General features: G+C 40.9%; 7 protein-coding genes and 2 long non-coding RNA genes across 18 annotated transcripts in view; 4 read left to right on the forward strand and 5 right to left on the reverse strand.

Annotated features, from left to right (window-relative positions):
- Positions 1–21,832, forward strand: part of LOC115258087 (uncharacterized) — a 59,460-nt gene extending 37,628 nt beyond the window's left edge. For all 5 annotated transcript variants that reach the window (XM_062859194.1, XM_062859192.1, XM_029858092.2 and 2 more), the window contains 8 exons: positions 2,325–3,172; positions 3,238–3,371; positions 3,438–3,513; positions 3,572–3,666; positions 3,731–3,892; positions 3,959–4,124; positions 20,747–20,848; positions 20,912–21,832. In XM_062859194.1, the coding sequence (XP_062715178.1) occupies positions 2,325–3,172; positions 3,238–3,371; positions 3,438–3,513; positions 3,572–3,666; positions 3,731–3,892; positions 3,959–4,124; positions 20,747–20,848; positions 20,912–21,420 (2,092 nt within the window). In that variant the 3' untranslated portion in view covers positions 21,421–21,832. The remainder of the gene's footprint in view (positions 1–2,324; positions 3,173–3,237; positions 3,372–3,437; positions 3,514–3,571; positions 3,667–3,730; positions 3,893–3,958; positions 4,125–20,746; positions 20,849–20,911) is intronic.
- Positions 21,833–38,031: 16,199 nt separating this feature from the next.
- On the reverse strand, positions 38,032–150,577 carry LOC115258105 (ras-related protein Rap1). Its single transcript, XM_062858736.1, has 7 exons — positions 149,992–150,577; positions 115,789–116,291; positions 48,910–49,017; positions 48,476–48,604; positions 48,245–48,397; positions 41,100–41,223; positions 38,032–40,930 (listed from the first exon to the last, which is right to left on the reverse strand). The coding sequence occupies exons 2-6, from the start codon at positions 115,861–115,863 to the stop codon at positions 41,134–41,136; spliced, it is 555 nt and encodes a 184-aa protein (XP_062714720.1). The 5' UTR covers positions 115,864–116,291; positions 149,992–150,577; the 3' UTR covers positions 38,032–40,930; positions 41,100–41,133.
- LOC115260959 (uncharacterized) lies at positions 65,216–89,874 on the forward strand. The gene is made up of 3 exons (XM_029862320.2): positions 65,216–65,355; positions 65,871–66,757; positions 66,820–89,874. Exons 1-3 carry the CDS (start codon positions 65,297–65,299, stop codon positions 67,197–67,199), a joined length of 1,326 nt encoding a protein of 441 aa, XP_029718180.2. The 5' UTR covers positions 65,216–65,296; the 3' UTR covers positions 67,200–89,874.
- Positions 129,933–149,985, reverse strand: LOC134291232 (uncharacterized). Its single transcript, XM_062858734.1, has 2 exons — positions 139,267–149,985; positions 129,933–139,200 (listed from the first exon to the last, which is right to left on the reverse strand). The coding sequence occupies exon 2, from the start codon at positions 139,100–139,102 to the stop codon at positions 134,057–134,059; it is 5,046 nt and encodes a 1,681-aa protein (XP_062714718.1). The 5' UTR covers positions 139,103–139,200; positions 139,267–149,985; the 3' UTR covers positions 129,933–134,056.
- An 11,192-nt stretch (positions 150,578–161,769) lies between the features above and the next one.
- Positions 161,770–240,732, reverse strand: LOC109621532 (mucin-2). Of its 5 annotated transcripts, XM_062843127.1 has the most exons (12): positions 240,496–240,732; positions 230,330–230,537; positions 216,112–220,064; positions 209,109–209,197; positions 208,641–209,023; positions 177,854–178,131; positions 177,319–177,786; positions 177,091–177,261; positions 176,764–176,986; positions 176,432–176,702; positions 176,088–176,363; positions 161,770–163,072 (listed from the first exon to the last, which is right to left on the reverse strand). In XM_062843127.1, the coding sequence occupies exons 3-12, from the start codon at positions 219,813–219,815 to the stop codon at positions 162,531–162,533; spliced, it is 6,405 nt and encodes a 2,134-aa protein (XP_062699111.1). In that variant the 5' UTR covers positions 219,816–220,064; positions 230,330–230,537; positions 240,496–240,732; the 3' UTR covers positions 161,770–162,530. The 5 variants fall into 5 exon arrangements, with proteins under 5 accessions (XP_062699111.1, XP_062699112.1, XP_062699108.1 ...); XM_062843128.1 differs by lacking the exon at positions 230,330–230,537 and having other exon boundaries at positions 240,511–240,732; XM_062843124.1 differs by lacking the exon at positions 230,330–230,537.
- On the forward strand, positions 193,327–208,628 carry LOC134284316 (uncharacterized). The gene is made up of 2 exons (XM_062843129.1): positions 193,327–196,359; positions 196,419–208,628. The coding sequence occupies exon 2, from the start codon at positions 196,491–196,493 to the stop codon at positions 202,488–202,490; it is 6,000 nt and encodes a 1,999-aa protein (XP_062699113.1). The 5' UTR covers positions 193,327–196,359; positions 196,419–196,490; the 3' UTR covers positions 202,491–208,628.
- A 6,971-nt stretch (positions 240,733–247,703) lies between the features above and the next one.
- On the reverse strand, positions 247,704–249,463 carry LOC115258106 (uncharacterized). The gene is made up of 3 exons (XR_003893509.2): positions 249,344–249,463; positions 249,136–249,278; positions 247,704–249,067 (listed from the first exon to the last, which is right to left on the reverse strand). It is a non-coding gene; the product is annotated as an uncharacterized LOC115258106 (long non-coding RNA).
- Positions 249,464–252,777: 3,314 nt separating this feature from the next.
- On the reverse strand, positions 252,778–254,527 carry LOC115258100 (uncharacterized). Of its 2 annotated transcripts, XR_009999110.1 has the most exons (4): positions 254,067–254,527; positions 253,918–253,988; positions 253,787–253,856; positions 252,778–253,707 (listed from the first exon to the last, which is right to left on the reverse strand). It is a non-coding gene; the product is annotated as an uncharacterized LOC115258100 (long non-coding RNA). The 2 variants fall into 2 exon arrangements; XR_003893503.2 differs by having other exon boundaries at positions 253,918–254,527.
- A 350-nt stretch (positions 254,528–254,877) lies between these two features.
- LOC109426355 (protein crooked neck) overlaps positions 254,878–257,687 on the forward strand; it is a 3,677-nt gene continuing 867 nt past the window's right edge. The window contains exons 1-3 of the mRNA XM_062855453.1: positions 254,878–255,794; positions 255,852–256,590; positions 256,674–257,687. Of these exons, the coding sequence (XP_062711437.1) occupies positions 255,759–255,794; positions 255,852–256,590; positions 256,674–257,687 (1,789 nt within the window). The 5' untranslated portion in view covers positions 254,878–255,758. The remainder of the gene's footprint in view (positions 255,795–255,851; positions 256,591–256,673) is intronic.

The raw sequence follows: 257,687 nt of genomic DNA on the forward strand, positions 1-257,687 counted from the left end.
CCTTGACCGAACCTCAGTAAAGCTAAACTTCGGAAAAATTCTACTGAATGGCGATAATCTGAAGTTTTACGAAAGTCTCAGACCAACTGAAAAGTTATTTCAATGAAAATGTAAATAAAAAGAATATATGAAGGGTATGACTAAAAATTTCAAAAGGATTTAAAATTGCCACTATATTTTCAAAAACTTCGTCCAAATTGAATGTTTTTGTTTATTTCTTGAATGTGTAAAAGAATACCTAAAACCTGTTGCATGGACTCAAACTGGTTGAACATTATTATAAGAATCTTGGAAACTTCTCTCAACATTCTTTAGACTAAGAGTTTATTGAAGATGAATATTTGGGCATCTTAATCTTACTTAGACTTTTTCAAACTTCAAAGGGAGCAGTATAAGATTGAGTGCTACGTAACGTAAGTTTGTCAAAATCTATGAAAGTGATAAAATGTTTCCAAATTTTAGTATTTTATGAAAAGACGTGCTGGTGGGTCGCCAAACTCTATAAAAATCCAAAGTGGGTCGCAATCTGAAAAAGTTTGAGAACCCCTGAGTTAAAGGGTTTCTTGTGTATTAATGTGAAAATACATTAAATGCCATTAAATATCCAATCGGCCGCCATTCTACTTTTTTTCTTTTGCGGACCTGTGAATTGCATCAATTTATACATTTAATGTATTTTCATTGAAATATTAACAAAATCAATCAAAATAGCACCAAAGCAGAACAATAAAGGACATATTTTTATAAATTTAACATCAAATCAACTTTTCGAAGAAGACTCCTGATGCTAGAAATGAAAAAGGCACATGACCGGAATTAGGATACTACAGATTGTACTTGCTCCTAATTCCAATCACCATATAAATCCAAAGGAAACTATGAAAAAATCTGCAGTACAATCGATACAACCAACTCCAGCATCAGTCAAGGCTCCCAGACGATTGATGTTTGGTTCATATCATTTATTGGTAACCCCAGCTAGCAAGCATAAATTGTGATGTCGTAGGTTTAAAATTTATAGATGACGTCAAACCCGACATAAACCTATCATTGACCTGTTTTTATTTTTGTCTCCAAACCCAACATAAACCCAACAGTTATGCGATGTGGGCCCAACATTGATCCAACATTCGATAAAATTTGACCCGACTTTGACGCGACATTCGACACTGTTTCAGTCTGGTGGAATTTTGTAGTTTTCCCAGAAAGCTCTCAAAAACGCAACAACATTAAAACAATCCAATGTTATTGCTTCAAATTATTATAGAACTAACATGTTTTGATAAGTAAATAAACGTATTTTGACATATAAAATATAAATATAACTATAACAACCTATGATAATATGATTATTTTGCCAACTTGATAATTACTTGGAGTGACCGGAATTCGGAACACAAGTGAACGGAATTAGGATCATACTGATTGGAATAAGGAACAACAACTTGTTCTAAATAGCGGCCATTTTCAAAAAAAGTGGAGTGCTTGCAACCTTGATTATATTTTTCTAGCAGTATAGAGACATAATGGAACAGCGTTGCACAACTACAGTCACTAAATGCAGAACATGTATTTTCTACAGCTATTAGACTTAGTTCATCGCCTTAAGTGAACGGAATTAGGTACAGTCACGGTATTCGTTTTTTGACTACTTTTGCTTTCCTATATCGCTCCCTGCTCTGTCGGGTCCTCGACACCAGCATCCGGTTTCTGGCAACATTCTTGTCGTCCGTTATTTTCTGGCACTTGTCATCGAACCACCCGTTCCTAGGTCGTCTTTGAGCAGCGCCTATCGCCTCCAGCACTGCTGTATTCATCGTTTCGTGGATAATCTCCCAACGAATCTTGAGATTATCGCTCTTTTTGATCTAACTTATCCGCTTGTCCAGCTTCTGGTGAGAGTCAGCTACCATATCGTCTGCTGAAAAACGCTGGATGTTAAAACACATCGATCGTTGATTCTTAGAGTCTGACACGATTGATAACCGAGCTCGAATCTTACTAACTACGAGATAGTGATCTGAGTCGATGTTGGGACGCCTAAGTCCTCTCTTCCGACCTACGCGTGACAATCTTAATGTCGTGTTTTGGGCATTCTCCATAGGTCTTGTCAAGATATTCGTAACGTTCGTAACACGTATCCTTCACGTCATCGGCTTTGTTGTTCGTCGGCGCATAAACGGCTGTAGTTCAAGAATTTTCCTCGAATCCTCAATACGCAAATCCTCTCGTTGATCGGCTTCCACCCTAGTAAACATAAAGTTGCTATAGGTTGTTATGAAAACATACGAAACATAGTAAAATATACAACCATCTTTCCACAGCTGCAACCGTCTCCAGTTGATCTCCCTGGCCTACCTGTGGCGACGGGATCAAACAGAACTGCTGCAGGAGATGATCGACTGCCAGGTGTACGCGATCATCATCAAGGTGGCCGCCCTGGGACTGATCCCCGATAGACATCTGGGCAAATCGCTCAAAGAGATGCAACCGCATCTGCTCAACATGAAGGACAAATACGGGTTGAACGTGTGTGGCGAGGGTGGCGAGTACGAGACCTTCACCCTGGATTGTCCCCTGTTCAAAAGTCGCATCGTCGTTGACGATGTTCAGACGGTGATCAGTTCGGCCGATCCGGTCTGCCCGGTAGGGTACCTGAACTTCACCAAACTACGGCTAGTGCCAAAGGAACGGGTAGAAACGGTGGTGGTGAAGAACTCGCTGGACTTTATTGCTGATCTCAACGAAAGTAGCTATAGCGATCTGAGCGATCCGGACCTGAGCGAAACGGAGCTGGAGCTGATCGAGAAGGTGACCAATGCCAAAGTGGCCACGACGATGCGCAATTCCTTCAGCAAGGACGACTTGAACACCGTTGCGGACGGAATCGGTGGAGTTTCGCGCAGCAATAGCATTACCAAAGATTTCGCCACGGAAGTAATTCAGCTGCCGCGGTCACCGGTTAAGATCATTACCAAACGGCTTAGCGTGGATGGCAATGACAGTGGCGGCGTAGATGGTACCAAGTTGGTGTACAAACGGGAACGGGAACCACTGACGAATCAACCCCGGGCGATCGTCAACTCCAAAGGGTGGATGTGGGTAGCAGGGGTGCAAGGAGTTGCGGAAACATCTAGTCAGGCGATGGAAATCGCTCTACAAACATTGGAAGGTTGGTTGACAGTTTAATCTTGTTAATCTGTTTTTAAACTTACAATTTGCATCATCCTTTTTCAGACCTTATAACCTCAAATTCTTTTACACTACGTCAGATATGCTACATTACCTTGTACGTGCGAGACATGAATGAGTACTGCTATCTCAATGAGATCTATTCGAACAAATTTAGCTTCACGAATCCTCCAACAAGGGTAAGACTAATGAATAAAAATGCTTGCATTAGTCAAATCAATTAAAATTTTTGACGTCTTTTGCAGGTTTGCGTAGAATGCCCTCTTCCCGAAAATTGCCATGTCGTATTAGAAGCTGTCGCGTTCAATTCGGAAAAGTCAAGTGAGTACCCATACACGTTTTAGACGCAATCGATAACTTTTTCTTCAATTTTCTTAAGTCTCCGAACTGGAACATAAAAGACACACGATGCATGTACAAGGTATCTCTCACTGGGCTCCGGCTAACATCGGCACTTACAGTCAGTCGACGAAGGTAAGACCCGGTTATTCATAGAGCTGTACGCTTATAACTAACGTTTTGTCATTCTTCCCAACAGGTGGGTCACATAACCTACATTTCGGGTCAGATTGCGCTCGTGCCGGGCAGTATGACCATCGTCGAGGGTGGAATCAAGCAGCAGTGCAAGCTGACGCTGCGTCACGTTAGTCGGATAGCAAAAGCCATGCATGCCCAGGGTCAGCTGCGGGATGTCGTTCAGGTTGGATTTTGTTTGCGTGGAACTGTATCATAACAGATCTTAAAACTAGTTGTGTCTACCATTTAGGGCATTTGTTTTGTGACCCATCCGAGTTACATCTCCGAAGCCCGGCGGCAGTGGGAACGACGGACGGCGAACGCAATCATGGATTACATAGTAGTGCCGGCACTACCTCGCGGAGCCCTTGTTGAGTGGCAGGTCTGGGCCCATACGCACAACGATAAGTTTGATTGTAAGTATTGCAATGTAGGGGTAGGCGGGGCAATATGGACACCCTAAGGTTTTTGCCAACTTTACCTGGCAGGATGTCAAAAAAGTTTAGTTTTTTGATACATGTATCCTTTTAAAGTCTATTTAGCATCTATTGCATTAGAATGCTCACGAAGAAAAATGATTTATCCACTTAAAAAAATGTTATGAAAAATGTTAGTTTTTCATGACCGTCTTCAAGCATACGGGGCAGAATGGACACCTCCATGGGGCAATATGGACACCATGAGACTTTTACGAATTTCGTACATTATTTACACCTATAAAGTCATTTCATTACAAAACAACTATTATGGATGAATAATACGCAGCAGTAGTTCATTTTTGTTAAGTTAATTTAAATTCAGGCTGTTTTGGATAAAGCTTCGTTTTTGTCGCATGTACAGCTGAGCCTACACTGAAAGGCGGCTTGCAGTAATTGAAACGGCGGCTTGCGGTGAAAATTACTATTCTGAGGGTCAATTTAAATGCACAACGCCACTAAATTTGTGCAGACTGAGTTTCGTTTCAATTCAACAGAATTATGTTTTCAAATTTACCATGGACTCGATTTTCAATTAAAAAAAGTTTCTGTTAGCAACCGGATTCGAACCAAGAACCTTGACATCACCAGGTTCGCACGCTACCACTCGGCTATCGAACCGGTTGATGAGAGAAGAAACAAAACGCACACAAGAAGCGTTGGTGGGTCAATGATCATGTTTTACCATAGTAAATTTAAAAACATTTTTATGCTTGTCATTACTGCAAGCCGCCTTTCAGTGTAGAACAACTATTTTCCACTGCTGTCGTTTTTTGACCAATTTGTTTCACCCTATGTCTACTATAGTGAACATTTAACCGAAAATATACTGGAATCAAAGGATTTGGTTGGTTTGTGATTTAGGTTATATTTTTCCCTTGCCGCTTCTTTCAAATAGGTGAGTGTCACACGGTGTGTTGTGTAGAACAACTTTTTAATAAAAAAAATAAGTAAGTCTGAAATTTTGCCCAACGATACTTTGGGCCATTCCCTTCAATTTGCTGGGTCGGTGGAAATCATCCATCGGGGGGTCTAGAACAAACATTTTTTTTTGAAGGTTTTTCATGTAAAAACTGTTAAAAGCGCATATTGTAAATTATTGCATCTCCTACAAATAGTCACAACTTTTTTGTCTTTGAAGATAGATCCATAAAAATTTCAGGCGATTTGAAGTAGTATGCGTAGATGACTGTGTAAAAATTTCGTTGAAATATGTTAAATGGTTTTTAAATAATACCAAAACTATTAAACACATTCTAAAATACTAAGCTTAGTAGCAAAAGTCCAACAATATATCTATATTTTTTTATATAATAATACATGAAAAATATTTAATTCTAAGCATCTTGAGTCATTATGATGGCGGTACTGTGAAAACTTGTTTTTCAAATGATGAACAGATACATAGTCAAATACATGAAAGGAAAACACACTGCCATTATGTAGCTTTTCACTAAAGTTTTAATTATTTATTTCAAAAACGTGGTTTTGCGTATACATGTTCACATGTACAAGTACGCATCTATTACGAATCCTATAATAAACACAATTATCAAGATTGTTGAGCATGTCGGCCTTTCCAAAAAATATTTAAATGTTAATTGGTAAGCCAAGAAAAGCACTCGGGGATTGGGAAACATCTCTGTTTTGAGGAAAAAGTACAGAAACTAAATAATTTTGAAACTAATGTTTGCAAGCTCAAAATTAAATAGTATTTCACCTTAGTCAAACAATAAAAACAAGTTAAACCTGTTAAATACATCATAATAACATTGAAGTTGTGAGTATGAGTCTACATTAAAACACTGTCTTGATTGAAGAACATAATAACGAGAACTGAATTCAAAACAGAGTTCAGTTGGGCAATATTCAATCAAGGGCAACTTTACGGTACTAAACATAGTTTCCAGATTATTCTACGATATTTGACATAGCTGTTAGACCTAAACTTAACTGCCGGTGGACGCATAAATGTCCCATGTGCAAAAACAGACAATCGAGAAAATCGCGTCCAAAGTTCGAAAACGTAAATTGCCTCAACTATGAAGTATAAGTGCTGAATCGTGTTCTAACATTAACCAATTTTGAATTTGAGCACTAATTTTTGTTTTAGAGCGATTTTATAGTTCCATAGGGTTTCCAATGAAACGTGACGCTTATGCGTCCACTTTTTAGAATGTTACAAATCGGCCTTTCATTTTTTCAACAATTTTCAGAACAAATTACCTATTTTTATTTCCTTATATGATAGTACACCATGATACATGGTCATGGGCTGCAAAATCTCAATATTGCCAAAAATGCACATGGGACAATTATGCTTCCACCGGCAGTTAAGTTTGTCTTTGAATTTAATAGCAATATGATGCCTATTGCTTATGCCACCATTCATTAACAAATAACTGATAATAAGTACTGAAAGAATAGTTGAAAGAACGGAGTACTTATTGAAAATGTTTCTACATTAAGCATGAAAAGCCTAGGAAAAACAATTTGATAACAATGACTTAAGTAGTTCTATCGATTTGTATATGATGTTTAAAAAATATTTTCTGTGTAATTTAAAACCTCCAAGCATGAGGAAAAGTGATTGATCATTGTTATGGCGTTGTTTACTAGTAGAATATTTTCAACCTAAAACTATATCTTTCGAAAAAATAACAAACAGTTTTTTTTTTGTAATCCAAATTATTGGGCCACGCTCCCATAAAGCTTTTCGCTTGCAATTTCATATTTAGATAAGACCTTAATTATTAAAAAATGGAAAAATTAACATGTATACGCAAAACTACGCTTTTGAAATAAATAATTAATACTTTAGTGAAAAGTTACATAATGGCAGTGTGTGTGTTTTCCTTTCATGTATTTGACTATGTATCTTTTCATCATTTGAAAAACAAGTTTTCACAGTACCGCCATCATAATGACTCAAGGTGCTTAGAATTGAATATTTTTCATGTATTATTATATAAAAATATATGAAGATTTTTTTTGTTGGACTTTTGCTACTAAGCTTAGTATTTTAGAATGCGTTTGATAGTTTTGGTATTATTTGAAAAACATTCAACATATTTCAATGAAATTTTCACACAGTCATCTACGCATACTACTTCGAAACGCCTGAAATTGTTATGGTAATATCTTCAAAGACAAAAAAGTTGTGACTATTTGTAGGAGATGCAATAATTTACAATATGCGCTTTTAACAGTATTTGCATAAAAACCTTCAAAAAAAATTTTGTTCTAGACCCCCCGATGGATGTTTTCCTCCGACTCAGCAAATTGAATGGAATGGCCCAAAGTATCATTAGGCAAAATTTCAGACTTACTTATTTTTTTGTTTTAAAGTTGCTCTATAAACACGCCGTGTCCCATTTTGCCCCGGCAGCAGAAGATATTTCCAAACTTGATTTTTGATATAATGAAGAAGAAAATATTAACATGTTAAGCATGTAGATACAGCAAAACTACTTGCATGTGTTCTAGAAATATCAGGTTTTAATCGACCTGCAATAAATTAATCACTAAATCTTATTTTAGATGGTGTAAAAATTATAATTTCCATGCTCAAAAAACGGAGGATGCAATTTTTTCGTGTAAAATCAAGTATAATTTTAATTTCGAATGTTTCTTTCCTGAAACTACGTTTAAGACTAATGGACTATATTCTCCATTCATTAAAAGTTCAAAAAAGTTCGCATATTTCAAAATAATGAGGGTGTCCATTCTGCCCCGGGTGTCCATATTGCCCCGCCTACCCCTATGAATAAGTATTTTTTTATTATAATTAGACTCCATGATTCGACTTCGAATAATGCGGAACTCGTATCGTCTAACAAGTGCTAGTAAGCATCCTAAACCAGGATATTTTATCACATAATTTGGAGGCCGTACAGAACCTCGAGAATTTACAGTTAACTGTGTATTCCGCCGTGGTGGCTATTGTCAGGATGTGACGCGTCCGCAATGCACATGAAAACCCGTGCGAATGTGATGTTTCGAGAATCATTACATTGCGGACCAAGTATGGTCGATTAACACAGTGCAAACAGCAAGTAAATCGATAATTGCGAAGCTCGTAGAACCTTGCGTAGAACTCCAAGATTTTACAGAAGTCCACATTACTAAGATTCCAAGAGTCTCTACCTGGTGTTCATTGATTGCGAAAAAGCTTTCGACCGTCTCAATCATGAAAACACGTGGAAAGTACTTAGGCTCAAGGGTCTCCCTGAGAAAATTATCGGCCTCATTGAAGCACAGTACAGGGCATTTTCGAGCAGAGTACTGCACAACGGTGTTTTGTCCGATCCCATTCGGGTCGTTGCTGGAGTGAGACAAGGATGTATACTATCACCGCTACTATTCCTCATCGTAATCGACGAAATCCTGATAGGTGCGATTGACCGTGAACAGAATCGTGGATTGCTGTGTCAGCCCATTACCATGGTGACTTCGAATTGGCTGATGACGTTGCTCTCCTAGTTCAACGGCGCTCTGATATGCAGAGCGAAGCTCGATGATCTTGCTAATCGCTCCCTCAGCGGCAGGTCTTACCATCAACGTCAACAAGACCAAATCGTTGGATGTAAACACGGTCAACCCTTCCAGCTTTACGGTAGCTGGGCAATCAGTGGAGAATGTTGAAAGCTTCCAATATCTTGGTAGACAAATGGCGGCCGATGACGGCACCAAGATCGACAGTATCGACTCAACAGCCGGGGTACGATCTTCACGAAATCCGGCCAATTTGTCTGTTTTGCGTATGACATGGATATTATTGCTAGAACATTTGGAACGGTGGCAGAACTGTACACCCGCCTGAAACGCGAAGCAGCAAAGGTCGGACTGGTGGTGAATGCGGCTAAGACAAAGTACATGCAGGTAGGTGGGACTGAGCGAGACAGAACAAGCCTTGGTAGCAATGTTACGATAGACGGGGATACTTTCGAGGTGGTAGAAGAATTCGTCTACCTCGGATCCTTGCTAACGGCTGACAATAACGTGAGCCGTGAAATACGAAGGCGCATTATCTGTGGAAGTCGTGCCTACTATGGGCTCCAGAAGAAACTGCGGTCAAGAAAGATTCACCCCCGCACCAAATGTACCATGTACAGAACGTTAATAAGACCGGTGGTTCTCTATGGACACGAGACATGGACGATGCTCGAGGAGGACCTGCAAGCACTCGGAGTTTTCGAGCGACGGGTGCTAAGGACGATCTTCGGCGGCGTGCAGGAGAACGGTGTGTGGCGGAGAAGGATGAACCACGAGCTCGCTGCACTTTACGGCAAACCCAGCATCCAGAAAGTGGCCAAAGCCGGAAGGATACGATGGGCAGGGCATGTTGCAAGAATGCCGGACAACAACCCTGCAAAGTTGGTGTTTGCTAACCATCCGGTTGGTACAAGAAGGCGTGGAGCGCAGAGAGCACGATGGGCGGTCCAGGTGGAGCGTGATCTGGCGAGTGTTGGACCTGACCGACGTTGGAGAGCTGCAGCTGCAAATCGAGTATTATGGCGGCAAATTGTTGATTCAGTATTATCATGAATTTGATGTTAACAAAATAAATGAAATGACGGCACCAAAATCGACATAGGTGCACCCAATTTTGCGAGTTAAGAAATGCATGGAAAAACAACAAGATCAGTCGACGCACCAAAATCCGAATTTTTAACTCGAACGTGAAATCTGTGCTGCTATACGCTGGTGTAACCTGGGGACCCCAGGCTGGGGTGTATCAGTGGAGAACACGCAACGGCTGCAAGTCTTCATCAATAGATGCCTGCGGTATATAATTCGTGCATGGTGGCCTCACAAATGGATCTCCAACGAGGAGCTCCATCGTCGATGTCATCAAAAGCCGATAGCGACAGAAATTCGGGAGCGAAAGTGGAGCTGGGTCGACCACACTCTACACAGGGGCGGAAACGAAATCTGCAAGCAAGCGTTAGATTGGAACCCAGCAGGACATCGCAGCAGAGGCAGACCCAGAGGCTCATGGCGGCGCAACCTCAACAACGAAATCAAGCAAGTCGACAGAAATTTGACCTGGCTACAGGTCAAAGCGATGGTTGGCAATCGCCCAGGATGGAAATCTTTCAATTCGGCCCTCTGCACCACCACCGTGGGTGCCCAGGACTGAAAGTAAGTACATTACTAAGATCCTCGACACCCATGCAGAGCAGTTGAATATTCTTGCGAAACGATTGCGGCAGGGCCGGGGGGGCCAGAGCCCCGGGCCCCCACATTTTAGGCCCCCCCACAAAAATCAATTTTGGTTCAAATACTGCTCAAAAACAAAGAAAAACTGTATTGCTCATCGCATTTGTACCTCCAAGGGGCCTTCACAACCACTCGGGCCCCCACAATCCCTCATCCGGGCCTGGATTGCAGCGAAACTGGATGTTAAACATAAACGCTAGGCTGAATGCTGCCATCGCAACCGATACGACAAGCCTTATATTGAAGATTGACGACATCACAGACGACTTTGAGACATTACTGCGCCAGTGATAACTATTCGGGATATACATAAGGCTACATAAGGGCTGCACCAGGATCATTTTTCACGATAATTCTCTGGCGGAATGTTTCAACATGATGCTAGTAGACCACACGCATCTGCCAGAATTCACTACCAAGAGTATCGCCTGCAAAACGAGCAATGCATAACTGATCCAGTCATGTACAGTCAAATAACTTGCCTTTCGAGTTTGTACAATGTGCTATCATCGACAATAGTGAGGAGGATACAAGACCACTAAAATGCCAACAACTTAAAGACCGGGAAAAATCTCGCAAGAACACACAATGCTACAAAGAGCAGGTCATCATAGATGCAGTCATTGTAGTGCATAAGCATCGATTACAAGAAGGCGTACGACTAAGCATCGCACTCTTACTTGTTCAAGGTCCAGCAGCTGTACACGTTATACGTAGACGTTATCAGGCTAATGTAGCACGTGATGGGGTTGTGAAACACGTTGCAAAAAATGCCCGGCGGAGCAGCTGTGTTGCGGTTCAGAACTCTCAGCAACAGGAGAGGGATATTCCAAGGCGATATCTTCAGTTCGTTATGATCCTGCCCTGCCATGAACCCTCTCAAACAAGCACTCAATATTCACGGGCGACTTGAAGCAGTGTGCGGAATCAACACAGAGGCTGTATCAACTGTTGCAGCTTGTGACGATGGTCAGCAACGCCAAGTAGTGTATGCGAACTGTTTCCACGTCAACGAACAGGAGAAGATTCAAAATATGGTTGAAGACGAAGTGTACAAATACTTCGGCTTCCTGCAACTTAGAAGTATTCGCTATATAAGTGGCAGCCACAGGAGCACTTCGAAGGTTTGTTGAATGGTAGCAGTGAAGGAAGCTCCCAGTAACAGAATTAACATAATGGATGATGGTAAAGCAGTGGAATCATCAACACTGGATGACGTTAAGAAGGCTTTTAAGGAGCTGAAAAACAGTAAGGCTCGGTCGAATCCCGTGAGAACTTTTTAAGCTCGAAGGCAAGCAGCTACATCAGTCAATCCACCAGATTATTATAAATATATGGATGGCTTCATGTGCCCAATCTATGAGAAACTAGAGATTATCCTTTTACATTCGACGTACAGAATGCTATCGCGTATCCTGTTCAAAGACCTTTTTGAGTCCGTCGGCGAATATCAAGCTGGTTTCGTAAGGGTCGATCAACGACAGATCAAAAATGTTTGATCTGCGGAAGATCCTAGGTAGTTTAAAGCAGCGTACTATGCAGCGAAAAGGAATGAGATAATGTCAGAACATGGTTTTCCGGCGAAACTAGTTAGCTTGTTACACGCAACGCTAGATGGATCAAATGCAAGTATTTGTGACCTTGAACTGATGGAAGTTGGGGGATGCTCTTTCAAATTAACTGTTCAACATTGCATTCGAAGGAGCGACTAGGAGGTCATGCAGAGGAATGACACTGTCATCACACGGCCGCACATGCACTTCTGGTTTGAGGACGATATTGATCTCATCGGCATCGATCGTAGGGCAGTGGAGGAAACTTATGTTACTCTGAAGAGAGAGACAGCGAGGATAGGCTTGACGATTCACTCTACCAAGACGTAGTATTATGAGTTCGGTTGGAGATCGAAAAACTTTTTTTGAGAAAAATATTTTTGTCTATTTTGGGATGTTTACAACTTACATCGGAAGTGACGTATATGATAGTGCAACATTGAACGCACACAGCGCACTACACCCGGTACTGAAAAAAAGTGTCGCTAGTCGAAAAGTGTCGCTAGTCAAAACGTCGCTATTCGGTTTGGTGCTGGCGCCATAATAAATGATAGCGGGAGGCAGGTCTAATGACCTAGTGGTGTTAGTATTAGGTAGTGATTGATGGGGATGTGTTTGAAGTTGTTGAAGAATTTGTTTATCTTGGAACACTTGTGATATGGTATATTGACGTTTCCCGTGAAGTGAAAAGGCGTATTGCAGCTGGTTGCGTAACCAGCTTAGGTACCGTAATTTGCAAACGCAAACGAAATTTGCTCTATATAAGACACTAATTTTTCCTGAAAAACGGTGAGTCGATAAGGAGAGCGTCCAACATAACTCTGGTTCTCACAGGTTCCTACTTCATGCTTCCACGGCTCAAGCGATGACAAAGACCGCCAGCGAAGAGTTGTGTGCTTAGCTGATAGTGCAGCCTGGGCACTGTTGTCCTTCTGACTTCAGCAAGATTGAGGAGGTACGATTCGAGCGTCTGTTCACCAAAGAGGTGCGGCTCAAACAGCGTCTGTTCTGGCATTCAGCGGCTGAGTAAGAAACGCTGCACCACGCCCAGCTAGATCCAAGGTGGTAGCCCCATCAGCGTGATCGTCCCAGTGTTGGTTGTGACGTTAAACAGAACAGGCACGATGGCCCTCCGACGAGACAGGAGTGTTGGCGTAGGCGATACAACCGGCAAAGATCCACGCGACGAAATAAGGACTACGATTGGAAACTTGGAACATAGAATTGCAAGTCACTAGGTTTACGACGAACTACATGCCCGCAACTTCGACATCGTGGCGTTGCAGAAACTTCGTTGGACTGGACAAAAAGTGCGGAAAAGCGGGTATCGAGCGGCTACCTTCTACCAAAGCTGTGGCACCACCAATGAACTGGGAACAGGGCAAGATGCAACAACGTCTGATTGGGTGGCAGCCGATCAACGCAAGCATGTGCATGTTGAGAGTTAAGGGCCGTTTCTTCAACTACAGCATCATCAACGTTCACTGCCCACACGAAGGGAGACCTGATGATGAGAAAGAAGCGTTCTACGCGCAGTTAGAGAAACATACGATGGTTGCTCGCCGCGTGACGTGAAAATCGTTGTCGGCGACATTAACGCACAGGTAGGAAGGGAGGGAGTGTACATACCGGTAATCGGGCGAAACAGCCTGCCTGCACGCCGTATCGAATGATAACGACCAGCGATGCGTAAACTTTGCAGCCTCCCGTGGTATGGTAGTCCGAAGCACCTTCTTCCCCCGCAAAGATATCCACAAAGCCACCTGGAGATCATCCGACCACCAAACAGAAAACCAAATCGACCACGTTCTAATCGACGGTTAATTCTTATCGGATATAACCAATGTACGCACATACCGCAGTGCGAATATAGATTCGGATCACTACTGAGTAGCTGTATGCATGCGCTCAAAACTTTCGACAGTTATCACCACGCGTCGAAGTCGTACGCCGCGGCTCAACATCGAGCAGCTGTGTAACGTAGAAGTGGCTCAAGACTACCCGCAGCAGTTAGCAGTGGACCTACCAACGGAAGAGCAGCTTGGCGCAGCTACACTTGAAGATGGCTGGAGGGACATCCGATCCGCCATAGTTAGTACCTCGGCTACAGCACTAGGCTTCGCGACTCCGAATCACAGAAACGACTGGTACGACGGCGAATGCGAACAGTTGAAAAACGAGAAGAATGCAGCATGGGCGAGAATGCTGCAACACCGTACGAGAGCGAATGAGGCACGTTACAAACAGGCGCGAAACAGGCAGAACTCAGTCTTCCGGATGAAGAAGCGCCAGCAGGAAGAACGAGATCGCGAAGTGATGGAAGAGCTGTACCGCGCTAAGGACACACGAAAGTTCTACGAGAAGCTGAACCGCTCGCGCAGAGGCTTTGTGCCACAAGCCGACATGTGCCGAGATAATCACGGGAATATTCTCACGAGCGAGCGTGAGGTGGTCGAGAGGTGGCGGCAGCATTACGATGAGCACCTCAATTGCGACGTTGCAAGTACCGAAGGTGGCGTGGTAACAGATCTAGGATTATGTGCACAGGACGAAAGACTTTCGGCCCCTGAACTCCAAGAGATTGAGGAGGAGGTTGGCCGGTTGAAAAACAACAAAGCCGCTGGAGTAGATCAACTACCAAGCGAGCTTCTAAAATACGGTGGAATAGCACTAGTGAGAGCACTACACAAGGTCATTACCAAGATTTGGGAGGAGGAAGTATTACCAGAGGAATGGATGGAAGGTATCGTGTGTCGCATCTACAAAAAGGGCGATAAGTTGGATTGCGGGAACTACCGCGCGATCACACTACTGAGCGCTGCCTACAAGATACTCTCTCAAATTTTATGCCGCCTTCTATCACCGATTGCAAGAGAGTTCGTGGGGCAATATCAGGCTGGATTTATGGGTGAACGCGCTACAACGGACCAGATGTTCGCCATCCGCCAAATGTTGCAGAAATGCCGTGAATACAACGTGCCCACACATCACTTGTTCATCGATTTCAAATCGGCGTATGATACAATCGATCGAGAACAGCTATGGTAGATTATGCACGAATACGGATCCCCGGATAAACTGATACGATTGATCAAGGCGACGATGAATCGAGTGATGTGCGTAGTTCGAGTATCAGGGACACTCTCGAGTCCTTTAGAATCTCGCAGAGAATTACGGCAAGGTGATGGTCTTTCGTGCTTGCTGTTCAACATTGCTTTAGAGGGTGTAATTAAGAGAGCGGGGATAAACACGAGTGGAACGATTTCCACGAAGTCCGTTCAGCTGCTTAGTTTCGCTGATGATATAGATATTATTGCTCTTGAATTTGAGACGATGGCGGAAACGTACATCCGACTAAAGAGTGAAGCCAGGCGAATCGGATTAGTCATTAATGTGTCGAAGACAAAGTACATGATGGCAAAGGGCTCCAGGGAGGAATCACCGCGCCCGCCACCCCGAATTCATATCGACGGTGATGAAATCGAGGCGGTTGAAGAATTCGTGTTCTTGGGCTCACTGGTGACCGACGACAACGACACCAGCAGAGAAATTCAGAGGCGCATTGTGGCAGGAAATCGTGCCTACTTTGGACTCCGCAGAACTCTACGATCGAATCAAGTTAACCGTAACACGAAGTTAACCATCTACAAAATGCTGATTAGACCGGTCGTCCTCTATGGGCACGAAACATGGACCCTACGTGCAGAGGACCAACGCGCCCTTGAAGGTGTTGCGTACCATCTACGGCGGAGTGCAGATGGAAGACGGGACTTGGAGAAGGCGAATGAACCACGAGCTGCATCAGCTGTTGAGAGAACCGGCTGTTCGAGTCCGTATGAAGTTGATCATCAATATTAACTTCTTTTCTCGATCAGCCTAGATAGCTGTGTAGTGTCGGTAGCGATTGTCTCAATTGGCTAAGAATAACACTACGGACCGCCTGTTCCGGTGGTAAGAATCCACCAACAGGTGACCCCTAATTCATGGTGTGATGCGGCTTTATGCTTACCGTGCCTAGGAATGAATGGCTAGGGGGGTCTAATAAAAACCTAACCGCTAACGGAGCCTGTGGAGTACCAGGGCGCCCTCCACAGTATGTAGCCCTTACTGCGCTAACCGGAGCAATGGTGCAGTGGACCTTGTGTTTCTCCGAGACAATCAGCTGCCCTTCTTTAGTCTCACTTGAGGTTAAATAAGGGCGGGATTATGAAGATGTTGTTAATTAGTTTAAATTTTCACCTATATGGTTTCGCATTATGCGATTTACACAGTGTATTCTGTGTATCGTCGCCTTTGGCGTTTTCCAATCGATACCGATTTGGTTTTATTGTTGCTGTTCTTTGTTGTGCTGTTGTTGCGAAGAGTTTAATCTTACCTAGTTTGGGTAGTGGCTACGGTTAAGATAGCTCAGATCAATCTTCAGCATAAAAGAACAGCAACGATCAATCTTTGCAGACTTATGCAAAATGGTACAGCCCAAGTGGCCTTAGTACAAGAACCTTACTTTCGTAAGGGAAATTTCTATCTAGGAAACCTTGTGAACCCGGTGTTTGCCACTTTCAGTAAACATGAAATGGCAAACTCGCGTGTCATGCCTCGAGCCTGTGTGCTTGTCAACAACGCAATAGTTGCTACACTCATCTCTGAACTAACCACCAGAGATGTATGTGCTATCACAATTGATGTATCTGTTGGAAACCTCAACAGGAAATACGTCTATTGTTCTGTGTATTTACCGCATGATGAACCATCCCCTACGGATGCTTTCAAACAAGTCATCGCATACTGCACTTCAAAAGGCCTTCCGCTAATTGTTGGCAGTGATGCTAATGCTCACCATATCATCTGGGGCAGCTCAGACATTAACTTGAGAGGCTCCAGTTTGATGGAGTACTTAAGTAGTACAGATCTTGCATTACTTAACATAGGCAACCGCCCAACCTTCATGGTATCTGCTAGAGAGGAAGTGTTAGATATAACGCTTTGCTCTAGCAGAATTAGTCACGAGCTGACCAATTGGCATGTGTCAGATGAAGAATCTTTATCTGACCATCGCTACATCTTTTTTGAACATTTAAATGTTACTTCGCAAACATTGCGTTTCAGGAATCCTCGGTCAACAAACTGGGATCTTTATACTGATTTGGTTGCAGCCAAATTTCATGGATATTCACCATCCATTGACACTCCAAGTGATTTAGATGATGCCGTTGATACTACAACGACCTTCATCATGGAAGCTTTTGAAGAAGCATGCCCTCTACGGTCTGTGAAGATCACAAGAGGAACCCCTTGGTGGAACTCTGATCTGGCGAAACTCAGGAAACAATGTAGAAAGAGTTGGAACAGACGACGTTCGGCTGGTTCGGAGGCTTTCAGGTCGGCTCGCATGGCCTACAGGAAAGCTCTCCGGTCTGCTGAACGATCCGGCTGGAAAAACCTTTGTACAAATGTTTCCAGCTTGAGTGAAGTCAGTCGGTTAAACAAAATCCTTGCGAAATCTAAGGATTTCCGGGTAAACGAACTTCGTTTGCCAAATGGCGATCGGACTTCCTCTGATGAGGAAGTTCTGGAATGCTTATTCAGCACACACTTCCCTGGATGTGTAGATATTACATCTTCGGATGATCCTGATGTCTTTTCTTGTAGTTATGATTCTTTAGCTTCGGCTCGGAGTATTATAACTATAGAATCGATTGAGTGGGCTCTTAATAGCTTTGCTCCTTTCAAATCTCCTGGGGCAGATGGGATTTATCCTATTTTGCTTCAGAAGGGATTTGATTATTTCAAACATGTTTTGAAAAAACTACTTGTTTGCAGTTTTGCTACAGGGTATATTCCCAAATCCTGGAGGGATATTACTGTAAAGTTTATTCCGAAAGTGGGTTGTGCGTCGTATGAAGAAGCAAAGAGTTTCAGACCTATCAGTTTGACCTCTTTTCTTCTGAAATGCTTAGAACGCATTGTGGATCATCACATCCGTGATGTTCATCTGGCCAACGTGCCTCTTCATGTGAACCAACATGCCTACCAATCTGGTAAGTCCACTGTGACTCTTTTACACAAGGTTGTTTACGATATCGAGAAAGCATTCGCTCAAAAGCAATCTTGTTTGGGTGTTTTCTTAGATATCGAGGGTGCCTTTGACAACGTGCCTTTCGATGCCATATTGGAAGCCGCACGGAGTCATGGTATATCTCCAATGATTTCCAATTGGATTCACCAAATGCTCAAAAACCGATATCTCTTCTCGACATTGCGTCAAGCAGGGATTAGGAAATTGAGTGTCTGTGGATGCCCCCAAGGGGGAGTCTTATCACCGCTTTTGTGGAATCTCGTAGCAGATACGCTATTGAGGCAACTCAATAATAGCGGTTTTCCTACTTATGGTTTTGCCGACGACTACCTAACATTGTTAGTTGGTATGTGCATCAGCACCCTTTTCGACCTGATGCAAAACGCCCTTCAGGTAGTTGAGGGTTGGTGTCGCCAATATGGCCTTTCGGTTAATCCGAGTAAAACATCTATTGTTCTTTTCACGGAAAGGCGAAACCGTAATGGCGTTCGACCTTTGCGTCTCTTTGATTCTGAAATCGATGTGACTGAACAGGTAAAGTACGTTGGAGTCATTCTTGATTCCAAGCTTTCCTGGACACCTCACATTGAGTTCAGAATCAAGAAAGCTTGTATGGCCTTCGGGCAATGCCGGCGTACTTTTGGTACAACTTGGGGTCTAAAACCCAAGTATATCAAATGGATCTTCACAACTGTGGTTCGGCCAATATTGGCTTATGGATGTCTTGTGTGGTGGCAAAAGGGTGAAGTGAGAACGGTCCAATCAAAATTAGGCCATCTCCAAAGGATGTGCTTAATGGCGATGTCTGGAGCGTTCTCTTCAACTCCTACGGCAGCGCTCGAAGTTCTCTTTGACGTTGCCCCACTACACATTCATCTCAAACAAGAAGCCCTTTCTTGCACTTACCGGTTACGGGTACTCGGTCTACTAGAGGAAATTCCTGTGAACCGCACATCAACACACACCTCGTTGTTTCCACTTTTAGTGAATTGGGACAAAATTGTCCTTGCTCCAAGTGATCTTACAATTGCTTGTAATTTTCCATATAGGACATTTTCCACGAAATTCCCTTCCCGGGAAGAGTGGACATCTGGTTATCTGGAAAGAAGTATTTCAGACGGCATCGTATGTTACACTGATGGCTCCCTTCTCGAAGGTCGAGCAGGTGCTGGTGTTTACTCTCGTGAGCTAAGGCTGTATCAGTCTTATTCACTTGGTAGACACTGCACCGTTTTTCAGGCCGAAATCTTTGCTCTTATGTGTGGAGTGCAATCAGCACTTCAACAGCACGTAATGGGCAAAGTAATATACTTCTGTTCAGATAGCCAGGCTGCTATTAAAGCACTTGCTTCGGCCAACTCCAGGTCGAAGATAGTTATCGCTTGTCGAACTCAAATCGAGGAGCTGAATTCAGCAAACGCTGTTCACCTTGTATGGGTACCTGGCCATTCTTCCATCGCTGGAAATGAATTGGCTGATGAGTTAGCTCGCACTGGAGCATCACATGACTTCATTGGCCCTGAGCCAGCTATTCCGGTATCCAAGTGTTGGGTAAAGCTTCAGATTGACATCTGGGCTGCCACTCAGCACAAACAATACTGGAATAGTTTGGAGTCATGTCGTCAAACCAAATTGTATAGTGCTGAGCCATCTCTACGGGTGGCGAAGTATCTAACTAATCTGTCTAAGCAGAATTGCAGCATGCTGGTCAAAGCATTGACTGGCCACTGCCGACTCAGCTATCACATGGCGAATATTCAGCAAGCTGATTCATTTGCCTGTGATAGCTGTGAATCCGATTATGGAACTTCGTATCATTTGATATGTAACTGTCCAGTTTTCGCGCAACTGCGTTTCCGAGTATTCGGTAAACACTTATTAAGTGAAACTGACTTCAGAAACCTGAATCTTCAGGATATTCTGTTGTTCTTAACCCGCTGTGGTAAAGAGCTATAGGCTCTCTTTCGCTTTATGCGTTATTACAGTGCCCTTTTCAGGGCGCTGTTTGAACCCATTGTGGTACGCTTGTGCGTTAGTACCCTCTTCCAGGGTATTTTTCCTATTTCCCTACCTGTCCCTATCCCCATCCAAATCCTTTTTCCTTCCTTTTCCCTCAGGTAGATGATGAAATAGGCTGTTATTTTGGCGATGGCACAAATGTCCCAAATGGAGGATAACGTGCCTCTGGAGCCGGCCTTCTGATACCTGATACGTGCAGAGGACCAACGCGCCCTTGAAGGTGTTGCGTACCATCTACGGCGGAGTGCAGATGGAAGACGGGACTTGGAGAAGGCGAATGAACCACGAGCTGCATCAGCTGTTGAGAGAATCAACCATCGTCCACATCGCGAAAATCGGGAGGCTACGGTGGACGGGTCACGTCATCAGGATGTCGGATAGTGGGGCGGGACCCACGATTTACTTCCCTTCCGAAGGAAGAACTTACAGTTTTGCGAGTTTGTCGGGAGTGGGATTCGATCCCAGGTCCTCGACGTGATAGTCAAATGTTCTCTAACCATCACACCAGGTTCGCTCCACATTAGGCAATTAGGTAATACAATGACAAAAAAAAAGAAATAAATAAACATGAGCGCGGCTCCAATCTCAACAGTTGATGTCAATGATTAGGAACTAACAAATAATAATCAATCTCCGCATTGTAACAGTGATTAACTGGTATTGTATAAAATCCATGTTTATCTTTCTTCCAGATGAAGAGACTGGCTGTTCCATAGGAGATTATTCAATTTCGATAAGAAGACGCTGGAATTATGAGAACAATTGCGCATCAGTAGTGTGCTACGTTTCTACTGGTAAGCTTGAGCGGCTCATCTCAAATATGTCAAACTATACTAACACCCCTCCCATTCCCTAAGGCCTAGCAACATCAACGACCAAACTGGCGGAATTGAGTGACGACTTTCTGCAACACCACAATCAACTGGCCCAGAGCATCAGTCGGGAACAGATCCACGATACGATAGCCTACGTGCTGCGGAAGCTGCTCCAAGATTACCCGGTCGGGATCAGTCCCACCAATGAGTCCGGGTCGTCATCGTCCGACGAACAAAACAACCATCAAAACAATCACCACAACCACCAGCATCATCATCATCCGCACTATCATCATCAAGTGAGTCACCATAGGACCACCACGGATGGGGCAGAACCCTCCGCCTTCGATAGCGGTAAACCGACCGTTCACCTGCGCTTCTTCTATCAGGTATCGGCGATTGGCTCCGTCCAGTCGCTCGTGGAAGCAATCGAAAGTTTTCTCAGCTTACCGTCCAACACGGCTCGGATCGCGTACACCGTTGTTCCGGCGTGCCATTTGCAAAATTTTAGCACCTTTATATCGATTTGTGGCCTGCGGCATCACGAGTAAATTTTTGGTAGAGGCGCTTTGTTTGCTATCACATTTTTTTTACACAACTACGACGTTTTCCAATTTTACGTGTTACTCAAAGCTAAAGTTTAAGCATATTGATCCAGAGCAGATGTAAGAAGTCTTTAAGCATACGAGTTGAAGATAACCAAGAGGAGGGAATACCCTGCTGATGTTGCGACGTACTAAAATAAATAAGGAAGTGAATAAAGAAAAAGTTTAAAACAAATTTATATGAAAGCTCTTACTGGGGCAAAAAAACGACGAACGGAATATTTACGAAGAAGGAACCTAAGCGCAGACGGATTGTTCATAGAATGCTACTCTTATTCAAAGTCAGCTAAAAGTATATATAGTATATTGAATGTTAAATAAAGAAAAGTAAATTGAAGAACCAATGCCACACAAGTAAGACACAGAGCGTTGTACATTATTGTTCGAAAAGTCCGTTTAAAAATTCAGGCACACTTTTTTGTTTTCAAAATATGGAACGAACTCATCAACTCAGCGTTGAATTCTTACGACATAAAATTTGTTTCAATGATTTATATCTCCAAATTATTTGCATACAACTTGATAATTTTAGACTTCGATACTTACTTGATGGGCTACAACTCGTAGCGATGAATCTACGCCGAATGAAGCATTCGCCTCTACTGATCTCGGTCCTAGGTCAACCGTTTCCAGTCGCCCTGAACGTTTACACTCCTTAGGTCCTCATCAACTGCAAAAAGCCTTCCACGAAGCGGACGGCCCGTTCCTGGTTTTCTGCTGAATATGGTTTTAGCTTGTCGTTCCTTCGGCATACGATTTACGTGCCCAGCCCACCGCAGCCTGCTGTGCTTTTTACGATTCACTATATCCATCTCTTTACATACTTTGGTATAATTCGTAGTTGATGTGATACCGACAGATGTCGCCATCCAGTTTACCGCCGGGTATTGTTAGCATCACTTTACGTTCAGACTCCAAAGGCTCTCCGATCAGCTTTCCTTAACATCCACGCTTCATGGCCGTATGAAGCAACCTGAAGAATCAAAGTCTTGTACAACGCGAGCTTTACCTTAGTTAGCAGCCTACGCGACTTCATCTGGTTTCGGATAGCGAAAAAGATCCGAGTCGCAACCGCAATCCGTATTTTCACCTCGCGGGTAACATCATTATCACACGTCACTAGAGTTCCATGAGAAACTAATTCGTCAACAACATCAAACTTTTCTTCACCTAACATCACTTCGTTACCACTGCCACGGCCAGACCAACGTTGACCACCAGCAATCGTGTACTCTTCCAATCTCCCTCTTAAAAAATATGAACGCCTCTTCCACGGTCCGACGGTCGATCCAGATGCGTATGCGACCGCGTGACAATAGTTCCGCTCCTTTGCATACCAGCTCTTCTTATCTCTTCTAATGCTATGTTGAACAGATAAGCCTGAAAGAGCATCGCCCTGCTCCCGTCCGTCTAAGGTTAGGAACAATAACCAAACTTCATTCGCAACTCGTACACTCGATTTCGATCCGTCAAACGTCGCACGAATCAGTCTAATCAGATTCGCCGGAATACCATGTTCGATCATAATCTTCCAAAACTCGTTTCTCTTCACTGAATCGTATCTGATCTGTCGTTGATCAACCCTCACGAAAATCCGCCTTGGCCTGTTGAACAGAATACCGGACAAAATTGTGTACGCTGAATAGAACGTAATCAGTGAAGTACTAGATTGAAAGTATTGATCTGCATTTCTGCATGGTGAGATGATGAATTCACCATTTCTGCAAAGAAATGCTACAAACAGCGTGGGTATCATGATTCCTTGCATAATTTGATGCTGTTTGAGCCAAAGTTTGGGTAACTGTGTTATTGTATTATTTATTTCTTGCAACTTCAACAACATAGTTACCCACACTTTTGCTCAAACAGCATCAAATTAGACAAAAAAACATAATACCCACGCTGTTTGTAACATTTATTGACAGAAATGGAGAATTGATCATTAGTCACCATATAAAAATCCAACTCACTAATTTCAATCTAGTACTTCACTGATTACTTCCTATAGGACGGAGGACAACAAGGAGGAGGTATTCCATAGGCTCCTGACCAAATCGTTTCAATCGGGCGAACATTCTTACCTTTTCGTTATCTGAAAACTAAAATGTTGTGATTATATTTGGTTAGCATTTATTTATGCATGAGATTTAGGGTAGCGAACCACTTGGGCAGCGGCCGGTATTTTGGGCACTCTTCGCTATAACTCAGTCAATTCCAAACCAATTGACTTGAAATTTTGTACCCTGCTAGATACTATACGTATCTCATCGTGTACCAAAAATTGTGACAATTGGTTCAAAATTGGCTGAGTTATAGCTAAAAAAGTGCCCAAAATAGGACCCCTGCCGAGATGGTTTCACTTCCCTACCTGAATCCTCTTGAAATAAAATGGTAATTAGCAGTAAAAATTCATATGTATTACATACACAAAAAGTACATCAAACTTAGATCTTGTATGGTTTGTTTAATTGCTTAGACAGGAAAATATATAGGAAGATCTAAATTTGGTATGGCAGATCTTACACCGCAACGCACCATTGTAAGGTGATCTACCCACGTTACGGGACATTCGAACGAACTAGATCGCCCAAAATCTTTACGTAGTTTTTACACCGTCCATCGTCGCTATCATCAGTCTAGTAATCCCGGGTAGAGCTGAATGGCAAACCAACAACAAAAGAATAACAAATTTTATTGTCATAACTTATTTTGTCATTCATGAGTTCTTCATTGTCACGACCCCTTGGTCGGCGCTACTCACCAAGACGACCTGCGTTGATCAACTGTGGTTTTGACGACTATTGTTGCAGCAGCCGATGACAAACGAGATGACGGGATGAGAAGCAATATGCGAGAGAGGGGAAAACGTGTTGATATGCAGTATGCAACGAACGCAACTTCTACGTTACTATTAATATCATTATTATCCAGTAGTTATTTATTCGTTCTTAATTTGAATATGTTCTATAGCATAGTGAATTAGATAAATATGCTATAAATTTGATAACCTAAGTGAATTGGATAACCTACGTGAATTCGATAGCATATAAGAATTAGAATACAACCTCGAGAATCCTGTAAGCAGATCAATTGGAATACCCACGATCTAGCCTTGTTACATTATACAAACGCAATTGGTGACGATAAGCGAAGGCAAAACGACTAAACGTATTTTTTAACTGTTCCTATTAAAGCTGTTAAAAAATTGGAAATTGCTATTATCGTCTACCTGTTGGCGTCAATAAACGACAAATTAAAAAATACGTTTAATTTGATGATGATTGGTAGAACACCAATGAAAACTAGATCTGCTTATGCAGCTAGACAAGCTAAGTCGGTGGATGATGAAGGTGCCGTTGGCCACAGCAATCACTGTCAGGTTTGTGCGAAGGACGATAATACGCGAATGGTTCAGTGTGACACATGTGACGACTGGTACCATTTCGACTGCGTGGGCGTTAGCCAAGAGATCGTACACCATGACTGGTTCTGTCGAAATTGCTGCACAGGGACCGGAGCTAAAAGGAAAAACCACCATGTTCCGAATCCAGATCTTCTAGTAAGTACATGTGCGACAACGAGTCCCAGCATCAGGGTAACATCGGTCCCGTTGAATATAGTACCCCACACTACACAAAGTTTACCCGTCTTGCCAAACACCACCACAAGCGTTAATATCAGTGACTCGATAGTAATGCACGTCCCTTCTAACGTAATGTTTCCGCCCCTCAATGCCAATCGTACCCCCAATACGCTCCCTACGAGTACAACGACGCACATGCCCTGTATCTCAAATGTGAATACAGCTTCCGCTCGATAACTGGGTTTTGACGACAGTTCAGTTAGCGAGCGCCGCTCGATAACTGGACTGAGCTCCCTGAGCCGGAGGCTATTGTTATATTTTGTTTTGTTTACTGATTTGCAAAATGTGAGGTTACATTTCGTTTATTTTTGACAGACAACTGCTTTTTAACTGGACTTTGGCCCAGTTATCGAGCGCCCAGTTAAAAAGCAGTCCAGTTAAACAGCAGTCAGTTATCGAGCGGATGCTGTACACTAATGCCTCCAAGTACGTTTGCTGGGTCTAATCTCTTTTCTCCAACTGGAACACAACCAAATCTTTTGGGACTGCCACTCCCAGCAGCCAATATGCCTCCTAGTGCGATTAATCAAAATCAGTGCCTAACAGTATCATCCGCCATCAATCAGCCAATTCCATCGATCGTGAACGTTCCCCTCGCGTCCAGCTCTCTAAAATAAAAGCTCTCATTTTTGAGTAGCGCCCATGCCGCACAGGGACTGTGTTGGAAACACACATTTTTTAAAATTGCTCGTACGCTCACATTTTTGCAAAATATCAATATTTTTCAGTATTTGAAGGTGGTTTATAAACCCAGTGAGGTTGCCATGTCGAAATTATTGCAAAATACATGCTCATGTGAGCGTACGAGCAATTTAAAAAAAATGTGTGTTTCCAACACAGTCATGTGCGGCATGGATGTTTACTTAAAATGTGCAGGCCGAACACATTTTTGAGCGTAGCCGTTTTTGCGTGAGCACCATCGTGCCCGCTACTGTGCCGCTCATTGGACAAATTCCGAACAATCAGCAGACGTCGACATCGGTTCAAGCTCGAAACATCGCGAAGCAAGGTTTCGGGGACACTTCAAGTCAACATTCTGGATTATCGAAGAAGTCTACAAAGCAAAAGCAGTTGCAGTTGGAACTTCAAATGCTCGACGAGGAGAGAAGGTTGCAAGAGCAAGAAGATGCGAAAAAGCGCGAATATCTACACAGGAGATACAACTTGCTGATGGAAATCGCTAGTGAAACATCGTCGGTGATAGACGTCGAAGAAGATGCAGCCAACGAGAGAGTGGATAACTGGGTAAACGACGCCATGAAGATCAATCAGGTTCCAGCAACACAACAGGAAGGGAATATGGAGATGTTCCACCGAGTTGATCAGCGTTCTCAAGGCGTTAACGCACAGCGAATCTCGTCCAGGATAGCGCCCAGCCTCCAACAGCAGCCAACCTGTCATCCTAGAGCGGCACCCGCTACGCAGCGTCAACAAGCTCCGCCAGCGCGGTTCAATCCCTTGAATAATTCCAACGTGGTTCCAGAATTTGGAAGAATGAGGATAAATGAAGAATACTCTTTGGGCAATGGTGAAGAAGACAACGTTAACAATCTGACACGGAGTCAAGTTGTCGCCCGCCAAGCAGTATCGCGAGAACTTCCAACATTTAGCGGGGCGCCGGAAGAATGGCCTTTGTTCCTTTCATCATTCACAACCACAACCAACATGTGTGGATACACCCCGGAAGAAAATCTCGTCCGTTTGCAAAAGGGCCTTACGGGCAAAGCGCATGAGGCAGTGAAGTGCATGTTAATGCATCCCTCTAATGTTCCCAAAATTATCTCCACTCTGAAAATGCGGTTTGGGAATCCCGAAGTAATCGTGCATAACCTGATGATAAAAATAAGTTCAACCCCACCACCGAAGGTAGATAAGCTGGACACAATTATTGAATTCGCTCTGGCCGTGCAAAATTTATGCGCCACCATCGAAGCATGCCAGCTGGACGAGTATACGTATAATGTAGCCCTTTTGCGGGAATTGGTAGATAAACTACCGTCATCTATCAAGTTTGATTGGGCGAAACATAGGCGTAATTTACCCTGCATAACACTCGCGGACTTTTCGACGTGGTTATATGATCTTGCAGAAACCATTTGCCCGCTCGTCGCTCTACCGAGTGAAATGAAATCTCATCGATCCACGAAAAACAACATAGCGTTTTTGAACTCTCATGCTGGAGATGCTGACGAAATGCCGTCACCACTTCCGACGATTGCAAACCAATCTAGGCCAACAGATAACAATTGCACCGTTTGCAAAAGTAGTTGCCCAAATATAGAGAAGTGCCCGAGGTTCGGAGAATTGAGCTACAACTCCAAATGGGCTACTGTGAAGGAGTTAGGTCTATGTAGAAAATGTCTCAAAAAGCATAATGGGTCATGTAGATCTCAACGAATATGTGGGAAAAATGGGTGTGAATTCAAGCACCACCCACTACTGCATAACTACCAACGAGATGTTGCTGCTTCACCGGAATCTATCAACGCTAAACCAGATTCGGCGCCCCGGACTGTCACGGAGGGCGAGTGTAACACACACCATAAACATACCAACAAGATACTGTTTCGAGTGGTGCCTGTGGTATTGTATGGACCTGAGAAGCGTGTGAAGACCTATGCTTTCCTCGATGATGGGTCTTCGCTTTCCTTTATGGATGCCGCGCTCGCGGCGGAGCTGAACGTCAGTGGGAAACCTGAACCTCTATGTCTCAAATGGACGGCAAACAAAAGCCGTATGGAACCAAAGTCAATAAACATCAGTATCCCGATCTCCGGCACTGAAGATTATCATCATACCTACAACCTGCACGGAGTTCACACGGTGTCTAGCTTGGCACTTTTCCATCAAACTGTGAACATGCGAGAATTGAGTGACAAGTATCAACATCTACGAGGAATTCCTGTCGCTTCATATCAGGACGTGCAACCGCGTGTCCTCATAGGAGTCAACAATGCACATCTTGGTTTCACGCTGAAAGGCAGGGAAGGGCAGATCAACGAACCTATAGCGACGAAGACAAGACTAGGTTGGGTAGTACACGGGGGATCGGAGAGAAACGATCCGTTTCTTGGTCACCATAGCATTCACGCGTGTCTCTGTAATAAAAACTCCGACGATTCTTTGAATCGGGCTGTGCGGGAATATTTTTCATTTGAGGGATTGGGCATCTCTAAACCAGATAAACCTCTGATGTCAAGGGAAAATGAAAGAGCGCAGCAAATCCTCGGTACAATTGTCCAAACACCCAACGGCCATTATGAAACTCCTCTTCTCTGGAAGTACGATGACTTCCGCTTGCCGAATAGCAAGCCAGTAACATTGAAGCGTTACCGTTGTTTGGAATCTAGAATGCAGAGGGATCCGGAACTGGCTGCTGTTGTACGAGCAAAGATGGATGATTACCAGAGAACGGGGTACATAAGGAAGATCACGGAAATGGATAAGAAGGAAATGGAGTCGCAACGCGTTTGGTACATTCCAATATTTCCAGTGTTCAACCCGAACAAGCCGGGGAAAACGCGAATCGTATGGGATTGGGCAGCTAAAACTAACGGAGTGTCCCTCAACTCTATGTTGATGAAAGGTCCCGACCAGTTAGCAGCATTGAATGACGTTTTATACAAATTTCGAGAAAACAAGATTGGAATAAGTGGGGATATCAAAGAGATGTTTTTGCAAGTGCTCATCGCTCGAAAGGATCAATACTGTCAGCTTATCCTGTGGAAAGAACATCAGTCGGACGAAGCCCCCAGTACATACCTGACCAGAGTAATGACGTTTGGTGCCTGCTGCTCCCCAAGTTGCGCGCAGTACATTAAAAATCTGAATGCAGAGAAGTATGAAAGTCAATATCCAAGAGCAGTGGAGGCGATTGTTAAGCGGCATTACGTGGATGATATGCTGGATAGCGTGGAAACCGAGGAAGAAGCCATACAGCTAGCGCAAGAAGTTCGTTTCATTCACTCTGAAGGGGGATTTGAGATGAGAAATTGGTTATCAAACTCGCCGAATGTTCTACGTGTTCTACAAAATAATCAGCAGAGGGACACAGACCAGAAAAGCCTCAACGTTGGTTCGGAATTAGCAACTGAGAAAGTCCTGGGTATGTGGTGGAGTACGGAGTGCGACACGTTCACCTACAAACTTTCTTCAAAGCATGATGTGGAGCTCTTAAAAGGCATACGCAGACCGACAAAAAGAGAAGTTCTGCGGACTCTTATGTCAATTTTTGATCCGCTCGGTTTATTATCAAACTTCCTCATCTTCCTCAAGATACTCTTTCAAGAGATTTGGCGAACTTCTATTGACTGGGATGACGAAATACCAGATAGTCTGCATGACAAATGGGAACAATGGCTGCGTGCACTTCCTAAAGTGCAAGAAGTAAGCATCCCTCGATGCTATCGATCCTTAACGTCGATAGGATCTAGCACCTCGATACAACTTCACACTTTCGTGGATGCCAGTGAGCTGGGGTATGCCGCCGTAGTATATCTTCGGTTCCAACAAGGTTACACCGTGGAATGTTCGATTGTTGGAGCGAAATCCAGGGTTGCTCCCCTAAAGTTCATATCCATACCCCGACTAGAATTGCAAGGAGCTGTCATCGGCGCTAGGCTGGCTACTTCGATATCCAAGGCTTTGTCCTTCCAAATTTCCGAACGGTATTTTTGGACTGATGCCCGCGATGTACTATGTTGGATACGGTCAGACCATCGTAAGTATTCTCCATACGTAGGATGGCGAGTTAGTGAGATATTGGACAGTACTGATGTTGTTAATTGGAAGTGGGTTAGCTCGAAGGATAACGTAGCCGACGAGGCTACAAAGTGGTCCCGAACACCAGACCTCAGCCCAAGTAGTCGCTGGTTCAAAGGGCCAGAATTCCTATGGCGAACGAGTGAAACATGGCCAACGGAACCTTTCAGTACGGGCGTAACTCAAGAAGAACTTCGAGCGAGCTTACTCTACCATTGCGTAGTTACGGAACCGCTGTTTCAGGTTGAAAGATTCTCTACCTGGAAACGACTAACTCGAACTGCAGCGACAGTTATCAGGTTTTGCACTAATCTGCAATACAAAATGAAAGGTATCAACACTCAATCTGACCCCTTTTCGGCGGTGGAACTAAAACAAGCGTCAAACCTGCTGTATAAACAAGCTCAAAATGCATCGTATTTGGATGAGATAAGTCTTCTTACGCACAAGGATCCGAAGTGCAGATTTCTTCCAACGTCCAGCCCAATATTCAACCTCAATCCTTTCCTGGACGACAATTCTGTATTACGTATGCACGGTAGAATCGGAGCGTGCGAATATGCAAGTTCTGATGCCAAAAACCCAGTTATCCTCCCGAAAGATCATTATATCACCAAGCTCATTATCAAGGATTACCACCTCCGGTATCATCACTGCAATCATGAGACTGTCCTGAACGAACTACGACAAACCTTTCGGATTGCGAAACTACGAAGCTTGTACAAGAAAGTTCGAGCAGACTGTCCAGCTTGTAAGATCTTGCGAGCGACTCCTAATCCACCTCCAATGGCAGATCTACCCCGAGCAAGATTGGCAGCGTACATGAAACCATTTTCTTATATTGGCATTGACTACTTTGGTCCATTAATTGTGGTGGTAGGGCGAAGGCATGAAAAGCGTTGGGGAGTGTTAATAACGTGTTTAACAGTTAGAGCTATACACGTGGAAATTGCACACTCCTTAAGTGCGGAATCTTGCATTATGGCATTGAGAAATTTTATGGCAAGACGGGGGGTACCTGTGCAAATATTCAGCGATAGGGTCACTAACTTCATAGCGGCCAACAAGGAGCTTTCCGATGCACTTCAAGAGTTAGACCAAGAGAAGATCATAGGAGAGATAGTCAGCGAGCAAACAGAATGGAAGTTCCTCCCACCAGCTTCCCCGCATATGGGAGGGGCTTGGGAGAGGCTTGTGCAAACAGTAAAACGAAACCTGCAGCAGATGAAACCCGGACGTTGTCCAACCGACGAGGCCTTAAGAAACTGTTTGGTGGAAATCGAAAATATTGTCAATTCGCGTCCACTGACTCACGTTCCGGTTGATGATCCAGACGCACCGGTTCTGACACCCAACCACTTCATTTTGGGCTCATGCTGTGGTCTCAAACCTGCAACCAACATAACCAATAGTGACGTTGTCCTGAGGCGAGCTTGGCGGGCGTCACAGGTTGAAGCCAACGTATTCTGGCAACGTTGGGTGAGAGACTATATGCCCGAACTAACAAAACGATCCAAATGGTTCAAGGATGTTAAGGCAATAGAAGAGAATGATATAGTGCTGATAGTTGATCCAGCGCTCCCGCGTAACTGTTGGCCGAAAGGTCGTGTTATTGGGGTCAACCGTGGGAAGGATAATCAGGTCCGATCGGCAGCTATCCAAACAATGACGGGCATCTACGAGCGTCCAGCAACGAAGATCGCGGTATTGGATGTTCGCAGCGAAGAACGTGTAAGCCAGAATTCAGGCGTACACGGGGGGGGCTGTCACGACCCCTTGGTCGGCGCTACTCACCAAGACGACCTGCGTTGATCAACTGTGGTTTTGACGACTATTGTTGCAGCAGCCGATGACAAACGAGATGACGGGATGAGAAGCAATATGCGAGAGAGGGGAAAACGTGTTGATATGCAGTATGCAACGAACGCAACTTCTACGTTACTATTAATATCATTATTATCCAGTAGTTATTTATTCGTTCTTAATTTGAATATGTTCTATAGCATAGTGAATTAGATAAATATGCTATAAATTTGATAACCTAAGTGAATTGGATAACCTACGTGAATTCGATAGCATATAAGAATTAGAATACAACCTCGAGAATCCTGTAAGCAGATCAATTGGAATACCCACGATCTAGCCTTGTTACATTATACAAACGCAATTGGTGACGATAAGCGAAGGCAAAACGACTAAACGTATTTTTTAACTGTTCCTATTAAAGCTGTTAAAAAATTGGAAATTGCTATTATCGTCTACCTGTTGGCGTCAATAAACGACATTCATAAAAAGCTTAAAATAACATGTCAATAGCATAAAATGATATCATATCAAAATATGCCATTCGCTTGTCATTTATCAAATTTGGAAGAATAACTGTTGAATGTCTTATTTTGCTATCATAACAAATTTTGCCATTGGTGAGATATTGTTGACCTCTTAAGATTTTGATGAACCATCGCAGTTTTGGCACTTATTAAGAACAACATAATGACAAAGTTTGAATTTTGGTTATTCTAATGGTAACTTTTGATATTTTTTTTTGTTGACAGGCGAATAACTAATTTTGATATTGTTCTGTTTTCAATAACTCAATAATGGTATATTTTGCCATTCTCAACCTTGAATTTTTTTTGTTCTTGGTTTGCCATTGTAATGTCAAAATTTGACATTCTTTAGTTATTTCATAGAGCAATGTCAGTTATTATTTTTGCCCTTTTGTCACTTATTTCAAACAAACCAATGGCAAATTTTACCATTCAGTAATTCTTTTTGAATGATAAAACTTGCAATTGTTTTGTAATTCTTTTCTGCCCGGGAAGCTTCCTGGAAATGTAGTTATCATCCTTGATGTTCCATAGCTCTGGGCGTTGGATTCTGTCGTACGTCGTCTTGCAGTCGATAAACAGGAGGAATTGTTGATACAGCTTTATTGTAATAACGATGCATTACAAATGATGAAAAGATGAAGTGTTCAAGACGTGACCCAGAAACAGTGAACTATGCCTGGTCAGGTTGAAGTCAGCAGCATTTAGGCATGGGATCATATATTTTCAAAGAGTTACATTAACTTAGTTCAACTCAGTTGAGAAGCATGCTAGGTATAAAAAAAAGTGTATGGAAGACTATTACCTTGTAGTTATCTGAAAGTTTGCTAAATAACAAAAGGGTCGCACACGCAAAGCGAATGTAATTTACATTCACGCCGTTGTGATCTGTGTTTGCTTCCTTCTGTTGCCTTAATTCAAGACCATCAATGCGTCAACATTGTGTAAACAAATACGTTTCTGCCGACTTAGGGCCTTCTGGGATCTACCCACGCATCTCGCCACCAAACAGACAGCTTGATGTTTGCGCTTTCTGTTAGTGGTGGTGAGGTGTGTGGGTGGAGTTAAAAAGGCCTCAAGTCGATACAAAATGTTGTTGTGGTGGCCTTTTCAATTGTTGGTCTTGAATTATTAATGCTACACAAGTACATCCTTCGACAAAGCTTCAGGTAAAATAAATATGAAAAAGTCTTCCATGCATTGTATTTTGATAAGATGAATCTCAAGTGAATTAACAGCAAGTGAATGTAACTGATTGCAAATGAATGATCTCATCCCTGTCAGTATCTAGTAGCTCTTTTAAAGTTTTTCTCGAGATAACTGGAGCACGTGATGCTTCGAATCCTATTCTTCTCTAGTAGCTCTCTAGGATCTTGCATAGACTTTCCGCGATGCCTAGCAGATGTATGGCGCACTCGATGGCGGCCCAGCTGACACTGAAGAATGCTTTCTTCATTTTGGTCACTAACCTGATACCGTCCATAGTCGATTGTGCATTCGAGAAACCATTCGAGTTATCACAGAGCCTAAAGTTGTTCTGACCTTTCGGCACAGACCGTTAGCCTTGTCCGAATGATCCAACAGCGTTCTGGTGGTGTCCAATAGAAAGAGAGGTCTCTATGCCGGCGGGTCGCCATGCCCTTCGTTTTAGCCATGAATACCCTGTGGGCATCACCCCAGGGGTGTGTGTTGGCGCTTATGCAACCAACCTCTTTCTTTGTTCAGTACCAGTTTAGCCACCCTGTAGGCCTCGCTTCACTCTGTTATATCCTCATCGGTGCGAGCTCTTCTTCACATAATCGTCTCGTCTGTCGCGGAGTCTATTTAAGGTCGGCGCCCATTCATTATTCCTTCCGTCTAGAGATCGTCGCAAGACAGATCGTAGATGTTACCCTTCTTGAGCAATCGCTCCACAAATTTCATCTTCATCGGCTTGTCGAGAGAGGTTAGCTATCCCCGATGGTTATCGATGACCGTCCGCTGTGGCCTTCTTTTGTTTTCAACCCTGTATCGAACCGCAAGATGATCACTGTACGTGGGCCCCATCGTGGAAGGTCGACTGAGTTAGGGTTTTGGACTCGGACTCCTAAAGGTCGTCAGATCGATGATGGACTCAGCATTATTCCTACTGAAGGTATGTTTGTCCACCTTCAGTCTGATGATTTATTCGACCAGAACCAGTCTCTTGCATAATAGCCAAGTGACCGCACCACGGATAATCACTGGATTTGCTATTATAACCACGCTAAAATGCACTTCCCGTACCTACTCAACACGCTAACGCCGCTCAGCACTAAAATGCATAATTTCCAGACTACACCAAAAATGTGTAACCCTTGCACATTTACAAAATCAGCTCCAGTGTCCGCAAAATGGATAAATTCGCAAAAATTTGTGTACGCTAATCTAGCTAGGTTTACTAGTGACCTTGGAAAACAAAAAAAAATAACATTTCGTATCTAGACGAGTGTACGAGCTGTTTTTTGAGAATGTGTAACTGTCACACATTTTAGTGTGGTCTGGAAATTATGCACTTATGAGTACGTCTTACACATTTTAGTGCTGAGCAGTTTTAGCGTGAAGTAACAATTTCAATTCCTTTTAGATTTGAATAATTTTATGGAAGCTTTATCACAGCATGACCAATTCATGGAACATTTGTAATTGTTTTTATCAAGAGAAAACAATCTTCGTTCGTTTGCGATTTTCAAGTTGTCATCAAGTTAGTTTTGAAATTCGCGCATAAAACCACTGGATTCACAAGAGCATTTAATCTTATAATAAGTTTTAAGACGTATTTGAAGTTATTTTTAACACATACCATCAACATATTTTATTAAAAGTTTATGCTTCAAGTGCATTTCATCTGACTAATCCTCCTTTAAAAACATCTTGAAACCTTCCCTGATAAAAATTTCCAATAGAATCACCATAAACTACCATTAAATAATGATAAATTTGACTGTTCAACAACAAATTATATTGTGTACTTATTTTCCTGCTGAAAATGCTCTACTGAAACTACAATACGTGTACAATAAAATCTATGGCACTAGAGATTTCAATAATAAAAACACTATAAATTGTATGGTAGTTGACTCAATTTGCCCCAGAAAATTTGGATTTTTTTTATGGTAAAGATACATAACAACCCCCATTTTCTATTGTAAAAGTGACATTTACAATACATGCTATGGTGGAAAACAATAGAGTCTGTTGTTACTCTATCGTTTTAAACAATTGAATTAATGGAAACTACCATTCATTTCAGCGTATTGTAACAATACATTCTGCTGTATCTCTATGATCTTTTTTATCAGGGTATTCTTGAGTTAGAGCCATCACTCTGGAACAAGAATCATGCGAAATAATAAGACAACGTACTAAATAATGAATGCAACAAATTGGTTGAAAAACCGCGTTCTCATGCAAACTTAACACTTAAACAGTTTTGCTCACTGATAATTTAGCTATTCTGGTTCTCAAAAGTAACCATATCAACGAAATAATGATTTTACAGCCAATCAAAAACGCGAGTAGCTGGCTGCTGTCGTCCTGCTTTCAACCAGTTACTCACACAGGCCACAACTATACGAATCGAAAATTAAATAGATACTTACTGTGACTCTTTTCATGTTCATGCTTAATAGTGTTATTTAAGTAAGTTGCACTTAATTATTTAACGCAAAAATACATAAAACTATAATATAATTACAGGATGTACGCGAAATGTACAGAATCAACTTTCTAGCTCCAAAAAGGTAAACAAACAAATGTCATAGACTGTTACTCTTGAATAAAACGAATAAGTTTCATTTAAGACGAACAAATCTGCCTTAAGATCATCACTAGTAAAAACTATCTTCAATAAATGCTGTAGATTTCATGTAAGGCAACTTGGTTCCATCATTGTTTTGAGGTGGTTTGGATTAAAGGTAATAACAATTTATGGCGGCTGCATGAGTTTTGTTAGCTTGGAACGGCAGCCATGTTTAGAAAGAGTTGGAAAAGTGGCGTAGGATATTCATGTCTTTGTATATTAATGATTGATATTATTTTTGAGGCGCTTTGTTATTTTTGTATGTTTTGGGTGGCATATCAACGAAAAAGTGGATATGGCACGGAATATTGTGATTCCCTGTCATCAATGATCTATCAGGCAATTTAGCCATTTCAATTTGATGAACATTAATTCGCAATTCAATTAACATTTCATCAATGAAACAAAACTAGTTTGCATCTGTATAATGCTTAGGTAAAAGATTTCATTTATTATGCACTTTTAAAACTTTTGGAGAAGACAGCTAAAAGATCAACAAGCCTCAAGCTATTCTTGTTCAATCATAAGTAAAAGTACATAAATACAACTCAAGCTATTCTTGTTCAATCATAAGTAAAAGTACATAAATACAACTGGTTTCAAAGCAGTCTTCAAAAGCAGCCTTGGAGATCTCCTGAAGAGTGGGCGAATAAAAACTCATGAGTATTTTTGTTTACGTTTTGCATCTTACTCACGAAGCAGGGGAGTGCGAATAAACTGACAAACTGTTTACTCTCAGAATCGTGAGTAAGCCTTGTGTTGGCTTTTCACTCGCGAATTTCTTCATGATGAGAACAATTCCATCACTAGTTGTAGCCACCGATCCGTTACATATTGAATGAGCGAAAGATAATCCGGTTACAATTCTGTGGAGCCTGTCTGCCAATCAAATACACGTGTTGACGTCCCATACCGACAACGGTAACGGTAGCGCCTTTGTAATCATCGCATCATGACTCCATGATATAGTGGTAGGTAATCACGTTCAAATGTATGCGTGCCTTTTTTGTAGATGTAGTTGTGAAACTGCGAGGAAAATATTTGCACTCTTACCCCGGACGTTAGTTTTATCATTATTTACCCGTTTTACCCAATTCGATTGGGTAATATTTGCATATGCAATCTGAATAGCCTTTCAATCGGCGTGCACTTTTGTGTGAGGAAAAATTTGCGCTAGTGTTCGTGTGTTGAAATGTCACTTATCTCTATAGGAAAAGTTTTCTTACCTGTTTTGCAGCTACACTAAGTATAGCCAGGGAAGTCCTTAATTGATATATGCATGTGGTTGGGTTGGATAGGCTGCTAGAGCATGGTATTAGGTATAATGCTATCTATTTGTTTTTCTTGGACATGCCGTGACACGTTATTGACGTAGATTTCTATTGCTTCCAGGCTTTGCCATTCTACTCTTCACATTCGTCTCTTTCCTCCAAACTTCCAGCTTCTGAAAAAATCTAAAGAAAAACAATATAGGTCGGACTCGTTTATCCGGAGTCGGGTTCCGATGCTTCTCAAACATATATCTGGGGCACGGAACGGTCTATAGGGCTGATTTTTACATTTTGTCAAGCCAACTCTGATAAGTGATCAGTCAAAATTTCAGCTTCTTGCAACATTCCGTTTGCGAGAGATTGTTTTGGAAAGCGCCAGAACCTGACTCCGGATAATCGAGTCCGACCTGTACGACGTTTGAGCGGTGATGTGTGTACATAAAATGAACTCGTCTCCATGGGCACCTAGATAACACAGCACCGCTCAAACGCCAATCGAGTGAACACGTGCATTGATCCATGGGTGTTTGACTAGATTCTACATTCACAGGTTCCTTTGATTGCATGACGAAAATTCAAATTTAAACTGATTGATTAGATTGTCCCCGATGAAAATGCTTTGATGATGATCTCATCTGTAATCTTATGAAGGTTTGATGACGTTGTATCGAAGTTAATGTAGAATATGATGGCATCGTTTCGGCATTGAAAAATTGCTACTAAATCCGCGCGTGTTGTATATATATACTTTTTATTCATTAGAAAATAGATTGTTTTGCATGGTTACACAGAAATATTTTTCTTGTTTTTTTAACGGTCCGTTTGCAATGATGTTGCATGTGTAGGTTTGAGTTTGTCTTCATTTTGAATGTTCATTTTTTTTTTGTTTCCGAAAGGAGTGAGAGCGTCTTTGTGTTTGTCTGTTTGTTGTTTGGGTATGAGAGTGTTTGTGTGTATTCAAAGGATTCATTCTGGTTTGAATGATGATGATGGTTTGACGGTTATTCTTTTTTTTTTGTTGGGGGAGGGTAAAATGGCGATGTTTACCAAAAGCTAGGCTAGAGGCAGGGGAGGGTTGGAAAGTCTTTCTCTCATCATCACCACGCGTGGATCAACACGTGGGTGAAAATTGGTTACTCTACATTCGACTCGAATGAAAATGACGATAATATAACAACACTTGTTTCTTCTTTTTTCTTTATCTGGTGTGCGATTGTGTGTGAGATACTACAGCGATCAGTGAGTGCTTGGATGTGTGTGTGAGTTGACAATAATTGCCGCCATGTTTGGAGCGCCCACGCTTTCGGTGAGCGGACCCACATGGTTGTGCGCGGAAACAGAAAAGAGTGTGGAGAGTTCAGGAATTTATAGGATAAAGGGTGTGAATTGTACAACATTTCTCTTAACCGTTTTCTGCTGTTGATTTCTATTTAACACCAACACAATAGAGGCTTTGTTTCGACTATTTTTTTTTGTTTAGTTTTACACAATCAATGTGAATTGGAAGAGTACTATCTACTTGATACCCACACGCACACATTAAAAACTGATGATCCGGGGGCGGAGGCTTAGTGCGGGAAGGTGACTGTGTGTTTTTGCTTCTTTTTCTTGTTTCCATGACGACGACAACGACACGATGACGAGCTTTTTGCTTGATTGATTACGATTTGGCTTAAATGTATGCTGCAATTTTGTTTTTTTTTTGTTTCTATTTAATCTTATTAAAACTCGAACAAAGGCGAACTCGCATTGTTTGTTTCCGTCTTCTTTTGTTCAGTTTGATTATGCTATTTTCTTTTTTTCAATTTGTAATTTTATTGATTTCTGTTTCGTTTTTTTTTTTCATCTAAAACGAGTTTTAATTATCAGCTTTTTTGTAAAGTTTAGCGTGAAAAACGTTGGAATGGGTTGAAATACTAAGAGAAATAATGCTTCGAACTATTAACGGAACATGAACTCGTAAGCGAGAGGAGTGATTCAAAGGAGTTGAAATCTTTCACTACAAGTCAACAACAGTAGCAAGTTTGAAATGTGAGATAAATGCGTTTCAAAGTGTTATTGAGAAGACGACGATGATGATTTTGTGACTGTGTGTTTGGCACTCCGAAAAGTCCGACGCAGAGTTTTCGGCGGATGATTCAGACTGTATATGAGAACAGGATGAACAATAGAACTACAATCGTTGCTCACCTAATACGTGGCGCAAGAATTTCGCATATGACAGTAGAAAATTTTAATACAACTTCGTTAAAAATAGTACAAAATCTAACTTGTTCAAGTTTACATCATACAGTTTACTCGACTTGTCTATTATGTTATGTTTTTGTTTGGTTTGCTACTCATATCAGTTGAATGTTTCTTTCGTAATACTTTTCTTCGCTTGTACAGTTGTATATTGTTTCTTCTATATAAATGAACGACATTTTTCTTTTTTTTTTCTATGGGTGAATGTTGAACAAGTATTGTATTCATCTGTCAAGAAGATCATCAAATTATTCTGTCGCTTTGTCTGTCCACGAAAAAAACATCTAGTCGATAATGGGGATATATTTTGCTATATTTTCATAACGAGTATATCAACCCAAGAATAACAAATATTGTTGATGAGGCTTTGAAAAAAAAATCTTCATCTTTACCCTTGGGTTACCCTACTTCCCTATAGAAAATAATGTTAGCCTCACGATCGAGTAGATGCTTCTTAGCGTGGATGACATTGACATTTGTCACATTGTTCGATCGGCCATTTTCTTTTTATACACCGACACAAATCATCATGCAGCGGTATTTTGCTTTTCCGTTTTTTCGTATTCTATTGATATTTGCGTTCCCATTGTAGATAGATTGTGACCAGTTGTTTAAAAATGTGTGAATGTGTCAGTATGTGTGTGCGAATGTTTTCTGTGTATACAAAATGGAAGCCAAATAATCACGGTTGATAGAAAGAGAGTAACACCTTTAATAACCACCACACGCATCGGTGGAGCGAATTCTCAGAAATCAGAACCCAATGAATGAATCACAACTAACAATGATGGCGCTTGTCTGTCTGCGAGAAAGTTAGAGAGGCTGTGTGTAAAAAGACAAACAATATACACGTTCCCTCGATCTATTCCCCAAACTATAATTCCACTGTTGTACCACAAATTCCTGCCCAATGCTTCATTTCCATACAAGTGCAACCGTGTGCCTCCGTCCGTTTTTTGACTGTGCCTTCTATCAAGAAAGAAAAATATTTTCTTTAAAAAATCGCCCTCAAGTAAGTAGTATGTTCTTATGAAATGATACTTCTTCCATTCCTTCGTCAATCTACCATATATCGTACATCGCACGTGTCCACACGGCAAGCATGTGAACCTCACCACCTTTCTTGCAATTCCTTTGATTTTGTTTTGTCCCGATTGTTTGTTTCTCACTTTACGTTTTTGCATCTCCTTCTTGCTTTTCAATTGTCCATCTTTAATAATAAACGTTTTATAACTTTTCCGCCTTTGTTTGCCCCTCGCATCTAAACGAATGAACGAACGAACGGCGTTTTCCTTCTTCGTCTTTTTCTTCCCATTTGCAAGTTTGTTTCGCTTTGCATTCTTTATTTTTATTATTATTACCTTTTCTCTTCTTTTTTTTTTGTTAATTAGGGGCTGTTCATAAACCACGTAGACCAAAATTTGGCCATCTCAGACCCCCCCCTCCCCCCTCGTAGACTTTTGTCCATACAAAAAATTTGAAATTTGTATGGAGCGTAGACTTTGGCCAGACCCCCCCCTCCCCCCAAAAAGTCTACGTGGTTTATGAACGGCCCCTTAGTAGTAATAGTAGAATAGTTTTTTAGTTTACTTAGAGCAGCACGCACAGCGATTTTTTCTTTTTGTTGGGCTTTCTCTCGGGGGACTTCTTGTTAATTTGTTGCACTAAGTCGTAGAAAATCTGGAAGAAAACAAAAAAAGCAATTAGAAACAAAAACACATAGTTATATACTGCCGTGAATCGCATACCAGTCTCATCTTTGCTGGGTTTCCTATGCAAATGGGACAGATATGCGATTCACGGCAGTATAATACTATCATAAGTGAACGAATACTATGTTGCTTGGGCGTATATACGATAAAAGCTCGTAAACGTTATGTGATTATAGTTTTGTTTTTGGAATTTTGGAATTACAGTGAGGTCTTTTTTACGCGGTTTTCATTTACGCGGCCGCGTAAATGAAAACTACATACAAAAAAAAACATCGTCTTATTTTTGCATGATTCGTCGAGAAATGGTGAGACTTTTTTTATGCGGTTTTTCGAATTTTGAACTGAGTTTTTTTACGCGGTACGTATCCCCCGCGTGAAAAAAAAAACCTGACTGTATTTTAACTGTATAAATGTAATACTAACAGGAGTAGGATATCCATGCAAGGAATAATAAACAAATAATTGGCCTTCTTTGCAAAAATTAACTGTGCACCTTAAGGAATTCTTCAAGGATTTCACCAGAAATTCCTCAAAAAGTTAAGAATCTCTCAAGAGATTATTATAGTAACTCCTCCATGGTTTTCGCCAAGAAATTCGTCTTGTCATTCCTGTAGGGATTTTTCAACCACTTCACCTAATTTACAGCTTTTTTGTTCACTACCCGAGCAGGAACGAATAGCTGGCACATAACTGCAGCAAACCAAAGTCAGGTATCATACCAAAACAAGGTATTGGTCGGTTACCCAGCTAGGATCTAGGTCTTGAAAATAACTTATTTTGGTATTTTGTAGGTATGGTCCAATGCACGAATTTATGCTGGCCTGCTTACTCTCACGCGAAATTTGACGTTTGAGCGGTGCCGACACCGCAGGCCAGCAGAAATTCGTGCAGTGGACCATTGATGAAATACCTCAACGAGTTATTGGTTTGGTGTTGAGGACTGTTTGAGGTATTATTCAGTTATGGAAAAATCGCTATTTGTATGGAAAAATCGCCGATTATTATTTAGGTATTGCCTGGGCTGCAAAACGGTGAGTCGATAAGGAGAGCGTCCAACATAGCTCTGGTCCTCACAAGTTCCTACCCCATGCTTCCACGGGTCAAACGATGACAAAGACCGCCAGCTTAGAGTTGTGTGCTTAGCTGGTAGTGCAGCCTGGGCACTGTTGTCCTTCTGACTTCAGCTAGATTGAGGAGGTACGTTCCGAGCGTCTGTTCATCAAGGAAGTGCAGCTCAAACAGCGTCTGTTCTGGCATCCAGCGGCTGAGTATGAAATGCTGTATTGCGTCAGCTATACCTAAGAAGGCAGCCCCTCCAACGTAATGTAGGCAGCGCGGCCCCGGTAAGGTAGCCTGCTGAAAACCTTCAAACACCCAGAAAAGCAATAGTAGAGTAAACGGATTGATTCAATGGCAACAGACCCGGCAACGAATGAAGGTCAACGATTGGAAAGTCGGATCTTGGAACGTGAGAACTTTGAATGAACCCGCACGTGTTGGGCTCCTGGCTCGTGAACTGCAGAATGTCGGCGTTAATGTGGCCGCTATCCAGGAGATACGCTGGACCAAAACTGGAGAACGCGAGTTCCGAGCGGTGGATCCCATCGCCAACACTTCATTCAAGTACCACATCTACTACAGCGGCGGCGATAAGGCAGAACGCGGAGTTGGCTTTATAGTGATCGGGAAGCAGATGAGGCGAGTTATTCGGTGGAAGCCGATAAGCGACCGAATCTGTGTGTTGAGGATGAAGGGCAAGTTCTTCAACTACAGCCTGATCAGCATCTATGCGCCAACGAACGACAAACCCGATGACATGAAGGATGAGTTCTATGAGAGCCTTGATAAGGCCTACGGAGAGTGCCCAAAACAAGATGTCAAAATAGTCATCGGAGATGCAAATGCGCAGATCGGCAGAGAAACTTTCTTTCGGCCTGTCATTGAAACGGAAAGCCTTCATTCTATTACCAACGATAATGGTCTGCGCCTTGTGACATTCGCTGCTGCTAGAGGGATGGCATTCAGCAGTACCTACTTCGCACGTAAGAATATCCAAAAACACACCTGCCGACACCCGAGTGGTGACACTTGCTCCCAGATAGACCACGTGCTGGTCGACGGGCGACATTTTTCGGACGTCATAGATGTGAGGTCCTACAGAGGCCCGAACATCGACTCGGATCATTATCTTGTAGCCGCTAAAATTCGGGCGCGATTATCCAGCGTCACGAGTCCAAGAAACAACAGGACGATGCGTTTCAATATCCAGCGCTTGTAGCCGAAGGGATTGCTGCACAGTATCATCAGAAGTTAGACGAGAGGATAGGAGAGACCAACGGATCTGGAGATGTCAACAGCTTATGGGGAATTATCCACGAAGCAGATGAGGATGAAGAATTGCCCACCAGTTGGTTGGATGGCCTCATATGCCCAATCTACAAGAAAGGGCACAGACTGGAGTGTGCCAATTACAGAGGGATTACCCTTTTAAATTCGGCGTATAAGATACTGTCGCGTGTCCTGTTCAACAGACTGCGACCTCTTCAGGAGTCCTTCGTCGGCGAATACCAGGCTGGTTTTCGTGAGGGCCGATCAACGACGGATCAAATGTTTACCCTGCGGATGATCGTAGATAAATTTCGGGAATATAACTTGCAGACTCACCATCTGTTCATTGATTTTAAAGCAGCGACTATTCAGTGAAAAGAAATGAGCTTTGGCAGATAATGTCAGAACATGGTTTTCCGGCGAAACTAATTAGGCTGATACGCGTAACGCTGGATGGATCAAAATCAAGTATTCGAATCGCGGACGAATTGTCTACGTCGTTTGTGACCTTGGATGGATTGAAGCAGGGGGATGCTCTTTCAAATTTATTGTTCAACATTGCACTCGAAGGAGCGATTAGGAGGTCAGGCGTGCAGAGGAATGGCTCTATCATCACACGGTCGCACATGCTCCTTGGTTTTGCGGACGATATTGATCTCATCGGCATCGATCGTAGGGCAGTGGAGGAAGCTTATGCTTCTCTGAAGAGAGAGACAGCGAGGATAGGCTTGACGATTAACTCTACCAAGACGAAGTACATGATAGCGGGTACAGACAGAGGCAGGCATAGTGGTGTTAGTTCTTAGGTAGTGATTATCTTCTTCTTATTATTTCTGGCCAGCCGACACCGTTCGGCATCAGCTGTACTTTAACGGCCGCCTGTTTCTGGTACTAATCCTAAGCACTGACGATCAGGGAGACATCCACACACACCTGATACCCTACATATCGAACCCATCAACACATGGGTCGGAACCCATTACTTCCTACCCGAAGGAAGGCGTGATCAGATATTTTTGTCGCAGAAACACCGACGGCGTCGATTACGATTGAACCCAGACCGACTGGGGTGAGAGGCAACCAGGCAACCACGCTTACCACTACACCACCGATGCCGCTGAGGTAGTTATTGATGGGGATGTGTTTGAAGATGTTGAACAATTCTCGGTGAGAAACAAGAAAATGGAGTGTGGCGCAGACGCATGAATTACGAGTTGTACCATGTATGTATACAAAGACGCGAATATTGTGAAACGTATAAAATACGACAGCCTTCAATGGGCTGGACACGTAGTGCAAATGTCGGAAGAAAGAATAGGGAAACAATATTCATCAGGAAACCAGGTTGAGGTCGGCGACTTCTTGGGCGGCCGCGAACGCGCTGGCTCCATGCGGTTGAAGACATCAGAATACTGGAGAAATTTCTGAAAGAATCCTTGCGAGAATCTCTGGAAGAATTATAAAAAGAATCAAAAAAAAAATCCCGAGGAGAATTTCTAAAGTAATGCTGGAAAGAATCAATGAAGGTATGCCGGATGGACGCCGGAAAGAATAACGGAAAAAAATATTGAATGAATTCTGGCACGAATCCATACAAGAATCTCGAGAACAATCACTGAAAATAACTTCAGAAGAAATACCGGGGGAATTCCGGGAAAAATCGCTCTGGATAACGATGAATAAATCCTGAAAGTATCTCTAAAGGTTCTCTCAGGAAAATCCCAGGAGAAATAAATAGAGGATTCCCGCTAGGAATCAATCAAGGAATTCCGGAAGAAATCTCAAGAGGGGAATCAATGATGCAGAAGCAGTCACTATAGGAATCCCGAGAGAAATTCCTGAGAGAATCTTCGAATCCCGGAAGTAATTGGCAGGAAATTTCTGAAGAAATCGCGGAAGAAATCTCTAAAAGAATTTAATCAGGGTGTCTATTCATGAGACGAAATAAAGTTCCCTGAGTTTTTCAGGTTTTTTCCAGGGAGATATTTTTAATGTTTTCGATAAAAAAATGTCATTTTTTTTAACTTAACCCTTTGGAGCCGAAGGGGTCATATATGACCCCGGCGATGAAACCGAGCATAACAAACGTGTTCGACACCAGCGAGGTTGCGTCGATAGCGGCGAAAAAAAATCGGCTCCAAAAGGTTAAACTCAAAACTTAAGTAACAAAAGTGCAAGATTTATTATCAAGAGATTCCACAAAATTTCTGAATTCTGAATTTTTCTACTTTTTAGAGAGTTCTTTTGAATCAGTTGCAAGAAATTGCTTTGACATTTACACCTACAATGTCATCCAAACATTCTGGAAAAAAAACAGTCCAATCAGTAATTCCACAGATCATAGGTATATGAGCATTGTATTTTGAAACTGAACATAGATGTTTGTTATCTGTACTAGTAGTGATCGATTTTCCCCAAGAAGTTTCGCTTCCATAAACAGTTCCTTCCCAGATTTTTTCAGTATTCTGTCGGGATTTCTGATAGTTATTCCAGGGATTTCTACCACCTCCCAGTAGGAATTTTCGATGGGGGTTCTGCAAGAGTATGTACCACCCGGGATTTCTTCCATAGTTTCTAGTTGGACTCCTCCCAGAGATACTGCAAATATTTTTCCAAAGTTCTTCCAGAAATTTGTCTTAGGAGTTTCGGGATAATTTTCCAAAAAAAAAAGTCTCTCGAGATTTTGCCAGCAGTTCTTCCAGGGATTTCTTCGGATATTTCTCTTGGACTTGGCCCGTAGTTCCTCCCGGCGGGATCTCTTACAGGTTTTCAGAGTTTCATTTCCCCAATATTTCCTCCTGGGATTACTCCCAGAACTTTTTCTTTCGAGATATCTCAGCTTCTCTCAGGATTTCTTTCGAAGTTCCTCTCGAGATTTCTCCAATAAGCCTGCGCAGTTTTTTTTATCAAAATTTCACCGGGATTCTTTCAGGTATTTCTTTGGGATTTGTTGCAAGAAATCTCGTATTTTTTATAGGGATTCCGAAAAGAGCTCTGGGAGTATTCCAGATATTTACCAGTAAAATAAAATTCCCTGAGGATTCCCGGTTTTCCAGGTTGTAGGTATCGTGAACTCGTTCGAGAAAATACGTGAATAAATCCCTAGTAGAACTCCCGGGACATAAAATAAAGGAATCCCGGAAGAAATCTCAACAGGATTATCTTGTAGGAAGATACCTCTGGGAGCATCCAGTGTTGGTAAACTCACACTCAAAGCACACTCATGAACCGCTCCCGCGTGAGCAAACTCGCACGCGATTCTGAATCGTTTTCTCACGCGCGAGAATTTCATGCAAAATCTCGCACTCACGAGTCAAGCGCCGAAATCTCGTTCGCTTATAAAACGAATCCAAATCAATTTGAACGGCATTCAATGTTGTTGTACGCTAGATTTGCTTTTGTTCTATCATACAATCCTAAAAACTTCGATGTAAACATTAAGAACACCAAGAAATAAATAAATGAGCGAAATCATGAGTCATCTCATGCATGATTTTTTCGGCGGTGAGTTTGGCGAGTCAAGAATCGCGCGTGAAACAACTCAACCATGAGATTTGAGTATTTGAGTTTTTACCAACACTGGGAGCATCCCTACAAGAATCTTGGGAACAATTACTGAAAATAATCTCGGAAGAATGTCGAGAAAAATCGCTAAGTAATATCGGGAAGAATCTCAGGTAGAACCTCGGCAGAAACCCAGAAAAATCTCTCAAGGAATTTCGGTAGGATTCAATGATAAAATCCCGAGAAAAATGCCTGAAGGAATCTTGTGGGAAATCCCGGTAGGAATCGATGAAGAAATCCTGGAAAAAATCCTAATAGTAATCCATGAAAAAGCCGTGGAGAAATCCCGGGAGGATTCCCTGATTGTATTCCAGGATAAATCTCCGAAGTTACGAGAAGAATCAATGCAGCAGCCTTTGGAGGAATGCCGAGAGAAATTCCGGATGGAATCCCTGTGGGCATTACAGAAGGAAATCGTGGATAATAATAAAGGAATACCTGAGGAAAATTCTGAAAGGATCTGGGAAGAAATTTCTGCAGGAATTACGGCAAAAATTCAATCAAGGGTTGCCAAGTGATATCTCTGAGAAAATCCCTTCACGAATCTTGAGAACAATCATTGAAGTTAACTACGGAAGAATGCCGAGAAAAATCGATCAAGCAATCCGAGGATAAATACTTGCAGAATCTCGGAAGGAATAATATTAGAAAATCCAGGATCCCGAGAAAAATTCATAGCGGAATTCCTGAAACAGCTCTGGAGGAATCCCGAGAGAAATTCTGGAAGAAATCCCTGAAGACTGAAGATATACCGAAAGAAATACGCGAAGAAATCTCAAAGAAATGCTAGAAGAAATTCCTAATAAAAACTGGGGAAAGAAGTAATTAAGTTCTTAAAGGAATCCTTTATGGAATCCTGGAATGAATTGCTGAAAGAATCCGGAGAGGAATTCTTGGATGAATCCCAGAAAAAAAGCCTGGGTGGAATACCGGAAGGTAGTTGCGAAATATGAACTTGCCTGCACCTTCGATTCTCTCTAAAAGAATTCTAAAAAAAATCTTTCTTCTTTGCATGCATCTACTAAAACAGATATCCTTTCCGGATGGAATGTAAAATAAAAAACCAAAGAAACAGAGTAACACTTTACAATACTCACGTCGTTAACATTAATTTTGGCTTTGGCTGACGTTTCCATGAATGCACAGTTGAACTGGTTGGCGAGGCTTTTGCCGAGCTCCTTGCCGACCACCCGTTCGTCCTCGAGATCGCACTTGTTGCCGACCAGTACCATCGGAACGTCGTCAGTGTCCTGTGTTTGAGTGAAGAAGAAAAATGTTAAATCGATCAAATTATGTTAAATTATTCTTTGAAACAATGCCGCCCTTACCTTCACCCTCAAAATTTGTTCCCTCAGGTCTTGCAGGTCGTTGAAGGTCGATTGTGCTGTGATGGAGTACACCAGTACGAAACCCTGGCCGTTCTTCATGTACAGATCTCGCATGGCCGTGAATTGTTCCTGTGATAAAAGTTGAGCGAATTTAAATATGAATGTTTTTAAGGCTCAAGCATCCGTCATCATTTTTCGGAAATTGAAAAGCAGTTTTGTCGCTGTAAATCAAAACAACGACCACGAAAATGTATTCACTGTATTCTATTCCTCATGTGGAACACAGTGAATCTATTTTCATTGCAAAAATGTTTGATTTGAACGAAAAAACTGCTTTCAATTGTTTAATGATGACGATGATTTCAATGACGAATGGTTCAACGTTAATACCCGAACAGGAGTGCGAAGGAAATCCCCTGGCACAAAAGTCTTACCGTTCCTGCTGTGTCCAGAATTTCCAACATGCATTGCTGTCCGTCCACTTCCACCTGTTTGCGGTAACTGTCCTCTATCGTGGGATCGTATTTTTCCACGAATATACCCTGAAAGTAGGAAAAATGAAACGCTTGTCAGTAATTGGCCAGGGCAGTTGTAGTGTTGATGAAATTATGGATGGTATGCTGCCGATAAATACTTCAGAAAAAGATAGGCAAGTACGGGATAACCACAAAAAGCTGATTCACGAAAGGCGGAATAACATACGATGCCGCCAGAAAAAAAAACTTCTCTGCAGATAACAGACGTCTACTATTTATGGAGAATTTTGTAATGAATATATCAAAAACTACAAGTAGTTGAAACACTTGGAGCAGCACTAGGAGCAGCATCAATTTGGTCTCAAAACCGAACATGGAAACAACGTGTTAACCCTCTACTTCCCAACGCTTTTTTGGCATATCAACAATAAGCGGAAAGCTTTTTTGTTGTGTAGTATGCACAATATGATGACTTGTATGAAACCATCCACAGGGGATGGTTCGTTATGTGACAAATAATCTGAAAAATATACAATAGGGAATCGCGCCACTTGGGCGGTGGCTTCTATATTCGTCTGTTTTCCACTATAACTCAGTCAAATTTGAACCAATTGGCACAACTTTTGGAATGTGATGAGATAAGTATAGTATCTACCCGTGTACAACATTTCAAGTCAATTGATTCAAAATTGACTGAGTTATAGTGGGAAACAGACGAATATAGAAGCCACCGCCCAATTGGCGCGATACCCTATTGTTTTTTTACAGCACATAAATCTTTGGTAATTAATCAGAGACGAGTGTAGCGACGATGGCATTGTTGACAAGCACACATGCTCGAGGCATGATACGCGAGATTGCAATTTCACCGAATTCACAAGTTTACCTAGTAAGTCTTTGTATGGGACACCATTTGGATAAGAATTGACGGAAACAGTTTGAAACGCGTGTGTCTTCAACTTAGGTTCATTGCAAAATAAGGTGTTAGAATGAATAACAATACCTAGTAAAAGGCCGTTCATAAACCACGTAGACTTGTGCGTGTCGTCTCAAGATTTTTTGCCGTGTAAATACAACTTCTGTTGTCCTCATGTTCAATGACGGGTTTGGCGGATTTATGCAGATCTTCAAGAAAACCTAGTAACCATAGGCATTCGACAATTACTGCGCTGAGTGCAACGTACTCCGCCTCCGTATCGTGGTCTGCTTCTCGATGCTCCAGGTTACCGTACATCCAAAACTTGAAACAGGTATCCGCTCATCGATTGCCTGTCCTTGGTGTTCGATGCCCAATCTGCGTCAACGTATCCCACCAAGGAATGACTTGTAGAGTCGCGCTTGAATCAGATTCTTCGTGCCTTGAAGGTAACGGAATATTCATTTCAGAGCTTGCCAATGCTCGTTGGACGGTTACTGTTGGAATCGTCTGCGATAACCGACAGGATAGCAAATGTCAGGTCGAACGCTCAACAACACGTACATAAGCGAACCAAGCGACTCTCGGTACGGTTGCTTTACTTAGCATCAGGCCTTTCTCCATCGGGGTTCTAACTAGGTTGCAGCCGGAAATTCCAAAACGGCTCATCAACTTCTCAATGCTGGCATCTTGAGATAACAGCAGTTGCCCTGCTTCGCGGTTGTAGATGAACTTCATCCCCAAAAATCCCGACATCTCGAACATCTGGGCCAAACGCTTCTTCAGCTCCATGATCGACTCCAGATTGCGGCCGGCCACTAAGAGGTCATCTACGTACAAAATCAGGATGAGTTCATCTCTATCATCCAGCTTTGTATACAGGTAATTATCGTGTCTCCTCGATCTCATGAAACCCATCTTGAGAAGTGCGTCGTTGAATCGGTCGTTCCAACATCTGGGTGACTGCTTTAGACGATACAAAGATTTCAGCAATCGACAGACTTGACCAGGCTTCACAGGTACACCATCCGTAACCTCCATGCAGATTGTTTCCATATACGCTCCTAGGATGTTACGATAGGCGCTCCACGATGACGTAGTGTACGTCCAGCCTGCCTGGGTCCTATTGATCCCAACATCCTACTAGGGTTAAACAGCCAATGTATACCAACTTCCAAAACGGTCCTCATGGTAGCCTGCCGAGCTACCGGTGCATCGTCCTGTCCTTGCTTTTGGAGTATCTTTATTTGAACGCCTCTGTTGCTGACTTCTTAGATGATACCTTCCTTCCGAGCGTCCAAGGTCTCACCGTCTTTGGCCACGTTGATGATGACGGGGCTTGACAATTTGTTCAATGTCGAAAAAACATAATCATCGTTCATGAGATGGTAACTTGACCAAGAATATAATTTGTAAACTAGTCGTCTATCACGGCATCGAGGGTCTCTTGCACGACAGACCCCATAACTCTTACCGCATTGCTCATTGATCCAACAGTCGCATTTGCTTCACTGTGGCTTTTTTGCCGACAGTTCTTCTTCATGTGCCATTTCTAGCCGCATCTGACACTTGCCGTTGAATTTCTTCAAGGTAGTCATGTCCTTTTTTTCAACGAACTCATTCGGCTTTTCATTCGCCGTTGACGTCTAGCGTCAAATCGTCATCTCTGAGATACTCCAGAGCAGTTATTAACGGGTCGTATGATTCGGGAAGTGTCCCGAATAGTGTCACCACCATATCCCGTTCCTTTAGCTCCAACCCTGCCACCCGTAGATGTCGGATCAGCTCATCGAAACACACCAGATGGTTCCACATAGATTCTCTTTCCTTTCCTCCAACACTCGCTACATCTGTTTCGCTGTCCATTTGTCTAGAACGATGTCTAGGCAATCTTCTCCGAGAAAACCCATTAGCATTGACTTTGTCCTTTTGTCCGCATTGTCGAATTTCGCATTTTCCGCATCCAGTTCCGGGGAATCTTTAGTTAAGGTATACTCCACTCCTATAGCATTCAGTTCAGATACATCCGTACAACTCCAGTTATAGAGCCCTGCACCTCCGTGGAATTGAGGAATGCCGTGTGCCGAGTCCTTACTGGCTGGGCCCATAATCTCTTAGAATGGGATACTATGTATTTGGATATTAATTAATGGAAATACTCAAACAATCATCGGTACGGAGAGCCTTCACTCCGTCACTAATGACAACGGCCTGAGATTAGTCAACTTAGCTGCCGCCAGGGGGATGGCCATTAATAGCACCTACTTTGCACGCAAGGATATCCGCAAGCACACCTGGAGACACCCAAACGGCAATACTTGCAACCAAATCGACCATGTGCTGGTAGATGGCTGACATTTCTCTGTTGAACGGTGGGAGTGGAAGAGCGGCGGACAGAATTCAAATCGACGACGACGGACAAGCTGTGGAACCTCCAACGCTAGACGAGGTTAAGACAGCCATTAGGGGACCGAAGAACAACAAGGCTGCTGGGAAGGACGAACTCCCGACCGAGCTTCTCAAGCACGGTAGTGAGCAGCTGTATCAACTCTTACACCTTATCATATTGAAGATATGGGAGGAGGAAGAATTGCCTGCTAGTTGGTTGGATGGTTTCATTTGCCCTCTTTTCAAGAAAGGACATCAACTGGAGTGCGCGAATTACAGAGGAATAACACTTCTCAATTCAGCGTACATAATTTTGTCCGGAGTTCTGTTCCACAGGCTGAGGCCGATTGAGGAGTCCTTCGTCGGCGAATATCAGGCAGGATTTCGTGAGGGTCGATCAACGACGGACCAGATGTTCACCCTGCGGTAGATTCTCGATAAATTTCGGTAGTACAACTTGCAGACCCATCATCTGTTTATTGATTTCAAGGCGGCGTACGATTCCGTGAAGAGAAACGAGCTATGGCAGATTATGATCAAACATGGATTTCCGGCGAAGCAGATTAGTCTGATCCGTGCGAAGCTTGACGGATCGAAATCAAGTGTACGGGTTGCGGATGAAATTTTGTCATCGTTCGTAACCTTTGACGGACTGAAGCAGGGCGATGCTCTTTCGAATTTACTGTTCAACATAGCACTGGAAGGAGCGATAAGGAGAGCTGGTGTGCACAGGAGCGGAACCATTGTCACGACGTCGCATATACTCCTGGGCTTCGCGGACGATATCGACATCATCAGAATCGACCGTCGGGCCGTGGAAGAGGCGTTCCCATCTTTTAAGAGGGAGACTGCGAGGATTGGACTTACGATTAACACCACAAAGTACATGATTGCTGGTGTTCAACGTCGGTCCGGCCGTGGTAGTGGTGACGAAGTGGTGCTAGGTGGGGAAAAGTTTGAAGTTGTGGATGAATTTATTTATTTTGGTAGGGTGCCTGTACCAGTTATCGCACTACCTAAGAAGAACTATTTCTACAAAAATAAGAAGAAGACCGTCGAACGTCATCGATATGTTAAATGATTGATTAGTTTCCATACTTTACAGGAAAAATAAAGAAACGGGTCCAAAACTAGTTATAGTATTTATTACGGCGTGTGCCAATGATAGGTACCCTGTACCAGTTATGGACACATTTGTTAATTTGGGTTCCACTTCGCACTATTTACATGCATTCCTTATGGGATTAACCATAACTAGTACTGAGGTCCCGCAGGCTGCAAACGAAGACAAAACTCGCGTTGTACAAGTCTCCGATTCTCCCGGTCGCTTTGTACGGTCATGAAACGTGGACGTTGAAAGAAGTTGATCGGAGAGCCTTTGAAGTCTTCGAACGTAAAGTGCTAAGAACAATACTCGGCGGTAAGCTGGACGACGGCATCTGGCGGCGTCGCATGAACTACGAATTGTACGTATGTGTGCCATCAGTAATCTCATGCTCCCATTTTCATCCTATTCGAAAACAAGCGATTACGGCACCGATTGACTCCGTTCTTTTTGTTTTCATGGGTGCTCACTTCTAACAAAAAATACAAAAATAAATAACAAAACAAACAGCGCTTCAATTCTTTGTTTTTCGTGGGATGAAAATGGGAGCCACATGTTTAATAAGGGAACTAATACCCTATATAAAAAAATGTAGTGAAGTGAATACAACACGGCAGGCTGCGGTGGGCTGGACACGTAGCTCGTATGCCGGAGGAACGACAAGCTAAAATTATATTCAGCAGAGAACCAGGAAGGGGTCGTCGGCTTCGTGGAAGGCCGCGCACACGTTAGCTTTTTGCAGTTGAGGAGGACCAAAGGACTCTAAACGTTCAGGGCGACTGGAAGCGATTGGCCCAGGACCGAGGCCAGTGGAGGCGGATACTTCATTCGGCGTAGACTCACCGGTACGAGTTGTAGCCCATCAAGTATCAAGTAAAAGTAAGTACTCACACAATGAGATGGCTACTTGGAACTAACAGGCATCTACAGTTTGTGAGTGTATGAGTGTCAGGTTGCAGATCAACATGGGGAAAGGGAGCGTAATAATGATTGTAAACACTTGGGCTTCGTGGCTGTGCGGTTAGCGGCGACAGTCGCCTAGGCGTATCGTAAGCCACGGAGTGTGGGTTCGATTCCCGCTCCAGTCGGTGGAAACTTTTCGTCAAACGAAAAAATCATCACTGGACCACTGAGTGTTCTGTGTGTTGCCGTTGTCTAGTGCAAGTAATGTGTTCAGTCTGTGCAGCCTCTGGCTGAAGACGGTGTGAATTGTCTTTTTATCCATAGCAGACGGTATATACCACTGCATCTGCACAAGTTCGTGCACACGGTTGTGTGGCAGAGGGTTCACACATTGGTGCGTGAATGCCAGACGTAAAGCGTGAAAGATTGTTGATTACTCTGAAGATAATATGGCACAATTCGCATGTTGCATAACGTGTAGGAGTTACATGATAGATTGACACTACTGTACTGTGGAGGTTGGAAGGAAAGGAAACGATTTATTCAAATCGTTTCTGGTTCTAGCGATGGCTAGAATACAAACGAATACATATAATAGTTTTGATATGATCCAAAAGCGTTTTTCAGTAGTAAGAACTCTTACTTAGTTAATTAGGAATCTGACTCTTAGACAAGACTGACGCAATCCTCCAATGGTCGAGCACTGTCCTGGCCACGTCCTTGCGACTGCTAAGGAATGGGAAAGGATGGTTAGTTTTGGACACCTATGAAAAATGTAGACAACTCTACGATCTCTCAGGCCTAGGTGTCACGGGAATTTGGATGTTGTTAGTGGAAGGGCAAACTCCAGAGGATACGCTTGGTCAACGTTCAGGCACACCATTGTCAGTCTTCTTCGAATCCGTTGTCTGCCCGATTCATCCTGGATTCCTCGTCGTCTTGATGGCATTTGGTTGAATTACCAGATTCTTCGGTTGATAATCTGAAATATAAAATAATATTTACATCGTACGTCAAATAAGCTACATATTAGTGATACGCTCGCCACAGTTGCATATTTTTACAAAATTATTTATATCATACGATTAATTTACCTCAAACCTGCTGAAATAAAATGTTGATTAGCAGTACATTGAAACAAAACTAACTACAAAACACAAAAAAAAGCACCAAACTTTGATCTTGGAATATATTTATTAATACGGTAAATATCAAGATCAAAATTTGATTTGGTAGATCTTACACCGCAACGCACCATTCTAAGGTGATCTACCCACGTTACGGGTGATAAGTACACTGAGGATACTGCAACTCCGAAAATCATACGAATCAACTATGATTTTTTGCCACAAGAATTTCTTGCGAAAATCATAGTAACGAACTATGATTTTGGATTCAAAGCGCCAACTATTATTGTCATACTGTTACTGTATAAATTCCATAAAACTCACGTATGAAAATCATACCGACAACGTATAAAAACTGAAACTATATCGTATGACTACCATACATATTTTTATGAAATATTTTGCACAAATTAAAAAAAATCGAAACCTGGAATCGAACTAGGAACGTCAAGGTTCGCGAGTGCGTGCTTTACTCATACGCCCATCGACGCTTCGGAAATTGAAGTGGTTAGAAGCCAATAAAAGTTTTGTTGCTTTTTAGCAACGGTGTTTCATAACACATCTTATGATTTTCATACGATGCTTCTTATGAGATTTTTCATACGACAAGTCTTATGGATTTCGCATTTCAAAGTATGAAAAGCATACGAGAACTATGAAATGATGAAAAAAAATAAAAATAACTGATTCATAAGATGTAAACTATGAAAAACATACGAACAGTATCCTCAGTGTACGTTGCCTACTTTTGGAGGAGAGGCAAATATAGACCTAGAGGCACATACTAGAGGTCTTGGTACTGAGGTGATCTAAGGTAGGATTTGCCACACCATCATCATAGTATAATGCCATCAATTTTCTAAATTTTGATTAAGTGGGTGACACAAAGTTGTTTCCAATTAAAGTTGCTTCAGTTTCGAAGAACTGCTTTCTGGGTGACATCCATCTATCATACAAGTGGGAGAGCTATCGATTTTCCCACAAAACGTGTATTAATTTTCACTTCCTTCTTCATTTATTTTCATTTCTCTGCGCTTTTTACGAAATGAATTTGGATACCGTCATGGGAAGCGACAGATTTATTTTTAGTCCCAATAATATCTTGACATAGCAATTACTCCGAGGGAAATTGAGTTCGTCATCAGAACCACGTGCTCGACCCCGATCAAGAGCTTTCACCCCATCCATCCATCCATCCATCCATCATTAGGATCCTTCGCTGGGATTCCATCAGTCTCTCATGTCGTCGCCAAATGCCACCGCACGTCCCAACACACAAACCCGGGATTAAAAGTTTGAAGTGCCCATTAAAGCCGCCCCTCCTACGACGTCTACTAGCCTGCAGCCCACGCCCACGCCTCCATGTAAAACAACGGTGACGACGACGACGACGACGGCGGGAGCACAGCTGCTGTCATCTCCCGGAGAATGAATGGCTTCATTAATTCGGTAATGATACAACCAACAACCGACACGGGTGCACGGAAGACGAGCAACAGGTTATCCGCTCTTTTTCTGCTGCTGCTGGCGACATGTTGCGGGTGTTTCCCGTACAGAGGAGGGGGAACTGAGGGGAAGTAGTACTTGTGGGAAAATCGCACCGCACAGATGACCGTCCTCACTACGACACAGAATCATTTAGTGCGATTTGAGAATGTCCGTTCGGCGAGTGGCATTTTTTCCCTCCCGTTATAAGGTTCTAATGGGGGTGGTCCGCCTGCCTGGAGGGCAGAGCAGTATGAATGAACATCGAGAGGAGTGTTGAATATATTTGCATAGGAAAACAGGGGCAGTATCATCATGCGATGTAGGCGGTGGAATTCCAGTAGGATCCTTCGGGAGCTCGACATCTTTTAAAAGTGTTTACATTTGAGCCAAGCAATTTACGAGAACCTCGTCTACTGGATTAAGAGGATTTGGAGAACCGGTAATCAAATCGGGTACACATTGTGGGAGATTTGGTACAACTCGTAACTCAGTCAATCGGTTGAAAAGTACGCACGGTGCTTCATTTACCGTTATTATCAAAAAAAATATACCATCAAAACCTGAAACGCCATTCTCTTTCTTTATCATTCCTACACCTCTGGACAATTTTTAAAAAAAATCGTTAGACGAAATTTTGAGTTACGCCCTTTTAAAGGGCCTAACCCCTAAAAAACAGAGTTTCTATAGAAAAACATCACTTTTCATAACGGAAGCATGCTTCTGTCAACAAAATTTGAAACGCCATTCTCTTTCTTTATCATTCCTACACCTCTGATACATTTTTAAAATAAACGTTAGACGAAATTTTGAGTTACGCCCTTTTAAAGGGCCTAACCCCTAAAAAATCGAGGTTTCTATAGAAAAACATCATATTTCATAACGGAAGCATGCTTCTGCCAACAAAATTTGAAACGCCATTCTCTTTCTTTATCATTCCTACACCCCTGGACAAATAAAAAAAAAATCGTTAGACGAAATTTTGAATTACGCCCTTTTAAAGGGCCAAAACCCCTAAAAAATCAGGGTCTCTATAGAAAAACATCATATTTCATAACGGAAGCATGCTTTTGCGAACAAAATTTGAAACGTCATTCTCTTTCTTTATCATTCCTACACCTCTGGAATTTTTAAAATAATCGTTAGACGAAATTTTGAATTACGCCTTTTCAAAGGGCCTAACCCCTAAAAAATCAGGGTTTCTATAGAAAAACATAATATTGAAAACTCGATTTGTATTCAACAGCAAATTGATATCACATTTTGATATCAGTTGGTCTTGACTAAATTTGATTTCAAGCTTAGATTTCGTTTTGCTGTCACTTCTAACTATTTAAAAAATAAGTTTTTAAGTTATTTCATAACTTCTAGGCAATCTTGTATAATAACTCCAGGAATAAACCATAAGTGTAATTATCTTATGGTATTTAGGATTTGATATCAATTAAAAAAAACCCTATATTTAACGATTTATCCATTTTTTCGTACTGATAGCAAAAACAGTTATCAATTTGTTATCACTGATAGCAGGAATTGTTTTCAACTTGTTGTTACAGGAACATTTTTCTGCTCTCATTTTTGATGTTTTAACCGTTAAAACGACCAAATCGACAACAACCTGAGTTATCAAAATTTGCAATATCACAACATCAAAATTTGTAAATAAAAAGAAAATCGCGTTAAGTACTGTTCCTTTGAATTCCACTAAGAATTTGCACCCTTTGACTGATACGTATTTCGACCTCAACTGTAAGGTCGTCTTCAGTGTCTTGTACTTGACTCGACTGAAGAGATCCATCGCATTCTACACGCCCAGGTTAATCATCATCAAAATTTGTTTCCAATTTGCTGTCAGACTTTGCTCGGGAATATTGACGGCATTTTGTATAAAAATAAGCCATAACGCCAGTATAAGGGAAGTATTCTTTAACCTGTAGGATACGGACGTTGCTGGCTTCATTTACTATTATAGCCAGAACAATATACAATGAAAAACATAAACGACAGTTCATTTACTTATTCACTTATATAGTTATTGCACACCCATAAAATGTATTTCAAAAATAATGTTGGTCAAATTCTCAAGTTACGCCCATTTGAAGGTCAAAAGTACTTATAGTAGAATTATTATTAAACTTAGTTTCATTTAATCATGTTTATTCTTCGGTAACGTAGTTTAGCAGTTAAATATAGAACTATCATTACAATTGATCATCTCAATAGTCAATCCTTTTTTGTATGTTTATTAATTGAAAACGGCATTCACCAATAAAACTAACGAATGACAAAGGCGCATGTCATCGCTTGTTTTGTCTATAAAAAAAGCAATACAAAAAACTTACGTCCCACGCTATGAATGGCAATTGATACAAACATGATTGCTTCTTACATGTTTGAAAATACTTCCCTTATATTAGCGTAATGGCCAATTTTTATACAAATAGCCAATACTAGCGCATAGTATCAAATTGTAGCATTATTTATGATACGTTTTATTATTTGGGACTTCAAGGCATGCTTTTATTATGAAATACGATGATTTTCTATAGTAACCCTGATTTTTAAGGGGTTAGACCCTTTAAAAGGGCCTAACTCAGAATTTCGTCTAACAATTATTTTAAAAATTTGTTCAGAAGTGTAGGAATGATAAAGAAAGAGAATGGCGTTTCAGGTTTTGATGGCAGAAGCATACTTCTGTTATGAAATATGACGTTTTTCTATAGAAACCTCGATTATTTAGGGGTTAGGCCCTTTAAAAGGGCGTAACTCAAAATTTCCTCTAACGATTTTTTTAAAAATTTGTCCAGAGGTGTAGGAATGATAAAGAAAGGGAATGGCGTTTCAAATTCTGTTGGCAGAAGCATGCTTCCGTTATGAAATATGATGTTTTTCTATGGAAACCCTGATTTTTTAGGGGTTAGGCCCTTTAAAAGGGCGTAACTCAAAATTTCGTCTAACGATTTTTTTAAAAATTTGTCCAGAGGTGTAGGAATGATAAAGAAAGAGAATGGCGTTTCAGGTTTTGATGGTATATTTTTTTTGATAATAACGGTAAATGAAGCACCGTGTACGGACAGGGAGCGAAATGTTAGAACGAAACATTTCGTAGACAGAAGAAAATAGGGTCAATCCCTGGCCCTTCCTGTTTTTTCTACATTTTATGCTAAGTATACAATTTGTACATTTCTCTCAACTTTCACCCTGTTTTCTACATAGGGTTTTTGACCCCATTCCCGGCACCACAGGTAATCAAAATTGTGCATTACCTAAATTCACAACGAAACGACCGTTTTCGTCCACTTCTTTAAGGACAGACTTGTTAGAATCCCAAAATGGCCGACTTTGGCACTTACTCACGATTTTGAGCGCACAAATCTCTTTGTAAACAAACCCAGTACAGCTGATCTTCTTATTTTAAGCTTATTACAAGTGAGCAAGCACAGAATAAACATATGCACTGTTGTTTGAAGTTTGCTTCTTGAGATTTGTGCGTCTGAAGTTCTCATGCATTGTTGAAGCGGGATTTCAGGACGTTTGTCCTCAATCTGAATCAGATACCTTATTGCGTGAACTTGTTGTTAACAGTGATTGTTGTGAAGATTTTCTGCCGGAAAGTTGATTTTGAACGAGTTCACTGCTCCTAGTCCAGCGCCAAATCTCGGCACCAGTGCCGAACTTCCAGCAAAATCAAATGGGAAATCACTTCGGCACCCATTTTTGTGCTGACGAAGTTGCACTCGCCTGTGTGTGATAATTGTTTTGATCACTTGTGCGGCTTCAGAGTGAATGTGTAGCTAATTGACTGTGGATCCCGTTGCGGAAATGTTGCGGGAGATGATTACCCACGGAAGAGGGTTTGGAAAATATGCGGCAAGTGATATTTTGATTTGTTTTGCTGTGAGATGCCGGAAATTGACGCGGGTGCCCAAGTAGTTCGAAACCCTTACCTTACCTTACCGATCAGGCTAAGGCCGGGGTGGCCTCTGCTGTACATAGTAGCCATCTCCATTCCACTCGGTCCATGGCTGTTTGTCTCCAGCTCCGCACTCTGCGTAGGGTTCGCAGATCGTCCTCCACTTGGTCGACCCACCTAGCTCGCTGCGCTCCACGTCTTCTTGTATTTACCGGTCGGATGACTCTCGAGAACCATTTTAGTCCGATATCTGACATCCTGATGACGTGGCCCGGCCACCGTAGCCTCCCGATTTTCGCGGTTGGATCTCTCAGCAGCTGATGCAGCTCGTGGTTCATTCGCCTTCTCCAAGTTCCGTCTTCCATCTGCACTCCGCCGTAGATGGTACGCAACACCTTCCATTCGAAAACTCCAAGGGCGCGTTGGTCCTCTGCACGTAGGGTCCATGTTTCGTGCCCATAGAGGACGACCGGTCTAATCAGCGTTTTGTAGATAGTTAACTTCGTGTTACGGCGAACTTTATTCGATCGTAGAGTTTTGCGGAGTCCAAAGTAAGCACGATTTCCTGCCACAATGCGCCTCTGAATTTCTCTGCTGGTGTCGTTGTCGGCGGTCACCAGTGAGCCCAAGTACACGAATTCTTCAACCGCCTCGATTTCATCACCGTCGATATAAATTCGAGGTGACGGGTGCGATGATTCCTCCCTGGAGCCCTTTGCCATCATGTACTTTGTCTTCGACACATTGATGACTAATCCGATTCGCCTGGCTTCACTCTTTAGTCGGATGTACGTTTCCGCCATCGTCTCAAATTTACGAGCAATAATATCAATATCATCAGCAAAACCAATCAGCTGAACGGACTTCGTGAAAATCGTTCCACTCGTGTTTAACCCCGCTCTCCTTATTACACCTTCTAAAGCAATGTTGAACAGCAAGCACGAAAGACCATCACCTTGCCGTAACCCTCTGCGAGATTCGAAGGGACTCGAGAGTGTCCCTGATACTCGAACTACGCACATCACTCGATCCATTGTCGCCTTGATCAATCGTATCAGTTTATCCGGGAATCCGTATTCGTGCATAATCTGCCATAGCTGTTTTTGATCGATTGTGTCATACGCCGATTTGAAATCGATGGCAAGTGATGTGTGGGCACGTTGTATTCGCGGCATTTCTGCAACACCTGGCGGATGGCGAACATCTGGTCCATTGTAGCGCGTTCGCCCATAAATCCAGCCTGATATTGCCCCACGAACTTCCTTCGAAACCCTATCACATGTGAATATACAAATCTTATACGCTTTACGTCTGGCATTCACGCATCAATGTGTGAACCCTCTGCCACAGAATCATAACCCAAAACTCTCCGACATCCGCGTGAACTTGTGCAAAACGGACCAGAAGGCAAAGTCGATGCTGATTGGTTCACTCGGAGATGATTGCCTGGAGATGGTTCGAGACAAATGGACAGCGAAACAAATGTGGCGAGCGTTGGAAGAAAGGAAAGAGACATCGCTAATACCAGAAACGGGCTGAGAAACTTTTTCTTTTCCTAGCAACTTCACAGCACAGTGTCAATCGATCAAACGCCGTAGTTATGCAGCCGGAGAGCTGTGCCGCATCAATTTCAGAATAATCAACACACGATCTATCCCCTCACTTCCTTTCATCTCGGAACCAACATTTCAAAAGGGCGTAACTGCTTTTGCAATCAAAGCTGTGGACCGTATCTCATCCCTCCCGAGCAATCCACTAGCACAAATAGAAAGATAAAATCCTCCTCTTTCGTTTAATGGATGTGAAATGCGTAAGATGAATGATATACGATGCACAGCTCTGTGAGAAGTAATTGGTTGTAAAAGCAGTTACGCCCTTTTGAAATGTTGATGCCGATCTATTCTAAACACCTACTTCAGCTATTTTTCAGCTACGACTCAAACTGAATGTACATGACATCATTGTTTACGAAATGTGAATGTCAAATAAAAAAAAACGTATCATTGATCGCCCAAAATCCCTCCCACGTCGTCACAAAATACCTCCCACAGTAAATTTCTGTCTAAGTAAAGAAAAACTCGGTTTCGTTGATTTAATTTATATTTTTTTTTCTAAAACTTTTCATTGGGCCGCAGATGTTTTGTTAATTCTTAAAGGGGGTCGCCACCTCAAAAAGGTTGGGAGCCCCTGACCTACGTGAACCCTGTGTCAAACAATCGTTTCCCAAAAACACTCGGACATCTGCATGAATTTGTGCAGACGCAATGGTAGAGTAAAATGAAGTCGTGAAGATAAGAGGAGAATTCTTGGGAGGTGAAGTCTAGTGCTTTTACCCTATATATGCTGTCTGCCGTGGGCGAGCGATTGCAATCATCACTTTACTCCCCTTCACTACATTGCATTGCAACCTGACGTAGCATGCACCATTCTCGCCTAAAAAAGGAGATCACCAACACTCACACACTGAAAATACCAACCACCTGGAAGAAAGCACGAGTTCTTGAAGCCGCCACCATTGATACGGTGCCAGGCTCTGCACATTTCGATATGTGCGAATTTTGTCGTACGAAGATAAGTTCAAGCTACTTAGAAACTGCGATAGTTAGGATGTGACCATAGTGTGCTTATTCAGCAGAAGAGTCGCTTTTGTGCGCTTGGTTTTGTTCTTATCTGTTTGTTTTTCGTTCGACGGGAATTCCAGATTACCAGCGTTGCAGAGATGGATGGAGGCACGTAAATATATGAGTTCGTTTCATGCTATTATTTTAATGTGAAAATTCAAAGAATGTTAAATGTAAAATAACACGAATTAGTAAGATAATATAATTCTGATAGTTGTAGATATTTTTTTTATATTATGTATTCGAACCACTTTGTATAGCCCGTTACTTCAGGTAATGGTATTGACTCCTAATCTGCAGATTTTTATATAGAGTAAGGTATGCACACAGCAAAATCTAGCCACCGCATTTTGGATAGAAATTTCTCTATTTTCAACGAATCGTGGCAATCTCTGGCGCAAATGAAAGCTTATTGTGTAAGGAATTGAAAAATATTTACTTCGGGATATATTTTGACATTGTGTTTAAAATAGAGTCAAGGGAACAAGAAGTCCTCGAAAAGTTTTTGCACAAACGTGCTGAAAATCTGACAATGTACATTAAAGCGACCGTCCCCGCAGACCTAAGTTAGCTTTCAAGTATTCGGTTCTATACATCATTACAACCTGGAAAGGTTGCAGATCAACTTAAGAGCAAGAAAAAATCGAAGTTTGGCAAGAAATACATAGTTTGGTCAACAATATGAATTTGTGGTTTGAAAAACCGAACTTTTAGAAATACATGTACCTACAGCAAATCATCTTTTTCACTACGGAAAGTGTCAGGAAAAATGGCTGGCACCCCTTATTCAAAAGCTTAGATATTGTGTATTGATTTGAATTGATTTTTGTCCCCTGTTTTTGGCGGAGAATGCTTGCGTTTGTATGCAGAAAACTATGTAGAAATTGTACTGCATTTTTCCAAAAAACGTAAAATCTCATACACTTCAAAACTCAACCCAATTGAAAAATATTGAGTAACCGTGAATTGGAAGCTTCAAAAAATGTCTAGAACGACAGCTTTCATCGAAAAATAAGATTGATTTTGACACAAAGGTGGTAAAAATTTCTTGGCATGCGGTCGAAGGTACTGTGCAAAACTTTACGGAAGGACTCAAGCTCAAAACTCGAGATGACGGATATAACAAGTCAAAACAGCAATGTCTTGATGTTGATTTAAAGTAAATTAATGCTTTTTTACGATGAATTGCTTTTGGTTTGGGAACAAGTTGGAATGAATTATTACTGCTTGATTTTCTTTGGCCATAATTTGCTGTGCGCATACCTTAGATTATGTTTTGAGAATAAAGATTGAGCGACCGTCTGACGTGGATAATCGTTTGCTTGCTTCACGCGTGAACTGAATAATAGCGCGACAGTCTGCATGAAATGATTCAAAATCAAAAGGTTATAGAGGAAACTTGATCTCACGATACCTTCTCAAGTACGTCTATGTTAAGCAAAGCATTGCGTTCTGTTCATTTCTGTGTGGAATGCATTAAAGGTTTCTGCTTCCTGGTCAGGTGGAGACGCGCGATAGGATTTATTATTGTTTTCACGTGGAAAAGTACTCAATTGTGCGCGATGGTGTGTGTTATTTGTTGTATAGTATAGAGTAAGGTAGATGTAAATAAATAATAGTTTAATGATTGTAATTTAATAAAAAATATATATGTAAAAAGAAAACATTTGAGACTTTGCTTAAAGAATATATGGACTTTCTTTCATCAGTTGTGATTAATATAAAAAAAAAACATAGAAGCCTACGAAAAGATCAGTCAAATGATCAAGGATCCTGTGACGTGGTAGAGTCAGTCTTACAACGAATTCGAAACAGCAAAGATGTTCTTCATGAAACTGTAAAACCGAAGCGGGCCGATCTTGAAGAAGGAAGTAAAGAACTAGAATTATGGACGATTTGGATACCCCCGGACTCAACAATGGCGCAGCCGAGTCTTCCGGTCGTGGGTGAGTATCCAAAGAAAATGGAAAATGGTAATATTTAGGGACTTCGATGAAACAGGCGAAGATCCTTTAAACCTTGACAACCTTGTCATGACCACCGATAGAGAATTTAAATGTTCTAGAACTCCGATAAAAAAGGCGGATGTTCTTTAGATTGAAACTCCGATTGAGGAGGCGGTTGTTTCGTAGGACTCCGATAGAGAAGGCGGATGTTCCTAAGTTTTGAACTCCGATAGAGAAGGCGGATGTTCAAGAACTCCGATGAAAAAGGCGGATGTTCTTGAAATTGAAACTCCGATTGAGAAGGCGGCTGTTTCAAAGGACTCCAATAGAGAAGGTGGAGATCCATTGTTCAGAGCTCTGATAGATAAGGCAGAGATGACCGCAAAAAGAGAATCTGAATAGCTTTGGTTGAGAAAGCACGTGTATTTTGTGAAAATTTTCTTTCCTAAAGTTTGAAAATAAAACAACTACCATAGCAACAGTAGTAAAATTTTCTCTTCATGTTTCATTTTCAGCAACTCGAAAATGACGGAAGATGAACTGTTGAAAGAATTGAAAGCGCTCCAAAATGAAAACAATAAGTTAAAATCTAAATTAATGCAAACGAATTTGGAAGACAATACTCATGGAGAATCGCCAGCTCAAGGACCTGATAGTTTCCGCAACGAACGGTCAAGTTCGATTAGAATTGATGCAGCTGAAACATCTTGGATGTCAACGTTTCCTACAAGTGGTATGTCGCTGGGCGCATTGAATATTCCCGAGTGCAGCCCATCCGACGGAGAAACTGAAATCGACAGGAAAGCTTATAAGCATTGGAGGAAAATTTTGGATGCATCTTTGGATCTCATGAAGTCAACGGACGAAAGAACTAAAATAGGAATTTTCAAAATTAAGGCTGGAGTGAAACTGCTGGAAGTATTCGAGAGTACGAAGACATCTCCTGGTATGCCGGATGAGATTTTGGAGCCATATGGCAACGCTATCGCTCGGCTGAATGAGTATTTTGGTTCAAGAACTTACATGATGTCTCAAAGAAGCAAACTCCTAAACATGACACAAAGAAAAGACGAAAGCAGCGTTCAATTTGTAAGACGGGTTGGAGCAGCCACAAAGCTGTGTGGTTATCTGGAAAGCGAAGAAATGGAATCCGTGATGCGTACAATTACCAAAGGTGCATTGGATAGTAGAGTTCGCAAGCTTGCTCATCGAAACTGGGTCCGGCAAGGATCGATCAAGGATTTGGTTGACGCGGTTCAGGATTCTGAAATTGAAAAACTTAATGAGGAGGAGTTTATGAAAACACAGCAGCGTAATTCTGCATCATCATCTGGAGCGGCAGTTATTGCAGCGGTCGAACGATATTCACATGTTCCGAGTTTCCGGCAAGGTGGATTCAACGGTATGAATTATTTTGATTGATCATTTATGCTTATATTGTTAATGAATTATGGTTTGAATCAGGTGACAGACCAGGTTGGAATCAAGCCGGAAAACGTGTTGCATACCGAGGAAGAAGAGGAGGAAACACAAGGACATTCTCGGGGCGTATCCCTGCCGCTGTTCAGACTCGGCAATGCTGGAGGTGTAGCAGCGTGTATCACTCAGCTTCCGAGTGTCCCGTAGTTAACAAAGTGTGCCACAAGTGTCAAACCAAAGGTCACATTGCTCGAATGTGTACCTCCGAAAGCGGATTCCGGGGAATTAAGAGACGGCTTCAAAGTGAACAAGTTCAGAATTCTCTCTCAAAGGAGTCCCGACGAATTTCAATGGTGAACGAACATGACGAACATGCAGAGGAGAAAGAAGCGAAGGTATTTTCTGATACTGATTCCAGCGATTAGATGGGAGCTTTCTTAGTGATTCTTTTTATTATTTTGAATATTTTTTTTTCTTTTCTTCTGTGTTTAATTAAATATAAAATCATTTAAATAAGATGTATAAAAAAGCGTCAATTCTGTTTACAACACATTAAGAATGCTCCGTAGTTGATTTTTTTTTAGATTTCTAGTTGTTCGCTCCCAACGCGAAGACCCATTTGGAATTTGTCCTCATCTCCCCAACCAAACTAACCTCGAGTCGCCGCGAGTAATTTACGGCTCCAACCCCACTAACAACCACCCTATCTTCCTTACACACACCACGTCGTTTGTTTGCTTGTACATCCGACCGAGCGACAACGTGATCGAGCATGAACGAGGATTGATCGACCAACCAATCACGCATGAACGGCATGTCCTTATGTGCCAGCAGCCGACGACGCCCAAACCATTGCACCACCGCCTATGTAAATGGAAGATTCCATTATCTCCACAGCGCTGCGCAGGCAGTCTTTTCTACCTCCTTCCATCCTTGATAGATTGCATGCGCAGAGAAGAAAAACAGTCTTCTTTCAAACACCGACCTGTATAGACGTGAAATATAGTTCAAGTTGTTTTTAGTAGTGCAAAACCGCCTTTTCCTCCCTAGTGAAAGCCACAGCCTTTACGAAGGCTAAGTCCCTCCTTCCCATCGAGCTACCGGTCCTGTGTGTCTGTTCCTCCGACGGAACACTAGTTAATATGTAACGGTCGTTTATCGTAGATTCCAAAATTAATTGAGTCCAAACGTGATCGAACAATCAGTATCGCAAAAGTTTCCAACGAGAAAATTGTTAAGACAAGGGAAGAAGCAGTAATCGTTGGCACGGTTGCTGGAGTCGAAGTGGATTTTTTATTGATTCCGGAGCTCAAGTCAATACCGTGACAAAATCAGTGTTCGATTCAATGTTGGCAAGTGAACCCACGAAGAAATTATTGTATGATGTACGCTACCAATCTGATAGGCCATTGAAAGGATATGGATCAAGCAAAAATATTGATGTGTTGGCAACTTTTTCCGCGGAGCTGTATATCACAGACGATAGACCTCTGCTTACGGAAAAATTTTATGTTGTGGACGAAACCAGAGCATTGTTGGGTTTTAATACTGCATCGAGGTACAGTGTTTTATCTGTTGGACTTGATGTACCAGTGAAGGATATTGCAAATGGGGTATGGCCATGCGAACTGTCTCTTCCGAATGCAGCAAATATCAATCTAATTGGTGAACATAAGGAGTTCCCTAAATTTAACGTCCCTCCAGTGTCTCTTAAGTACAACAAAGAAATGCCACCATCTCGAAACGTGTATACACATATACCGCCTCCTTTTAAAGACCGAGTAAAACAGAAGATTGATGATTTGCTTGCCACAGGTAGGTTAATAAATATGCTTCCAATCTCAATTGTTTTTTGCAGATTATTGATAAGTAAATTATTAACAGGCATAATTGAAGAAGTGACTGAATCTATGGACAGATCGTTTTGTTCGTCATTATTGGTGGTTCCTAAAGGAAAGGATGACATTCGTTTGGTGATAGATCTTAGAGGCCCCAACAAATGCATTTATAGGACACCTTTCAAAATGCCCACGTTCGATTCAATACTCATGGAATTGCATGGATCAACTTACTTCTCTACCATCGACCTAACTAGCGCCTATTTTCACGTGGAACTAGATAAGGATTCACGGCATTTAACAAATTTCTTCGCCGGTGATGCTTTGTACAGATACTGTAGACTACCTTTTGGAATTGGAGAATGAGTTTGAGTATTTGAAAAACAAGGCATGGAAGGGTATCAGTACGTTAGGATATTTCAGTAAAGAAGATCGCACTGAATTGTACGTTGATGCGTCGCCTTACGGATTAGGTAATAATTTAATGGCCATTCTTTAATCCATTTTAATTGAATAATTATATCGCAGGTGCCGTTCTAGTCCAGTTCAATGGTGACTCAAAGCCTCGAGTAATTGCATGCGCATCAAAATCTCTAACGACCGCCGAGAAAAAGTATCCGCACACTCAGAAAGAAGCCTTGGCCATGGTTTGGGGTGTGGAGAAATTTTCCATGTATTTGATGGGAAAATCGTTTACTATTCGATCAGATGCAGTATCCAATGAATTTATATTCAACAGCAGACATAGAATTGGCAAACGTGCAGTTTCGCGGGCCGAAAGCTGGGCGTTGAGGCTTCAGCCGTATAGCTTTGAGGTTGAATGTATTCCAGGGTCATTGAATATTGCGGATGCACTATCGAGACTGGTAGAGGAAAGTAGACCTGCGGAACCATTCGATGATTCTTTTGAGAAACACCTTTTGTACAAATTGGATGCCGGAATTATGGATTTATCATGGGATGAGATAGAGAGATTTTCAGAGGCCGATAAAGAACTCTCAAAAGTTCGTTGCTCGTTGGATATCGGAGTTTGGGAAACTGGGCTGCAGCGTTATGAAGTACAGGCAGATTTTTTACGAACGTTGGGAAGCCTGGTTTTCAAAGATGATCGGATAATAATACCTGAGCAATTGAGGTTCAAAGTTCTCGAATCCGCACATCAAGGACATGTCGGTATAGCATCAACAAAAAGAATCCTCAGGGAGTATTTTTGGTGGCCAGGCATGAGTACAGATGCGGAAAATTTTGTAAAAAAGTGTTCGACCTGCCTACAGCTTTCGAGAAAAAATCCGCCGATACCAATATCCACAAGAAAGCTACCACAAGGGCCATGGGAAACTTTCAAATAGATTTTTTCACTGCAAAAGAGTTTGGTCAAGGGGAATTTCTCGTTATCGTCGATACATACTCAAGGTAGGGTTTTTTAAAATTTATTTATTGTTTTTCATCTCTAGAAGTTCGATATTGAATTATAATTACAGATATTTGCATGTAATAGAAATGGCAAATATAGATGCTGAGAGGACGAATGAAGCACTAAATAAAATATTTTTGGTATGGGGATATCCTCTTATTATTCAGAGCGATAATGGACCACCATTCCAAAGTGAAAAATTCATATCGACATGGGAAAATAGAGGAGTAAAAATAAGAAAATCGATACCATTGAGTCCCCAATCCAATGGAGCAGTGGAAAGGCAGAATAAAGGAATCAAAGAGGCATTGGCATCAGCAAAATTGGATAAAATCAATTGGAAGGAAGCACTGGAAAAATACATCCACATCCACAACAAAGTAAGGCCAATCGCAAATCTAGGTGTTACTCCATTCGAACTTTTGGTCGGATGGAAGTTTAGAGGGACTTATCCATGTCTCTGGGAAAGTTCTTCACGTGCACCAATTGACAGAACAGAAATCAAAGAGAAAGACGACTTGTACAAATTCAAAACCAAGCGATACGTGGACTCAAGAAGAGGAGCGAAAGATTCAGATGTTACGATTGGAGATAAGGTGTTGCTATCTATGCACAAAACGAGCAAAACGGATCCAACGTTCGGTGCTGAAAGATTCACGGTGATTGCAAGAGAGGGCGCTAAAGTAGTTATTCGAAGCAGCCGGGGTGTACAATTTTCAAGAAATGTCCAAGATGTGAAGAAAGTCTATTTCAAAGAAGAAAATTTACCTTTGCCAGACGACCAACCAATTCCAGAGAATGCAAACAACAAACAGACTGAAAGAGAAAAGGATCCTAAAGAACAGTGTCAGACAGTAAATCGAAAAGAACGACCAGGCCGAAATATTGTAAAACCTGGAAAATTCAAAGATATGTACTTATACACTATTTTCGAGTAAGAGTGGACGTGATAAGCAATGTTGTATAGTATAGAGTAAGGTAGATGTAAATAAATAATAGTTTAATGATTGTAATTTAATAAAAAATATATATGTAAAAAGAAAACATTTGAGACTTTGCTTAAAGAATATATGGACTTTCTTTCATCAGTTGTGATTAATATAAAAAAAAACATAGAAGCCTACGAAAAGATCAGTCAAATGATCAAGGATCCTGTGACGTGGTAGAGTCAGTCTTACAACGAATTCGAAACAGCAAAGATGTTCTTCATGAAACTGTAAAACCGAAGCGGGCCGATCTTGAAGAAGGAAGTAAAGAACTAGAATTATGGACGATTTGGATACCCCCGGACTCAACATTATTGACCCATTGTTAGGTCACATCACCAACCATAGGTAGCTCCTGGACCTGACAATTTACCCTACCCTACTCGTGAAGATGCAGCGATTCTCGGTCTCTATAACAACGTTAGTCTTACTAACAATCCTTTCCATTCTCGATGACCGTAAGGACGTGGCCGGCGCCGTTATTGACCTTGCTAAAGTTGAGAGTTCTTGAACTGTGTACATCGAGAATGATAAGCTAGTCCCAAGCCCTAGTCATTGGTTCTTTGTGCAATTTCGATTTCTCCGATCAATCACGGAGTAGCAACTACGCTATCCAGGGGGCTTTTAGGAGTGTTTTATGCATGGTTTCTTAAGGGGGTTACAAGCCGTTTCAGGGAGCGCTCAGAGGCACTTAAGGAGGTTTCAGGGGCTTCTGGAGATTCCAAGACGTTTCAGGTGGACTTTTATGGGCGTTTCAATGGGTTCAGGATGTTTTAGGGAGGTTTACGATGCGCTTCAGGGAGTTTCAGGGGGTTCCATGATGTCTTAGGGGGGGGAGGTGGGGGGAGAATCTTTTAGGGACGTTTTAAGGATTTTCGAGGGTTCCTCAAGGAGTTAAGTACGTTTTAGAGAGATTTCAAATGCGTTCAAGGAGATTTCAGGGGGTTTAAGGTGAGCTTTTAAGGACAATTCCAGGGGATTCCAGGATGTTCCAGGTAGGCTTTGGGGACCTTACAATGCGTTTAAGGCATCTCAATAGGATTTGAGAATGTTTCAGAGAAACTTCAGGTGCGTTTCTGGGAGTTTCAGGGGATCCCAGGATGTTTCAGGTGAGCTTTGAGGGACATTTTAAGGTGTTTCAGGGCGTTTCAAAGAGTTACAGTACGTTTCAGAGAGGTTTCAGATGCGTTTCAAGTGCTTTCAGCAGGTTTCAGGTGACCACGCGTTGCCCAAAGCAACCTAACTAGATATACCTAAGTTGTAAATATATTAGATCAATTGTAGTAGGCTAAGAAATTTCAAATAAAAATTCTTTCACTTTTGTCGACGTTCTCACCCAGTAAAGACATGTTCACGTGTAGCTCTGTCTATTTTATTAGCTTTCAGAGGCGGTTCAAGGGGTTACAGCACGTTTCAGGAGGCTTCGAGGGGTTTTAGGATGTTTCAGTAGGCTTACAGTTACATGACGTTTCAGGTTGATTTAAGAGGTGCTTGAGGGGTACCCGGATTTTCCAGGTGGCTTTTAGTGGCCTTTCAAGTCCAAACTCTCTGAAAATCGTTCAAAACTCTCTGACATCCCAATGGACAACCCTGTTACGTATATGAGCCCCTCCGAAATCCCCGAAAACGCCACTGTAACCCTCCGAAAATTCTATGAAACTTCCCGAAATGCTACCGAAATCCCCATATAACCCCCTCGGACCCCCTGTAATCTGTAATCATCTGCAATCCTCCGAAACATCCGAAAATGCCTATGTAACGTCTCTGAAACCCACCAAAAATCCTCTGAAGCTTCTTGAAATGCTTCCGAAATCCCCCTAAAACTTCCTCGAATACCCTACGAAATCGCCGAAAAAGCCTACACAGATAAAAATAATGAGATGGAAATGTAAACTTCATTTTAGTCATGTAAACTTAGTGTTATGAAGGTTTACATGAAATATAAGTTTACATGATATTTTATGACTTTTACATGTAAACTTCTGTGATATCCCACGCTCCAATTATGTGCATCATATGTCATGTAACGCGTCTGAACCTCTCCGAAACCCCCGGAAAACGTCTATGTAACGCCTCTGTTGCGTCCTGAAATGCCTTGAAATGCCCCTGACAAACAACACAAGATCACTTGATCGGTATTTACTTCGGTAAGTGATGTGTTCCTTGTAACCTTTATTTGAATTATCAAAACAGTTGTATTCATTTCGACCAAAATACTCACATGCACTCGCGGAGCCAGCCTTTTCTTTTTTCTTACTCACTCTCCCAAACATATACGAGAAAGAGCGAGATGAATGAGGAGGCAAACAAGCAAAATACACGGGAAATGTTGTTTAATTTTTAATATATGCTGTTATTTTTTTAATAATATGGAACGAGCTCACCGATCACAGTGTCAAGGGGTTATGTGCTCCTAATCGACGAGTACAAAAGCGACATCTTGTCTTTCACTAGTATATTCACTGGACTGCTCCAACTATTCTGTGCACTGTTCATTATCACGCGCGGAAGCGTGTTCAATTCATTCCTATGTAGAATGGACTAAAGGCGTCTTCTCGTTGAAATCACGATCCGTTATTATAATACTAGACCGTTATTATAAAATAAATATCTCTTAAGAATCGGTGCCCATCATTCGTTTTCTATGATTATCCTACCTGTCTGGGCAAAATTTAAAAAAAAAAAACATCGTCACAAATCCGGTCTATCAATTAAGAATCAGGTCTCCTAAACAGCTGTAAATCATCCAAATCCAATATGAAAACCAATTAGCCCTCGTATTGGATCGGAACAATCTATACTACTTCAGTAAAAAAAAATTCACTCAGAAACGAATCGGAATTGTCTATTCTACAGAGTGCAAACATATTTTCAATTTATCTTTTTTGCTTTAACTTCAAATCCTGTTGGTCCCAGTAGTGATATGTAAATCTTGTACATCGCCACACAAATAGCACGTGTTCCTCTAGCTAGGTCCTATCCTATGGCATTTATGTGCACTCTCAGATGACCTCGGTCACCTCGGTACACGAACATGTGCGTCCAGTGCGATAGCTATCAACGGTTACAGATGTATGGCACCGTACATACAGAACTTCCGTCCTGTCTGCCCGCCCCGATGATGATGGTTGGTTAGAAATGACGAACGACCATAGAGCTCTGTCGCCGTGGACTACCATGACCAGATGATGTTCTCATTTGGTCGAACAAACTTTCAAGCAGACAAGGCCGAGCCGGGATCGGGTCGTAGAGTAGCAGGATGGACAAACAAAGCGTTTATACTCGATGTATAAAGGTATATGCCTTCGGGTAAATTGCACTGAAAGAAAGTGACGCAGAACATGTTCGCTTGTAACAGTTTTTTTTTGCGATTTCAATCGTAGCAGCCAGGCCGGATGATTTTTTTTTGTACAGTCATGGGAATGTACGGAAGCGGAGCTAACCTGCTTTGGCAAACAACCGCCTACTGCTGGGCATTGGCGCGCTTTTGGGACAAATCGCAGTAGTCGGCCCAAATCAATCTCTCCATAACTCTATTAGTCGATGGTTGCTGCGATGCCTGCCCATGATGCACGCATGAGAATCAGATATCTTCCATTATTGAATACACTACATAGGGAATCGCGCTACTTGGGCGGTGGCTTCTATATTCGTCTGTTTTCCACTCTAACTCAGTCAATCTTGAACCAATTAACACAATTCTTGGAATGCGGTGAGATAGGTATAGTATCTACCCGTGTACAAAATTTCAAGTCAATCGGTTCAAAATTGACCGAGTTACAGTGGAAAACAGACGAAGAAAACCACCGCCCAAGTAGCGCGATACCCTACTGCAAATTGTGAATTTACCCAGAGGACTGCCGCTGACTGGCTCCGTGGCAACGAGTTATGAAAGGATACACAGAAAAGCTATGTTTGCGTTTGACATACCGTGGTGAACATGATATGAATTCTATTTTTCTTAGCAATGCAGGCATGTAATGCCACGACGATAGACTTACTGGCTGTGTGCATTCGTGGTGAAATTTCCATCAGGGTGCACAGTATGAAAAGTAATATTAATATTAATATTACGTGGTAAAAACGATAGCTTTATGGTACTGGATTGAGAGATCGAATGGAGTATCTACTTACAATAACCACAGTAGAATAGTTAGAATATATATCGAAGAAATTTGAATTTATTTCTGTCTGTGTACATCCGTAGTTTCCGCAAATCTGCTCCGTTGTAATACTGACAGGCTGAGATTGAAGCCTACCCCGGGAAGGGGAGAATTCCTCTCGGCAAAAGTCTCTGAACTGTGAAGCAATCTGTCAGCGTTGTTGGTTTTGAGCGAGACATGCCCATAATGGAATTTCACACTACTTATTTTGTCTGCTTGACATCATCATCATCGCAGTTACACGACGACGACAACGATGTCGTCGGTTATGAGCGCAAGTTTGCGGAGAAAAGCGACTAGAGCTTCCGAAGTAGGGAAACAGCAGGAGTGGATTCCGGTATTCGTCCTAACCAAGCGAATGAGGCCATCTACTAAAAGCGAGATGGTTTTCGTTCGGTTTCCATCCAGCATCCAACATCAGTCATCGTGTAGTCGTTGCCATTCATTTTGCACATATGGCAAATTCTGTAGGAATTAACCTACCGGAAACGTCTCTTTACGTGACTGTTCCTGTGGGACTTGGCAAACAACGAAATGGGAATTGAGAATGCGATATAGAAACATCTAAACAGTAAACATTCCACTAGGGCCGAATTTTTGCTCTTCAGGGACTGTCCCACGTAGACCGTGGATGAATATAAATGGGTGAGTTTGTTTCATGCTATTATTTAATTATAAACGTCCAATGGACCTTAATTGTACAGATTGTTGGAAACTTTCGCGAAATACGTTATAAAATCCTGACGAACTGTGAAGAACTTGTTTGGTATTTATTCGTTCTCTTCGACTTGTCGTCTAATTTCAAGTGTTTGACAGATGGGGATTTTTTTTATTACCGAACAGTTTGGGACGAAGGGTCTCCGATTTTCATGAAAATAGAGGTTGTGGATATATGATCATATATGGAATTCAAAAAAATCACAGTGGACTTCTTTTCCGGAAAACGCTAGATGAAATTTCACAATTTTCCATAATTTTCTAAAACGCCCCAAACTTCAAAAAATCATATCTCAAAAACTATGCATAGTAGAACAAACTCTTTTTAGTGAAATCGACGCCAAATTAGCAATCCAATAAAAATACACTGAGAAAAAAATCTCAGAAAATTATTCACCATAGAGAAAAAACTTCTAAAAATGCTGATAAAAGTACCGTCTGTATCATAGATTATTTTCAACAATTTTTTTCTAAGTGCAAAAACTAATGTTCTTTAGTTCGTTCTTTGACACCAGAATGGAATCTCTTACCGTTTTAGAGATATACGATCAAAACGATCAAATCTGACTATACATGTCAATGGTTGCTCCTCCGTGATTGATCTGAGCTGGTACCAATTGCACTGAGATCCAAATGAATAAGGGCTGGGACACTCCATTTATTCTCAAAGTGCAATTTTAGCAGCTCATGCATTTTGGATCAATAACGGCGCCGGCCACGTCCTTATAGTCAGTTGGGAAGGGAAAGGAATGTTAGAGTGTGCTGATTGTTGCTACTAAAGACCGAGAGCACCTCTGCATCCCCACAACCAGTACGGACTGGGGTATTTGTTAGACGGAAAGGATGGGAGATCTGGGAGTCACCGTTGGGTCGGTGATGCGATCCATGGATAGGGATTTATTTATATTGTTCGTAAGGTGATAGATTGTGTGGTGAATAAGGTGAATAAGGTCAAGCGGCACAGCACGCTTTGGTTGCATAACTTGTAGGCGTTATATACACTGTGCTGTGAATGGAAGTTGGAAGGGAGAGAAACGACATTTTTCAATTCGTTTCTGGTTCTAGCGATGGCTATGAACATATGAATATACATCAGTTGTATATGTGGTGAAAAGAGAGAGAGAAAGTGGATAGAAAGATACAAAGTAGGATGAAAGGGACGGGCCTGGGATTGAACCCATGACCTTCTGCATACGAATCAGAAGCGGTAGCCACTAGACCACCAAGCCCGTCAGGAATCTCTTACCGTTTTAGAGATATAGCCAAAAAACCAACGGCCAGTCGCTATATTTCCATAGGAAGTGGCCGTTAACTTGTTGCAACACATTTGCATTGCAACGAGCAAATGACATTCGCAAATTGCAACGTAGCTTTGACACTAACGTGCATCGGAGTGCACTGACAGCACATCTATGGCACTTGAGTGCCTTTTAAATGCATTAAATAGTCATTTATTTTTTTTATTTATTTATTTAATGATAATTCAACTGACTTTTACAGTCTTATTGAATAATAATGCTTATACTAATATTACTAAATTCAGCACTAGTTACATTTCACTTATTACGGATAGGCAAATATTCTAACGAATTTCAACGACATAGTCTTCATAGTACTACCAGTGAATCAAATAACACACAACTTAAGCGTTAAAGATTAACCGAAATAACTATCGAAATACAAATTATACGAAAACAAATAAAAACTTTTACAACAAATCTATTCATCTCCTGGTTTCCACGTACAAATTTTTCGAACGAATTCACGGTATTTGATATTTCTGGGCCACGTAGACGTTGTTAAGGCTAAATTCTTCCATTTACTATCTAGAACGACTTTAAAAGATACATAGTCCAAGCTACTACTATCTACCCAACGCGGAACGAGTTTCCTCACATTACTACATTCAGTTTTATAGACACCTAAACATCGAGAAACCATGTGCTGAATTTCTCCTTCTGAAACCGTTCCATCAATATTCGACAACAACAACGCAAAGGTGCCATCAGTGTCCGCTGGATCGGATGAGTGTAACGAAACGTCAGGCGTAGATGATATTCCAACGCGAGAGAATGAGTTCTCTCTAGGTGCATTATCAAGACACGATGATGAGCATGGAGTCGAATGGCGTTCCATAGTCTTCGTCTTCAAAGTGTGGGTCACTACGGTCGAGGCAAGTGTAGACATAATTGAGGCCACTTTGATTTTCAACTCATCCACGTCTAGCTGCAGTGCAGACTTTGTTTCGGGAACGATCGGATCGGCTACCTTTTTCTGTTGATAAGCTCTCCACTTTACGAACTCGATCAAACATGCATCGCACATCCAACAGCTGTTTTTGTTCGGCGGAGATACTGCATCCAGTTTTACTTCATCCAGTCCTACACAATCGGCATGGTACACTCGGCTACACGGACCAGTACACACAATGTATGGCTGCTCTTCCATTGTGACGAGAAGACGGCACTTTTCACAGGTTTCACAGATCATGGTTCAATCAATTTTCTCCCACAAAAAAATTCTACATGCTGTAACTTTTCATAGAGTGCATCAAAAATTCTCAAATTTTGACTGCTTGTCAACCTGTCATATGTGCATCATTGGTACAAATTTGGGCTCGATTGTATAATTTTTCGCGAAGTTAGAACCGTTCGGGTAAAACACTTTTTTTTTAGACAACTCATTTTTGAGCTGTTATATCTTGGAAACCAGTGAAGCGAATTGAATGATTTTTTAACGTTTATCAACAATATATTGATACTTAATACAACGTTATAAAATGTAATATTTTTCACGGCGAATTAAGTTATACCGGGTTGAAATTTTTACCAATATAGAGGAAAATAAGTCAAATTTACAATACCATACAAAAATTACTAAATGTGTTCTTCCTTTAATCTAATTAGGCTCTAATATATCTGATTTGAGATAGCTTGAGAACAGAAGTGGAAAATATTTGGATATCAACACTAAAATTTATTGACATTGACGTGAAAGAATTACATTTTTTCGAAAAAAATCCAAAAAGTGTCAATCCATGATAACTTTTTTCAACGTTCAAAAAGTATCTATGTTTCAATGGTTTGTGAAGCATTCGTGTATTGTTAGTGTACGTTCAAAATTTCATTCAATTCGGTTCACTGGTTTCCGAGATATGATAGCTCAAAAACGAGTTGTCTAAAAAATAGTGTTTTACCCGAACGATTCTAACTTTGCGAAAGATTATACAATCGAGCCCAAATTTGTACCAATGATGCACATATGACAGGTTGACAAGCAGTCAAAATTTGAGAATTTTTGATGCACTCTATGAAAAGTTACAGCATGTAGAATTTTTTTTGTGGGAGAAAAAAAATTGCCTATCCCAAACATTTTGGCCATCCCCTGTATATATTAATTTTGATTTACTTCTAGCGCCAGAAGGTAGATAGAGCAATCCTTTTCCGATCTACACATAACAAATTGTAAAAATGTCAACTGTGACACCGTAATATCTTACAGAGAATCGTAACAAAGAGAGCCTCTCTTTTGCAGATTGGACCTTTAGACATGTTTGGCCAGAAATGTGTTTCAAATAACGGGTTAACAACGAGCGAATGCCACCGGTGAGCGTGAGATAACTTATGGCACTTAAACCCTATATGTCTTCTATTTCAATTTAAGAAAACAAAGACTAACTATTAACGGAGAATGGTTACTACACAGCAAAATTTCTGAAAATTATACCTGACAAAAAAAAATACATGCGAATTTCTATCTCATTTAGTTGAATTTTACATCAAATAATTTCTTGTATGGAAAGTTGATCGCAAGCTTCATACTGAGAGTAAGCTGTAAATTTATAAACTGATGGAAAAATGTGTGCGATACGACGAGGTCCTTTTGATGCAGGTTAAATCATGTAACATTTTGAACTGTGTAAGTAACAAAAATGCTTATTTGTGTAGTATTTTTTTTTATTATAATTCTTTTGCTTCGTTCAGAAATAAAGAAAGAATTCCAGAAATTTTCAAAAGATATAGTTAAGGATCCAATACTGATCAATGGAGCTTTGTGAATGCACAGAATGTGAATATAAATGAGGACTTTAGAGGATTACTTAAAATTTCATTTTCATTTTGCAGCATTTGGTGGGGCAATGAGAGCGCAAGTCAGTCCAAAGCCGATGATAAGGAGGGGTAATGGCTGAATAGCCCGGGTACAGGCGAAGAACAAAACAAGGACAAAATAATAACAAATTTTGCCATCATATCTTATTTTATCATTCTTATGTTATTACTGGATGACACTAAATAACTCACTAAGAACAAAAAGTGTTATCATTGCAAAATTTGTTATTTCTGATTTATTATTGAATAACAATAATTAACTGAATAATAACAAAATATGCAATCACAGCAAAATAAGTTATTCTGAGCATGCTAAGTAAAATAACATCCTAATTGCATATTTTGCAATCATATCTGGTTTTGTTATTGATGGGTTATTTATTATTTATTTTATTTTAAATAGAATATTGATGAAGAGCAAATTTTGTTATTGGTTTGTTAGGATTAAGAGCTAAAAGAACAACAAATAATAACTCACTTTGTTCCAGAAAAGAGTAAATAATAACTTATTTTGTTATTATAAGATCAAACCAAGGACAAAACATTTCAGAACTTACAATACAGTTTTTTTTTTCAATCAGAAGAACAAAATTTACAATTATGATGATCTTATTTGAAATAACTTATTGTGTTCTTACTTTGTTCTGAATAGCTCGATAATAACTTATTCAGTTATTCTCCATTTTGTAATATTTTGTCCTTGATTTGTCCTTATAAGGACAAAATTAGTTATCATTGAGTTATTTTCCGGTACAAAGACAGTTATTATTTTTGTTTTTTTTAGCTCTTATTCCCAACAAACCAATAACAAATTTTGCCATTCAGCTATTCATTTTTGATGGCAAAATTTGATCTTCGTTAGTTATTTTCTTCTACCCGGGAGTCTTTGCTGACCACATAAACGCCATGGGATAGGAAAAAGGTATTGAGGTGTGGGATTAGGGTTTTGGTACAAACCTGACAATATCAATGCTATTCAGATGCAAAATAATTTTAAGGCTCAATAGTGAATCGCATACCTTCGAAAAAAAAAAAAAAACAAAAATCCACAAAATGCCAAGCAAGTCATAGAAAGAAAAAGCGCCCGATTGTTTATTTTGTCAATTATAACAAACGGAAACTTCTACCCTCTCCGACTCGCCAGTCACCCCGGAAAAAATGTCCCTTCACTTCTGGAAAATATATTATTCCCAATTTCGAATTGTCCGCGTGGTCTTGTAGTACCCCTACTAGGTAAGAACCAGTCATTGCCATACATATTAAATGCTAGACATGACCCCATGGATAGCATTTGCATATGTAAAAGCTTTGCTGATGTGACTTTCCTATTAGGCAATTCTCTCATCTCATGTTTGTCTTCAAAACCTTGTCAAGCTTAGAAAATTGAAGTTTTAATAAACAATACATTACAAGGTTCGAATTCCCATAGAATGAGATCATTCATTCGAATTATATTTTTCCGGCTGTTCGAGTCCGTATGAAGTTGATCATCAATATTAACTTCTTTTCTCGATCAGCCTAGATAGCTGTGTAGTGTCGGTAGCGATTGTCTCAATTGGCTAAGAATAACACTACGGACCGCCTGTTCCGGTGGTAAGAATCCACCAACAGGTGACCCCTAATTCATGGTGTGATGCGGCTTCATGCTTACCGTGTCTAGGAATGAATGGCTAGGGGGGTCTAATAAAAACCTAACCGCTAACGGAGCCTGTGGAGTACCAGGGCGCCCTCCACAGTATGTAGCCCTTACTGCGCTAACCGGAGCAATGGTGCAGTGGACCTTGTATTTCTCCGAGACAATCAGCTGCCCTTCTTTAGTCTCACTTGAGGCTAAATAAGGGCGGGATTATGAAGATGTTGTTAATTAGTTTAAATTTTCACCTAAATGGTTTCGCATTATGCGATTTACACAGTGTATTCTGTGTATCCTCGCCTTTGGCGTTTTCCAATCGATACCGATTTGGTTTTATTGTTGCTGTTCTTTGTTGTGCTGTTGTTACGAAGAGTTTAATCTTACCTAGTTTGGGTAGTGGCTACGGTTAGGATAGCTCAGATCAATCTTCAGCATAAAAGAACAGCAACGATCAATCTTTGCAGACTTATGCAAAATGGCACAGCCCAAGTGGCCTTGGTACAAGAACCTTACTTTCGTAAGGGGAATTTCTATCTAGGAAACCTTGTGAACCCGGTTTTTGCTACTTTCAGTAAACATGAAATGGCAAACTCGCGTGTCATGCCTCGAGCCTGTGTGCTTGTCAACAACGCAATAGTTGCTACACTCATCTCTGAACTAACCACCAGAGCTGTATGTGCTATCACAATTGATGTATCTGTTGGAAACCTCAACAGGAAATACGTCTATTGTTCGGTTTATTTACCGCATGATGAACCATCCCCTACGGATGCTTTCAAACAAGTCATCGCATACTGTACTTCAAAAGGCCTTCCGCTAATTGTTTTCAGTGATGCTAATGCTCACCATATCATCTGGGGCAGCTCAAACATTAACTTGAGAGGCTCCAGTTTGATGGAGTACCTAAGTAGTACAGATCTTGCATTACTTAACATAGGCAACCGCCCAACCTTCATGGTATCTGCTGGAGAGGAAGTGTTAGATATAACGCTTTGCTCTAGCAGAATTAGTCACACGAGCTGACCAATTGGCATGTGTCAGATGAAGAATCTTTATCTGACCATCGCTATATCTTTTTTGAACATTTAAATGTTACTTCGCAAACATTGCGTTTCAGGAATCCTCGGTCAACAAACTGGAATCATTTTACTGATTTGGTTGCGGCCAAATTTCATGGATACTCACCATCCATTGACACTCCAAGTGATTTAGATGATGCCGTTGATACCACAACGACCTTCATCATGGAAGCTTTTGAAGAAGCATGCCCTCTACGGTCTGTGAAGATCGCAAGAGGAACCCCTTGGTGGAACTCTGATCTGGCGAAACTCAGGAAACAATGTAGAAAGAGTTGGAACAGACGACGTTCGGCTGGTTCGGAGGCTTTCAGGTCGGCTCGCAAGGCCTACAGGAAAGCTCTCCGGTCTGCTGAACGATCCGGCTGGAAAAACCTTTGTAGGGGGGGTGGGGGTAAGACGGACCGGGTGGGTAAGACGGACCACTGACTAGTTCTGTCACTTAAGAGCTAAAATTTAACTTTCTTTTACGATTAGCTCTATCTTCTTATCAATTGATGATTATTTAACCACTTTATGAGAGAATACGTATGTCAAAAGTGCAAAAAATAAACAATTTTTTACCTGGCTACACGCTTAAGTGATGGGATCTAATTTTGAGGCGGCAGTAAATAAGCTTTTTTAACATTAAATTGTTAAGTTTTCGCATTTAATTTTGAGTTTCCCAGTTGTATTAAACTGTTCCGTCCTATACACAACGAGATTCAGGTAAATTTCATGGATTATGCACAACGGTGGTGGAATGAATATTTTGCGTTGTGTAGGGGTAAGACGGTCCGCCTTGAGGGTGGGTAAGACGGACAGTGTTGGGGTAACTTTGATAGTGCCATGAGAAACACATTAAAACGCACACATTGTGCACAGATTGAAATCTATGGAGTACAAAAATTATTGTGTAAGCCGCGTAAAGCATTTCATATTGATTTTTTTGTTTAAAAATTCATTATATTAGAATTTGTATTGTTGGAACAGTTTGAATTTCCTAAAATTCCAGAGCATTGCATACTGTTAGGCGTTTATCAGTGTATGGAGGTTTCCAATTTACAAAATAGATTTTAATTTGCAAAAACACGTTTCGCTAAGAGATTCAAAGCCAAATTTAGATTCTACTATGATTGATCTACCGAATATAAACGGCCACAAGCATCATTTGACTCAATTAATGGCGTTTTAGCTAATTTTCCAAATGTGCCCATCTTACCCACCCTACTGGTCCGTCTTACCCACACTGTTGAAAAACATACATTTGTAGATCACTTTTTAATTATCTCAAAAGTTATGGAAAATTAAATTTTATTTCAAAATCGGCTTGCAGACTGTAAAGTACCTTAGTTGAAGTAAATAGTATGGAGATACAATTTTAATTATCGCATTGTTTACACTGTCAAAATAGAGTGTTTCCTAAACATGTCCGTCTTACCCCCACCCCCCCCCCCTACAAATGTTTCCAGCTTGAGTGAAGTCAGTCGGTTAAACAAAATCCTTGCGAAATCTAAGGATTTCCGGGTGAACGAACTTCGTTTGCCAAATGGCGATCTGACTTCCTCTGGTGAGGAAGTTCTGGAATGCTTATTCAGCACACACTTCCCTGGATGTGTGGATATTACATCTTCGGATGAACCTGATGTCTTTTCTTGTAGTTATGATTCTTTAGCTTTGGCTCGGAGTATTGTAACTATAGAATCGATTGAGTGGGCTCTTATTAGCTTTGCTCCTTTCAAATCTCCTGGGGCAGATGGGATTTATCCTATTTTGCTTCAGAAGGGATTTGAATATTTCAAACATGTTTTGAAACAACTACTTGTTTGCAGTTTTGCTACAGGGTATATTCCCAAATCCTGGAGGGATATTACTGTAAAGTTTATTCCGAAAGTGGGTCGTGCGTCGTATGAAGAAGCAAAGAGTTTCAGACCTATCAGTTTGACCTCTTTTCTTCTGAAATGCTTAGAACGCATAGTCGATCATCATATCCGTGATGTTCATCTGGCCAACGTGCCTCTTCATGTGAACCAACATGCCTACCAATCTGGTAAGTCCACTGTGACTCTTTTACACAAGGTTGTTTACGATATCGAGAAAGCATTCGCTCAAAAGCAGTCTTGTCTGGGTGTTTTCTTAGATATCGAGGGTGCCTTTGACAACGTGCCTTTCGATGCCATATTGGAAGCCGCACGGAGTCATGGTATATCTCCAATGATTTCCAATTGCATTCAACAAATGCTCAAAAACCGATATCTTTTCTCGACATTGCGTCTAGCAGGGATTAGGAAATTGAGTGTTTGTGGATGCCCCCAAGGGGGAGTCTTATCACCGCTTTTGTGGAATCTCGTAGCAGATACGCTATTGAGGCAACTCAATAATAGCGGTTTTCCTACTTATGGTTTTGCCGACGACTACCTAGCCTTGTTAGTTGGTATGTGTATCACCACCCTTTTCGACCTGATGCAAAGCGCCCTTCAGGTAGTTGAGGGTTGGTGTCGCCAATATGGCCTTTCGGTTAATCCGAGTAAAACATCTATTGTTCTTTTTACGGAAAGGCGAAACCGTAATGGCGTTCGACCTTTGCGTCTCTTTGATTCTGAAATCGATGTGACTGAACAGGTAAAGTACGTTGGAGTCATTCTTGATTCCAAGCTTTCCTGGACAACTCACATTGAGTTCAGTATCAAGAAAGCTTGTATGGCCTTCGGGCAATGCCGGCGCACCTTTGGTACAACTTGGGGTCTAAAACCCAAGTATATCAAATGGATCTACACAACTGTTGTTCGGCCAATATTGGCCTATGGATGTCTAGTGTGGTGGCAAAAGGGCGAAATGAGAACGGTCCAATCAAAGTAAGGCCATTTCCAAAGGATGTACTTAATGGCGATGTCTGGAGCGTTCTCTTCAACTCCCACGGCAGCGCTCGAAGTTCTCTTTGACGTTGCTCCACTACACATTCATCTCAATCAAGAAGCACTTTCTTGCACTTACCGTCTACGGGTACTCGGTCTACTAGAGGAAACTCCTGTGAACCGCACATCAACACACACCTCGTTGTTTCCACTTTTGGTGAATTGGGACAAAATTGTCCTTGCTCCAAGTGATCTTACAATTGCTTGTAATTTTCCATATAGGACATTTTCCACGAAATTCCCTTCCCGGGAAGAGTGGACATCTGGATATCTGGAAAGAAGTATTTCAGACGGCATCGTATGTTACACTGATGGCTCCCTTATCGAAGGTCGAGCAGGTGCTGGTGTTTATTCTCGTGAGCTAAGGCTGAATCAGTCTTACTCACTTGGTAAACACTGCACCGTTTTTCAGGCCGAAATCTTTGCTCTCATGTGCGGAGTGCAATCAGCACTTCAGCAGCACGTAATGGGCAAAGTCATATACTTCTGTTCAGATAGCCAGGCTGCTATTAAAGCACTTGCTTCGGCCAACTCTAGGTCGAAGATAGTTATCGCTTGTCGAACTCAAATCGAGGAGCTGAATTCAGCAAACGCTGTTCACCTTGTATGGGTGCCTGGCCATTCTTCCATCGCTGGAAATGAATTGGCTGATGAGTTAGCTCGCACTGGAGCATCACATGACTTCATTGGCCCTGAGCCAGCTATTCCGATATCGAAGTGTTGGGTAAAGCTTCAGATTCACACCTGGGCTGCCACTCAACACAGACAATACTGGAATAGTTTGGAGTCATGTCGTCAAACCAAATTGTATTGTACTGAGCCATCTCCAAGGGTGGCGAAGTATCTTACAAATCTGTCAAAGCAGAATTGCAACATTCTGGTCAAAGCATTGACTGACCATTGCCGACTCAGCTATCACATGGCGAATATTCAGCAAGCTGATTCATTTGCATGTGATAGCTGTGAATCCGATTATGGAACTTCGTATCATTTGATATGTAACTGTTCAGTTTTTGCGCAACTGCGTTTCCGAGTATTCGGTAAACACTTATTAAGTGAAACTGACTTCAGAGACCTGAATATTCAGGATATTCTGTTGTTCTTAACCCGCTGTAGAGCTATAGGCTCTCTTTCGCTTTATGCGTTATTACAGTGCCCTTTTCACGGCGCTGTTTGAACCCATTGTGGTACGCTTATGCGTTAGTATCCTCTTCCAGGGTACTTTTCCTATTTCCCTACCTGTCCTTATCCCCATCCTTATCCTTATTTCCTTCCTTTTCCCTCAGGTAGATGATGAAATAGGCTATTATTTTGGCGATGACACAAATGTCCCAAATGGAGGATAACGTGCCTCTGGAGTCGGCCTTCTGATACCTGATACCTGAATACAGTAATTAATATTTAGTGTAGAATGTTGATATTGTGAAGTTGTAGCTTCAGAAAGGACAGAATATCACATGGGCGATCCTGCCACAATCTAGATTCCAGAGATCACTGGTTACGCTTGTAGAGCTAAAAATTTATTTTTTAGACTATATCCTGTGCTACTTCTTTTGAGAGGATCAGTAAAGACCTTAAACCGATGATATTCAGAAAGAATTCTCAAGCTTCAATTACAATGATCTAAACGTAAACTTTTCAGTATTTAGATAAATTTTCTATTTTAAATTCAACGTTATCAACAGCCGAGCTGATATCTCCAATTGCCAGTGGCGCTTATCAAAAATAGCACTCTTGCCTACTAGTTGATATGATAAGTGAGTAATTGTACGGAATTGTGAGCTAGGGTTTGAACTGAAAACAAAGTACATACTTGATTCGAGTGACGATGCGTTTCCAGTTTTTACTATGGGAGAGAAATGTTTGAAGTTTAATTTTTTTTACACAATTGACGAAAATTTTTAATAATTGTAAAATGTTCCAACTTGGAGCTGCTCTTGTTCAGAAGACATTACATACAAGAAGCAATATTCATTAAAACAATAGCATCTTAAAAGTAATAATTGAAATCATAGAAATGTGGGTAGCATCAGAACTGTTTTTTTTAAATATAAATACTTAGAAGTGATCCCTACGGATGAGAACAGGTAACAAAACCAATCAAGCTTGTGAGAATAATAAAAATCAACTTTCAATATTGCAAATTATAGAGATCCTTCTATGCAACTTTCACAATCCATGCCTTCTCAGAAGGCATAGAAAGCATACCTACATCCATGTTGTTCCGACTACCAACCAATCGTTAACGACGCAACACTGACCAGAACACCATCATCAGCCCATAGATGTGACCGACAACAAACTTTCAATGTCAAAACGACAACGTACAGAAAAAAAAACGCTTTTGTGCTAACGGGAAAATTAGCAGCATTGCTCGACAGAGCAACAGAAGTGGAGAAAAAGTTCCCTCCCTCTCCGAACCGAATGGAATACTAATTTAAACGAAAGTAATTTGTTTAACTCGGATTCACCGAGCAATCTCCTCACTTCGTACTGCCAATGTCCCTTGCGTTTCCCATGTTGTTCCATTGGTTGCACTATGGGACATAAGTTGAAATTTCATGACGAAATTCGGGATAAGGAGTGAAATGCGATTTTCAAAAGTTTTCATTTTATATTGATTCAGTAGACTCTCGGAGGCTTTCAAGCCTCTGATACGCTTTTAAAACACCTTGAAACACCCCTGCAATGCTAACAGGCAAGTGCCCCCTCTTTCATCCTTAGGAGAGTGAGAAACAAAAAAAAAACTGCCTACAACTAAGATTCCTTTAAGAGTTTCCACAAGAATTAATTCAGAAATTTCCTTAGAATTTTCCCAGAGAAATGCCAGCGAGAACTCCTGGGGAAATCCTAGTAGGAATATCTTATGATACTCTAAGAGAAATTTCTAAAGGAATCCTTGAAGAAATCTCTGGAGGAATCGCAAAACGAAATTCTACAGGAATCCTTGGAAAAATCTCTTGGAAACCTTGCAAGAATCACAGCAAAGATATGTATAGGAGTGGGAGAAATCTCTGAAGCAATCCCAACTAGTATCTTTAGAAGAATCGCATCAGGCATATGTGGAGAAATTCTAAGAGGGTTTCTCCAAAGATTTCTTTTGGAATGCCTCCAGGAATGCCTGATGATGGGATTCTTTCAAAATTCCTGCTGGGATAGAAATGCCTTCAATAATTTCTCCTGGGATACTTCCAGTAACTTCTTCAAGGATTTCTTCATGAATTATTCCAGGATTTCCAAAAGTTCCCGCAATAATTTATCTAAAGAAACCGTCAGATCCATGGATACTTTGAGAAATCCTCCAAGAATGCCTGCTGGGATTTTTCCAGAAATTCTTCTTAAGACACCTCAAGGGAATTCTCCATTGATTATCCTCTTGACATTATTTTAGGCGCTACTGCTGGGTTTCTCCAGGACTGTTATTGGGATTCCTCTGGACATGAGTGGTAGGTATTCTCTGTATTTTTTTGTGTTTCCCATGTAATACATGCGGAGAATCCTCCACGAATTTCTGGAGGAATCTGAAAAGCAATAATTTGAGATATTTCTGCTGGAAATGCTTGAGAATTCCCGAAGAAATTCTAGTAGCAGTTCCTGAAGTAATTCCAGCATTAATTACTGGATGTATTCCATCAGGAGTTCAGGAGAGCTCTCTGAAGCAATACCTTCTTGGTGGTTCCGGAGAGATGTAGGGTTTGGCGACCATAGGAATGGTTTAGTGGGTACCAGGAGAGAGTAGTCCTGGATTTTACTTTTGCTGTAGAAGACGGCCTGTCAGACCTACACGCAGAAAAATATCGCATATTAGAACCAAATGCATTTCCACTTTGGTTCAAATTCAATACTTTTTTTGAATCAAAGCACATTAATATTTAATTCTAATACTTAACAGCTTTGGTTCTAAAATAGTTTTATTAGATACAATGTCGTTTCATCTTTGATTTAAAAACATATCTACTTTGAAATAAATATAGCAAGTTTATCTGTCGCCATTTTGTTTTTTACTGTCAGAAAATGAAAAAAAAATGTTAAAGAAGAAATCGTAGTTGAGACGCTCGGTGCGGACTCTTAAAAATTGTTGAATTTATTGAAATAGTTTGGTTTACTGGATGATCTAGTGGGTGCCTTCATAGGTAAGTACGATATCTAATGTGAAAATGTTTATTGTGTTTATTTAATTCCAAAGTCATGTAATTTTTCCAGACTTTGTAGTTGATCGTGCAGAAGCTAATACCGCAGTCGCTTTTAGCTGAAAGGACGAAGTACGACATCATTGAATGGAGATAAAACTTGGTAAGAACCTGCTGGTTTTTGTAAGATTATTTTTATTAACAAAACCCTTTTTGTTAAACAGAATATTCCTCCGAGTCTGCTGCTTTAAGTATGCCGCTTCCATCACTGCCGCCTGTTGGAACTGCTGATGTTGCAAGAGACACCTGCGTAGCAACTTACGACAAACATCAGTAATGATTATGTTAAGATTTGTATGTAAAACAATATGTAAATAAAGTAAATGAGGTCCATAAAACTCTTATTTATTTTTATTGAATCTTTTGAAAAATATTAAAAACAGATAATATTATTTTCAAAACAAAAAAAAGTTTTTGATTCTAAAATATGAGTTCTTTGCTTCAAAAATAAATATTTTTTGAAATAAAGTCGAAATATATTTGTTTCAATGTAATGGAGTATTCGAATCAAATATTTTTCTTTTTGAATTTACGTTCAGGCTTCCGAAAGCTAGATTTAAAAACAATAACAAAAGCGCTTTGAATCTAATACTCAGTGTTATTGAATCAATGAAAAAAGCACTTAGGCCGTGGATCAATGATTATTTTTCTTTATTTCAAAGTCGTTTATTTTTGAATTTAATATATATTTTTCTGCGTGTACACTACCCTAACCTTCTGTTAGGGTGTTGAGCCGATTATCCCCCTATGGTTTAGAAGGAAAAAAAAAAGGAGTTCATAAAAACAATCTTTGAAGTAATCGGAGGAACCTCAGCAGGTATCCATAGAGCAATTAGGAAAAAAATCTGGAGAAATGTTTTGAAAAATTCTCTTGGAGGAATGCCTGATGGGCACCTGCCAGAAATTTCTTCCGGCAATCCTTCATGGATTTCTGCAAGGATTCCTCCTAAAATGTATTCGATGATTTATTTAGTAATTTGGCCAAGGACTCTTCTAGAAAATCCCAAAATTCCTTCCCTGAATTACCTTCACATCGAGATAGGCCATAAAATTTCTTGCGATCTGTGTACTACACATAAATGATAGAACCCGCCGCAAGAGTTTCTCGAGGTAATCCCAGAGAAATACATTCATACATTCAGATACATTTATGGAGGAATCTTATGAAAAATCCACGCAGAAATCACAAAAGGAACTTTGGCAGAAATCCCAGTGGGCGTTCCTAGAGGATTTTGAGCATGAGATGACCGTACAATTCGTAGTTGCTACTCCGTTACTGACCAGAACAGTCAACATTGCACAGGGAACCAAATGGATGGGGCCTGGGTGTAGCTTTCCATCCTCAATGTGCAATTTTGAAGGTTCAAAACTTTAAATTGTCAGTACCGGCGCCGGCCACGTCCTTACGGTCAAAGGGGAAGGGAAAGAATGTTGGTGTGACATCCGTTGCTACTAGAGACCGTGTGTACCTCCGCATCCCCACGATTGTCACAGGAAGGAAGTTTGTTAGTGGGAAGGGAAGGGATAGAAAGTTACATAGATCTGGATTCACATTGGTAAGTGATGTGAGCTATGCAACCCTTGATATGATTTAGTCTTCCGCCAGCCGGCTGTCGGAAGAATACAATAATTTTATTGTATGTTTGTGTATTAAATTTAATTATATACCGGGTATGAATAATTTTTAAACCACGCTTATGTCGGATCAACTCGTAATTACGCACGTTTTAAGCTTATCGTTTCTCAGTCAGAAAATAAACTGTATGCAATTCCGCTTAGTGTTACTGCCAATGCTGTAAAACCGAAACCCGCGCCGTAGCTTTACGAGAAAACTGGACAACTAAATAACTAGAATCGTTGCTTTTGAGTTTCATCTATGTTCTTGTATTTTTTTTTCGCGTTCCCGTGTTAATAAGATTGCGGATAATAAAACCGTTGTTCATATTTATTATCCGCGAATGTTCGCAACGCGTAATATAAGTTGAAGGTGTGATGAACAAAAATACATTATCGTAAATGTTCGAAAAAGAAATCGAAATTATGGAACTCGGCACGAATAAATCGACACGGAAAACGTGGTCTACTTGTCACTGTATCGTACGGTAATCTTGACCTTTCTAAAGAAAGATATACTTCGCCGTTTTGATCGCTGATTACCTGCTTGTAAATCTGAAATAGAAAAAAGTATTAAATTGTGATATGTTCTCCACTGTTATATTTTTGTAAATTGTTATTTATATATAGGTTAAGTTTACCTCCATCCCTCTGAAACAAACGGTATATGTATTAGCAGTAAAAAATAAATAGAATAAAAAATAAATAGAATAAATAAATAAATAAATAAATAAATAAATTGTGTTAAAAAGTACACCAAATCTTGATCCTGGAATGTTCCTGCATTTAAATAAACCAGGCTGGAAAATAGCAAGATCAAAACTTGAAATGGTAGATCTTACACCGTAACGCACCATTCCAAGGTGATCTACCCACGTTACGGGTTAGTGGGCGTTCCTAGAGGATTTTCTAGACGAATTCCAGAAGCAACTCTTGGAGAAAACCGCGGGGAAATGCCAAGAGGAACACTTCAAATAATTAATTGACAACTCTTTGGATTTTTTTAATTCCTCCACAAATGGCCGATGGAATTTCTGTGCTGAAATTTCTCCAGAGGTTGCTCCAAAGATTCCTATACAAATCCTTCCTGTAATTCACACAAGGGTCACTATAGAAATTCCTCTTGTGATTTCCTCAAAGATTTGTCCAATGATTCCTTAGAATTATTTAAATATCAATAGAAACTCCAGCTAGGATTTCTTCAGATATTGCTACCAAGGTGTCTTCAGCAATCCTTGCTGAGATTTCTCACATTATTTCAATCGGGATTCTTCAGTTATGTCTGGCATTCCTGGCGGATTCCCCGAAAAGTTTCTGAATGAAATCCAGCAACATTTCTGGAGCAATCTCAGCAAGAAATCCTGAATGAATCTAAAGTGGATTTCCAGCACGAATTACTGAGCAATTCTAAGAAAAATGTCTGGAGGATGCCTTGTAAAATCTCAGCTGTAACTGCATAAGTTATTCAACAATAATTTCTGCAGGAATCCGTCCAGGAATTTCTCCACAATTCCTCCCGTCCCCGTTCTCCAGGGATTTCTACAAGCATTCCTTTGGGAAGTATTTTTTGGGATTTCTCCGTTGAGATGCAGGCTTTGTTCCACTTAGAGCGTTCTTATAGTAAGAAGGAAAAAGCAGAAGAAGATGTATTTCATCACGCAGAATAACTTTGTACAACAAACGAAAATTCTCAAAAAAATCTCTAGAACAAAATATAACAAAAAAATAAATATCAAATAAGGTAATAGTTTGTTCGGAAACCAATATCTTCGTTCTAGTCTAGTCTACACATACACAGCCAGCAATTGGAAAAATCCTGGAAAATGATGGAATCGACTACTTCTATCATTTGTCTTGTCATTATCAATGCTTGCAGTGAATCAGTGATGCATTATAAGTATTGAAGCTGTCAGGCCTACTGTGCAGTGTCATTGAATATTAAGTGAAACCCATAGAACGAAGGACCACTAGTACCAACGGCTCCGTATAGTATGCGGTATGAATGTCAAGCAAAAACGTTGGGAGTGACGATGCTGACCAGTTAATGTCACTCCTTCTAGGCTCCTCTTCCTGAGATTAAGCATGAGATTTTCCACTTACATATGCCCTGGCTAGAAAGCTTAGGTTTAAGCGACATTAATAAAAACTCCCAATCCTAAAAAAGCTCAGACTAAACATCCAATCGGAACTCATAAGAATTTGTCTTTTTACTGACTCCGATATCTTCAATGAACATTACACCGCTTTCTAAACTTCAGGAACCAGGAACCTTATTCGCTTCGTGTTGCTGAGCTAATAGCAATCGAGTTGGCTTTGGGAATAGTCTTACTTAGTTCTATTGTGGCCAGGGGCGTACAATTTCGTTTCAATGATACACTTTCATGCAACATTTGAATGAGTCACTTCAAGTGTTTCATACATTTTTCTAATGACTCGGTCGTTAAAAAAAACTTTTCCACTCATCGTAGCACTCGGTAGTCTCCCACCCGGTCGCATTGCTTGTGCTTCACCCGTCAGAGCATTAGTGTCTCACTGGTGCGCGCTAGTCTCTCAATGGTTACGGGCGCCGGTTAATTGAATTTAAGTGGTCGAATTTGTTATCCTCTTTCATAAAACATAATTATCATTCTATTGGCGTGCACCACTATTTAAAAATGTGGTTTAAATAGTGTTTTTAGCATGTTGAAGTATTTCAATGACTCATAAATGAAACGAAAATCCAAGTGTATCATCCCATGTTTCATACACACTTGTTTCTGTAGCAGCAACGAACGAGTGTGTTGCTGGATGAGAGATGAAGCATCACAGCAGTCCGTTCGCATGGGAAACGATTTGCTACAGTCGTCGTACGTCATGTTTTCCTTTCGAAATTGCACGACCCTGATTGTGGCACTCTGTTCGATAAAACCTACAAAGAAGGCATCTTACTTTTTTACAAAAATAAGAAAGCAAATGGGTGTATTAGTCGAAAGATTACTTTTCAAGGGTCCACATGCAATGCTTAATTTATGGCAATTAAAAGAAGGATTTTATTGCGACGGTGGACGTATACGTAGGTAAAATCTATGATAGATGAGTTTCATGCGATTTTTTTTTTTTCATTTTAGTTCGCCAGAATATTCCTCATAGTAAGCAAAATGATTGTCAAACGCTACTATTGGATACCTTACCCTTGAGATCTGTAGTAATTCTATATCCCTTTCGTGATAACCAGCACAATGGTGCTGTTGAGCGATAACAGTTTTGCCTATTTTTTTCATCTGTTTAGTCTTTGTTTTACGTGATGAAAAATAATTCACTAATTCAGCCTTTACCTATACTTGTATGTGTGCAAGCAAACCTTAGTTTACATTGCCTCTGAGATTTACCACAATAAGTTAAACAAAAAGTGGACAAAAACCGTAAAACATGAAAGTTTAATTTGTCGCATATTTTTTATTTCAATTTTATCTAGGTAGTCAAAGCTAGAAATCGAAAGATAAAGAGTAGTTCTTTCAAATGAGGAAAATAATTGTTGTTTTGTTGTGAAATATAAGAGGTCTGGAGGGCGAAAGTTGAGCCATTTGTATGGAGATTTAACTTTTTTGCGATCCGTCCCGAAAGGGATATAGAGTGACTTTGGGTACTATCGGTTTGTTCCTTTCGTCATGAGGAATTTTTGTCGGCCAAATTACCTGATAATTGGTCGCTTAATTCAGCTTGATTGGGAAAGATTGGATGTCAACTTTGAGTTCAACAGTTTTCAAAAAAAAAAAAACCATGACGAAGATAACAGCACGGCCGAAAATACGATATTTCCCCTGTTTAAGGCAATTTTCTGTTTTAGAATAAAATATACACATTTTCATTATTTATACAACTGTGTTAGACATTAGAAAAGTTATAATCTTTAAAACTTTCATCGCAACTATTTGATTTCTTGCCCACAGTACATCAGTCCGTGCAAAAAACGACCATAATCGAAGGTAAAGCTCCAGCTTGTAGGGTTATGATTGTGAGTCACAAGTGACGTACGTTCTTCCTCCCAGCCAGAGCCAGAGCCAGAGCATCAGGCTGGCGTAGGTCGTCGCCGTTCATGCGTTCGTTCACAAGCAAGCAACTGACTGGTGTGGTGTGGTGACCAACCTTCACCCAACCGCTAGACGAATGACGGATCGAGCATGGATGGATGTATGGAGGCGGGAAAAAGTCGTTTTAAATTTTTTGCACAGTCAACATCGCATTCGTTATGATGGCTGTAGGTATAGTCAGTCACTCTACTCTGCTTTTTTGTTCACAATCTTCACGCACAGTGTAACTACCGAAATTGGCAATCCTCTTAGGGACAGAGGAGTTCGATTTGATTGGAAAGCTCTATGTAAAACAGTTGGTACACACATCAAGAGCCTAAGTCGATATAGCTAAAGCGTGATTGAAATTTACAATACTGAAATACCAGGAAAAAGTATTGATCAACTTTTTACCCTCAATAATTTTGATTGTTGACTTATTTGGGACCATGTTTCCGAAGTGGTAAACGCGAGGTTATTCACCGAATTTCCTTGACTAGCTCCATTACCGACAATTATAACTATCAGCAAATTTCTTTAAAATTTCTCATGGAACACTAAGCTGAAAAGCAGGTTTAGTCTCAGTTTTGACGTTACGGCAGAAAATAGGAATAATTTGACTTGCGCTGCAAACCCACACCAAAGGAAAAAAAACCATGACTACTGAACTGTTTATAAAGCATGTAGGTGCGCTCCGCTCCAGCTCCAGCAGCATGGCCTTCTCGTTCCATCGTACTTACCTAGCTATATGTAGCTGGTACGTGGTTAAATTGTCACAACATTGACACCGTTTGCACTCTCTTTGTGGAGGATGTGATGTGGATAGATTTATATGTACGACAGTCAGTGACATTCCAATCGCAGCTCGTTTTCACGGTTCATCGATTCCAATAACACTAACTGCTGGATTCGAATTACGGTGAATTCGAATTTGTGTACTTATTACGCTGAAGAATGTGCAGCACACAAAGAGTGGATTAATTCACCTGAGGAATGATTCATTGTATTTAAATTTGTTTGGAATAGCACACATAGCATTTAGTGCAATCTCTACTCCATTCATAGAAAACAAACCAAGAAAATTGTAGAATCGACTACTTCGATGTATCATTTTTCTTGTCATTATTTTGCTTCGAGTATGTTTTACAAGCATTGAAGTGGCCAGGCTTACTGTGCAGTTTTTTTTATAAAACTTGTAGACATCAATTTGCAACTACATTGGTCACATTCCAGGATCTGATTCCCCGGAGAAGTGATCATTATTTGATCAGTTTTGAAAGCTGGCTAGCGACATGTCAAACTTCGTGAGTTTACGAAACAAGTTCATTGAAGGTTATTTTGGCATTTTCGGTCACATTGATCATATTCGTACTTTGTCATTATTAGCAATGCATAAACGTATATTCATACGTATGAACGTATGTTCATAGTCATCACTAGAACCGATAACGGATAAAAACATCGTTTCTTTCGTTCCAACTTTCACAGCACAGCGTTAAATCTATCATATAACGCCTACAAGATATGCAACCAAGCGAACTGTGTCGCTTCACAGTAATCTTCACACAATCTATCACTTTGCACCTGACATCCACACACCAATGCGTGAACTCCTATGCCAATAATTAACATTTCCCAACAGCACTCCGACATCCGCATAAACTTGTCTTGTGCAGATGCAGTGAACTTCGTGGTCTGTTGGCAACAAGCGATTGCAATCATAACTTCCCTCCCCATCCCCAAATTTACCGGCAACCTGACGTAGCAGGGGACCATTCATAAACCACGTAGACTTTTTAAGGGGAGAGTCTGGCAAAAGTCTACGCTCCATACAAATTTCAAAATTTTTGTATGGACGAAAGTCTACGAGGGGGGAGGGAGGTTCTGAGATGACCAAAATATGGTCTACGTGGTTTATGAACAGCCCCCAGGCGCTATTGTCGCCCAAAAATAGAAGATCATCGATACTCAAACACTGAACATGCATGTTCGTCCCAAGCAGTTATCACATTGATTCCTTGTATGAGTGTAGCTGATCTGGCGATACTGGAGTAGCATCGGTAAATTTTATTTTTTTGCAAAATTACACTTTTGAAACCTTTTTTTGCGTCATGTCAAATTTCGTGAATTTACGAGACAAATTCATTGAAGACTACTTCGAACATTTTTGGTCACATTGGTCGTATTCCCGAATCTTTCGATCCCCAACTTTCCCCAGCCAGTTTTAAATCCTGTCTAGCGACATGTTAAATTTCATGAACTCACGAAACAGAGTAATTCATAATTATTTTTTATTTCATGAGCGAAATCAATAAAATTTGAAAAAAGAAAAAAAATACAATTACACCGTCTTCGAACTTGCGGCCTCTACAGACTGAACATTACAAACATTCGACAACAGACGAAAGTTTTCGACGAAAAGTTTTCCCCGACTGGAGCGGGAATCGAACCCACACTCCGAGGCTTACGAGACACCTAAACGCTAACCGCTCGCCACGAAGCTCACAAATTTTGATTGGAACCTGTACTGTTATATTTTAAACAACATCGATTTTATTCACCCGTAGTCGTTCTGGAAATCTTCCAGTAGTTCCTTCGGGAATTCCTTTAGATATTCCTTGTTTTGGGTTTCGTACAGAAGTTTCTTCTCATATTCCTCAATGAGTCTCTTTTCGGATTCATCATTCATCAAGGAATTCTTTCAGGGATTTCTGCTGGAAAACCTTACGGAATACCTCCAGTAGTGTGGTAGTTCTTTTTGGAATTGCATTTTAGGCATTCCTTATGCGATATCTCAAGGTACTTCTTCAGAACTCCTCACTGTATACTGTAACTGTATACTGTATAGCGTAGTTATCCAAATGTTTTCCAGCTTTAAAACAGGGATGGGAACACTCGCATAGAAAGATTTACACTCACTTTCGATTATCTCAGCACGGAAGCGTGCTATTAACATCGTTTGGGGAACTTTTAGATTGTAGTTCTATCTAAAAGTTTAGCGAATAAGGTAAGGGTCACACACGCATACCAAAGTCATGACAGAGCTATGAAATCGACTCTCCACGGAGTGACTAATTTACAATCACCGTGTGGAAAGTCGACTTCAGGGCACTCTTACGACTTTGGTATGTATGCGTTATTTGGCAAAATTTTAGATAAAATTACAGGACAGAAGTCCTTCATACACTATTTTCGATAGCATGCTTCTGAACTGAGAGAATAGCAAGTGCGTGTCGACGTGATTGTCCCAATCCCTGCTTTAAAACCCTTAACCTTGATTTGAAAAATTGATATGTCATTGATAAAATTTAAAATTAGGGTACGAGTGCCATCGTTGATCTCATGCTCCCATATTCATCTTATTTCAAAACAAGCGATTACGGCACCGATTGATTCCGTTATTTTTGTTTACATGCGTGCTCACTTCTAACAAAAAATACAAAAATAAGAAACAAAACAAACAGCGCTTCAATCCTTTGGTTTTCGTAGGATGAAATGGGTGTCGTCACATGCTTAATAAGGGAACCAATACCCTACAAAAAATATCTGGGGTTACTCCACATGTTTCTTTTTATTATTCCTTTTAGAGTTCCCTCTGAGAGTTTTTCGGGAATTTTAGGAAGAAAGTTCTTCAACAACTAATTACTCATATTCCTCAAAAAAATTTTGTTGGGATTTCTCCTGGATTTCTTTCCTGAATCCTGGAAGAAACTTTTGAAGGGATCGTAGCTGATTTTTGGGGAAATTCCACAAGAGATTTCTCAAAAGTATCTTCTGGAGGAATCGCAGAAGAAACTTCTGGAATGATTCCTGAGAAAATGTTAAAATGAACTTCAGTGATTTCTACCGAGTTCCTCCTATAGATTTGTGGATGTTTTTTCAGGAGAATTCTCTCTGTGATTCATTTTTGTTCCTTTCGGAAATCCTCAAGCAGGTCCTCCTTAGATTATTCAAAGAAATTCTTTTGGGATCCCTCAACAAGTTTCATCGGTAGTTTTTAAAGAAGATCTTTCTGAAATACCTTAATCTATTGAGCACCAGACGATTCCAAATAAGTAAATATCAGCCAAATCGACTTTTGTTGTCGTGTCGGTCCATCTAGTTCAGTAGTTCTAGTATGTTGTCTAGTTGTGTGATGGGTGAAGCTATTCGTTTTCTACCAAAAACGTCACATGAAAACCAAATTTATCAAATAATACTTTGTTTAGCGTAACGCTGCTCATAAGTATACTTAACACGGTAAGTCATTCTTCAGGCCCACAGTGATCGAGATTTAAAAAATACCTGGCACAAAAATTCCAAATCGCAGTAGCCTGCTAGTTTTAGCCTAAATGAATGTATTGAAACATTATTTAGCTCTCAAATTGCTATTTATGGCATTTTTTATTATTTATCGATATCTTCGAACGATACCGGAAGAAAATGTCTGTTTTTCGTACAATTTGACAACATACATACAGGGGATACTCAAAATAACAGGGACAGGTAAAATTTTCACTTTTCAAAAAAATGTTCAACTAGCAAGCTGTAACTTTTCGAAAAGAGCATCAAATATTCGCAAATTTTTACTGCAAGTGCATCAACCAGTTGTGTATCAGTGGTCCAAATTTGGAAAAGATCGGGCTATTCTACATAAAGTTAGGAAGATTCTAGAAAAGGGTAAAATTATCCGATGGCCAACTTTGAACTGATACATCTCCAGATTCAATGAACCGAATGCAATGAAATTTTGTTCATTTATGACTGATCCTTTTACTTGTAGTCTTATTCATTCAATAATGCGACTATTATACACATATTATATAAAAAAATACATTAGGATACGACCTTATTCCAAAACAGAACTATTTATTTTAGCTTTTATCAATCTCATTTTGATGTTTAAGCAATCGATAATATACGTACTTAGTTTTCTCATGACATTTTATGCAACAATTTGAACATTCCCAACGCTATATTTTTAAAACAATTAATCTAGCTTACATTGGCGTGCTCACAGAACATATTTTTTCTTAAATTTATCATCGTTTCTCCTTATCCGGACCAATTTTTGTAATATTCCTCTGAAAAATAAACTTTTATGGTCAATTATATTGCTAACACGGCATAAGCTAAAAGCTTTGGGGCATATGCTCGAAATTCACTAAGGCAATTGAAATAATTATATTGAAAACCAATTTTTCATTTACCTCGGCTAAACGAATGTCTATATAAAATATGACATTTGAAGGGTTGTTACCCTCGTTTATGTTTCAGTGTGATGTAAGTATCACATTTTCATAAAACTGTACTAGATATTCTAGCATTGCGATAAAAAAGTATTATCATATTTTTTTTTGTATGAGTTTCTAGACACTTGTTTGAAAATTTCTGGGCCTCGGCTGAACGAATGTCTATCACTGTAGTGGAATTCCCGAAGGAGTTCTTGGAGGAATCTATGAAAAAAATCTCTGGAATTCGTAACTCCATGGGGAAATCTCCGGAGGAATCCCCGGAATTTCCGTAGGAATCCCAGTAGGAGTACCGGCAAGAATTCCTGCAGAAGTTTTAGCAGACAAAATCGGAGCAATTCCAGTCGCAATTTCTAAAGGTCTCACAGCAAATCCATGCAAAACCCAGAGGAAATCATGAAGGAACCCTTGAAACATTGTTCATAAACATTTTCGAGCTTAGAAGATGTGGTCACCACACATAATCTCCGGACAAACTGTATTCTGGGGATCAAATCCGTTATCCATCATTTGAGGCGTCAAATAATGATTACAGCGGTTGTTGTTCTTTCACCTATGTGATCAATGCACCTAGAAATGAAAAGGAAGCTCAATATTTTTATGAGTGAAGATAGAGTACTGGCAGGGATGGGAACACTCACTTGCAAAAAGTTACACTCACTTGCTGTTTTCTCAGCTCAGAAGCGTGCTATCAAGGAACGATGTATGGACCACTTTTGACTTGTGGTTTTGTCTAAAAGTTTGCCGAATTGAGAAGGGGTTGCACACGCATACCAAAGTCGTGACAGTGCTGTAAAAGTAACTCTCCACAATGTGAGTGTAATTTACATTCACCTTGCGGAGAGTTGCCTTCGCTCGCAGCTCCCTGACGACTTTTTTTTATGTTTGAAATAACGTTCTCAATGAAACTGAACATGCATCTGAACTGGGGAAATCCCAGAAAGCTTTCCTGAAAGAGTCCTCGGTCAAATCCTTGGAAGAGTTTTGGAGGAACTCTTGGAGAAGAAAGCCCGTAACGTGGGTAGATCACCTGTGCGTTCCGATATGAAATCAAATTTTGATCTTGATGTTTACCGCCTTTTCAAATATTTCCAGATCAAAGTTTGATGCTTCTTATGATTATGTAATATTTTTGTTTCAATGTCACTGCTAATTAACATTTGATTTCAGCAGGATTCAGGTAAATTTACCGTATGATACAAATAATATCGTAAAAATATGTAACTGTGGCAAGCGTATCACTAATACGTAGCTTATTTGACGTAGGACAACTGATTCGAAGCAGTCTAACAATGGTGTAACTGAACGTTGACCAAACGTATCCTTTAGAGTTGATCCTTCCACTAACTACACTCAATTCCTGGACACCTAGGCCTGAGAGATCGTAGAGCTGTCTACATCTTTCATAGGTGTCCAAAACTAACCATCCTTTACCATCCCTCAGCAGTCGCAAGGACGTCGCCAGGACAATTCTCGACCATTGGAGGATTGCGTAAGCCTTGTCTAAGAAATCATTCCCAAATCTTTGAGCTTTGGTTCGGACGGGAAGAAGGCTATCCTCATAACAGCGGTCTGGTCTACGAATTTGTGTAACTCGCTTAATGCTAACTCTAGGAGAGATACAGATAGGAGAGATACAGAAATTATTGCTGTATTTTTTGCAATTATAGCTGAAACTCCTCCAAAAATTCCTGCTGTGATTCCTTTGGAGTTTCTTCGAAACTGATTACTTTGAGGTTCTCTACAAGAAGTTTTTATTGGAATTTAACCCTGTAATTCCAGCCGGAAATTCACTTGAGATTCTTTTATGAATTCTTGCTAGGATTGCTCCAGAAATACCAATGGTATTTATTCAGGAATTTCTTATGCAATGCAACAGAAAGCTTTTCTGAGATTCCTCAGGCAATTTCTAATAAAGAATCCTCTAGGAATTCTTGGGGGAAATTCAAAATCATCTTCTGGAGAAATCTCAGCTGGAAATGCTTAAGAAATTCTTGCGAGGATTCCTGAATAATTTCAAGTAGGGATTCTTGTAGGATCCCTAGCAAGAATTTCTGCTGGTATTTATTCTTCTATGATAAAACAAGTGATCCACCGATTGTCGACGAACATCACTTCAACTCAAGTTGATAACGGTATGTCTTCAGGATCTAGACCTGCTCCGCACACGCAAATGGTGTAAAACACCACCGGAAAGGCAGGCAGACTAATCGTTTTGCTCGCTAAATGCTACCCAGCTTCAAATGTTTTCCCTGCCGCATGGAGCAATTGTTATTGTTGGTTATTGCTTCATGCCTTGTTATTACATCGTCGAAACCGACTACTAGAGAGAGAAACTAACCCGACTGAGCGACAGCCACGACCACGAGCAGGAAAAGAAATGACTAGCTGTTTGGCTTCAGAGTGGGATTACCTCGCGCGGTTGTGGTTTGTCTGTACGATATCGAAGGCGGCGGCGTCTTCGTCATTCGTTTACCACTAAATACATATCGCACTGGATATCCGTCTATTTGCTCGACCACCACCAAGTAGGCCTATGCGCGGAGAGACAGACGACGAGGGTATGAACAAACCTTTACAAACTATGGGCCAAGTGTGACGAATTTGGCCTGCTCTGTTCACAAAAGAGCGAACATAAATAACGTAATAATGTGTGATTTTCGCTATGAACTTTAATTACACAGCGAACGCTAAAACGAGCTCCATTTTTGTATCGTCTTCGTTATTCATTCTGCAGTCTGTCTGTGTACCTTCTTCCAACTCAATGTGATAATTAGATGCGCTTTCTCGTCAAGGTTGGAAGTATTGTGCGCACTTTCGCTTTCAGTACACCAGCGCAATACCACGCTCCTCAATCTCTCAAGCCAGTCAATGTGGCGGAGGAACACAAACTGCTGGCTACTCTGTCTGACTAGTGTATAGATTACGAAATGGTTTTACATTAATGAGATGCAGCCAGGGTGTGCGCGTACCTGATGAATAATATTTACACATTGTTCGGTGCCATCCATTACGAAACAGCAATAATGTAGGTAAAGCGGAACTTTGCGTTTGCACAGCGAATCAGTTTTTCAGGAATTCGATGGAAAACTCTCTTCGTGCGTAGCGTAGCCTACTTCAATCAATTAATAATTGTTTCACCTCAGCAAACAAACCGATCAACACAGCAGGAGGCCACTGTTTCTGCTTCATTGTTTCTACCGACGATAAACTTTTGGAAAACTCCTCTATCGGCTTATTTTTCGAAACGAATTTCCCCGAAGGGTTGTTTGTGAGTGGGTGGAGGAAGACAGGCTTTCGGGACATTTCGGGTTCGCAGAATTTCTCCCTGGGAGAGCGGACGACCCTCAACAACGGACATTGATTTGACACGTGTGGGTTGGCACAGATCATACCTTTTACCGGGAAATTAAATTTACCGGTGGGAAATGTGCGTGGGCTGGTGACCAACACGGACATATTTGGCCTTTCGTTCGATAAGGCTTTTAATCAGTTTAATATCGTACTTGATTCGTACATAACAGTACATACAAATGACACCTAAATCTTTCATCGAAACTCCTACAACAACCTATACAGTAGTGCAAGAGAAATCCTTAGGTGGACATTCCTCAAGAATTTCTTCAAATAATGTATGCGGCATATACATTGAGGAACTCCTTAAGGAGTATCAAAAAACTACTTGAAGAATTTCTAATTAAAATTTTCTAGCAGATATTTTTCCATAATTTTATCAGAAAATACATATATACAATACTTTTGATAGATATCATTTTGGTTCTATACGTTTCAGCTAAAGGTAAAGCACTTCCAGCAATGAAGAAGTTTTCTCGCATTTCCATTCCAAATTCGCGCCAAATCCATCTTGGACTTGTTCTTCACTGTTGGATTAAGCTGAAATACACGAACTGTGCACAGCAGTAGGGAAAAGTTTCGTGTTTTTGTTCCGTCTGAACAACAAGCATGTACCTAGTACCTATAATTCTTTGCGAATGTTGTTAGCAAAACTCAGATCTTTCGCTTGTCATCTTCCATTAGGAGGAACATTCCCACATGTAGCCAGCCATGTATTTAGCTCGTCTTCGTCATGCTCACACCACCGTGGTCCAATAGTGTCTCGCCCGGTAGCAGCCCCAGAATAAGGTTGTTGAATGTATGATGTAGTACAGCAAGCAGTCGGAAGGTGTAGGTTTCACATGTGTGTAACCAGATCAACAACCTAGTTGACCACAATCATCCCAGCAGGCTGAGTCACATTTAATTTTTATTCTCCAGGTCTACACAATCGGAAGACGAAGCGTAACAAAGTTGCAAGCGACGCTAAAAATAATGTACACATGTGTTGGGGGTACATTTTGCCATTTTATATGACTCATTGTTTTACAAAGTATATGACAAACTTTTTCTAACCAGTGTTCTACTCAGAAATCCTAAATTTTCAGTATGACTGAGCGTTAACTTGCTTGCACTTTGTCAAGCGTGATTACATCACACACATCTTTTTCATCTTCTCTCCGGTGTTTCGGTGAGTTAAACGGGCAAGAACCTTTCTCTTCTCATCGCCGTGTTGGTTCAATGTGTTTGACCCCGGAGGTCAGAAACAGCTTTGTTTCTCTGGACAACTTGTTTGTACAGCACTTGTTTCAATCAGAAAAAGAAGTGGTTTGCTCTTCCGGACGGTCCTCGTCGTATCACACATGGGAAATCTTACAGAAATTTGTGGTGATAACGTGCGCATTAATCACAAAAAAAGCATTAATTGTCTCTTATTTTCCTTGTTTCTGCCGGTATTCTATACATATATGCACAGCAAAAAATATTTAAATTTAAACTGCGTGTAAAGTATGAAAAAAGTAAATTCACATTACTTGAAAAAGCAATATGATGGAATATTAAGTTAAAATCAATGCACATAATAAGAGCATTAAAATCGATATATTTTTACACATTTATACATACGATATTACATCATCGTGTGTTTTCAACGTATCTCTCAAAAGCGCATTGAAATACATTGATTTTTCTGTCATTAAAACTTTAAATTCCCATCGACGTGTAAAATCACACTGACAACTTCCTAACCAGATACGTTTTGAAAAGCAGTATGGCCGACACGAAATTGCTTCGCTGCTGAGGTTTTTTTTTATTTTGATCTGTTTGGACCATTGCTCTGAGGAAAGCGCGAGTACGTTTGCTCGAAATCCATCTGAAGTAAGAGGTAAGTACAGAGGCAATGCATTTGTTGCTGAGTGAAAGTGATTTTTCATCCGAAAATTGCATATTTTCAGATTTGCGCATATCACAACAAAACTGCTGGTTATTGCTCGTTGCAATCAGCCCACGGAGCTCACCATCGAGACGGACGACGAGATTCAACCATTACTGGAACCTCAGCTGCTTCAGCGAATTGAATATTCATGTATTGCATTAAATACGGAAACAAGTGTAATAAAACATAGATTTCAACCCAATATTGACATGATTTACCAATGTTTATTAAACCATTTATCTTCTACCAGCCGGGGAAGCGGGATCGGTGGGAACGAACGGAAAAAGGAACATACCACGAGAGCCGCGTGCTGTGCTTCATGTAAAATTCAATGGCGTTTAAATTTACACGATTTGTCTCGCATATCCACTCGTGTAAATTTAAAACGCGATGGAATTTTGAGTTTATTTTGATTCTCCAAATATGTGCATCGAAATACACTTAAATTTACACTTTTATTTTAACTGTGTGTATCAACTAAACTGCGAGAAATAAGTATAACGACAGAGCCGTTTTCCATATAAAATAATCGATGTAAACGTTTGCATGGATGATGATTTATATTACTGGCCAAAATTCTAGTTATTTAAGGATGCAACCAAAATTCCATAACAACCGAATCGCTAGAAAAAAAATTTTGATCCTTAAACATTATTTTGTATGAAATTGGCTCTGTCTTTATACTTATTTCTCCTAGTGTATAGTTGGTCATGATAATTACAATTACAACATGCTTTATTCCATGACTCACAGCTTCGTTGTGTACTCTGTTCATTGTGTGTACTCTGATCACACAATGAAGTCGGTCACACTACCTTTAAAACTTGGAATCAACTAGGAACCAAAGACAATAGAGTACGTAGGAACATATATTTATCTTTAGCATTAAGCAAGTCGCATAAATTCGTAGCTGGCACAGTCATAGACCATTGTTATGAGGGTTTCCTCCTTTCCGTCCGTTACAGAGGCACAAGGATTTGAGGTTAATCACTGGCTCTAAGAGAAGATTAAAGCAATCTTCCTACAATCGAGAGCTGTCTGGCCATGTCCTTGCGATAGCTGAGGGATGGGAAAGGAAGATTAGTTGGACAATGGACATCTAAAGAAAGGTACGTAGAGACCTCTACGTCTTCTCAGGCCTAGGTGTCACGGAAATTTGAGTGTTGTTTTAAAAACGCAGCCGCTCGCGCGCACTTCCTGCTACGAACGAGTTGCATCAAGCAGCATTTCGCGTTCAGGTTAAAAAAACTCCGTAGGCTTTTCTATCCGTGATTCGATTATCCGGTAAATAAGGCTCAACTTTCTTGATATAGTATATTCATCAGTTCTGTGATTGTCACTAAATGAAAATCGTTTTAAAATTATTGGTAACATTTTGTTCCGGTAATTTGGCCGAATGCCGCTTGTCCGAAAATGGATTATGATCTTAAGTGATCATGCCTCTGTTCTCCACATCAGTAAGAGAGAGTAGCTAAAATAAAGTATTAAAGAAGGTAAAAATATATGATAAAATAGAGTCAGTTTCAATGCCAACTAATTTCTCAATGATATGAGCTTGAGTTTGATTGGCCGCCCGTAGATGCGACTCCAGTATCGCCAGATCAGCTACACTCACACAAGAAATAAATGAGATATCTGCCGGGAACTAGCAGGCATCAGCAGTGATCTTCTAGGCGACAATGGCGCCTGCCACGTTAGGTTGCAGACCAAGGTGGGAAAGCGGAGGAAGGTGATGATTGCAATCGTTTGTAAATATGGCAGAACGAATAAACACAAACAGACGTAACCCTTGCGAAATTTCCATCGACCACGGTTTTAACGATCATTTTAAATTTGCATAGTTGTGGCTTTCACAACCAGAGGCGCGCGCATCGTTTTTCTATGCGTTTGACGTTTCACACTAGCGCCTTCTATTGACGATATTGCATAACACAGTGATTCGCGCAACTTTTCCACCAGGTGATGGTAGTGTGAACTGGGCGATGGGTTTCCATAAAAATCGTTCAAGGTGTTACGTCTGTTTGTCTGTGGAATATACCTCTGCGTCTGCATAAATTGATGCGTATGTCGGAATGTTGATGGGTTATGGTTGGCAGAGGGTTCACACATTGACGCGTGGATGCCAGGCGTATGGTGACAGCACAGACAAACAGACGTAACACTCTTCAAAATGGCTTGGCACATGCACTTAACAATCAATTCAAATTTCATTTGATTTCTGCGTTCCTTCCACCAGAGGCGCTAGTGTTCGATCGCTTTTACGTTAGCTAGTGTGTGGCGATTTGTGTAGTTGTGTGCGTGTTAGACCAACGTCAAATCTAAATCCATCATGGCCGACAGTATCTCACGCAGTTTTACCAACAGGTGGTAGTGTGCTCATGAAAAGGCACCGGGCAAAATTGATTGATGAATTTCATTTAAGAGTTACGTATGTTTGACTGTGGTGATAGGTTTGTGTGATCATGACTATGAAGCTTGCGGTACAGTTCACTTGATTTCATAATTCGTAGGCGTTATCTGATAGATTAGGCACTGTGCTGTGAAAGTTGGAAGGCGGAGATACGGCTTTTCAACCGTTACTGGGTCTAGCGTTGGCTATGAACATATGATTTTACATAAATTGTATATGTAGATAGGATAGTGAAAGTATATAGAAAGATACAAAGTAGGAGTAAAGGGACGGGCCAGGGATTGAACCCAGGACTTTATGTATATGAATCAGAGTGGTAGACACTAGACCACCAAGCCCGTCTACTAATTCATCAATGATATGATTGCAAAAAGAAAATATTTCTAATGATTAAAGCATTGTTCAGTGGGTTCAGTTGGACGCAAAGTATAATTTATTGCGACGCTCTAAATGATCATAATCATCATTCTTTCACAGCAGTCTGATCATAAACTAGTCCTCTTTTAATGGTGAAAATTTCATCGATTTTCTTGCAACGAGTGAAAAAATATTTCAGATTGAAGACAAGAGAAGAAAACAAATCTTGCACAAACGCGTTGAAAATTTAGTCGCGAAAATTTTTAATATTTCCAAAACCATTATGGGCAGGGCTGGTAGCAAAACATTGTGCTCAAAATAGTTAATTTAGTGACCAATTTCTCGAAAATAGTGACCAAATAGTGACTTACAGATAACAAAAAAGTGACTAAATAGTGACTTTTAGCACACAAAAAACTATTAGTGACTAGGAATTATTGGACGTACTTTATTCAGAAAATCTTGGTGTATCGCATAATGAATATTTTTTTAAAAAAACTTTCACGCCTATTCCAAAAAATGCACAAAATCGCACGTATATTTAATTTTCTGCATATATTATGAAGAACTAGATTGATCCAAATAGGCAAGAGGCTGATGAACGTAAGTAGATGTGTTGACCACGTGAACTCTTATGTCGGTAACGGCAGAAACCCTTTGGGATACATTGATTGATTTTTTTTAGAAAATTCTTGATGAAGTTTTTAGAAGAAGTTAAAACGGATGTCATTGAGTGATTTTTCGACCAAACCCTGATTGGTTAATACATTCTTGGCGATTTTATCTAAGGAATTGAAGAAGAAACGCCCAGAGGTTTATTGAACGAGTGTCTGAATGGATTTCTCTGAACATATTTATTGCGAGTATTTTCTTCGTACTTGTGGACTGATTTCAAAAAAACATCGATCTTAAAGAGATATTTGCTAAATTTTCCAAGAATGAAAATAAAAATATTACAACTTCCGTAGTTTGTGGCAGTGCACCCAAGGGGAAGACAATGCTTCGAATGTGGAATTTCATATGAAAACTTGTTGGATGATTTTTTGACGAAATTCAAGACGAAAACATATGTAAAGAAAATGAATGACTAAATTTGAGTAAGAATTTCTCAGGTATGATTTTTTGAATAATTTTGCAAGAATCCCTTCAAAACAAAAAAAAATGTGAAAACCAATGTTAGTAAGGAAAAAGGCAATTTTAATGGAATTCTTGAAGTATTTCTCGGCGTACCTCCTTCGAAAAAATCTGAAAAATTGCAGGGAAAAAATCAACTACCATTCTGAATATCCAAAGCAATGTTAGATGAACTTGTAACAGAATTTTAAATTTCTTTTAAATATCTCACATTTGAAGAGTCTATGATGAAATTATCAAAATATTTACAGGCTTGTTCATTCACTTTCTGGCGGATTCTTCGTGTCATTACGGGAGAAGTAATTGAGCTTTTTGATGACTAGATTATCTGCAAATCTGGAAAGTTCAGGTTGGGTAGTCTCAGGTTCAATCGAATAGTTATATTTTTTCCTTCATCAGGCTATTCAATGTACATATTTACCTTCTTTTTTTTCAGGGAACTAGTGTTATTAGCTATCGTTTTCAATAACTTTTATAAATGTATGATCTGTCAGAATGAAATTAAAACATCAGAAACAGTTTCTGTTGTTTAAATTTGTCTGTGAAAAACAAACAGTCAAGATTTTTGAAAAATATCATCTCGGATATTTCTCAAGAAGTTTTGTTATAAATCATTCAGGACTTCTACAAAACCACACTGAAAGACCAACGAATATATTCCGAAAGCCGAGTTATTCTTGTTTAAGTATTTTTATTAAAAACATTTCAGATGTATTGTAAAAAATATTCCAGGTATTCTAGAAGGATTAAACCACTGTTATTCAGGATTGCATTTGTCAGACATTCCTCAAAGAATGTTATCAGACTCTTGCTGCCAGAATTTCTTCCAGGAACTTCCAGAATATCATACGGAAGATCTTGCAAGAAATTCAGAAATAAGAACATATATTTATATTGCTGCAACACTAAAAACCTTGTTTCCGCTGACTGAAAATTTTAACATGAACTCTGCCAAGAATTTCAGCAAGATTTCTAAAAATACTTAAGTAATTTTACCAGAAGTTTAAAAACCCTAGAATTTTTACTATTGCCGAGAATGCCATCACACATTCTGTTTAAAGTGGAGTCACAAGAATTTATATGAAAAAAAGACATCACTAATAATCAAAGTCAGTCTTTGTACAAAGGTGATTGGTGAATTTGTCAACAGACCTACTACATACTAGACATTTTATTGTCTCCAGCTTGAATTTTAACTATTTTCAATATCAACTCTTGTTTTACTTACTAGCTAGATTTCAGGACATTGAAAATAGTTGAAAATAGTGACTTTTTAACAGAAAAAGTGACTTTAGTTGAAAAGTCCTGAAAATAGTGACTTTTTAGTGACTTACACGAAAATAGTGACCAAGTCACTAAATAGTGACTCGCTACCAGGCCTGATTATGGGTGATGTTCTCAGATGTTGTTATCCATGCCATGAGGAAGTGTCCCCGAAAGTTTCTTTGGAATCCTAATAAGACTGGTAGAGGGTCTCAGGACACTATAGAGATGACCCGATTGTGCGTGTGACCAATACGCCAAAGGGGTTGATGCTAAAGTTTACTACCATTGTGCAAATTTTGAAAAAGAGCAAAACACAGAAAAATGGATAAAATGTATGAAAAATAAAATTAAATAATTTCAATTATATTTTCCATAAAACTACAAAAAATTATCTTTGTTTTGAGTGCTTAACCTTTCCTGTTTGTTATTCCATCGCTGAGACTAAGATATATATAAGTAAGTAAGTCGGATTCGATTATCCGGGGAAAATGGCAATCGATCAGGTATAACTTATTTCATATTTATTTTCTGGATCTATGTTCTCCTGGAACTTGGCTTGCCTCTCTTGAATTCCCATATGTTCTTCCAGTATTTCCGTTATTAATTGAAGTACTTTCTTCGTCAGTCATTGCGTAAATTTGTGTGTTCACTATGTTCTGGATCCAGACCGGAAATCAAACCTCTCTCTCTCTTCTTGGCGTAACGTCCTCAATGGGACAAAGCCTATTTCTCAGCTTAGTGTTCAATGAGCACTTCCACAGTTTTTAACTGAGAGCTTCCTCTGCCAATGATTATTTTGCATGTGTATATCGTGTGGATGGCCTCATATGCCCAATCTACAAGGAAGGGCACAGACTGGAGTGTGCCAATTACAGAGGGATTACCCTTTTAAATTCGGCGTATAAGATACTGTCGCGTGTCCTGTTCAACAGACTGCGACCTCTTGAGGAGTCCTTCGTCGGCGAATACCAGGCTGGTTTTCGTGAGGGCCGATCAACGACGGATCAAATGTTTACCCTGCGGATGATCCTAGATAAATTTCGGGAATATAACTTGCAGACTCACCATCTGTTCATTGATTTTAAAGCAGCGTACGATTCAGTGAAAAGAAATGAGCTTTGACAGATAATGTTAGAACATGGTTTTCCGGCGAAACTAATTAGGCTGATACGCGCAACGCTGGATGGATCAAAATCAAGTATTCGGATCGCGGACGAAGTGTCTACGTCGTTTGTGACCTTGGATGGATTGAAGCAGGGGGATGCTCTTTCAAATTTATTGTTCAACATTGCACTCGAAGGAGCGATTAGGAGGTCAGGCGTGCAGAGGAATGGCTCTATCATCACACGGTCGCACATGCTCCTCGGTTTTGCGGACGATATTGATCTCATCGGCATCGATCGTAGGGCAGTGGAGGAAGCTTATGCTTATGCTTAGAGACAGCGAGGATAGGCTTGCCGATTAACTCTACCAAGACGAAGTAAATACATGATAGCGGGTAGAGACAGAAGCAGGCCTAGTGGTGTTAGTGCTGAGGTAGTGATTGATGGGAAAGTGTTTGAAGTTGTTGAAGAATTTGTTTATCTTGGAACACTTGTGACATGTGACAATGACGTTTCCCGTGAAGTGAAAAGGCGTATTGCAGCTGCGAATAGGGCCTTTTACGGATTGCGTAGCCAGCTTAGGTCCCGTAACTTGCAAACGCAAACAAAATTCGCTCTGTATAAGACGCTGATTCTTCCGGTTGCCCTCTACGGTCACGAAGCGTGGACGTTAAAGGAGGTAGACCGAAAAGCTTTTGGAGTTTTTGAGCGCAAAGTGCTGCGGACAATTCTCGGTGGGAAACAAGAAAATGGAGTGTGGCGCAGACGGATGAATCACGAGTTGTACCAAGTGTACGAAGATGCGAATATTGTGAAACGTATAAAATACGGCAGACTTCAGTGTGCTGGACACGTAGTGCGAATGTCGGAAGAAAGAATAGCGAAAACAATATTCAGCAGAGAACCCGGTAGGGGTAGGCGACTTCGTGGGCGACCGCGAACTCGCTGGCTGCACGCGGTTGAAGAAGATCTACGATCCCTACACGTTCGGGGAAACTGGAGGAACATCGCCCAAGACCGACGAAGATGGTGCTCTACTATACGCTCGGCATTGGAGTAAAGTTACTTTGTAGCCAACAAGGTATCAAGGTAGGTATATCGTGTGGCAGGCACGAAGATACTCTATGCCCAAGGAAGTCAAGGAAATTTCCTTTACGAAAAGATCCTGTCAAACCTGTCATCTCCGAAATAGCGAGACGAAGCCTTATTCACTAGACAGTTAGTTGATAAGTGTGACAATCCCAGAAATCGTTTTGGGAGTGTTTATGGTCCCTCTACACAATCTCATGGAATTCCTCCAATGAGTAAATATCTTCTCAGATTACTTCAAGAATGTTGAGATCCCTCTAGGTAATATTGTACGATTCCACTTTGTTGTCTTTCGATTTGGGATTTCATCAGTAGTTCCTTCTGAGATTCTAGAAAGATTTGTTCTGATATTTTTCTAGGATATCCTTTTGGGATTTGTCTTGGAATTTTTCCTGAAATTCTTTTTGGTATTCCATCCGGAATTATTATTGGGCTTCTTCTGAATTCCTTCTGGGGATCTTTTAAGAGTTTCTTATATGAGAAAAACCTTCATAAATTCCTTCTGAAAGTTTTTGAGGGAATTTCCCGATGTATTTTCATGAAGAATCCGCTGCAGAAATTCCTGAAGGTATCTCCAAATGGCATTCCTGAATTAACGCACAGATGAAGTTCCTGGAGACATCCTTAGAAGAAATTTTCGAAGCAATCTCCAAATGGAATTTTAGAAGAAATCCCTACAAAAAGTTTTGTAGAAAAATCTCCAAGAGAAAATTCTTTAGGAATTCTTATGAAAAATCTTAGAAAATTTCAGGGGATTTTCTAGGAGTTCATTTGAGGTGTCCATTATAAGTTTCACTGGGAATTGCTTTGATGTAAAATTAGATGCTTCCTGAAATTCGTTCACAGATTCCTTTAGAAGATTTATCTGAGGCACCTTTAGGAAGTCTCATGGGATTTTTGAATATGATCTCTTGGAATTCCTCCAGACCTTTTTTTTTGGTTTCACTGTGAATCATCTAAGAATATTTCTGGAGTTTTTCTAAGTAATGCGGTACGATTCCGCATGATTATCATCTTTTGGAATCCCATGAGAAGTTATTGTTTGGATACCAATTAGAATTTTTGGTTCTAGGGATTTTTCGAACTGATGTCCCATTCAAATATCTCCTGAAATTTCTGCGAGAGGATTCATTTAGGGGATCCACCAGGAATTGTAATTCTCCAGGAATTACCCAGTATTACCCAGTATGTCATCGTGAAATTCGTTCACCAGATTCCTTCGTTTTTTTAGGGGAACCTGCGGGAATTTTATCAAATTGTTATTTATTTAGAAACTCCTCTAAAGATTTCTTCTGGGATTCCTTCAGGAGTTCTTTCCGATGTTCCAAAGTTTTCCCAACCAAAGACTGCAAGGCCGAAAATTTTTACAAATTTCTTCTAGAACTACTCCAAGAGATACTTCTGGGATTCCCACAGGATTCATCCACAAATCTGTCTATGGATAGCTTCCAAAAATTCTTCAGAAGTTCTTCCTGCGAATCCTTCTGGACTTAATTCAGGAAATCACCCAAGAGTTCTTTCTGGGATTCTTCAAAAGGATTCCTCAGAAAGTCATTCAGGAGTTCCTTGTAAGAATCCTTCAGAGCTTCATTTTTTGGGAATCTATGCAGGAGTTCTTTCTGGTAATCCTCCAAGAGTTCCTTGTCTTAAATCTTCAGGAGTTCGTTTTGGAATCCATTTTGGGATACCTTCTGCAATTTCTTGAGGGAATCTTCCAGGAGTTGTTTTTTTCTGTTTGACGCTTTTTCTTCTGAAATGCTTAGAACGTATTGTCGATCATCACATCCGCGATGAGCACCTGGCTAACGTGCTTCTTCATGTGAACCAACATGCTTACCAATCTGGGAAGTCCACTGTGACTCTTTTACAAAAACTTGTTTATCGAGAATATCGAGAAAGTATTCACTCGAAAGTAATTTTGTTTAGGTATATTCTTAGATATCGATTGTGCTCTTTTTTATTGAGCATGCGTGTTCTTCCTAAATTAACTATAAGTCTTTGCTTTCCACCAATGATGTTTTGAATCATCTAGCGAGAGCCTGATTCTTTCGCCAACAGCTCAGAACTTGATGTAATTCTACTCTACGTTTGTAAGCCAAATGTAAGATCCACCACCTGGTCGTACCAAAGATCAGATGTTTAAGTATTGCCAAGGGATAATTTCTGTTTTTGTATTTTTATGAACAATTTGCACAATTACTTAGCTTGTATATACAAATGTATAGACAAATATAACATTCTTGCGAAATTCAAATACGATATCCAATAAAGTAATAATCATCATGACCCGTTCACCGAACAAGATCTAATCGAAAGTGAAAATCCAATTTTATATTGCTCGTTTCTTCTCAGAAGTATTTGACATAGATACACAAATACATCGCAACAGCCCACTCTGATTCCTTAATCCAATTCCAAACGGAATTCCACACCATAAGAAAAATTCTCCGAAGGCAATCCATTGCCACTCACCTGAACAAACTGCACTGTCAGGGCGGATTTGCCGACACCTCCGCTTCCGAGCACAACAATCTTATATTCGCGCATTGTGAGGCTGCTCTCTGTTGTTTTGCGTTACACCACCGCTGCTGCTTTCCGCCTTGAGCTATTGCTACCACCACTACCACTACCCGGTACACTGATGGTTGTTTATGTTGTTGATGTTTTACCACTGCTGCTGCACAGCAGAACACAGAATTCCTTCTCTGCTTTGCGGCTCAAACTGTACACCAACTTTCTTTCTTCAACGCGCGGAGCACGAATTTTAATCTGTCGTCACCTGCTCCCACTCTTTCACTCTTCTAGCACATGCACGCACGCGACACCTGTATTACCCCCTCTTTGAGCTACGCGAAAAGCCCCAACACTTTTAACTTCACTACCTTCCGTGTTTGAATTGCAATTGGCTTCGCCTATCAATACCAATATGTCATGTATTGCTCATGGGATTTCGTGTCTGAATCACTCCGATGAGGCTGTAAAGGAGAAAAAAAAACGGAAATTAATCATGTAAAACTGTGAAGATCTCGTTAATCACATGTTTGGCTAATAAAACATCGAGTCTGGTCAGACGTCGTTGACGACAAGCCATGCCAGGAAGAGTGCCGTGCGAGGGCGTTCTTTTTAGACTAATTCACGGCCTTTGCCTGTTAGGTTTTTGATGGGATTTAACCAAATTTAAAATAGGGAAACTGAGATACCATAAAGCTTATGGTGAATTATTGATCCTATGGTATATTTATAGTAGAATTTTTACAATAGATGTACAACATATTTGTAGCTCCAATCAAATAACAGTGGATCCTTTTTGTGTTCAATCAACTAAATAAAGTGGAGGAATCTTATGCTCCTCTAAAGAAGGAGGCAGCTAGAATAGGCTCAGTGTTTAACAAGACGAAGTACATGAATGTGGGTGAAGACAGAGTCAGGCCTAGTGGTGTTAGTTCAAAGGTAGTGATTGATGGAAACGTGTTTGAAAGTTGCTGAAGAATTGGTTTGTCTGGAAGCACTTGTGACATGTGACAATTACATTTCCTGTGAAGTGAATAGAGGAAGGAAGGCAACGACTAATTTTCGTTTCACCAACCACATTTTTTTATTTCGATCGACAGCGAACCAGTCTAAAGGTTATCTGTGTGGGAGTGGTAGAGAAGCTACGAAACAGAAGATGCAAAAAGTTGAAAGCAAAACATCATTACTAATCTTGTCGTCATTTACATCGTTTGAATGGCCAAATGGAAGAGTGAGCAAATAACGGTTCCGGTTTCATTTCGTCACTGAATTCCGTACCTACGACCTTGCTCTGGCTGACATCCAGTATCAACGTACTATTTATGGTGGATAGATACCGGTTGAGGCAGTATTCGCTTTGCGACCCTCGTTGATAATGATGATGATGATGTTGTTGGGAAAAATTCGATATCTTCTAACCAGGCGAGGCGACCGATAGCAGAGAATAGAAAAAAATGAGCAACGTATAGGCTTAAATGCTACATCGAATCTTTATCAACCAGCCAACGTGACTCGGTGAGAACTGAAAGGGAGTATAACAGGCCACAGCACTAGTCATCGAGAGAAGAAGATGATTCATCGCCCAACAATGTAGATAATGCGATGATTATGCGAGAAGAGCCTATGTGTGTTACTGTTGTGTATAAGTTCATGATGGTTTTCCCACTAGGATCGTATCGCCTTCGGAGGGTCATATCGACTTATCGCAATCACCGTGCTACTACCGCTTATATGTGGGTCGACCTGACCTGACCTCGGTCCGGATGGGAAACGGTGCGTACTATGATGCGGGATGTGCTCTAATTGATTAAGCTTAGATTTTCAGAAGACTTTTTTCAGGAAGTCAGACAGTATACAGGGGGTGGCCAATTTTTTTTTTTCTCTCACAAAAAAGTTCAACATGCTGTAACTTTTCATAGAGTGCATCAAAAATTCTCAAATTTTGTCTGTTTGTCAACCTATTATATGTGCATCATTGGTAAAAATTTGAGCTCGATTGGTTAATCTTTAGCGAAGCTAGAACCGTTCTCGTAAAACACTATTTTTTGGACAACTAATTTTTGAGCTGTTATATCTCGGAGGCCAGTGAATCGAATTGAATGAAAGTTTGAGCGATTATCAACAATATATTATTGCTTCAAAATCACGCAAAATATTGGTACTTTTCAAACGTTGAAAAAAGTTATGATGGTTTGATATTGATAGAGGAAAATGAGTCAAATTTACAATACCGCACAAAAAATACTAAATGTGTTCTTCCTTTAATCTAAATGAGCTCTAATACATATATCTTATTATAAATATCTTAAGAACAGAAGTAGAAAATCTATGGATATCAAAAATAAAACTTAATGTCATAGATGTGAAAAAATTACATTTTTTTGAGAAAGATCCTAAAAGTGTCAATCCATTATAACTTTTTTCAAAGTCCGAAAAGTACCTATGTTTTAAAGATTTTTCAAGCATTAATATAGTGTTGATAAACGTTCAAAATTTCATTCAATTCGGTTCACTGTTCTCCGAGATATGGCATCTCAAAAATTAGTTGTCTAAAAAATAGTGTTTTACGAGAACATTTATAGCTTCGCGAATAATTAATGAATCGAGCCGAAATTTGTAGCAATGATGCACACATAATAGGTTGACAAACAGTCAAAATTTAAGAATTTTTGATGCTTTCTATGAAAAGTTAAAGCAGAGAGAGAAAAAAAGTTGCCTATCCCAAACATTTTGACCACCCCCCGTAGGTACCACCTACTTAGAAAGGAAACCAAGGGAGTTATAACCAGTGCATGGGCTTGGGCATCAGGGCCCATATAGCCGAGGCGGTAAACGCACGGGTATTCAGCATGACCATGCTGAGGGTGACGGGTTCGATTCCCGGTCGGTCCAGGATCTTTTCGTAAAGGAAATTTCCTTGACTTCCTTGGGCATAGAGTATCTTCGTGCCTGCCACACGATATACACATGCAAAATGGTCATTGGCAGAGGAAGCTCTCAGTTAAAAATTGTGGAAGTGCTCATTGAACACTTACTAAGCTGAGAAGCAGGCTTTGTCCCAGTGAGGACGTTACCCCAAGAAGACGAAGATGCGCTTGGGCATGCATAGATGAATGTTTAATTCCGATTAATCGGATTTTTGGACAATTGTACATAGATCTGTGCGCAGCCGGCGACACTTTTTGTATCATGCCAAGGTATCTCAGAAGTCTTCACTATGACTTTAGAACATTTATTTTTTTTTCACTTGAAATACTAGTTAAAAAACACCACTTTTGCAAAAGAAAAGAAAACTGAAACTTGGATAGGCCTATTTCGTGTGCTACTTACATACTTCTTCAGTGTAGAGTACTCGAATTGAAGGAAACCTCGCATTGACCCTTAAAGGATGTGGACAACTTTTTTACCAGTTTTACCACCTTTTTTATAGTTTTACTCATCGCTTTTGAACCAGTGGGTGGTTTTTCAAAACCAATTATCTCTGATGCTCTGGAATCTTCTTCCCCATGGCTTGCACTAGACAAATTCAGATGTTTGTACACTTCTGTTGATATACCATTTCAAATTCAAACCATATTTCTCAACTTCAGAATAATTCGGATGATTCAGGATGCCTCTATGATGTAAATACAAATATCATATGATTCAACTGATCTTCTATGACTACCAAAACGCACTATACCAAGTTTGAAACGCACTCTCTGCGTTATTACGGGTGTAGATATGAAGGCCTTAACTCCAGAATGATTTGGATGGCCTAAGATATCCCCATTAGCCTAGTACACGGTTTATATGGAAAATACAAAAATGGATAAACTCCAACTCCTGTACACTTTTTGAGTTCCATTTTGGTCCCATATCAACTGTGCAAAATTTCAGATCGATCGAAGAAACTATGTTTTAGCGCCCGCTATTCTTAATTTTCCATACGATTTACTATGGGGAAAATCTACTTCTTTAAAGAAAAATCGCTTGAGGCCACCCATTGATCCCTAAAAATAAGTCGTTGAATGATTTCTGTAGATAACTTCACGAGGAATCAGACCTTCGAAGACCGCAAAGCGATGCGACATTCGTGGAAAAAGTTATTGAGCCTTACCCGATCGATAAAATGACGTGATTTTATTATTTATTGTTATTCCTTACATGTTGAACAGCGTTGGCATGCCATTCGGTTTTCAATCAATAACTTTTTCCATGTGCCTTAGATCGCTTTGCGGTCTTCAGAAGGTTTGTTCCTCGTAAAATTTCCAACAGAAATCATTCATCGATATATTTTTAAGGGTTAAGGGGCAACCTTAGGCGATTTTTCTTTGAAAAAGTGATTTTCCCGATATTAAATCGTATGAAAACTTAAAATGGCTGGCGCTAAAATATAGTTTCTCCGATCGAGCTGAAGTTTTGCACAGTTGATATGGGGCCAAAATGGAACTCAACAAGTGTACAGGAGTAAAATGTCTTTTTGTGTCCCACGCTAATCCCCATTGATGTGCAGTTCGTCGTTTATACTCTGATTTACATGTATGGATCTAATGAAATCAGTACTGACTTGATATACTATTACAGGTAAAGGCCTTACAATCAAAACTCACTCCAGAGCTATTTTAAGTTGCATAGAACATCACCAGGTCATGACTACCATCATTTCATGTATTAAAATATATGTTTGAGTGTAAGTCATCAAGTTCAAGTGATTTAAAAAGTTAACACAACTATTTGTATTCAGTAGACAAAGTTCAAAACTTCTGGACGTTTTGGATAACCTGAAGATCTACGTTACAGCTGTAACATAAGACATTTCTATCTAACAGCCCCAACCTAAACAGAGAATATTGTGCAATTTCCATTGAAATATATCATATGTACATAGAAATAAAACGCGGAATCGAGTGAAAAACAAGTGGTGTACACTACGTTTGCAGCTATATTTCCAAAATGATCCAGCATAACATAAAGACATTTTGGCTTTGAAAATCCGTCCACATCCTTTAAGGGTTAAGAACATCTGGAGAAATTTAAACGACATTTCCAATCAAATACGAAAATCTTGGCACTTTTTTAATTTTTCATTAGATTTCATTCATCTGCCCAGAGTTTCTTCTGAGATTTTTCCAGAAAGATTCAGTGATACCTCCAAGGAATCCATCAGAGATTCCTTAAAAAAAACTCTTCAGGAGTTTCTTTAGCGATTTCTGCATGAATTCCTTCAAAGATTCCTAAAGTTCCTTCGAAGCTTCCTCTAAAATTCCAATCGAGTATTTTTCCAGAAGTCCTTTGAAAGATCTCTTCATGAGTTCCTTTAAAGAGTCAACCAGGAGGATTCCGGGAGCCTCTAGGAGTTTCATCATGGATTTCCTGACCTTAGAAGATCTCTCAGGTATTCCGACAAGAGCTCCTTCAGGCACTACCTCGAGAACCCCTTCAAGGTGGAAAGAATTCCATCAAGGATTCATCCAGAAATTTCTCCTGGAGTTGCTTTTGATTTCCCTTCTGGATTTTTTCCAAGGATCAATCCTGAACTTCCTTCAGAGATTACCCTATGAATTCCTTCGGGATGCCTCATGAAGATTTTTCATGGTTCCCTTAGAGATTTCTCTACGAGTTCCTTCAGATATTCCTGCAGAAGTTCCTCCAGGGATTACTCTAAGAGTTCCTTCGAGGATTCGTGCAGTGTAGTAGATCACTAAGGGATTGTCCCAGAAGTTTCTTCAGGGATCTCTCCAGGAATTCCTTCAGGGATTTCCCCAGTAGGATTCAAGGATGCCTCTAGGTGTTTCATCAGGGATTCCTTCAGAAGTTTCCTTAGCTTTTCCAACAGGAGTTTCCTAAGGTATTTCTCCCAATGGCTAGTTTCCACTTCGTACGTACTGTGCAAAAAGATAGGACAAGTAATGATCAAGTAATGATTCCGCTTCAAAATTACTTGAGCGGTTCGCAGATGGCAGGTAAGGAAAAAAGTGTAACGCCAGTAACGCTTCTCGTGCAAATCAAATGAAGCTGTCACTTTTCCGTGTGGAAAAATAGTCCACGCTATTATTCCGTAAGGAAAAGTGACATTTCTCCCCATATAGATCAGTTGTCAAAATTACATGCGGAAAAGGAAGAATTTTAACTTGAGCGCTCTCCTTGGGAACAGGAAACTTAGCTTAAGGCTGTTTGGGCTCGTTTAAAAGTTAATCATCAATGTTAACTTATTTTCCCGATTAGCCTGTGCAGTGTCGGTAGAGATTATTTGAATTGGCTTAACAGTACGAACCACCTGTTCCGGAGGTAAAGTCTACCAAACAGAGAACCCCAATCCAATGGGTCAATCATAACCTATTATGGATTGTTAAGTTCTGGTAATATAAGGACTCACGTAAAATCTCATTGCAGAACACATTCTCTAATTTGACAGAATTTTGCAACTAGCCTGTTAGCCCTGTTTTTTGTATTGTCCTGAGACTAAACTAGAGGCAAAGCATGGAAGGAAGTAAAGTTCCGCTACATGGATAAATATCAGTAGAGTCTGGGACCATTTCGGCAGGGGGGGCTATTGTGGGCTCTTGCTGCTATAACTCAGTCAATTTCAATCCGATTGACTTGAAATTTTAATCATAAGTAAGATACTGAACGTATCTGATCGTGTCCCAAAAATCATGATAATCGGTTAAAAATTGACAGAATTATAGCAGCAAGTGCCTAAAATAGGTCTCCTGCTTAAATGGTCCTAGACCCTACCCCCGTTTTCTTTTTTTAGAAATCAAATCGACTGTGTTTGATTTGGGGCGCCTTTTCACTTGGATTTATATCTTCGTGAAAACGGGACTTTTTCAGCGCAATAAGTCTAGGAGTCTTTCAGAAATACCTAAAGGAAATCCTACAGGGATTAGTCCACAAGTTCCTTTAGATGTTTCAGGGATACGTGCAGATGTTTCTTCAGAGATTCTTCCTGGGTTTTATCCAGAAGTTCTTTTAGAGACCTTTCCAGGAGCTCCTTCGGGGATCTCTTCATAAATTCCTTCAGAGATTGTTATAGAAGGATCCAAGGATACTTCCAAGACAATTCAGGGATTCCCTCTTCAGTTTCGTCAGAGATTCCTACATGTGGTGTCAACATAAAAAAGAGGCAGAAGATTCGCAATGTCTACCCACTGGTACAACTTTTACTTACTTGCCTAGGTACCAATTGTCTAGACTTTTGCTGGTACAAATACCGGTGGTTGTTGGAATATACGGGAGAGACTGCACTTGGTGACATCTTATCATTCTTCATTTGAAGGATATAAAACTACAGAAGTTCCTTCCAAGATTCATCACCGAGTTCTTACAAGGATTTTTCCAGTAGTAGGCTAGGTTTCTTTAGGTCTTCAATCAGGAATATCTGCAAGATTACCTTGAAAGACCTCTCATGGAGTTCTTCTCCAGGTTTTCTTTCGGGGATTCGTTTTGAAAAATTCTTCGGCGGCTCATCCTGGTGATCCTTCGCGAATTCCTTCAGGAAAACCTTTGGGGCTAATTTATCAATTAGTAACATTTCGTGCCTTCTAATTACAAGTTTTCCAGTATGTTTCAGACATACCAGCAAATCTGGTAAAATGCCAGTAAACAGCAATATGTATCATTGTACCTTTGGGGTTTCCTCCTAGAATTCCTTTTGAGGATTCCTGTTTGAATTCATTCGGGGATTACTCCTGGAGTTCCTTTGGAGATTCCTGCTAGACTTCCTTCGAGTATTCCGCCTGTAAATCAATTGAGGGATTCCACGGAGGCACGCAAGTCGATCCTGAGCGACCATTTCAAAAATATCTGAAACTTTGCACAGTTTTTCAATTTCATCTAAAACGTCATTTTTCGATATCAAATCTTCATATAGAGTCACGTCTAACTTTTCAAAAGGGTGTATGTGAAAATGGTTGAAAAATATTCAAAAAGCTGCACAGCAAAAACGGTTCGTTCGATTGTTATGATTTTTTCAGCAAAGTTAGATAACTTAATGGGGATTGCTAAGAAAATATACACTGTAAAAAATTTTTTTTTTTGCATTAAAAAAATATCATTTTTGTCACACAAACTCAAATATCTCAAAACCCTATCTTTTTACCAACGTGATTTTTTCAGGGAAAACGGTCCATTATATTAGCTATCTACCATAAAAATTTGGTGATGGTAAACTAATAAACAAAAAAGTTATGATATTTCAAACATTTCACAATTTTTACATTTAGTAAAAAAAATATGTTTTTTTTTTTACCGTGTACATTATTCAGAGAATCGCATTATGATGCTGATTTTATTGTTAAGGCTACCGCATGAATTAAACAAGTTATTTTCATGATATTTTTATTTAATTATTCATAACTATTATAGCATCTATTAGAAACTTAGACGCGATCCAGTGTAGTGATCAAAAGTATTGATAGTGTCATTATTTTTATTGTACGTGACTGGCGAAAAATTCTGTTAATAGGGTTAAAACCTGTTGATAATAAGAAACATAAGTAATATTATTTTTAAGATAAAAGCTGCAAAACAAAAGTTTTATATAGACGAATGCGTCTAGTTTACCTGCAAAAAACTTACCTCTTAGATAATAGATTTTATGATGGAGAGAAAGCGAGTAACTGCAACACCAACAAATACATAATAGGTGCATACCACGACAATGCTCTAGACGTCTAGTTTACCTGCAAAAATTTACCTATCAGAGAATAGAATCATAAATATCGGGAGGAAGCGAGTAACTTCAACAACAACAAATGCATGATAGGTACCATGACAATGCTCACGAAAAAGCAAAAAATTACTACCGCTATGGTTATTAAGGATTGTAAAGTAAAAGTTTTCTTCAGTCAAGTAAACGACACCAAACTAGTCAGTAAAAACTTGAAAGTGATTTTGTTTATTAAAATCTAACGAACAACATGAGTAGTCGCTTTCTCAACTGTTGTAGGCCGTTTGCAGAAAAAAAGTGCTCAAAAGAGTTACGAAATCTCACCGAAAGCACCATAGATAAACTGAAAGCGACAGGTTATGCTCCAATGTCCACATTGAATACAAATTTACGCATTTGCACGTCCTGCCGTCTAAACGTTGACAAACGAGCAATCTGTATATCATCGGAAGAGCAGGGCGCAGGAAGTTCGAAAACGACAACAACTGAGGAATTACTAGAAGTTCCAAGTGCAGAGAGCCTTGCCACCGTACCATCAGCGACATCTGTTTCAACAAATCAATCGGAAGATGAGTGTATTCAAAAGGTAAACATCGAACGCTTTAACGAGGGCATAGCTGGGATAAAAGTGACTCCGATTAAATGGACGAAGATGGACTACGTTTATTATCCAGAGAAAAAATACCGTGAAATAAACGAAGCTGTACGTAGAAACCTCTTCAAATTAGGACCTGAGGATGTGGAAAATACAGACTACGATGAGGTAATTATGAATATGAAGGAAAGGTTCTCGAATCCAGCCACGACAAGGAAAGAAAAATTATTGATTTTGTCGATGCTGCCAAGTTCGTGGTCTATTCAAGATGCCATTGATGAGTTCGAAACCAATAGATATACAGTAAAAGAGGCAAAACTATTTAAGAATAACTGTCTTTTAACCAAAAATACTAGGTCTAGTAATGCGTTAACAGACGAGGCAAAAGAAATAGTAGTTCAATATTTTGAAGATGATGAAGTAAGTCGAGCTATGCCTGGCCAGAAAGATTATGTATCAGTAAAACAAGATGGAAAGCGTCAAGCAATCCAAAAACGATTAATGATGACGACATTGAAAGAAGCTTACACACGCTTCAAGGAAATTCACAATAATATTAAAGTAGGTTTTTCCTCATTTGCAAGCCTTCGGCCAAGGCAATGCAAGCTTCTTTCCAATTCAGGAACACATAATGTTTGTGTGTGCACAACCCATGAGAATATTAACCTTATTTTACATAGTTTGAAAAGAATAAATTTAACAAAGGATATTAAAATGTTAACTGGTAGTCTTTTGTGTGAAAATACAACATCAAATTGCTATCTACGATCTTGTTCGGATTGTCCAGATTCTTCATTATTGGAAAATACTTTATTCGGTGAGTTTGAAGAAAAATATATTGATCAGTTATCATTTGAGCAATGGGTAACCACGGATAGGTGTGACCTAGAAACAATTGTAAAACCTGTAGATGAGTTTGTGTCATATTTTTGCTTGAAATTAGAAAGTTTAATCCCTCACGATTTCATTAAAACAGAGCAATCCAGCTTTTTAAAAAATACGAAAAATACGTTACAAAATGGTGAATTTTTAGTCATTTGTGATTTTTCTGAAAATTACAGTTTTGTATTGCAAGATGAAGTTCAGTCCCATCACTGGAACGTGCAACAAGCTACAATTCATCCATTCGTTATTTATTTTAATGGAAGTTCGCAAATTGAACACTTTAGTTTCATTGTAATTTCCGAAGATTTAAGGCACGATTCAATATGCGTAAACTTGTTCATTGCCAAAATGATTAACTTTTTACGCGTTGATAAACATAAAGAAGTCAAAAAGATATATTTTATGTCTGATGGAGCAGCGTCGCAGTACAAAAACCGTAAGAATTTTTCGAGCCTATGTCAATTTAAATCAATGTACGGAATTGATGCAGAATGGCATTTTTTTGCTACGTCACATGGCAAAGGTCCTTGTGATGCTATTGGAGGAACAATAAAGCGCATGGCCACAAGAGCAAGTTTAGCCAAAGAACGTGAGCATCCAATTAAAACTGCGAAAGAACTTTTTGAATGGGCGAATCGTAGAAAAGAAGAAGATTTAACCAAATTATCATTTTGTTTTACTACTACGGAAGAGTACGAAATAAAGGCTTCAGAGCTCAGCGAGCAATATAATAACGCGAAAACGATCCAAGGAACCCAAAAATTCCATTGTTTCATTCCATTGTCAGAAAATAAAATTAAAGCAAAACTATACTCAAACTGTTCTGACAATAATGCCAAAGTGTTCGATATTGTAAAAAAATAAATAAAATCAAATAAAAAATAAGTAAAACTGTTTTCATGATCTCATAACCCATAATAAAATCCAAACCCAAAACTCTTAGCCCTCTCTTACCCCTATTGTGTCAAATCTATGATTATTGTTGTGTAATTTGAGAATTCATTTATATGTATAAATATTATATGTATATATATTATATGTATATATATTACATGTATATACATATAATATAAATACATATAATATTTATACATATAATATACATAATACAAATGAATACACAAATATTGAATATCGTAAAAACAACTTGTTTAACTCCCGCAAGACCCTTAACAAAAAAAACAGCACCAAACTGTGATTCTCGAAATAATTTACACGGTAAAAAAATTTTTTTCTACTAAATGTAAAAAATTGTGAAATGTTTGAAATGTCATAACTTTTTTGTTTATTAGTTTACCATCACCAAATTTTTATGGTAGATAGCTAATATAACGGACCATTTTCCCTAAAAAAATGACGTTGGTAAAAAGATAGGGTTTTGAGATATTTAAGTTTTTGTGATAAAAATTATATTTTTTAATGCAAAAAAATATTTTTTTTACAGTGTATATTTTTTTAGTAATCACCATTTAGTTATCTAACTTTGCTGAAAAAATCATAACTGTGCAAAGTTTCAGCTCAATAGAAAATCATGAATTAAAAAAAGTCCTAAATTTTGATGCTGTTGCTTGGAATCGCTCAATTGGTGATTCATACTGGAAATGCTTTGGAAATTCCTCTAAGAAACTCTTGGGAGATTCCTCCTGGACTTCCTTCAAGGATTCGTCCTGCAATTCATTTGGGGACTCCTCCTGAAATTTCTTCCTAGGAGAAGTCCTACACCGAGAAAATATTCTACTCAGTGACTGAGTTGGTTTTACTCAGAAATCGAAAAATCCTTTGTTTTCTTACTCAGTTTCCGTTAAAAGTGGGACAACTCATTGGCAATGGGTTTTCCCACTTTTAGCTAAAACTGAGTAAGAATACAAAGGATTTTTCGATTTCTGAGTAAGACCAACTCAGTCACTGAGTAGAAAATTTTTTCTGTGCAGCTGGAGTTTCTAGAGGAATTCTAGCAGGAAAAACTCTAGGGATTTCTAAAGAGATCACAGGAAGAATCAATGAAAAAAATCTCGGGAGGAATTTCTGAAGGTATCTTTGGCTAAATATATTTGGAAAAATTTCAAGAGGAATTTCTAGAGGAATCCCAGGAAGAATTCGTGAAGAAATCCCAGTAAAAATTGCTCCATCAGGAATCCCTGGAGGACTCTTGGCAAAAATTCCTGGAGAAATCCTATCACGAAATAATGAAGAAATTTTCGAAAAAATCACCGGAAGAATTCCTGGAGAAAATCTTCAGAAATAAAACTTCTAGAAAATCAAAGACGGAATTTATAGAGGAATCTGAGAAGCAATTCCATCAAGTTCAGGGTAAATCTCTGCAGGAATTTCTGGGGTATTTCCAGGAGGCATTCCCTGGAGGAATCCTTGCAAAATTTAGTTAGTAGAAGAATGTCAGGAACACTTGGGGTAATTCCAGCAGGTATTTCTGCTACAGTTCTAGCAGGAATCACTAGATAATCGCAGTAGGAATTTCTGCAGGATTCGTTAAACAAAGAATACTCGAAGAAAATTTGGGAAAGAATTATTTAGGAATCCTAGAAGAAATCATAGTAGTTTTCCTGGGTTAAACTCACCACTGGAGTGGCATTCCTGGAAGAATCCCAAGAGGAATTTTTGGAGGCATCTCTGGATGACAAATTTAACATTACAATAAATAAAATGATATATATTCCAGCGTCACCTGTTGGGAAGATTTTCTACTTTCAATCACATTTTGTTTAAAGTTTTGCAAGCGCAACACGCACGCTCCGTTATTTGAGCAAATCCCGTTATCGCGCTTCCAATAAAACAAAATCTACGACAAATCAGCTAACAATGTACACACAATACAATGAGCCGATTTGAACCCAAGTCAACACATGTGGCCCACAGCACAAACCATCGAAACGCCACCAATTAGCCACCAAACCATATTATACGCTGCGAGGTGCCCGAAAAATTATTATGAATCAATTGATATACGCTACCGGCTTTCAGCGCGAACAACCCGGCAGAGGCTACGCAGCAACGGATCCTCAGTGGGAGGAACAGAGAAATAATTAAAACAGTCCCGAAAGCGCGATACTTGCTCAATTAGACTTGTTCATGTTTGGGAAATGTTCTTATAGATTCGCCACACTTCAAAACTTTAATCTGATTGTTAAAGAGTTCCACTGTTCTCAACTGAAAACTTAAATTGCAAATTGTAACAGAAGTCGATATCTGACGTAAATATAGGTACATAAACTGAACTCTCAAAATATTCATACTGGGAATTTTAACTTATGAACACAGCTTGAACAGGTCTGCATGCATGTACAAATGACGACAATGACTCGGTGGACGGTACAAATTGAACCACCATCAGTGAAAGAAAACAACGTAGGCAGGCAAAAATAACAGCAACACAGTAAGACACACCGGAAACACGGCGCGTTACAGTCGACAATCCGGCGGAGGTGGCGAGCCGGTGCAATATTGAATCAAAGCTGTTGTTAGAGTTTTTTTTATTTAATTTAGCAACACCATCGCCTCAGCGCTCTAAGCGATTGGGAACCGACCAAAGTCGAGTCAACACCTAAAACGAAGAGACGAGAGTCATGATTTGAAATTCAGCTCAGGTGCCTCACCACAGCAGCACACATTCGCCACTCGTTGTGTCGGTTCGTCATCGCCATCGGTATCAATGGAGAGAAGCCGGAAGATTGGACCAAAGCTTATTGGCCATTTCCATTGCGTGCGTTCTGATTAGCATTTTGTTTTGCGAATTCAAACTTCGAATCGAACCCAGTTAGTAATCACAACAGCGAGAGGATACGCGTTTTGAATGCCATAGTTGTACTACGATATATCGTAAGCTTCAATGACAGAATGTTGCATGCTTTCCCTTTGCAGATATCACGCCTTCCTCGTAATGTAGTTAGTTGGTATGGATTGTATTAGCATAATCGCTTGTGGGGCCATTATTTTAGCATAGCCATTTTTGGAAAGTACAGGGGATAGACAAAATGATCGGGACAAGCAAAATTTTCACTTTTCAAAAAATGTTCAACTTGTTGTAACTTTTCGAAAAGTGCATCAAATATTCTCAAATTTTTACTGTGAGTGCATCAACTAGTTGTGCATCAGTGGTTCAAATTTGAAAAAGGTCGGGCCATTCTCCACGAAGTTATAAAGATTCTTAAAAAAGGTAAAATTATCCGATCGCCAACTTTGAGCTGTTATATCTGCGGATTCAATAAACCGATTCAAGTGAAATTTTGACCATTTATGACTTATATAATGAACTCTGGAAAACATTTGACTTGATTTGAAATTTTTAACAAGAGACAAAATTATAGCGATTTTAATTTTTTTTACGATTTTTTAGTATATTGGTCCATTTTTAATATGCATTCTATAACTTTTGCAATTTATTGGTGGCTATGTTGTTACTTTCCTTTAAAACACATTTATATATAAGTCAATTAGAGGGGAATTAAATGAACTATAATTTGCATCTTGAATTTTGAAACGATGATGATATTTTGTAAAAATTGGTGTTTTAATAGAAAAATAATCTAATCGTTATAATTTTCTTCCGTGTTAAAAATTTTAAGTTAAGTCAATGGTTTTTCATAGCTCACGATATAAGTCATAAATGGTCAAAATTTCATTTCAATCGGTTCATTGAATCCGGAGATATAAAAGCTCAAAGTTGGCTATCGGATAATTTTACCTTTTTCAAGAATCTTAATTACTTCGTGGAGAATGGCCCGATCTTTTCCATTTTATGATCACTGATACTCATCTAGTTGATGAACTTTCAGTAAAAATTTGAGAATATTTGATGCACTTTTCGAAAAGTTAGAGTTAGTTGAACACTTTTTGAAAAGTGAAAATTTTGCCTGTCCCGATCATTTTGTCTATCCCCTGTATAGTAAACCATGATGCTTTTCTCTCGGTCATTGTTCAGCAGAAGCACAAGATTTTGACAACTTCCTGAGCGTTTGATTGCTCTGACATTCAGACATGCAACAAAACCACGTGTGAACAAATTGAGATTTAAAATGAGAAAAGAAATCCACGTGCTCCGGTGGGAGTCGAACTCACGACACCCAATTCGCTAAATGGGCGCTTCTTTCCTCCAAGCTACGGGGCCACTTGATCATCTCCGGCCCCTGAACTCAATTCCACTAATGCACATGGTTTGTTCCTTTTCACAATCTAAATCTCCTTAGGATGAAATTAGGTGAACATCTAAACGTCTTTGATACCGACTTTTCGAACCCTTTAAGCAGAATACCCTCTTCGAATAAGTGTAATAAGTTTTGTACCTTTTAATTCCGCCCTATGTAGGATATAGGGCGGAACTAAAAGGTACAAAACTGATTACACTCATTCGATCAACGTCAATGTTGTGTGCAATGTGCATCAATATCAGAGCGGGAGAGGAATTATTTTTGAATTGTCGTGAGCTTCGGGCACTGTCTATCCGATGACTTATCGGTATGACAGTGTGCTGTTGGAGTTTTGATGGGTCGGTGCTCGGCCGACCTATTACGGTAGTGTTACTGTAGCACCCTACAAATGTCATTTTCTAGATTTTTGATTAGCATAACCAAGCCAAGTGGAAAGTACAACGTTTGATTGCTCTGACATTCAAAATTTCTGAAATTGACATATTGTTCCAAACGTGATGCACTAGGAAGGTTAAGATCTACAAGCGTGATCAATAGGTTGTTGTTGCATAAATGATCCGGTGCAACATCCTACAGGTCCATAAAGCATAGTTCTATAGAGAACTAATTATTTAAGATGTTTTAGGCCCTCCGCAAGCCAAGGCCTTATGATCTACAGGGGTTACTCAAAATACCTGAAATAGGAATTTTTGGTCAACTTTGTACTACTGTAACTTTGTGAAACATAATCCGATTTTCAATCTTTTTTAGGCTTTTGACAAGTACTTTAATGATATGGTCTTTGATTAGATACAACATGACAAAGAAGCTGTCACGCGATGTTTTGGTGAAAAATTACAAATGTCCCCTACTACAGGTTCTCCCGGGGCACACCTGGATAGTTCCGGAAAAGGCCAATCAGATCAATTTCTTACACTAAGCCTTTTTTAGGATTATTCATGTAAAAACACGAAGAAAGAGCTGTCACACGATATGCTTTGAGTGAAAAATGTAACTGGCCGCTTCCGTGACCTCATAATGGAACCGATTCCAGGGAAATGGTCACATCTCTGTTGATTTTCGGTCCATATTCAATCTTGATGGACCATTTTCTTAAGAAATCATTCTTCTTTCTTTGTATTGACTGAAAATACATTTTTTTAAACCTAATCATTTCCTAAATTGCATGGCAAATTTGGCTTCTTCAATATGTCCTATCTATACCCGGATTATCTCCGGTGGCCTTCAACCATTGTCACTTCTAAGACTATATCATCAAACTACATTAAATTATCCGTCGAAAGCTTTAAAAAGATTGAAAATCGAACAATTTTTCAAAAAGTTACAGTAGTTCAAAGTTGACCAAAAAATTGCCTACTCCAGTTATTTTGAGTAACCCATATTTTTTCAAGATGTTCTAGGCCCTCCGCAAGTAAAGACCTTCGGATCCACATGCGTTATCAATGGGTTGTTGCTACATTATTTCAGCCATACAACATCCGACAGGTTCATGGAGCATGGTGTTGTGGAGAAATAATTGTCAAAGATGGTCATCCAAGAATTTCCGTGAGTAAAGGCCTTAAGATCTACAAGCAAGATCAATGAATTGTTGCTACATTACTGGTACGATGCAATATCCTACAGCTCCATAAAGCATTGTTTTGTAAACAACTAGTGTTCCGGGAGATAGACAAAACACTGATACCTTTTAGCAGATCGCCATTTTTATTTCTTGTAGCAATACAGCTTGAAGCTGAAATATATTTTAGCCATTAGTATTAATTAACAAATTCAACTTTTTATGAATTCCTCTACTCACATTTTTCAGTGTTATGATTTAAAAAACAGTACAAATATGGTGAAAATAGATAACAGATGAAAATATTAACAGTATGCTTAATGGAGGTTCTGCCTCGGCGCACGACTTTTCCAGTTCTGCCTGTCGAGCGCAGTTTGTAAGGTTGTCAGACCCGACTTCCGCTGTGTGCTTGCGTTCGCTTCGGACTGACAGCGTTTTAACATTGGGCGTTCGTCGGCTCACTTGAAACCGTGTTGCCAGTTGCCGACATTGTCCCCCCCGTAACACTGGTCTTAGTGCCAGTTTTACTTTCTTTAGCCACATCCAACACAGCCAATTTAGATACCGGTCTTCTCAGAAGACCCCTCACAGTTTGAACCAGTGCCTGCCTGACTCGGCCATCCCCACTATGAATTACCTCTAGAACACGACCCCTTTCCCAGCGACCTCTAGTTGAACCATCCAACACGAAAACCAAATCTCCCTCAGTGACAGGCTTAACGTCTTCAAACCATTTTTCGCGTCTTGTCAGTGTTGGCAAATATTCTTTTAGCCAGCGTGCCCAGAAAATTTCTAACTTCCTTTGTATCTCGTTCCAGGACCCTTTCAATACTCCGGCTAGATTTTCCGGTTCTCTTCCAGGCTGTCGACTTCCCGTAGAGCTGCCCAACAAAAAATGGTTGGGGGTTAGAGCCTCACTTTCTTCTGAATCAAGTGGTAGATACGTAAGAGGCCTACTATTAACTATCCATTCAGCTTCGACCACCATTGTTTGAAGTCCTTCGTCGTCCAACTTTGGGTCAGTGAACGCCGCTTGCATTGCCGATTTAACCGCACGTACCATTCTCTCCCAGGCACCGCCCATATGTGGGGCACCTGGGGGAATGAACAGCCACTTTGTCGCTGTAGAGGTAAAGCTGGCTGCCAAATCATCATTAATTCGCTGAAGTTGTTCTCGGAGCAGCCGTTCTGCTCCCTGGAAATTTGTTCCATTGTCTGAGTATATTTCGCACGGAGCACCACGACGACTGATAAACCGGCGTACACACTTGATGCAAGATTCTGTTGACAAATCAAAGGCAACTTCCACATGGACTGCACGCACCGTCAAACAAGTAAAAAGCGCAATCCAACGCTTGACTGCACTTCGTCCGACTTTAACCAAAATCAAGTCCAACGTATGTGAACGGTTTCGTGAACGATGCCAATCGAGCCATTGGGAGTGGAGCCATCCGAGGAACCTGTGGTTTTGATTTCTGCACCTTACACCATTGACAATTTCTCGCAACTTGTCTAGCAACCGTTCGAAGCTGAGAAATGTGGTAACGCTGCCGTAGTTCGTTTACCACAGTTTCTGTATTACCGTGCTGAAAATCGCCATGGCATGCCTCAATCAAAAGCTGAGTGGCTCGATGTTTCTTGGGCATTATCACTGGGAATTTGACATCAGCTGAAACAGAAGGAGCGGCGCCGATTCGTCCATCGATACGAAGAACACCCGAATTGTCAAGGAACGGTGAAATGTTATATATCTTGCTATCCTTGGCAATCGGTTGAGGTTGCCGGTCGGGATACAACTGGTTCTCCGTAAGAATGATCATTTCATCGGGATATTCCTTCCATTGCACCATACGAATGATGGAACTTTCACCCCTCTGCAACTCCGACTGACCTAGATGACCTTTTTCTAGCGCCCGATTATCTCGCCTCCGCTTCAGGTTATCAAAAAATCGGTGAACATATGCCATTGTCCTCACCATACGCTTCCATTTGGAGAATCTCTCAAAATCCAATACAGGTTCTGGAATCGCAAAACTGTGATGAACGTGACACGGCCGCAAATCTTCAATGGTAGCAGGAATTACTCCGGGTTGCTGAGGCCATTGATTCTCCGGTTTTCGCAGGAACTTGGGCCCCGTGAACCATTCGCTGGACGGTTTCAGCTTCAATTCCAGCCCAGACCCCCACTTAGTTGCGGCATCTGCAGGATTCACATGACCTGGAACCCAACGCCAATCCTCAGTATTAGATGCAGTTAGAACCTCTCCGATTCTGTACGCAACATATTGTTTGTAGCGTCGGTGGTCTGCTCTTATCCAAGCCAATACGGTTGACGAATCGCTCCAGAGGAATGTTTTTTTCACCAATACAGTATGACTGGCCGTAACGAAACGCATCAGACGAGTGCCCAATACCGCAGCCTGCAGTTCCATACGAGGAATTGACAACGGTTTGAGTGGAGCAACTTTTGCCTTAGCAGCGACCAATGCACAGACCGGAACACCATCTGACCCGACTACACGAAAATATGCGACAGCGGAATAAGCTACCTCACTCGCATCAACAAAAATGTGTAACTCAAGATTCTCATACGTACTGTTCAACGCACCCGGGAAATAACACCGCGGGATTGTCAAACTCCAAACACTCGAAAAGAAACTTGTCCACACACGCCAATCTTCCCACAATTGGTCACTTACTTCTTCGTCCCATTGAATTCCAGAACGCCATGCATCATGGAACATGATTTTTCCGTGAATAGAGAAGACACTCAAAAGCCCCAGAGGATCAAAAAAGACCATCATACACTTCAACATTTGACGTTTAGTTGGTTTTGTGCCATTGTCCAGTATTACTTGAATTTCATCCTTCATTGTCACGGGAAAACTCAGCACATCCCCTTTCGTCGACCAAAGCATTCCTAACACACGTTCAAATCTATCATGCTTATCCGCTATCAACAACTTCTCGCCACAATTCTGTGGATCGCCTATTTTATGTATCACGGTTTCACTGTTGGATAACCAATTTCGCAACTGGAACCCCCCTTTTTCGTGAATCATTTTCACTTCCTCAGACACGCGAACTGCCTCGTCCTCACTATCAAAGCTGTCTAAGAAATCATCAACATAATGATTCTTGACGATTCCAGTAACTGCTCGGGGGTATTGTTCCGCAAATTCTTCAGCGTTTGTATTTTTGATGTACTGTGCGATCGCTGGCGCACACGACGACCCAAAGATGACTACATCCATTAGATACACCTCAGGTGGATTCGAAGGATTTGACCGCCAGAGGAAACAATGCGAAGGTTTGTCGATGCTCCGCAATTGTATTTGGTGGAACATTTCCCTCAAGTCAGCTACCACAGCAACGGAGAATTGCCGAAATCTTGCAAATACGGCTGGTAGTTCGGTCAATTGATCTGGCCCCTTCAAAAGGAATGAATTAAGTGAAACGCCTTCGACAGTTGCAGCCGCATCCCAGATGATGCGTATTTTACCAGGCTTGCGTGGGTTAATCACGACCCCCAAGGGCAAATACCAAACTCGTCGTGGGTCCATATTTTTCAGTTCCAAATCGCTAGCCCGATGCGCGTATCCCTTTGATTGGTACTCCTTAATTTGTCGGTGCAGACTTTCGTGAAGTTTGGGGTCCTTGGACATCCTTCGCTCCAGACACTCAAGCCGCCGGAAAGCCATCCCGAACGTATCTGGAAATTCGGCACCATCAAATTTCCACAAGAGACCTACTTCAAATTTGTTTCCGATACGCTTTGCCGTTGCTTTCAGGATCTGTTTAGCCCGTTTATCTTCACGTGATTCCGGTATGGGGTGGACTCCTGTGTCTTCCATGGTGAAATAACTCTTGACCGTTTCGTTAAGTGTTTTGCTTCCTTCGCATTCACATGAATGGTAATTCATAGATTGCGTCGATGCAGGACATCCTTTACCCCCAAACACGCACCAGCCTAATCTGGTTTTTACAGCCACCGGTTCTCCGAATTTGCCCTCCTTCGTCTTCAACGGAACGGACAAATGGAGGTTATTGACACCCACCAATAGACGAGGCACTGCATTCTGATAACTACTTACCGGAACTCCTCGGAGGTGCTGGAACTGTGCGGCGATCTTGTCAACGTCGAGGTCTTGTCGGGGGAGTGCAAGTTCTTTCACTGTTTGAACATCATCAACTTGGAATTTCTTACCTGCCGCTCCAGAAATAACCAACTGTACCACTCGAGAGTTAGATTCCACTCTGGTCATATTGCCCGTCCAACGTAGACACAATGGCTCATTCCTTCCTTCCATACCAAGTTGTTCCACCAAACTATCCTCAATCAACGTCAATGATGACCCGTCATCGAGAAATGCGTAGGTGTCGACTGTTGCACGCGGTCCATACAAGGTCACAGGGACGATTCGGAAGAGCAACTGTTGCTTTGCTTGAAGGTGAGTGTGGTTCTCAGCGAGTGCTGACGGAGTCGTTACTGCTGCTGCTGATTTATTTGCATGTAGCAAGCGATTGTGACGATATTCACAGCCATTTATGCCACATACTGAAGCACTGCGACAGCTTCTCCTGCCGTGTGCATTCAAGCAGCTACGACAGAGGCCATTGGTTTGTATGGCCTTCCAACGTTCATCCACCGAGTACGACCCAAACACTTCACATTCGCTGACACGGTGACCAGGAACTTTACAAACATAACAGCCGCGTTCCTGCTCTTGATCCAGTTGACCTTCACTGCTGTGTGCGTTAATTGATGCTCGCGACCTCGGCTTCGACTTTTCAGACGCACTATTTCTAAATGCACCACTGTACAACGTTACTTTGCTCGCGGATACCACTACGTTTGACATGAAATTACCGAATGTTTTCAAATCAACTACCTGGCACTGTTGCATATATCCTGCCCATTCGAGCTTCACATGAGCGGGAAGTTTTTCAACGAGTTCCATGAGGAGAGACGGATTCGACAAGTGTGCTTCTTGTTTCGCGGCTTCAAGGTGGTCGCATAGACTTTGCACTGCTAGCCCGAAATCAATTAGAGTGTCCAATCGTTCGGCTTTCGGAGCCGGAACAGTACGAACTTTATCGAGTAGAACGTGAACCAGAAGCTCTGGACGACCGTAGAGCAATTGAAGGGTAGTGAGGACTTGTGGGACAGATTCCGGCAGTAGTAAACGACTTTTAACAGACTCATAAGCAGATCCCTTGAGACACCTCTGCAGACGGGCCAAATTCTCGACATTGCTAAATCCACAAGCAGCCGTCGAGTTATTATAACTGCTTATGAATATGGGCCAATCAGCAGGGTCACCATAAAATGCAGGCAAATCACGCGGCAGAACTTGTCTAGCCGCTAACTGCGAGGGGGTAAGTACTGAATGTTCAACAATCGGTGCATCACGTGACACCAACCCGATCGGTGGAGAATTTTGAAAATTAATGTTTTCGAACTGTGACGTCATTCTTTGGAGTGGATGGTAATACTCTGATTGCACAACGTCGGCTGTGGTTGGATAAATGTGTGGCTTACCTGATTGGACGGGGGGGAAAAGTGCTGCATCGGTACTTCCTACGACTTCCTGTTGTCGCAGCACCGGGACAACACCATGTGGCTCACCTGGTTCGACCGGTTCGATGCGGGGGAGAAACGCTGGGTCGTTACCTACGACGGCTCTCCGCTGTCGCAATACCGGGACGACATTCTCAGGACTAATTGCGTTTGGTTTCCTGGCTCGTTGAATGGGTAGTTCCAACTCTGTCGGACCTGTCTTCGAAATCGTGTCGGTAGTTTGCTGCTGCTGATTGATGACGGACGATGGGAGTTGTTTACATACGCTTGGTAGTGATTGTTTGTGGGTGTGAGCTTCGTATCGCAATGTCCGCGGACTCGCTGCTTGGCCGCGCAGATGTGTACCGCCGGCATCTTCTGCTTGATTCGCTGGATCTGTTAGCCATTGTGTTACCTGCTGCATGCTTGTGTGTCGACTCAATCGACTGCGGACGCTCCGGTCGTCCTCTTCTTCGTCCAGTTTCGACTGCAACAGCTCGTACTTCTGTTGTAGAAAACGCTTTTCTGCCTCCAATTCTCGCTTTTCGATGGACCTCTGTTCTTCCAACTGTTGTAGCTTCAAATCAATCCTGGCTGCGCGCGAACTAGCTGATGTAGCTTGACTGCCGCTGGCTGCAGACTGGAATTTTTGACCATGTTTTTGACAATTGTTGCAGATCCAATCTCGTTCGGCGATTGATGGCGTTACCGATGCGCACTGCATGTGCCACCAGCTATCGCATTCATCGCATTGGACTAAATCGTCAAAGGAATCCGGCCGGTCGCATGAAACACAATTATGTTCCTCCGTAGATGGGGCATTGCCCGGTCGTTGAAATCCTCCGCGATTTCCGGTAGACATGTTGAAAAATCTTCAAGTTTTGTTCCGGGAGATAGACAAAACACTGATTCCTTTTAGCAGATCGCCATTTTTATTTCTTGTAGCAATACAGCTTGAAGCTGAAATATATTTTAGCCATTAGTATTAATTAACAAATTCAACTTTTTATGAATTCCTCTACTCACATTTTTCAGTGTTATGATTTAAAAAACAGTACAAATATGGTGAAAATAGATAACAGATGAAAATATTAACAGTATGCTTAATGGAGGTTCTGCCTCGGCGCACGACTTTTCCAGTTCTGCCTGTCGAGCGCAGTTTGTAAGGTTGTCAGACCCGACTTCCGCTGTGTGCTTGCGTTCGCTTCGGACTGACAGCGTTTTAACATTGGGCGTTCGTCGGCTCACTTGAAACCGTGTTGCCAGTTGCCGACAACTAGTTTCCAAAGATGTTGTAGGTCCTCGAAGAACTTTCGCAAATAAAGGCGGTGAACTGTGGTTTCATTACTGATACGGTACAACATCTTACAAGGCCATGGAGCACTGTTTTTGTAAATAACTAATTTCCGAATATGTCCAGTGTAAATAAATACCATTCATTCAAAGAATAAAAATAGAAAGAATGCCCTTCTTGTCTTTTTCTTTGTAAACGTCAAGCGACAAGACAAGTGGCGCTCTCTAAGCGTTTCAAGGTGGAAGCTCTATGTAACAGTGTGCGTGATTTGTCATAAGAGAAGGTGGTGTGTGTATGTTTTGGTAACTGCATACAATCAGCAACGCACACTACCGCATGAAGGTTGAACTTTCATCCGCAGATAGCGCTGCGGTAGTGTCCCCTCGAGCATCAGCGGAGTGGGCTTTCTTGATATTCTTATTCTTTGATTCATTTCTCACTCTGGTAAGCTAAGGTTCCAAATGCGAGAACGCTGGCATGAGTCTAGACTAGAATAAGGTCTAAATGCTATCACACATGATTTGAACGTATCGATTTTAACTATTCTTCCTCTCGAACCTCCTACCCTGAGTGAGTAGCATCGGTGTTCGAAAGTAACGCGTTCCGTATAGTCTGTTGGTTGGCAGACACACGGAATGTAATACCGTATCCCTTCGCAACGGTACCGTGAAACGACTGTGGGTTTCGTCATCTTGATCATCAATCATCGCGTTAGCTGTGGACAAGAGTGCTGCTGGAATCAGTATGCATTTGGTATAGTCCCACCGTAAGAGGAACACCACGTCAATCGTGCTGCCAATAGAACAGATCGGTGAAGTACTAGATTTGTAGTAATGAGCTGAATTTTAGTATGGTGAGAAGGTCAATTCTCCGTTTCTGCAATGAAATGGTGCAAAAAGCGTGGGTATTATGATTCTTTGCCTAATTTGATGCTGTTTGAGCAAAACTTTGGGCAACAGTGTTGTTGTTTTCTCCATTTCTTGTAACATAAACAACATAGTTATCCAAAGTTTTGCTCAAACAGCATCAAATTAGGCAAGGAATCATAATAGCCACGCTTTTTGCACCATTTCATTGCAGAAACGGAGAATAGGACAAAATCGGTGAAGTACTAGAATTGAAGTAATGAGCTGAATTTTTGTATGGTGAGAAGGTCGATTCTGCGTTTCTGCAATGAAATGGTTCACAAAGCGTGGGAATTATGATTCCTTGCTTAATTTGATGATGTTTGAGTAAAACTTTGGGTAACCCTGTTGTTGTTTTCTCCATTTCTTGCAAAGTAAACAACACAGTTACCCAAAGTTTTGCTCAAACAGCATCAAATTGGGCAAGGAATCATAATACCCACGCTTTGTGAACCATTTCATTGCAGAAACGCAGAATCGACCTTCTCACCATACAAAAATTCAGCTCATTACTTCAATTCTAGTACTTCACTGATCGTGTCCTATTGCCCTTCTCACCATACTAAAATTCAGCTCATTACTACAAATCTAGTACTACACCGAACGTGCCCCATTGGAAGATTGTGCTGACACCAACATTTGGTGGCTCCAGAGAGGAGCTACTGCCACCAACAAATAAATTTGAGAGAGTTCATGCAAGACTTTCTATATGAATATGTACTTCGCAAATTTTCTGGAGGAATATCGTTGAAAAAAAATGTGAAGAAATACGTTGATGAATTCCTCGAGAAATCTATGCAAGATTTGTTGATAGAAATTCTTGGAGTATTTTCTAAAGAAATTCATGCAACATTTTTGGAAGCTATCCGTGCAAGACTTGATTAAGGAATTCTTGGAAAAATTTCTGGAGGATATTATTAAGTCTAAAGGAATCCCTACAAGATTTTGTGAAACAATGTCCGACTGATTTTCTTTGGGATTTCCTGGATAATCCACAAGAGATTCCAAAGAAGTCCCTAAAGAAATCCTAAGAAGATTTTTTGACAGAAATTCAGATTTTCAAAAAACAAATCCCTGTAGAATTTTCTAAAGCAAACCCCGTAAAAAGTTTTGGAATAATTTCATGGAAAATCGTTTGAGAGAATGCTTAAAGGAATTTCCGAAGGATTTATCGGAAACAAAATCTAGAAAAGTCCCGAAACAATAGGACAAGTCTTTGAAGGATTTTCTAAAGAAATACTTGGAGGAATTTTCGCAGGACTCATACACAACTTTCTTATGCAACTCTTTGTGAAACTTTTGAAAGAATCCCTTATGAAATTTCTGGAGAAATTGAAAATTGGTGGAGGAATTTCTGGAATCCTTGGAAGAATTTCCCAAGTAAACCCAGTCCAACTTTTTGAAGGAACTTTTGAAAAATTTTCTGAAAAAGTCTGAAATAGTTCCTGAAGGCATCGCTCAGTTTTATTAAAGAAATCTCAGGAAAAAATTTGAATATATGTCTAAATATCAACATTCTGATTTATCGGTCTTTTTCTACTCAGAGAGTAAGGGAGTAGAGATCAAAGTATGAAATGATAGGTATGATAGTATTCGCTAAGCTGCGAATAAGTGCGAAAAATTTATAGAAGGTGAAAATGGGCATGAAGGCCATGTATTGAACGAATACATCGAATGCGTGACACTTCTGCCGTACGACCTGTGCTTTTAAACGGATCGGCTTGGTTGGTAGTTCATACCACCATACCAATATTGGCGTTTGAATCAATTATACATATGTTGGGTGACAAAAGATTCCGATCGTAACAAGCTAGCGAGATAGTGGTTTATTCGTTATTTAACGAGAATTAAGCTGTTAGTACACAGGGTCAAATATTTGTCTAAAGAGAAACCAAAGTTCAAACATCTTTTATGACTCGATCGAAATTTCATTGATGTCAACCTGTTGTTTTTTCTTGAGTTTTTTTCTTGTCAAATAATTGACCACTATTTCAGCCCTTGCTAATATATGCCAAAAACTCCGAGCATTTCATCGAAGACTCAGTTTTCATGCAGTTTTTATATGTTTGGGTACATTTTGGTATACAGATGTCCGTTTTCAAATTCCTATAGAAGTTCCGCAGGGAATACAGGGAATTCTACGATTCATCCAAGGCATCCTCTTAAAATTCCCCCAAAAGTTCCTTCTGAAATTCCTCCAGGCTTTCTTCTGAGGTTAAGTTTTTCCTCCAGATATTTCTTCTGGTTTTTTTTCCCAACAGTTGCTCCTGGAGTTCCGCTGAAATCCGTTTTAAAGTTTTTTCAGGGATTTCATCCGGAGTTTCTTCTAGGATTCTCCAAAGAATACCTTCTGGCGTTCTTCCAGAGAATCCTTCTGGTCCTCTGGTTCAAGAATTTAGCCATGAGTTCTTTCTAGGGTTCCTGAAGTATTTTCTTCTGGTATTTCTGTAGCAGTTCCTTCTAAAACTTCGATCTTGAATTTGTGCTTTTGTTGGACTACTTGTAAATTCGCCTTTGGAAATTCTCCAGGATTACTTTAAGCATTTTTTTCCAAGAGTTCCTTCAGCGAATCCTGCAGGAGTTTGTTCTATGAATGTTTCAAAAATCGCTTCTGGGAAACCGACAGGGCTTTGTTACTGTGAATTTTCCAGGTGTTTCATTTTAGAATCCACCAGGAGTTCTTACTAGGAATCCTCCAGAAGTTCCTTGTGGGAAATCATTCAGGAGTTCCTTTAGGAAGTCTCCAGAACTTCTTTCTGGGAATGCTCGAAAAGGTTCCTTCTGGGAATATACCAGGAGCACCTTAGGGGTATCTTCCAGAAATTCCTTCTGTAAATCCTCCAAGTGTACCTTTTGCAAATATTCCAGGCGGGAAAATAATAGTGATTTTAGTGACAAAAATTATTCCTAATATTGACCTAGTATAGCCTTTTCGGGACGGAGTGAAATCTGCTAGAAATGGCTCAAATTTGTCTCTCCAGAACTCACAGAATTTTTAACAAATCAACACATTTTCTTCGGCATTTGGAAGAACTACCCTTCATCTTTCGATTTCTAGCTTTGGCAGCCTAGATAAAGCGGAAATAAGAACTTTACGACAGATAGGGTATTGGTTCCCTTCTTGAGCATGTGTCTCCCATTTTCATCCTACGAAAAACAAAGGATAGAAGCGCTGTTTGTTTTGTTTCTTATTTTTGTATTTTTTGTTAGAAGTGAGCACCCATGGAAACAAAAAGAACGGAATAGGGTGGGAGCGTGAGATTACTGATGGCACACATACCCTATAAATGTATATTTTTTCTTGTATTTACGTTCGCGTTTTAAGTAATGGTACGCAAGCCTGTCAATTTTACAACTTTGTATCAGGTTAAGGAAAGTTAAACTACACAATTCAATACATTGCGTAAACAAACACGTGTCTGTCGACTTGTGGCCTTCTGAGAACGACCCACGCATCTCACCACCACTAACAGAAAGCTTGATGTTTGCGCTTTCTGTTAGCGGTGTTGGGGTGTGTGGGTGGAGTTCAGTAGACCCTAAGTCGACAGAAACAAGTTTGTTTACAAAATGTTGATGCAGCCTTTTCAATTGTTGGTCTTGAATTGTGTAACAAAGTCTACCAAGGAAAATTAATCGAACCTACAATTTCAAAACCTGAAATTAACGACAAGAATTCAATTCTGATACAATCCTGTCCTGACATTTCAGTGCTTGTTTGAATGATGGTAATGCTGGTTTAGTCTCGATTTCAATTTAAAAAAAAAAGTATCAGGAGTTTCAAGAAACAAATCTTCAAGGATTCCTTACAACAGTGCTTAAAAAGATTCCAAGAATTTTTCTAGGAGTTCTCTTGAAATTATTCTCAAGAAACCTAGAAGTATATGGGAAATTCAGCTAATATTCTGTAGAAATTGAGATAAAAATTAGGTATTTTACCATTAAATCATCAAAATTTCACCCTGGAATTCAACGAAGGATTTTTTCAATCATTTAAAATTTCCTAAACGATTTCTCGTAAAGTTACCCAGACATTTTTTTTTGGAAATTTATTTTACCAATCTTCAACGAGCTATTCATTAGAAAATAAGAATAATGTTATTATGTAAATGTGTTAGCCATTATGAAATTGTATCTAGAAATTAACTTAGTTTTAACTTCTATTAACTTAACACTACAATAAAGGTTTAATCTTGGTCGTTTTCGTATTCAAACTGTGAGTTCCTGTGGCAGAGATTCATTAATTCCCATTGATCAAACCTAGCTCAAATATTTCAGTGAGTAATGTTTGAAAATTGAAAATTCAGACTTTACATGAGTTTGCTCCATTCCATGCGTAGATGCGACCTAATCGGTTATCGGTTTGTAAAACAAATAATAATTTATTCAAGGCCAATGCCATATTATAAATCACAGATTGCCAGTATCCTACACCATATCTGATGAAGACTTAATAAATGGCAGCCCGGTCGTTGTACCAAACAAAATTCTCCCGCTCGAGGTGCTGTGGTGGTGGGACAGCTCTCGCCAACACAACGAAAACCAGTTCCGGCTCTCTTGAATGCAGAAGACGCACTCCCATTTTGGGGAGTCAGTTTCGCTCGGCCCTCATCGTCGCCATTCATCCATCCATCCACACCACCAATGCACACACACACACACTCAGCAGAAATATGACAGCTTTTTGACGTTTCCTTCTTCGTGGCCGCCTCTCTCTACACTGACCGACTGTTGCTGTCTGCCTGTCTCCATGCTCTTGCTATGACTAATCCATCGATCGCGTCCGGCCACAAAGATCCTGCCTACAACAACTCCTTCATCGCGTATAGTACTCCACATTCGGTCGGACCTTCTCTGGGATGTCATTCTTCTTGTTCTTTTTCTGAAGTCTAATCATCTCAATCAACAGTCCTGGTCCTAGTCTTGTCTGTTCTTATTCTGCACTTCGATACCCACACAAAGCAATGTAAATATTCTCGCACGGCAGGCACATTTTCCAGCAGCTTTTCGCTTTGTATTGGCCACACTTTAAATACGCTACACGGTGCTCCTCAGACCGTTATTATGAAAGATATATCTATCGAATCGGGGTTTACGAGTTATTGTCTAGAGCTACATTGAAATGGGAACAGACTTTAAGTTACTAAAAGAGTGTAAGACCCTAACATTATAGAAAAACACTCAGTATTTACGCACCTAACATTTCTTTCGATTGAGCTAACTCTTAAACATTTATACATTTGTAAAACGTACATAATTTTCCGCACAAGCAATGAAGAATAAACCTGATGAAATTCAGTTACACTAATTTTAACCTAACCTACAGGATTACGCATGTTCAATACAATTATAGTTACAATTGATGTCAGCGTGCCTAGTTTCTGAAATGTCACAGAGTAAATACATGTGTGCATTAAATTGACAGGCCATATTCGATCACTCGAAGGATGATTTGATTGTAAACAGCAAACTTGTTCTTCTGGGACAAGAGTAAAGTACCTTTAACAATATGTAACTTTTGGAGGTAATTAATTTTGCAACCCTCAGCTAGAACAAGTCTGGGACACTAGAAATACAGGCAGAGGATGAGCTGGATGAACTGCGCCACGTTAACTCAAATCTTCCAGCTGATGAAATGATCTGTCAGAACATTCAGGCTTATTTGAAGTCTCCACAAGAGCGATCGTATACAAATGTGAACGACGGCGGTATCATCGACGAGCAACTACATAAATTCGTGTTCATGGACGTGTCCGAGGTGAACAGGTGGAGAAATACCTAGTACGCTTTACTGGTGGTTCCATCTTACGCGACAAACACTGCAGCTTGCATTGAAAAACTGAAGGTCCAATCCAACATATAGTTATCCTCTATTTTTATCAGGCATCTGGGAAGATTGTATCGCTGCAGTTTGAACACCGGCCCTTGGTTTCAAACATTGTCGAAAGCTTTTTCAACATCGAGCAAGGCCATGCCAGGAGTATTAGATACGGACTTGTTATACCTTAGGATGTTGATTACTCGGGTCAGTTGGTGCACGGTGGATTGGTTTAACTGTTTCTCGAGTAAGATGTTATTTTGGTTGGTTGTAGCAAGTAGCCTTTCGTAGTTCTAATTTTCAGCGTTTCGATAATCCTGAGTGATGGCTGATCAAATGATAGCATTTAGAGGAAGGATTCTTCCCAGACTTCTGGATGCCATATTCACCCTTTTTTGACTTTCACGACTGTGGTATTGTACATTGATTAATAAGCAATGAACTATGAACTAAACAATTATCGGATGATTATTTTATTGGACACAGGAAAATGACAATACGTATCGGAGCCAATGCGTGTGTCCTCAAGTGAAGTCGCTGTCAGGCTGCTCCCTTCAACTATCGGCCTTCTAAGTATGATCGGAATCACCACATCTCCCTTTTTCTACCAATAGGAGGCAATCAGTGAAGTACTAGATTGAAAGTAGTGAGCTGGATTTTTGTATGATGAGATGATCAATTCTCCATTTCTGCAATGAAATGGTGCAAACAGCGTAGGTTATATGATTTATTGGCTAATTTGATGCTATTTGAGCAAAAGTTTGAATAACTGTGTTGTTGTATTATTTTTTTCCTGCAACTTCAACAACACAGTTATCCAAACTTTTGCTCAAACAGCATCAAATTAGTCAATAAATCATATAACCCACGCTGTTTGCACCATTTCATTGCAGATGAAATGATCATCTCGCCATACAAAAATCCAGCTCACTACTTTCAATCTAGTACTTCACTGATTGCCTCCTATTGATCGTGGAAGTAATCTCCGTGCTAGGAAAGTTGAATCATCTTACGAGGAAGAAGACGTGTCGGTGCCCAACCTTGGTGGTGCATCGGGGTGCTGGATCTATAACGGATGATGTCTTCTCATAAGACTTTGCTTGCCGGTTGATCCTCCTGATATGCCCGATATTTCTTCCAAGAATGCTTCCCAAAACAGGATCTATAAGTTTCACATGGCCTCCTCCTCTCTTCACGACTTTGTATTCTATATTGCTAAATATCGGAGTGACTAAGATATGAGATTTTCTTCATTGATTTCTCCCAGGCTTCCGCCAGAAATTTTATTCAGGGATTCAATTATTATTCCCGAAATTCATTTAGGGAATCCTAAGGAGATTCCAGCTTAATTTTATAGATCGATGTGCGAGCAGACAGTGCGAACGGCGACGATTTCCTTCTTCGCTCCTAACCATTTCTCGACCATCAGCTTCTTCTTGGACATCTTGTATGTAGATATCCAAGTGGCGGAAGCTCTTGGACAGCTTTCCGCGGGGTCCGTACACCGTCCGGCCGAGTCGCTGCTGTTCGAGAAATCCATGGCGTAGCTTTGATTACCGACAGACGAAAGGAAAGGAGGCGGAACGGATCCGGTAGGAGTCGTGGGCGTTGAGGAACCTTTCCCATAGATCGAGGAGAATCCATCCCGACTGTTTCCCGATGACTGGTGATCTAAATTCGGGTATCGCCTCATCAACATCGAACTGTCATGTCCGGGAAATATCTTCTGCATCACGTTTGGCAACATGGCCGAATGCAGAGAGGACACATCGCCTGGCAGCACTTCCACCGGCATGGCCACTTCCCGATGAGCCACCACCGGAAGATCGGGCAGAGAGTTTCGGGATTTCTACTGGGATACCTTCAGGGATTCCTCTGGGATTTCCGCCAAGATTTCTTCAGAGATTCTTTTGGATTTCTGGGTTGTCTCCCGGGATTCTTTCAGGGACTTTTCCCGGGATTCCTTCGTGGATTGCTTTCGGAATTTATTCAAAGAATTATACTCTCATGATTTCGCCATACAGATTCCCGTTTCATCTTCATTGCTTGATGGCTGGACCGGCTTCATTTTACTGCCGACAGGATTCATTTCTCTGGGTTTCATTTTTGGAAACACTTCGATCAATACTCGTGTTATGGGCAATCCATGATCGTCTGGCTCAACGGAAAATAACCGTTCCTGGTGCAGTTCACCTTTTAGATGAACTAGAATAGTTTTTCGCCTATTTCAACGGATAAAATCCGCTCCTGAGGCAGTTTACTTTTGAGTAAACTAGGAAGTTTTATCGCCTAACTCAACGGATGAAATCCGTTCCTGAGGCAGTCCACCTTTTTCAATATTTGTCGCCTAACTCAACGGATGAAATCCGCTCCTGAGGCAGTTTACCTTTGAGTAAACTTGACAGTTCTATCGCCTAACTCAACGGAAGGTATCCGTTCCTGAGGCAGTTCACCTTTCATGTGAACTTGGAAATGTCGTCGCCTAACTCAACGGATAGAATCCGTTCCTGAGGCAGTACCTTGTGAAGGAACTTGAATGGTTTTTCGCCCAACTCAACGGATGGAATCCGTTCCTGGGGCAGTCCCTTGCGAAGGAACTTGATTTTTTTTGTCGCTCAATACTGGAAGCCGAAGTTTGTTGCCTAAGCAACAACTTGTTCGGCTAGACTTTTTTCACCAGTAATGTCAAAGGTTGTTGGATTCTACTTACTGAATATTTTCCAAAACGCTGCAGGTTCATCTCGTCGCCATTTGTGGTATTGTACATTGATTAATAAGCAATGAACTATGAACTAAACAATTATCGGATGATTATTTTATTGAACACAGGAAAGTGACAATACGTATCGGAGCCAATGCGTGTGTCCTCAAGTCAAGTCGCTGAAAGGCTGCTCCCTTGAACTATCGGCCTACTAAGTATGATCGGAATCACCACAACGACGAAGGCAGATAGCAAAGTCGAAGGCACTAACCAAAACTCAGTGCCAGTTGTTGGTAGAGCTGGGAGATCAAGTTGTTGAGTTCTAAGTTCAAAATGTTGTCAAAATCTGGCGCCTTCTTATTGCTGGATACTTCGAAGTTTAACAAAAGTCGTTAACTTCGCAAGTATAATGATCAAGGAACTGGTTACGCTATCGATACATACGTTCGGGGCAACTGTGCTGCTGTGCTATACAACCAGTATACGTTCACACAGCATGTATCACTCATACACGAATGAGATGATTGATTTGCGATTTTAGGATGATTATCATACGACTTAGGCACTTTCCGCTACAACTCAGTCAATTTTGAACCAATGACTTATTTTTTTTTGCACGGAGTGGGAGTGAGCCGGAAACAAAAATTCAAAATAATTGGTTTGTATTGACTGAGTTATAGAGAAAGACACGAACCAGCCAAGGGCTGAAAGTCTCTTAAATAAAGACAAATCAATCAATCAATGAGTTATAGAGGAGAAGTGTCCAATACCAGCGACTGCATCAAGATAACTCATATTTGGCTTAGCCGAAGTTGTCAAAACTTATTGGATGTATTACATTAATTTCCCGAGTTTACTTCGCTGAGTGTGGAGTTGTCTTTCAGTGTAAACAACGATTGATGATGCCGGATTGGATTATTTTTCTTCCATAATAACGGTCTGGGGAGCACCGTGCACACTGCTGTCTTCTTCATTTTCTTCCTGACTGGTGGCGCGGCTGCCGTCCGACCAACCCGACCAGGAATTCAACACTTACATGAGAACAAAAACCCCTTCTTTCGAATGCGGCTACTCCGTCGAACCACGTACGAATCCAAGTAGAAAACTCCTTTATCTCGAACACGGCCTACTGCACAAAGATCAAAGCACACCAGCCAAAGGAATGAGCTCACATAACTTATTTATTCTTCGAAATTAAAACAGAACACTTGCACAAGAGTGATATGCTTCCTCTGCGGGCACAGCAAGCTGGAAACTTTCCTCTCGTCGTCTTCGTTATCGGGGCAGCAGCAAAAAAGCGATATTTTCCCGTTCCACACGCACACTCGTTCAACCACAAAAAAAAAAAATTGTGCTACAGAAAAATGCGATCCTTTTTCTGCACTTTTATCGCCACAAAACTGAACTCCACTGCGTGAAAAACGCGTTTTTTCTTCTCCGTGATTCGAAGCACTGATGGAAATCGAGCAGAGGCGGTTGGAACTGAAAAAATATTCCTGCACCTCGACGTGCGTTGGATTCCGGAGACACGAAACTACGTACACTCACGAACGTACGACGACCGCGGATGTAATGATGAAGCAACCGACGACGAACACGACGACGAGTGATGTTTTTAGCTCTTCGCTGCGATGATGGAGTGACTCGACTCGGGCTCGCATTTCTCACGATTCACTGACCATGCCATCAGCGGAGACGGGCATGACACGCACACATGCACACTCATTCGACTTTGCTGAATCAGATAGCTGTTAACTTTTCCAAACGCCAAATATTTCGACTAGGGGTGGTCATTCATAAAGACGATTTTTTGAGTGCAACCCAGGGCCCTTCAAATGGAAACTTGGGCCAATGGGGCACCAGACTGGCCCAAATATAAACATGTCGAAAAATTCTACGAGTATTCTACATGTCTTGCCTCTTCATCAACACTGTTACCCAAAGGTTTGTTCAAACAGCATCAAATTAAGCAGAGAATCATAATACCCACGCTGTTTGCACCGTTTCATTGCAGAAACGGAGAATGGGGCACGTTCGGTGTAGTACTGGATTTGTAGTAATGAGCTGAATTTTAGTATGGTGAGAAGGTCAATTCTCCGTTTCTGCAATGAAATGGTGCAAAAAGCGTGGGTATTATGATTTCTTGCCTAATTTGTTGCTGTTTGAGCAAAACTTTGGATCACTATGTTGTTTATGTTGCAAGAAATGGAGAAAACAACAACACTGTTGCCCAAAGTTTTGCTCAAACAGCATCAAATTAGGCAAGAAATCATAATACCCACGCTTTTTGCACTATTTTATTGCAGAAACGGAGAATTCACCTTCTCACCATACTAAAATTCAGCTCATTACTACAAATCTAGTACTTCACCGATCTGTCCTATAGGGCACGTTCGGTGTAGTACTAGATTTGTAGTAATGAGCTGAATTTTAGTATGGTGAGAAGGTCATTGAGCTTCTCACCATACTAAAATTCAGCTCATTACTACAAATCTAGTACTTCACCTATCTGTCCTATTCTCCGTTTCTGCAATGAAATGCCCGGATAAAAAAATACCATTCATAACATGGTAAATATTATTAACATATGACTGGTTTTATTGTTCACAATAAAGCACATAGTAGATATATTGTTACTTTCTACAATAGAAATCAAGCCCATATAGTTCGTACAATAAGTGAACATTAGCTTTATTAGTGACTAATTGATTCGATTGTTTTTCAATAGTTCTATAATAATTTAAAGTTATTATCAGAAAAAATTAATTTAAGTTGTTTTTATATAGTTGCAAAAGTGCCTGCAAAGTTCTCATTGACTTTTTATTAAAAAAGAGCTTATTTCTCAATTACACTTAAAAACAATTTGTAACAAATAAATAACAATACATTTTATTGTTGCTTGGATCATGTTTGTATAATCAAATACAAAATCACTTGATATATTTTTTATAGTTTTCGTTTTAAATTTGAGTACAGTAGATGTTTCGGTTATCGAATGTTATTCGCTAAAACTTCAACGACTGACAGACGTCAAGCCGTGTTGGCAGAGGAAGCTCTCAATGAATAACTGAGGAAGTACTTATAGAAAACTAGCCGAAAAGCAGGTTTTAGCCAAGTGAGGGCATTACGACAAGAAAAAGATAAACAATGATTTTTCTAATGTTTTCCAATAAATTAAAGGAATCTAGTAAATAGAAACTACCATTGATAACAATACAAATACAATTTGTTTAATGGGGTCAATTGAACCGATGTTAAAATAAACATGCAATAATATTTGTTGTTATGTTAACAGATTTCGCCTTTGAAAAACCAAAGAATTCATATTTCTCGGTAACATTTTTCTTCAGCATATACTAATGGCCACATGAATTGTGAACAATTTATGGTATGGATCATACGACCTGAGGTCTGACTTGTGATATTTACCAGACAGACATCAGAGTGTTTGATTCTTATCATAAAATGTGCATATCATTCTGGCGGCCGGTAGTGCTCGTATATGCTGGATATAAATGTTAGCGGGAAATATAAATTCTATGGATTTTCAAAAGCGAAAACTGCTTACAAAAAACAACAAATATTATTGTATTTTTATTGTAACAACGATTCATTTGACGCCATTCAATTAATTGTATTTGTATTGTAAGAACAATGAAAAAACATTAAGATATATTGTTTTCTTTTGAAAATTGCCCTAAAAATGTCTCATAAAAACACAATACATTCTATTGTTTTTCGCGAAAAAGTGTATGAAAATTTTCTCAAAATTGTATGGTTAAGATACATAACGACCACCATTTTTTATTGTAAAAGTGCCATTTACCATTCGCCGAATGGTATAGAACAATAGGGGTGATGGTGAGTGTGCCGTGTAAATTACAATACGTTTAATGGTGAATATTTTTCGAAAAAATGGTGTTGTAACAATAAAATTTATCGTATTTTTATAATATTTTTTATCAGGGTGGTGCAAAAAGCGTGGGTATTATGATTCATTGTCTAATTTGATGCTGTTTGAGCAAAACTTTGGGCAACAATATTGTTGTTTTCTCCATTTAATGGATATTAATTTCACTTTTCTTCCATTTGTATCATTAGTAATTCAGTCTAGGGTTCGTAATTCACTGATTTAGAAAAGCGCCACCTGCGCAATTTAGCTTTGCGTTTGATGATCAATATGCAATCCATGATCGTCTGGCTTATAGATAGTAGAGTAAACATAGATCCGCGTGAGATGAATCCGTTGTATCCAAACGAACTGTCAAAATCTGTATCCAAACGAGCATGACGTCACGATTTGGACAACATGAATGGAGCGCATGACGTCATATTCAATCGTCGCACTTTTGAAAATTACTACTTACACACTTGAAATATTTTAGTCAGCAGTGTCCGCTGATCTATGTTTACTCTACTATCTATAGTCTGGCTCAACGGAAAATAACCGTTCCTGATGCAGTTCACCTTTTAGATGAACTAGAATAGTTTTTCGCCTATCTCATCGGAAAAAAATCCGCTCCTGAGGCAGTTTACTTTTGAGTAAACTTTGAAGTTTTATCGCCTAACTCAACGGATGAAATCCGTTCCTGAGGCAGTCCACCTTTGAGGTAAACTTCAATATTTGTCGCCTAACTCAACGGATAAAATCCGCTCCTGAGGCAGTTTACCTTTGAGTAAACTTGAAAGTTCTATCGCCTAACTCAACAGAAAGAATCCGTTCCTGAGGCAGTACCTTGTGAAGGAACTTGAATAGTTTTTTGCCAAACTCAACGGATGGAATCCGTTCCTGGGGCAGTCCCTTGCGAAGGAACTTGATTTTTTTGTCGCTCAATACTGGAAGCCGCAAGTTTGTTGCCTAAACAACAACTTGTTCGGCTAGACTTTTTTCACCAGTAATGTCCAAGGTTGTTAGATTCTACTTACTGAATATTTCCCAAAACGCTGCAGGTTCATCTCGTCGCCATTTGTGGTATTGTACATTGAATAATAAGCAATGAACTATGAACTAAACAATTATCGGATGATTATTTTATTGGACACAGGAAAATGACAATTGTGCTCATTCTGCGAATGGAGTGACGTGAGAAAAGTCGGAGTCGTATATCGAGGTGAGAAATCTCGACTCGAATGAGGTGACTCTCCATTTGATTTACACGGCGAGTCACTTCATTCGAGAGTGGATTCCTCATCTCGATATACGACTCCGACTTCCCTCACGTCACTCCATTCGCAGAATGAGCACAAATACGTATCGGAGCCAATACGTGTGTCCTCCAGTGAAGTCGCTGTCAGGCTGCTCCCTTCAACTATCGGCCTACTACACGGAGAAATCAAACTACCTAATTTTTGGGTCGATTTTACTCAAAGCTGAGTATATCGAATAAACTACTTACCCAAAATTAGGTTGTTTTCCCTCTTTTCCTCACCGATGTTGTCAAAAACAAACAGAGATGCATCTACCCAACGGGGGTCCTTGAGCCCAATAAGCCAATTTTGGGTAAATGCAGGTTTACTCAAAATTGGGTTGAATGAGGGGGGGTCTTGGGTTGAATTAACCTACTCTTAAGTAAATGTTTTTGCTGGAGGTGAAGGCAATTTACCTAGTGTGAGTTTAATCGATTTACTCAAATTTGGCTTATTGGGCCAAACTATGGGATTGCGTCAAAAGAACTCAATTTTGGGTAGTTTGGCGGTTCCGTGTAAGTACGATCGGAATCACCACACTTTGGATAACTATAGTCCTGTTCAACGACGTAGGTTGAACTTGCTCGAACTTGCTCCATCCCGCTCTTTCCCGTTTGTTGACAAATGGGTAAGAGTAGGATGCAGCAACTTCGAGCAAGTTCAACCTACGTCGTTGAACAGGACTATAGTTATCCAAAGTGTGGTGATTCCGATCGTACTTACACGGAACCGCCAAACTACCCAAAATTGAGTTCTTTTGACGCAATCCCATAGTTTGGCCCAATAAGCCAAATTTGAGTAAATCGATTAAACTCACACTAGGTAAATTGCCTTCACCTGAACATGGCCAGATTGTGTGCCTATCTGATCGTGTCTCAAAAATCAAGTCAATCGGTTCAAAATTGGCTGAGTTATAGCAGCAAGTGCCCAAAATAGGTGCTCCTGCCCAAATGGTCCCAGACCCTATGTTGTTTTTTTTTATAGAATGAGAAAATCTGCAACAGATACCCAAGAGGTGGTTCCTCGGGTGATGTGGGGATCGACCCACTAAAACTCATTCTCTCTCTTCCTTACCTTCGCGGTACGCCCGTTAGGGATGACTTCGAGAAGGTGGGGGGACCGTACATGAGTACACTCTAATAGTAAGCGTTGCACCAGCTACCGCCTTAAGTTGTTCACTCTCCCCTGGAGGCTCGGGTCCTGGCTAGCACTTAGACTACCCGTTGAACTCAAGCTCCTGGATGGGGAAGGGGGGCCAACTCAACTAGCTGTTGTTCGGCTCGCCATTTACTCTGTAGTTCAAGTACGATTCGAGAAACCGTGGAAATAACGGAGTCCCACTTGTCCGCCCCCATACACATCCTTTCAACAATGTTGTCAGGCGTGATATCTCTACCGCATACCTCCTGCATACTCGACCTTTGCTCCACGAAACGTGGACATTCAAAGAGCACATGCTCCGCGGTCTCGTCGCAGTCTGCACACTCCGGACATGCGGGGGAGCCTGCGTGTCCGAATCTGTGCAGATACCACCTAAAGCACCCATGGCCTGACAGAAATTGAGTCAAGTGAAAATTCCCCTCGCCATGGGGCCTGCTCGTCCACTTGGACACGCTCGGTATGAGCCTGTGTGTCCATCTACCCTTGCTGGAGGAATCCCATTCGCTCTGCCACTTTAGCATAGACGAGGTTCTGGCGATACGCCTCGCGCCTCTTATGCCGCGTCGCTCGAAGCATTCTTCATCCTCTGCCACCACTAAAGCTATGGGCATCATGCCCGCTAGCACACATACCGCGTCCTTTGAGACCGTGGGGTATGCACTCACCACCCTAAGGCACATCAGCCTGTGGGTACTCTCAAGTCGCTTCACGTTTCGGTTAACCACTAGCGCCTTCGACCATGCAGCAGCGCCATACCGTAGTATGGAGACCGCTACTGCCGCGAGCAGCTTACGCTTACTCGAGACTATTGCCGAGCTGTTTGACATTATCTTTGACAATGCCATTATCGCCATGCTTGCCCTTTTGCAGGCATATTCTACGTGGCTTCCGAATTTCAGCTTATCGTCGATCATAACCCCCAATTGCTTCAGTGAGCGCTTAGAGTTGATCGTGCATCCACCTGTGGTGACTACTGCCTGATGTTCAGACTTGCGGTTGTTTACCACCACCACCTCCGTTTTGTGGTGCGCGAGTGCCAAATGTCTCGACCTCATCCAGTCCTCCACTATGTCAATTGCATAAGTTGCTGTCAGTTCCACTTCCTCTGTCGACTCACCGTATACCACAAGGGTAATATCATCGGCGAAGCCGACCAGCTTTACGCCCGGTGGAAGTTTGAGCCTCAATACGCCATCATACGCCACGTTCCATAGTACCGGCCCAGGATGGACCCCTGCGGTGATGTTGTAGCTCCTCTCGCCTTCCTCGGTGTCATAGATTAGCACCCTATTCTGGAAGTAGCTCTCCAGTATCCGGCATAGGCTAACCGGGATTCCTAGGTGGTGTATTGCGCACTCAATGGCGGCCCAGCTGACGCTGTTGAACGCATTCATAACGTCCAGCGTGACGACCGCGCAATAGCGGATTCCTGTTCGCTTCTTTGGAGCGCTATCTTGGCCGTTTTGGTTACAGCCCTAATAGCGTCCACCGTCGATCGACCCTTCCGGAAGCCGAACTGGTTATCCGAGAGACCAGAGTCATCGGGTTTCTCGGTATAGACCATCAGCCTCGACAGAATGATCCGTTCCAACAGTTTTCCGGCGGTGTCCAGCAGACAGATAGGTCTGTATGCCGACGGGTCGCCAGGTGGCTTCCCGGGTTTAGGCAGTAGAACCAATCTTTGCCTTTTCCACCTCTCCGGAAATTCGCCTCTGTCTAGGCACATCTGCATAGCCATTCTGAACATGTCAGGCTTAGCCTCGATGGCCGTCTTGATGGCTAATGTCGGGATACCATCCGGACCCGGAGCCTTGTTCAACTTAAGCGACTTCGCTATTGCAATGAGTTCGTCGTTCGTCACCGGGGCTACCTCGCTATGGCCGGTTTGGCTATAGGGAACGGGGGCCCATGGTCTTGTATCGTGGCGCGGGAACAGCGTTTCCACGATCTTTTGCAGCATCTCTGGGGAGCGTTCTGGGGGTGCTGACGCGCCCTTCGTTTTGGCCATGACTACTCTGTAGGCATCACCCCATGGGGTCGTGTTGGCTGCCTGGCAGAGATTTTCGAAGCACGCCCGCTTACGTGCCTTAATCTCTTTGTTCAGTGCCAGTTTAGTCGCCCTGTAGGCCTCGCTTCGTTCAATTCTATCCTCATCAGTACGAGCCCTTTGCATCCTCCTTCTAGCTCTTGAACAGGATGCGCGGAGTTCTGCGATTTCTGGACACCACCAGTACACCGGTTTGCGTCCATTTCTGGGTAGGGGTCGCCTTGGCATAGCGGCGTCACAAGCACGGCTTAGGGTTCCGACTAGATCATCGCTGGATAGATCGTCGGTGTTACTCTCCATGAACAATCGCTCCACAATTGCCGGCTTATCGAATCGTTGTTTATGTTGCAAGAAACGGAGAAAACAACAACACTGTGTTGAGAAAAACATTTCAATACGTGATTAGTTCAATCACCACCAAGCTGTGAAATGTATTCAATAACAATTTGCCATTCTTCGTCGTTCGTCGTCGCAGATATATCGGGCGATGTCTGCGGAGCTTACATAATAGATAGAAGGCACATTCTGATTTCAATCTTGCATACAATATTGTATGGAGAGCTTTGAGGGGAACTTTAAGCTTTACATATTGTATGCAGTGATATACCTATACAAATGTGCGCAATCCGATATAGGATATACGGATATAGTAAATGTGTGAATACAAAATTAGCAATCTGAACTGTATTAGATATAAGCATCGATATAGAACCATGTACATAATTAATGACCTGACAAGTTGATTTTCAATAAAAGTATCTTAAAACCTGAAGAGTTATCGGATTATTATTTCCTACACAACACACTGTTGCCCAAAGTTTTGCTCAAACAGCATCAAATTAGGCAAGGGATCATAATTCCCATGCTTTTTGCACCATTTCACTACAGAAATGGAGAATTGACCTTCTCACCATACAAAAATTCAGATCATTACTACAAATCTAGTACTACACCGAACGTGCCCCATAGAGAAAAAATGTGTACTCTCCGAGTTATCAGAGCCTTAAGATATATGGTATGTAAATTAGTTCAGCGTAATATCCATTTGTCTGGGATTTCTGTGATATCAGAAACAAGCAGACGTAACACTAGGCAGTGCTAGAGAGCAAGCAATTTTTGCCTCTCATGTATCTCAGGACTCCTATCACTTAGAAAGTTGGTTTCTTCAGCAAAGTTGTTTGGCAGGCCAAGGACTTACAGTTCATTTTATTCGGTGCACTCAATCCTGCGAAACTTTATCGAGCAACATTGTAATATAAACCGTTTTACTAGAAGTGCTCTAACTTCATGTAAAGTTATCTAATCGAGCCCAAATGGGTACAAAAATTGTTTGCTCTCTTGCCCCAACTCGCCCCTGAAACTTAGGGGAGCCGCCTGAGCCTCGAAGAACATCTCCTTGATTATTTTATTGTTCTTATTGATTCTTGAATCTACGGATTACTGTATTACGCGGATTTTTTAATTAACGCGGTTTTCATTTACGCGGTACGTATCCCCCGAGTAAAAAAAACTTGACTTTACAGAAAAAATGTTTTTTTTTTGGGTTATGTATCAGGACAGAAACTACTAAAATTTCTGAGAGGCTGCATGTCAACCGGCAACTCTGTTAATCTTGCTATTATTCTATTCATGACTTGCTTGTTACTAATGCAGTACAGACACCTTAAAGATTTTTCCCGGTGCCTTTTACAATTTCCCGTATTTTTCTCGGGTTTTCTCGGTTTTTGTTTTCGGATGGATGGACACCCAGCGAATCTGCATCACAGTTCTCGTCGCAGATCGAAGGGTATGCGGGTACTCCCGATCTCCCGATGAAGTTGAGAGATTTGCAGATCCAGCAGGGGTGCCAGATGACTTTTTAAAAACAGAAATGTTGGACTCTTTAGTAAAACCTATATCCCATACAACTGTAGATCTGGGCGTTTACCGCTTTCGTCTTACACGCAAAATGGCTTTCTTTCCGTATCTACCGACTGATTGTATATTTTTTTCTGTAAAAATTTATTTGTTAAAAGAATATTCAATTCAATAAATTACAAGCTAACGCTCATTATTCATCTGTAAATTTTATCCTTTTGTTTTGCTTTTCACTCTGTCCTATCTGTTTTTTTCCACGTCGATTTTCTTCATCTTTTACGGGTTTTTACCTATTACTTAGTTGGCATTATTAACAAAAAAAAAAGTATTCTTTTACAAAAAAAAAAAAATATTGAGAAAAAGCACAAACCGAAAACCTACAGAGAAGTTCAATCTGTCCGTTATAAGTAGGTTATGTGGGTGTGGTTTGAATCTTGGATCATCATTTTTCTATCGAATGATTCACATATGTCTGCGTCTGGCATGAGAGTTCTTCCAACCATCCCACCAGAAGTGCTGGTTTATTTGTTCTGTGATCCGAAATGTGATATTGAATTATTCCGGTCTACTCTCTAACGACTATCGTTTTCTATTTGCTTCTCGGATAATTCCATGATTGCTCTCCCGTTGTCGTACGTTGAATCATTGAATCCAACCGAAGAAGCAGTAAGTCTACCTCTCACCAAATAATTGTAATACTTGTTAGAAGGTTTTTTTTTTTGTTGTTTTATTATTCTCTTGCTTAGTGATTTCTGTTGATAGCCTACTATTGATTCTGCTTTATACGTTTAGTGTTATTTACAAGGCTCTTATGATTAACTCTTACGTTTAGCTTTTTGTCTGTCATATTGACAGTTATTCTTACAGATAGTACTTCCTTTAGCGGTTGTTTCTGTTTTTACAGTATTCCCTCTCATTTTCTTCCATTGATTTTAAGAACTATGAAATACGCTGCGATCTACTGGAGCTCTGCATGCAACCGAAATCGGTCCAGAAAGCAAATAACGTAGACATTCGAAGTAGCTCTTAAACTAAACATTGTGTATTTGTGTGTGGCCTTGTCAATTAAATTCCATCCGAATACAGTAACAAAACTACATCCAGAATTCATAGTTCTACTTAAATGTTCAGCAGTTATAGTACTATCAGCTTACCCACAAAAAAGTAGATTCGATGAGATTGTTTCCATTGTTATTACTTTCTCGATATCAGTAGTGCCCTAATGTTAAACAAAACATATTTTACAAGCTTTGTTACAGCGCGAAACAAAGCAGGCGATGCCCACGTGGACAACGCCCAGGAAACTTATGGCCTACTTTTGTTCTATACATCAGTTTCTGTTTCTCGTAAAACTTATGGGAGGTTCCGGGTGCGAAATTCGATACAAAACGGGGAAAATGAAGCGAAATCCACAATTTTGGAATGCCGCTGATTCAAAACGGTTGCAGATATATTAATTATTTCCATGTAAAATGTCTTAATGAAATCAAGAATGAAGTTGGTCGTCTGACTATTTGGCATAATGATCAATTAGCATGATAGCCGTTAGGCATAATAGTTGTTCGACATAAAAAATAAAGGGGAAACAAAGTTTGATTTTTTCCTTTGTGACCTCCACAAATGTTGGTCGTATTTTAGCGTCCCTTACGGGAATCGAGGAACAGAAGAAAAACTAGTCAGACGTACGATGCTGCTGGAGACCGAGATCAGCTCTGAACCTCCATAACTATCATGGGAAACAGTTTTTGTTGGCTTGGAGGTGGAAAAGTTACATGATCTGGACTAACTCTTTTTTGAGGAATAAGAAAAGCATTTGTTTTCATTTTGACTGAAACATAACACATGTCAACATAAACAAGATGACGATGTGTAATGTGCAATAGAGACCTGTATTGTTCATTAAAAAAGGAACAAGCTCACCAATAAACGATCATACTTGCGCCACGGAAAACACTTCTGTAAATACATTTCTGGTTGAAAACTTCATTTCCAGTGATGTCATATATATGAAAAACTGTACGCAGTGTCCATCATTGCTGCCATCCGTAAGGTCTATAAACTTCTTCAAGACTTAAACTTTAAATTATATGAACAAATTTTGCCAAACGACGTATTCAACACTTTCTTAGAGGTCCCAATGGATCCCATAGATTCGTACAAAATTTCTTTCCTGAATTTTTTCATGATACATACAATAAAGATTCTTTTAGCGATTTCTCTTTGAATGGTATAATTGAGATTTGATCCTGTTTTATCCTGGAGTTCTTTTAGGTATTATTCCACGAATTAAACTTTGGATTCCTCCAGCAACTCATCTAGGGATTCTTTCTCAGGCATGCATTTTGATCAAATTTGTTTAAAGAGGATAAAAATTTGATTAAGATGGGAAAACGAAAGATTCATTTTCCGTAGTTTGCACATTAAGCAATGGCTTCTTAAGATTTTCGACATGGGAGTTAGTATACTGCCTATGATCGCATAACTGTCCCATATGAATAGGAAACCCAGCAAAGATGGGACTTATATGCGATCATGGGCAGTATAATACATCGTTTTGAAGTAACAGCTACTAAAATTGCGAATTTGCGTCATGCATATGAAAAATAAATGAAATGGACAATGCAAATTACGTTTTAAAATATTTTTTTTCGAATGCCATCCAATTCGGGTGTACCGAACCAAAAATCACTCAACATTTTCACAACTCGCACATTTAAATATATTTTTGACTCACTTTTTTGCAACGTTAATGATAACTTAAACACTTCGAAAGTCATGACGGTAAGACATTTCATAAAAACGTCTTTCTAAAAATGATGGCATCTTACACAAATCGAACGCAACGCAACGGTACATGCTGTATTGCTGAATTTAAGGTCTCAAATCAACTGAAACATCAATATATCATGGTCAAACAATTTTCTACCAAACATTTTACACACAACTCAGTTCCTGAAAACGGAACTAGACGAAACGGATACGCCCTCTAGAGTTGCAAGCACTCTCCATTGGAAGGACACACCACCGGAAGTAATACGCCAAAACTAAATGTCCGAAACACTATTTTACCTAAAGAGGATAAACCTAGACAAACGACGTAACAAAACCTGTTGTCCTCTTACCACAATGTACTCTCTCTCTCTCTGTCTCTTAACGTAAACTTTGATTTTTGTACAAATTAATTCGATTTTTGAACTCTACGACGAAACGACCACTGTGTGTGCACCGCAGCAAATGGGAACACACACAAGCCGAACTTAAAAACAGAAAGTCTTTAATTATTGATCCTTACCTAATTGCAGACGCGCGCTGCTGCCGCCCTTTCATCCTTTCACCGAAGCAACGGCGGACTTCGACGATGCCGGTGGCTTCGGAGGGGGTGCACCGGTATTTTTCGCCGCCGTCGGTTCCCTCGTGCCGCTTTTCGACGAACCAGAGCCACTATTTTTAACACTACTTTTACTATTACTACTATTACTAGAACTACTACCACTGTTACTGCTTCTTATGTGGATGTTCTTGTTGTCACCACTACTAGTACTGCTGCTGCTGTTGTTCTCGCCTGACGTCCTGTCTGCAGCCTTGTCGGCGTCCGTCGTTGACGTGGTTGTCGTCGTCGTCGTCTGTTGTAACCGCTGCTGCCGTTCATCCTCCTGGAACTTTCGCTGCCGGACGCAGGGTACACACAGCGTTAGGACGTGCTCCCGTATCCGGGTGAGCTCGTTGGTGGCATATTCGTGGGTCCAGTTGGCAACCATGGCCAGATTTTCCCGCTGCTGCGGCGTTAGGTACGGGTTCGGATGACCCTCGGGACTGCGTGCTCCGCAGCGGTTGCATATCGAACATACGGTACAGTGGAACCGGCCTGGAATGTATGAAAACAAAGAAATGGTTTTAGTACATGGTTAAGTGAACATCTTCCCTGCCCTTCGGTTCAGAAAGGGGTATGGGCGCGTTCTGCCAACTTGGTCGAGGCAGATTTCATGTGAGAACAAGTTGCATACGGACATTCAAAAGTGCCTGAACGAAAGATGCTGCTTGTGAGGATCACTTGAAGATCGGATGGAAGATCATTCTTTTTTTTTTAGAATATTCGCGTTCGTCTATGTGTTGCTCTTCGTGTTCGTATATTTTAAGTTTCATCTTCAACTGAGTTTCATGAACGCTGCTAGTCAGCAGGGATGATCTTCGCATCTGCATCCGTTGAACCATTCTGAATGGCCGTCGTGAAAGTATCACCAAAAGCGCTACTAACATTTCTTTTATATTTTCATGTATCTGAGTATCATGAGTGATAGCAGGGATAGCAGTGAAAAATGGAAGTAATGCAGTACGACGGTGGTGCGATGCTGGTTAAAAATATCGCTGGAGATGAGCATTGTTTGTACTCAGCCATGTCTAAGACGTGCTCCGAAGTCTCAGGAACAGAAGCATGCATAAAGCACTAATCTACAAAATCCCAGGAAAAGTAGAAAGACCTTATTTCACGTGGAAATCCAGCGGTAGACAAGAGGTAGATATGGACGGATGTTCGTTGGAATCGGAAGGACATTGGTAATGACAGCCGAATTTAAGAAAGCGACGAAGCGATTGTAGCAGGAGATGGTAAAGTTGGACTACGAAGACGATTTGCTAGAAACCGCAGGCAGCAAATGACATAGGCTTATCGTATTTCGATGGAGATGGCGATGAGGACGAAGCAGCATTCCAAGAACATAACCAAAATTTAATCACAACTACCTACCACAAAAAACAACACGATCGAACGAAAATAGGAAAGAGCAACCCAGCAAAACCAGTATGTATGTTCAAAACGCTTACCCCAAACAAGCGACCCAAAGGTAAATTACGTTGACCATTTAACTAACAACACATTCTCTTACAGCTCAATACACCACATCGATTTCCCACCTTTCCCAATCCTTAAGGCCACGCAAAACTTAAAAGCCGCAGAGCTAAAGAGGTTGCTATGCCTACTCCCAAATTCAAAGGTGTATTATGGACAATGCAAGTTCTCGGACTTGCATTGGAGACTTGGCCCTATGACCCCCTTGTGCATCAATAAAATAAAATAAAATAAAATAAAAATGGTTAAGTGAACATCTTCAACATCCGTAGGTAGTTTATGGAGAACGCATGTACAGCCCATATGTCCAAATGGCTTTAGTCCAAGAACCCTACTTTAGTAAGAGGAATTTGTATATAGAAAACCTTAACCCGGTGTTTACTATTTTCAATGAAATGGCAAACTTGTGTGTCATGCCTCGAGCATGTGTGCTTGACAACAACGCAATCGTTGCTACACTCATCTCTAAACTAACTAACAGAGATATTTATATTTATAGATGAACCAAACACCCCATCACATACTGCACTTCAAAAGACCTTCCGCTAATTGTTGGCAGTGCTAATTTTAATGCTCACCATATCTTCTGGAGTAGCTCAGACATTTACTTAAGATACTCCAGTTTGTTGGAATACTTAAGTAGTACAGATCTTGTATAACTTAACATAGGCAACCGCCCAACATTCATGGTATCTGCTAGAGAGGAAGTGTTTGTGTTAGGCATAACGCTTTGCTCTAACAGAATTAGTCAGGAGTTGACAAATTGGAATGTGTCACATGCAGTGCTGAAAAAATCATTTCATCTTATCTAAATTCAATCGCCTACAGCTCATTTTATAAGCTGAACCCTAGGCTGAACCTGAGAATATGGTATATGGAAAACTTGTGCGGCTAAACCAGTTCTGCAAGAAAGTCACGGAAAAACCGCTATTTTTCGAATATTTAAGGTAAATGTCACGGACTACCTTCGAAAAATGCAAATGATATTCACTTACCATATTTTCAGGTTCAGCTTCTAAAATGAGCTGTAGGTGGTTGAATTTAGATATGACGAAATTAAATTTTCAGCACTGGTCACATGTGTCAGATATGTCTGATCATCGCTACATCTTTTTGAACATGTGGATGTTACTTCGCAAACTTTGCGTTTCAGGAATCCCCGGTCAAAATTACTGGAAAGTTTATTGCGAAAGTGGGTTGTGCGTCGTATGAAGAAGCAAAGAGCTTCAGATCTATCAGTTTGACCTCTTTTCTTCTGAAATGCTTGGAACGCATTGTCGATCACCACATCCGTGATGTTCATCTGGCCAATGTGCCTCTTCATGTGAACCAACATGCTTACCGATCTGGAAAGTCCACTGTGACTCTTTCACACAAAGTTGTTTACGATATCGAGAAGGCATTCACTCAAAATCAATCCTGCTTGGGTGTTTTCTTAGATATCGAGGGTGCCTTTGACAACGTGCCTTTCTATGCCATATTGGAAGCCGCACGAAGTCATGGTATACAGTGACCGGCACAAAAAAAGATCCACCATAGAGTGATTACAGTTTCTAAAGAAAACTACATCCAAAAATGATAAAATGTACCTTTCAATGAATGCACTTCATCCATTTTACATTGTTTTAGTAATCTGTGTTGAAAAATATTTGGTTTTTGAGGAACAAAATGATTTCTGATAAGATTGAGAAAATTGCTTAAAAATTGGGTATGACAGAAAAAAAGATCCACTTAGCAATTAATTCTGAAACTTCAAAATTTCACCAAATTTTCACATGCTTTGCTTCTTGGTGTATGATATTGTGATGTTTTAGGCATATGCAATTTATTTTGACATGAGTTTTATCAATTTTAGGGTGATATGGGTCGAACTTATTTTTCATGGTCAGTATAATGGGTAAAAATTTCTCTAAACTACAGAAACTTTTTTTAAGCTAGAATGAATGCTATTTTTCTACAATATAACAATAATACAGCTTGCAGACATGCAGGGGTGTACTTTTATGGACAATTTTTATGAGTTTTTGTCGAGTAATGCCAGGGCTGGTAGCAAAAACTGATGGTTGAAATAGTTATTTTAGTGACCATGTTCACGAAAATAGTGACCAAATAGTGACTTACAAATGGCAAAAAAGTGACTAAATAGTGATTTTTGGCAAAAAAAAATATAGGTAGCGGCCAAAAATTGTGAGCTGAACTTGATTCAGTAAACCTTGGGGTACCGCTTAATAAACATTTTCAGAAAAATCTTCTCCACCAAAAGTTTAAAAAAAATACAATTTTTAGCAGATATTGTGCGGAACTAGATGGATATTAAGTCAATGAACGAAAATGGTTGTTGGTACCTACATCTCTTCGGTTCCAGTAGAACCTCAATGGGGAAACATTGGTGCAAGTTCCTGTTTTTTTTTTTCGTTAAAGCTGATATTTTCTTGAAGAATTTGAGATGAAACACTCACAGGGTTATTGAACAAATTTCTAAATAGATTTATATGAAAATTTTTGCCGATATTTTCTTTAGAACTTATAGAAAAATGCAGGGAAAAATTCTTGAGCATTATTTGAAAGAGCATTCGGCCTAATTCGTGAATTTGCTGCGGACAAAAATCATGGAATGGTGTTTGCTAAAATTTCTGGAGGAAATTATGAACGAAATTTGAAAAAAAAAACAAATGCGAAATGAAAAAAAAATCGATGTTTTCCTGGTAGGAAATGACGATGCTTCGGGTACGAATTTTCTTTTGAAAAATACTGGAGAATTGATTTGATTTTTTTTATGAAAATCATCTAGAAAGCATAGATAGACAAATGCACAGACAATACATATGTGGGCAAATTTATGTAAGAATTTCTTTGAAGTTATTTGCGAGAATTAAACAGAAATTGATTAGACAATTGTGATAGAATTCCTTTAGTATTTGTTATACATTTACATTTGTTATACATAAACGTATGCATTTCAAAAATTTCTGAGGGATTACAAACAACGCTCAGTGACGAAATCTTAATTAAAATTTTAACAAAATTACAATTCTAAAAATAGTTCGAGGTGCAATTTCTTATTTATGTTCGAGCGGATTCTCCAGGTAAAGTTATTGAGTTTACAGAGTAACTAGCGACTGGAATATCTGGGAAGTTTGGGAAGTTTCAGCTGCAATCAAACAGACATGTTTTCTCCTCCATCAGACGTTTTGATGTAGTCAACAACTTATTCAGGGAATAATAAATGTTGATAGCTATCGTTTCCAACAAGCTTCATAAATGCCAGCAAAAAGCAAAGCAAAAACAGTTGAAAACAAAATAGTCAAAACAGTATTTGGCGATGTTCCCGAAAAGCTATAAAAAAACTACAATTTTTAAAAATTATTGAAAGATATCATTTTGAAGATTTCTTTTCCAAACATTCGTCAAAGAATTTTATCAGGAAATTGCTCCAGGCGTTGAACTATTTTTTTTGTGTCTGTATTTGAGAGGCTTTCAGCTTGGTCGCTGATTCGTCTCTGTGGCGTTGAACTAGAATACCATACCTACAGGAATTCAGACAAAAGCTTTTGCTAAAGATAAAAGTTCACAAGTAATATTCAGTGATTTTCGCTAAAATCCTGCATGAATTCATGCAGAAATTGTCATGGTGGTCATACAGGAGCATATTCCGAGACCTGCATCGACAATTGTAACGTTGATTCCACCGAGAATCTATTCAAGAGTTCTGGAAAATATTTCCTCAAATTCCTATTCTACTTTTTATTGCCGAGAATGACATTACAAGTTTATTCAGATTTTTCATCAATATTTGTTTCGGTAATAGTTCAAAAACATTCATCACTTTACTGTAGAATGACCAGGAACTTCATTGAGAAAGAATGCTTTCTAGTATAGTCACAAAAATCTTGTGCAAAAAGACAACACTTTCACTGAATAGATGAAACAGATTCGGATTAGAAATCTGTCTGATAGACCCCTAATTTAACTTAACATTACTACGAATCAAAATCGGTCACTCTACATAGGCGATTGATAAATTTGCTAACACAGCTACTAAACATGTTATTGTCTCCAGTTACACAAAGCTTGATTAGCATTTTTTATCACTCCATATCTTTTTTTTCTGTCTAGATTATCATTTGCCACAAAACATTGAAAATAGTTGAAAATAGTGACTTTTTAGTGACTAACCCGAAAATAGTGACCAAGTCACTAAATAGTGACTCGCTACCAGGCCTGAGTAATGCAAAGAAATGCACATGTTGTGAAGATTATTAAGGATTATTTGATAACTCAAAACACTTTCACGTTTGTGTATCGTAATGAGCACCTCCATCTGCTTGTGCTAAAGCTTGCTGGAGGTATATTCTATCATATACACATTGATAATTACAAATTTTTGATTTATTACAAGTGGTACACATGGTGCTCACGTATAATGTTAACTTCAAATTCCACTGTCACTCCAATACACACATTATCAGAACCAAAAGTTTATAAAAAATAAGGCATCAGATCATCTAGCCGTCTTCTGAAATATTTTTCGTTGGAATGCAAGGAATATATGTGCTGAAGACACCAACATGATTCGACGTTAGTCTCTTACTTGTTTTGTGTATGCGCATAATTTAACACCAGTGTGATTTTATTTTGAAAGTTTACATTACAAGTGAGCACCATGTGTACCACTTATGACTTATGACTTAAATAATGAACTTTGAAAAACAGTTGACTTTATTTGATATTATTAATAAGAAAAAAAGTAATGGTGATTTCATTTATTCCATGTTTTTTCAGTATATTTATCTATTTTTCATATGCATCCCATTACTTTTTCAATTTAATGAAAGCTTTTTGGTTGCTTTTTTTTTGAAACATAAATATATTCAATTCAATTAGAGGGAATTTAAATGAAGTAATTATACTATCTCAAATTTTGAAACGATGATGAAGTTTTGGAAAAATTAATGTTATATTAGAAAAATAATCTAATCGAAATAATTTTCTTTTGTGTGAAGAATTTTAAGTTTAATCAAATGTTTTTAATAGCTCATTATATGAGTCATAAATGATCAAAATTTCATTGCATTCGGTTCATTGAATCCGGAGATTTAACAACTCAAAACTGGCTATCGGATAATTATAACTTTTTCTAGAACCTTTATAACTTTGTGTAGAATGGCCCGATCCTTCTCAAATTTTGACCACTGATACACAACTAGTTGATGAACTTACAGTGAAAATTTGAGAATATTTGATGCCCTTTTCGAAAAGTTACAGTGATTTGAACCTTTCTTGAAAAGTGAAAATTTTACCTGTGCCAGTTATTTTGAGTATCCCCTGTATTTAGAGATCATAATTATAAAAACACTTGTGCACTTGTCCCAATTTCGCTTTAACTATACTATCTAAAGTGAAATTTGAACAATGCAACAATTAGTTCTATGATTATGTTTTCTAAATATTATCAGGGAGCAGTGAATCAAAATTCAACCATCGCGCAACAATAACGACAATGTCGCAACCTGAATTTGTTGCGACATACTACCCAATGCGACGTAGGTTTGTCCCAACTTGAACAGAATAGGACAAAGATCGTGCACCACGAGTTCATAAATTTTTAAGCCTTGTATTGTGATTTTCGAGCGGTAACTTGGAGTAGGTAAACAATGCAATGCTGCTGAAGATGTATCATCAAAAAGTTTCGATTTTGGGTTAGTAATAATTGTTTATTCACGAGTTGAAAAGTACGCAACAAATTCAGCTTCCGTTTTGTCTGCATCAAAAAATTTCGAGATCATGTCATTATCTGTCACCGGTTGGGATAAAGAGTAATCGCCGCGTCTTCTTTGTTGCTTGTTTCGTGCCTCTTTCGTCTGACAATTCTCTTCACTGTCAGGGAGCGAAGTTTGGTCACGCGCGAAATTAGGGCACCCCACGGTAGTATTTCAACAAGTTTGAGTAAAACTGGTGGTACCGACTGATTATTTTGGCAATTCCGATGAATAACTTCCTATTATTTTGGCAATTCCGATGAATAACTTCCTAAGAGATTTCTTGGTGCTCTTTCTGGATTTCTGAGAATTGTTCAACCATAGTTTCTCTCAGAATTTCTGCAGGAGTTTTTCACGGGGTCTCCGTTTCCACCTTAAATATCCTTAATATTTCCTGCCAGAATTACTTCCAGAATATTTTTTTCCGAGATGACCGAGATATTCCCATAAATCCGAGATATTCCCATAAATCCTGGCCAAACTGCATCTCAGTTTTTCGAAAAAGATCTTTGAGGGGTTTCTCGCAAGATATCACCTGGATTCCTTCCGATATTTCTCCGGGAATTTCTTACAGGGAATTTAGTAAGTCACCCCAGGAGACATTCCGAGAAAAAACTCCTAGAAAAATTTCTGCAAGAACTCCGAGAGCAACTATCAAAAAAATCCCAAAATTGTGCATCCAGAATTTTAGAAGGAATTTTGGTAAGGATTTCAAAAAATCTCTGGGAATAAACGTGGAAGAGCCTGGAAAAGCTCTGAAAGACATCACGTGAAGAACTCAATGAAAAATGCCAAAAGGTACTCAAATAAAAAAAAACTTAGGAGATAGTCCAAGATAAATTTAGAAAAACTCTGAGAGACATCCCAGGACTAATGCCGGAAGGAATCTTCTGAGAAGAATCCGGAAAAACTCCATGAGAAATTTCAGGTTAAACCTGAAAAAAAAAAATCCAGTAAAAACTTCTAAAAAATATTCCAGCTGAAACTCCTGTAGGAATTCAGGGCGAAACCTTGAAGAAAGCTCATTGAATTTTTGGAACGCATTGAATAAAATCCCGGCAAAAAAACTCATGAGAAAATCCCCAAGAAATCATTCTCGTAGAAATCCCATAAATAACTTCTGCAGCAATTCTGGAAGAAGTCCCGAGAAGATCTACTGGAGAAATCTCATGAGAAATACTGGAAGGAATCGCGGAAAATCTGCAAGAGGAGTTCCGAAATAAACTTTAGGAGAAATTCTGTGAAAACACATGCAATATATTTATTTTGAAAGAAACCCAGCGATTTTTTTTTGCAAAAACGCAGGAGGAACTTGGGAAAATCCCACGAGGGACTCTGGAGCAATGCCGAAAAAACCTCTTGATACAGGAATCTCGGAAGATTTTCAAGGAAGAATCCAGGAAAGAATTCAAATCTTGGAAAAATGCCATTAGGAATCCGGAGGAAAGAGTAAAAAAAGAAAACCAAGAAAAAAGGCTTGGAGAATAGGGGATTCCTTCTCTTGCAAGAAATCTTGGGAGGCATTCCAAAAGATATTTCTAAAGATGTTCCATAGAAAAACCCTGACAGAATGGGACACGTTCGGTGTAGTACTAGATTTGTAGTAATGAGCTGAATTTCAGTATGGTGAGAAGGTCAATTCTCCGTTTCTGCAATAAAATGGTGCAAAAAGCGTGGGTATTATGATTCCTTGCCTGAATTGATGCTGTTTGAGCAAAACTTTGGATAACTATGTTGTTTATATTGCAAGAAATAGAAAAAAAAACAACAACACTGTTACCGAAAGTTTTGCTCAAACAGCATAAAATTAGGCAAGGAATCATAATACCCACACTTTTTGCGCCATTTCAGTGAAGTACTAGATTGAAAGTAGTGAGCTGGATTTTTGTATGGTGAGATGATCAGTTCTCCATTTCTGCGATAAAATGGTGCAAACAGCGTGGGTTATATGGTTTCTTGCCTAATTTAATGCTGATTGAGAAAAAGTTTGGGTAACTGTGTTGTTGAAGTTGCAAGAAATAAATAATACAACAACACAGTTACCCAAACTTTTGCTCAAATAGCATCAAATTAGTCAAGAAATCATATAACCCACGCTGTTTGTACCATTTCATTACAGAAATGGAGAACTGATCATCTCACCATACAAAAATCCAGCTCACTACTTTCAATCTAGTACTTCACTGATTGCTTCCTATTGACCTTCTCACCATACTAAAATTCAGCTCATTACTACAAATCTAGTACTTCACCAATCTGTCCTATTTCTGGAAAACATCCTAATAACCTTTCTAATACCACATTTCTACTACCACATTCATATCAATGTAGTATACTCTGGTCTCTTCTTCTTAGTACATCTAGAAGCAAAGTTTACTACTTGTATTCTTGTACCGATTTTTTGAAGTCTCTAAGCAGAATATCCTCTTCGATTGAGTGTAATCAGTTATTGTACCTTTTAATTCCGCCCTCTTTTGCTTCGGGTCGAAATTGATCAGACGTTTTTCAGCTAGATAAAGCATACTTTGAACAGTTTCTTTTCCAGTATCGTTTAGTATCTGATTTCTATAGCACGATACTTGAAAGGAAACAATAGGACAGATCGGTGAAGTACTAGATTTGTAGTAATGAGCTGAATTTTAGTATGGTGAGAAGGTAATTTCTCCGTTTCTGCAATGAAATGGTGCAAAAAGCGTGGGTATTATGATTCCTTGCCTAATTTTATGCTGTTTGAGCAAAACTTTGGGCAAAAGTGTTGTTGTTTTCTCCATTTCTTGCAACATAAACAGCATAGTTATCCAAAGTTTTGCTCAAACAGCATCAAATTAGGCAAGGAATCATAATACCCACGCTTTTTGTACCATTTCATTGCAGAAACGGAGAATTGACCTTCTCACCATACTAAAATTCAGCTCATTACTACAAATCTAGTACTACACCGAACGTGCCCCATTGAACTACAGCCTATTAATAGGAGGCAATCAGTGAAGTACTAGATTGAAAGTAGTGAGCTGGATTTTTGTATGGTGAGATGTTCAATTCTCCATTTTTGCAATGAATTGGTGCAAACAGCGTGGGTTATATGATTTCTTGGCTAATTTGATGCTGTTTGAGCAAAAGTTTGGATAACTTTGTTGTTGTATTATTTATTTCATGCAACTTCAACAACACAGTTAGCCAAACTTTTGCTCAAACAGCATCAAATTAGCCAAGAAATCATATAACCCACGCTGTTTGCACCAATTCATTGCAAAAATGGAGAATTGAACATCTCACCATACAAAAATCCAGCTCACTACTTTCAATCTAGTACTTCACTGATTGCCTCCTACACTGAACAAAAATCCCCGCCAAAATTTGAATGAAAATTGCCTCATGCGAGCCCCATGCCTAATATAGGATGATTTGAAGACGGCTGTCATTCAATTGGCGATTTGACAGAAACAAAAACAAACGTTATGACAATCATTCAATGATCTGTATTATAGTCATTTTTTTTTTTTTTTTTTTTCAAAGTGATTACGGCGGTAGCAACACTGTGCTTATATTCTACACCGCACCCTTTCCCTACATTTGCTTCTAGGAGCCTCTATTTTTGTTTCAACACACAGAAGTACGTAGGCGTGTGTGGCCCAAGTCGACACTGTTTTGGCCTGCGTTGAACAAAAATAGTTTTAATAAAAGTTTCCCCTTTTTTTTTCTTTTTGTCAATTGGTTTTTTATAGTATGGTCCATGTATTTAGTTAGGTTCTTGTCAATTTGTCAGTTTTTCGAAGTAGATCTCCAAGGTAATAGTCAATTTAGTCATTCTGATCTGTTCTATCATAGCAGCTTTAGTCTTTGCTTTATTGAAGTGTAGTTTTATTGGAAATATGCTGAATGTCGTTATTAAAAAGAGACGTCTAGAACTGTGTCCTGCTAGTTGTTTCGTCATGCACATACGTCATGTCTTAATAATGCCTAGGAGATTAACGAAAACACGTGTTTTTGTCGGATGTCCATTGCGTAGAAGGTCAAGGAAAACAGGTTTCTTTATTGTCAGTTGTTATGTAAGCAAGCCTCGCCAAGTTGGTCAGTTGATTGTAATAAAACAAAAATTGCTTGTCAACTATTATGTATTCATCCCCCTACAAATACTATGAAAAATATTCAAATTCGTTCTGTCCCATCGGTCCTACCTCGATAAACCATGTCATTTTCTCATGCGTGGCCTAGAAATGTCAACCTAGTCATACAAAAGTAACGTTGTTCAGTTGATAAAAAGCAGTCAGTTTTTGTCCGAAATGTCACGTCGAACACATTGATGTCAACAATGCGTTTAAATGTTCGCACGTTAGCTTCGAATCTATCAGCACAATTAAGTGTGCAAATCTCCTTCCCACTATTAATTCGTCGGTTTATTTTAATTGCATTATTTAAAGAAAATATGACCAACTAACATGGTAAAAAATCGACAAAGCGACTATGACATTAATAAATTACTAATCAAAATCAACCGAGAAACGTGGGAAATAGAGCCCAAACAACATTTTAAAGTCAGCTGGCTGTTAAAGGTTCCAAAACCTGTCACAAATCCTGTATAACTTTTATTAGGATTTGTAACGATCATCAAAACCTTCTCAAATCCAACCGACTTGAAACTATTGCTTGGGAATAGACTCTACTGAGCCCTGGCGGATCCTCCGTGTTTATCGAGCATGTCTGATGCATATGATCAGTCATACTCCATCTGCAGCAGCCGGTTCGTGATGAACCGTTGGAGGCGCATTAAAGTGTTAAAAAGGTGATATGTTTCACTAAAGAACACTACATTACAATAATCAAAATGAAACTCCTTCACTTTAATACCGTCAACCCCTGCGAACTTGGCCAGGGAATGATCTGTATTATAGTCATTCAATTCAAAATCAAAACAAATCTAGGCATGGATGATTATCATTCAAAACTCGTTCAATACAGCGGATGCAATATGAATGAAAATAATTTCGAAATTAAATATTGTTGGTATGGGAGTGCTTGACTTCTGGATTCAATTATTTTTAAAACATTCTGGCAAAAACCTAATACCACGACCATTCCAACTAATTTGAGACAAACAATTTTCACTGAAGCTAGTTGGAACGGTTGTGATATTAGATTTTGCCAGAATTTATGAGAAATCTCGAAAATTGTGTACAACAAACATTTTTCAGAAATAAACTTTTTATTTAAAATTTCAAACACGGCCATCTCACTACAATATTTTACTTAAAGAATTTCCGCTGCCATTTCCACGCCATTTCTTCCTTCTACAAAACGGTGCCATTTAGCGGCTTCCCGCTGAGACTCTCTGAAAACAAAATGAAACAACTAACAATATTATACATTTAAAACAAAAATCCTGAGCAACTTACCAAAACGTGTTAGAATAATCATCAAGTGAATACTTCTTGTGTGGCTTTGGACTATTTGAATTGTAGAGCACTCGATATTTTCCTTATCGCGAGGCTTTTTTTCGCTACAAAGTATAAATAACACTTCAGCCGCCACCATTTCTTTCTAACAGAGTTGGATAAAAATATTGCACCAACAGCAAAATGAAATGTGAATCAAAAAAAGAATGATTTTCGTAATGGGGATAACACGAAATATATGCAGCTTGTTTTGAAACTATCATCATTTCAAAGATAAACAGAAATCCGTCATAATTGTTTTGAAAATCATTCTATGGTAATTGTCATTCAATTTTAGGGATCAGCGATTGAGTACACGGTTGAATGAGGATTCATTCGTTGGACAGCAGAGATTTTCGTTTGGTAATTGAATGTTTTTCTGTATGAGGCACAGAGGTAAATGCTTTCCGATGGTTTTGTGGTGATAATCATTCACAACAAACCCCAAGCAAAAAATCATTTATTAATTGTGTCAGTTTTAATTTCAAAACAGGATGATTTTTATTTAGTAGAAGGTAGTGAAATTATTCTGCTGTAAATTCATTCATAATTCGGATTCTGTGGATCTGTATCGCATTGGATGAGAAATCATTCTCCATACGGCGGGGGCTTTCGTTCAGTGTATTAGCATTTAAGCGTCGACTAACAATAAGTTCGTTGACTTAAACAGTATGTCAGGTATATCAGAGTACATGCCCTGGAATTTCCCAACATTACGTGATTTCGGATAACACGATGTTATAATCCCATATAAGTGCCCGTGTAACAGAAGGCAAAGTGTTTCTTCCATTCTGATTGAAGGTATTTTCGTATTTCAAGTATAGGTAGGCAATATCAACTCACCATCGGGAACATTTCGCAACGCAATGCAGGTCAGGTGGAATCCCCGGTCGCACTGATCACAGAATACCATCTTCCGGTTGGCAGCGGTCGTCGTGGTAATCGTCGTCGTAGTCGTTGTAGCAGTGCTAGCAACGGCAGGGTTGTCCACCGTTGCAGCAACGGAGACATTCTGTCGGCGGTGGCACTTTTGGCAGGATTTACACTCGAAACATTGCCACGGGTATTCCGAGGCGCGTTTGAACATTTTCGCCGACATGTCAATGCAGGACGGATGAGCTGAAATGGGGGAGGAATCCGGTTTTTAGGGAAGGGATGTTTTGGCTATCAATAGTGTAGAATGGTACCTCTTCGCCTGCAGATCGAACAGCGAATGAAACGTTCCGGTTTGTGCTGTTGGTTTCGGTTTTGCGGTCCCTGACAAACCGAACATAGATACGGGTTCACTTTAGGTTTGTTGGATTCTTCGGACTTGATGGAAGAGATCGAAGCGGGTGGTGGTGGTGGCAAACTGGTTTTTGGCGGAGGTGGCCTAAACCTACTATTGCTAGGACTGGCTCCTGGGCTGGTCGTGGGTGGTTTCTTGCTCGGTGTCCTTATTAGCGGTACGTCGGAGTCCTGAGGATAAGATTGTAAGGATTAGTAATATTCCAAAACCCACTTAGAAAGAAACACTTACATCAGAATCAGTCGAGCAGCTAGCGGAGTCCGAATCCGAGCCGGATTCGCTTCCGTCGCTGTGGTCACTGCTCGAATCGTCCTCGTCATCGCTACTACTGTCATCACTGCTACTACTTTCGCTTTCCGAAGCGACTTCCGCCAGCAGCTTGCGGTAACTATCCGAACGCAGGATTTCCCGAAGTTGGTATGGATTTAATAGTGCGGTGTTGATGGGATAGCATCTGCAAAAACGCAAAAGCGGTTATTGATTGTTATTGACTTCCGCACTTCTAGAGAAGAAGTAAACACAAGGCAGTAATAGTCCCAGAATAAGCTTAATACTTACGCTAGCTCTTCCGGTGTGTAGGTACGATAAGGTTCGGAGAATTGGCCTGGCACCAACGCAACGGGATAGTGCTTCTCCGGACCGGCAGGCTCCGTTTGTAACCGTTGTTCCCGTGGTACCTGCACCACGTACGTTTGAAGATCCATACACGATTGGCGGGTTTCCTTTCGTCTAAAGATAGAAAATTGTTATTATTGTAGGGCATATATAAACAACCATCCAACGTACTCTTTATTCATGCTAACATTCCAGCTGGCGGCTGACTGCATGGCTTTCCGTTTCAGCAACTGGCTCTTGTCGACGTCTTCCATGGCGATGGCCACTGCCGCCGCTGCTTTTTGTAGGTACTTTTGTCGATCCCGGTAGTGCTTCTCCCTCTGGTACCGCTTGTACTCTTCGTACTTCTCCGGATAGTCATTGCACATGATGTCCAGGATTTCCGAAGCATAGACCGCGGTCAGCCCGAGGTCACACATTTTTTCCGATGCGAGACCCCGCTCCATGATGTAGTTCCTTTCCTCCATATCGACCGGTCGTCGCATCAAATCCGGATATTTCCGCTTGAAGCTTTTCACTCCGAGATACTCGGCGATTTGCTCCTGGATCATGTACGAGTCGCTAGGCCCTCGGGCATTGGCTGCCGTTGGTGGAGGCCACTCGTACTCGGCTATGAACTCAACGGAGAACTCCATTTGTCTGTTTAGAGGAAAACGCATAAAATCATGATCAAGTTACAGAGAGACTTAGGACTAGAAAGACTCACCCATTGACGTCGACTACTTCCATTTTGGCTTTCGGTTTCCGGGTGCTTCCGTGAACCGTCGTCGATGCCCCATCCTGCGTTGCGCTGGCACTGCTGAGATACGAACTTTGCGATTCCTCGTTGATACCGTACGGTCCCATCGGGCCGGTGCTGATCAATCGCATCGGTGTAGTGAAGGTAAAGTCTGCGCTCATGCGGGTGTCCTCCTCGAACAGCTGAAGCCCGGAGGAGTTGTGACTACCAGGTGTTGACAGTTGCAGTTTCCGTCGATGGATTTCCTGAAGGTTTGGAGAGAGAAGATGGGCGTTTTAATAAGGAAGTGGTTAAGAATAAGTATAAAGATGATTCGTTTACAAATGTGTACTATCATATTGTGCATCCCAGCTTAATCACTCAGATGCTGATGAGTTCCTCGGAGATTCCTCCACAAGTTCATCGGAGATTTCTCCAGAAGTTTCTTGAAAATTCATACAGGAGTTCCATGGGAAATCCTCAATGAGTTTCTCGGAAATTGCTTCAGGAATTCCTTCAGCAGTTCCTTGGAAATTCCTCGGAAAATCGTGTAGGAGTTTCTTGGGATTTTTTCCGGGAGTTGATCGAGAATTCTTGCAGGAATACCTAGAATCCCTCAAAGAGCTTCACGATAATTCCTCAAGGAGCTTCTCGAAAATTTCTACAAGAGTTCCTCGGGAGTACCCGCAGAAGGTCCACGGGAATTGCTCCAGGAATTCCGCGAGATTTCCTCTAGAAGTTCCTCAGTAATTTCTACAGGAGTCTGGCATTTAATCCAGGAGGTCCCAGGGAAACCGTTCAGAAGTTCCCACGGAATGCTTCCAGGAGTTACCCGGGATTTCTTGCAGAAGTTCCTTGGGAATTTATCCAGGACTTCTTCTATAGAATTCTTCCAGCTGTTTTTATTTTCAGAAGTTTCTCCAGAAGCTTCTCGGAAAATCCTCCAGGAGCTCAATTGGAATCCTCGAGGAGTTTCTTCAGGAGGTCTTTGGGATTTTTCGCAGGAGTTCTTTGGCATATTTTTTCAGATGTTTCTTGGGAATTCCTTCGGAACTTCCTCGAAAATTTCACCACGAGTTCCCAGGAAATTACCTTGGGAATTTCTTCAGGAGTTCTTCGAGAACTCTTTCAACAGTTCTACCAGAAGTTCCTCGGAAATTCTTCCACGAAACTCCTCCATAACTCCGCGAATTTCTTCAGAAGTTGCTCGACAATTTCCCTAAGATATCCCGGTAGTTTTTAGGACTACTCAGGAAATTCATTCAAGAATTCCATGAGCAGGAGTTCCTCCAAGAGCTCCATGTGAATTCCGCAAAGTATGAAATTTCTCCAGGAATTCCTCGAGAACACCTCAAGAAGTTCCACGAGAATTCCTTCAAGAGTTCCTCGGAAATTTCCCCAAGAGCTCGTAAGGAACTTCTCCAGGAGTATCACGGGTATACCTTCAGGAATTCTTCTGAAATTTCTCGGAAAGATCTGCAGGACTTTGTCGGGAATCTCTCCAGGAGTTCTTCGGCAATGTTCACAGGAGATCCCTGGCAACTTTTCCAGAAGTTCCTAGGAAATTGTTTCATAGTTTTCTCCGAAATTTCTCTTCAAGATTTCCCTACGGGGGAAATTTCTCAAGAAGTTCCTCGAGAATACTTCCAGGAGTTCTTCGGGCGTTCCTTCAGGAGTTCCCCGGGATTTCTTCTAGAAAATGTTTGTGGGGTTCTTCACGAGTTCTTTGGCATTTTTTTTCAGAAGTTTCTTGGGAATTCCTTCGGAAATTCCTCGAACATTTCACCACGAGTTCCCAGGAAATTATCTTGGGAATTTCTTGAGGAGCCCTTCGAGAACTCTTTCAACAGTTCTACCAGAAGTTCTTCGGAAATTCTTCCACGAAACTCCTCCATAACTCCGCGAATTCCTTCAGAAGTTGCTCGACAATTTCCCTAAGAGATCCCGGTAGTTTTAGGACTACTCAGCAAATTCATTCAAGAATTCCATGAGCAGGAGTTCCTCCAAGAGCTCCATGTTAATTCCGCAAGATATGAAATTTCTCCAGGAGTTCCTCCAGAACACCTCAAGAAGTTCCACGAGAATTCCTTCAAGAGTTCCTCGGAAATTTCCCCAAGAGCTCGTAAGGAACTTCTCCAGGAGTTTCACGGGTATACCTTCAGGAATTCTTCTGAAATTCCTCGGAAAGATCTGCAGGACTTTGTGGGGAATCTCTCCATGAGTTCTTCGGCAATGTTCACAAGAGATCCCTGGCAACTTTTCCAGAAGCTCCTAGGAAATTGTTTCATAATTTTCTCCGAAATTTCTCTTCAAGATTCCTCAGGAGGGGAAATTCCTCAAGAAGTTCCTCGGGAATACCTCCAGGAGTTCCTCGGGCGTTCCTTCAGGAGTTCCTCTAATGCTTGGGAAGTTCTTCACGAGTTACTTAGGAATCCTGCAGAAATTCTACATGAATTTAATCAAAAGCTCCTCGAGAATATCTTCAGGAGTTCCTTAAAAAAATCTGTCAGGCGAACTCTTGGATTTCCGGAGCAACTCCTGGAGGAACTCCCGGTGACTTCCTGGAGGAATTCTCGGAGAACTCCTGGGGGAATTGCCTGGAAACTCCTGGAGAAATTGCCGAGGAACACCTGGAGATATTCTCGGAGAATTTTTAGAGGAATTTCTGGGGAACTCATGAAGTGATTTCCGGGGAACTCCTGAAAATGCCTGGAGAACTTCTGGAGGAATTCCCGTGAAACACCTGAAAAAAAAAAATCCCAGAGAACTCCTGGAGGTATTTCCGGAGAATTATTGGAGGAATTACCATTATTAATTCTCAGGACAATTCTGGAGGAGTTCTCGGGACACTAATAGATTAGTTCCGGTCATTATTAATAGAGGGTTTTTTCTGGAAATCTTAAACTCCTAAATCAAATTTCATGGAAATCCTAGAAAAAATTTAAAATTTCATTAGAAGTTCCTGCTGGCATTCTTCTAGAAGAACCTTTCTAAGAATCGTTCAAATATTTCTAGAGGTGTTCTTCTGTGATTCCAGCAGATTTTGTTCTGCAATTTGAACAGGAGTTATTTTCGATATTCTTGCAAGAATTACTTCTGGAACTTTGATCTAGGATTCTGCTAAAGTTGTATTTGGAACTTCTCTTCTTTTTACTGTTTTTCGTCCAAGAGCTTTTTCTGAGATTTCTCCAGAAGATTCCGTTCCTTAAGCGAATGCCCCAGGATTTTTTTCTAGGAATTTTATCCGACTTCTTTCTGACAATGGTCCAAAGATTCCTTCTGGGAATTCTACAGGGGCTCCTTTTGAGTGTCCTCCAAGAATTCCTAACGAATCCTTCAGAACTTCCTTCAGGGACACTTGCCAATTCTTTCTAGGAATTTTCCATGATTTCCTCACAATAATCTTTTAGGAGTTTTTCCTAGGAACGCTCAGGAAATTCCTTCTAGGAAGTTTCTGGAGAAATCTCTTGACCGAATAGGAGGCAATCAGTGAAGTACTAGATTGAAAGTAATGAGCTGGATTTTTGTATGGTGAGATGTTCAATTCTCTATTTTTGCAATGAATTGGTGCAAACAGCGTGGGTTATATGATTTCTTGGCTAATTTGATGCTGTTTGAGCAAAAGTTTGGGTAACTTTGTTGTTGTATTATTTATTTCATGCAACTTCAACAACACTGTTACCCAAACTTTTGCTCAAACAGCATCAAATTAGTCAAGAAATCATAATACCCACGCTGTTTGAACCATTTCTTTGCAGAAATGGAGAATTGAACATCTCACCATACAAAAATCCAGCTCACTACTTTCAATCTAGTACTTCACTGATTGCCTCCTATTACTAAAGGATCATCTAAAGAACTTCCTGAAGAAAGCTCCTTAAAAAAACTATAAAGAAATCTGGTGGAATCCCCAAAAGAACCTTTCTGAAGGAATAGGACAGATCGATGAAGTACTAGATTTGTTGTAATGAGCTGAATTTTTGTATGGTGAGAAGGTCAATTCTCCGTTTCTGCAATGAAATGGTGCAAAAGCGTGGGTATTATGATTCCTTGCCTAATTTGATGATGTTTGAGCAAAACTTTGGACAACAGTGTTGTTATTTTCTCCATTTCTTGCAACATAAATAACATAGTTATCCAAAGTTTTGCTCAAACAGCATCAAATTAGGCAAGGAATCATAATACCCACGCTTGTTGCACCATTTCAGTGCAGAAACGGAGAATTGGGTTTTTAAAATTTGAAAAAAAAATATTGATTTTTCGATTTTATACGAAAGAGCACATTTTTCTGAGTCACTATGATTTTTTTCAGATTTTTAGAACTTTGTTTTGGTACCTAAAATCAATTTCAAAGAGATTTTTTGAAATCACCTTTTGACAGCTAGGCTACTGTTTGACAGCTCCTCCCAGTACGAACTGCAACGAGGGGTGATTCGACAAATCGCTCCCATACAAACTTCAAATTGATTTTTAAATAGGTTCCCGGACTCCAAAATTCATGAAAATTTGGATTTCGGCTCAGTTTGACATGCAGATTCAGAATATCGAATTAACTCAACACCGTTAAAGAAGCCAATTGACCTTCTCACCATACAAAAATTCAGCTCATTACTACAAATCTAGTACTACACCAAACGTGCCCCATTCCCTGTTCAAGTTTGTAGAGAAATCTCCAGCAGATATTCCTGATGGAATACAAGTTAGCATTCCTAGAGTGTTATCGACAACGGATGAAATTCCTAGAAGGATGATCTTGCAGTTAATAGAAAGATACTAGAGATCGAGAATACCTACATCCAAATTTATACCATCACTATGCAATGGTTTGCACACTTTTATTTCTTGCGGTAATAGAGCACAGTAAAAAAATGAGTCTGAACTAATCGGTTTTTTGCTCGATTTTTTATATCTACATATTCTTGCAGAAGTAGGTCAGAAAACATCACTAGGGTAATTGATCCGATCATGGAGGAGTTAAGCGCTGGGTTCATGTTTAAACCACAATTGTATCGCCCCAAGCAAACTTTTTACATGGATTGAATTGAAAATAATAAAATCCATCCTTAATCTACGGGAAAATAACGAAATATTGCCACTTTGATGTTGTTATGAGCATTTTATTCGTTTTTATCTGAAAGATCATTGTGTTCCTAATGTTGCGGTATTTTGTTCCTATTGTTGCGGTATCCCATTGAAATCATATGGGATACCGCAACATTAGGAACACTACCGCAACAATAGGAACACAGCAGCAAACACATTTATGAAAATATTTTTTAAAAATAGGTTTTTGGGCAAATCTTAAGCAAACAAATGGTGCAATCTCATAATTTAAGCACCATACATCTATTAAAAATACCTTTTGGTAACATTTCAGTCGAAAAAGTGCTCAATTGCCATTACCGCAACAATAGGTACTACCGCAACGATGGGAACAATTACCCTACCAGCGAAGGTTTTCCGAAAGGTTGATGAGAGAATGAGTAAAGTGGAGTATATCATATATGTCTTCAATCTTCAAAGCGTTCAGGTTCCAGAATCTCCCCGAGCTATTTGGAGATTGTTTAATAATTGTTTTGCAAATAAGCAAGCAGCACAATAGTTTTTGTCTGATCTTTTTGACAGATCTTGTATCAAGATATACATTGTGGTAGCCATGTTTGTATTATGTATGACCACCTTTACTATAAAGTTGGCTGTCCCTGTCATAAAGTCTTGTTAATTTTACTAGTGTTCCATACTCAAATGCCCCACGACCTTTCAGACCTTGTAAAGCTCTCGTTACAGATATACGACAAATCGCACACCGATACGAACGGACGCACAAAACGGAATGTGAAACCACCAACGACAGCCGTGAAAACAAGGAACTACTGTTAACATATTGAGGGAGGCAACCGATATACCCAAGCCATACTGATAATGATCGGTGTGGAGGACGCAACCGTCACTAGGTGCTACATGGTGAAAACATTCGACAAAGAGAGCAAGAAGCCATGTGTAAATCGAGCTCCCCCTTGTTCGCTCATACGGGACGACAGAGCGTAGAATCAGTAAAGTTCGAATCGGTCGTTGGTTTCCCATCGGAAGCGTTTCCGATAAATGTTCCACTATATTCATCGAAAACTCCAGGGATCCGATAAAGAAGCGGATACTCTGGGTAGGGGCAGGACGAGCCAAAAGAAAGGGGTTTGACTGGTTTTCCGAATTTTGCTTCCTCCAAGCTCCTGGAGAAATACCATAAACACAAACCTCCGATTCGAACATAGAAGTGGGTGGTGCATACGGCAGGCAGGAAACAAAGGGAAACGCGGTTAATGAGGGCTTTTTCTTTCACAGTTGCCTGCGCCATGCCGTGCCGTGTCATAAGCGATATAAGTAACGTTGTTTGGTTCATTTTTCTACCCGACTCGCTTTTCCGAATATCTGTCTGTCGATACGTTAAGAGATGGATCATGATGATGACCTAAACGTTGCGCTTGTCTGTATTATGTTATACATTTGTACATCACTCAAACCCTTGCAACAGTCGAAGGAGAGTGCAGAGTAAAGCGCCACGCAAAGATCTGAGCAAGCCATGGAGAAGACTGCACACAATCGCTTTCTTGGATTGCTTCGATGCGACGGTCGTACACTGACGGTCAAAAGTGAGGCAACGCCTGCTACGTATAATTCCTAAATGCTTAATCATTATCATTTGCTGTGAGCTAACCAGCATACATCAGATCAGCTTTCATTGCCTCCACGCTGTGATGAATGTTATAATAACTTATGAAACATCACTCACAAAAGAGGGGAACAAAGTAGAAACAACACAAGTGCCATGAGATTTTCATACACCCTTCCACAGAAGCCAGCTATCTGGCCTACTGCGGGCACAGGGCTTATTACCCGACATTGCCGTGGAAGTGCAGCCCTGCACTGACACATTGTCGAAATAGGGGATTGTAGGGTCGGTTGTATGAATTCCATATTTTTCTACAGAAAAAAATGCGTCTTAATCAAACAGAGCACTTTAGTCAAAATTGTTATTGAATCAATGACGAATGTTATAAAAAAACTGTTCAAGTGTTTATTTCCGTTTTTAGGAACCCAAATCTCCTGTTCGCAGTAAGCACTAAAACAAACACTACAACAGCATTACTTGTGTGCGAGTTCAGTTCCGCTGTCGTTCGATGGTCTTATACTAGCGAGTTCGTCATCCACATTTTTGCTGACAGCCAACCCTACCCTATAACAACGCATTTCTGCCTTCGCTCTATCATCGAAGCGTTGCGGCGCGGAGGTCTCGCTTGCTGCTAATTCATCGTTGTAGTATGTCCGATGCTTGACGATTTCTTGAACACTCGCGCGCGTACGCCAAAGCATTTTCTGTTTCGCTGGCTCACTCACCCTGGTTCGTTTCGGTGTAGGGAAGAGCTGCTGCTGCTTTGGCTAGCATGTTAGTGTGTTATTACCGTGTTCCAATACTTATTCTCTCTATACATACAGTCAAAGGTGGCCATGGAGGAGAACACCCTGCCAAGTGGAAGGCACAGCTTACTTTGACTTACTCCGCGCTTTGTGCTGGTGTTGGTACTTCTGGCATCGCCGCGAAAGCGAAACAAATTATGACGATTGGCAAAGAATAATCGTACAACTCATAAAGAGCCATTGATGCACATTTTGTGATGTCTTACATGTTCAAACGAGCAACTGGAGCTCGTTTCAAATCGCGAAAAATGGCTACTTATTTTCATAAAGTCCTAAAAACAATCGCTTTCTCAATCTTCCCGGAGCGACGCAAACCCGAAATTGACATGCCAGTCGCAATCAGGTGAACCATTTTTGGACAAAACCTGTTCCTCTGGCGTACGCCATCGACCGCCACAGCCAGCTGGAAGGAATGCATTCACGCTGTTTGCTGTTATTCCCGGCGGCGACGATGGCGGGCTAACATCATCGTTTGGAGAGGAGGACCTTTTTTCGGCACAGAAAGTCACACGACTCACAGACGATAAAGAACGGTTTCGATCGAAACGAAACAAGAAAAGTATCGACGAACGATGTGTCGTTGATATGGTGTTGCTGTGCACTTTGGGAAGAGCACTACCTAACATGGATGGCTTTGGGAGTTTTTAGGTGTATGTTCATGTCTAGGTACTTGCAATGCGATTTTTTTGAGTTCTTTCAACATATATACAACAAATCACAAATAATAATGTATCCACTAAAAACGTTACTCAAACCACTGCCTACTCATAAGGCTATTGGCCCAGATAGAGAAGTAATTTCTAAAACCAAGTAAAATAGAGGAAGAGATGAAGTGGACGGAAGAAACTGGGATCAGTAAGCGTATCGGATGCGTGTGTTGTTGGAAGAAAAAGGCCTTGCAAGTTGTATCGAAGGATCCATTATCGAGGAAGATTTTGCTGAAGGCCCAGGAAATACTGCGGAGGTAAAGGCGAGGAAGAAGCATCAACTCGAGGAAAAATGGAAGCTTGATAGGAAGAGTCCGATCTTACACCGCGTTGCCGATAGCCACATGGGATTCGTGATGAAAAGGCGAACTGCGAAGGAATGCTGGGATAGCCGGCGAACAATTTCCCAACGTCGAGGTCTCGCTAACCGTTTGTACTACCGGAGAAGACTTGGTTTACTGAAGTTGAAGAGCGATACGAGCATTCAGAATCATTTGTTGGAGTTCGACAAGCTTTTGCTAGAACTGAAGATGACTGGTCCCAAGATTGAAGAAGATGATGCAATCACTCAACTACTGCTCTCACGTTACCGCAACAATACGACGGTCTGTGCACGGCGCTGGAAACAATGGCATTTGAGAAGCTGTCAATGGAATTTGTCAATAACCGTTTGCTTGAAGAAGAAGCGAAGCGTTTTGTAAAAAAACGATTGTCTCGACGAAGAACATGGCTCGGGATCTGCATTTGCTGGAAAGAGCTTTTCGTTCAAGTGCTACAACTGTGGAAGAGTCGGGCACAAGCGCTCGGAATGCAAAGCAAAGATTACGGATGCTTGCGGAAAGCCACGTGAGTATTCAAAGTTCAACGGAACACAAAGAGGACGAGGAAATGTGAATTGTGCTACCGATCGAGCTGCTGATATTGCCTTCGTTGCGGCCTGCGAGCCGGAGCTAGCAGCAGCAGTTACGGAGAAGACCAACGATTCTTTCCACTGGTTTCTGGACTGTAACAAAAAAACAAGTGTTGCGGAACACTACAAATGCATTGTGCTCCCGATGAGTGCCACAATGTAGACAACTGCTAATAGAACCCTACAAATGCGCATTTTATTTCCCGCATCGAGCCCCACATTTTGAAACTAGTGGGATACGAAAAGTAAAATGGAACATTACAAACATGCAACACATAACATTAATTTGTGTCCAGTCATCCATATGGATAACGAAGTCCGAACCCAGGATGGCGAGGTTTCATAATTGTTCTTGGTCCATCAGTCATCCTAGAATTGTATTTTGTTTGGCAGTTCGCCTTTTAGTTCGCAGCATCTGTTACTGCATTTATAGCTTGTTTTGGTCTAGGAATTTCTAATCCTAAGGGGGCATCTCGATTTGAGCAACAACACAAGACCGTCTACAATTTGATGTCCGTGTTAGGGGACGGCTTGCTTGTTTTGTACTGGATCACTCCTAAAATGTTTGGAGCACTACAAATGCACATTAAGATTCAGGGACAGATGTACAAACCTTAGTATAACATACAAAATAAACTGACAAAATGTTCACAACAATTTACAAACGTAACAGAGCATCTAACCATATGGTGAAAGAAAGAAGCTATTTCACTACATCGTTTGTAGATAACAATCGCCGTTGCAAAAAGTGGCCAATTGCTAATCGCCAAGTATGCTAGAACTATTCGGAACTGTGGAGAAGTAGATGGAAGGAAGATTTTCTCAGTTGTCGAAGAAGTACTCTACGGATTACACCTGATTTTGTTTTCCTTCAGTCTCTGGAAGAGAAATTTCTCAAAGTATGGCCATTACATTTACCAGTGGAAAAGTTGAAATAAAGAAGAATAATCAAACTGTCGCAACTGATCGGAAATGTGGAAGACTCTCTGAATGTCACCTGGAACAAGAAACGATGCTGACCAAGGAAGTTGAACTTGAGCTCTGGCATCGAAGATATGGTCACCTGGGTGAAGCAAATTTGAAAAAGCTCTGGAAGAATGGAATGGTGAATACTAAAGCGACGTTATCGGCAGGAATCAATGAGAGTCTAATAGAGGTGGGGAAGAAGCTACTTCGTGTGCGTGAGATCCGTGTCTGGTGCAAAACATGTCACTACTACAAACAAAGCCAGCTCCCATAAGAACGCGTGTCAAATAGTGACGTCACTATTTGTGTTTACATTTTTCTTTGCTTACTAATACATAGCCTTCTCTTCTTCTCCCTCACCTGTAATATACTCTCATTGGGCAGGAATCAAACAAAAACCGTGCGAAGTGTATCTGAGTGGAAAACAAGCTGATACATAGCGACGTTAGTGGACCCTACACGCCAGGAACCTATGACCGCAAGAGGTTTTTCGTTACGTTCATCGATGACTTTTCTCCATGGTGTTTTTATTGAAAAGCAAGGACGCAGTTTTGTAATGTTTTCAAGAATACAATGCGAAGGTTACAGCTCATTTTGGCGTGAATATAGTGATACGATGCGACAATGGAACATTTTGTCGTGGAGAAGGAATTTCCATGAAATTCACGGCTGGATCCCAGGTCCGAGAAGAACTATATTATAGGATATGCGCGCCCAGTGGCTACGGAATATGGGATCCGCGGAGAAGGAAAGTTTTTGTGACCCGAGATGAGAACAGCAGGAAAGTAAATAAGCTCAATCTATTTTGACGAAGGATTGGAAGAATCTTTTGAACTAGAGAAGGAGGTGGAACCGCAGCCTGTATTTAAACCTGGATGAACGATTATCTTGTGTCATATAGCAGTGTGGAAACTATTACAAGTTTTATTTTTGTGTTAAATATTGTAATTGTAGTAATTGTAATTGCTCAGTCCACACCCAGGCCGACAACTGTCAGCCCATCTGCTTGTAGGCAGATGTGGACCTACTAAGCTTCCCCCGTTAACATGTCCTACACCGAATTAGCACACCGGGATCTTCCACAGGCAGGCGCTGGCGTTACCAGTCCCAACAAGTGTCAGATACATTAAATAGATGGGGTAGAGGATATAAGAATATGTGGGAATAGGATGGGAAGAGGCATAAATGAAGAGATAGTAGAGAGGTTTCGATTTTATTGCTGAAACGAGAAAAAGAAAGAATGATAAAGAACATTAGCGATATGTTCATAGATTTGGATTTGGTCGATAATTTCTCATCTATTTTATTTCCACATCGTTGCATCGGTGACCATTTTCATCGCCTTTCTAGTTTTTGTTAGGGCCATCTCGCGTTTTTTCGTCATGTCCTCTTTGCCGGTTGGCGACGTTCGGGATGTAAGTAGAAAAGCATTTAATATTATTAGTACGACAGTAATTGTGATTGCTCAGTACTTCCAGCCCATTTGTCCGCAGTACATATCAGGCATCCCGTTTTAACAAGTCCTAGGGGCTGTCCATTAATTACGTAAGGGAATTTTTGCGATTTCCCGACACCCCCTCCCCCCCCTTGTAAGATTTTTTGTATGAGAACCCAAAAACTTTTGTACGGCGCGTAAGATTTATCAAACCCCCCCTCCCCCCATAAACCCTTACGTAATTAATGGACGGCCCCCTACACAGAATTAGAAACCCGGATCTTCCACAGACAGTCCTAACTAGTGTCAGATAAGTTCAATTGAGGATAGGAAGCGGCAAAATGAGAAAACAGTAGAGAAGGTTTGGTTCATTGATAGCTGTGCTCATGTGATGTTTGTCTGACATTGAAGAACTATTTTCCGTAAGTGTTCTTCACCCCAAATTTAATACCGAAAAAACATCTGATCAGATGTATAGTTTGGCAAATCTATGTCCACATTGAAATGCTTTTGTTAATACATCTTTTATCAAGAAGGAATAATGTTGTTTACTGTTGTAAAATAATTCAGTTAAAGGACAGCTAATGTATTGTTATTCAGAATAAACCTACAGAAAATGGCTCAATAAAAAGTTAACTCTAATTCAACTAACTACACAAAGTTAAAAGTGTTATATTTTACCAATGATTTCATCCTCATCTTGACCCTAACATAGTTATGCGTGTAAGTGGACGCCGCTTATGATTTTGGTTGGACAATGACCAAAAATAGTGTTGTTTCGACAATAGTCACATACTATGCCCTACGACATTGACGATTCTATTGTCTAAGGCTCACCTATTTAGCGCCACCCAGCAGGGACTTGGTCTGGTACCCAATTCAGTATATCCGCTCCACTTAATGTATCGTACCTCTTTTGATTTGTGATATATTACGCGGAACATTACTCTCTTCATTCTGATAGCGGCTATGTAACCCATTGGATTAAAAAACCTCCGTCAAACATGAAGCGATTAATCGAAGACTGAAGACTCTATACCAAATTTGGCTCAGAGACAGGTAATCAGTGAGGTCAGTTTTTCTCGTTTGTCAGAGACGATTGATACGTATTAAGACAAACTTTCCACTGCATCTGCCAGCAATAATCGGTGATCGATCAACATTCCGAGTACCCCAATTTACACAAGAATGCCAAGGATCACCGCTCATGCTTTACAATACAGTTGGAAAAACTAGAACAACACCTGGCCACAATGATGCATAAAGCACTAAAGCGGACCGGAAGTGTTGGTGAGCCAGCCCCACCAAGTTTTATTTTTGTGTTAAATATGCTATTTTAACTTGTAAATATTTCCCTAGTATTAATGCACATTTATAGGACTCTGACAGAATAGAGGCCCGCAATTCTATTTTAATTGCCAACATTCAGGCCATTTCGGGCAGTGATTAAGTACTAGAGATGTAAACCTTTCCCTGGCACAGACTTCAAGTTATAGAACTCTAGTGATGAAACCCGAATCGGATGCCCGCTTAGGATTAGAAATTCCTAGACAAAACTCAAGCTATGAAAGCAACTTATGCTGCGAACAAAAGGCAACCTGCCAGAGAAAATACGATTACAGGATTGACTGATGGACCAAAAACATTTATTGTTATCCACTAGGGTAACAGGGCAAAATTTATGTTCTGTGTTGTATATGTCCATATGTGATGTCCTAATTTATTACGCATTTGTAAGGTTCCACTACAAGATGTTCTATTTTAATATGCATTTGTAGTGCTTCATTATTTTTTCGTAATAAAACGTCGACGGCCTATGCCTTGAATGCAGAAGCTTTTGTAGAAGATATTCCGAGCAGTATAGCTGAATTGAAGAAGAGAAACGATTGGAACCGATGGAAAGCAGCAATCGAAAGTAAACTGCAGAGTTTGAAGAAAAACAGAACGTGTAAGTTAGAACCCAGGCCTGAAAGAAAGAACTTCGTGGAAAGCATAAGGGTATTCCGTATCAAGCGTGACGACGATGGATTCGAAGGAGATCGAAATTTGGTATGCCGCCTACAGAAATCGCTTTATGGACTCAAGCAGGCGCTACAAAGCTGGAATGAAGCATTCAACTCATTTGAGCTGAGTTTGGGATTCAAGTGCTCAAATTGTGATTGCTGTTTGTACGAAGTGAAGATGTCATTGTATAGTTATTGCTGTACGTGGACGACATTTTGCTGATGACAAACAATATCAAAGAAGTCAAATGAATCAAAACTCAACTTTCGGAAAAATTCTAAATGACCGATATGGGAGAAATTAAGCAGTTTCTTGGAATAAAAGTTGAACAAAATGTCAACCAGAGACGATTGAAAATCAGCCAGCCGAAATACATTGATGGTATGCTGGAACGCTTTGGAATGGAAGATTGTCGGCCAACACCAACTCCAATGGAACACAAACCTCAATTTGAACTTCGAGAAAATGAGGAAGTGAATAATTACTCGTATAAGGAATTAATAGGAGGCAATCAGTGAAGTACTAGATTGAAAGTAGTGAGCTGGATTTTTGTATGGTGAGATGTTCAATAGGGCAAATCGGTGAAGTACTAGATTTGTAGTAATGAGCTGAATTTTAGTATGGTGAGAAGGTCAGTTCTCCGTTTCTGCAATGAAATCGTGGAAAAAGCGTGGGTATTATAATTCCTTGCCTAATTTGATGCTGTTTGAGCAAAACTTTGGGCAACAGTGTTGTTGTTTTCTCCATTTCTTGCAACATAAACAACATAGTTATCCAAAGTTTTGCTCAAACAGCATCAAATTAGGCAAGGAATCATAATACCCACGCTATTTGTACCATTTCATTGCAAAACCAGAGAACTGACCTTCTCACCATACTAAAATTCAGCTCATTACTACAAATCTAGTACTACACCGAACGTGCCCCATTCTCCATTTTTGCAATGAATGGGGCACGTTCGGTGTAGTACTAGATTTGTAGTAATGAGCTGAATTTTAGTATGGTGAGAAGGTCAGTTCTCTGGATCTGCAATGAAATGGTACAAAAAGCGTGGGTATTATGATTCCTTACATGAATTGATGCTGTTTGAGCAAAACTTTGGATAACTATGTTGTTTATGTTGCAAGAAATGGAGAAACCAACAACATTGTTGCCCAAACTTTTGCTCAAACAGCATCAAATTAGGCAAGGAATCATAATACCCACGCTTTTTGCACCATTTCATTGCAGAAACGGAGAATTGACCTTCTCACCATACTAAAATTCAGCTCATTACTACAAATCTACTACTACACCGAACGTGCCCCATTGGTGCAAACAGCGTGGGATTTCTTGACTAATTTGATGCTGTTTGAGCAAAAGTTTGGGTAACTGTGTTGATGCTCTTGCATTAAATAAATAAAACAACAACAAAGTTACCCAAACTTTTGCTCAAACAGCATCAAATTAGCCAAGAAATCATATAACCCACGCTGTTTGTACCAATAGGAGGCAATTAGTGAAGTACTAGATTGAAAGTAGTGAGCTGGATTTTTGTATGGTGAGATGATCAATTCTCCATTTCTGCAATGAAATCGTACAAACAGCGTAGGTTATATGATTTATTGACTAATTTGATGCTGTTTGAGCAAAAGTTTGGATAACTGTGTTGCTGAAGTTGCAGGAAAAAATAATACAACAACACAGTTATTCAAAATTTTGCTCAAATAGCATCAAATTAGCCAATAAATCATATAACCTACGCTGTTTGCACCATTTCATTGCAAAAATGGAGAATTGATCATCTCACCATACAAAAATTCAGCTCACTACTTTCAATCTAGTACTTCACTGATTGCCTCCTATTGGTGCAAACAGCGTGGGTTATATGATTTCTTGGCTAATTTGATGCTGTTTGAGCAAAAGTTTGGGTAACTTTGTTGTTGTATTATTTATTTTATGCAAGTTCAACAACACAGTTACCCAAACTTTTGCTCAAACAGCATCAAATTAGTTAAGAAATCATAATACCCACGCTGTTTGCACCATTTTATTGCAGAAATGGAGAATTGATCATCTCACCATACAAAAATCCAGCTCACTACTTTCAATCTAGTACTTCACTGATTGCCTCCTATTCATTGCAAAAATGGAGAATAGGACAGATCGGTGAAGTACTAGACTTGTAGTAATGAGCTGAATTTTAGTATGGTGAGAAGGTCAATTCTCCGTTTTTGCAGTGAAATGGTGCAAAAAGCGTGGGTATTATGTTTTCTTGCCTAATTTTATGCTGTTTGAGCAAAACTTTGGGCAACAGTGTTGTTGTTTTCTCCATTTCTTGCAACATAAACAACATAGTTATCCAAAGTTTTGCTCAAACAGTATCAAATTAGGCAAGGAATCATAATACCCACGCTTTTTGCACCATTTCATTGCAGAAACGGAGAATTGACCTTCTCACCATACCAAAATTCAGCTCATTACTACAAATCTAGTACTACACCGAACGTGCCCCATTGAACATCTCACCATACAAAAATCCAGCTCACTACTTTCAATCTAGTACTTCACTGATTGCCTCCTATTGAATGCCTGTCGTATCTAATGCTATCAACAAGACCAGACATAGCGGCGGCAGTCAACACGTTAAGCCCATATCACTCAGCACGAACGGACGAACATTGGAATCACCTGAAGAGGATTTTGCGATACCTTAAAGCGAAGACGGCTAATAGCCGTCTTCGCTTAAAGGCACAAGAGATGTTAGATTAGTGTATTCCCGTGCAACAGACTCCTGTCCATCAATAGGATATGCAGACGCAGATTGGGGCAATGATGGCGTGGACAGACGATCCGTCTCAGGTTTCACCTTCCAAATCTATGGAACGTTTCATGAACCAGGAAACAGAACACCGTGGCGCTCTCATCAACAGAGGCAGAATATGTTTCATTAAGTCATGCAGCTTGTGAAGCAAATTGGCTACGGAATGTATTACAAGAATTTGGAGTCAATATTGCAGAACCTTCACAAATATTTAAAGACAACCAGTCATGCATAAGGATTGCTGAGGAGCCACGAGATCGTCGAAGAATGAAGCATGTGGATATCAGATGTCACTTTATTCGAGAATGCATCCAGAACAAAACTATACTGCCAGTTTATATGTCCACCAAAGAGCAAGTTGCTGACATATTTACGAAAGGGCTGTCTGTCGGACCATTGCTACATCGTCGGAAAAAGCTGAATCTCTTCGGTTGAGAAGCGGTGTTGATCACAGCAACCGGAAGTCGATGGTCACGATCACAGCAACCACTGCAGCAGAAGTGACAATTACTTTTTCTTTTTTTTTCTTATTACAACCGCTACTGTATAAAGACGTTACTCAAACCACTGCCTACTCATTAGTATAATAGTCGAGTTAAAGCAGTCAACGCTGAATAAAAAGGAAACTAACCAGAAATGAACCATATGTTAGTGCATAGCTGTAATACAAACGCAATACAGTTTTCTGAAATCAATCTATCCTATTTTCTATTATGCCTGGTATAGAAGGTTCAATTCGAACGAGCATCTGACTTGCAAACTTCTCAAAGATGTTCAATCCAATGGAATGATATGTTTAGACTGAGCAAATGACTTGGGTGTCCACTTGCATACTTTTAATGCATCTCCGTTGAAGCAAGTGTTGTTCAACTCATGCGGTGCGCAAGCAAACTGAATTGAATTCATCTCGCTGAATGATGACTTGAATTCAACTCAAATGAATCGCCGCCTCCAAAAATATGGCCATACGTAGCACCTTTTTCCAACACTGCCTCCCTTATCGTTACATCTGGAGATCACCACAGCAGACGGAATCTCAAATCGACCAGTTGTGATTGACGGACGGCACTTCTCCGACATTATCGACGTCAGGACCTATCGTGGTAAAACTGCGCCCAAAACTCTCCGTCATCAACAATGTACGGTACCGGCGACCGCCACGGTACAACCTAGAGCGACTGAAACAACCGGATGTCGCCTCAGCATATGCGCAGAATCTTGAGGCCGCGTTGCCAGACGAAGGCGAGCTCGATGAGGCCCCTCTAGAGGACTGCTGGAGTACAGTGAAAGCAGCCATCAACGACGCAGCCGAGAGCACCGTCGGGTATGTGGAACGGAATCGACGGAAATGAATGGTTCGTCTAAGAGTGCAGAACGGTTTTGGAGAAGAACGCAGCGAGAGCGGTAATGCTGCAGCAAGGGACTCGACAGAACGTGGAACGTTTTAAACAGAAGCGGAAACAGCAGACCCGCCTCTTTCGGGAGAAAAAGCGCCGCCTGGAAGAAGCGGAGTGTTTTTTTTTCTTTTAAACCATAGGGGGGAAAATCTGCTCAACAGACACCTTAATAGTAGGGTAGTGTGGGGCTAAGGCCGTCTTCTACAACACAAGTATAAGCCAGGACTACTCTCTCCTCGACCCACTAAAACACATTCCTATGGTCGCTGTTGCGAAACTGGCAACCCAGTCAGGGCGAAATCGGAATGAGCGAATCCTTGACAGATCCGAAGAATGACATCAGGAACGTCAGGTGGAGATTTAGGCAAACAGTACCTAGATGAATCGATGCGATGACGTGGTGATTTCTAGTGCTTCGTACAGAATTTATATTCGATGAAAATTGCTGAATTTGTATTTGATATTTGCTGATAATTTTGATATGTGCTCTGGAATAGTGGCAGGTGTGCTTGACACAGGTGTTAGTTAGGTGCATAGATAGAATTAAGATAGATTTCTTGAATTTCAGGTCAATAGCTACCACATATCACCTTCTGAAATCTAACCTTCAACTTTGGGTACATAGGAGTGTTTTTTGAGAATTTATAGTTGTCCAGCCAATTCTATAAGTAAGAATTATACCCCTTCCGTCCTAAATTCTTTTGCAATAGTTAACTCAATTATTCATCCATAGTTCGTATAGGCGAAGACAGCGACATTGTTGGGAATACGGTTTGATTTTGATGTACGCACTGAAATTGTAAGTGAGCACTTTACCCATAGTTTAAACCCCACTCATTAATAAAATTTATGTTTTAGCTTGTAGCTAATGCTAACGAGATTCAGCGTCCCATCTCAATATTCCCCAACAATTCCTACAAGAATTTCATCATGAGCCGAGCGGGCGATCATTCAGCCAGAGGCGATGTTGATGAAACCACCAGCCACGTAGAAAGCCTGGGATCAGCCTCAACCACCGCTAGCCGTCGAGCCAGGCTGCAGATGCAGTTACAGCGGCTCGAGGAGGAGCAAGCCATCCAGAAAAAGAAGGCCGCACTAGAAATAGAAGCGGAGTTTACCAGGAAGAAGTATGAGGCCTTGGAGGCATCCATAGCAGATGATTCTGTGAGCGTGCGGAGCCGAATCAGCAAAGGGAAGTCTGATAAACAGGTACGTGATTGGGTAGAAAAACTTAACGTTCCGATGGGGGACGGCAATCAAGTTGCCGCCGACGACGACAGAGAGCTAGAAGGCGCGGTCGGTGGGGTGATGAAGAAAACGGATCCCGAGAAGGATCAAGTGAAGTTCAACCCCACATTTCCAGCTGCAGCGAAGCCAGTGGACGTCGGCAGATCGACAGGAATCGATCACCCAGGAAAGGGCAAACCATCAAAATCCGATGAAGTAGAGTATCTACAACAAATGCTCGAGCAGTACAAGACGCTGTACTTAGCAGAAAAGCAGAAAAACCAGCAGCAGCCATCGATGCCGGATATTTGTGGCAGCAAAGGAGCATACCCGAAAATGAAGGCCGTCGAGAATGCGGATGAGCGTCCTGCATCATCAACCCCAAAGCCGACTGGGGAAAGGCAGGATGACACCGAGAAGCTACACAAGCTGATGTCGCATTCAGCAACTGACGGATCGGGAGAAGATGTCCAAGCCGGCCAAAGGCCAACTACAGATGGCGTATTTGGGTTACGCCAAGGCATCTTTCGGAGAAGCAACGTTCCAGCCGTTGGTAACGCGTCATTTGCCACCGGAATCCAGCGACCAAGAAGCCCAAATGACACGGTACCTGATGGGGCACCTATTGGGAGTGTTGACCATCCAGCCGTTCTTCAGATGCGGCCTGAACCCGCCATATTCCCAGTAGCAGTCGGTCCCACGCCTCAACAGCTTGCCGCTCGTCAAATTCTTCCCCGAGATCTACCAAGCTTCTCCGGAAACCCCGCGGATTGGCCTGTATTCATCAGCCAATACACGTATACGACCGAAGCGTGCGGCTATAGTGACGGCGAGAATATGATTCGCTTGCAGCGCTGTCTGAAGGGTGCAGCCTGGGAGGCTACAAGAAGCCGCCTGATTCTCCCCGCATCTGTACCCCACGTCATTGAGTCGCTTCGTATGCGCTATGGGCGGTCCGAGCTGCTGATTGAGTCGCTGATTGAGAGGGTCAGGAGCACACCAAGTCCCAAAGCGGACAAGCTGGACACCATCATCGAGTTCGGTACGAAAATTCAAACCTTGTGTGATCATATCACAGCGGCGAACCTTTTGGATCACCTCGGCAACCCGACCTTACTGAAGGATCTGGTTGAAAAGCTGCCGGCGGAGTATAAAATGAGATGGGCGACGTACCGGAGGAATCGACCGCTGGTGAATCTCCAAACGTTCGGCGAGTATATGGAGGAAGTCGTCGCCGATGCATGCAGCGTATCGTCATACGGAGGAAGTGAGAGCGAAAGGTTCGCAAAGCGTGAAAAGGGAAGGACACCCGACCGAACTCTTCTTCATTCCGATGCCGGGGGAAACAGTAACACGTTAGCGAAAAGTTACAGCAACCGGCCCATAGATTCCAGCAACAGCTTCGAGTGTGCGATTTGCAAGAAGATCGGACATCGTGTGAGGGATTGTACGACATTCAAGGCACTAGCAATCGACGAACGTTGGAAGAGGGTTCAAAGTCTCGGATTATGCCGAACTTGCTTGTACAACCATGCCAGACGATCGTGTCGTATCACCAATAGATGTGGGGTGAACGGTTGCCTAACTCGTCACCATCCCCTCCTACATTCCACCCCAAAAGATACAACGACTTCCAACGTACCGGCACCACTGGACCATCACTTCCATAACCGACACCTTCCATCCTTGTTGTTCCGTATAATTCCTGTCGTTTTGTACAGCGGAACGAACAAAGTAGCTACGTACGCATTTCTGGATGAAGGGTCCAATATTTCGATGATCGAACGGCAGTTAGCAGCGACGCTGAAGGTGACTGGCTACCGGCATCCGTTGTGCCTTAAATGGACTGGTAACGTGACGAGGGAAGAGAATGATTCGCAGCGGATTACGATAGAGATTTCGGGCACCAATCAACGAGCACCGAGGTATATTATGACCGATGTTGGAACCGTGGACTCCCTCGACTTGCCCAGGCAAAGTTTGCCGATCGAGAAGCTAGCCGAGAGGTTCGGGAATCTGCGAGGTCTGCCCATTCAGGGGTATCACAGTGTTACACCTCAGTTGCTAATTGGAGTTGACAACCTTAAACTGGCAGTCCCACTCAAGGTAAGAGAAGGCAACGTGGGTGGCCCAGTTGCCGTGAAAACAAGGCTTGGATGGTGCGTATACGGAGGTCATCGGGACGAAGGACAGCTGTCCGTCAACTACCACGTCTGCGAGTGTTCAGATGGCGATTCCCTTGACAAAACATTAAAAGCGTATTTTTCACTTGAAGAAGCTGGAATACAACCGACCGGCGCCGGAGTAACTGCGGAAGATGAGCGCGCCTTACGGATCCTCGAACAAACTACCCACTATTCCAATAATCGATACGAATCGGGTCTGTTATGGAAATACGACGATTTTGAATTTCCTGACAGCTACCCTATGGCTGTCAAGCGGTTCGAATGTCTGGAGCGCAGGTTGGCCAAAGATCCAATACTCAACGAAAATGTTCGGAAGCAGATCCACGAGTACGAACAAAAAGGCTACGCACATCGCGCGTCACCCCAGGAGCTGAACAACGTTGACCTTCGTCGCGTGTGGTATTTGCCACTTGGAGCCGTAACCAACCCTAGAAAACCCGGAAAGGTGCGGCTCATCTGGGACGCCTCTGCAAAGGTTGATGGTGTTTCTTTGAACAGTATGCTACTGAAAGGGCCCGATCAGATGACACTTCTTCCTGCGGTACTTTTCCGTTTCCGGCAGTATCCAGTCGCCGTAAGCGCCGACATCAAGGAAATGTTCCATCAGGTACGAATTCGGCCAGAAGATCGACATTCTCAACGGTTTGTGTATCGAGCCGACCCAACGGCGCCGCTGGAAACGTACCTGATGGATGTGGCCACTTTCGGATCAACTTGCTCCCCCGCTACAGCGCAATTCGTGAAGAATACGAATGCCAACCGATTCACACAGGAATATCCCAGGGCAGTTGAAGGAATCATCCACAACCACTACGTGGATGACTACCTTGACAGCTTTGCTACTACTGAAGAAGCTGCTCATGTCGCGTCACGGGTAAAAGAGATCCATCAACATGGTGGATTCGAGATCAGAAATTGGTGCAGTAACCAACGAGTCGTCTTGGAACAACTTGGAGAGGTCAAGAAACAAACCGTCATCGATCTTACCTCCGGTACCGATAAACAGTCGGAACGGGTCCTTGGAATTATGTGGGATACACAAGATGACGAATTCCGATTCAGCACTTTTTTGCCCGACGATATAACCCACCTGCGAATGCTTGACACCAAACCGACTAAACGGCAACTGGCGCGGTGCGTCATGTCGTTTTTCGATCCTCAAGGGTTTTTGGCGCCATACCTGATATTCGGGAAAGTTCTGCTACAAGACACCTGGCGCGAAGGAATTGGTTGGGATGAGCAGATTTGCGATGGAACGTTCGAGCGATGGAAGCACTGGCTAGAGATGCTGGACATATTCAACCAAGTGAACATACCGAGATGCTACTTCTCCATGGGTGATCTTACAACTCTGGACATCCACACGTTCGTGGACGCAAGCGAAATAGCGTATTCGTGTGTTTCGTATTTCCGGATAGCGAATCCCTACGGACCAGCAGAGGTGGCATTCGTAGCAGCGAAGACCAAGGTAGCTCCCGTCAAACCAACAACCATTCCCCGTCTGGAACTCATGGCTTGCGTACTCGGAGTACGGCTAGCCAAATTCGTGGTCGATGGACATTCTCTTCCAGTTCGGAAACAATTCTTCTGGAGTGACTCCGAGGTCGCAATGAGTTGGATTAACGCGGATCCCCGGAAGTATCGTCCTTTTGTTGCTTTCCGAGTGGGCGAAATTTTGGAAAAATCTAACCGCGAGGAATGGCGCTGGGTGTCATCCAAGCTAAACCCGGCCGACGAAGCAACCAAGTGGGGATCAGGACCGTACTTCGACAAGAACAGTATTTGGTACAGCGGACCTGAATTTCTTCGTCACTCTGAACTCCAATGGCCACCGAGGAAAACCTACGATAAGGTGACGGACGATATACGCGTCTGCTATGCTCATCGCAATCTAGAAATACCAGAGCAATTGCTGGACGTCGAAAGGTTCTCTTCATGGAAAAGGATGTTGCGTGTGATGGCCTATGTTTGCCGATTCGTGAACAATTGTCGAACGTCAAATACTGGTCAAGAGCGGAAAATCGATCACCTGACGCAGTTGGAGTTGCAGAAAGCTGAGGAATGCTTATTTCGAGCTGTGCAATGGGATTCGTACGCGGACGAACTAGTTATTCTGACCAAGAACCAACGCCTACCAGTGCAGAAGCGCCAACCATTGGAAAAGACAAGCGCTCTCTACAAAATATCGCCGATACTAGACACAGAGGGAGTTTTGCGGATGGACAGCAGGATTAGTGCAGCTCAACGTATCCCTGCTGAAATGAAATTCCCTGTCATCTTGCCGAAGCGACATCGCTTGACCATGTTGCTTCTGAAGGATCTTCATTGCAAGTTGTTGCACGCCAACAATGAAGCTGTCGTCAATGAAGCACGGCAACGCTATTACATAGCGCATCTACGGACACAAGTACGACGAGTGTCGAAGGAATGTCAGATGTGTAAGATACGCAATGCGCAGCCATCAATACCGCGAATGGCTCCCCTTCCAAGTGCTAGGCTATCCTCTTACGTTCGTCCTTTCACTTACTGTGGTCTCGACTACTTTGGACCCCTGTTGGTGAAGGTCAACAGAAGTCATGTCAAGCGTTGGGTGGCTATATTCACATGCCTGACAATACGGGCCGTTCATGTGGAAGTTATCCACACGCTTTCAACCGAATCATGTATCAAAGGGGTACGCAGGTTCATCTCTCGCCGGGGAAGTCCCGCCGAAATCTACAGCGACAACGCTACTTGTTTCCATGGCGCCGACCGTCTTCTGAGGGAGCAGATCAACAAAGGACTTGCTGCGGAATTCACCAGCACCCAAACCTCATGGAAGTTTATTCCCCCAGGCACTCCACACATGGGGGGAGCCTGGGAGAGGCTGGTGAGATCGATTAAGGTGGCTCTGGCCACACTCCAAGACGGTAGCCAGAAATTGGACGACGAGTCTTTACTGACTTTTTTGGCGGAAGCAGAAGGTATCGTCAACTGCAGACCACTCACATACCTGCCTCTGGACTCGATCGAGCAAGAGGCCTTAACCCCGAATCATTTTTTGTTGGGCAGTTCTTCGGGGGTTCGTTTACCAATTGTGCAGACAGACAACGAAGTATCTCTTTTGAAAGGTTCGTGGACAGCCATTCAGAAATATCTGGACATCTTTTGGAGACGCTGGACTAGGGAATATCTCCCAACTCTAACAAAACGCACGAAATGGTTTGGCGATGTGAAACCTGTCCAACCCGGGGACCTGGTCCTGATAATTGATGACACCAAGCGCAACGGATGGATACGTGGACGGGTACTAGAGGTATTAACAGCCAAGGATGGACGAGTACGCCAAGCTATTGTGCAGACTGCTGGAAGTGCACCTGCTAGGAAACCCATTTCAAAATTGGCGGTTCTGGAGGTATTCAAGGATGCTGGAACCAAGGACATCATAGGTTCCACCAGGGAGGAGGATGTTGCGAAACTGGCAACCCAGTCAGGGCGAAATCGGAATGAGCGAATCCTTGACAGATCCGAAGAATGACATCAGGAACGTCAGGTGGAGATTTAGGCAAACAGTACCTAGATGAATCGATGCGATGACGTGGTGATTTCTAGTGCTTCGTACAGAATTTATATTCGATGAAAATTGCTGAATTTGTATTTGATATTTGCTGATAATTTTGATATGTGCTCTGGAATAGTGGCAGGTGTGCTTGACACAGGTGTTAGTTAGGTGCATAGATAGAATTAAGATAGATTTCTTGAATTTCAGGTCAATAGCTACCACATATCACCTTCTGAAATCTAACCTTCAACTTTGGGTACATAGGAGTGTTTTTTGAGAATTTATAGTTGTCCAGCCAATTCTATAAGTAAGAATTATACCCCTTCCGTCCTAAATTCTTTTGCAATAGTTAACTCAATTATTCATCCATAGTTCGTATAGGCGAAGACAGCGACATTGTTGGGAATACGGTTTGATTTTGATGTACGCACTGAAATTGTAAGTGAGCACTTTACCCATAGTTTAAACCCCACTCATTAATAAAATTTATGTTTTAGCTTGTAGCTAATGCTAACGAGATTCAGCGTCCCATCTCAATATTCCCCAACAGTCGCCAAACCCTTCGTCTCTCCGGAACCATCAAGAAGGTATTGCTTCAGAGAGGGGCTTGTGCACATCGCACCCTCAAGGTTAGCTGCGTAGCCTAGCAGCAACGAACATCGATGACTCGCTCTGGAGAGTCCATCACGGTAACATGCTGGCGCTTAGCCAGTTTCCCGAGTGATCCTCGCCACTCCCTTTGTCCCCGCCCGCGCCCAACTGCTTTTCAGACATCAAGAACTGATGCCCACGTGCAACCCGATCTGGCCTGCTGAAGACAAGGATATCACTACCCTCCAGGCCCTATCAGCTGCACCAGAAGGTTGCTGACAGCAGGGTCTCCACCTGCCCCGACCCTTGCCGGGGACCCCTTTCCAACCGCGGGCTCGGATCCAACCCAGTAGACCGACGCCACGACAGCATCGCTACCGGGACTTCCTCTCTGAGGCCACTTAATCGCTGTAAGGGTCGATCTCGATAGCAGGGCACCGGTATGACCTACGAAGCCGACTTCGAACCCCTGGACCACCTCTTGTATTGCATCTGGACTAGCCATTCTCCGAGTCCACGCGCCACCTCCTCTGTAGCTCCCAGACGATATGGGTGATAGCCGTTGAAACGGCATTCCAGCTAATCTCATCCCTTTCGGCCAATGACCATTTTGTATGGACAAATAAAAAAAATTGTTTGAACAAATGACCACGGGGGGGGGGGGGGGGGGGTGGGGGGGGTTTGAAAAGTCCCAAAAAATGACCACGTGGTTTATGGACAGCCCCATAAGCCTGTAAGTTCTTTCCAGCTTCCGTCGGTAGCATTCAGTACTTAGCGCGATGCCCCACGCCGGGCCGCCATACCTAAGTATGAACGTAGCAACACTAGCCAGAAGCTTGCGCTTACTGGCGTACACCGCAGAGCTATTGGACATCATCCGGGACAGTGCCGCAATAGCTGTGGAGGCTCTTTTACAGGCATAATCGACGTGGCTACTGAAGGTAAGCTTATCGTCGATCATCACGTCCAAATGTTTGACGGAGCGCTTTGACAGGATAGTGCACTCTCCTACACTAATCTCCGTCTGCTGCTCCGACTTCCGGTTGTTAGCATTGTTAGCAACCGTCACATCAGTCTTGTGGTGGGCCAGCTCCAATTTCCTGAACCGTATCCACGCCTCCACAACCTTGATCGAGAGAAGCGGAGTGTGAAGAAATAGGACTGCTGTGCCGTTCCCAAGAAACACGAAAGTTCTATCAGAAGCTCAACGCATCCCGCAACGGCTTCGTGCCGCGAGCCGAAATGTGCAGGGATAAAGACGGAGGCCTCTTGACGGACGAACGTGAGGTGATCGAAAGGTGGAAGCAACACTTCAATCAGCACCTGAACGGCGTTTAGAACGTAGGCACGGGAGCCCACGGCAACGGATGAAACGACGACGCCAGTGCAGCGGAAGACGGAAATGAACCAACTCCCACGCTGAGGGAAGTTAAGGATGCCATTCACCAGCTCAAAACCAACAAAGCAGCTGGGATGGTATCGCAGCTGAACTCATCAAGATAGGCCCAGAAAAGTTGGCCACCTGTCTGCATCAGCTGATAGTCAGGATCTGGGAAACCGAACAGCTACCGGAGGAGTGGAAGGACGGGGTTATCTGCCCCATTCACAAGAAAGGCGACCATTTGGAATGTGAGAACTTCAGGGCGATCACTATTTTGAATGCTGCCTACAAAGTGCTATCCCAGATCCTCTTCCGTCGTCTGTCACCTAAAACGAATGAGTTCGTGGGAAGTTATCAAGCCGGCTTCATCGACGGCCGGTCGACAACGGACCAGATCTTTACCGTACGGCAAATCCTCCAGAAATGCCGTGAATACCAGGTCCCAACGCATCACCTGTTCATCGACTTCAAAGCGGCATACGACAGTATCGGCCGCGCAGAGCTATGGAGAATCATGGACGAAAACGGCTTTCCTGGGAAGCTGACTAGACTGATTAAAGCAACGATGGACGGTGTTCAAAACTGCGTAAGGGTTTCGGGTGAACTATGCAGTTCATTCGAATCTCGCCGGAGACTGCGACAAGGTGAAGGACTCTCATGCCTACTCTTCAACATCGATCTGGAAGGTGTGATGCGACGAGCCGGGGAACGATTTTCACAAAATCCGGACAATTTGTGTTGTGTGCTTTGTGGACGACATGGACATTATTGCCAGAACATTTGGAACGATGGCAGAGCGGTACACCCGCCTGAAACGCGAAGCAGCAAAGGTCGGACTGGTGGTCCTTAAAACCAAAGTACATTCTGGTAGGCGGAACCGAACACGACCGGATCCGTCTGGGTAGTAATGTTACGATAGACGGGGTGGTGGACGAATTCGTCTACCTCGGATCCTTACTGACGGCTAACAACAACGTGAGCCGTGAAATTCGGAGGCGCATCTTCAGCGGAAGTCGGGCCTACTACGGGCTCCACAAAAAACTGCGGTCGAAAAAGATTCACCCACGCACCAAATGCACCATGTACAAAACGCTAATAAGACCGGTGATCCTCTACGGGCACGAGACATGGACCATGCTCGAGGAGGACCTGCAAGTACTCGGAGTTTTCGAGCGACGCGTGCTAAGGACGATCTACGGTGGTGTGCAGGCGGAGAAGGATGAACCACGAGCTCGCTGCACTTTACGGCGAATCCAGCATCCAGAAGGTGGCCAAAGCCGGAAGGATACGGTGGGCAGGGCATGTTGCAAGAATGCCGGCCAACAACCCTGCAAAGCTGGTGTTTGCAACTGATCCGGTTGGCACAAGAAGGCGTGCAGCGCAGAGAGCACGATGGGCGGACCAGGTGGAATGTGACCTGGCGAGCATTGAGCGCGACCGAGGATGGAGCCACAAACCGAGTATTGTGGCGTACTATTGTTATGGCTTGTCTCAAATGTGATGTTGAACAAATAAATGTATGTATGTGTGAATCGCGGGTTTAGCCAGGGCAAATGAGATAATTGCGTTTGACTTGAATGTAAAAGTTCAACATGTTCAACTTTCGTTCAAGTCAAGTCAGTTGCTCAAGTGAAATGAAAGGTGGTGTTTACACGTTCAATTCGCATTCATTGAGCACCCTAATAAAAATGTATTATACACTGCTGATAGGGTGAATGATTGTAGTATTCCTTGTATCATGAAGATGATAGCCCGAAAAGGTTGTTAAGCACGTTGTATCATATTTTTCTATTAGGGCACTTTCCATTGACTTGAGTCAAGTCAATTGCACCATGTAAACCAGGTATTAGGTGTCATCAATGATCCACCACTGCTTTCTCTGGGTGCGTAGCTCACTCGAATTATTGTCGAATGAATGCGTTCTTGATGACGCTCCATTGATCTTCTACGCTTCCACCTTCCGGAATATCAACAGCTCCTCGTACATTTTTATATGATCCATCAAATAGACGGGCTTGGTGGTATAGCAGCTACCGCTTCTGATTCGTATGCAGAAGGTCCTGGGTACATGCTCTGGCCCGTCCCTTTCCTCATACTTTGGTTACATGGTTTTAGGAAAAGCCTTTCATGAGAACAATGCGAAAAAGTATGTTTTCTCATATAAAATGCCATGCAAACTTCAAACGCAATGCTCAAGACGTAGACATAACCGATCGTGCCCAAAATTTTGAACAGTTGTTGGAGACTTCAAATGGGACCTAAAAAGCTTCAATCTGATCGTAGGTATTTTCCATTTTCCCGACCCCCGACATTCTATTGTACATTGAAGAAAGAAAAATACAAAGTAGAAGTAACGGGACCGGCCTCGGATTGAATCCAGAACCTTCTGCATGCAAATCAGAAGGATCCACCAAGTCCGTCTCAGATTATGCCTTAACATGGTTTTCTGGCGAAACGGATTGGTATGAAAGAAGAATTGATATCCAGTAGGTATATAAAGAGCATACGAAATTTGATATGTCCTTAACATTACGCTGGTTGTTTCAAACAGAATTATTGTTAAATAAGAAAAGAGAGACTCTTGTGGAATAGACGTCCTATTAGTACAAGGGCGCAACTAATTACAATAATTACAAAATTACACAAATTTCAATGCTTATCCGATCAGGCAGTATCAGCTGACTCAATCTATCTCGCCTGCCTCTCTCCCACCGTAAGGACTCTCTTACAACCCCGTTGCGAGGACAAAAATAGCAGTGCATCAAGAACAGAGCCAAAATAGTATATGACTATCGCTTCCAACAGTTGCTCAGTTATCCCGCCACTAGCCACAAGCAGTGTTGGTAAAATCACACTCAAGTCTCACTCATGAACCGCTCCTGCGTGAGCAAAATCGCATGCGATTCTGAATCATTTTCTCACGCGCGAGATTTTCATGCAAAATCTCGCTGTCGCGAGTCAAGCGCCGAAAACTCGTTCACTTGTAAAACGAATCCAAATCAATTTAAACGACATTTAATGTTTTTACATGCAAGATATGGCCTCTTTCTGTCATTCAACCGTCATCACTTCGTTGCAAATAATAAGCAAACCGAGAAATAAAGCAATGAGTAAAATCATGAGTCAAATCATGCTTGATTTTTAGGGCAGTGAGTTTGGCGAGTCAAGAATCGCGCGTGAAAAAACTCATCCATGAGTTTTGAGATTTTGAGTTTTTACCAACACTGGCCACAAGCTCGCAGCAAACGTAGTCTGTGATATCGAAGTGGCGACGATCGGACACGGCCGCATCTAGCGGGAAATCCGGAGCAAAACAAAACCGACAATGACGGATCTGACGAAAAACAAAATCCTCGCCACCGCCACTCGCCTTCTGCCTCTCACACTCTCTCTCCTGCTCCGTACACCTCGGCATCGTTACATTACCGGTTGACGGGGCTGCATTTTCATGTGGCGACGCCGGCGACGACGACGACCGACAGCGAGCTGATATGGACCACGGCGCGTTTCCGAATGCGACGACAACGACGTCGACAGCAGCGAGAATCGAGCAGTTTCGTAGGTGCGAGGACCCATCGTCATCTCTATCCCGTACGTCGTCGTCCGTCCGTCCGTCACCGTCCGGTATCCAGTGCAGAATGCGGGAAAGCACGCGACTCTGGGTCACGGTGGACCACCATCCTCAATCAGCAGGCAGACGGCCTGCCTGGTCGGACAGCGGTCGTCGGTGGGTGGGTGTTTGGAGAGCAACGCAGAGCAAAATTAGAGTGTGAGCGATAGACGGTAGAGAGAGCGCACGAGGGATCAGAGGCAAGCCTCTAGCTAGCTAGGATTCCGTAATAAGTGCACAATATTTGCGTTAAAGTTTACGCTCTCTGTTTACTAGTAGCGTAGTAGCCCCACCGCAGCTGGGTAAGCAGAAGCAGCAGATAATGAACGTATAAGCATGTACGCAAATCCGCAGCTACGTATTAACGCGTTTAGGTCACTGCACATCGGAGATTGGACGCGAAAGGTCATTGAACCTTGCTTTTCCTGTGTTTGGCTAGGTTTAAATTTTGGTTGTTACTCGTGTTCTTGATGGGACTGATAAATCTACATTTGTAAACGACAAACGTTTGAAATACTTTATGAAGGATAAACAAAACACTTACCATTCCGTCCGGTGTCATGAATGCGCTAAATTCCGGCGAACCGTACTTCATGGGACTGCCGGAATTGGATCGTGCACCGCGACCACCGCGGCTTCCTCGACCGCGACCACGACCACGTCCTCGGCCAAGGCCGCGACTACCTCCACGACCTCCCCTACTGCCACGCCCTCCTCTACTGCCTGGACCACCACGACTACCAGGACCACCACGACTTCCGGGACCGCCTCGGCTTCCGGGACCACCACGGCCTCCTCGGCTGCCACGGCCACCTCTACTGCCCGGACCGCCTCTACTACCACGGCCCCGGCGGATGGGAGGAGCTGATCCCACCACATCAGCAAAGGCGGATCGTAAAGACAGCGGCGTTTCCGTTTCATTGGTATCTGTGAACAGAGGAGGAAGATAGTACGATTGCGGATTGAAGAGCTGAACACGTGCGGTATTGCAGAGTTGGTACTAGGTACTTACCATCCTGGATCAGAACTGCGCGGGCGCTTTGGGTTACTGCAGCAAATCGACCTCGTCCGCGTCCTCGACCACGACCTCTTCCACGGGGCCTGTAGTGTAGAGAAAGACATTGATTAGATTTTCGAAGAGTTTGACATATTAAGCAACAGATTTGACATATGATTTGAACATCAAAGCTCAACCCATCGAAGTTGTTATCATAAGTTGCAAATCGTGACATCATTCTGGTAAGGTCAGGGTATCTACTCATAAGACTACATTTCCGAATTTACAAAACTCTTTCGAATGCAATACAAAAATCGGTTGAGGAATATTTTAAAATTATCCTCAAAGTTATTTTGGGTTATTTGGAAGAAATTGCTTTGACATTTTCACTTACAATGACATTCAAATGGGTCTGTGTCATTTGACATAAAGCCATTTGGCATAAGGCCGTTTGGCATAAGGTAACTTGGCATAATGGAAACTCTTGGCATAATAAAAAAGGGTGAATTTCGATTATGCCAAATATCCATTACGTCAAATGTCCGTTATGCCAAATGACTTTATGCCAAATGTCCCGCTCCCCATTCAAATACCTACTCTTAAAAATCAAGAGAAAACATTCAGGAGTTCAATCAGTAATTCCACATACTATGACCGTTAGATTCCATACACAGTTTTGAATATAATCTTTGATGTTCGTACTGGTGGTATAGTTATGTGGAGATTTTGAAATTTTACCCATAATTCTTCCTTTAAATCTTTCCAGAATTCCTCCTTCAAATTCATTTCTAGTGTCTCGCAGAGTTTTCTTTGAAATTATCTGAGGTTTTGCTTTTCTGACTTTCTCCAGTTTTCCCTAATAAATCCAGAGGTTTTTACGTAAATACATAGCTCCTTCCAAGATTTTTCAGGATTGCAGGTTTTTCGAGATCTACCCCCCGGACTTTCTGTCAGAGTTTCTGGTCGGATTCCTCCCGGGTTTGCAGAAGTTCTTCCGGAGTTTTCAGATATGTCTCATGTATGTCGTAAGTAGTTTCTCCCGGAATTCCTTTTAGAGATTTTCAGAGTTCCTCCTTAAATTTCCTCCTGCCATTAGTTCCAGAACTTTTTTTTAGAGATTCTCCGGGAATTTCATAAAAGAAATCTCGTAAGTTATCCCAGAAGACATTCCGAGAAAAAACTCTGAAAAAAATCTGCAAGAACTCCCAAAAGGAGCTTCCAGAGTCTCGGGATAGTTTCTGGTGGAGATACCGGGAAGAGCTCTGGAAATGATCCCGAGAAAACCTGTAAGACAATAATCTCAGGTGGATCACTGCAAACTTTGATAATCAACTACAAGAAAAAGTCTTGAAAATATCCAAATAAAAACACGGGATGAACTCCATGAGATATACCAGCAGTAGCTCCTGCAGAAATCCCAGAAGACTCTCCGAAAAATCTTAAGAGAAAGTTCAGGTTCTTCTTCTTCTTTATGGCTCTACGTCCCCACTGGGAGTTGGCCTGCCTCGCTTCAACTTAGTGTTCTTTGAGCACTTCCACAGTTATTAATTGAAGGGCTTTCTTTGCCTGCCATTGCATGAATTTGTATATTGTGAGGCAAGTACAATGATACACTATGTCCAGGGAGTCGAGAAAATTTCCCCTACTGGAACGGGAATCGAACCCGCTGTCTCCGGATTGGCGATCCATAGCCTTAACCACTAGGCTAACTGAAGTTCAGGTTAAGTTCTGTTAAAACTCTGAGAGACATCCCAGGATCAACACCGGATCTAAGAGAAGTACCGGGAAAAACTCCGAGAGAAATCTAAAAAATCCCGCGAGAAACAGTGAAGAGAATTGTCAGACAAAAGAGGCATAAAACAAGCAACAAAGAAGGTGCGACGATTACTCTTTATCCCTACTGGTGACAGATAATGACATGATCTCAAATTTTTTTGTTGCAGACAAAACGGAAGCTGAATTTGTTGCGTACTTTTCAACTCGTGAATAATCAATTATTACTTACCCAAAATCGAAACTGTTTCATGATGGGGCTTCACCAGAGTTGCAGTGTTTACCGACTCGAAGTTATCGTTCGAAAATCGCAATGCAAGGCTTAAAAATCTCTGAACTCGTGGTGTACGATGTTAATCCCATTATTTTCAAGTTGGGACAAACTTATGTCGCATGGGTTGTTTTGTCGCAACAAATACAGGTTGCAACATTGTCATTATTGTTGCGCGATGGTTGAATTTTGATTCACTAGCAAGAAATTTTGGAAGAAATCCCGGAAGGAATTCCTGCAAAAAAATTAATGAAGTAGAAATGCCAGAAATAAATACTTCAAGAGAAATCCCGAGAGAAACGCTTATAGACATTTCGCGACAACATCTGCGGTATATCCTGAGAGAAACTCTTGTGAAAATGGTCTGATACTTTTAGAAACCGCTCTCGGTTAGTATACTTTGTTCAAGAACTCTATGAAAACAAAAAAATGACGTTCAATTTTTCAGCATAAGCTGTCCTATGTTTAGTTTTCCTAAGATCTGTCTCATGTTCAACATTATACGTACAAAAAGGCTGGTACAAATAATGAGGAAAAGTGAGCAATTAGGAGTAAGGAATAAGCACACTGAAAAAAATTGACACGATCGATTCATGTGTTTTGACTTGCGGGTTGAGTTAAAAGCGTCAACGTTAGTCTGATGTGTTTTTCTAATGTATTATGAGTATTCTACACATTAGATAAGTCTGATTCATAACATCAACTTCACTGCTAGGCTTACATCAGCTAATCAAATGTAATTCACATAAACATAATACATGTTACAAATGGTGTTCAAATAGTTCTTCCTTGAACTGAAACCAGCAGTCAAAACATTACAATCTCATATGTGCTATGATTGTAATTGAACTGATTTTGCAAACGAATTTGCGCTACTGTTTTTCCCAAATGTATATCATAACTGGTGACACATGACTGATGAAAAATAACCGCCATACGATTTTCGTAAAGTTTTTCATCATGGAAGAGAGTTCTCAGAAGCAGCTTCCTCGTTTTTACGGGTAAGTTAAAATTTATTCTACAAAATTAATAGAATCAATTTAATTGATTTGTTTCTACGTTATACTTTTTGCAGGTAAAACGAATAAAAAATGAACTCCAGTGAAGCGCGTAAGGGCGATTTACTACGGCCTGCATAACCAGCTGAAGGTTGGCGACTCCATCGGATTCCTCGCAACAGATGCCATTTTGCGATTGAAGACCGGAAGCAATTGGTCCAGGAGCGGGTCCAATGGAGAAGTGCTTCATTGGGAATAGATCCCACGAAGCGAATGGTGACTCATGTCTAAGTAAGTAACATATAAATTATTCAACTATAACAAATAAATAAGATCAATAATAAAACGTCATTACAATTACAAATTCCGAGTTTTAATAATTATCAGTACATAGCATTGAATTCACCTATATAGTGAAGTGCTCATATTTCGCGCGAGCTCCATTTTGCTATCACGATTTATTTTTCAAAAGGCAAAACTAATATCGTGATGGTTAAGGTGAATATAGAACGAAGCCACACCTTGAATTTTCAAAAGCACAAATCTGAAGAACCAAGTAACGCACTAAGCTGAAAAGTTGATCGATTGGTCATCACCAGCGGGTGACCAATCGATCAACTTTTCAGCTTGGTGCGATGTTTGATTCCTCAGATTTGTGGTTTCGAAAATTCAAGGTGTGGTTTTGTTCTATATTCACCTTAAACTATGAGCTCGCGTGAAATCGGGGCACTTTACATTGTGATTTTGCCTGGAGGACTGCATAGGTAGCTCAACAAGAAATCCATATGCACCAAAACACGAAATTAATGTTCAGCTTAATTTGAGATTGATGTATTCACAAGTCGAATTCAATAGGATCAAACGTGAATATTCATTTGTACTTCAATCAGAATGCATATGTATTTCATTCAAATTCTATGTTAGACACACATTAGAATAGTGTGGATTGTTGATAGATCGGGACAAAACTAATGCTGGTAAATCTATATGTTTCACACGTGACTTCCGTGAGTTTTACAATTTACGCAAATCTATATGTAAAACACATTGCTCAGACGTGTACATTTTTTTGAGTGCAATGAATGAAGAATGAGGAGTGAGCAGTGACGAATGAGAAGTTGAAGTAAACTGTGAGGGGTAGCCAATGAAGAGTGACAAGTGCGGAGTGATAAGTGAGGAGTTTTGAGTGAGCTGTGATCAGTGAGGGGTGAGCAGCTGAGAGGTATTGGTGAACGGAGGGATTGGAAGAGCGATAGACAGGGACCTCCAACGCTAGACGAGGTCAAAACAGCTATTAGAGGACTGACGAACAACAACGCTGCAGGGAACACCCGTCCGAGCTTCTCAAGCACTGTAGTGAGCAGCTGTATCAACTTTTAGGTATATTGAAGATATGGCAAGAGGAAGAACTGCCTGCTAGTTGATGGAATTATCACATTTGCTCTTTCTACAAGAAAGATCATCGATTAGATGATGGCCATCTTGCCCCACAAACCCCTACACGAGCTACAGAGGAATAAACACGATTTTGACCGGAATTTTGTAAACAGATCAAGGCCGATCGAGGAGTCCTTCGTCGGCAAATATCAGAAGGGTTTTCGTGAGGGCCGATCAACGACGAATCATATGTTCACCCTGCGAGAAATATCGGGAGTACAACTTGCAGACCCATAATTTGTTCATTGATTTCGAGCCGGCGTACGATTCAGTGAAGAGAAATGACAGATTATGGTCCAACGGTTTTCCGGCGATTAGACTGATTCGTGTGACGCTTGACGGATCGAACTCAAGTGTACAGGTTGCGAATGAAACATCTTCATCGTTCGGAACCGTCCGGATTGCAGCTGCGAATCGGGCCTTTTTCAGTCTGCGAAACCAGCTGAAGTCTCGAAACAAAAACAAAACTCGCGTTGTATAATACTCTGATATTTCCAGTCTTTTACGGCCATGAATCGTGGACATTTGATCGGAGAGCCATTGCAGTCCTCGAACGTTAAGTGCTGCGAACAATACTCGGCGGTAAACTGGAGGACGGCATCTGGCACCGTCGCATGAACTACGAATTTTACCAAGTATATCAAGAGATAGATGGATACAGCGAAGCGAATAAAACAAGGCAGACTACGGTGGGTTGGGCACGTAGATTGTATGCCGGAGTAACGACAAGCTAAACCCATATTCAGTAGAAAATCAGAAAGGGGACATCGGTTTCGTGGAAGGCCGCGCACATGTTGACTATTTGCAGTTGAGGAGGACCTAAGGACTCTAAACGTTCAAGGCGACTGGAAGCGATTGACCAGTGCACTGCCGTAATTCTGCAAAGTGACATAAGCGACATTGATAGTTTTGGCCCATTTTTTGGTTATTATGCGAATGCTTCATTCGGCGCAGACTCATCGCTACGAGTTGTATGTAGCTCATCAAGTAAGTAAGAGCAGATAAGAGCGTGCAACAGAGAGCATTGATCAGTTAAAAGTGAGAAGACAGCAGTACGAAAAGAAGAGTGAGCAGTAAAGTGTGAGGAGTGAGAATTGAAGAGTGCGGAGCGAGTAGTGAAGAGTCAGGAGTGAAAAGTAAGCAGTGTGACGTAAGGAGTGAGAAGTCAGCAGTACGAAAAGAAGAGTGAGCAGTGAAGTGTGAGGAGTGAGAATTGAAGAGTGCGGAGCGAGTAGTAAAGAGTCAGGAGTGAAAAGTAAGCAGTGTGACGTGAGGAGTAAGTGAGAAGTCAGCTTGAATGTTTCAGACCACCTTGCAATCGCTTGACTCATTTGACGTTCCAGAATACCACCTCAAGCTTGATTGGTCGCCCTTAGATACTACTATGTACAGTATCGCCAGACCAGCTATACTCACACAAGCAATCAATGAGATTAGCAGGTAATCCGAAACATCCTTGGCAGTCAATAGTGAGAAGCGAGTAGTGAGCAGCAAAGAGTGTGATTAGAAAAGTGAGGAGTAAGTAGTGAAGAGTGAGAAGTGTTCCGTAAGTGATGAGAAGTGAAGTAGTGAGGAGTGAGAAATAAGTAGTGTGCAATCAACGTATCTAAATACCAAGGTAAGAGATTCCCGCAAATGTCAATAACGAGACTCACCAACACATCTGCGTTGGTTTTGGTGTTTTTACTCTAAAATGTCACTGTTTCAGCAAAGTTTGTGAAGTTTTATTAGTTTGGATGTTTCTAAATGCTGAAAAAACATGTTTAGAACCAATTAAAAAAAATGTCACCGATTTTCAAATGGCGATATTTCCTGTTTTATTGCATGGAAGTGACTTTTAATCCAGTGAGATGCAATTAAATAATTGCTTCTAAGATGGGAGTGCTTAATTTCTTAAGAAAGTTTGCTAAATAGTGATGCACCCATACAAATCAGCGCAAACTTCATAACTATTTTTTGCTTTTTTTTCTTTTCTCACTAACATTATGAATATTAGCGGGAATCTCTTACCTTGGTATTTAGATACTTTGGTGTGCAATGGGAATGAGCAGAGTATAGCGAGATGTGAGGAGAAAGTAGTTTGCAACACATGGTAAACCAAATACAAAATGGGTAGAATATTAAAAAATCAGAAAAAAAATCGAAATGTTTGTGAGACAACATTTTTGGTAGAAAGTTGTCACTAGAAGCATATTCGTTACTGTATTCCTGTCAGAATCTTGTGCTACTACTTGAAAATATATTATAAAAGCTTTGAAAAAATTCGCGCAATTCCAGGTTCTAATATCTCGCAACAACGCTACTGCCGTTCACCGCATAATTGTCCCATGTTATATGGGATTACTCTACCGTTCTAGGGAGGCTATTATAGACAAAAACCCTATTCATTAAACTTTTATTAAGGAATTTATGGGTTGATAGATTCTCTAATGGGTCCACGTTTCACGGATTCGAACTAATTGAGCTTCAATGCCAAATCTGTTGCATATCCTAAATAGATAAAACAATAATTTAAAAAAAAAACTTTCAAACAACTCACCTGGGTGTAACTGGTTCCGGCTCTTTGGCGACTTCCGGAACCTCCGGGCTGGTGGAATCTTCCTTGCGGGACAATTCCACCCCGTTCAGGGGATCCTTCGACGACGAACAGGTCGATTCTTCCACATCGATAGAGTCGGTCGACGCCATGGTCGTGGTGTTGACCACCAACGGCGAAGCCGGCGGTTTCGGATCCAGCCGGGACGGGGTCAACGGTTTCAGAAGCACCCGCGGCGAAACCCGACAGGGGTTCTCTTTGGAAAACAACGACAGCGGCTGCATCGGCGGAAGCTCCGACGAGCTGGTGTTGCCGTTCGCTTCCAAACTGAGGGTCAATGTCAGCTTGCTGCTGTCGGTTTCCTGCGTTTCTTCGTCGACTACGATTTCATCGGTCTCTTTCGTGCTGGCGAGGGCAGTCCTCTTGGGACGTCCACGTGGTCGTTTGGCAGGTGGCGGGGCATCATCCAGGTCTGGCTTGCCTTCATCCAAACCCGAATCTTTATCTGGAGGTTTCTGGCTAATCACAGTTGTGTCCTTCGGCGATGGGACGGTTCCAGAAGTTCCGCTTCGGGTGCTCATGCGAACCTTCGTTGGGGGAACCGTTGTTGGAGAATCGCTCGTGATCGGAACAGTAGTAGTAACGGATTGAACGGGGGTGACACTGCTGAAGCTACTACTGTTGCTGTTACTCGATGTTCCGTTCTTCTCCGCTAACGTCAATGGGTCGTCGATGATCATACAATCGGAACTTGACCCTCCGTCGTTTTCCAGCAGGAGGACACTGGTAATATTGTTGGAAACGGGTTCAACAGCTTCCGGGAGTGATTGTATCACCGGAACTGCAACCGGTGGTGTCGGCACAGTGGGATTTCTCCTCAAAAGCACCGAAGCTGGAATTGCGTGCATGGCCGCTGTCCGCCTGGGACGGGGTTCCATGTGAGGAGTTGGGGTCTTGGCTCGTTGCCGTTTGGCCATAATTAACATCTCCTTCAGTTTGTTACTATCTTCTTGGGGTACGACGTTTCCTGGAGTTTCAACGACTTTCGTAGTTGGAGTCACTTCCGGTTTGGGTTTTTCTATTAAGGGTGAAGGTGTCCGAGCTTTTTCCGTTCGAACGTCTTCCGAAGCCGGAGTCGGTTCTTCTCCCATGTCCGACTTGCTATCGTCGTCTATCACAATTACGTCATTATCGACGGTTGGCGGCATCTTGGTGGCCACTTGATTGGGCACAATGACCGACTGATGGTTTAGTTTGATTTTCTTCACTTCTGGCACGTCGGAAGTTGGATCCGGCGATGATTTTTCGGGAATCGATCGTTTCAGGTCATTGACGGGTTCTTCTACTTTGTTCGCAGAAGGTTCCTCTTTCTCTGGGACAGCCGGTATGCTTTGTGCTGCGCTAGTTGTCGTGCAAGAGCTACCTTTGTTGATTTTCAGAATGATCCGTGGTGAATCGCAGCCAGAACTGCTAGTCGTCACTTCCGGAGGTTGCTGTTGTTCACTATTCGCGGTGGACGGGTCGTGTGGTGGTGGTGGAGAAGGTGTCTTCGGATCGGGACTCGGTACCTGTTTAAGTGTCACTTTTGGCGCTGAGCTGTTTTCCGAGGAATCCGTTGAGATTGTTTTGATGGTGAACTTTGGAATTATGCATGGTTCCGGTTCTTCTAGATCGATGTTGATCGTCACTGGCTCGTAAATATCGTCTTCCGTAACGTCCACAACATCGTCGTCCGGAGGTGGTGTAGCCTCCTTGGGCGTTTCCTTCGGTTGCGGTGGCATTGGCTTAATGTTCAGCTTCTTCACGACTGGGATAGTTGGTGTCTGGGTCGTGGGTGTGCTAGTGGTAGTGGTCGTGGTGGACCCGCCGGTGATTTGCGGTAGAGACGTCACGACGCTATCGTTTTCCTTTGGGACTTTAATGGTCAGCTTGGGAACTACGGAAGGAGAGCTGATGGCCGAACTGGGAGCCGACGATGACGATGATGATGAGATTGGTGAGGATTCTAGTGAATTAATACTGGTTTCACTTGAGCAGCTGTCCTCGGAAGCGAGTGGCTTCGGAGGCATCGGTTTGATTGTGAGTTTCGGGATCGGGACTTCCGATGGGTCCCGTGGAATGACCGGTGGTGGCTTAGGGATAGGCTTGATTGTGAGTTTCGGAATAGTCGACGTAATGTTGGAGTGCTGATCACTCGGAGATGCTGGCGGAGGGGTTGAGAGCTTCGGCGAGAAACTGCTACTCGTCGATGAAACCACCGAGGCATCGTTGGAATCCAGGGAACTCGTCTTGATTGTGAGTTTCGGTAGAGGAGGTTCCGGAATGGGTTTAATGGTGAGTTTGACACCTTCGGAGCTGGTTAGTACTGGTCCGGAGGCGGATCCGGATGAGCTCTGAGTGGAGGACGCCGTTGGTTCCGGTATTGCTTTTATGTGTAGCTTTGGAATGGCCGGTGGATCATCCTCCTTGCTAACCAACCGGTTATTGTGGTGTGAATGATGATGATGGTGATGGTGGTGACTGCTGTGGTGATGATGGTTGTCTTTTTTAATCGTGAGCTTAGGAACCATGGGAGGCGAGTTAGACACGGACGAGTTGGAGGAGTTGTGAGTTGCAGAACTTGACGTATCGTTACTGGCAGATCCGGAACTTCCTGCTATCGTCGGGCTACTGTGGTTTACGGCACGTATCGTCAACTTAGGCACAATGTGTGGTTCGGGCCCATCGCCACCGGAATTATCCAGCGAAGAATTTTTGATGTGCAATTTGGGAATGATTTGCATTTGTTCGCTGCTGGCTTCATCGGGATTTACCACTGGTTTGATCGTAAGCTTAGGAATGCTGTTGACCTGGGTTCCGTCCACATTTGGCGGAGGTTTCAACGGTTTGATCGTAATCTTTGGAGAGCTGGGTTGATGGTCTGATCCGGAACCAGTGCCCGGTGGCAGTTTGATTATAGTTCTGATGGGCTCCCGATGAAGATTGATCTTCAAGGGTTCAACCTTTCGGCTTTCCTCGGAAACACCCATCTCAGATGAATGCTTGGAAGGGATATGGTTACCTTCTTTTGGAGATTCTTGCGTTGTCCGACCTACACAGTTTTGCAGAACGACGTTATTGTTGGCAGTCTTACCTTCCACAGCACCTGTGAGTTTGTGCTTCAAAGCAATGCTATCGTTATTATTTACAATTTTGTTGCTAGCCTCGTTCCCAGTGGCCACTTCTGACGACAGTGGCGGAGGTGTCGATGGTATCTCTATCACCTCCAGATCGTCATCAACCGTGCCATCAACACTTGGTGTTGTCCGCTTTTCATCTACACTATTTTCTTCCCGGCAGTTGTTCAGAATTGATTCTTCTTCGGTATTAGATGATCCCCCCATTATGAGACTGGTTGGACCATTTGTCGTTTCTCCACCACCACCATTCTTGGACAGCTCTTCTTCTTCGTCTTCTTCAGAAACCACAATCACTTCTTCTTGACTCTTTTTCCTGCCGAGCCCTAGATCATCCAGTTCTTCTACAATTTCCGGCGATGACGATGTTCCTGCATCTTCCACATGTTCGGCGCTATTCATCTTTAGCACTTCCAGTTGATCCTGCCGTTGCAGGTCCGGACTCTGGTCGCTGTGTTTGTTGCCGTTGATTTCCCGCTGACGTTGACGATGGACATCCTCAGCGACAACCAGCGGACCAGAATCGACCATCGTTCTTCTTCAGCACCTGTTGTAGTCGCATTTCGCGTCCTGTTTCTCTATTTACACACAGTTTCTCGTTTTCGCTTCGCCGTCTTCTCGTTATGCTTCTGCCACACACGACTTTGGCTGTCACTCGATGTCATTCACTACTCTTTCGCACTTGTTCTCTTCCGATTTGGGGTTCTTCTTCAATTTTCAACTAACAACCATTTAATTCGCTCCTTTTCACGCACTTTGCTCTACACTTACTGAAATACACTGCAAAAGATGGAAAATTGAAAAAATATGGTCGTGGAGTTGTAATAATATTGATTTGCTACACATTATTCCGATTCCGAGGGCCATTGTACACGAACATCATCACCATCCGGAGGTGAGAGATATAAACACATACACAACTCATATCACATAAAAATTAGGTGTAGTGGCCACAGTCACCCTAGTTCTTCCCTTCCTTCCATCACTGGACCACCCCCCATCAACACCCGCGGATTATTACGGAGTACGGAGTACGGAGTGGGAGGTTGGGGAACTCGAATCGTCGTCACCGCAAAAATCGACCATCATCCGTCAAGTTACGAACGAGCCCCGCAAGTCCCAGACCACGAACCAAGAGTAACTCGACTAGTAGGTACGTAGAGTATCGGTACAATATTGTATGGCCTCACGGATACAGCCGAGCAGCTGGCAGGCCATTCAGTCGCTTCTCGATGGTGTGTGTGTGCGTGTGTGATGTGGGGAAGAAAACATTCGAGCAATCTTCAGTCCACTTGGACCGAATCGAACCTGCTGTGTTCCGTGTGTTTGAACCGTGCACTGTGGAAGAAAAGCCCAAAATAGTGGCAAGAATCATTGAACTAAAAAACATGTTTTGAATATAAAACAAAATCTCGCTAGATAATCCCCTAAATTATGGCCCCTTTAGCCCCAGCTGTAAAGGCGTGAGTATTCAGCATGACCATGCTGAGGGTGACTGATTCGATTCCCGGTCAGTTGCACTCAAATATAATAAGAATAAACATAATATGAATAAACTAATATTATGAAAGCTATTAATCATTCAATTCTCTTGATTGCTCTAAAGCAGTTTCCCAAACGCACATTGGGTAATTGTTCCCTTTGTTGTGGTAGTACCTAATGTTGCGGTAATGGCAATTGGATTGTTTAGTGAATTGAATATTGCCTTTTACTCTAGCCTAATCGAAAGAGCTCATTTTTTTTGAGTATAAGGTGATTTTATTGCGTTCCGATTCCTTTGTTTTGATGGTTAAACAAACAAAAGTTTTAATTTCCGTGGATAGAATGACAATTCAATCGATAAAATGACAGTTCACCCCGAACAAAAAAAAAATTCCCCATATAAACTTTTAATGCATTTTAAAAAATAGTTCCCGGGCATCAAAAATGATGAAATTTTGGATTTCGACTAATTTTTGGACGGAGATTCCGATTATGCAATAATCTGGATACCCCTAATGAACACAAATTGGGTTTTTGATTGGCACTTTTTCGATTGAAATGTTACCAAAAGGTATTTTTAATAGATGTATTATGCTTAAATTATGAGATTGCACCATTTGTGTTCTTGAGATTTGCCCAAAACCTGTTTTAAAAAAATATTTTCCTTAATATCCCATATAGAGGTGTGCGCCGCCGCGCCGCGCCGCGCCGATGAGAAATCGGCGTGAATCGGCGTGCGACTCCCCAAGCCAACAAGAATCAAAAATACTATATTTTTTAAACGGGGATAGGTAAAGGGGGGTTATACCCATGCACTGGTGGAAAACGTTTATGGTTATGTTGTTTGAAGCCGATCCAGGAAGCATCGGCGTGTCGGCGTGGCAAACGGCGGCGGCGGCGGCATGAAAACCGCACGCCGATCGGCGTATCCCTTCTCAGAAAGGCTACCATCATCAAAACCAAAAAAAATCTGCAGCAGCACATAGCTAGATGTCCATTTGTTGCAACCCAATCATTAGAAAGTAGTTTACTTTGTTCATAATTGTTTGAGAAGCCCCACGCCGATGCACGCCGATTTTACGCCGAATATTCGGCGCACACGTCTAATCCCATATGATTTCAATGGGATACCGCAACATTATCAACACAATGTTGTTTCAGATAAAAAATAATAAAATGCTAATAACAACCTCAAAGTCGCAATATTTAGTTATTTTCCCGTAGATAAAGGATAAGGTATGCGCACAGCAAAATCTAGCCAAAGAAAATCAAGCAGTAATAATGAATTCTAACTTATTCCCAAACCAAAAGCAATTCATCGTAAAAAAGCATTAATTTACTTTAAATCAACATCAAAAAAACATTGTTGGTTTGACTCATTATATCCGTCATCTCGAGCTTTGCGCTTGAGTCCTTCCGTGAAGTTTTGCACAGTACCTTCGATCGCTTGCCAAGAAATTTTTACCACCTTTGTGCCAAAATCAATCTTATTTTTTGATGAAAGCTGCTTTTCTTGACATTTTTGAAGGTTCCAATTCACGGTTACTCAATATTTTTCAAAATGGTCGAGTTTTGAGGTGCATGAGATTTCACGTTTTTTGAAAAAAATACGGTCAATTTCCACACAGTTTTCTGCATACCAACGCAAGGATTCTCCGCCATAAGCAGGGCACAAAAATCAATCCAAATCAATGCACAATATCTAAGCTTTTGAATAAGGGCTGCCAGACATTTTCCGTAGTGAAAAAGAGGATTTGTTGTACAAATATTTTTGAAAGTTCGGTTTTTCAAACCACAAATTCATATTGATGACCAAACTATGTATTTCTCGCCAAACTTCGATTATTTCTTAGTTTTAAGTTAATCTGCAACCTTTTCACGTTGTAATGATGCATAAAACCGAATACTTAAAAGCAAACTTAAGTCTTTGGGGACGGTCATTTTAATGTACATTGCCAGATTTTCAACACGTTTGTGCAAAAACTTTTCGAGGACTTCTTGTTCCCTTGACTCTTTTTTAAACATCATGTCAAAATATCTCCCGAAGTAAATATTTTTTGATTCCTTACACAATAAGCTTTCATTTGCGCCATAGGTTTCCACGATTCGTTGAAAATTGTAAAATTGCATGCATTGTAAATGCATTGTGTGCATACCTTAGACTTAGGTTTTATTATTTTCAATTCAATCCATGTAAAAAGTTTGCTGGGGCGATACAATTGTGGTTTAAACATGAACCCAGTGTTTAGCTCCTCCATGATCGGATCAATTACCTGATGGTGTGAAGCGGTCAAAAATATAAAATATCTACCGTGTGAGATGTATATTACAGACAGCTCCATATTCTGAACAGTCAGCAAATTCAAAATAGATTTTTCTCTTATGAAGCAATTGTTGAATCGAGAGTTGAAGCGCTAATTTTATCGTTTTTGACTTAACTGGAAACGTAGAGAATGTGATTGTGAATAGTAAGTAACATTGTGTGTTCAGAATAAGGACCACGGCTTTTTAGGGTAGGGGTGATACACAAATTTTATTTTTTTTGTGATACACAAATTTTATCACGCAAAAATCGACCTTATTGAACCCCGTCGCGCTCTGCAAACCAACCCCACCCCTCCCTCCCCCTAAAAGCGTAACGTAATTTGTGTACGACCCCGTATCCATAATTAGGAACACGTTGTCTCCCAATAAAAACATGTCTAGATCCAGGTCTGCAAGTTATTATGAGATTTTATTTATTATATACATTTAGCAAGACAAAATACCAGCTTGATAATATTGTGACGCAGTATTTCTAGGAACACAAATTTCTGTTTATTTGAGCCTTTATTGGAAGATTCTCTTAACTGTTCAGAACATGGTACCGCACGACTTGTCCCTAAGTCCTTTTGACAGCATCAAATTAGTTAATAAATCATAATACCCACGCTTTTTGCACCATTTCATTGCAAAAATGGAGAATTTATTGGAAAATATGATTGATTGATTGATTTGTCTTTATTTTAGAGACCCGGAAAGAAAAATAATCAAAATTTACAAAAGGGCCTATCTGATTTAAAAGGTTATTTCAGTTAGGCCCTTAGGTACTAGTTTTCGGCACTTTTGCTAGGGTACACTTTTCACAGGTTTTTCCGAAACACTAATGGCCTTCTGTAGTTTTATGTCAATTCGATGGCCGCTTCTACGTCTTTTTGGCAGACCGAATCTGATTAGAAGTGATTCCAATTCTGATTTGGTCAACCAAACAAACGTAAAGTGAGAAGCGGTGAGATTCGGCAGCAGTACACAACACTCGTTTTTGACGCAACTCCGAGTACTTGTGATACTTATGAACACAGCCTACCTGATTGAAAAAAAAAAGGGTTCGTGCGCATGGATGCTTGCACGTGGTTTCTCCCTTGAGGCATGTGTGGCAGTCAGAAATGATTGTACTAAAGGGTATTTTTTGTAATTGCAAAAAATGTTGAATGCAACTCGTTGCAAAATGATAATTGTTTCAGCACGAGTCGTACATTTATCTAACGAGGCTTGCCGGGTAAAATAGCATTGATTAAGGAGTTATTGGATAGCTTAGGTAGATATTGATAGGAATAGTGAAAAAGTGAAAATAGGGTTTGTTTACATTTTACAGATTGGCCATTTTCAAATGTTACGCTTATAAAAAAGACGAGAAAAAACGCCTTTCCAGAGGGTATGCCGACTATTGGTGGGATATTCTGACTGTTTTGGGTTATAAAAACTTGTGTCGTCCCCAGGGCACTGTTATGATGCTTGTGTGGGGCCCGCTTTCATTAGTCTATTTTACGAAACGACAACAGTGTTGATATTGGGCTACGACGCGACCTCCTGTCAAATTTTCGTTCATGAAATGAGCGATCAGCTGATCCGAAACGTCTCGTGGAATGGCTCATACCAAGGTGTTGGTATGATGTTCAAAGCACATTCCCGGTAATAAGGTTTAGGAATACCTGAAGGAAACCCTGAAAGAATTCCTGGACAAAAATCTTGAATGAATGCCTGGAACATATTCTGGAATAAATCTAGAAGGAATCCCTGAATGAACTCCTGGAGAATTCCCTAGAGGAAATCTGAGAAGAATCCCTGGAGAAGAAACATCTTGAGGAATTCCTGGAGAAATCCTTAGAGAAATTTCGGGAGAAATTCTTGGAAAAACCCCTGGAGGACTTTTCTGAAAAATCGCTGGAGGAATCCCTGAAGCAATTTCTAGAGGAAACTCAGGAGGAATTCCTTGGAAGATTTTCTGGACAAATTCTTGGAGAAATCCCGAGAGGAATTCTTGAAGAAATCCCTGAATGCATCCCTGGAGTAATCTCTAGTGTAATTGTGGGAGCAATTTCTGTAGAAATTTCTGAAGAAATGCCTAGAGGAATTCCCCGAGAAATATTTCTGGAGGATTTTTTGGAGGAATCGTCGGAGAAATTACTGGAGGAATCTCTGGAAGAATGCTGAGTCCCTGGAGAAATTTTTGAAGAAATTTCTAGAGGAGTTCCCAGAGGAATTTCTGGAGGAAACCTTGGAAGAAATCCCTGAGGAACCCCTGGAAAAATTCCTAGAGGAACTCCTGAGCAAATCTTTGAAAGAATTTCTGAAAGAATCCATGAATGATTTTCTCGAGAAATTCCTGGGGTAATCCCTGGAGATATTCATGGTGAAATTCCCGGAGGAGTCCCTGGAGAAATGCCTGGATAAAATCCTAGAGGAATGCTTGGAGGATTACAAGGAATAATTCCTGGATGAATTCCTGGGGCATTTCTCAAGGAATCTCTGAGAGATCCTTGAAGGAATTCCTAGAAGAATCTCAGAATTGACGCAGGAATCGCTGGAGAAATTATTGAAATAATTCGTGGATAACCTCCGGGAGGAATTCCTGAGGAATTTCTTAAGGAATACCTAGAGATTTTTTTGGAGAAATTGCCGTAGTTATTGTGGAGGTATTTCTAAAGAAATTCCTGGATGCTTAGGGCAATCCCAAGAGGAATTAGTGAAGGAATGCCTTGATAAACTCCTGGAGAAATTCCTGGAGACATGCCTGTAGGGATTCCAGGAGGGATTTCTAGAGAAATTCTTTGGGAAATGTCTAGAGGAATTCCTGGAGGAAACCCTGTATACATTCCATGATGAATCCTTGAAGGATTTTCTTGAAGAACTACTGGAGGAATCTCTAGAAGAATTTCTTTAGATATATCAAGATGACCACCTATAAGAATCTCTGGAGAAATTCCTAAAGGGATCTCTAAAGAAATTGCTAGAGGAATTCCCGGACGAATCCCTGTAAGAGTTTTTAGAGGAATCCATGTAGGAATTCCCAGAGGAATCTTGGGGGAATTTCTGAAATTCCTGATAAAAAACCAGAGATCAATTTCTTAGGCAATTCAAGGAATTTCTGAAGAAATCCAAGGAGGAATGACTGAAGAAATGGATGAAATTCCATAGGAAATCCTGATGAAATTCTAAAAAAGTACACAGAGGAACTTTTGGAGCAATCCTAGAAGTAGTTCCTGAAGAAATCCCTGGAGGAGTTCTAGCTAGAAGAAATCCCAGGATGAAGCTTGAAATTAATCCAACGAAGAATTCCTAAGCAGTTTGTGGAGAAAGTCTTAGATCAATTTCTGGAGGAATTTTTGGAATAATTTCAGGAAGAATTCCTGAAGATATCCCAAGAAGAGTTCTCGGAGGCATTTTCAAAATAATCCTGGAAGTTGTTCCCGAAAAAAATCACAGAAGTAATTCCCAGGGAATTTTGGAGAAATTTGTGAAGAAACCCCATGATGAATCCCGGAATCAATCCCATGCGGAATTCCTTAGGGAATCTCGCGAAAGTTTTCTTAGTGAATTCCTGGAAAAAAATATGTAGGAATCCCGGGATAAAAATTAGAAGAAAATCATGGTTGCAGTAATTTTTGGACGTATTATTGAAGGAATACTTGGATGGACTTCTTATGGTTTTTTAAGAAATTCCTGGATAAACTTTTATAACCTCTAGTAAAACTTTCGGAAAGAATTTCTGGAGACAATTTTGCACAAATACTTCCAATAATTCCAAATGGAACTATTGGAGAAATTTCCTGCGGAATTCTCTGAATGAATATCTGCAGAAATACCATAAAGGATCTCTGAAGAAATTCCTAAAGGAAACCTCTGAAAGAGCACTGAAACAATTACTTGAGGAACCTTTGATTTTTTATTTTTTTTAGCTGTATTAACGAAATTTTTAGCCCTAGGGGCTGTCCATAAACCACGTGGTCATTTTTTTGGGACTTTTTAACCCCCCCCCCCCCCCCCCGCGTGGTCATTAGTCCATACAAAATTTTTTATTTGTCCATACAAAATAGTCATTGGCCGAACCCCCCCCCCCCCCCCCACTCATGACCACGTGGTTTATGGACAGCCCCCTAGGCTAGTTCATCTCGGATAGGAACCTTTAAAGATATCCCAGGACAAATTCCCGAAGAAATGTCTGGTGGAACCCCTAGATGAGTTCCTAAAGGAATCTCTGGAGGAATTCAAGATGTAATCATTGCAGCAAGTCATGGAAAAAATCTTGGAGGAATTACTCATACTCATATAGTTTACGAAATAAGAAACAGATTTAAAACAATAATTTTGATTCCTTAAAACTGCAATGCCTGTATTCACATATCGGGAATAACGTTGGAACCAGTCTTGCGAATAATCGCGACCATCGCGAGACAATCACTTAAACCGCTTTCTGGAGTCATCCTTCCCAAGGTGATACGAACCAGCTAGCATCAGGGGGGGAAGATGTACACGAGCGTTCGCGTATGAGTGAGAATTTTTTCGTTAGCAACGAAAAAAATTTACCCGAAGAGACCCGAAGTTGAGCCGAAATTTCTTATAGCAAACCCGACCAGCTGTTGGTGAGTTTTCTGAAAGTGTCGAAACATCACAGAAAAGTAGCAAAAACCATCGATATTTGCTACCAGATCGCATCAGAGGGATGCTTGCTAGTAATTGCCCGACAAATTCCTAATTTATTTGCACATTTGAAGAAATTTTCTGTTTTATGGTGCAAAAAGTTTCCATAACAAATTCCAATCGTGAACCGAAAGAACAGAAAAAGAATAAGAAGCTCAGAAAATTCACCGAAAAACGGCAAAATTCACCAGCCGTCGGCCACGCACACGACCATACTATCTGTATACCCGTTTACTCTATATATCCTGAGCTAGCATGTCACGACTGGAATCAGGGGGGGAAGATGTACACGAGCGTTCGCGTATGAGTGAGAATTTTTTCGTTAGCAACGAAAAAAATTTACCCGAAGAGACCCGAAGTTGAGCCGAAATTTCTTATAGCAAACCCGACCAGCTGTTGGTGAGTTTTCTGAAAGTGTCGAAACATCACAGAAAAGTAGCAAAAACCATCGATATTTGCTACCAGATCGCATCAGAGGGATGCTTGCTAGTAATTGCCCGACAAATTCCTAATTTATTTGCACATTTGAAGAAATTTTCTGTTTTATGGTGCAAAAAGTTTCCATAACAAATTCCAATCGTGAACCGAAAGAACAGAAAAAGAATAAGAAGCTCAGAAAATTCACCGAAAAACGGCAAAATTCACCAGCCGTCGGCCACGCACACGACCATACTATCTGTATACCCGTTTACTCTATATATCCTGGACTGGAATGACAAACATGTTGTGGTTACCACCCTTCGCAGCTTTGCAGCGATAGCAGTTGCTGAGTATGCTTCAGGCGGGTTGCGAGAGAATCAATCTCTCTGAGCAACGATGCATAACGGGCGAAGTGAAAGCGTTTGCCATAGCCAGGGCGAACTGCGTGGTGCGCTCAATGTGTGCGTTTAAACTGAGCTATGCAAAACGAATAGGATTTATGACGTAGTACCGTGCTTGTGATAATACACATGCATAGTTTTACATGCTGTTGCGCGTGCATCTGCTTGAGGTCAGGGGGGGAAGATGTACACGAGCGTTCGCGTATGAGTGAGAATTTTTTCGTTAGCAACGAAAAAAATTTACCCGAAGAGACCCGAAGTTGAGCCGAAATTTCTTATAGCAAACCCGACCAGCTGTTGGTGAGTTTTCTGAAAGTGTCGAAACATCACAGAAAAGTAGCAAAAACCATCGATATTTGCTACCAGATCGCATCAGAGGGATGCTTGCTAGTAATTGCCCGACAAATTCCTAATTTATTTGCACATTTGAAGAAATTTTCTGTTTTATGGTGCAAAAAGTTTCCATAACAAATTCCAATCGTGAACCGAAAGAACAGAAAAAGAATAAGAAGCTCAGAAAATTCACCGAAAAACGGCAAAATTCACCAGCCGTCGGCCACGCACACGACCATACTATCTGTATACCCGTTTACTCTATATATCCTGGCTTGAGGTGACGGAGAGAGTCATGACACTCACATGAGCCGTATCCAAGTCAGGATGATTGTAGCAAAACAAGGGTGACCGAGTGACTTTGATGGGAATCTGTCTTTTCTGGTGTTTGCGACTGTAGAGAGAGCGAATCAGAAACCGCAGAGACAGGGTGATACAAGTTTGGTGTTTATCAGCTTTTTTGTGACTTGTACGCTGATGCTTCGCGACACTGGTTGGAACAATGAATCCTGTAGAAAAATGAAAATTTAATATTTTGGAATCGAAAGAAAAATCGAGTTTAAAAAATCGATTCGGTTGTGAGGCTTTAACATCGATTCAAAAAATCAATTAATCGAAACAGAAACATCGATGTTGCGAACATCGATTTAAAATTATTGCCCAACGCTACCACTGGATCAATCAATGTTATCCGTATTTTATCAAAAACTCCCACAGTGCACAATCTTTCAATCATCCCCGAATTACGCAAATATTGGTGTCATTTCCATTGTTTACATTGGTGGTTGTCGATCGCCTACATCACACACACCAAAAGCACCCGATTGGCCCGCTTTTTCTTCGCATCACATGCGCACACACACTCCCACGAAGAATACCGCCTCTTTCTCTCTGCAGCGATCTGCTGCCCTTTTTCCACTACAGCGAAGCGACGACGAATTCGAGTACTTTTGTGCCTGATCAAGAACAGCTGCTCGACCGAGAGCAGTAACATTTTCCTGCTAGACTTTTCATTTCACTCTCCCGCACATCAGCGCTCTCTTTTGCACTCTTTCGACCCCCCTGTTTCGCGTAGTTCACTTTGTTCTTTTTTCCTGCACTTTTGTGCGCTTTGCTTTCTTCTGGCTGACTGCCCGACTGCGATGCGAGCGAGTTGCTGCTGGCTGCTGTTCGTTCGCTGCTGCTGCAGCCTGCAGGATGATAAAAATGCCAAAATGCTCTGTTGCTGCCGCCTTCGTTCAACAATCAAAACAATTCGCGGGTGGACGGCCACTAGGAAACGCGATCCGGAACATCACTTTCGATCGGTCGGTCGGCGGCAGCGCAAAAAAACACGTTTCCATTTCGATTCACTAATGTTTCACATACGGCTTTCCTTCCATTTTATGCAACCAGCAGCACACACTCAACGACGGCGGAGAGCCAATAAAAAAAAAAGAAACACCTAACCTCTTCTTCCTACCGCTAACTTGGGCTCTGGCCTTTTGTCACGAAATTTTCACTTATTTTGATGCACTGTTGGCTTTTCACTGAATCCGTTCGGTAGAAGGAGGTTTCCTGCTTCTAAATTCAAACGCGGTCTGGAACCGAGCCTGCCAACCGAGCTAGGTACTTTTCGACGATGACGACGACGACCAGTAGAGCGATCATCATCGGCCTGCGAGCGAGACGAGAAGCCATTCAGCTACAGGGCTGCCAGATCTACTAATAATTTTAAAATTGGATTTTTATCGAAAGTTTACTAGTGAAAACTCTTATTTTTATATTGTTAAGCACTATTGTAGCAATGGTGAAGGTGTGTAGCTCGTAGTTTCTGAGCATGAACGGGCAAACGTCGAAATGAAATTCATATACAGGTATACCTCGATTTAGTGGTGAAATGCCCATTTCTCAGTTTTTTTTTTATTTTATTTAAATTGTATACCAAAATGTACCAAAACATATAAATACTGCATAAAAACTGAGTTTTATAAAAAGGCTCGGAGTTTTTGACATATATTAGTAATTGGGTTGTTTATAGTGAATAAAATATTGCTGTTTTCTATAGCCTAATGAGTATAACGTGATTTTATTGCATTCCAATTTCTTTGTTTTGATGGTTAATTCTAAACATACAAACTTTAAATGTATTTCAAAATTAGTTCCCTATCACCAAAAAAATATGAACTATCGGATTTCGACTAATTTTTGGACAAAGATTCCGATTATGGAATAATCTGGATACTCCTAGAGAACCCAATTCTTGCTAAATTACAAATAAATCACTATCTCGCTCATGTTATGATCGAAATCTTTTGTTTCCAAAAATATGAATGGTTCCCTGATAAAAAAATATCATAAAAATACGATAAATTTGTTTGTCACAACACCATTTTTCGACAATTCAGTAACAATTTTTTAAAACGACGTATAATCAATGGTTCTTCTTCTTCTTCTTTATGGCTCTACGTCCCAACTGGGACTTGGCCTGCCTCACTCCAACTTAGAGTTCTTTTAGCACTTCCACAGTTATTAATTGAAGGGCTTTCTTTGCCTGCCACAGCATGGAATTGTATATTGTGAGGCAAGCACAATGATACACTATGCCCAGGGCCAGGGAGTCGAGAAAATTTTCCCAACCGGAACGGAAATCGAACAAGCCGTCTCCGGATTGGCGATCCATAGCCTTAATCACTAGGCTAACTGGAGACCCCATAATCATAATCAATGGTGTAGCATTGATTATACGTCGTTTCAAAATTTGTTACTGAATTATTCACCTGTAATTTGCACAGCACACTCACCATCACCCCTATTGTTCTATACCATTCGGCGAATGGTAGATAAAAAATGGTGGTCGTTATGTATCTTAACCATAAAGTTTTGAGAAAATTTTCCGCGAAAAACAATAGAATGTATTGTGTTTTTATAAGACATTTTTAGGGCAATGTAAAAAAGAAAACAATATATCCTAATGTTTTTTTCATTGCTCTTACAATACAAATACAATTAATAGAATGGCGTCAAATGAATCGTTGTTACAATAAAGATACAATTGTATTTGTTGTTATTTGTAAACAGTTTTTGCTTTTGAAAATCCATAGAATTTATATTTTCCGCTAACATTTATATCGAGCAATTACGAGTACTAACGGCCGCCAGAATAATATGCACATTTTATGATAAGAATCAACACTCTGATATCTGTCTGGTATGTATTTATTGCATGGCAGCTGTTGATAAAATCTACCATAAATCTTTTTAAATAACTGCCAAATATCACAAGTCAGACCTCAGGTCATATGATCCATACCATAAATCGTTCACAATTCATGTGGCCATTAGAACCGGTAAATGCTGAAGAAAAATGTTACCGAGAAATATGAATTCTATGGTTTTTCAAAGGCGAAATCTATTTACATAACAACAAATATTATCGCATGTTTATTTTTACATCAGTTCAATTGACCCCATTAAACTAATTGTATTTGTATTGTAATCAATGGTAGTTTACTATTCATCAGATTCCTTTAATTTATTTGGAAACAATAGAAAAATTGTTCATTTCTTTCGTGTCGTAACGTCCTCACTTGGATAAAACCTGCTTTTCGGCAAGTTTTCTATAAGTACTTCCTCAGTTGTTAATTGAGGGCTTTCTCTGCCAACATGGTTTGACGTCTGTCAATCGTAGAAGTTTTAGCGAATAACATTCGATAACCGAAACATCTACTGTACAAACAAAAATAAAAACTAGGAAAAATATTACAAGTGATTTTGTATTTGATTATACAAAGTAAAATAACAGTGGAGCGAACCTGGTGTGATGGTTAGAACACTTGACTATCACGCCGAGGACCTGGGATCGAATCCCACTCCCGACAAACTCGCCAAAATGTGAGTTCTTCCTTCGGAAGGGAAGTAAAGCGTGGGTCCCGAGATGAACTAGCCTAATGCTAAAAGTCTCGTTAATACAGATAAAAAATAAATAAAATAACATGATGCAAGCAACAATTAATATTTATTGTTATTTATTTATTGCGAATTGTTCTCAAGTGTAATTGAGAAATAAATTCTTTTTTAATAAAAAGTTCATGAGAACTTTGCATGCACTTTCCCAATTGTATAAAAACAACTTAAATTAATTTTTACTGATAGTAACTTTAAATTATTAAAGAACTATTGAAAAGCAATCGAATCAATTAATCACTAATAAAGCTAATGTTCATTTATTGTACGAACTATACGGGCTTGATTTCTATTGTAAAAAGTAACAATATATCTACTGCAGTGGTGCTCAGGCTGGAGGATACCGCGGGCCAAATTTGCAATTCAGGATCGACCTGCGGGCCGCATAAAACATCGATGCACAAAACCAACAAAAAGAACAATTCTAAAGCATATTTATTAAAAATCTGAACTGTTCAATTTAGATTCATAAGTTTGGTTGAGAAAAACGTTTGAGCTTCAAATTGAAATTCAAACAAACAATTTTGCAGTTGCCCCTAGAATTGCCTTGAAGCCACTTCAAGAACTTGTCAAGCAGCTTTTACAAGAATTTCTTTTGAATCGCTCGAACAAGGTTTGCTGGATTTTCTCCTGATATTTCTTGTGGAGTTGCTCCAGAAGGATTTCGAGAAATTTCTTGAAGTTTTGTTTAGTTTTTCTAGAATTCTCTTGGAACACCTCTAAGAGCTCCTCTTAGATTTGCCTTTGGAACTGCCCTGGAGTTACTTCAGGAATTCCTCATTAATCGTTTCCAAGAATTTCTCTTAGAATAGCTTCCGGAATTTTCCGAAAATTTTCCAGGAGGTTCTTGAAGATTTTAGTAAATTATTTCCATAGGTCTCTTCTAAAGTTGATGAAATACTTCATCATTAAATTTCTTCTAACATTAGATTTTTAACAATTGTTCCCGGAAATTTCTTCAACATTATCTTCTAAAGCTGCTGCATAAGTTGCTTCAAATTTATTATTCAAATTTTCCTCAGGCGTTCTAGGCATCTTTTGTGTCTTGGTGCAAAAAATCTTTTTTTGTTCTTCGAGGAATTTATTCTAAAGTTGTTTAAGAAATTTCTGTTAGAGTGGCACCGGATCATTTTTCTAGGAAATGCTCATATAATTTCCATGCAGTATCGCCACAACTTTCTCATTGAGTTTCTTCAGGTTTATTTTCTCCAGGATGATTTGAGTTTCTCCATATATTTCGCTAAGAGTTGCATAAATTTTTCTCCAATAATGTTTCATGGACTTTCTCCAAAAATGTATCCAAAAGTTTCTCCTAAAGGGCACAGGAGTCGCTTTATGAATCTCACCTGAGATTTTTTTTTCTTTTAGTTCGTTCAGGAGTTTCGCTTGGACAATTCAAATTGGATTCGTAAGTTTTGTTTCGAAAAATATGAGTCTTATAATAGAAATTTATACACACAGTGAAAATTAAACAATATTGGCAACCTAGTTGAGATTTGTTGAGAATTTTGTCAAAAACTTCGGGCTTTGTGTTTTTATGTTCTTGGGAAAGGCGACATGTGAAATATTTGCTCAGCATTGCATTGACTGCGCTTAGAAACTGCAACAAATTTTTAAATGATTCAAGATTACATTTTTAACAAACTTTCATTTGATTCGTATCACTTATAAATAACTATAAGCTGGCTTCGTGACTTAGCTGAAATGCCGAAATATTTCGGAGTTGCGATTTCGAATCTTACCAGAACGGATTGTTCTTTTTGTTTATTTATCATTTAATTTGTGTTCAACACTATGAAAATTGATCAGCATTTTTTTTGTTTGATTTCTTAACAAATTTAGCGAGTTATTTCAAATAATCGTTCAAAAATTTCGATTCGTCTAAAAGTACTTCGCGGGCCGCATCTTAAGGCTTGGAGGGCCGCATGCGGCCCGCGGGCCGCAGGATGAGCACCACTGATCTACTGTGTATTTTATTGTGAACAATAAAACCAGTCATATGCAAGGGACTAGTCGCTTGGAACATTGTGCCAAGAGGTGCCAAGCACACCGTCTTAAACGCTGTGTGGCACACCGAGGCACAATTTTGACACTTGAGTTTGGGTGAAAATACTAGGCAACCATGTGCATTTGACCTGCAAAATGAAAACAAACAGTTGGTTGTCTTGGTAGTTGCCAAGCAAAATCTGAATCATCAAGCAGTGGCACTTCGGGGCACACTGAGGCACAATTCAATACCCGGTGGCACACTGAAAATAATTGGCGCAAGTAAAGATGTGCTCAGCGACTCCCCCTTGGTCATATGTTAAAAATATTTACCGTGTAATGAATGATAATTTTTTATCCGGGTATTGAAAACCAATATTTTGAGCAATAGACATTCAGAATAACGTTATTTGCATAAATGTTTATTTAGAAATTAAGAGATTCGTGACAAGTACTTCATAGAGCGTGGTTACTGGTTGTGCTGTATTTGCCGAACGATCTTTCAGTACAAGTGCCACAAATAATTCAGACGTTCGACTTGAATAGCTCCTAAGTTTGCTATGATTCCTATGTAGATTCGACCTATTCAAATCGAACGCCAGAATGCTTTTACGAAATCTGGCACAAATTGCTTTACCAATTCCTCCATGATTTTCCACAAATCACTCCAGTGATTGTTCGAGAAAATCATCCATTGATTACTTTGTTTGTTTGTTACATTCGTTTGGAGTTACTTTGGAAATTTTTCCAAGGATTTCACCAGAAATTCCCACAGCAACTTCCAATTTCTCCAGAAATTCCGCTAAGGATTCGTCCAGAAGTTTCAGAAGTCCAGAAGATTACTTTGAAAAACTTCCACAGATTTTTCTATAATTCTTTCGTGGACCCTTGCTGAAGCCCATCCTAGAATTCATTTTAAAAATCTTTCAAGAGTTCCTGAACAAATCTCCCAGGGATTTTTAAGGAAATTCATTCAGGGACTGCTTTGGAAACTCCTCGTAAATTTACTTTAAAAATCATCCCGGAAATCCCAAAGAAATTCAGTCTGAAATTCTTTAACAAAATCTTCTAGAAATTCCTTCAGGCTTCAGAATATCATTCAGAAATTTTTCCAATAACCCCTTAAGAATGTCTTGCACGGATAGCTTCAAAATATGTTGCATGGATTCCTTCAGAAAGTACTTCAAGAATTCCTTCCAAAAAATCTTGCATAGATTGTTTCAGAAATTCATCTATGAATTTCTCCACCTTTTTTTTCAAAGAGTTTCTTCCAGAAAATTTTCAAAGCACCTTCTATCAACTTTCTCAAAAATACTCCATGGATTTTATTTTGAAAATGATTCAAGGTTACATTACGAATCAGAAATTCAGAACTTCTTCAAAGTTTTCTCAGAAGCTTTCTAAAGAATTTTCTCCAAGGATTGCTTTAGAAATTCTACAAGAGATTATAAAGGGAATTCACAAGATTTCTTCACATTCCTCTACATATTCCTTCAAGACATTTCTCTTCCAGAAATTGCACCAAGGATTTCTTAAGAAAGTCTTGGAAAAGCCTCTAAGAATTCTTTCAGAATTCTTTCTACGGATTCTATCAGAGATTCTTAAAAGGATCCTTACGGAATGGCTGGAAGACTTTCTTGCAGATTCCTGTAAAAATTCACACAAATTAAATTAGAAATTTCGTCAGGGAAACCTCTATGTATTTTCTCGGAAATTCCTCCACGATTTCCTCCAAGCGTACCTCTAGGAATTTCTTTGTGGGTTCCTCCAGGAATTCATTAAACAATGTTTACACACCAAAAATCGATTGAAAGTTTCAGCAAACTCGTTTGCTGAAGCACAACCAGCAAATACACATTTTACTGAAAAAATCAGTAAACCAATGGAGTTTGCTGAAAATCAGCAAAGTCGTCCGAATTACTGAAATTCCAGCTAATTTTTCCGACCGCTCGCCGCCTCGGCCAACCGCTTGTCAAAAAAAAAACAAAATGGCTTTGTACATCGTTTGTTTGTGCGGCAGCTCAAATTCAGTGTTTTTTTTGTATTATTTGTGAAAGATTTGGAATGGAAGTGCGTATAAATGCATAACTACACAATTTTACACCTTTCATCAGGTATGTATGATAATTTAATCAAATAAGACTATCATTATTTACGAAGATTGCTTCTTTTAGGTGATGAACCAAGTTCATGCATCCGTGGAACCAACGGCATCTTCTGAAGTAGCGGCTTCGTCAACTTCCATAAATTGCGTTTTTGTATTATTTTGAGTAAATCAATAAAACTGTGGTAATCAAATAAGTGTTGGCTTTCATGTGTAATTAGTCAATTTATATCTAAGGATTTATTTTATTTTGATTTTTTTTGCTGAAATCCACCAGCAATGTGCTGCTGAAACTCACGCCGGTCGAAATTACTGAATTTTCAGTAATCCGCAAAAAATTGCTGATTTGTTCAGTTTGCATCTGTCATTCACGATGACAGTCGACATTGCTGAAATTTTCAGTATTTTTTATTGCTGCAATCCGCTGAAGTTTCAGCTCGGCAAAATTCAGCAAAACTTTGCTGATTTTCAGCGAAAAAAATTTGGTGTGTAGGATTTTTATTAGGAGTCTCCAAAATTTTCTTTCCTAAAATATCTCCAGCGGTTTTTTATGGTATTTCACCCAGTGCTGAAAAATTCATTTCGTCATATCTAAATTCAATCACCTACAGCTTATTTTAGAAGCTGAACCTGAGAATATGGTATATGGAAAACTTGTGCGGCTAGACCATTTCTACAAGAAAGTCACGAAAAAACCGCCATTTTTCGAATATTTAAGGTAAATGTCACGGATCACCTTCAAAAAAATGCCAATGATATTCACGGTGAATATCATTTGGCATTTTTCAAAGGTAGTCCGTGACATTTACCTTAAATATTCGAAAAATGGCGATTTTTCCGTGACTTTCTTGCAGAAATGGTCTAGCCGCACAAGTTTTCCATATACCATATTCTCAGGTTCAGCTTCTAAAATAAGCTGTAGGTGATTGAATTTAGATATGACGAAATGAATTTTTCAGCACTGATTTCACCAAGGGGATTTCCTCCTGGTATTTCCAGAAAATCCATCTATGGATTCTTAAAATATTCCTGTTTTTGTCAGAAATTTAATAGGGCAGATCGGTGAAGTAGCTGAATTTTAGTATGGTGAGAAGGTCAATTCTCCGTTTCTGAAATGAAGCGGTGCAAAAAGCGAGGGTATTATGATTCCTTGCCTAATTTAATGCTGTTTGAGCAAAACTTTGGGCAACAGTGTTGTTGTTTGCTCCATTTCTTGCAACATAAACAACATAGTTATCCAAAGTTTTGCTCAAAACAGCATCAAATTAGGCAAGGAAACATAATACCCACACTTTGTGTACCATTTTATTGCAGAAACGGAGAATTGACCTTCTCACCATACTAAAATTCAGCTCATTACTACAAATCTAGTACTACATCGAACGTGCCCCATTGGTTATTTTCTTCATATTTTTCAGCGATACTTTCGGAAATATCTGTGGAGGCTTTTTCAATATTCCTACAATTACTTCAGAAATTTCTGCAGGGATTTTTGCAAAAGTTGTTCCGGATTCTTCCGAAGTTGTTCCAGCAATTCCTTCAGGAATTACTCAAACGATTTCTTCAGAGCGTCCTCCAGGAATTCATCTATGGGAATGTACCAGGGCTGGACGCTGACAACGCAGGAAATAATTCATCATACATCTTGTCAGTAATCTGCCAAAGCATTGCAATGATCTTTTTATGGAATTTGCTACACATGCCAAGAGCTCTGCTCATCGTAATCATCGATAAAGTTAGAAAGGGAAGAATGAGATTAGGGCAAATATATAAAACTAAGTATGGCATGGAGTATACATGGTTTGGCACTATGGATTACTGTACGAATTTATACTGGCCTGCTTACTCTCACACGAAATTTGACGTTTGAGCGGTGTCGGCACCGCTCAAACGTCAAATTTTCTGTGAGAGTAAGCAGGCCAGCATAAATTCGTGCAGTGGACCATTATGGGTACTCTACAAAACAATTTATTAATATGAAGTGCTCCGCGTGTCAAAAGGCTGAAACCCCCTACATTATAAATCATCTAATACAAACTGCAAGTTCAAACTGGTTGGATATTAAAGATTTCACTTTTATATCCTTCAAAAGAAGAATATTAAAGATGTTAATAAGTCCAAGGCTTGTGCAGTCTCTCCTCTGTGTTCCAATGATCACCCGTATTTATACTACCTTAGGTAGACATAATGAAACATACCTAGACATTTAGGTACTGTAATGAATAGTATTTTATGTAGGTAGATATCCTATGCACACAATCATTAGGTAGACACTACATTCACCAATCAAAAATGTTCATAAAATCGAGATAAAATCATAGAAGTAAAATGTAGGGTAAAAGGGTATAATGCGCCCCACCGGGGCAAAACGCCCCTCTTCGTTTTCTAGCGATTCAAGCGCTTTTTGCATGCGTGATCGATTAGAAATCTCAAATATTGAATATTTATTGCCATCAAGCTGGTCCGTTAGTGGATTGGTACAGAAAGGCAATAAAAATATCAAAAAGTCTGAAATCAAAGCTTTTGGCGTAATATTTTACCTCTTGTGAGCTGACTTTATTGTAAACGAAGCTAGTTCTGTTCGCTTGTGTTACTTTGCAACTTTTATGCAGTTAAACACTTGTTGAAAGACCCTCCTAGGATAAGCATGTGGTGGAATTATCCCCTGGGACAGTTTTATCACGGGGCTGGACGTTTTTCTTTTGATGGGGCGTATTGCCCCGTTTGTTTTGAAAAGGCAAATTTTGGAACATTTTCGAAAAACGTTTCAAAGCTTCCATAGCCACCTCTCCAAAGGCAAAGTTCGCATGTAACACTTCACTAACTTTAGTAACAACGATTTGCAGTGAACAATAGATGGAAAAAGGCGCCAGTTTCAGATATATTGCCATTTCTGCTTAGGGGGGGCATATTATACCTGTTTACCCTACATAAAATCGAGGATCTATATAATCGAGCGTCCACTTAATCGATGTATACCTGTATTACTTTACTTAACAGTTATATTGAAATTTTCTAAACTTACGAATATATAGGATCGGAACATTTGGCATAGTCTTTTAGCATAATCCAAATGCACCCTTCTTTGTTATGCCAAGTGACCTTATGCTTAATGACAAAGACCCCGAATATACAGTTCCAAAGAAGCTTCCAAAATTATTGGAAACTTTATAAGTCGGTGAAATTTGCGCCATTATTCATGTGTGTATTTATCAGTCCGAACAGTCCAGAATTTGGTTTTAACAATAAATTTCGATCCTCAACCCCACTTGCATCACTTTGAAAACAATCTGGCAACCCTGGTCAGCAGCGGCACTCTGCTTCTTCTTCCACTTGTTTTTCACTCCCGCGATGCCCGCGAGATACTTTGCCTCTCTTTCGCTCGCACTGTTCTACCGCACGGCCAATCATCTTCGGTCTTTTTCACTCTCCCGCAAGCGTAAAAGCGTAGCACCACACAAAACTCCGCACACAGTCGACTGATTCTTGGGATGGCTTGCTGCTGTGAAATCCTCCAACCAACCAACCCAGGAGGAAAATGGAAATCACCCTAGTGCACGCACAGACACCCGATTTTCACCTTGAAAAAACACACCTGACGGACGCGTAAACCGGCCACCAACTGGATCACGACGTCGAGAACAACTTCGCGAACCGTTTTTCGCACACGGGGCCACCCGAGGGGCCGAATAATTTCCGGAAAATTGAGTCAAAAGCTGGCTCCACCACACGATCGTTGGCTTTATAGTCTAGCGCACACACAAAACACTCGCCACTGGCTGGCGATACGGGGTCGACCACTGCTCGAAAAGCAACGAACCGCGAGCTGCTCGAACGAAATGCGTGGTAGCCATTTTTCCTGCAGTGCTGCTCGAAAATAATGCGGTGATTTTGACAGCTGAAGCTGTCAATGTGGGAACGGGGGGTGATGCATGAAAAGTACACGGAACTAAAAATCTATACACGAAAAATCCAAACTACCTACTTTTGGGGCACTTTTCCCCAAAATTTAGTATTCTCAATGAGCCATTTTACCAGGGGGATGACGAAGGGCCCGAATCATCTACCCAGCATTCAATTCAACATGGCGTCCAATGTTTTTGTTTTGATTGCTTAATTCATGGAAAACATGCGCTGGAACTGCTTCGCTGCTACATATAATATCGTGCAAAGTGATAAGGAAAGAGAAACAATCATCAAAAACAACGATTTCGTTCGAAATGTGTAATTTACGAAATAAGCATTAACAACACACGAGCCACACACCCGAAAATCAGGAACAAGTTAGGGTAAACCGACCAGAAAGTGGGTACCAAAACGCGCCGTACCAAAAACGATGTTGGGTGAAGCGGCGATGTATGTACCAAGTTTGACAGCTGTGTCACCCCACTGCATTTTACGAAGTGACAACAATGTTGATAATGCGACGCTGTTCGGAAATGGTAAACACTTGGGGCAGGACACTGTGCTGGAGAGTACATTTTCCTTCACAGAGTTGCACAGAATTCCTCCAGATTGCTCCCGTTTTTGCGTGGGTGTTGCCTGATTCATCGCAAAATCAAAACAATATTGCCCGATATCTCGCCTTTCTTGCAGTTTTAGGGGTGTTTTTCAACAAATTTCGTCGATCATTGGTGAAAAAAGTTACTCAGCATTTCTCAGAGTTACTCTTTTTTGCACAGTGTCTTGCCCCTAGGGTGAACATGATCAATCCACCAACATTCCGATTTTTTTCTCGTGTTCAAAGTTTATTATTTTCCATTCGCGATGGAAATTTTGATGGATAGTTGTTACAAAATTAGCTAAAATAGGCTCAAAACAATGTTTATCCTTCTCCTCGCTTTCCAATGGCTTGACAGCGGCAAATGGAGATATTGTGACAACAGTTTTGATTATATCCGCAGCACCTAGATAACAATACTCTTCAATCAATCACACAGGTTCAACAAGGTTTAACATAACCGCTATCTTCAATGTTTGGCTCCCGATGATAGAGCATATTGAGTCAGTCCGCGACACTCAGATTTTGGTGGGTTATTGGACGATATACCTCCTGTCAAAATTCATTCATAAAATGACTCGTAAAATGGACTATTGAGATCTCCAAATTTTATCTCACGAAACCTATCCCAAGCCTATCCATATACGGGAGATGTTTACAAAGTTCTTTTATACAGCTTTTTATACACGTGAAATTTGAACACAAATCACTACCACAGAGGCTTTTGGATAATACAGGTACCTATTACTAGGGGCAAGACACTGTGCAAACGAGAGTAACTCTGAGAAATTCTGAGTAACTCTTTTCACCAATGATCGACGAAATTGGTTGAAAAACACCCTTAAAACTGCAAGAAAGGCGAGCCATCTGGCAATATTGTTTTGATTTTGCGATGAATCAGGCAACACCCAAGCAAAAACGGGAGCAATCCGGAGAAATTCTGAGCAACTCTGTGAAGGAAAATGTACTCTCCAGCACAGTGTCTTGCCCCACACGCTAAGATCAGTTTACCTATTTTTCTAAAATATGGGTAAATTTTATTCAAATTTGCGTAAACTTTACGCAAATATGGGTAAATAAAACTCATATTTTGGAAAAGTGCACAACCTCATTTATAGGTAATATTAATCCATATTTGGGTTACAATTACTCATGTGTGTCCACATTACCCATATTTGAGTTTTGTTAACCTATATTTGAGTATCATTTACGCATATTTGCGGTTGTGCACTTTTTGGAAAAAAGGTAAACTGATCTAAGCGTGCAAGACCTATTACGTAATTTAATGTTAGTCATTTTACTGTCAGATGGGTGTAACACGCTAATGAGCCATTTTACGAAGTGACAACAATGTTGGTGATGATACAGTAGACGTTCGATAACTGCAACATGTTTACGTTTCACTTAGCGAGTAAAATTCGGTAACTGCAATGACTGACAGATGTCAACAAGTTGTCAAACGACAAAAAATAACCGTGAACGTGATCCGACTGTTCATTTGGGCTAACATGGCGCACCATTTTGACGTTTGGCGGTGCGATAACTGCAAATTTGTTGCACTTACCGGACTTGCAGTTAAAAAGCATTGCAGTTAAACCGTTTGCACCGACCGAACGTCTACTGTATTGATTTTCACCGGTTATTGAACGCTACCTCCTGTCAAAATTCATTCATAAAATCGGCTCGTAAAATGGACTATTTACAAAGTCCAGTCCATATGTTAAAGATGGCTCTACGTCAAAGATCAAGCAAAGATAACCCGCATAACAAAATACTGTTTGTGTTAATCTCCACACAGTATGTCTCCTTTACCACTTACTGTAACTGTACCACGAACAGGTGTATCTCTGTTGAAAATATGAAACTCGAAGCATCCGACCATAAAGAACGGTCTATGAAAACCATATCAAATCTAGGGGCAAGACACTGTGCAAACGAGAGTAACTCTGAGAAATTGTGAGTAACTCTTTTCACCAATGATCGACGAAATTTGTTGAAAAACACCCCTAAAACTGCAAGAAAGGCGAGATATCGGGCAATATTGTTTTGATTTTGCGATAAATCAGGCAACACCCAAGTAAAAACGGGAGCAATCCGGAGGAATTCTGAGCAACTCTGTGAAGGAAAATGTACTCTCCAGCACAGTGTCTTGCCCCAAGTATCAAATTGTAACAATTGGGTTTTTAAATTAAGAAAAATGTATTGATTTTTTGCTTTTATACGAAAGAGCACGTTCTTCTGAACCACTATGATTTTTTTCAGATTTTTAGAACTTTATTTTGGTACCTAAAATCGATTTCGAAGAGATTTATCGAAATCACCTTTTGACAGCTGGGCAACTGCTTGACAGCTCCGCCCAGTACAAAATGCGACGAGGGGTGATTCGACAAATCGCTCCCATACAAACTTCAAATTGATTTTTAAATAGGTTCCCGGGCACCAAAATTCATGAAAATTTGGATTTCGGCTCAGTTTTGCATGCAGATTCAGAATATGTAATTATCTCAACACCGTTAAAGAAGCCAATTTGTCATATTGTGCAGAAATTATCGAACAATATAGTACCGAAAACTCAAGAGGCATGGTGGCAATAAAGAGTAACCTTTTCTCAGACGGTTTGCGATTTCATTTGCGCAACACACTTACACATGTGCATTTCACTGTATTCCACTTGAATTCAACAGTTTGTTAAATAGTAGCTTTTATCAGTATCTGTACCGATCGAACTTTGCAGTTTGCATTGAGAAGAAAAAAAAACAAAATCTTTCGCCCGCGAGTTGAGTGAACAACAAACTAAAAACTTGCCTCGGAAAATGCGCTTAGAGCGGTCTGGATGGATCAAGAGTAAGTTTTGCACGGCTAATAAATTTAGTTTTTTGTGCTCAGCGGACACTAATTGTTTTGCAGGATGCCAGAATTTGAAGTCAATTACAGGATCCGGCCTGACTGTGCGACTGCGAGGAGGCCGACTGTGCGAAAGCGGGGGATATTGAATGCTGCTTGCGATTAAAAATCCGCTCTCACCGCAGTAATCTCCAGTTATTAGTTAATCGCCGTAGGTAATACCGAGCCCAGCATGTGGCTTTGGATTTGTATAATAAAAAACATCCAAAGAACGCATAAACGCTTTTATTTTTAAACAGTTCAAATATACGAGCAAATATACCCTTTACTTACATTCATATTTCTCTCATTGCACTCTACATACCTAGCCCGCCATATCTCTTGGATCTGCAGTTCTTAGGACATCTGGGGCCTGTAGCATAATGAAAATTTTACTAATAATATTAGTCTTGTAGCTTGTAATTTATAATTTTCTGTTGCATAAAAATACTACAAGTACAAGTTACAAGTCCAATACTACAAGTCGGTTGGACTAATATTATTAGTAGAATTTACAAGTGTATGTTGCATAAACAAACTACAAGTATAAAATATTAGCTATGACTTGTACTTTTGATTACAAGTCTCAAAGGTCTTGTAAAATAATTTACAAGTTAGATTTAAAGTATTGCAGAAGTCATATTTAGTTTTGAATATATCGATTTACCATTTTGATGAACTCAAAAGATATTATTTATCTAACATGTCAAGCTTAATTCCAGTTTTCGACGATTAAATTTGGCAGTATGTATTCGAAACTCATTGAAGAGAAAATTGCGTTTATGTACACTTTGTATCCAAAATATAATTTCTGCTGAGTCTCTCTAGTTCTCCAAAGTTTCTACAATACCCATCTTTGATTGGAGGTTCTTGGTAAAGTTATATATTGTGGTCACTGCATAAGCACAGGTAAAGTTGCAGATGCGAAATAAATTTGAATCAATTGCTTGTATTGCGCATCATTAAGCTAATCAAGAGCTACAATATACATACACTAACTCGTATCGAGTTGCGACATATAAAAGTAGGTAAAAGCTCAATTTTTGCATCCCAGATCACTTAGGATTTTAACAAGAAGCATAATACATGTTGCTAAATCTTTATACATTGTTTTTCAACCAGTACTATTAAATCTTTGGGACATTTTACTAAAAATCTAGGTACTTGCAGTGCCATACTTTGTAGAAAAATATTTCGTCAGAGCGGCCGAAAATTATCCAAACAGCACATGCATTTCTTCACCTATCGTATAAAGAATGCAAAACTTCGAAATAAATGAAATTATTTCCGGATGTTACGCGGAAAATGCAGAATATAAACAAACATCAACTGCCATTTCAAATTAATAGTGAACTGTCGGATGAATTTTGACAGGTAAATGAATCAAAACAACTTGTATTTTCATGATCACTAATATTACAAGTGCTAATAATATTAGTGGAAAATTGAGCCTTTATGCAACACAAATTATTAGCACTTGTAATATTAGTACTTGTAACTTGTAACTTGTAGCTAATATTATTAGCCTGATTATGCTACAGGGCCCTGGTTTAACACTGATTTAAACTTTTTATTGACTTTAAGGACAAACGCCTTGAAATCGCGCTTCAACAATGCATCAGAACTTCTGACGCACAAATCTCGAGAAGCAACAGAAGCAAGCTCCAAATAATACTGCATTTCATTATTCTGTTCTTGCTCACTTGTAATAAACCCAAAATAAGAAGCTCAAGTGCGCTGGTTTTGTTTACCAACACATTTGTGCGATCAAAATCGTGAGTAGGTGCCAATGTCGGTCATTGTGGCGGCCATTTTGGAATTCTAACAAGTCTGTCCTTAAATTGATGTTTCAACTCATTCACTTTTTTCTCTTCCTTTCTTTTGCATCAAAAAAGTCACAAACATCAATAAAACAAAGCACGGAAAAAATCTAAAACTGAATAAATAATTTAAAAATGCACGGAAGAATAATGTTTCGGAAAAGTGAATGGTTCAAACGTACACTGAACGGCGGCTTGCGGTGAAAATTACTATTCTGAGGGTCAATTTAAATACACAACGCCACTAAATTTCTGCAGACTGAGTTCCGTTTCAATTCAACAGAATTATGTTTTCAATTTTACCATGGACTCGATTTTCAATTAAAAAAAGTTTCTGTTGGCAACCGGATTCGAACCAAGAACCTTGACATCACCAGGCTCGCACGCTACTACTCGGCTATCGATTCGGTTGATGTGAGAAGAAACAAAACGCACACCAGAAGCGTTGGTCGATGATTATGCTTTGCCATAGTAAATTTAAAAACATTTTTATGGTTGTCATTACTGCAAGCCGCTTTTCAGTGTAAAAAAAATCAGTTATTATACATAACAATCGAATGTAAATGTATAGTAGCTACAATGTGCAAAGCTTTAAGCGAACCATTTCATTACAATATACTTTGTTGTAGTTGGTACACTGTATGGTGCAGGAATGGTTTTCACCAAACACCTTACACTGAAAAACGGCTTGCGGTAATGACTACCATAAAAATGTTTTCAAATTTACCATGGCAAAACATAATCATTGACAAACAAACGCTTTTTGTGGGCGTTTTGTTTCCTCTCATATCAACCAGTTCGATAGCCGAGTGGTAGCGTGCGAGCCTAGGTGCGAGCCTGGTGATCTTAAGGTTCTCGGTTCGAATCCGGTTGCAATGAAACGAAATTTAGTCTGGTTATATGGTTAGTTTTTATCCGGGATCTGTCACTTCGCGAAACTCACGTGCTTTTGTTTTGGGCGGGAACATGTTTTCTTTTGTTTTGCCTTGCGACTGTCACTGCGGCTGTGGACCTCGCGGGCGTACGACCATAGACTAATACACGGGTTCCCAACCGGTGGTCCGCGGCCCCCTGGGGGGCCGTGAACCCAGTCCAGGGGGGCCGCGATGTTACAAAAAAAAACCCAAGAGCCACAATTTGAGGAACAAATTTTCAGTATAAAACGCACTTATAAGAAAAAAAATTTCGGCTGCGCCGCTATTTTTCAGCCACGACTTATATTAAATGTACATGTTGACATGTACAGGCTTGTCATTTGCTCCCGCAATGTGCCTCAAATGCGAGGGGGACGACTCTTCCAGATATGATAGATTTTAAGCCAAAATTGGCCAAAACTTACAAAGATTCACATCTTTTTTCATAATTTCAATGAAATCGATCAAAATCACTCATATCTGAAATATCCGATAAAATCGATTATAATTTTTGCATAACCATATCGAATCGAATAAAACCAGTGCACATCTCTAGCCCAAAATGTCAAATTTTCTCGATTTGTTTACAATCGGATTTGAGGTCGGACTTTCTGCATAGCATTCGAGTGACGGGACGGCTGGTTCTGGTCATTCTGGTGCCTCCCTGAGAGTGCCTCCTGGTTCTGGTATTCCGCCTGGCGGATTGCGTTTCGACTGCCGGATTTTTTTGTGAGAGAGTCATTTGGCCTAGGATTTGGTCGATGGATCTATCTTGGCGGTAGTGGAGTGGTGCAATCGTTGCCGTTCGCTTTGGAATCATGATAGGTAGTTGGAGTGGATGTTGGGATACGTTTGGTGTTCGGTTTGAGGGAAGATTCTTCGAGAGTACTGTTGTACTCTTCCTGGTGGCTCTGGACCATTTAACTCGTATACCACTTCCGGTGATTTTGAGCAAGCCTTTGATTTTTTCATCAGCGCCTTCGAAGATAGGTTTTTGGGTAAGTCGGGTTGAAACAATCGGCCTTGAGCCTGATCGAAGGTTTCATGTAGAAGAGCAAGATGTATCACTTAGGGAATGGATACTTGAATGGATACCATGACTTCTTAAACAATTCTTCTTTGTGGCTCTACATTTCTACTGAAACTTGGCCTACCCCTCTTTAACAGTAACAGTGTTCTTTGAGCGCTTCCACAGTTTTTAAATAGCTTTCTGTGCCCATCATTGCAAGAACTCGTACATATATTGTGGAGCTAGGCAATGACACTATATCTAGGGAAGACGAGAAAAGTTCCCGATCAGAACGGGAGTCGAACTTGCTGGATCGGTGATCAGAAGCCTTATCCACATGACTAACTGGAAACTTCATGACTTTTTCAATAGAAATCTAAATATGTACTCTATTTCCTTCTATGATTCTTAAGATGAGAGTACACAGGGTCAAATATTGGACCAAGCACAGATCAATGCTCAAATATCTGGTATGACTCGATCAAATTTTCATTAGTGCCAAACAGAACTAAACATTTCTTGTTAAACATTTGACCCTGTGTACTTGCACCTTTGGTTTATATGATTCAAGGCGATTGAAACTGCATTGGGTTTAAAGTTGGTTTGAAGCCTATTTTTAGACGAGCTTTTCTCAACACGTGTCTCATCTTGCGCCCCTTGTTTTTTTTACGGAAACTAACCAAAAAAAATTTTTTTTATCTAACAAAACCTGTTACTTTTTTTGTTATTTATCTAAACTTCACACTTCTACTGTTTAGACACTGGCGAGTCAATTTTATAGAAAAAAAAATATAATAAAATTGACACACTTTCAGCGCTCTCATCGTTGCGTAATGGCAATTTCCGAGAACAATCCTCCGGCTGCTGGTTTGACTGTGAGCACCGAATCCTCCGAAAATGGGACTGTCTAAAGGTGTTCGTAACCGGTTTACTGGTAGCCACTGTCCCGAATAGTTCAGCAGTACTCGTCTGAGGCCTCTTCCGATTTGCCTGGTAATCCTTTGTTGGCAGTTTTCCACCCAGTTCTGAAATCTCAACATGAAAGTAAAGCAATGTTACGTGGCATGAACCGTCATTATTTGGCCTCTCTTACCAATATATCTAGACAGCTGTCAATGCAACATGACCACCGTTGTTCCATTACCAGTACCGATCGGAACGATTGCTCCTAATATCGTTTTTTTGCTAGGTTTTTTGTGCCTCTAGACGTCTTCCACTTGGTGTCGTTTGGCCAGCCTGAAAATAAGACAATCGACAAAAAATATGCTTTCTTTCTGTACCTTATTTCAATAAAAACTCACCTACATTCCCGAGATAGTTCATAGTTGTTGAACTATGGATTCGACACACAATCTGAATTGATTTTTTTCTTTGGATTTTTTTGTTCAAACTTGTTTTGATTTAACAGCTGATGGGACGACGCAAGAGCTGTCAAAATAAATTGCGGCGTCGCGATTTTAATCAGTATTGGGCAATTTTTGTCATTTTATTCGATTTTTTCGGATATTTCGGATTTTTGCCATTTTGATGAGAGAGAAAGCAGAAAATCGACAAAAACCAGATCAAAACTTGGAAAATGGAGAAAATCCGATAAAATCGATTTCAAATCAAATGTAATGAAAACTGTTACGAATAATTAAATAAAATTAAGTCTTATCGCATGACAATTGAGTTTTTAAATTAAGAAAAATGTATTGATTTTTTGATTTTATACAAAAGAGCACCTTTTTCTGAACCACCATGATTTTTTTCAGATTTTTAGAACTTCATTTTGGTACCTAAAATCGCTTTCGAAGAGATTTTTCGAAATCACCTTTTGACAGCTGGCCAACTGCTTGACAGCTCCGCCCAGTACAAAATGCGACGAGGGGTGATTCGACAAATCGCTACCATACAAACTTCAAACTGATTTTTAAGTAGGTTCCCGGGCACCAAAATTCATGAAAAATTGGATTTCGGCTCAGTTTTGCATGCAGATTCTGAATATAGAATTATCTCAACACCGCTAAAGAAGCCAATTGAGCCAAATAGATTAGTGTCGACCCCCTCGCTCAAATGCATGTTTTTGTTCTCTTTATCTTTGTCCGCTCCCACCGCTATCGCTTGTGCGGGAGCGTAGCGCAAGGAGGAAGCATGCGAAAACAAAGAGAAACATCGAACCACAAAAAATCAGCACAAAGAGAAACATTTTTGTGCATCATTTTTGAGGCTCCCGCAAAGTTGATCGACAATTTCATCGGCATTTTTCGCGGTATGATCGTTCCGTTCGCATGGCATGACACAATTGCATACATAAATACTTGTACGCTAGTTAATTATTGATTTTTGAGCATAAGCAAATTTATGTTAACTCCCGGTGCACAAAGTGCTTCAATTTTGAGTAAACGCACTTTTTTATGCAAACAAATCCGCACATGTTTCGGTGTCACAAGTTGCAAGCAGGAAGGTGAAAGAAACCGAGAGAAGCCGCTCTAGCATTGGATACGGGAGCGTGGTGCAGATTTTTTGTTCTCTTGTTTTGCTCTGAGGAGGATTCCATCTCTGGACATGTACGTCATTGTTTACAAAATATGAGTGTCAAATTAAAAAAAAAAGTATCATTGACCGTCGAAAATCCCTCCCACAGTAAATTTCTAGCTACGCCACTGTACTCAAACAACTCGGCTTTGTTTATTTAATTCATATTTTTTTCTATAAATTTTCATTGGGCCCCGAATGCTTCGGCAATTCTTAAAGGGGGTCGCCACCTCAAAAAGGTTGGGAACCCCTGGACTAATACGACCGCCGCAGGACTCTACACTGAGAGAATTTTCCATATTAGGTATATGTGTCAACCTACATAGATTTTTGCAATTAGATTTCGAAAATAAACCGTATGTGTATAGATTATACTTACGGATGAACTTCTTGCTTATTTGGATTATATGTCAGGCACATATATTTCATTTTTCCTCAAACATATGCAAGGTATTTTCCTGCTGAAAATTATTAATTGGAACTACAATATGTGCACAATAAAATGAATGGCACTAGAGATTTCAATAATAAAAACACCATAAATTGAATGGTAGTTGACTTGAATTTGCTCCAGAAAATTTGGATTGTTTATGGTAAAGATACATAACAACCCCCATTTTCTATTGTAAAAGTGACATTTACAATACATGCTATGGTGGAAAACCATAGGGTCTGTTGTTACTCTATCGTTTTAAACAATTGAAATCATGGTAACTACCATTCATTTCAGCGTGTTGTAACAATACATTCTGTTGTATCTCTATGATCTTTTTTATCAGGGAAGGTACATAGTTTTTTACTATGTGGTTTTCACACATGATTCAAATTGGTGATAACTTTTCATGATATATTTCAGCTTTATGATTTAGACGTTTCAGCAATTTTTAAAAAAATATGTGTCGGTGAACATATAAAAAAATATTACAATTTTGTCAGTGTAATAAAAGATATACACGAACAAAACAAACTACCTAAAAATACGTTAAAAGAACGCAAAAATAAGTAAACCGCTTGAACTTTTTACCCAGCAATGGGTTGTTTCCTCGCTCTCCCCTTCGCAATGTTGTCAAAAACAAAGCGAGAAGCAGCTACCTAGCCGATAATGTCCGTGCGAGAAGCCAAATTGGGTTTTTAAATTTTGAAAAATGTATTGATTTTTTGTTTTTATATAAAAGAGCACCTTTTTCTGAGCCACTATGATTTTTTTCAGATTTTTAGAACTTTATTTTGGTAGCTAAAACTTGGGGCAAGACACTGTGCTGGAGAGTACATTTTCCTTCACAGAGTTGCTCAGAATTCCTCCGGATTGCTCGCGTTTTTGCTTGGGTGTTGCCTGATTCGTCGCAAAATCAAAACAATATTGCCCGATTTCTCGCCTTTCTTGCAGTTTAGGGGTGCTTTTCAACAAATTTCGTCGATCATTGGTGAAAAGAGTTACTCAGAATTTCTCAGAGTTACACTCGTTTGCACAGTGTCTTGCCCCTAGAGCTAAAATCAATTGCAAAGAGATTTTTTGAAATCACCTTTTGACAGCTGGACAACTGTTTGACAGCTGCGCCCAGTACAAAATGCGACGAGGGGTGATTGGACAAATCGCTCCCATACAAACTTCAAATTGATTTTTGCATCGGTTCCCGGGCACCAAAATACATGAAAATTTGGATTTCGGCTCAGTTTGGCATGCAGATTCAGAATATGGGATTATCTCAACACCGCTAAAGAAGCCAATTTGGGTTTTTGGCCGTTTACCCAAAAGTGGGTTTATTTCAACCCACTAGGGTACTTTCGAAAGTCTACGATAGGTAGAAAGAACTTTGCGATGGGTTGCAATTTTCTGCCGGGATCAAAAGGAAACTACTCACTCAGAGCTTTAACGCGGTTTAGCCAAATTTGGGTTCTCGCACAGAAGAGCCGATATGAGTGAAAAGAACCTATATTTGGGTTGATATCTGGTTCCGTGTATCTTATAAGCGTGACAATAATGGGGTTCATTCACAAATGTCATAACTTGGGGCAAGACACTGTGCTGGAGAGTACATTTTCCTCCACAGAGTTGCTCAGAATTCCTCCGGATTGCTCCTGTTTTTGCTTGAGTGTTGCCTGATTCATCGCAAAATCAAAACAATATTGCCCGATATCTAGCATTTCTTGCAGTTTTAGGGGTGTTTTTCAACAAATTTCGTCGATCATTGGTGAAAAGTGTTGCTCAGGATTGTAGCTCGCTAGCTCGGGGGTGGGAATCTGCAGGGTCGATGAATGACTTTTCTTTCCCATACATCCACTGACCTGAATGAGATCTAAATCGTTGCAGGAACAGTATGCAATGGAACTCTGACTCACATGAGGGGCAAGTGTCGGAGTAAGGGTGTCCAAACTAAACATTTAGGGGACAAACGCTAAGAAATAACCAATCACTCCAAAGGCGAGGCTTGAACGGTTCTCTATCGGAACCCGGAAACAACGAACAAAGAAAAGGGGTGAGAAAGTCTACAATTCAGGGCTGCTCTCTCTAAATAATGGGCTACCACTGAAGCTATCTAATTACATGGGGTTTATTTACAAGGGTGACGTCACTTAAGGGTACTTATCTTTAGCATGCTTGGTACTTGAAGTTTGGATCCGGATCCTGGCGACGGTTGGTAGTGATGGTAGCGGGTTTGCTTGGTTCTTCCCGTTGGTTGCTGGACTAGGGTGGGCCAATTCTTGGTAGTTGGCCAGAAGGCGAGGCATCTCTATTGCCGACGGAGTATCGGGCAATCGGTTCTTGGTAGCGGTTTGGCTGATATGATGTCGACGGTACCGAACTAGGGTGGGGCAGTTCGTGACACTTGACTTCCCACGTGCCGACGGATCGCCGAACGGTAGTTGGTTGGTGGTTGGGCTACTTCCATAGAAGCTTTGGGACACAATGGCGATTGGTTCACGGTGACGGAACATGGAAGATGGCGGATGTGCTTCAGCAAGGTGGGTGGATCACAATGGCGTTCTTCCGACGTGCGCTTCTCACAAGTTGTTCGAACCGGAGACGATTATAACGGAAATCCGGAACAGCCACCTCATCCACTACCCAATCTTCGGAAATGTCAACCGTTGTTCATCTGTCACTGTTGGAACAATAATACAAAAGAAAAAGGTCCCTGGTGTGGACCTTATCACCAGAAATTAGCACCCGTGACGCACCATACCTAACCTCAAACACCCTCACTATTTAGCTTTATATTATTTACCTTTTTCTTGATTTTAGCCAGTCATAGTGACTATTTTAACAGTTGTTGTGGATCGTTATTGTTATTTGTTCTATGAATTTTAACACACATTAATTTTTATGTTTGTACTAACACTTATTAACACGACTAACCAATTGTTTGTTTTTGTTTCTGCATGGCAATTACTAACACTTATGTTGACAAACAACTCTGTACTTTGATCCTAAATTTAAAGAAAAGACAGCACAAAATTATAGAAATTTTCACCACTAAGAGGTTTCTTTTTAACAATTATTCTAACCTCGAATTATTACACTATTCGCGCGCGCACTACAATTCCTTTCGAGGATCGGTATTAAAAAGAGAGCGTCTTCTGCCAACAAGGAGGCTTTTATAAAACTTCCCCTTCATAGAAATCAATTCTTACTATTATTATTTTATTTTTATTTTTGACAGCTATGTTAATTTTATGTTCATGTTTCCACACCCTAATGTCCGCTGGTCACTAGCGTCATCTGTCAGTGAGAATTCAATAAGTATTAGTGGGTATATTTTACCCACGCTCAAACTGCACGACTTTTGTCTGGCATCAATGTCAGGAACACGGGAAAGTGAAACAGGCTCACTCACTGACAAATCATTAACCAGTGAGTGCCAACTGCCTCTGCATGTGTATTTTGTTTATTTTCAGGGTTGTAGTCGGGAGGGGAAAGGAAAAGGGACTTGCGGTGGAGCCAGCAAGTGTAAACTGGGAACCGAACGGTTACAGGATTTCTCAGAGTTACTCTCGTTTGCACAGTGTCTTGCCCCTAGTGTCATAACGCCAAAATTGGCCTTTTTTGACACCCACCCACTCCTTCGTAACATTGTTTATATGGGAAGAAAAAAAAATTGATCGAGATGTAACACCATGAAGTACACCCATCCACCCCCTCCAGCGTTATGACATTTGTGAACAAGCAGCCCATGTCTGTTTGCTCCGTTTGCTCTAACTTTTTGAGTTTTTCAGTTTCTCCGTGTAGGAATCGTTAAGCCCCCACTTGGCGACGACGCTGACGCCCATGCTTTCTATCTGTCATTTTCTGGACGCACACGCAGAAGTCGGTCCACTCAATAATGAGCAAGATCTACTCAAATTTGTATTCATCCCATGGCACTCCTAAAGTGAGCAAGAGGGGCCTTACTCATTTTTGAGCAAGTGATTCAAAGCCAAAGCCGCATGAGTAAGCTTCACACATTGAAGCGTTTCGTCACCATTCCGGAAGAATGAGTAACCGTTACACACAAATGCGTATGGTTCGCTTGCTCTGAAAATGTGTGATAGCTACTCATTTTGATTAAATTGATTTTTTTCATAGTTGTTTGAATAAAATACAGTAATTTTACTTAATTGAAAGTTTAATACTTGTAGGAATTAACACTTTAAACACATTTTGATTCCTTATACCATTATGTATTAAAATTAATAAAACTACTGTCGTCGCATAAGTCGTCATATTGGACCCGGTTCCACATCGGGAATTGGTGACCGGATCCATCCGAGGGTTCCAGCGATGCAATTTTTCACCTAAATAAAATAAAAACTAAATTTAACAACTTAATTTACCTAATTTTTAATTGATTACTTATGTTTGGGAATCATCCTTGTGATCATCGCGCAGACAAACAACTTTTTTTTTTTTTTTGTTTGAAACTTTGACAAACGCTCGCTTTTTGGAGCGTTTGTCAACAAAAGCCAGGAGCTCAAAAATGAGTAACAGTCCAACAGCTCACGGCGTGAGTATGACCTACACATAATTTTCACACATTCTCCCGGATTTGCAGCGATGCGCCAGAGTGAGTAACTGTTACTCATGTGATGTGCGGAACAGTTTAAGCGTGTGTTTTGTTTTGAAATCGTTTCGTCGTCGTCTCGTCGCTGGCGTGATTTCTTTTCGGAGCTTTCGGAGTGTTTTACGTATTAATTTTGGACTAAATTTCCATCGTTTTCACCATGGAGAAACCCCAAAAAATGCCCAAAGTGGCCAAGGTAAGAGCAATGATCTTTAGTTTACTGAAATTTGATATAAAAGTATGCATTTTCTAGGTAAAAAACAAAGCCCCGGCGGAGGTGCAAATCACCGCCGAACAGCTGCTGCGGGAAGCCAAAGAGCGAGATCTGGAGATCCTGCCGCCACCGCCGAAGCAGAAAATCTCCGATGCCGCTGAACTGGCAGACTACCAGCAGCGGAAGCGCAAAACGTTTGAGGATAACCTGCGTAAAAATAGGATGGTGGTCAGCAATTGGATTAAGTACGCCCAGTGGGAGGAATCGCAGAAGGAGATCCAGCGGGCACGGTCGATCTGGGAGCGGGCGATCGACAACGAGCACCGGAACATCACGATATGGCTGAAGTATGCCGAGATGGAGATGAAGCATCGGCAGGTGAACCACGCGAGGAACTTGTGGGACCGGGCCGTGACGGTAATGCCCCGGACGAACCAGTTCTGGTACAAGTATACGTACATGGAGGAGATGCTGGAGAATGTGGCCGGAGCGCGGCAGGTTTTCGAACGGTGGATGGAGTGGCAACCGGAGGAACAGGCCTGGCAAACTTATATTAACTTTGAGCTGAGGTACAAGGAAATTGACCGGGCCCGGCAGATCTACGAGCGGTTCGTGATGGTCCATCCGGAAATTAAGAACTGGATCAAGTACGCCCGGTTCGAGGAGGCGCACGGGTTCATAAATGGGGCGCGGTCGGTGTACGAACGGGCGATTGAGTTCTTCGGAGATGACAACGCGGATGAGAGGTTGTTCATTGCTTTCGCGAAATTCGAAGAAGGTGAGTTTTTTGTACCTAAGTCTGACTCGCATTCGTTTGTGGAAAAAGTGGTCTTTGATGTTTTAATTGTTTTAATTTTTCAGGCCAGAAAGAGCATGACCGAGTCCGGGTCATCTACAAGTACGCATTGGATCACCTTCCAAAAGAGAGGACGGCGGATCTGTACAAAGCGTATACGATTCACGAGAAGAAGTACGGCGACCGATCCGGCATCGAGGATGTCATCGTTTCCAAGCGAAAGTTCCAGTACGAACAGGAAGTGGCCGAAAATCCGACAAACTACGATGCCTGGTTTGACTATTTGCGATTGGTCGAGAACGAAATGAACCAAGAGCTGATTCGGGAAACTTACGAACGGGCCATTGCCAATGTCCCGCCGGCGAAGGATAAGAATCTGTGGCGGCGGTATATCTACCTGTGGATCAACTACGCTCTGTACGAGGAACTGGAGACGGAAGACCTGGAGAGGACTCGTCAGATCTACAAAACCTGCTTGGAGCTGATACCTCACAAGGTGTTCACATTTAGTAAAATCTGGCTGCTGTACGCCCAGTTCGAGATCCGTTGTAAAAATCTCCAGGTGGCCCGGAAAACCCTCGGCATGGCCATCGGTATGTGCCCTCGGGATAAGTTGTTCCGTGGGTACATCGATCTGGAAATTCAACTCAGAGAGTTCGATCGCTGTAGGATTCTGTACGAAAAGTTCCTGGAATTCGGTCCGGAAAATTGCATCACCTGGATGAAGTTTGCCGAACTGGAATCCCTGCTCGGAGACATGGATCGTGCCCGGGCGATCTACGAGCTGGCCATTCAGCAGCCCCGTTTGGACATGCCGGAACTACTCTGGAAGAGCTACATCGACTTCGAAGTGCAACAAGGGGAGTTCGAACTGGCCCGACAGCTGTACGAGCGTCTCCTGGAGCGGACAACCCACGTCAAGGTGTGGATCTCGTTTGCCAAGTTTGAAATGGCCGCCGAAAACGAGGACAACATCCATGTGCAACTTTCTCGACGGGTTTACGAGCGTGCCAACGACAGTCTAAAGAACGCAGTCGAGAAGGAATCCCGAGTGCTCATCCTGGAAGCGTGGCGGGACT

Source organism: Aedes albopictus, chromosome 3, assembly GCF_035046485.1.
Source record: "Aedes albopictus strain Foshan chromosome 3, AalbF5, whole genome shotgun sequence".
Taxonomy (NCBI): Eukaryota; Metazoa; Arthropoda; class Insecta; order Diptera; family Culicidae; genus Aedes; species Aedes albopictus.

Bases quoted from the DNA above. Each gene is read 5' to 3' on its own strand.
- LOC115260959 (XM_029862320.2), top strand. From the start codon at position 65,297: ATGGACGATTTGGATACCCCCGGACTCAACAATGGCGCAGCCGAGTCT. The intron at 65,356-65,870 runs GTGAGTATCCAA...TTTCATTTTCAG, and splicing joins GCCGAGTCTTCCGGTCGTGG to CAACTCGAAAATGACGGAAG. The intron at 66,758-66,819 runs GTATGAATTATT...GGTTTGAATCAG, and splicing joins CCGGCAAGGTGGATTCAACG to GTGACAGACCAGGTTGGAAT.
- LOC115258105 (XM_062858736.1), bottom strand. From the start codon at position 115,863: ATGCGCGAATATAAGATTGTTGTGCTCGGAAGCGGAGGTGTCGGCAAA. The intron at 48,398-48,475 runs GTAAGGGCGGCA...ACTCAAACACAG, and splicing joins AACAAATTTTGAGGGTGAAG to GACACTGACGACGTTCCGAT. The intron at 41,224-48,244 runs GTGAGTATTGTA...GTTTTCTTCCAG, and splicing joins CCAAAATTAATGTTAACGAC to ATTTTCTACGACTTAGTGCA.
- LOC134291232 (XM_062858734.1), bottom strand. From the start codon at position 139,102: ATGTCTACCGGAAATCGCGGAGGATTTCAACGACCGGGCAATGCCCCA.
- LOC134284316 (XM_062843129.1), top strand. From the start codon at position 196,491: ATGAGCCGAGCGGGCGATCATTCAGCCAGAGGCGATGTTGATGAAACC.
- LOC109621532 (XM_062843128.1), bottom strand. From the start codon at position 219,815: ATGGTCGATTCTGGTCCGCTGGTTGTCGCTGAGGATGTCCATCGTCAA. The intron at 209,024-209,108 runs GTAAGTACCTAG...CTCTGTTCACAG, and splicing joins CGCAGTTCTGATCCAGGATG to ATACCAATGAAACGGAAACG. The intron at 177,787-177,853 runs GTGAGTCTTTCT...TCCTCTAAACAG, and splicing joins GAAGTAGTCGACGTCAATGG to ACAAATGGAGTTCTCCGTTG.